General features: G+C 40.2%; 4 protein-coding genes and 1 long non-coding RNA gene across 9 annotated transcripts in view; 2 read left to right on the top strand and 3 right to left on the bottom strand.

The window, feature by feature from the left end:
• Positions 1-350: 350 nt before the first annotated feature.
• fam219ab (family with sequence similarity 219 member Ab) lies at positions 351-9,505 on the top strand. The gene is made up of 6 exons (XM_026187107.2): positions 351-622; positions 1,569-1,668; positions 3,340-3,445; positions 4,032-4,112; positions 4,200-4,254; positions 7,513-9,505. Exons 1-6 carry the CDS (start codon positions 545-547, stop codon positions 7,669-7,671), a joined length of 579 nt encoding a protein of 192 aa, XP_026042892.1. The 5' UTR covers positions 351-544; the 3' UTR covers positions 7,672-9,505.
• A 124-nt stretch (positions 9,506-9,629) lies between these two features.
• klf9 (Kruppel like factor 9) lies at positions 9,630-14,367 on the bottom strand. Its single transcript, XM_026187106.2, has 2 exons — positions 13,054-14,367; positions 9,630-11,689 (listed from the first exon to the last, which is right to left on the bottom strand). The coding sequence occupies exons 1-2, from the start codon at positions 13,457-13,459 to the stop codon at positions 11,409-11,411; spliced, it is 687 nt and encodes a 228-aa protein (XP_026042891.2). The 5' UTR covers positions 13,460-14,367; the 3' UTR covers positions 9,630-11,408.
• Positions 14,368-17,116: 2,749 nt separating this feature from the next.
• trpm3 (transient receptor potential cation channel, subfamily M, member 3) lies at positions 17,117-141,575 on the bottom strand. 4 transcript variants are annotated; one of them, XM_026187097.2, is made up of 26 exons: positions 140,229-141,575; positions 87,781-87,860; positions 84,698-84,899; positions 82,245-82,458; positions 80,479-80,603; positions 78,902-79,073; positions 61,110-61,284; positions 60,643-60,766; positions 50,278-50,350; positions 45,290-45,390; positions 44,883-45,017; positions 44,748-44,798; positions 39,858-39,998; positions 38,018-38,047; positions 36,382-36,674; positions 35,084-35,312; positions 32,376-32,579; positions 29,999-30,139; positions 28,678-28,806; positions 27,840-28,091; positions 26,384-26,558; positions 25,795-25,923; positions 24,019-24,169; positions 23,276-23,469; positions 22,988-23,120; positions 17,117-22,671 (listed from the first exon to the last, which is right to left on the bottom strand). In XM_026187097.2, exons 1-26 carry the CDS (start codon positions 140,316-140,318, stop codon positions 21,051-21,053), a joined length of 5,364 nt encoding a protein of 1,787 aa, XP_026042882.1. In that variant the 5' UTR covers positions 140,319-141,575; the 3' UTR covers positions 17,117-21,050. The 4 variants fall into 4 exon arrangements, with proteins under 4 accessions (XP_026042882.1, XP_026042887.1, XP_080143625.1 ...); XM_026187102.2 differs by having other exon boundaries at positions 32,412-32,579; XM_080287499.1 differs by lacking the exon at positions 25,795-25,923.
• LOC145419427 (uncharacterized) lies at positions 64,763-65,919 on the top strand. Its single transcript, XR_013900812.1, has 2 exons — positions 64,763-64,973; positions 65,671-65,919. It is a non-coding gene; the product is annotated as an uncharacterized LOC145419427 (long non-coding RNA).
• A 45,266-nt stretch (positions 141,576-186,841) lies between the features above and the next one.
• cemip2 (cell migration inducing hyaluronidase 2) overlaps positions 186,842-222,351 on the bottom strand; it is a 36,781-nt gene continuing 1,271 nt past the window's right edge. Inside the window, exons 2-24 of one of the 2 annotated variants that reach the window (XM_026187531.2) lie at positions 220,538-220,892; positions 220,306-220,446; positions 219,573-220,140; positions 216,762-216,931; positions 215,813-216,004; positions 214,591-214,760; positions 209,412-209,624; positions 199,298-199,503; positions 198,452-198,521; positions 197,708-197,836; positions 197,054-197,142; positions 195,741-195,872; positions 195,537-195,572; positions 195,198-195,353; positions 193,827-194,058; positions 191,318-191,533; positions 191,014-191,225; positions 190,669-190,851; positions 190,252-190,471; positions 190,067-190,168; positions 189,805-189,950; positions 188,692-188,798; positions 186,842-188,610 (exon numbers count right to left, since the gene is read on the bottom strand). In XM_026187531.2, coding sequence (XP_026043316.1) covers positions 188,411-188,610; positions 188,692-188,798; positions 189,805-189,950; positions 190,067-190,168; positions 190,252-190,471; positions 190,669-190,851; positions 191,014-191,225; positions 191,318-191,533; positions 193,827-194,058; positions 195,198-195,353; positions 195,537-195,572; positions 195,741-195,872; positions 197,054-197,142; positions 197,708-197,836; positions 198,452-198,521; positions 199,298-199,503; positions 209,412-209,624; positions 214,591-214,760; positions 215,813-216,004; positions 216,762-216,931; positions 219,573-220,140; positions 220,306-220,446; positions 220,538-220,874 — 4,227 coding nt within the window. In that variant the 5' untranslated portion in view covers positions 220,875-220,892 and the 3' untranslated portion in view covers positions 186,842-188,410. The remainder of the gene's footprint in view (positions 188,611-188,691; positions 188,799-189,804; positions 189,951-190,066; positions 190,169-190,251; positions 190,472-190,668; positions 190,852-191,013; positions 191,226-191,317; positions 191,534-193,826; positions 194,059-195,197; positions 195,354-195,536; positions 195,573-195,740; positions 195,873-197,053; positions 197,143-197,707; positions 197,837-198,451; positions 198,522-199,297; positions 199,504-209,411; positions 209,625-214,590; positions 214,761-215,812; positions 216,005-216,761; positions 216,932-219,572; positions 220,141-220,305; positions 220,447-220,537; positions 220,893-222,351) is intronic. The other variant, XM_080287498.1, reaches the window with a different exon arrangement.

Raw genomic sequence — 222,351 nt, 5'->3', positions numbered from 1 at the left:
TTAGTTCATTTATGTAGGTTCTCCAATAATTTACTCAATGAAAAATTGGAATATTTTAATACTGAAATAGTGATTCAGAAGAATTATTAAAGTAATTTATTAGTTATTAAAGTTATTAAAGAGCAAATGTACTAATATTTAAACTTAAATAATTCTTTAGAGATTGTGCCTGAGCAGGTCTATACATGGCAAATATCGAGTGAATAACAAGAAAAGGGGAAATACTCATATACTGTGTAACGAGTCATTCACATAATCCTCCAACTGCACACTTTGTTGGGGACCATACTCTTTGGAAGGCCCTCTTGGGTCCCCGTACCCTATTTTGGGATGCCAGACCCGGAAGTGGGTGGTGGAGTCACCGTCATCCAACTGGTCACACCATCGCCGACATACTGCCTGCTGGGATGTAGTTCTCCACCGGAAAACTACAAATATTATTAGAAATCGGAGATCACTTACGATCTCGGCGATAACTCGTCGAAAGGATCCGCTACCATCGTTCACTTTGGAGGAGAAGGGAGGGAAGAGGCGCGTTGCCAAAATGATGGAAGAAATAGACAGATTTCAAGTGCCGAGTGCTGTACAGGAGGCGGAGATGCAGGCTGAGATGCAGCCGCTGGTAAGTCTAGAACAGTCTGGAAATGACCGGCGGCGCTTGATCTGTTTGCCTTGTTTAATTAAAAATGGCATTACAACCGCGCATACTTGTGTAGTGTTTGAGGCCTTGCCATTCATAGACTGAGACCCCGACAATCGCATCACCTGCCATGTGTAATGCTGCTCGATGCGGGCTGCCATTAGAACGTTCTCCATCAAGTTTCCCGGCTGCTTCCACGGAGTGAAATCGAATAAACGACGGCGGAATACACGAGGGGACGTGGATTTTGCTCACAAACAAGCTTTGTTGTGTTTTGTTTGTTTGTTTGTTTGTTTGTTTGTTTTTGTCGCTCGGCATAACGCAAACAGCGTCCGGTCTGCTGCGCAGCATCCGTCATGTCTGGCGAAAACAAGCATCCCATCCTAGCACTGCTGCTGCTGCATCCTCAGCATCCATGCAGCAAGTTACTCTGGTATCGACGCCACTTGCGTCACTTTGACGGGATTAGCAGGGGGCTCCTTATCGCTTGTATATGTTTGTACGTGCCATTAAAGGTTCGCCTTTACATACAAATCTCAGTGTAAACGGTTTAACGGAGCGCTCCGTGGCCTGTAGCGGGGCCCGGGGTTACTGCAGCTTGCAGGGCGGCCTCTGCTGCCCGCCGCCGGGGCCGCTGGGGAACTAGACTAAAGCAACCTGACCTGCTGTCTCCAGGTGCCCCCACACCAGAAGTCCCCACCGTTCCTCATTTGTTGTTGTTTATAAAGCCTTTCATCCCTCTTGCCTTTGCTCTCTAATTGTAAGATTCACATTTATTTTAAGACTGCTGGCACAAATCACAGATCTGTGTTTATTACCATTTATTCCCGTTGCTTAGCTATGGTGGGTATTACTCTGCATTACAAAACGACATTCATTATTCATCGCTGCCTCAGTAAAACACATCTCTGCACTTCCTTGTGTCCAGGACCCTGCCTCGTCCACAGCTTCAGAGGCTGACTCAGACACCAGAGAGGGGGAGCCTGTCACTATAAACTACAAGCCTTCACCTTTGCAGATGAAAATAGGTGAGAGATACAGTTTTAACTGCAGGCTAAATGTCTGTCTGTCCATCTGTGGTTGTTGGAGTGTTGTTTGATTGACTGTCAAACACAAAATGGTGCGTAGTCTGTAGACACAGATCGTAAAGGAACCAGCATAGATACTGTATAGCTGTGCTGAGGCATTTTAATTAATGGCACATTGGCCTCTATGATTATTCTTGATGCCTTGCTAAGTAAAAACTAATGCGGTTACTACTGTAATAGGGCCGCAGCTACAGATTATTGTCTTTATTCACGAATCTGCTGATTATGTTTAGAATCTGTCCACTAATCTTTTAGTCTATTATTTTTAACAAAAGGCCAATTGCATGTTCCCAAAACCCAATGTGATTGTCTTCAAGGCAGGGAATAACAGCCTCTCTGGCCCCTCTCATGCCGTCTTTATAGAAAGCCACAGTTCTTAAAGATTCATTTCAGCACCTTGGACAGAGTCCAGTGGCGAGCAGGAGCACATAGTTTTTAATGTTTTTTTATTTTTACTGTTTGCTACTGTATGTTTACTCAGAGTCAATAATATCTAAGAATTAGTGAGCTACTCTGTTAGTCAACGCTCTTTTTTTAGGCTGTACAGCTACAGTTATGTATACGTTGCCACTATCTTCTCTCTCTCGCCGTTTCTTGGTCCTGCGTCCAATTAAACATTGTTATAAAAACTACCTTGGCAGCTATGTTGATTTCATTAGGTGTGCATGTTTGTTAAATTCATCACTTTGCTTTTGTGACCTTGAGATAAAGAAACAAGCAAAACAAAAATACAATCTACATCTATATGTCATGTCAAAACGTATTTGGTGCAGATTCCTCACAGCAAGAAGGGTCAGGTTTGAAAAATGCTGGTGAGCCAGGCCTCTCTGTGTGGAGTTTGCAGGTTCTCCCAGTGACTGCATGGATCAAATGGTGAAGCTAAATTGGCAGTAGGTGAAGTTGTTAGTGTGCAGAGTTGTTTGTCTCTTTGTATTAGCCCTGTGAGGAGCTTGCAACTCTCCGGGGTGTACTCTTGTTCTCGTTGTCAGCTGAGATAGGCATCAGCCTCGCCTACAACCCCAGCCTATAAGTGGTTAAGAAAATACATTGACATTCAAATGTTTTTAGATTTTAGTTCAGCAGTAGCTGATGCCGAAAGGGGAAGGTTCTAGTTTTTGATGTCACATGCAAAGTTTCTGAATACGTTTTACTTCTAGGCCTTTGAATTGTAATATGTTAAACAAATTTAACAGTTCTCTAAGCTCACACAGCAACAATCAGCACTCTTTGGTCAGCTGATCATTGAAGCAAATCTCTCCAGTGAGCAGAAACTGATCTGCCCTGAAGTCACGTCTGTTACTCTGCTGCACAGCTTACCAAAACGTTGTCTTCTTAAGTAAGAAATGCCATCTCAGTCTTCTTAAAGTAAAGATTGACTTAATATAGAATTCAACTAAATCAGGTCATCACACCTGATTCTCATAAGTGTGCCTAAATAAAGTAAACATGAACATGCGTGCATATTTGTGCATATTTGCAACATTTAACTCAAGTATTACTTTACCTTACTGTAGTTTACTAGTTAAACTTATTCCGTCACTCTTATACAGATCATTTATTGTTCAAAGCTCAACCTTTATGCCTTTGCCTGCTTCTGTGTTCCTTACACAGAGAAACAGAGAGAGCTGGCTAGGAAGGGCTCGCTGAAGAACGGCAACGCTGTAGGTAGTCCAGTCAACCAGCAGCCCAAGAAGAACAATGTCATGGCCAGAACACGGTAAGATGCGAGCAGTCTCATCGTGGGGTCAGTCGAGAAATTATGAGAAAGACTTCTGTTGGCTGGTTGTTATTGATAAACAAAATCTCAGTAATTAGAAGTTTCTCACAGCAAACCTCATACAGTGCAATTTACGTGTTGAAAGAGATTCATGTGGTGTAATTGTGTAACTGTAGTAGCTTTAAGTATAGGAGTACTGTAACAATTGTAATGATCCAGCCTGAAGTGAAACCACAGAAAAATACAAATAAAGATGCTTAGGTGTGACAGTATTTCAAATGTAGAAATTAAGCTTATTTTGTTCTTTCTAAATGTGCCATGTGTGGAAACAAAAATGTGTTTTAAGGCTGTACAAAAAAAGAGTCGTACTGATGTAGGGTTTGTAAGATGTCTGAAGTTAGACATTATACTGCTTTCACGCTTCTGTTGTTCCAGTGATTCAGCTGTGACGCTGCCTCAAGGCCTACTTTTCATTTATTTCAACATCTCTGCCAGTCCTGTTTTTGCTCACTTCTTACAGCTTGTGAAACTGTTTTTTCCTCCTCTGCGCCTGATCTCAACTCTCTCTCTTTTCCCCTCAATGCAGGTTGGTAGTTCCCAATAAAGGCTATTCGTCTTTAGACCAGAGCCCGGATGAGAAGCCTTTGGTGGCCCTAGATACAGACAGGTGGACACACAAACATCTTTCTTTCTGAGAAGCACATAAGCAAACATTAATGATATTAATATAGTATCCTGTGTTTTTCTGTTTCAGTGACGATGACTTTGACATGTCTAGATACTCCTCGTCAGGATACTCTTCAGCCGAGGTAAGAGCTTGTGCTTCAGCAAATATCAGTGGATCCCACCCCCTTGTATTTACTCTCATATTTCCCCCCATCTTCCATAATTATTAAGAGGCTAAGTGTTAGGGTTTTACAAGCCAGTGTTAAAACTATCCATGGCAATTCTGTGGGCATGTACACTCCCTGCAAGCGCATGATTACACTGCAGATATATCTGCAGACAAATGTGTATTAGACACAAAGCTGGATACAAATGAAATGTGATATCTGCATGTCTGCTCCTGCAAATCTTGTTTGTAACGCTGCTGCCACTATAAGTGCAAATCGCAGACGCATCCTCATATTTATAACCTGTCTGTGACGAGTCTAAGCTTGTGGGTTTTGTAGGGTGAGTTTTACAGTGTCAGATCCTAATTCCAACATGCTGTCAGAAATGAATAGCTAATGCACGTTACATACTTTAAAGCAGTTATTTGCCCTCTTAGTTCCAGCTAACCTGGGTGTAACAAGTACATATACAGTTACTGTTTCCACTGCAGGCCGAACAGAGGTTGTTTGTTGTGCTTATTGTTGATAGAGTGCAGAACAGCATATAGATAAAATGACTGCACACTTTTTGTGCAAACAAAGGAATTATTTTGGTTATTTAAAAAAATCACAGCAGGAACAGTAGTTATCACGCTCCAAGTGATGATGCTTCCAGCCATCTGTGAAAGTGCCCAATCTCACTTTGCCATGGTTACCACTCGAACTTTTAGCCAGTCTAAATCACGAGCATAGACAGTCCTAATGTTTGTTGTTAATGTTAATGTTTTATTGCATTAGTACAATCAGATTTTGATTTACCAGTGATTTATAATAAACATATCTATTTTTCTCTTTTCTTTTCCCTACCTGTCCTCCTGTGTGCTTTGGAATTTTACTTTCCTCCGTATGTTCGTATGTTCCCAACCATGCAGTTTGCACAAAGGATGTCCTGAGGAGTGTTTTAAGGACCAAATTAAAACAATTAAAACACAAACACACGCTTTTCCTGCTTTTTGCAAAGAAACTCCTAAAATGTTTAAACATTTTAGGAAATAATGGACCTTTTGCTGGTAATCAGTGGACACTCAGAGGAATTAGATAACCTGAGCACATATAAGAATGGTTTTAAAGGTTGGGTCATTCAGTACATCATACAAACTAGATAAAACATGCCGATTATTAAACTTTTGAGGTGTAGATTTTGTTACCTTTCTGCTAAGCCTGTAGCTGCTCTCACAAATATCTCTCCTTTATGATAAATTAAAATACCTGCCTGCTAACTTGAGTTAAGTTTTTCTTATACATACGAGAGTGGCACTAATCCTCTCACCTAATTTTCTGCAGTAAAGCGAAGAAGTACACTATCTCAATAAGCTGTCTGAGACTGTCAAACATTAAACAGCTACTTCAACAAAATAAATAAATAAAAACACAGATTAGATGAGCCTACTACTAGATGTTTGCATCTACTCATCATGTCATGGTATTTTTATGGGCTCAAATTGTGGTCATAAATATTTTGTATTGGTAAATTAGGATTTGTGTGTGCGTAAAAAAGATTCAAACTGTATTACCCTTCAAGGACCTGCAGTTCAAAAAAGTGCCCCTCCGACAGCCAAACCCATCTGTTCTCTGATTCGATAGCTAAATTTGTGATTGACCTGACATTGACCAATCAGCTGAAAGGAAGAAAAATAGGGTCAAAATCCGTACTTGTAAGTTGAAACCTGAGTGCAGAGTTTCACAAGTGTTTTTTGTCTATGTCCACATGCAAATCTTTTTTATGCACACACAAATTCTTTTTACACATACAAAACTGATTTACAAGTACAAAATATTTATGACCACAATTTGAGCCCATATATTTCTATAAACTTTTCCAGGGTGGAATACAGCATATATTGACTACAAATGGTAGTTTCTGTTTGCCATCCTAAACAGGTTTTGTTTAACAGCAGTCACTGGACTGATCAATACTCAGATTTCCAAAGAACTCAGCGAAAATCTAAGAAGAACTGTAGATTGTAGATTCAGGCTTTCAAACCTAAGAACACTGTACCAGCTGTCAAGCATGGTGGTGGTAGCATCATGCTCCGGGGCTGTTTTGCTGTCAGAGAAACTGGTATATTGCACGAAGTGAAATAATGGAAAACAACTTCCATTTTCTTAAACTTCACTGCAAATCAAAAGCTATGCAGTTGAAAATTAAACACACACTGGGTTTTCCAAAAAGACAATGATCCCAAACGCATCAAAACTGAATTTAGAGTGGAAAAAGCAGGTTAACATTAAGTTTCTGCAATGGTATTCCCAAAGCCCCAACCCCAGTCTGTTCGAAAATCTTTTGACTATGCTTAAAAGCCGGATCTGTGCCAGCAAACCAGAAATGTAAATGACTCCAAAAGAACTCTAAGGAGCTTGTGGAAGTGGGAGTGGGAGTTGTCCCTTAAGAGGGTCATTGGCCCACTATTGATCATGTGCCTCATCACATGAGCCAAGATGTGAAAAGGGTGTGGGTCATTATCAGGAGAGGTTTTGGGTGCAACGATTGTGAGATCTTGCTTCACCCTATCATTTGAACCATTGAGATCACCTGATGCAAGATGTGAGTGGGCGTTAAGGCATCTGGGAACAGATCTCAAAACTGGATTGTAGGTGGCAGACAGCTGGTGTCATAAGGCACCCCCTCTGTTCAAAGATGATCGTTCACAGTGCACATAGATGAGGCCATCTTTTATCCTCTTTCAAATCAGCTGTCTTCTCTGTCCAAAATGTGAACATTGGCCTCCTCGAATTAGGATCATCATCATCATAATGGTTTGTCCCAAGGACAACTCTCCCAAACACAAACTAAACAACGTAGTGTATACTATGCAGTGTAATGAGGAGTTCTCAGTCTTCTACATTAGACAAACCAAACAGCCACATAGAAGAGCCACCTCGACAGGACAGGAGTCAGCTGTACATCTGGATCTAAAGGATAAAGGTCACTCTTTCTTACCATGACCTTCACGCCCATGATGGGTGGATGTAAACTCCTGTCCACCACTATTTTTTCACTAGAGTCACATGATTTTAGTAATTCGTTGTGTGACAGGAAGGGAATCAGCACATAAAGTTACATGTTTGGTCTTCATTACTTTTTGCACATTCCAGCTTTTGCAAAAAGCTCTGCAGCCCGGCGATCTGCAACCCAAGGGTTTGTAAATGATGCTGTAACTCACTGACCTCTCTCTGTGTCCTCTCATTTTTCAGCAAATCAATCAAGATTTGAACATTCAGCTGCTGAAAGATGGCTACCGCCTTGACGAAATCCCCGACGACGAGGACCTGGATTTGATCCCACCCAAATCAGTCAACCCTACCTGCATGTGCTGCCAGGCAACCTCCTCTACCACCTGTCAAATACAGTAACTCTGCCTTTCCAGCCTTCTGACCCCCCCACCCCCACCCCCCCGCTCTTTTCCACACAACATGAGCTCCCCTGCCCTCCCGTCTTTATCTGCTGTGACTTTACTTCGCCATGACAGTGGCGACAGTGAGACCTTGTTAGAATATCGTAAGTGCTATGATGATATTGACAACAACAAATAATCAAATTACCTTATAGAAACCTTGGTTTAAAATCTAGGAGAATGAACATATTTGAAATTAATCAATATGTAATAAAAAGATTAGTAAAGTGGTGGTTTCCTCCTATGGTAGGACTTGCACTTGTGTTTGAGAGCTCTTCTCCTGGTCAACATGATTTAACATAACACACTGATAAAAGCTGACAAAAAAGAAAAGTTTGTTTGATGCTCTAAAGTGATTTCAGTTTCCCAGAAGAATAAGAAACATTATCATAACTGACTCAGCTGTTCTGTTTACCTGAATTCTGAGTTGCATATATATATATTTTATTTTCTAGTTTGTTTGTTAGTTTTTTTTTATTTAAACGCTTACTTTTTTAACCTGAGGGATAATTAAAATTGAATGTGCTGATGCTCAGATATTTGATTGTGTCGTAGAAGTCTGATTCTCCAAACAGAGGAAACTGTATTGTTGTTGTACCTTAAGGGGTTAATATGTAGCACAGACCAGGTCATTGCACTCATTAACACCACCTTCAATACTTCTGCTCTCTTTGCCTAAATGGCAAAGAGAGATGTGGCATCACAGAGTTTAGGAGGGAATGTATGAAATCGAATAGCTGAGGAACAAACTGCATGAAGAGCATCTGACTGAATAATCCAATGGTAAATAATGAGCAAGTAGCTTTTTTGCACCACAGTTAATTTGTGCAATCACACGCTACTGTTGTTGCATTGTTTTCAATTTGCACATTTTGCTTTTTACTTTTTTGGGGAGCCCTTATCATTGTACTGTTTCCTGCAGAGCAGTGAAAATGAACTGTGTAGAAAGGGATGATTGCATATTGTTTCTTGCTCTGATCCCCACGTTATCAAGGCCAAAGCAACCTGATGATCACCGGACACCCTCCTTCCCATTTCTGTGTCAGTGCCACAGATCATTAGGTGAACACAGGGTCACACACCAGAGGAGGTGTACTTCGAAGTGAGATTAATGAGCTATCTTAAGCTTAAAGTCAGAGATTTCAGTGTTAGAAAGGTTGCTCTGTTTTAACCTGACTAAATCACCATGGTAAATACTACTGATCGCCAAAAAACGAAAGCCAGACTTAACAAAGGCAGCTGACAGCCACTGTTGTGGCATTTTAGGTTTTGTCAAGCCAACTAACACAAAGATAACCTGGCTTTGTTGAATTTGTTTCGTGGTATACATCTTAGAAAGATGACCCAACACACACACACACACACACATGCATGCATAAAGACCTACAATGCCAAAATAATAAGTGAGACAGCATCGATTTCTGTTTCAAACAGAATGAAAATCGTTTATTGCAACATCATGGATCGTTGACTTGGAGCACTAATGCCCTTCATTTACGACCCTCTCTCCTCTAAATTAGCTGTTGATTTGCAATTATATGCCTTAAGTATAGAAAAAACTTAAAAGATGTCTGTGTTCCATCTTGATTAGTTTATTTGAAGAGCATTTGCTAAGAAGTTATGCTTTTTTTTTTCTTTTTACATTTAGACACAAGTGATAAGTGTTTTTCTTTTCTTTTCTTTTTTTAAAAAGAAAAAAAAGATTTTCTTGTAACGTAAACACTTCCATTACAGTATTTAACAATGTTATGTGCAGTGTATGAAAACGACAAATAAACAAAATGCAAATGAAACAGCGTCTGATGTGCTTGGTTATCCATAATAACATTATTCATAATTTATTATGGTAATATATAATAATGGCTGCATAGTGTGACTATGGGTGTGAGATGCGAAAAAGAAGAAAGAGGCGAATGCTTAAAAAGAAAAAAAAAAACCCAAAAGGATAATTTTAATGTTAAAACATTTGAGCAACAATTATTACACAGGTATGTGTATTGCGATAGCATGGGATCTGCATTGACAGTCCCTGATTACAGTACAGTAGCATCAGAAGTAAGGGCTTCAACCTGAAAGGCACCAGCATCCAATCACAGTCATCATAATGCCAGAAAAGAAGAAAAATAAAATAAAATAAGCATTTCACTTCACAAATATATGTAGTTTGTATTCTACAAGCTACAGACTCTATTTGGACATTTGAATGCATCGCATGACAAGTACAAAAGAAAACTAATGACATCAATAATAATTCATCTGGCTCCTGTAGTGGCTTAATAAGACCTCTCATTCCATTTGTAATATTATAAAAGATCCCCAGACAAATAAAACATACACTGTACCAAAGAAAATACATACAAACATGCTACATGATGGAATTTGTTGAACTAATCAAGAAAGCACTCCTCAAATGGAAGGACAAACAATAAGAATAAAAATAACAATAATAATAATAATAATAATAATTAGGACTCTATCCTACGAGAAATGTTGTGCTTCCATGTCAACACCAGGGGGTGTAATTTTAAGTCATGTGTCCACACATCACATTATTCCCTGATTTAAAAAAAAAAATGCAGTCCAAACAAAACTGGCACTCTTGGCATTTGAAGACAGTCGTTGAGCTTTAAAGTATTACTGAACAGCAACACAAAGAATCTGACGATGTTAATTCAGGTAGTATTGAAAAACGTAGAAATTCCCCTCTGCCACAAAACCGTCAAAAGGCACGGACTTTTACTAAACATAAATCACTGTGGTCAGAACACCCAGTAGTGTTTAAACAGTAAGTGAAAAAATGTTACCACGTTATCGTCTAAAAGGTTTTACCCTGTTATGTTTTCAAGCGTTACTAAGAAACAACACAAATGCTGAGATTTGCTTGTGTATTATGGCCTCGACAAGGTACTATAAAGGTATATTGGTGCATTTAATTGCAATGTGTGTGTTTCAACACAGGAAACACACTGCTTATCCCTACAAGCTCATAACACACCTGATTATACCTGAAGTCCATGGCAAAATGTGTGAAATTAAATAAACAGGCTCTATATTTCTCTATAGTATAGTTTTCTTATTACTCTCTAATAACATGTAACTACACTAGACTTAGTATATCACCCATCTGAAGTTAGTTTGATCTATTTACATGATAATACTGCTGTGTTGTGCATTTGCATTATCCTGGCTGAAAAGCAACTGTTCAAGTGTGCATAAGTCTATGTATGCAATAACAATATTCATTAAAGGACTATTTCCAGAACTTCTTTAAGCGCTAGGAATATAAGGACTTGCGTTCTTCCCATTCTCTTCATTTGCAAGGGAAGTCTGCGATGCAAAGTGAACTTATGCAGTGTTTTTCAAACACTTTATGGGTACATGGTTTCCACTTGGACGGCAGATTCTTTCAAGAAAAAAGAACATTTTTTTGACAACAGACAATAAAGTTGAAGAAGAACTGAACTTCCCTGAAATAACCCTTAATAAATAACAATCACCTCAGGGAATGAGAGGAGAAGTTCTAGTGTGATTACAGTCAGATTTGTCATGTTTACTTCGTTTACATGTGTAGTAAACTCTGAATTGTGGTCTGGCTGGTTGTCTGGCTCGACAGGATTTGTAGAAAAGGTACAGGCGCCACACTCTGTATGTGCAGTATGTACCTTTGTGTGCACATGTACAGTATGTGGGTGTGTCTCACACCCCGGTGGGGCTTCGGTCTCCAGAATCAGAGGAGGACACGGACACGGAGCAACGCCTTCTCTTGGCCGCGCCGGAGCCCTGGAGCATGCTGGGATGAAAGCCTGGATGTCGCCGGGCGTGTTTCTTCAGGTGGTCGCTCCTCATGAAGCACTTGTCACACATCGGACAGTTGAAGCGCTTTTCGCCTGTGTGCGTGCGATAGTGACGGGTGAGCTCGTCCGATCGGGAGAACTTCTTGCCGCAGCCTGCCCAGGTACACTCAAAGGGGCGCTCACCTGAGGGAAACACACCCAGTTTTTGTTTTTGTACATTTACAACTAATCATATTAACCAACCCAAACCACTCCTTCCTCGCCACAAAATCAATCATGTCATCAAGTTACATTTGCACATTTTCTTTCCTTCTAAAAAGAAAACAAACTAAGAGTCGACCTTTTTTTGTGAAATCTATTATAGGACTTACTTTGAGTTTGCTGTGTGTGAACAAATACTCACTTTTTTAATACTTATTTTACAAAACATAAAAAAATCAAAATGATTATAAAAAGTCTCCTGTGGCACCTGCTTTGCATTCACACAAGTATGAGAATATGAAAAACACAGAGACCAACAAACAACCCAGAGGACTTGGAGGCTGTATTCTGCATAGCAACAATCAGAGTGGATGAAAAAACTTATTGTGATAAGAGGAAACAATCAAAATTAAAGCACAGACACACATTTGCGAGATTAATCAAGTGTGACAAGGAGAAGGGGGGGTGAAAATAAGTCACAGGCTGCGGTCTGGAGCGAAACTAAGATCTGCTGAAAGACTGCTGCTAAGAACAATAACATGTTGACATCGGAGCCGTCAGTCAAGATAGCCCTGAGGTGAAACAGGGCACATTACTCCCTCAACAGCGCTTCCACGTGCTGAGCAGAACCACATGTCAGCTCTTGTTTACAAGCCCACGCGAGGGGAGTGGAGGTGGATGACGTATGAGGAAATGGTGGCGCAGTGTGCGTTACCTCCGGACAAGAACACGTGGGGACAACAGTGTCGCAGTGACCCGCGTGTGAATCACGACCTATTTAATGTGTCGGCAGATGTTCTTCCACTGTTACTCCGACTGCCAGTGCTGTATGATGAAGAGTGGTGGCAGGAACACAAAGCTAAAATCATTAGAGGCGTTATTGGGTCTCATGATGCCCAATGCTCCGGCGTCATTTATTACATCTCAACAATAAAGCTTCGCAAATATGGGCGTCCGCACGTGGTGTTTACCCAAGATCGCACTCTGGCCGCGTGTCCACAGGACGTTAAAACAAAGATTTCCTCCCCCTTGCCTCTCCACCTCTCTGCCAGCCTCTGGTCCAATATGTCCCGGTGAGTCACACCCCCTCCCACAAGTAGGCGATCATGAGACCACCTTTCCTATAATGTGGTTTTGCAGAAACACGTGGTCACGCCCCTAAAAGTCTCACAACACGAGACACAGGTCTGGACTCTTGTCCGTCACGTTTTACTCTTACTTTCTCGGTTAAAAGTCTTACGTCATAAATAAGAAAAATACGAAAAAGGGTCGAAGTGACGCAGAGCTGTTGGTATCGTGTCGCCTAAGCACCCAGCAAGCACCCCATCCCCTCTCACTTTACTTACCGGTATGGACCCGAAGATGGGCTTTAAGGTGGGACGACTTGCCGTACATCTTCCCGCAGCCAGCAAAAGGGCAGCAGTGTCTCTTCTCGGAGCACGGCAGTCTCCCCGCCGCCGCCTTCGTGTTCCGGGGATGTTTGGCTTGGCTGGCCGGAGAGCCGCGGCTGTCCCCGCAGCTCAGGCGACTCCCCCGCTCCGCTTTCTCTTGCGCGCCGGCCTCGCTGCCCCCGAGACATCTGTTTTCTCCGGCGCTGACAGCGTTGGGGCTGCATTTGTTCAAGTCCAGCAAAATCCTCGCCACCATCAGTAAAGTCCTGTTCTCCTGGCTCTCTTTCAGTACGTCCTCCATCCGCCCCGGCGGTGGTCGGCTGGGGACGCGGTCTGCAGAGACGTCGACTTCCAACGACATCACGATCCCTGAAGCAGAGCCGGGAGGACAGAAGCAAAACAATAGATCTTGAGAGGCGAGGAAAAACTATCCGACAACGCGGATACAGTAATCAGTCCGCAGTCCTCCCAGGAAACATGCGGTTAATCATCCACACGTGTCGTCTTCAATGTGACCACTCCGCGCAGACTGCGCTTTTCTTGTCGGGGTTGCGCGGAGGATAAATAAACGCCCCGCTCAGGAAAGATAGCGCTTTGAAAATGTTCCCCGGTTCCTCCTTTCTCTAACCTCCTTTCTCTTTCTTCCTCCAGATCCTTTTAATTCTAACGGAAGAATCAAAATCACAGCGTTTGCCCACGGCGCTATTGTGTCCACGTCCCTGTGCGCAGACACACACGGGTCAACTTGTCCTATTTTACAGAGAGCAGCACTTTAGTTCAACTCCAAGAAACAATTTCGCGGAATCCCACTGTGTCATAATTAAACTGGACTGTGATTGGATGAGAAGAAACGTGACTCGGTTTTTGGGGGACTGCCTATTGACTAAAGTGAGTGAAAAGACCCTCGACTAATCACAAGACTGGGATTGGTGAAAAGGGCAAGACCACACTCATGTTACCTTCAGGGACTTAAGGAAAATGGTAAATATGGTTGTTAGAGTGTAAAAATGGATTTGAGGAATCATTAAGAAAAATATAAGTCCATGTAGATCTATATGTAGATACGTAAAAGTGTCGTCATTAAAAACAAAAGTCTAACCCTTTGTGATTTTGGATAATAAATACATGGAAAATGAATAATGAACATTGGTTATATTTGGTCAGATTTATAATTACATGCCTTTTTAATAACAAGTTTAATAATAATTACAAATTTCTTTCTCTGAAGTTTAAGTTTTGTAAGCAATAAATGGTGTCCTTTCCTCTTTTCTGGATGATTTGCTTCAGTCACTTGTCTCTTTCATCGTTCGGTGATCCCACCTAATTTGACCTGTGTAATGTGTACAAAACACTTAAGTATCATCCCTGTCATTCTCTTACAGTCAAAGCTTTTCTGGTAATTTCCTACCCTACACAGTAACATACAGCATGCTTTAGCACGAGCCAGCAGATTTTTTTTTAAAGATGACACAAAAAACTGTATATGTATATATATGTAAAATTATGAATGATCTGTTATGTATGGAAAAAATGGCTTGTGGTTATAGTTTGCCCCTGTGTTTTTACAGCTGCTAAATATTTACAAGTTCCACTTTAGAGGGCAGAAATATTGACACGTAAGCTTGTTTCGTGAGATAAAGACATCTAAGATAAAGCTACTGTTTTTCTTACAGTCACACTTTTTCCCGTGACTTTATAAAAACATTTTTAATGTTTACATTCTGATAGTTTCCTTAGTTTACGCTCACCCTAGAACTATGTGTTTCTTAATCCTGCCAAATTACTATTCACTGTGAACTAAACGAGGCAGCACCTTTCCCTTGCGCCTCAACATTTTCAGACTACATGTTTCCCACTGTCTCTTAAAAGTTTGCTTAAAAAAAGAAAAAAGAAGAAAAGGAATGAGTATAATACTGCCAGCCCACTTAAGTGAAATAAGACCCCTTTAGTTAAAAAGTGCAGGGGGTGGTTCACTTCTGGTCAAAGTTCCTAGAAAATCCTCAGTTTAGGGGCTGCAGGGATTGAGCAATGTGAGCTCTTGACAGTTCTCCCTGACGTGAACTTTGTAGTCAATAGTTGGACACATGTTCTTCCTTGGTTTTGTTTTTCTGTTTACCCACAGAGAGGTATGGCCCTTCGTTTTTATAGGACAGGACTCGGTGTTCTCAAAATATGGGTTTGAACTTTGCCTGGTGACAAACAACACAAATGCATAATTCAGACGAAGCTTACTGCCCCTCTGCTGCATGGATATATATATAGATATAGCTCATATAGATTCATATGTCTTGTGTTGAATCAATATGAAAAACAAGGATTATGAGGGAGTAGGATTCAAGCCAACTGCACAGAAATAACATAACAATAAGTTCTATTTTCTGCATCACAGAATAAAACTGTACAAGGACTTCTTGCTCTTTTTCCACGATCGCCCCATGCTGGAACTCCGCCCCATTTTGCTCCAGCAGAACCCCCAGATTTCCAGGAACAAAAATCTGGTTGAAACTAGGGTCTTGGCCAGATGAGTGTAGTCTCTGCAGCCACCCTCCCACTCCTCCTGCAGCAGAGCTGTAAACATTTCTGGGGAAGAGGAGGCGCTTCCTCGGCTGCCGCAGTTGCTGCTCCCCGCTTCCTCCTCGCACTAACGTGCAAAGAGTTCAATAGTGCACGGTGCATCTGGGTCATGTTGTTGTGGTGTCTTGTACGGCGATTGCGGCAAAGGTTGTTTTTTTTAAAGCGTGTGAGCGCGTGCGTGTCATGTAACCGAGAGGTGGTGGAGGAGGAGGAGGAGGAGGAGGGCGCGCGCATAATCTCAGTACAAAATGTTCTCTTCCACGTGCGGAGTATGAGCTGACGCACCACTGCTGGCCCTCTCCCTTGTGCTAATATAGGCTACCCCGCCCCTCCCCGGTTTCCAAACACTCACAGCCCGGCGGACTACAGGCACAGCGCGGGCACGGCAGGGAGTGTAAAACCTTCACGTTAATATGTAAAACCACGTTTGTATAAACCACAGGTGTCATGCAGGCCCTGGCCAATATGACATAAATATATTCAAGTACTCAGTACTCAGCTGATTACTGAAGAATTTCTATTACAGCTGAAGAAAGCGTGTGAAAACCATTTATACTCTGGGACCAGTTCCAGGCTGTGTTTTTATGGCAGTGTAAGAAGTTTTACAAAGGACAGTCAATGCAGGGGTTTGTTGCCATATCTGCAGAACAGCTTGATGTGCTCCAGTGCCTTATGAGCCTTTGTTGCCTTATGTATCCTACAAAGACTTTTTGTTTGTTTTTGTTTTTTTATTAGTTTCTGCTTAAAACTAGAAGCTTTCAAGGTATTCTTCTGTGGGACCAACTCCCAGTTTGGATTCAGGAGACAGACACTCTGTTTTTAAGGTTACACTTAAAACTTTCCTTTTGACAAGGCTTAGTTAGGGCTGGATCCTGAAGCCTGGGTTCCCTTAAGAGGGTTAAGGGTAACCTGAGCTGCTTTTCTCACTCTACTACTGTAAGTCTTTACAATATCGCCCACCAAACACTGGATGTCGGATAGATGTGCAGATCATGTCTATATTGATCCATCACTTGTCACGCCGATGTCACTTTGCGCAGTGGGCAAGCTCCTTGAGGTGACCGCTGTTGTGATTTAGTGCCATATAAATAAAATTGAGGTGAGATACATCATAAGGGAGTCAAAGATGCTGATGTTCCTGTAGCCGTTTAACTTCAGAGTTTAAATCATTGTCCCAATCAGATATTGGGGTGTTATAATGTGTAGCGAGTGTAGGAACTTTCATTCTTCTTTTCTGAAGAGGGGAGAAAGTCAGTAGAAGCAAGACACAGGTAGGCAAGAGGAAGGTGGGTGTTAATAGTGAAGATGCAAGGAGCAGTGCAGATGGATGCATTTAAATACCTGTGTTAAACCATCCAAAGCAGCTGGTAGTGGTGAGGGCACTCAGTGTGCTGTCATTCATTGCTTGAGTATCCACATGAATTAAAAACAGACAAGACACAAATCTATTTAATTGTTTATTTAACAATGCATGCCAGACATGATCCTATTCACATTGAAGAATACAGATTTGTATTTGCATCCAAATACTCACTACTTTAATTTCATATTATAATCTCTCTCTATCTTTCTCTCAGTCATCATTACACATCATCTCTGTACACTCTGAGTGGAAGAACTGCATGCATTTAAAGGACATTAAATAAAGTGTGACCAGTAGAGGGATAAGTCCCTTTTAGTCGAACAACATCAGAAGTTATTGCAGAAAAAACATGTGCGTGATACTCTAAAGCTTACGAGTCACAGGTTTCATAGGAGGGAAGCAAATCTGTTGATTATTATTATCACATATGCTCATGATTCCCCAAAACTTTAAGAGACAGTGTAGTAAAATATTTAAAAAATACTGTACATTAAGATTCTGTTGGGTTGTGTTGTGTTGGCATGCCTCCCAGTTATTAGTGTCATCTACACTTCCGATTCACACGCAGTTTAATTAAACGCACGTACAAACATACGCACACACGCATGCCTCCTGTCAGTACCTTCCACAACAGTCTCGTCAGCATATCGCAAACACAATCATGTACAAACCTTAACAAGTTTCTACATGCTTCGGACTTGTATGCTCTCTCGTATATGAGGATAAGGAACTTTGAAAAGAATAAAAGAGAATGTAAGGTCAAATAGCAGGGCATAAACTTTCATTCCAACGCGGTCATTTTGTTTTCTGACTGGCCCTGCAACGACTGAGGTGACCTCTGCCTAGTTAATCCCGTCTGCAACAGCTGTGACTCAGCGTGTTTCCATTTGGTTAGACAGAGTTTGGTTTGGTTCAAAATGCAAGAGTCAACTAAGCATGACTGCAAAGACATTCCTCACTTTTGTTTGTACTGTTGGTGTTTTCAACTTTTGTGGTAGAACAAGTTGATCAGGTATGAAGACATTCATGCATTGTATTGCCATTTCTGAACACCTAAACACAAAAATATATAGTTTTTCTATGATCAAAAAGATTCTGGGTTAGACTCATTAAGCACAGTGATTATACTGGACTCTTTCTTTCTTTCTTTCAACGATTAACTTTCCATCTTGCATCACTGGGGTAATGTTGTCCCTGAGCACTGACCTTCATCTTTAAACTATGCTATGACTTACATATGTGTTGAGGAAATTAAAACTCTCATCTTTTAGGTTTGCCATCCAGCCACTGCACACAATTGGGGTTAACTGCAACTTCTGTTGTGATTACAAAGTTAAAGGGACAATCTCCAGATTCTACCTAGAAAAGTAACTGGTCACGTGGTGTGGCGCTTTGCCCAGGACCACAGTTGTTTAATGTTTTTTGTAGCTCGCAAATTAAGAGACATCACCTGGGGGCTTTTAACAGTCCTGGATCATTAGATTTGGGTAGTACCACATGATTTAATCCAATTCGAGCAAGAAAGACCAGTTACTGCAATGACACCTACTGTTTATATCACATCCTCACCCTCGTTTTCGTGCGCAGGTTTGTTTGTTTTTTTGTCCTCCAAAGCTATTGTTGTCAGTGAGATCTTTTATGTGTTCTGGTGAAGAAATTCAAATAAATACCCATACAAGCAATGATACAGTTTACAGATAACAACAATTCCCCCACTCTGTACATCAGATGTGTCCAAAGAGAACAACAAATGTCTGTGAACATAACCACTGATTTTTTGGCCTCTTCACAACAGAAGACAAAGATGAAAAGAGGAAATTCACAGATTTATGAATCACTTCAGTCCCCACATACTCCATCCATGCCCAAAAGGCACCCTAAGTTTGGTATACTGGCAACTATGTATTGCCTTGTCAACATTAGAAAATTCTCATAAGCTGGTTGATAAAACATACAATAAAAACTACTTTAAATACTTTAAATATGATCGAAATGTACATTATATCAGACAAGTCTATATATTTAATAAATAATATAATACATCGTCATTTAGTGCATGTAGATGGTCATCTTTTATTAAATTGAAAAGCTTAATTAGAAAATACTCGACAAAAATATCACTGAGAAGATATAAATATTGATTTTTGTAATTCAAACAGGCATTTACTGCAATTATCAATAAGGAGCAAGAAAATGTCAATAAATAGAATCAATCTCAAAAGAAGAGCAACATGATTAAAACTGAATCATAAGAGTGAGAAAATATAAAAACAAACATTAAAAATCAGTAAGAATTCTATTGATTGAAGCTATTTTGTCTTTACAAAGCTATCGGAAAAAGACATCTTCTTTTTCAGACTTCTTTCTTTACAATAAAAAAAAATGAGAACTTTTTTAAAAACACTGATCTGGCTTTCATCTTTTAATATTAATGACCCTATGTTTCCTCCTTCATGCCGCTTTAAAATGCATGCCTTTCTTAATAAATCTCAGCTAGAATGTGTATACTTGGCAACTCATTCCAAAGCTTTTCCAAATATAAATCAATCAGAAATAAATTCAAGGTCCTTCAATATGATCTGTATGCTTATTTCAACATTTGTTTTAGTATTAGGCAACTGCTTTTTTGTGTGTTTTTTAAAATAAGCCTCTTTTTGCAGTGACCTGCTTTGAATTCAATTAAAAAAAAGAATGAAAGGAGAAAAACAAATGGATGACAGTTATTGGATAGATGAAGGACGGATCTGTTAGGTGCAGGCGGATGTAAAAACCATTTCAAAAATAATGCCACTGCCGAAACCTGAAGGAAGAGGGCTGGGCTACAAGAGAGCTACGATTCTTGGAGTGAAAAGATTTTTGGTGTCAGGTGCGGGCAACTAAGGTTCACATCAGGTTTGCCCAGCAAGCGTTGCTTCCCACACAGGCTCATAACGCCCCCTTGTCCCCATCTATTGCAATTGCACTTGTAAAAGCTCTCTGGAGTCAGGTATAAACTAAGGTATCTCTCCAAGTGATATGTAGGATTTCACTGACCAAGTGTGTGCGCGGATAAACATGAGGATGTCACCATACGCGGAGCGCCTTTCTCTTTCACGCCCTTACATGATGCCTCAGGACAGTGCCTCAAGCACGGCCGCAGGAGATACATGGTGGCATGCCGACTTTTTGACTGCAGTGTGTTCAAATGCTGCTTTGTTTCTGGCAAAGATGAGTGCTTTAGCCGTTTCCTCTCTGATGCTACAATATACAAACAGAAGAGAAAGAACTGTATCCTTCAAAAATGAAATATTTATTTATTATGTGAAAGATTGAGTACTTAGAGGTAATTTGAAGTGCAGTGAAGTCCAAAGACTTCTGATCTCTTCACAAAGTGGCCAGAAATGTTAGTGTCTTTCTGGGTTGAGTTTATGCGAGTTAGGATTATATGAAGCAGGGAAAATGTATTTGAAGGTAAGGTTTTGCAGTAGTAATGACTCTATGTTGGCAAAAGAGGTGGGTGTCATTTCTTTCTTTCTCCTCTCCCTTGGCCTCTCAGACTTGACAGTGTCTACCATATAAAGCTGCTAGGAGTAACAGTATACTTTGTGTGTGACTAGTGTGACTGATATGTGATGTAACACAGTGAAAGATGTCTACTTGAAGTAAAGGTGGTGGGTGGAAGACATACAGTACGAATACACCTTCCATTGCCATAACACCAAACTGAGAGTTACTTAGCTACAAGAGGTAAAAACTAGTCTAGATTCATAGCTCTTTGTTTTGACTGGTGTACAGTAGGACCCCTATATCTCCAATCCTTCTCTGCAGATTCATGATTCAGAGTAAAGCTGCCCTTCAATACTGACTATGAATACATTTTTCTAATCTGAGATATAATGCGGGGGAAAAAAACAACCTTAGATCTCGTCCAGATTAGCATCTAAGGGCAACTTCACCCTGCTATCACTTTAGCCCTCGGCCCTCACAATACTCCTCTCTGGTCCTAACAGTGTGCAAGTGCACTTACACATCCTTGTCACGTGTAGTTTTGTCTATCGAAGCTGCGGAAAGCCGACGGAGCTGCCAGCTTCCTCATTGAGAGGCTGTCAGTTTTGGCTGTGTCAGGTCTTGCTCCAGACTTGCTCCTGAGGAAGGGGTTTCTGGTTCCTGCCAGACCCCGCCCCCCAGGCCCAGGCCCCCTGTCTGCCCCCAGACCCGGTCCTCTCTCCATCCTCTCACTCACCGACAGGCTCTTCCGGTGCGGAGGAGCCAGCGTGAGCGAAGGATGGGAGTCGTCTGACGAGCAGCTGTTTGCTCGCTCCAGCTTGGAGAAGGGGGAGCAGAGAGGGGCCCCACTGGGGCCACCTAGGACCCCTAGCCGAGGGGTATCAGGGGGTGGAACCAGGTCATCAGGGTCCTCAGGATCAGACTCTGTGTGACTAAGCTCTGCCTCTCTCTCTGGATGAGAGGAACCAACGTCCGACGGCTTATCAAAGGGGAATGAAGTGGAACCTCCAGGTGACTGCGAGCGTTCTGCGGGGGTGTATGGAGATGAGACGCAGCGTGTATCGATGCAGTCAGTGATGCTGGTGTACTCCGCGGCCTTTACCTGGACTCCGGCCCCAATCCCACCATAACAGCTTCTTGGTGTGAACATGAGGCTGTGTGACTTGACCAGAGGAGGCTCATCCAGGAATCCTGTGCCTGCGGTAGAGAGGTAGCGGCTGCTCTTAGAACGTTCGAGCAGCCCTGCTGAGGGAGGTGGGGATGGTTCCATATCCCAAGGAGGTAATGTGCTGTCTGGTAAGAGATGTGCTGAGCATAATGACAAATCAGCTGCAGCACTATCATCAAACATAGCTCCAGCAGTTCCGCTGCTGCCTGCACCGCCCTCCGAGTGCCTGTCGCCCAAACCGCTGGTGGCAGCACTGCTGAACTCCCGGCCTCCAGGCAGCACCGTCTCTATTATATCTGACTGCAGCGAGGAGTCTCTCTGGAGAGGTGGGACCATACGGAGAGGATCTAGAAAGACCTCCGCAGGCCCCACCTCTTCAGACGTTGAGACATAGATATCAATGCAGGATGACGGACGGTGCTGCTGGGAGACCGATAACGTCGCCAGTGGGAGGGGCTTAGACTCCTTGGGGCCGGCAGCTGAGGACACAGATTGTGAGCTGTTGGCTCTGTGGAGACTGAGGGAGCGGTCTTTGAAGAAACTTTCAGCTCGCTCAGCTCTACTTCCCCGTTCAGCAGCACGACCAGCTCCAACATAAAATGAATGACTTCTGGTCCGTGTTGTTATGCCAGTGGGCGAAGGAGGAGACATGGAACCCTCAGCTGTTCCCTCTAGAGCCTCCTGGAGGCGGTAGCAGTTCCCCTCTGTGCTGTTAAAGCTGCTTTGACGGAGAATGTATGCGGCTTCAGGGCACTCAGCCTGGCGGAGTATGTATGCAGAGTCTGTGCAGTCAGACGAAGTCCGAGAACGTGCTTTTTGGACCTCCCCGCGCTCGACACCAGTCATGCGCTCCAGCGCTCCAGTAATTCGTCCAATTAGCTCTTCCATTTGGGCCAGACGAATATCAACAGTCTGTAGTGATGCCTTCATGAAGTGTTCCCTCTCATTGACTTCCTCTAAACGCATCGCCATATTCTCCACCCTGACAGAGGAGACAGAAATGAGAGAAAAACATCATAAAAGCACTGGAGGGGGTAGAGTAGAGAAGCGAAAACAGTGTGTGTTCTTAGCTACACATTTCTGTACGCCAAAGGAAATTCTAAATTCACTTTTGTGTTATCAGATTGATCAGCTTCTTTTCTCTCTTTGCCCTTAGTTTCTTTTGCTAGAGTGCGCTGGGCTCTCTTGGCCATTGTACAGAAAAAGAAAAATGGAAATAAGTATTGAAATATGTTCTATATTTCTATTGTTTGATGGTTTTAATACGGACACTGCTTTTGAGTGCAGCCATGTCTGACCTTTCAGAAGTGACTCTGATTCTCTCATCATTGGATGAGTGGAATCTGTCATCTTTCTCTCTGAAGTACTCCTCTATACACTGCTCCTCAAAATCATGGACTTTCTTCAGTTCGTCTTCTGTGATGAAAAGCTCTGTGGATGAAAGGGATTGAGTGTGTTAACGCTAACTATTCAGAAATACTGAAGAGATTTCTTTTTTCGTAAACAGACACTTTTATTGCACTAAAATGGAATAAATGTAACGAGTTCTATTACAAAAAGCTTGTTATTGTATGTGTGCAACTCACTCAGTCCATAGTCCCTTTCATCGTCATCATGCTTGCGCCATCGACAACACAGGTGCTTGAGGACCATAGTTATGTGGCTGAATATGATGAGAGGTGGAGGAAGGACCGGACGTTCATGGAAGGTCATAATGAGCTGGTAGCGCTGAAATTTCCACACCTGGTTGGAGATGGACTTGACCTCGAAGAATGTATTACTACAGACAATCACAGATAGAGACGCCATACAAGCCGAGAAAGATTACATCTGCTGTAAGCTAAAATAAACTGAATCAAGAGAGTTTTGAGGAGAAAATCTGACTAAACCTTCAGTTTAACTGTTGTGTCTTATATTGTCTGCTTTTTTTGTAATAACACTAATGCAGAGAAGAGGACGACTGCATTTGCTTCATTGATTATATAAAAGAGCAGCAACCGACCATTAGTCTGATAATGTCCATGTGGAAAAACCACCATCCCATTATGATACTATAATTAGCTACCAGCCTCAGTGCCCAAATAAAAGTTACATGTGATGCCATTTTTTTGAATATGAGGGAAAAAAACATCAATAAAAACAATTTAATATTGCTAAGATGAATCCTCATCTTTGTCATCCTTTCTTATGAGAGCTAGAGGACAAGAATAAATAATTTCTGCCTTCATGCAGCCAAAAATAACTGAGTTTTGTGCTTCGCTGCATTTCTAAAACACTGCGGTGTCTACTTAAAGTGCAAAAGCTAAAACTATTGGAGGGTTTTACATACTTGAACACAGCAATGAGCAGGTTAACCAGGAGTATGTTGGCCACCAGCAGATAGCAGGCCATGATCGCTGGAACAATCCAGGCACCCGTCTTGCACGGAGGCAGAGCCACCACCACACCGTCCTCTGTAGTGATGTTCTGCCCACAGGGGGCTGCGCATCACCACAAAATAAATACAAACAAGCGAACAAGTTACTAGAAGGCAAACTATATCTTTAGATAAAGACATCCATTCATCATTAATAATATTTCAGAAGAATGTTTTGCACAAAAAATAAATGAAATACATGCAGACACATAATAACAGATAACAAACAGACGATGCTGTATATAATCAGAGTTAAAATAAAGCAAAACTAAGAAAATTGAAGAAACTATCAAACATTCAAATGTATACTCGATCAACTAAAAGAGACAAGCAGACCTCAAAATATATATATATATTTTTTTTAAAAAAAATGCACTTTTCCTTATTTTGCAAACAAACAAGAAGCATAATTCATCATTATGCTTCTTTTCTTAAAGTGGCGGTAGGAGAGAGTGGAAATCATAATGGTAGGGGTTTATGTACACAGATGTGCATCTGATAACAAAATACACACATACACAGAAAAAAAACACATTTGTCATGTGTCACCACAGTTTGCGTTTACAATATATTTAAACATGTCGTCCGTGTTTAAAATATATTGTCACATATGCGAGCCATAGCTTCATTCAGCAATGGTTGACTGTTCTGAATCATTTGAGATGTATTTAGAATGTTTTTTCCATCTGTGATGGTTCAGTTGCTGTGGCTTATCTGGGGAACATTCAGCATTTGTTGTTGGTTTGTTTGCTTTTGAGATTCATTCTACTCATACTCATCATTGCTTGGTGCTCAATTGTTTCACGCAATGCAGCCCAAAGACAGAGAACTGAAGTAATTTTTCCATTTAATTTTTTTTAACCTTCCAAAAAATTTGGATTTAAAAACTCTGACAACTGAACCACTTGAAAAAACAGATTATAGATGATGAGAGGTGGTTAATAAATATGTTGTGGTGCTGATGTGTGGATGCTTTTGTTTTTATTCCTGCGTGATGTTGTATTAGCTTTTGAGTCTCAGTGCTTAGTCACGTTAAATGTCGGATTTATCGGCTGAAATATTTCTCCAATGTTGCAATTGCTTCGGTGAGAAGCTGAGCCGGCGTAAGGGGAGGGTGACATGGTTTAATGTGACAGATGGAGTTGTCATGGCAGGGTCACTTCTTCAAATGGGACGAATTAAAAATCGAATAACAACGAGAGGATAAGAAACATCAACGGAATATCAAATTTTAAACTTTGATATTTCCTCCTGATGTGAAAGCCTGCCAAAAACAAAGACCAGACACATTTGAATAGTGCTGCTGCCATGTAACATTACCATTTGCCAGCCAGTGCAAAAATTTGTGAGTCTAAAGTTGCTTGCAGGATATGGCCTTAGGTCAAGCTACTAGTTGTCTCAATAAAAGATCTGGAGAAGACTGATAGTGTCAGGGAATCAGGAGTTTTGGATTCTTTTAAAATCCGCTCTGTTATTTGTAGAAAACACTGCTGATATTCAGTAGCTGACCCAAGATGCCAACACATGAGGGCAACTTCAGCCTTAGAGCATGGAGCTGCATGCACACTTTTGTATCAAGTGGTCCTCTAGTGGTAGCAGTGGGCATGACATGGCATTAATGTGACGATGATGAAGGAGAGGTGGAAGAGGTAGATGTGGTTAAATTAAGTTCTATAGCTATAGATTTACTGGGATTTTGACTGCATTGGGCAATGTGGGATGGACCATTATTACGCCAGGTTCCATGAGTGCGTAAGTAATTTTCGACCAGCCAGAGTTTTTCATTCAGCCTTTGCTGTACCTTCCTACTATGCATATCTGAAACAAAGAATGAAAACATTATTTCAGATCTCTTCTCTTTGGGCCACTCCTCACATTCTGTACACACCACCAAATATTACCACACAAAAAGATAAGAACGGAGCAGCACACAAAACGCACTCTCACTCTCTGGACATTTCCACATACACACTTCTCACAGTCTATTTATAATTTATTGAGTCAGAATGTCACTCTCTCTACATGACTGCAGATGCAATTAGTCTCCGAGGAAAACAGTTTTATTATGTATGTGTTACACACACACACTCACACACATGCGTGCGCACATAAACATCTTCAAGTAATAGTTCAAGCTGTGAAGAAATGAGTGAAAATGAAATCTAATTTCATACTGAGACTGGTGTTTTCAGTAATACTGCTTCCGTCATTCCTCCCTCCTTCCTCCTTACAAAAACGCATTTTGTCTAACAGCTTACACTCTCGCCCCTGAACTTACGGTCAATCTGGTCGGCAAACACCTCTCCGTAGATCATCCAGTAAGGCATGAAGAAGATGTTCCTGGCTAGCATCCAGGATGGGTCTTCGTTAGGGTTGAGAATGGCCTGACGTGCCACCCCAAAACTCATCAGCACCACCAACATGATGATCACAAAATACATCATGTCGATCATCTGACAGAGGGAGAGAGGAAGAGGAGAAGGGAAGAGGTGAGTGGTTAAAGGAAAGAGAAAACGAGGACAGGATATTTTGAAAATAATGACACTGGATGGGGAAATAGGTAATGAGCGTGTCTGTCACTGCAGGAAAATCAGTTGGTCTGCATTTGCATTTTTTGATTAGTATTCTTCCCAGTGTAAGTTGGTCAACTGAAATTTAATTTAACTTGTTTTGGAACGAAGCCTGAAGTCAATATTTAAAATGCATTTAATTTAGAGCAATCTCTGAGCACTTTCAGGGCTGAAGGGGACACTCTCCCTTTGGGCTTATTTATCCTTCGAACACTTTTGTGCATTTTTTTGATGCACTCAGACTGTCGCTCATCTTGCATTCAGATACCCTGTTAAAGCAAACTTGGAGCTACAGCTGTCACCAAAGTTGTTATTACTAAAAAGAAAGAAAAGTGCAAGGCACACTAATAAGCAGAATAAAGCATCAAAACTAGTAAGAACACAGTTGATACTTTTGGCTGTAACTACAATGCAATTTTTACATTTCTTTATTAGCTTTATTAGCCTGCATAGATAAGTGCTTGGCACCAAAAGATGGTTAAACCTGAGCCCAAGTAAAAGCAATGGCGGTGTAATTAAAAAAAATGACTCAATTACTCAGATAATAAGATAAATCTAAAAAGATTTATATTAAATTAGGTGAAACACACTCATTTGTTTTTACTGTATGTGGACAGGAAGTGCTTGCATGTGTAGTCAGTCCCCTGAGCTTGTTCAGAGCCAGAAAAAAACCCTGTTTATGCCTGTGAACAACGTTGACTTCAAACCTGCTCATCACGTATGCAAATTATTTGAGTAAATCACTGTCAATTTAAGTAACTCTAACTAACTGCTGATTTTCATATCAAAGAGTCTGCGTCCAGAGGTAAACAGGGACATGCCCAGGACAGTCGAGGATCAGAAAGATACAGAACTGGCTCTTTGATCCCCCTCCCCCCGTTGTTTTATCTCCATGTCTGTATCGGCTCTGATCTTGAACTCTCTACGATCAAACAATAAAGTTAAGAGGCACAGAAGCTTGTTTACCGCTTACAGATTAAACCTTTGCAATCATCAAACTCAGTAAGCTGTTACAGTCAGTATACTGTAGATGATGTTGGGCAAAGTCAGAGGGTAAACAGATAGGCATGAAGGCCAGATCATGGAAGGAAAATATGAAAAATACTGCAGATTATAATAGGGATGCCTAAACACACAGAGTTGACTTCCCCTTCCTCTTCTCACCATCTTGCCGATCATCATCACATAGGGACCCAGGTACTTGTTGACGCCGAAGATGTCGAGCAGCCGGATGTACCAATAGATGATGTTGACACAGTAAATCACCCGTCCATAACTCATGAGCGGTGGCTCCTGGAGACGCAGCACCATGCCGACAGAGAATATGAGGATGGCCATGAGGTCTGTGATGTTCCAGTACTCCTGAAGCCACACCTTCACCTTCTGTAACAACTTTCCCGGCTCAGACATCAGGATCTAAACAGCAATCAGAGGAAAATGAACAGAAATGTGGATGCTGTAATGCAGAGATGACAGAAAATGGCATTAATTAAATACAGACGCTAAAGGGTAAAATAAACAGTGACTCTAAAAAGTGACAAAAATAGCACAACAGAAAAATGCACTCTATCACAACCACCATAAGAGGGCAGCATGAGTTCACCTATCGGAGAATCTAACAGCTCAGAATGAGCTGACACAATGATGAATGCATTTCATATACTTACAGTAAAAACAAAGCCACAGAGGATGAACATAATATGGCCACATACCTTTATATTCTATTCACTTTACTCTTTTGCTTTCATGGTTTTCCCATTTCTGTGGCCTGCCTGCATCTCCACTACCAAACACTCTTTTACATCTATTTCTCTGATATATGTACATTTTACCTATTTGCTATGAGACTTAGATGATATGGACATCATGATTAGCCTTTGCCCTCCACCACTGAACTCACTAAATAAGCTGCCGGAGACACTTTGGGTCTTCAGTTGGCTGGCCGGTAGGGAAGACTTGCTTAGAGAGGTCACTACAGGTCTACATTTATAGTCTATTGTACCTCTCTCATCTTCTCTATGCCATTGGTGAAGATGTAAGCGATAACAATCCACTCTTGAGGAGAAGGCCACAAGTCCATCTTGACCAGGACAATGTAGTTGAACAGCATCAGGTAGCCCACATATGCCATCTGCATAGTGATGCAACAGCAGAGAAAAATCAGCATGGTTATGAGTTTGTGCGCTTCAGACACATTAGCAAACTTTACACGAATGAAGATCAATTATCTCTCTGCAAACAGATTCAGTGAAAGGGGGTTTGCCCAAATTAAACACATATTGAGTGAAGTCCTGACCCTCATTGCAACTCCCATTAATGCAGTTTTCAGGCTTTGATAAAAGATATTTGGGGTCAAGGTACCTCCATTATGTGTCTCCTGAATCTTTTAAAAAACATGTTGGCTTTCTGGTTTATACGCATATTTTTTCCATCTGCAAAACAAGCATTCTACCGGTGTTCATTCTACACATGCACATTTGCTTCACACAATAGCTAATTATTAAACCTGGACAGCACACATCAGGTCATAGGTATAAATCTAAATTGGGAACAAGACTAAAAACTCCATTTTGGCTCAGAGAACACATCTGCAATAGTTGAAAGGCACCACAGAGTATTTCTCTTTAACCTGAAGGGCAGAAAGGAGAAGTGGGGTAAGACGGTGGGGGGTGGAGAAGAGAAGGAGAGCGAATAGCCAGAGAGAGGAAAACAGGATGAAACAAAGAGCAGTGAAAATATTTTCTCTGCATAAATAAACAGCGAAATCCCTGCCGGTGCTAAAGAGATGTTTTCACTGGGCAAGCAAATTGAGGCAACCCAAGATAGGGTAAGGAAAAATAATAAATGAGCCAGAATCAAACAAAGCACACACGCTCATAGGCAGATACTGTACCACACAAGCTATACATAAACAGTTACAGATTCTACATGTAAGCTGCTCTATTAAAACAGATAATTGAAAAATCCAAAGCTTAATTTAATATTTATATATTGTAGTAGTTAACCTAGTGGCAATGGCCCAGAAACTTTAGTCAATATTCACACTGTCAATAAAAAGCCTTCTTGTGTGATTCAATTCCTTACCCACCCTCATCCTCCTATACTTTTCTCTCAATGCTGCTTCCATCAGCCTCCAGATCTACTTCATACTATACTTTCCCACACCGTCAAGCCAGGCAATGTCAGGTTGGAACGGGAGGTTAATGACAATGGAGGGAGCGTGAAAGTAGAGGCTTTTGATGCTGTTGCAGAAATACAGTAAGCAGTGACAGTAGCAACAGGAAGCAGAGCATGTAGGTGGTGCTGCTGAAACTGACACTGACCGTATGGAACCAGAACTTGACAATTGGTGCATTGTAGAACTCGTATATCTTGCGTCCCATGGGGATAAGGCGGTGGCGGTTCTGAACCTCCTCAACATCCTTCTTTCTGGATGTCTCTGTGGTTACTTTGCCCAGCATTGCCTGGGCGAATGCAAACCCCACATGGAGCGAGGGAGGAAGGAGTGAGAGGTGTGAGGATTTAAAGTATAGAGAGTGTGGGAAGAGGGAAATGTGATGGATGGGAAAGGTGGGGGAGGAGGAGTCGGTAGAGATGCAGAGGAAGGATGGATAGGAGGATGAGTATTTGGGATGGAGGAGGAAGAGTTGAATAACAGAGAAAAGGGAGAAGGGGGGAGAGGGTTAAATTATGGGCTACAGCACTGTTTTAATATCATAATTAAAGAAGCAAGCACAAGCAATGCAATCATTCCAAAATGTGAAATGTGTGTTTGAGGTGGAGTTTGGGTGAAGGCTGGAAGGCTGGTAACAGAGTATTACGCAGACATGGACACTCATGGATTGTGTCTCAGACAACAATTAGGAGGCAAAAAAGAGACAAGGTACTGACAGGAAGAAGACAGAAAAAAGGAAAGATAAGACATAGATATCTCACTTCAATCTGTGACACATTTCCTTATCCATGAGAGAGGGTTCGGAGCCCACTTTTTTATGGGTCATGGTCTTAATGTCAAAGCAACACCAGACCTCTGAGAGGAATTGTATTCTAAGTCAACAAGTGTAACAGACCTGGGCAACGTTTAAAGTTTTAAAGCTGGTCTAAATGGTTCAAATATGCAATGAGGAGTCGGTGTACATCCCAGGGCGTTGAATAGGTAGACTCGTCATAAAAACCACCTCTATGAAATTAGAAGAAAAGGAGCACTTTTAGTAAGAACTAGAGGATTTCTATTTTGTTTTATGCCCCAAATATGTGAAACATATAGAGCTAAAGTTTTCTCCAAGGCACACACAGACAGGGCCTTCAGGATGAACAAATTCAGACGCCAGTGTGTAAATCACACCATGCCTTAACTGCACTAAACATGCATTTTAGCTATCAGACAGGCTTTTACATCCATTACAGTGTGTTCTATGCCAAGCATCTGATCATCATATCACGAAAATACAATCTCCCTCTGTGGTGTAGCAGTCCGTGTATATATGTATGAATCTTTGTGTGATTCATAAGTAAGTGACGCTGCATTTGTGCAGTCAGAAGCCAGGGCAACAGGAAGGGGCTCTTTACAAGTACATTCTCTAGCAGCGGGGAATCTTTGTTTAACGCCAGAGTGCCTCAAGGACTGCAAGTGTAAAAAAAAGACCCGTTTCGTGAATGTTTGCACTGGCTTGCTGGCTTGCTCAATGCAAGATGGAAAATATGCACAGTGGTGCTGGAAGGCATTCAACTTCAGTTCAGCCGCTTCACGCGACAGCCACGGATTCAGTTTGTGCATTGAAATTGATTTTCAAATTCCAGTCTTCATTCGAACACACAAGCTGGATCCTGGCATCGTCGCTAGAACTGACCTGGACTGAAATGGAGCGAGTTCTAATTCTTCGGTACTTTTTGTGTCTATGCAGATGGACCAACTCTTCTGCTGTGAGCTGGGAGAAGGTGCTCAGACTTTGCATGATTTAAGCTCTGCAGCAGCAGGCGGACATGGTTATATAATGCAAAAGCCTGGGCCTCCCATGCTCAGCAGCTGCCATGCTGAGTGGTATGCTGCAGCAAGCCATCACTGATGGTAGAGAGTGAGGGGAAGCAATTGGCTAGCATACAGTACTGTACCTCAATCAGACCTGAGCTTGAAGAAAAAGGGAAAAAGAGAGAAAGAACCAGAGAGGGAGAGAAAGAGCGAGGGGGAAAGAGGGAGGGAGAGATTTGCAGGAAAAAAGATAGAAAGCAAAAGTAATAAAGAAGCAAAGAGAGAGCTGGGCTGAGAATGAGAGAGAAGGGAAGGGGGTGGGTGAGAGAGAAACAGAGGAGAAGATAGACGGAAAGAGAAAGATACACGAGGGAACCCACAAGCGGCGACAGACTGAGACGCTACAACTCCACAATCATGTCTTTGCTGAGACGATGAGAAACAGAAAGGCCAATTTGGCAGGAAGTGTCCAGTTGGCCAGAATAGGGAAACAAATATGTGTGCGTGGAGAACTGTGTGCATATATCCGTGTCTGAGTGTGTGTAGCGTCATCTCATTGTGGACAGCACCGACATTGTTTAAAAACTTGCCCACAAGAGATATTTACAAAAGGAAACAGTGTCAGGGTTGGGTGCAGTTTTAAGATCGAACAAAGCGTGTGTGTTTGTGTGTGCATAGTCTGAATATGTGTATCGATTCTGACTATGCAGGGCTGAGGTGGGTTCTCTCACCACGGAGTTGTACTGCGTCTCACAGTAAGATCTTACTGTGAACTCCATGTCTTCCTCCTCCTTCTCCTTCACTGGTTTTTCAGGCTCCTCCTCCTCCTTTTCCTGCAGGTAGGCCTCCTGATCCTGGGGCATGTAGGACATCTCGTCCTTGTTCTTGAATTCCAGACTCAGGATCGATGGTGGGAGCAGCAGCCCTAATATTACCTGTGTGATCAAATGAGGGAGACAGGAAGTGGATGTGGAAGGAAGAGCTGGAAGTGACAAATCACAGAGTGTTATGCTATAGCACTAATTTCATGAGAGGCGCCATGGAAATTAGGACACAAAGACTCTGGAGCAAAAAAACCTTCAAAATCGCTCTATTTTACACATGTGAACCTCACATAATAAAGCATTTGCTCTCACGAACACCTCCCAATCCTGTCCTGACCTGCTTTTAGCTGAATGACAAAGCTGTGGTATTTACAACAGCTAGTCTAACGGTGGAGGTCAATTATAAAGGCATTAGACAAGGACATGCAGCAAGAATCCCGTGCTGCCAAGATGGATGACGGGGACACACGCATCTCGAGCGGCTATTAAAAAAAATGGCAGCTGTGCTGTAAACACTTCAGCAGCTAATAGGCAAGCAAGAGCAAGTCAAACGTGATCACAGTGGGAAGTAAAGAATAAGAGAAAAAGATGAAAATCAGGGTAATGAGTTATCTTTTTGTTAAGAGTGAATTTTTATTTTTTGTTTGTTTCGTCATAAATATGTTAAGGGCTAAGATTAAAAACGGATTCAATAATTTACCAAAATAGCTGTCAGTAAAGTTAGATGGTTAGATGAGTAGCATGGATTAAATATAGAATATGAAAAGGATCACAGTAAAGCAGGTAGTATCCCCGATTTTATGAGGGTGTTTAAGGCAACCGCACCATTACTTACTGATGTATAAGGTAAGTAAGTAAAGTCTGTTTCTATAGCATGTTTAAAACCAAAGTGCTTCACAGTAAAAAAGAAAAAGAAAGCAGTGTACAGCTTACAGTCCACTGAAATCTTTCCAGTTTCCAGTTGTGATATAAATACATTCAAAAGCTGTGCACACGGATGATTATGACAACATTTTTAACAATGATACTCTCCGTATTTCACAAACTCCTTGATGCATCTCGGTTTGTTTGTTTTTTCCACTTTTTCTTCTGTCTTACTGCTCCAGTGAGTTTGCCTTAGTAGGGCTCTCTCTATCTCTCTTTTGCGCTCTCTCTCTCTCGCTCTCCTGCAAAGGCCAAATCACACTTAAAGCACTTGCAGTATCCTCTCGCTCTGAGATGCTAGAAAGCCGGACCCATCACTCCCCTCGCTCGGTGTATGAATGAGTGTGATCTCAGCCTCAGCAAATCCCAGTGCAACTCTTCAGCATAAATAAGTCTAACCTCTGAACTGAGCAGCTCCCTGCCTATCACTCTACCACCAGATGTCTTGGAGACCCACATGAGCAAATATTGCTCTAATCTTAACCACCAGTCTTAACTAAAAGCTTTTCCTTGACTTAAAAGGGGTGTTCACCGCACGAGCGTCAATGTAAAATACATTGCACTCTGTTTCAAGGGGGTTTTTTTTGTGACTAAATTAAGGTCAGTTCTCCCGTCCCCTCTGACCTAAAAAGATGGCTTTGAAGGCTTATACTAATTAAGTTGTGGCAGAAGTTCAGCCAGCAGTCCGGCACTGATCACACTGATAGTGTCGAGCTTATTATTGTCCAATAAACCTCTTTTCTCTGGATGGCCATTCCTCCCACCATCACAAGCAACCTTGACTGGGTTGATCTTTAAGTACAGTACATCATTTCACCTACATAAACTCACCTTAAGATGTTAATCTGCTATGAAATAGTGTCGCTGGTCACCCTGGAAGACCAAAGTGACTGAGAACACGAACATTTGATATTACATAATTTTCTGGTATTAACCAATCCAGGTGTAGGTTCAGATTTGTCCATCTGATAAGTAATAGTAATAGTAAGTCTTTGCTAAACTGAGAGGCAGGTGTGGATAGCGTACGCTTTTTACCGCCAGTGGTGACCTGCCTACTCCTCACAGTCCAGCATGCACTCTAAATCCTGAACAATGACTCATCATAGCCCCTTCAGGTGTTCCTCATTTGACCTTTTTAATTCCCCGTGAACAGAACTTTCTGGATTAGGTTAATTTTTCACTCGTATGGTTCAGGCCAATTGTATGTAGTGAGGATAAACATGCACACAGCGTGCACGAGATGAAACAAGGACATAACTACATTATTGTATATTATGTCCTCATTATAGACTTCCTCCACTTCCACTTGCACACATCTTCTGCAGCCTATAACTCATAAGAGATAGTCAAGAGTTTAAAAAATCTCTGAAGCATGACCAAGCTACGTACAGATTATCCATCTTATAGCTGAAAAATATGCATGCCAGCACTCTGACAGACAAGCTACATCATGGAAATACTGCTTTTAAATTACTTGAAAGTTACGGTATATTTATATTTTATGTGCTATGCTGACTACAGGTAGGTTTTACTTCTTATGCAGGTGTATCACCTACAGAGTAACTGATAGGTATCTCGTTACTTTACAGGCAGTCTGAGGGGATACAACCATGACTCTTTTACACTAGAGAAGGACATTGCTTTTAAATGCACAGACTCTTCTACCCAACCATCTACCCGACGCGTACTACCTTCAGCCCTGAGTTCTTGCGCATGCGCAGGCGCCCCATCCACATGTCGGTCAGCAGCATCTGACTGCAGGTGTGAGCGATGAAATCTCTATGTTTGGCTGCTACAGCCAGCTGCAGGCAGGTGGCATTGCTCCAGTTCTTCAGCTCGTATGTCAGCAGCTTCATGGCCATCTGCTCATCCTGTTTATAGGACTGGTCTAGGAGCTCCACAGCCAGCTGGCCAAACTCTCTGGGAAAATATATAAAGTATGTATACAAGCACACTGAGTCATGAATCAAGACAGCAATATACTTTGCCTAAAAGTGAAAATGTTATTCAACTGGTCATAACACTGCTGGCCACCTGGCCCCAAGTCTGAGGGTATTATTATGGCATAAAACACATGTACAAACATAAAAACTGTGCGGTGTGAATTGGTTACAAGGTGAATGTTTAGATGACTTACAAGGATAATATTAAATGCAACATATCTTTGATAAATGAAAGAAATATGATGTGGCCAACACAAATACATGCAGAAACACAACAGTTTTCTCAGATGTTCAAAGCAACATCTGTACCAGTACCATCGCTTATATCAAATTTTTAATTGGGTTCCAAAATCCTACACAATACTTTTCTCATACTTTCATTTCAGGACATTAATTTTTTACAGCATCACATTCAATTATGAACAAATTTTTTTTATTTTATATATATATATATATATATATATATATATCAGCATTAGTGGCTTCACATACAATGGATGGATAAAAAATGTTTGGTTCATAATTGAATATTATCCTGAATATGACGCAGAATATGATACAAACTCACTCAGGAATCCAAATATTGTTTGGACAATTAACTCCAAATATGTCAATTACAAGGTTATCTTTTCAAATGTGTGTGTTCATCTCAGGCATTACCTCAATCTCACATGCCCATCCTTAACTAATGGTGATGCATGTTATTAGATCTTTTTATGTGCGTCACTTACATCCCATGAGAGCTAGTCTGAAACAGGTCAGTTTGTATGAGGGAAGGCATGTGTGTATGTACATCCACCTACATATACTGATGTATGAGGTAGACGCTCCTGTCTAGACTCTTAGCTCAGCGTTAACATTAATCATTTACAGCATGTTTCCATGTTTTCCAGCTCTTCTAAGTACTACAATATACATTATTTATATATAAAACTATACTTGAATATCCTGTTTAAACCGAATAAGCTGGCAGAGGGAGGGAACGATAAAGAGTGAGCCAGACGGAGAGAGATTGGGATAACATGAAAATATATCATGTCACCCACCGAGAGTTGTGGTTTAGTTCCTGGGAAATGTCATCCACCATGTCGTTCTCAGATGCTTCGTGTGCCATGGCCTTACAAAGCTTACATGCCACCAAGGCTTTGGCCATGGCCTCTTCACCATGCTGCCAAAAGAACAGCGCCATCTTCTGACGTTTCATGAGCACAGCCCACACCATCAGCTCGTGGAAGGGGAAAGGGAAGTGGTTGATTTCTGGGTCGTCCAAATCGATGTCTACCTCTTCCTCTCGTTTACGTGTCGTCTTCTGACGACCTCTTCGGATTGGCATGTCATCCTAGTGGGGAAACAGAAGCATCTGTATAAAAGTATTTCTTAGGGATTTTTCAGATCTTTTCTGTATAGAAGGAAAACATTATGCATATATGTGGTTTGGATTGTAAATACTGATCACAAGTGTCAGCCAAGAAATTTGAAAGTTTTACATGATGTAAACCTCTGAAGAACACTTTGGTTCGACTGCATCTAGACGCCTAAACTGATCTTCTATAAATGCTTGGGAAGTTATATTTTGAAGAGACAAGCTAGAGCACAATGTGCCAAATACTAAACAATCTAGATAACGCAGAGCGGGTATGGGCTCATGTACATCTCCGCATGATTTTAAACATAATTTAACTTCTTTATAATATAGTTTCAGTTCAATTAATAGTAAAAAACCTTACAAGAGGTAAATTTATTGGCTTTTCACCAAGTTGGCTCTCTGTCTCTGGAGACATAGCTGCTGCCAGTCAGTCATTAAATGACATAATTTCACATTTAGACTGTTGAAAACAGCTAAATCCATTTGAAAAATAACTTTCAGTGCAAGAGATCAGCTGGACATAAAAGATTGCAGAGCAGTAAAATATTCAGCAATTACAGATAGTGACAAATATCTGGTATAAGCTAGCAAATTTCAGTGATATTCAGAAATGAAATTATCGCAATGCTTGAAATGATTGCAAGTATTACAAAAGAAACCCTTCAGGGTTCACAGCTGTCACCCTTTAACAGCAGTATTTCTGACATACATACTGGCTAGATGATAAATAGGCTTTGTGAAGATAGAAAGGTAATGGCGTGGCAAAAACAACAGAGAACACACACCGACACATGGGGGATAAATTCACAACATACAGAAAAACAAAGGAATGTTTGTTCCATGCGTATAAATACCTCCGAGGAACAGTGCTTTGTGAAGCTTTAAGAAATTATACCACACACCACATGAATCTGATCAGGTCATCCATAGCTTATTCAGCTGAATACAGCAGGACTGCTTTGAAATGCACTGCAAGATATATATGCATTTAAACTGTCTGGAGCATGAGTCTCCAGCTTTTTAAAAAGTCCATAAATCTGAGAAAAAGCTGTAAACCAAAATGACTTTGTTTTGTTTTATTGGCTGTTTGTGTGAAAAGCACTCAGCTGACTCAGAAATGTATAAAACTAACCAGCAAAATAGATTAAATATACATCTAGAGCTTCCCTTCATCTACTGAGAGGCACACGGCACACATGAGCACACTTATTTAGATGAGTAAACTGTAGATCAGTTAAGTGAAGAGGCTTGAGAGATAAGGGTTAGGAACAGTGAAGGAATGACTAAATAACAACCATGATTGGATCAAGACTCACCTCCATCCCCAGCAGTTTCAGAGCCTTGGGCTAGAAATGAAAAAGAAACATTAACACACAGCGAGACCTTGTTGAATGTATTTTATAGCACACTTTACTTTTTATGCACAAGACTTACAGGCCAAGAAGATCCTTTAAACAGAGTAAATCACTGACTTTTATTTGCATGCTTCAAAATGGAACTGATACTTAGGGATGGCACTTTGTGCTCATTTGAGTGACTGTATATATGGCAATAATATCTAATCCTTTTCTGCTTGCATGTATTAAATGAATTTATATTTGTAGATCTGGTACAGTACTGTGTATCTGCATTAAAGCAGGGCATGTATGAATTATGTATTCATGAGCCATCATCTGAGTTGGTAAAAAATAACCCAAATCTCTTGTGGGGATTCTGATATCTACATCTATTTCAAGACTTTGTTCTTCCTTAACATGTGTTTATGTGTGCATGCACATAACTATGTGGCTGTGCATTCACTTGGTCTAGAAAATCCCAGTTAAAGTGGAGGTGACTCTGTCTTTCTTTGTCTCTCATTTTGCCTCCTTGCTCTGTCTCTCCTGTTTCTTACCTCAAACGTTATCTGTGCCTTTCCAGCTGCTTTGTGGCTACCATGCAGTCTTGTACAGTAAGATAAACAGATGCACAAAGGTTCACATACACACTTGCACACAACGCTCACAATCACACGACTGAATGTGCAAATACCAAAGTGCATCATTAAGTATTGTGTTTTATACAGTTATGCATGTTTACATTTTCCTCACAAGTGTGCAGGTTTTCGAGGCAGAATGAGAAAACAGAATGTGAAATGTATATAATGTGCAACATGTGCAGCAGTATAAAACACAACCATCAAACAAAGCACGATTTCAGAGATCACTTTGTCACTTTGGTTGTGTGTACTAATCACCAAGAAAACTTGCTGGTGGGGTTGTAATGAACTGTGTGCAGTTTGATGATGATGACGGCGCATAATGAAGAGCAACTGCTACACAAAGATGATTTGTTGCATTAGGCTTATGATAGGGCATGCAATGTTCCTACGTTACTTGATGTGTAAATGAATAACAGGGGAAGCAATGCTCATATATTTAACCTGTGCTGATCAACAGCACCCTGACACACAAATAAAAGCTAAATTTGTGTAAGTATGTGCATATTAACTAAATTCTTCTCAGTTGAAACCCAAAATTAATCCCTTAAACATATTGGTGCCTTTTTCTGATTTCAGGCAATTACACTTACATAAGTAATTATGCACTTAGATATATTTAGATAGCACCAAATCACAGGCTTGGTGACACTGGGAAGGAAAAACTCCCTTCTAACAGAAAGAAGTCTCCATTTTTGTTTATTTTTTTCATGTTGTAACTCTGGTTTTTGTGATAAATTCAAAAAGTGCAGCATAAATGTTGGACTCAGTCATTTTTATTCCTACCTATTTTTCTGCTGTACTTTCAGACTAATATTTTTCTGGAATTGGTATTGATAAAAAACAAAATTACTAAAAACCGCTCCCATCTTTTTGTCCAAAAAAAGTCACGTGTCTCACTGACCTCCCACTGCAGATCTCCTTTTCTGCCATTTGTCAGGTAAAAATCATCAAAACTTGCATCTAAAAGTTAATTAATTACCATCCGCAAAGCGCAGCTGACCTTTAGACTCTCTGATAAATATGTTAGTATAAGAAATATATTATTATCCACTTATCCTTATGAGGACACGTTTGATAATGAGGCTCATTTAGCTGGTGCTGCTCCTTGGATTAATGACAGTAGATCTGAAATTGATTAAACACTAAGAGGATAATTCAGGTGAGACTCATTCACTCACCCTCTTGGGTCCGAAGAGGTTATGGTATAGAGTTCGGAACCTCTTCCTGGTGTAGTTACACCGATATGCCCCGCCCATGAGGTATTCAATGACCAGTCCAATGTCAATGAGGCTGATCCGGTAGTCCGGGGGCAGGTTTCCCTAAAAACCAAACAGGGTTAACAGGCAACGACCCACACCGACTGATTAACACAGGAAGGGAAACAAGAGTACAAAACAAAATCACACAGCCATATACACTCACTGCACAAAATCCATATCAAACTGTTTTTGGCTATGAAAGAAAACTTGATTATCTGATTCACCTTGAAGTAGATCCAACTGAACCCTGGATACTCTTGCTTGGAAAGAACACATAATGTCAGTGAATAAACGGCATGATAAGCAAGAGCAGGAGAAATGAGATACACAGAAACTCTCGGGCAAGATCTCTCTTCCAGTCTCTTTAATAAATTGTTGTCTCAACCAGACTGTTGTTCTGTTTGGCTTTTGATATTTACACGGGTCTTGTTTTCCATGTAGAAACGTGAAACAGTTTTATCAATACTGTAAGCAAAAAAATGAAAAAATGAAGTTGTTTTTAAAAAAAGGATCACAGTTTCAGGGATCCCATTACTCTTTCTACAATGTGACACGATAAAGCCCCAAAGTGCAAGTCTTTTATATTCAATAGAGGAGCTGAAAATGAGGAGAGAATTAAATCTCAGGTGCAGCGTGAATTAGAGAGTGTAATTTCTGAGGACAATTACAAAGCATGTAAAAAAAAAAAAAGTGAATGATTTGTCATAATTTGCATTTAGGCATGTAATGAGATCTTCACAGTGAGGTTCAATGCAGTCTCGAGGAGAAGAAAGGAGAAGGAAAGTATAAATGACTCATTAGCCTGGAAGAGAGTGGAAAGATAGACGGACAGCTATTAACATGGAAGGTGAGACTCACTATTGAAACAGAAGCACCTTCACATGTGGACTATAACCATGTCGACACTCGCTATTCCTCCTCATGCCCTCAACATCAACCCTGCAGCAATTACCCTGGCAGCCACTGCTCCTTTGAGACAGCAGTTACCTGTCGTGACTGTTCTTCAATCAGATGTGGTATCCTAGAAATCCACTGTGTGCTACCCATCACTGTTTCATGGATGAAAATAAGTATATCCACTAGAAACTGTTGACTTTTTTAGCACTTGTAAATAAGAAAGCATTTGATTCTAAAATGTGGTTTCTTTATCTTTTCTAACATTTAATTGCTAACAATTACTTGATATTCTTCTGTGGTAAAAGTAAGTACAAAAAACCCAACACAAAAGACTTAAATAGGATTAACCTCTGTGTGCTCAAGGGAATTTGTAAATTTAAAGGCACAAATCTTTCCATTTTCTTGCAGTCACCATTTCAAATTTCACCCACAATTTGTTTTTGATGCAATTCAAATCTGAGCCCAGAGAACATTACTCCAAAAATCTTTAACCTTTAAATGCATCCCATGATTCTGAACCGCTTAAGTTCAAGTAATAGTTTTCTAAATGAGTTCATCAGTCTTTTACATTGCTGTGGAAGAATTCAGCCCCATTCTTCTTCTGTCACAGTTCATGTGACAAAATATTTGGAGGCGGCTAACTGAGACTGCTCACTGCCTAAATTTACTGAGGCTGCCCAGTTGAACGATTTCATTCAAACTATTTAGAGACCTTTTTATGTCCCTTGTTAGACTTGTAGGTATTTACAGGACTCTGGACTGGACTCTGCTAGTGCATCTCAAAAAATGAGAGTATTGTGAAAAACTTTTTTTTCATTGTAATTTAATTCAAACAGGTAAACTTTCATGTAAATGTAAAGTAAATTATTTCAAGTCAGATGCTAAGTGCTGCTGGAAAATGAAAAGTAATAAGCATTTCCATGAAGATGGAAATCTCCTGGTAGATGGCTGTGTTGACTTTGGACTTGATAAAACACAATCCACCGACAACAACCAACAACCGCAGATGATCCCAAATCATCACAGACTGCAGAAACTTCACACTGGACTTCAGACAGCTTGGATTCTGTGCCTCTCTTCAGACTCCTTGACCTTGATCTCTAAATCTAATACAAAATTTACTTTCATCTAAAAAAAAAAAGAACTTTGCACTTCTGAGCAACCGTCCAGTTCTGTTTTTCTCCTTGGGCCAGGTAAGAGACTTCTAATTTTGTCTCTTGTTCAGGAGTGGGTTGATATTAGAAATGTAACAGTTGAAAACCTTTTCCTAAAAACATCTGCGCGTGGTGCTCTTGATGCACTGATACCAGCCTCTGTCCAGTCCTTGTGAAGCTTTCCCAAGTTGTTGAACTGACTTTTCTCGACAGTCTTCTCATTTCTGTTTTTGTTAACTTTCCCTTTCCAGGCAACTCTTCATTAATGTGCTTTGCTACAGCACTCTGCAAACAGGCAGCCTTTTCTGAGGCTTACCCTCCTTGTGGAAAGTTATCTGGACAACTGCCAAGTCAGCAGGCGTTTTCTGTATTTATACTGTTTGAATAGTGATTTGCTCAAATTTGAAATTAAATATTTTAATTTGTATTTTCACGAGCTATGAGCCATAATAGGAAAATAAAAACAAACTTTTTCACACTATGATAAGTTTTTGAGATGCACTAGCATGTTGTTTGTTTGACTTTATCACCTTTACCTGAAGACAAATTTTCAAAGAGGATCAATGATGTTGGAAAAGTCATGGCATGTACTTTAAAAAAAAAAAAAAAAAACTTCAATAATAATTGTTCTCCACTCTCTTACACTAATAAATGAATGTGCAGTATATACACATGTACCAGCAAGTAGCTGTTGATCTCTCCTGTAATTGGTGTTAAAGGTCAAGCTAATAGCTTCTATGAATGCACTCTGAGCTCTTACAGAACAGTTCTTAATATTCTTGTGTAGTTAGCTTTGAGTCCTAGCGGACTTACTAATGATTAACTGAAACTTTTAAAACTTGCCTCTAACATTTACGGCTCTAGTTTAAACCAGGTGCTTTGACAAAGGTACCTTTTGCCCAAACCATGTGAACCTCTCTGATGATAATTGTAAAGACATTGGTGAAATATATACTGTGCTGTGTACTGGAGCCACATTTCTTACCCTTCTTAGCTATCTCCTGAGCTCTCAGTTTGTAAATAGCAAAGCAAACTGAGGGTAAAAAGCACACTGCTACTACATTAGGATGCCTTCCCAACCCCTGTTTGAAAAGCAACACTAAAGCCACAACCTGTACATAAAGCTACAATGTTCATTTACTCTGCTATTCATTTGATTATTTACTAGGTGTAGTACAGAAACCCATTTCTATGACGATCGCTTTTCTTGATCTGCAGACTGAACTTGAATACAGCCTGCATTCACCCATAGCGCTGATATTAGCAAAATACCTGCAATTTAAATCTAATTAATAGCCATTAAATGCCAGCGGTAAAGCCTAACAGTCTTCAAAGACCAATGAAAAAGAAAGGAAGCAGCTATGACATGAAGATCTAAATTTAAATCTAATTAGCACCATACCATGATAGAACAGTGACACACAAACACTCAGCAACACTATTGCAATTACACACAGCTCTGCAGAAAGGAGATGGTAACGTTATGCCATGCACTACAGTGTATGTTTTGCACATTGGTGAAATGGTGCAGTGAGATGGCAGTTACTGTACGCTGCGTGTTCCTGCTTTCTACACCAGCATGAGATCGAAGTTTGTGCAAAGATAGGGGAAGAAGTAAAGGAGGGGAGATTACAGACACTTTCAGAGGCGCATGTGGCGTCACTGCAATTAGTAACACTATAATTAATGAGCATGTCTCCATGCTAATGGTAATGGTTGTTGACCTCTCTATCATCTCTCAAAACTATAATATGTGCTGAATGTAAAATATATGCTGTCACCTTTTATCATGAGCAATTTTAAGGCACCATAGAAGTTTGTTTTTTGTTTGTTTTTTTTTTTGGGGGGGGGGGGGGGGTTAAGCTTTTTTTTGCTATCTAATATATAGTAAACATTTAAAAACAAACAAAAAAGATTTTACATTGGTTTCAGAGGAAAAGAAAAAAAAAACCTTGTGTAGGCTATGACATGCCAGAGCTTTTTCTGTCATTTTACACATTTTTTCCTTACAATTTAAGCCCGAAGTCATGCAGTGACATTTTTTAATGTACTGAAGCACATTTCTGTATCATGTACAAAAACTGAGACGTGCTGCTGAAATTACACTTCTTTTTCCTATATTAAAATATCTCACAGATTAAATGTGCAGTTACACTTCTTCACATGTGGCCCACAATGTAAAATGAGTTTGACACCCCTTATTTAAATGTTATAAATGTTTTTCTATCACCCCCCGTAAGCTCTCTGAATCACCTTGTGTCTCAACTATCACTATTCAAGAAATCACGTTACAGGCCATTTAAAATACAAGTTAAAACTAAAACAAACTGTGGGACTACTAAGCTCTTCAGCCTTGCAGCATTTCCATTGTGGTCTCACTTTGCTCAGTATTGCTCCGAGTTCTGCGGATAAAACAATATTTAATACATGTAGTGTTTGTTTACCGTGGTGGTGTGTGCCTTTGATAAAGAAAGGAGTAAACTGAGGAATCATGAGAGGGATGAGAGTCGTGCACAGCACTACACAGCCACTGCAGCCCGCAACTCCAGCTGAAAAAGAAAAGCCGGCCGGCATCTATTTGCAGTTTACAGCAACTAGTGCAAAATGTAGATATATACGGAGTGATGCAAACAGCATAACAACACACACCACAAAAAAAGCAACTGCAACTCTATGGAGTCAAACTTGTCTTCTTTAATATACCACATTCCCATACTGAACAGCAACAGAGCTACTGGGACGGCAGTGATGGTCATACCTTTTTGACATCTCTGACGAGGTGGTACAGCGTGTTTGATGGTCCATGGCGCTGTTGAAAGAAAGAAAAAAGTAACAGAATGAGGTTTTGTTTTTTTTTTAAAGCGTGTTTTCAACACTTTATGCTTGTCATTACCGTGTTATAGAGCTCCTCCAGCCTGGAAAGAGTGAGGAAACGGTGCATGCTGACTCCATTTTCAATCAGTAGCTTGACAAAGTCAACTCTGTCCAGAACTAAGGCATCCAGCATCGCCTGCTCCAGGGAACCAACCTAGGACATACACAGTATACAGTGATATCACATCCTATACACAAGAACTGCATCAAGTATTTCTTCTCATGTAAACAACTTTGAGCATCATGAGCTATTATTGTTATAATTATTAGAGCAGTATTAGCATTAAGTTCAAATTCAACTACTGTGAAACTCAGAGTTGAGACGTCAGTGCGAATAAATCAGGTTCAAACATCCTGTGAATATAAATAATAACACAGTATGTATACATCACATATATTCTGGCTTATACTGTATCTGCTTCTTACAGGCCACTGCTGTCCGTAGATGAAGATCTGACTCCGTGCAATGTCCACTCTGTTCCACGCCAAAGCCAAACTCAGCTGATCTGGGGCTGAAGCATTAGCACCTGGTATGGATTGTTACACATACAAGTTTTTCTTTAGGAGAAACACAGCTATAAAATATAAGTATATATTCTAGTATGTCCTCACTGCCACATCTATATCTTTGATCAATATATCAACATTAATATGTCAGAGTCAACCAAAAGAAATAATTTTTTATGATTATTCTAAATGGACATTGTGTTGATTTATTACTCTGCAGAATTTGTATATTTGTAAAGTGCTGCAGTGGGACTGCCAAGGTTAACGCTCATGAATTATTTTGCTGAAGTGCTTGGCTAAACTGCAAAATGTTATTGTGACAAGACAAAGGTTTGGTCTACTTGAAGCTCTTTTGAAAAGTGTTGTGCCTTTGCTGCGCTTGTCGTCTGTAAAACAGAAGAACCCGTCTTTACTCACTGATATAAGCATTTCTTTAACACTCTACCTCATCCCTGCAGAAAATGTGGAATACACATTTTTCCTTTGATTTCTGTGTCCAAAAACATTTACAGTACTCTGATCCTTCACTTCGATCCTCCAGAAAACATATCAGTAACATAACTAGAAGCCAAAGTAAAGAAACTCCAATGTATACAAATGCAAGATTAAAATGATAATAATAATAACAAAAGAGTGTGAGTGGATTAAATTGAGTGTAATGCTGGGTGGAACAAAATACCTTGTTTACAAGATTTGTGTAAATCTGTTGAGCTATTTTTCTCTAAATGGTGACTGTGACTGAAATTAATATCATAATGAAATTGCACTGTGGTTCGAATGTATTCATGGACCCCTGTCATTTCCTTTTTCTCTCCCCTCTTGTTTTCTGTCGTCTAATACTGTATTTTGGAATTAACTCAGTTTTTCAAGGTTGCATAAAACAAAAGCACTTACAGCATTTGAAGTGACTAGACAGTCAGTCCATGAGAGATATTAGTTTTTGTCGTTGTACCTGTTTGTACCAACACATCTCAGCAAATGCTGACTAATGAGACGTAATTCAAGATCACAGCCTGCTGTTCCCAACAATACGTAGTGCAAACAGAGAAAAACAAGAAAAACACAAAGGAAGAAATTGATTTTTTTAGCCTTCTGACAAATCAACTGTAAGTTAAAGCACAATAATATCCCCGGTTTGACAAGATGGTGTGATTTTTATTAAGAATCCCAATATCATCACTTTACAGCCTGCTCTCTCTGACTTCAAGGCTTGTGCTGCATCACTAGAGCTTAATGGAGTGAGTTCTGACCGAGTCCCACTGATAATAAGCAGTGCCCACTAATAGGAGTTTTAGGGGATATGTGTATATATTAAAAGGAAAGGAGGTCCTGCTTTATCAAAGGCCTGCGACTTCATTCTCTCTGCCTGCAGGGTTGGACTGAAGTCAACTGACTTTATGTACCCAATCTTTAGGATATTGACTACCCCAGACAGCAGGCCATCAATTACTCCCACCTCACCACACTTGCACCATCTGTGTGTAGTTGCTGTTTCCTCTCTGCGAGGTCTCCTTCCACTTTTCTTAATCTTTCTATCGTTCTTACAGAGGCTTGCGCTCACCCCTTAAATTCTCTTTCTTCGATTCTTGCTCAGTTCGCTCCACTCTGTGCATTCCTGACTGTGATGTTTTGTTTTTTTGTTGAGCCCCAGGCAGTGGCTTAGTTCCTTGGCGAAGGAGTCTAATCCAGTGTTTTAAAAAGCTCTCAGGCAGGATGTGACCGATTTCATTTTACACTAAAAGCCTTGAACACATCTCATTCATGCAGCTGCAGAATGAGAATTGCATCTGAAATGGCCCCCGTGCTGTTGACCATAAGACAATTTTGCCCCTAACTCATTTTTAATTTTTCTAATTTCTTTTTAATTATGTTCTTTTTGCTATTTTGCCTTATTGCTCTTTGATTTCACATTCTTCCTTCACTTATTCACAAAAGCTTCTCTAACAATGTGAATAGACATGAATAGCAGATCTCATTAAACACAATAACCTTATGTATATATAGAAAAGGTAACAGAATGGGAGAAAAAGAGTTTGGAATGAAGATAATTAATGGATGGGCCAAAGAAATTATTCATCATGACTGCAAGCTACTCTTTTGCACTTTTTCCTTGTCTGTGGACTGGCATGTTCCTCTAGGGAACAATTCCTGAGACAGCCAATCATATGTGTTGAATTTCTAAGCACTCCCACAGGAATCACTGATCCTTGGCATGCAGGCATGATGTCTGTACTTCTAGTCTCTAGTGTGTGTGTGTATGTGAGTGTGTGACAGGAAGAGAAAATGCATGCAATCTCCTGTGAGCATAGAAGAAGCAACAGAAACCACAATCAATACAACCTACTGAACAACCAATTGAGCAAATGGATCCATGGATCCCCTCTCTCTCCCACTCGTGTGTGTGTGTGGTTTACTTTGGTAATTTTTCATTATTATTAACAAATGTATAGGAATTTGTTACAGAACAGCTCGAATATGAGCCTTTTTACAAGTGTACGCACATGAACCAAAGCATTATGTCCACTCACAGTCAATGTATTGGATCTAGGAGAATGGGAAGACTGAGCATTTTTTTTTCCAAGTTCCAAATTTTTGTGCCCAGACAACTGTTCAGAGCATCTCAAAAATAGCAGTACTTGTGAATCATTCATGGCCAGTATTAATGAATACTTACAAACAGTGATTTGGAGAGGAACAAACCATTAAACAGGAAAGGGCTGTTGTGGGATATACCCTAAAAATGTAAACTTCTCCGTGCCAGAGCTACTTTAGAAGTCTTGTAGTCCATAACTCAGTGGGTGTGAAGTGTTTTACTGTCACAGCAAAGACCAACAGCATATGACGCAGGGCTAGTGATAATGGTTTGTTCTTCAGTGTTTCTTTGTGCATATTTCAGTGTCAGTCCTCATGTTGTCGTGCTGATTAAATAGAATGCGTTGCAGTGTGATAAATGGAGGAGGAAACAACAAGGATATGAGCCTTTAAATCACTATTAGTTTGTCTCTGAGGAGCAATTTATGAGATATTTTATAAGGTGATCTGACGTGCAGTCCCAGAGTACTCAGTGGTTCTCCTTTAAAAGAGAGTTTAAACTCCTCGTGGTCCAAATCTTTTGGCCATGACAGCAGCCCTTGAACGGCCATGCCACATAAGGTTCTGTACATGTGTAAATATAAGATATTTTACAACATGAGCTGTGCTTAGATGATATATGGCTTTCACAAAGAACTTTTTTACCTCATGAAAATGTATTTCATAAGTGCAACTTAAATGCAAATATATTCTTCAAAGAAAATGCCACAAAAGACAGGGCACTTACCGGGGACTGGCAGTGTCATCCTGGAATTACTTGTCTCTGGCCACAGAGGTAATGAGCAGCTGTGTTTGCGCTAATTGATGATTTTACAGGTGTTATTTTTATCTCAGGTTTTTAATTAGCATACAAAATGAGAAAGCTGAGCTCACTGTAAGCCTGCCTGTAATGGCTTTAATACTGTAGCTGTTGGGAAACTAGAGCTGCAACCCCTTTGTGTTTAAGTAATTACTTAAACAATTAGACACCTAAATATACACTCACCACTCACTTTGTTAGTTACACCTTGGTAGCATTAGATTGGACCACCTTTTGCTTTCAGGACTGACTTAAAATACTCCTGGAAATACTCCTCAGAGATTTTGGTCCATATTGACATGATAGCATAGTTGCTACAGATTTGCTGGCTGCACATCCATGATGTGAATCTTCCATTTCACCAGATCCCAAAGATGCTCTATTGGATTTAGATCTGGTGACTGTGGAGGCCATTTGGATACACTGAACTCATTGTCATGTTCAAGAAAAAAGTTTGAGGCGATTTGAGCTTTGTGACGTGTCATCATGCTGAAAGCACCCATCAGAAGATGCTTTATACTGCATGTGGTCATAAAGGGATGGGCATTTTCGGCAACAATACTTAGGCGGCTTGTGCCATTTAAACCATGCTCAGCTGGTACAAGGGGCACCAAGCAAGCCAAGAAAATACCCCCACACTATTATGCCAGCACCAGCAGACTGATCCATTGATAAAAGGCAGGAAGGCTCAATGCTTTCATGCTGTTTACGTCAAATTCTGACTCTACTATCAGAATGTTTTGGCAGAAATCTAGACTCAACATAACAGGCAAAGTTTGTCATATCTATAGACCAATTCTGGGGTAACTGTTGATGCTCTGAGCTGACAGGAGTGGCACCTGTTCTTCTGCTTCTGGAAAACCATCTGCTACCAGATTTGATGTGTCTTACGTTTTAAAGTGTTCTTCTGTATATGTTGGCTGTATAATCACTATGTGATTTATTGTTGGCTTCCAATCAGCTTGAAGCAGTCTGTCCATTCTGCTCTGAGCTCTGGGATCAACAGGGAATTTTCACCCAGAGAAATTCAGCTCACCAGATATTTTCGCACAGTTCTCTGAAAATTCTAGAGATGGATTTACGGGAAAATCGCAATGGATCCCAGTTTTTGAAATACTCAGTCCAGCCCGTCTCTTTCCGACAACCATGACTCAAAGTCACTTAAATGTTAAACCTTTGTTTCCTGTTATGATGCTCAGGCTGAACTTCAGCAGGTCGTCTTGACTCTGTCTACACACCTAAAAGCATTGCGTTGCTGCCATGTGACTGGCTGATGAGATCAGACAGATTTCTCTGTGTTTTATTCCAGAGCTATGAGGTGTAACCACAGAAACCTGTGTGATTTGAGCAACTAACTGGAACAGTGTATGAGGAAGGAACGCTTTCTGAAACAGTCATCTTCCCTTCATGTAAAGAAACTGCCAAATAACAACATTTGAGGAGTGAAATTGAAGTCACTCACTGTGGACTCATGCTTCAACAAACACCAAACACACACACGTACCAACATACTCACCTTTGAGTAACGCAGTGAGAATGGCAAGGTCAATGTCTTGATGACCCTCCGATCCCATCCGGAAAACTGTTATCTGTGAGACAATGACCAGACAATGACACACACACACACACACAGAAGAAAGTCAAGGAGACAGAAAAGCGAGAGCGTCTGGGAGTGAGGTGAGGTTGTTCCTGTGAAAGCAAAGCAGCTTTAGTTTTGAGTCATGTGATTCTTGTTGGAGCAAATGTCTTAATGTATGCTCATAGCATATAAAGAAAGTAATATAGCTACATCGTGTGTGCTCTTATTTGCTGGATTAAACTGCTTCACTAAAAACACTTCTGCTGAAGTGCTTGGTGGAGGAAAAGGGGAGAGCTGACGAAATCCTCTCATGTACTGTACGGTAGTCCCCCTCTCTCTTGGCTCTTATAGAGAGAACTCCACAAGCAGCCTGTTCACTGGAAAGAGGGAATGAAGGGATTTGCTGAGGAGGCAACTGAGGAGAACGAGTAAAAACACAAAAGGGAGGAGGTTCAAATGAATAAGAACTGCAGGTTTTCTCCCCTAACACAGTTCATTCTGGTCTTTTTTTCCGCTGTGTCGTACACTTTTCGGATTAGGCTTAAAGGGAATATTTTACTCACTGCCCAGTTTAGATCTTTATTTGCTGCATATTTTATATCATGTGTGAGAATGAACAAATGGTGCGATGGATGCGAGCTAAAGTCAGCTGAGAGGGTAATTTGAGAAATGCTGTGGGTTTTCTTGATTTTTTTAAAATTCAGAAATAGCAACAGCGCACACGTAATGGCGTTAGCGTGTGGGCCCACGTGCTCATATGTGTGCATGTGTGAAAGGCACCTTGTGGGAGCATGAGAGAATCCGTGTTCTGAATGCTTGATGAGCTATTCCTCTAATCCCTTACAACCAGCCATCCATCTCCTCCCACCTCCCTCCCCGCAGCACATCTTCTTTCCCATCTACACCCCCACCCCAAATGCCTTCATTTCGTGGAGCTCCAGGAATCCGCAGTCTTTGCTGCTGCTGTTGCCGCTGCATCCCTTGGGCAATGCTGCAATGTTGTAGGCTAACCCTCCTCTTTATCCCTCTATATCTCGTTCCCGCTTTCACACTAAGTGAACACAAGTAATTCAAGTCCACATTGATATTTTACATTATCTGTTTATATTGGCTCTTTGCTCATTTGAACAAAAACTAATTGCTAATAAGGGTAGCTTTTAGGTGCGTGCATGCTCATGTGCATGTGGTGGTCATGTGCCCATCTAATCATGGGGTCTTTCCGGAGGTGAAATAGAAGTGTAATGAGATGTAAAGGTATCGATTGAGATCTTCTTGATACCAGTGAGTCGCTGGTGCAGAGCGTAATTTCATTAGCTTCCTGGAGTTACAGTGCACCTGTGTGCATTTTCATAGTGTGGCCAGTGGCTTGAGCATCATTTGCCACAATGCCAGACTCATTGCCTGCACTCTAATAGACACTGACAACACATTTAGGGAGCCATCTGTAGATCCCATGTTAAAGTCTTTCCAAGTGTGCGTGCATGACTATGAGTTTAAGAGACTGATTAGTCTCATCTGTGCTCCTGTGTAGAGGCTTGAAAAAGTCAAATGGCGTATGTGAAATGTGTGACCTTCTGACAACATGATTTACAGAAAGAACTGCTCATACTGACAAAAGGGAAAGAATATCTGAAGGCAGAGAGGGCAGCTAGCTCTACAGCTGTTAAGGGTGTGTTTGGGTGCGTGTCTAATTTCAACCAATCTGGCTTTTTGTCCATTATACCCTGTAGTTATCATTAGTGGGTTGAAGAATTCCCCTACAATCACTCCCTGACACACACACACACATGACTCTTGGTCAAATTCCTTCAGGACTACAATGAAAGATAATGTGGTAGATGAACGATGATTATAGCTTCTGCTCTCTCTTCCACCCAGCATCTTTTTGTCAATCACTAATCTTACAGCAGCCTCTCACTGGCATGCTGCCCCTTCATCCTTTGCCCACTGCCTCATCCCTCGCCACTCCCTCCAATTACATCCCCAAGGTGACCCCGTGCATATGAGCTACCTGCTATGGCTGGGAAACTGCTGCTCAGAAGCTGAGCTACATATCCTCTGAGACAATGCAAGGCTGCTTTAATCTCAGCAATCCCACAGAGAGTCATCAATAAATGTGAGCGAAAGTAAACAGGCAGCTTTTCCTTTTTCTCACCTCATACACTGAAAGACGCTCTTGAGTACTTACTGGGAGCAAACAACTTTAGCACAGTGGTAGACACAGTTTCAATATTTTTGCTCTTCCACTCAAGGCATAAATTCACCCATCTGTTGTGGATTCCAGCTGTCTTTTGACAAGAATAGAGGAACTAAGAAAAGACGCATTAATGACAAGAAGAGGGAGACAAGTGGAGGCAGGGATTGAGAGAAAAGGCGGCAGGAAAGAGGAAGCGTGCGTGAAGCAAATGGAAGCCAGAAGGAGCGAGATGTTGTGTTGGCAAATTGAAGATTGATATGTGAAATTAAAGAAGAACAGGCAGGATTCTTGCATCTTCAGAGGTGCTATGCTGCATACCCTGAGGATCAGAAAACAGCTCTTCATACTCCAGCGAGCTGAGCTGATTGCAAAACATTCATCTTCATTTAACAGGCAAAGATCCTGCTGACACTGGCCAAACACACAATCACGGGTTTCTGAATCGTCTTCTGCGGCTCATGCAATAACAATGGTAAAAGTTCAAGTCTGACAAAACTCTGCTAATGGTTTCATCTGGATGAATTTTAACCATAAATTATTTACATGTATATTTCTTTCTTTCTGGGAGAAACCATAAACCAATAGCTTTCAGTACAGCGAGAAACAGAGGAACGAGGGAAATAAGTTTCTCTACTCATGAAATTTTAAACTGATAAACTGCCCTGCTGATAATGAACCAAGGAATTGTCTCCCTCTGTTTGTGCCTCAAACTCTCTGCGTACCTCATTTCCCATTTGCTATATAGCCAAACCATTTCCCCCCCTGCCTCATCCCTCCCTACATCCCCTCCTCTTTCCCTCCATCTGTCCCTACCATGTTCCCTCCCACTTGCTCTCTCCCTCTCCCTCATGGTCTATTTAAGTCGCTCGTTTGCTCTCATTTTCCTCCTACTCTTTCTTAGTATCTCTTGTCAGGACTGTGGAGGAACATTGTGGGCTGGTGGTTCCTCCTCAATATTTAATCCGAATTAAAGAAACAGAGATGGTTTTACTTTTATTTATACAAAGCTTGGACATACTCTGAGAGCCAAGTGGGCTGGGGTGTGTGTGTGTGTGTGTGTGTGTGGGGGGGGGGGGGGGTGCAGTAATCACACCAATCACACAACATTAACCCAACTGACACAGTCAGTGTCTAGTCCCATCATCCCGTTACAATGCAATGATCTGCTGGGAATCCCAGGGTTCTGCCATTCATGTGGATGTTACTGTGGGATGTGATGTCCAAAGCACTGTTGGTTCACCTAGACTTCATAAGGCAGGTGGTTTTAATGTTCATCTGATAGAGAATTTAATATAATACATAAGAAAATAATGACACTGATGATAAAAAGATTAATGATACAGAACAGCAATAATAAGTAAAAAATATGTAGTTGGCAGTTTAATATAAACTCTTTTTTGTGCTTCAGCCTTAAATCTCTTCTGGTTGGTGCCATGAAAGCAAGAAACACCACTTTATGGGTGGCTCAGCACTATGTCCTGTCATGTGTTCATGTCACTAAAGTCACAGGTGTGAGATATTTATCATCAACCAAGATCAACAACAGAAAAAAAAATGCATAAATAAACAATTAAAGCATTTGATGTATTTCCCACATTTAAGTGCCCTTAAGAGCTATTTTGCAGTTATTTATGGTTATGCTACAGTTTCTCTCAGAGCTTACCAGCTCTACTATTACTGCAGAGTGCTACATGCAGGACAGGGAGGAAGAGAAAACGGGTGATAGCGGTTATAACTGATGAGCATTTGTTAGCTTGATATAAATGCCTGAAAGGCTTCCTAATTCATCTGAAATGCTGGACAGATGTTGACCAATCCCAAATGTCTCTAAGTCTTATAGGAAATAAGTCCCCCAGAAAACCACCCAGCAGACAGGCCTGACCCTCATTTTATTTCAAAGGCAGAGATTAATTCTGTCCAGTTATTCTGTCCAGAATAATGACATTTTAAAAAGCCTGTGGGTTGTAAAGCACTAACAGCAGTGTGAGTTACAATAAAGATAAATTTGGGAAGTCTGAGGTGAATCCTTTCATGCAACTACGCTGCAGTGATATATATTAAGGACCCCCCACCTATCTAAATCTTGTTCTTCACCAAGACACGTTAAAAAGTGAGATATGGCTTGACGTCTGTCAATGCATTTATTATGCACTCACCAGCAAACTTCATTAGCTACACCTGTTCAACTGCTCATTAATGCTAATAGCTAATCAGCCAATGCCAGCAGTTTAATGCATGTAGACATATAGATATAGTCAAAATAACCTGCTGAAGTTCAAACTCAGGTTTGGAATGGGAAGAATGATGATTTAAGTGACTTTGAACATGGTATGGTTGTTAGTGCAAGATAGGCTGGCCTGAGTGTTTCAGAAACTGCTGATCTACTGGGATTTTCCCACACCTCCATCTCTAGGGTTTACAGACAAGGGTGTGAGAAAGAGAAAATATCCAGTGAGCAGATGTTCTCTGAGCAAAACTGACATGTTGATCAGAGGTCAGAGATAATGGCCAGACTGCTTTGACCTGATAGGAAGTCAAGGATCACTCAAAGATCACTTGCAACAACCAAGGTATGCAGAATCGGAATGCACAAGTGAAGAAGGGCCCACAGTAGCAGAAGACCACACATGTGCCACTCCTGTCAGTTAAGAACAGGAAATGGAAACAGGAAACACGAAACCAGGGATCCACCCTGCCTTGTATAGATCACACAGATGCTGGTGGCCTGAGGGTATGGGGGATATTTTCTCAGCATACGTTTGGCTTCTTAGTACCAACTGAGCTTTGTTCAAACACCACAGTCAGCCTGAGTGTTGTTGCTGACCACATGCATCCCTTTATGGCCAAAGTGTACCTTTCTGATGGCTACTTCTAGCATTATGAGGTGCCATGCTATAAGGCCCAAAAAACTTTAAACTGGTCTCTTGAACATGATAGTGAGTTCACTGCATTCAAATGGCTTCTACATATCCCACATCTGCAGCAACAGTGAGATGCCATCATCTCAACGTGGACCAGAAAGTCCACTTTCGAGTTGAGTCCATGCTGAGGCGTCCTCCCAGCAGATTGTTGAATCTATGTCATGAAGATTTAAAACAGGTCTGAAAGCAAAAGCGTATCCAACCCAATACAAACAAGACGCAACTAAAGGAAGTGGCTGGTGAGTGTATGCAATAAATTTCATGTGAGAGTAATTTACATCTAACTCAAAAGGTGCATATTAGTCACCGATTAACTTTACCCCTAAACTACCTTGTCTTCATTCCAGCGTGGCAAAAAATGTCTTGAAAAAGTGTGTACTTTAGGCCCTCTTCATGCAGTGTAAAAAACATTAAGTGCAATAAACAAAAGAAAGCCAACAAGAAAATGACTGAAGCACAAACTGTCCACATAAATAAACCAACATGCTGGAAATAAGGTAAAGCAAAATAAGACACAGCCTTTCTTTGGTCTTCCTGTTTCTCTTCACTAGACCTCTTCAGTACACACACACACAGCCAGTCACCTGCGGTCTAGATCTTTTCTACTTGGGTGTCTCTGCCACAGAGTCAAAAATCAAAGCAAAGGCCTTCTGACAGAGAGCCATATAGACTCACAATTGTTCTTTGTCTTTCTCTTCCACACTTGCCCCTTTCAGACCAGTGCAAAGACTCAGGATTAACTCGCTACTGCTTCGGATATGACGACAAGCTTGTTGTGTGATCTGACTACTCCCGTGGGTGTTGGATACTACCTAATTCTATGGGTGCTGAATAATCACCGTAATACCACATTATATTATACTTAGTGCACTTGGTAAATAGTAATTGTAATAGTTTGTGGTTCTGCAGAGTTCACATACAGACAGATCTTTAAGGAGAGATGTACCACAGCTTTCTATCTTTCTATCGTTATCAAGTGAGTGGTTTTTGTGCAGTTTGCATATGGCTAGAAAAGAAAATTTGAGTTTCAAATATTTCCTTAGAAAAGTGAACGGTTTCTATCACATTTCAAGCCTGCTTACAGAACAAATACCTGGGTGTGCATCATCAGAAGTTAGTGGGGGTGGTTTCTTCTTATGTAGCTGCTCTTGGAAAAACCTGGATCCTTCTAATGGTTGTCAAAACACCTTTTTATTGATATATACTGAGGTGTCAAAACTCATTATTAAAGGTACAATAAAGTTAAGAGTTTTCAGTCTATACTCAAAGCATCACATAAGAAGCAGGTTAGTGGAAAAGCTGGATGTATAGCTGGAGGTATATTACTGAGCTGCAGATCGGTTGTGTTTGGCAGAGCTCAAAACACACAACACAATAATTATACTGTATTTGTAAAACACATGGTGAAGAAAAGCCCGGAGAGCTAAAAATACACTTTAGGTTAGTGGTTACAGCAAGTGAACGTGAACTATTACGATGTCTTTATAGGCAGCTGGGCAGAAATAGGGAAGCATCTGTTCTGTCATATACTCGTGAAGAAAGCAGCTGAAAAATGCAGCCTGAAATGTATTCTACAGAGACATGCTGTGAGCGCGAGTGGAGGGGAAGCTCATGTGATGCCTATTAGTTTGGCAAGTTAGGAGGGTGGTAAAATCATCACAGTAAGAGAAACAGAAAGGTAATAGGCAGCAGAGAGATAACCATATCCATTTCTCTCCTTTCAAAAAAACACCTTTGATACTCTCTGTATGGCAGATGGGCTACAAAAACGACACTTTTATGAGAGATGCAGAAATTGCTGGGAAATACAAAAGTCAACTTTTTAAATCAAACTTTTATGTCCTTAATAAATGTTGAATTGCACTGTTAAGATTACAAGCCAAGGATGATTATGTCTTTCGGTTTAGTTTTTTCTTCCATTAAGCCTAAAGATGCATCAGTTACACACACAGGTTTACACAGAAGGTTTATTACCCCTGCATCTGATGACGACCAATTGGTTGCATTTCAAATTGTGTTTTATATATTTTTGTCCAGATATCATCAAACTCATTAAAGCTCAAGTTGGATAAAAGTGAACCAAAATAAATGTTTATTTATGGGTTCTTAAGTTCAGAGAGTGAAACAAGTAAAAAAAAAAAGAATTCTCCTGGACTTGCCCCAAGCCAACAAGCAGGAAACAAAAATCTATAACTTAGATCTTGTGTAGGGTCTCTTTCCTAATCTTCCTTTTATTAGCTCATAAATATTTTCTATCTAAGTGACACAGAGAAACTTATGGATGTGTGTATATCAAACAGGACTGGAATGTTCTGCTAAACCCAAATGCTGTTATAACTTGACTGCAGGTGATTCAGAAACTCTGCAGTCAAGTGTTTAAAGACAGAACACTTTAAGACCTTACTTTGGTTGCCTGTCAGTTTCTGTATTATTTTAAAATTCTTTAACTTGGTTTAAAGAAATTCGTGGAATTGCTTCAGTATTTATGGCTCGTATACTTAGTCTGAAGCAGTATGACTCTTAATGTCCTCTGGCACAAGTCCTTCAGTTGTTCCAAAGTGCAGAAGAAAAACCTTCAGCGAGACAGCTTTTAGCATATTTTTTTTTGCCCCAAGCCAGTGTGCCAGAGGATCTGAGAGCAGCTGGAAGTCTTTAAAAAACAAAAGTACCTCTTTATGCTGGCTTTTTAGTGTGGTTTATAGAAATTACTTACCTCATTCAATTTGCTTATTTAATTTTATTTATATATATTTTTAGAATTATTAGAATTATTATTATTAATTATTTCTGGTAATATATTTTTTATTTTTTTTACCTTGAAATCCTTTAATTCACATTTTCAGTTATTTTTATATTCACTTTATGATTTTTTTTATTTTTTTATTTTTTTATTGAGGGATTGTTTTATTGTGTGTGAGAGCATAAATAAAATTAATTATTCTTGCGCTCTTATTTTCTTTCATTCTTTTATTAGATTGGTTTCAAGCTTTAATTACTAGTTTGTCAATAACCTGTGAAATGCTTTGATCTGGACTAACCTGTGCATCTGGTGAACTGACAGCTGCTATATAAATGTTTAAGTCATCCAGTAGTGTGGAGATCACAATGACTGTCCTGTTTGTGGACTGACAGCACTGCAAAGATGCCCTTTTTATAACAGTTTTGTGAGTTCGGGGAGAGGCTGCGTTGGATTATCTGGGCCTTACAGTTGCTCCTGCTGAATGATTCACATGTCATTGTTCTGCTTTTGTATACTATGTTCAGAGGATCTATTAATTTGAGGATCAGTCAGCCACTGGAACCCCATTGAGAGTGTAATCAATCCACTTACACGCTGCACAGCCATGACCAAAGCTGAGCTGCCTGCAAAAATGCTACATGTATACTATGTGTGTGCATGTACTATATCTATAGATTTTGACTTAATGTAATTATTACACTGACTGAATCACAAAATATGTGTTGGATTCAAGCTCAAGCATTTTACTAAAGTAAAGAAAAGTGTGTGTGTGCATGATACTGATTACAAATTAAAAGGCAAAATGCCACGATCTGCCAGCAGTCCCAAAAATCACTGATCTGGCAAACACTCCCTTCCTTACAAAGCATCTAGTGAACTATGTTTAAACCAAATTGGGGCAAAAGCAACCAAGTAGCAAATGACTTAGTACTGCTGCTGGGTGTTTTTGTATCAGAGTGAATATATTGCAGTGTTATGCTGTAAAGTGAGTGTAAGGTTGTGCAGGAGTGCATGTAGATTGGGTGTAACATTGTGGTACACTTTTACTCGCAGCATGTCTTATCAAACCTGCAAAACTGCAAGCCTTGCCACAATTGCATATATGTGAGTGGGTAGCTCATACCAAATATCGATTTTCCATCTCATTAGAATTTTATATTGCATACCGTACAATTTGCACATGTTTCAATAAATCATTGCACCATTTTCCCATTTTCCTGGAAAAGAAAAAAGACATAAGCAGTGGCTCAAGCCTTTTGCCCTGTACTGTATAATATTTGATTTCAATACAAAACTGAAGTGAAATTACTTAGTCTGAGCAATAACTCTCACCTGTCTGTCTTCAGTAAGATTTAAATAGCTTTAGAAATAAATGTTGAGGAAGTAAATGTCAGATTTTTTAAAAATGTTTTTTACTGGATATAACTAAAAAAATAAAAACAGAAACCATTAGACAGAGCATAAACATATAACTACAACTAACACAACACTACACTATACCAGCTGCCTTGCTTTACTGACCTCCTCATTTATGATCCAGTCTTTTGAACACATTTGCAATTTATTAACAAAACATTCTGGTTAATTTGTGCGTTTTGGTATAAAATAACTTTTTAAAGTTAAGCTGATGTTCTCAGGAACAGGATGCACAGTTGAGTTGGACCACTACAGAGTCCTTGGGTATAGCAGTGTATGTAATAGGCTGCCCAGTGGTGTCATTTCTTTTCATTAGGAACATTTAGGTTGGGTTTTTCAGGAACATGTTCACTGTTAACACATTTCAGAAAGTTATGCAAATTTTCTCTATTTTTGCTAAAGAATTGAGCAGTGCAAATGACTTTTCATTAGTAGATGTGTAGACATAATTATATACAGATACACACAGATAGACATTCCTACTCCACAGACAGTATTTAACAGCATTAATAAGACCTTTGCGTCATGTGACTGCTCTCAAAGGGACTGGGACTCCTTCCCAGGAGTAAAGGATGTGTGTGACTGCATTCCTTCACAAGACATTTGTTCTGGTGGAATGCTTTAAAAGGGGGCACAGATTCTCAAGTTGAAGGCCATTTGGTCCTGAAAGTCATCTGAATACATTTACATTGACTTGACATTACATGATTTACATACATAAAAGATGGAGAAATAAGTGCTTCAGTTTCAAGATGTAAACATTTCATTAGACAAATCCATATTTGTTCATTTTGGGGCATCTTTACAGAGGTGAATAGTGATAACTATGTTATAAATTGTTTAATAGTGTATCTGAATGTTGTGTGTTTCTGTGTCAGGTTGCTTGTGCTTTAATGTATCATGTATATTTTGTTCATCAGCTTGCATTTCCTCCATCTGCACATATGCATTTGCAGCTCTGCATCAATGTGTTTACCACAATGTATATGTGCAAATGCATAATGAGTGTTTGAGAAGGAGTGACTCACCAGTTCCTTCTTCTTCATGCACTCCATGAGAATGATGAACAGATGTTGAGCCTGTGAGCGGCTGTAGGTGAAAGTCTTCTGAATGGTCACCAGCAACTGGTCTCTTAGAGACTCATTAATTATGCTGCAGAGGCAGAAAGGTGTGGAAAAAGAAAAGAGAGTATCAAGAACGGGGCCAGAGTGACAGGAAAACAGGCAAATTATATCAGAAGGTTAAACCAAGGCTGACTGGAACTCTTAGCTACCAAATCTCTTGAGTCTTTGTTGAAATACAAATTCTCACATTTGTGTTTTATTAAAGCAAGTTTCATTTTTTTCCCCAAGTTTCTGCATACAAACTCACATAAATATTCAAAGATATTTTGATCTAAAACAATCCCTTGACATCTACAGTGCATCCAATTTTTTCATACGCTATTCATGCTTGCCGTTCCACTCCTGTAAAATGTGTACATGTGAGTGCCTACCCTCCCTCCTCTGAGTATTTATGTCCGAAGGCCAAGATGTCAGAGGCTCTGCCGCTGCCGTCGCACACCACCACAGGAACTGGAGGAGTGTCCCTGAGGTACTCCAGCACTATAGAGATCACATTAGGACCCCCTTCTACGATCAGTGCCACCACTGGCACACCCTGACCGATACCTACACGTGAAAACAAGTGGCAGCAGGAGAAACAGGAGGGTAAAGAGTGAAAGAATAAAAGAACAAAACAGAAATATAGCTACAAGCAGCCATAGGCAGCCAAGCAGTTCAGCTTAGCTATGAACTCCATGTAAATATGTACAGTATAATTATAGTTAAAGCGCTGTAAGCACTGATTTGGTAGTCAAATGAGGCTTTCAAGAAAAAAAAAACTTCAGGCAACAATATATATATATTCAGTTTAGTGTCAGCACATAAAAACAATGTTTGATATATGATCACGCTTCCTGTTTGGTTTCCTTTTTCGACGGTTTCAAAATCTAATAACCATGTGATATGCTTTCTGACTATAATCTGTACGGTGACCCTGAGAGGTCAAAAGCACTGCAACTTCAGAAAACACCCAGAAATAGAAAAAAGCTGCAAAAGCACATAAAACACAATGGGAGTTGAATAAAACAAAATCTCACAAAGTACAATGGAAAAAATAATTTTTAGGGTGATGTTAATGTGACTGTGGAAGTGACAGAAACCAAAGCGTGTGAAGGACTGCACTGAGTCAAGCTTAAAGGAAAAAAAGACTCATATATCAATGAAGACTCAGCCCTGGAACCTCCGGTACCAGAACTATTTTTAAGGCTAATACCAACACATGCTGCAATTTCTTTGTGCTTCCTCAAATAGGGTCTTTTTGCCTTTAAACCATTTTAAACCATTTAGTTTAACTATCGGTGTGTATTATCTGGCTTCATGGATAGATAAAGCTGGGTATCATTTGAATACCAGTGTGGATGTATGCTATGCCTTCTAATGATAATGCCTAGAGGAAAAAGAAAACATCCATCCATCCATCCATCCATTCGCTTCCGCTTGTCCTTTTCAGGGTCGCGGGGGGCGCTGGAGCCTATCCCAGCTGTCATAGGGCGAGAGGCGGGGTACACCCTGGACAGGTCGCCAGTCTGTCGCAGGGTGCATTTTTGAAATGAGTAAACATTAATTTTATTTTTGTTCTTTTTTTTATTTTTTTATTAACAATATGATGAATATGTTTATAGTATATATATAAAAGAAAACATGTAAACTGTAATCAGAACTGGTCCCAGCATGGAACCCTGTGGAACTCCATAATTAACCTTAGTGTGTGAAGAGGATTCTCCATTTGAAAGAACCACTTGGAGTCTGTTAGATAGATCTACCAAGTTTGGCACTGGCAGAGGACAAAAGCTGTCTTGCTTCTTAGACAGCTTGGCTGGGAAAAGCTTTTAAAAAACAAAAATCCATATTATAACTTTTATGTGATTTGGTATGAAGATCATGTGTTCCCAGTTTGATAAGACTGAATTCAGTTAAATTCTTTATGAAAACCAATATGGCAGACATTCACACCATATTATGCTTTGAGCTTTAGCTGGATGAAAAGCCCCCGACAGTTCCTCATTTTCACAGTCTCAGCTCTGTGCAGTAACACACCTCCATGTTTGACCTGATACTTGAGCACTCGCGGTCCAGAAATGGAAGTTATTGAAAGGAATCGGGGAACTATCTAAAAATCAATTTTCTAAACTTCTCTACAATACAGATACTCTGGCAGAAGAACACAAAAGAGGAAGAAGAAGATGAGAAAAGGTAGAAATGGTTGCCTCTGATGCACTGCCTGGCCCTCAAAAAGGACAAAAAAGTAAAGAGGGAAAGAAGATGGGTATTGAACAGAGGAAAAATCTAAAAATAAATAGGCTTCACTACTTGTGTAAACCTGGATCTATAATTGGAAAAAGTGTTCTAAATTTAATACTTGTGATGCCACATGACTATTTTCATGTCACTTTGTAATCATGGGAGAGAAGTTGACAAAAAAGCAGCTGAACCAAAAATATCCATCCCACTTAGTGCTTTGTGTTCCTTGCCACACATACAGGGAGTGCAGAATTATTAGGCAAATGAGTATTTTGTCCACATCATCCTCTTCATGCATGTTGTCTTACTCCAAGCTGTATAGGCTCGAAAGCCTACTACCAATTAAGCATATTAGGTGATGTGCATCTCTGTAATGAGAAGGGGTGTGGTCTAATGACATCAACACCCTATATCAGGTGTGCATAATTATTAGGCAACTTCCTTTCCTTTGGCAAAATGGGTCAAAAGAAGGACTTGACAGGCTCAGAAAAGTCAAAAATAGTGAGATATCTTGCAGAGGGATGCAGCAGTCTCAAAATTGCAAAGCTTCTGAAGCGTGATCATCGAACAATCAAGCGTTTCATTCAAAATAGTCAACAGGGTCGCAAGAAGCGTGTGGAAAAACCAAGGCGCAAAATAACTGCCCATGAACTGAGAAAAGTCAAGCATGCAGCTGCCAAGATGTCACTTGCCACCAGTTTGGCCATATTTCAGAGCTGCAACATCACTGGAGTGCCCAAAAGCACAAGGTGTGCAATACTCAGAGACATGGCCAAGGTAAGAAAGGCTGAAAGACGACCACTACTGAACAAGACACACAAGCTGAAACGTCAAGACTGGGCCAAGAAATATCTCAAGACTGGTTTTTCTAAGGTTTTATGGACTGATGAAATGAGAGTGAGTCTTGATGGGCCAGATGGATGGGCCCGTGGCTGGATTGGTAAAGGGCAGAGAGCTCCAGTCCGACTCAGATGCCAGCAAGTGGAGTACTGGTTTGGGCTGGTATCATCAAAGATGAGCTTGTGGGGCCTTTTCGGGTTGAGGATGGAGTCAAGCTCAACTCCCAGTCCTACTGCCAGTTTCTGGAAGACACCTTCTTCAAGCAGTGGTACAGGAAGAAGTCTGCATCCTTCAAGAAAAACATGATTTTCATGCAGGACAATGCTCCATCACACGCATCCAAGTACTCCACAGCGTGGCTGGTAAGAAAGGGTATAAAAGAAGAAAAACTAATGACATGGCCTCCTTGTTCACCTGATCTGAACCCCATTGAGAACCTGTGGTCCATCATCAAATGTCAGATTTACAAGGAGGGAAAACAGTACACCTCTCTGAACAGTGTCTGGGAGGCTGTGGTTGCTGCTGCACGCAATGTTGATGGTGAACAGATCAAAACACTGACAGAATCCATGGATGGCAGGCTTTTGAGTGTCCTTGCAAAGAAAGGTGGCTATATTGGTCGCTGATTTGTTTTTGTTTTGTTTTTGAATGTCAGAAATGTATATTTGTGAATGTGGAGATGTTATATTGGTTTCACTGGTAAAAATAAATAATTGAAATGGGTATATATTTGTTTTTTGCTAAGTTGCCTAATAATTATGCACAGTAATAGTCACCTGCACACACAGATATCCCCCTAAAATAGCTAAAACTAAAAACAAACTAAAAACTACACAGCAAATTCAAAAGTGTTAAATTTTTTGGTGTTAATAGTCTCCTTGCAAAAGTAGAGTTAATTTTACTCTAAGCAGAGTCACATTCTTTTAATGTAACTCTGAGGTGTAAAATGACAGTAGGTAAAATCGAGTGTTAAAAATGAGTGTTTCTCTGTCAAATCTGGAGGTGTTACAATGGAAACATTAACTCCTGACCTCTTAACTCTGAACTCCTACAGGGGCTATGACACCAACAGAGTAAATTCACAGACTCCGCCCCCAGCACGGCTCCAATCGAAGCTGAAGTGAAGCCGTTTCAGAACATTTTGCTCTACATATTTGAGTTGTTTGCCATGCTTGGTAAGTCATTTTTTCAAAGATTGTTTCAATTATTATTATGAGCTTTTACTTCTGTGGCTCTTTGGAGTTGAGACAAAGCTGTGTGAAAGGCATTAGCCATGTTGCTCGCTGATAGCATAATATTCTGTTTTAGCTAGCTGAAAGGTATTGTTTGCGGGCAAATACCACAGCCTTGAAAAAAGCTTGCATGTGAATTTTCAGTCAAACTTTTGGTCTAATATACACCTAAAACAATGTCTAGAATGTGAAATGTTGGTATAATGGTGCTACTTGAAGCCTGAAAACGATTTCCCATTAAAAAAAAAAAAAAAAACGAGCAAACAGCAGTAGCAGACGTCCTGACTCGATTCTACGTTAGCATTCCTGTACCACTTGGGCTCAGGAATAACAGTAAAGTTGACCCAGCTTGGACACAGTATAAATAATGTTTATCTTATGTTTATCCTAATGTTTATCCTAACCGTGTGCACAAAACGGTTTAGGTAAAAATGAAAAAGGTTGAGGTTTTACATTTAGTTCAGTATTACCTGTTGCCTGTGTCCTTGTCTTTTGGGAAAATACTTTACACAAGTAATGGCTCAAAGAGGATTCCTTTTTTTTTTTTTTTTTTTTTTTTTTTTTACTGTGCTGCAATTGTTTACTGGATTATTTGTGCCATTAATTAGTGTCAACTAATTTTTATTCAATCTCCACACAGGATATGCTTGTGAAGATGGAATATGAGGGAGAGCAGAAGTGCGTTGAAGTTCCACAAAGGGATGAATGAAGGACATGCATATTGTATTAAAGAAATAAGTGATGAGAATGCTGTTATTTGCATTTACCATGTCAGACCTTTTGATAAACAAAATACTAATGAAAGTGAGAACATGTATACTGTTACATCTTTCAGAAAATGTTTTGAAATTGTGGTGCACAGTTCAGAATAAATGTTTTTCAAAAACCATTGCATCTTTTTAGTAAATGTTTATTTCCAAAAGAAATTTCTAGAAGTTCAGAACAGTAAAATTCCCGCTTTTTAGAATGAATTAGAAGATAACTCCTCAAAAATACAACTTGCCTAATAATTCTGCACTCCCTGTAGAGAGAGAGAGAGAGCGAGAGAGACAGGTGCAGTGTGTGTGTGTGAGAGAGAGAGATAGAGAAAGAAACAGAGGAAGTGGTTTAGTGATCCCTGTTCTCACAACAGAGATCTTTGTCTCTTAATCATGGCTTTTCAGGGTAATATTTCATAATTTGCAGGTGTGTTTTCTATATGCAGTGAGACATATGGGAGAACACTGTAAAAACTGCAGTTAAATTTGTAAATTTATGTAAAAGTTATATCACAAAAGTCTCAGAGAAATTTACTACTTTTGTCTGTTCCTCTCTTTAATTCTTATGGTTTCCTCCCCATTTCATAGTCGACCACAGAACATCCCCCCTTAAACCACTATAAAACCCTATAAACCCCAGAGTCTCATTCTCTCTTACTCCCTTATATTCTTTCCCCTTTTAGTGGTCTAAGTCCAATCCACGTCCCAAGCCCCCTTCCTCTCCTCTGTGTCTCACATCCTCTCTTCCTAAAGTTCTTTCAGTTGCCACTCCGGTCTCATCCTCTTCCTCCCGTTCTGCTCCATGCGGTTGTGTTTTATGGCGGCTATTTAGACCCTTCTAATTCAAAAGCTGTGTAACTGCCTGATCCTACCCGCCCAGCATCCTCACCCTGCTCTGCATAATTCACGGAGGAAAGAGCATGGTCTGTCTCTCAAACAAGCAGGCAGACAGGCACATACAAATGCATGCGCACATGGGGCATGCACACACTCTCGCAAACACAAGAGCAAGTGCATAGTCAGAAGTCGACCCACCATCACGCTTTGCCTCACACAGCCTTGTATGGCCTTACAACAGGGACAGTTACATAAAGAGAATATTTTCGGGTCCTTGCCTACTTCAAAGAGGTACAACGTCACTGTGCCACAACACATCTCATGACCATACATCAATAGAGCAGAGAGAGGAGCAGACTAATGGCTTCCTTGTTACATTTGATTCTTCCATTTTTTTTAATGCCAATTTCTGTTGTTATCTGTGTGTGTGTGTGTGTGTGTGTGTGTGTGTGTGTGTGTGTGAGTGTGTGTGTGTGAGTGTGTGTGGTGTGCACGCAAGTGTCAGATCATGCATTGATATTGATGACTGCTGAGCTTTGGAGGCAACGCTGCACCCTCTAAAGTACATTATTGTTCAACTGAAACCCACCAAGGAGCAGATGAGGAGGGAAAAGCACAGCTGTGTCATGGCTAATTGGTAGGAGGAAATTCTGCCTGTGTGCACACAACCACACACAACCACTCACACAAATAGAGTCACAAAGACAGACAAACCACAAATTCTCTTTTGGCTAACTAGCCTAAAGTCGATGGAACATTTTAGGATGACTTTTGGCCTCTGATTTACAGTATTTCTTTTCTTTTTTCTCCTACTTTCTTTAAAAAAAAAATAGGATCAAACTTTAGAGTATTTATTGCTTTGGCATTGTTTTGTTTTTTGTTTTTTAAATTAACAGTCTTTTAGTACTGGGTTTGTCCTCTCAAAATAAGTCATTGTGGAAAACTGTATTTTTCACATATTGTTAAAATGAAGAGGGTAAATTCTAATGTGCTGATGATGCATGATGTGCTTTCTGTAAATTGTGGTCCTGGTTAAAGTAAAAAAAGAATAATAAAGCAGGACACGGTCTGGAGTGACCCTACCTTATGACTGACAACCATATGAGCATGTGTCTCTCATTTTCTCAGTGACATCAATCCCCTGCTTGTCAGTAACCCATGACTGATATCATAGCAGCACCTTTCAAATAGAGTCAGTAGGAAGGAAATCTCGTTTAAGTACCTGGAACAGTTGCTGAGATTTAATCCCATTTTCTGTTCAGCGGCTTGGTTTTGATTGGCTCTGATGGCCAAATCCATCTTCCTCTTAAGCTCATCTGTGTCAGTTCTGGGTGGGACCTTCCATGATATTTCCAGAATCACATAGATATTGTTTAATTTAAAAAAAAATTACTTACTACAGTCTCCAGGTTATCAAATGGAACAAAACAGCACGTGTTTCCTCTAAGATTATACTCTTAGAAATGATGTGTTTAAAAAATGTGTTGGTTCATGTGTCACACATTTTCTGTGAATTTGAACACAACTTGTGAAAAATCAAAAAGAAGAAAAGTTACAAATGTAATTTGAAATTTTCACATGTATCCAATCTTTTGTCCCTGAGTTTATGCAGAAAATCCATTAAAATTGAACATATTATGCGCTGCATTTTTACAAGTGTTCTAAGTATTTTTTAAAACACAGATTTCACCTAATGTTTGACATGGACTTTGAATAAAGGCATAAAAAGTCAGTGATAACATAGTCTGACAACCATCTATTAGCTTGTGAAAAAAAACTTTGTTATAAAAAACAAAAACAAAATTGGTTTGTAAAACACATCTATTCAGAGTGTACCTTTTTCTTCCAGTCCTAAAGTAGCTTACAACCCATCCGGGCATGGAGCCACCATTCCTGCTATTATACCTCCAATTGCTATGCCTTACAGAGTAACTTTGTTTCCTGCAAGATCTGTTATCTTACGTAGAAAAAATGGTTTTCGATGCATTAATACACAGGATTGGGAGGTATGAATCAGGCATCTGAGAAGATTCTTTAAAGCTGGGGTGAGGGAACTCCAGGCCTCAAGAGCCAGTGTCCTGCAGGTTTTAGGTGTGCCCATGAGCCAACACAGCTGATTTAAATGGCTAACTTACCTCCTCAATCTGTCATGAAGTTCTCCAGAGGCCGGGTAATGAACTAGTCATTTCAGTCAGGTGTGTTGACCCAGAGTGATATCTAAAACCTGCAGGACACTGGCCCTTGAGGCCTGGAGTTCCCCACCCCTGCTTTAAAGCATGTTGCCAGAGAGGCTGTTTCTAATGTCAGTGAAAAGCAGTATTGACATTACCTCGTTGTTTTTCTATAATATTTCTCTGTCTGTGGATATCATCTATATTAATGTGGTTGAAATTGAATCCTTAAATTTAGAAATGCTAATGCTCTGCTGAGATACAGTGATTGTACTTTTTAAATGCAATCCTTTGATTGTTAAATATGGCTGTATAAATGCATCATGTGTGCTCTCTCACTCAGTTGATGATCATCAGCGGAGTCATGTGTGGAGTTATTTCAGCTCCGCAAAAAGCCAAGACACGGCATGTGACACATGTGAAAAGGCCACAAACAGAATATGATGATGAGTTTATGATGAAGTGAACTGAAGGAGGAGGAGAGGGACAAGTGCTGCTAGGGTGAGACAAACGTAGATTGTGGAGTCCTTAGATGCTGCGTGCACGATCCAGGTACAGAGACAAATGTGGAGGTGTTGGCAACATGTAGCACTGTTGCTGAATTTTAGAAAGTGACTTATATCTAGGCTTAGGTTTTTGTGTCTATGTTTAAATGATGGGAATTCCCTGAATCCTTAAATGCAGTAAACTATCCTAAAATTGAAGTGGGACCCTAAAAAACCACATAACGTCTTGACAGAAACTACTGTTTGTTTCTTTCAGAACTGCTTTAACTCTTTGTGGCATAGATCTGACAAGGAGCAGGAGACACACATCTGACATTTTGGTCCATACTGACATGCTGCAGACTTGTCAGCTGCACATCCATGACGTGACTCTCCCGTTTCACCACATCCCAAAGGTTCTCTATCGGATTGAGATCTGGTGATTGTGGATGCCATTTGAGTAGAGTGAACTTGCTGTCATGTTCACAAAACCAGACATGATTTGAGTTTTATGACATGCTGCATTATTCTGCTGGAAGCAGCTATCTGAAGATGGGTACACATAAAGCCTCATAAAGGAACAATATCCAGGTAAGATGTGGTGTTTAAATGATAAGGGTCAAGAAATGGCCAAGAAAATATTCCCTACATCATTACACCACCACGAGCATGAACCACTAATAAAACAAAGCAGGATAAATCCCTGTTTTTGTGTTGTTAATGGCAAATTCTGACCCTACTAATCATATCTATTATCTATTCAGACCAAACAATGTTTTTCTAATTGTCTATTGTTCAGTTTTGGTAAGCCTGTATCAATTGTAACCTCAGTTTCCTGTTCTTAGCTGACTGTGTGGTTTTCTGCTACTGTGTGCCAACTGCTTCGAGGTTCGACTTTTATGCATACCTTGATTGTAACAAATTGTTATCTGGGTTATTGTTGCTATATACAGAGAGCTGGAGATTTTGAACTCCAGAGATGGATGTGTGGGAAAATCCCAGTAGATATGCAGTGTCTGAATACTCAGCCTGAACTGTTGATGGATCCAGATGGATCCACCCAGATGTTGCAGCAGAAACTGAGGCTCATGTCTTTTTAGCTGTCTGTTGTTCAGTTCTGTAACTGTAGCAAGTTTTATATCAACAATATTACAAGCTTTTGTCTTTTTTAATTGGACTTTGATGTTGACGATAGTTAAACAGTGAAGTTATTCAATCCTATTTATATATATCATATAATATAAATATACACATAATATATTCCCCCTTTGTACTGTCTGTTTCAAAGTACTGACTGTATCCATGCACACTTCACACACGCTAATATCAGATAACAAAGAGTAAAAATCCCCAGTCTCTCTTTGGCTCCCATGTCTCTCATATATCAAATATAATTTTAATCCACTGCCCACACCTTACTTTTCAAGAGCGAGACTACTCTGAAAGAGTGTGAAAAAAGTAGAAGTAGCCAAAAAAAGGGGGGAGGGAGTCCAACGCTGTAATTTTCTATATATATATCCAGTCTGGAAGACGAGGAAGTAATGAGGAACTGAAGGAATTAGCGAGGTAAAGAGCAGCGTGTAAGCAAGATACACATAACATGCTTAAATGGTCCTAATTAAGGATCCAGCAATGACTCATCCGCCGCGTGTGTGTCTGCGTGTGCGTTGGCGTTTGCGAGTTTGTCCTTGTATGTGTCAAATTAGCATCAGCATGACTGGAGGAGGTGTGCTACAGTATGTGGGCCCTTGTCTTCTCACCTCACACCACCACCCTACACCAATAAAATAAACCAAAAATAAATTAAAAAAAAAAAGTAAATTCCTTCAACACACACTGACACACTTAAACATCAGAAACAGATATGAGAACCTAACTTGACAAGCTATAGAACAAAATGTCACATGGTATGCTAAAAGGTCAAAGCTTCTCTCAAAATCTCAAATATTTAGTCTTTAACCTTCTTGAAGCAGCTCAGATGTAATCACATATCTTTTTATTTTTATTAGAAATATTAGAATTAATGTGCCAGAGTGAGTTTTACACCAGCACTCAGCTAAAAATGTGTTTTCACTGACCAGAAAACACAGTAATTGGGGTTGATCTGTGTGTTGATTTGTACCTAAACATCTACAGCTTGTCCATTATAAATTCAAGCCTCATTTCTTTAAGTGTTGATTATATTCCTGAAGAATATTTTGCATTTTGCCCCCGAGGAACTTGATTTGAACTGGATAAAATCACCTCAGGCATTTAAGACAGATGCTTAAATGGCATAAATGCTTCTGTCTCTTCAAGATGAATACGTATGTGTCGCCCTTCTGAGTGTGTCTATGTCAGGAAGCATTCTTTATAAATAGCCACTTACAGGGTCTGTACCCTATGAGAATGACAGCTGAAATGACTCAAATGAAATTAGATGTTGTTCTCCCTGTTTCACTGAAGCAACAGTTCCCAAACTGTGAGGCAGGCCCCACGTCTGTAGGTGTGGACAACGAGGGGAAAAATATGGAGTGAAATTAATTGAATGAGATTTTTCACTGGAAAAAAAAGTGTTAACCAGCGGTAGTACAGTACTAACCACTGCACTGCCACGCATGTGTGCGTGTTCTCCCTGTGCATGCGTGGGTTCTGTCTGGGTAGCTTAAAGTTACAGTGTGTAAATTCTCAACAGCCAGTGCATTGCAGTCAAGTGAGATCTGTTTTTTTTACCTGTCCCAATTTAAGTGCATGATCAAACCTATGGTGCCCCCTGTGAGACAAACAACTGTGGCTACCATTTTTCTGTAGTGAGTCTAGGCTGTGAGTCCGCTGTCTTTTTCATGTCTCTTTACTTTGAAGGAGGCTAAAAAACTTTGTGAAAGAAACATAATAAGATGAGTCAGTGAATCTCCTTTCTGTCAGATGACAGTGATACCAAGGTGAGTTGTTGATGATATGTTGAACTTTTTTGCTGTTATGCACTGCTGTTTTGTCTGCTGTTAGCATCTGCTCCGTTAGCTGCAGCTTTTGTAGCTGTTAGTCAACGTTAGTGAAACTTTTTTTGAAGTCGGTCTAACATTGTTGGACACTTTGCAGGTAGCACATGAACGCAGGACTCGGACATGCTCATATGATGTGAACATGTAATGAAACTGTTTATCAGAGTGAAAATGTAATATAATATTAGCTTACTAGCTAATATTAGCAAGTGTTGCTCAACCAATCATTTTATGAGTCCAAAAATTTTTTTTTCCTGATAAATAACCTAAAAAATAATACCTGACTTACTGTAGCTTTAATTGAGTACTCTAAATTGACTGTTTAGGTTTAAATAACTGTTTTAGCTGAACAGTCCAGGATATATTCCACTTCACACTATATGACAAATTCAATTGGCCGTTAAGAAAACGTATTTATTTTTTGAGAAAAATAAAAAAGAGTTGATTGATTCTGTTTCACCAACCTTTATTCAACTTGGGGGTTTTTTTTACTAATAAAATAAAATTAGCTTTTTGTCTGAATTAGTCTGGTTCGTACGGAACCCCTCTGATGACTTGGTCCAAAAAACAAATAAATTGTGGCCACAAAATACTACTTCGTGCCCTCGAAATAGTATAACGTGCCCACAAAATACTTATTTGTGGCCATGAAATACTATATCGAGGGCACGAAATAGGTTTAACGTGCGCACGAAATACTAATTTGTGGTCACGAATTGAGTATAACGTGGCAAACGAATTACGCATTTGTGGCAATGAAATATATAACGTGCACACACCATATTGATACAATTCCTGGACAGCTGCGTAGAGACATAAGCATAAGAGTAGGCTAAACCTATACAACATGGACAGAGACAGTATGACTGACTTTTATTTTAGGCTGGAAATGAGCAACAAATGCATTTTGAAAAGCCTGGCAATGCAAGGAACCATTATTACAGAGAGACATTTAAACAGGATATTAAGATAAGATAAGATAAGATAAGCTTTATTAGTCCCACACGTGGGAAATTTGTTTTGTCACAGCAGGAAGTGGACAGTGCAAAAGTTATATAGCAATTATTATAATTGAGTGCCCAGTTGCTTTACAGACAGATTTTATTGTCAACCAACTGCAGGGGTCTCGGAAGGATCACAGTTATCGGTCAAATGTTTCGTGCCCACAAATTAGCATTTCGTGCGCACAGTATACCTATTTCGTGCCCTCAAAATAGTATTTCGTGGCCACAAATAAGTATTTCGTGAGCACGTTATGCCCATTTTGTGCCCACGAAGTAGTATTTTGTGGCCACAATTTATTTATTTTTTGGACCATGTCATCAGAGGGGCTCCGTAGGTTCGCAACCCGTCCACTGTGACATTTCTGACTGTGCCACCACTGTTTTTAACCCACCTACTGTTCCAAAATACATTTACTACATTTCACACTACTGATTGTGCAGTCAGATTCTTTCCACACCACATAACATGTCGTCATCCATGCACATCCTCAACCTGGAACCATACCTGGAGCAAGTTTTGTATCCTACCCACTACTGACTCTGTTATCTCTCCACCACAGGGTTGGACACTCTGGCAGTTCTTGGTTATCATTTTTGACATGTTTTGTGTACGCATTCATGCATGAACACACCTTACCCGCAGTGACTTCAATTGTCCCCACAATGTCTCTGGTCAGTTTTTACTCATATTGCCTGAAAATAGATTATCTATTGATCCACACACCGTGCCAATTCACTGACCACCGACCAGAGAGGCTGTGAAAGAGAATTAATGATTCAATTCTAAACATTTAAAAGAAATTTAAACATTTGTATTTGATCATTAGAATTATGCACACTTCCATATAATTCAATCTCCTATTAGTGCTTTATTTGATCTATTACAATCTGTAAATGGTATCATTTCTAATTCATATTCTAGATGCCCATATGCACACTTGGCATTAAAAAGGATCATATTCTGAAAGAGTTTGTCCAGGCATTTACAGTGAACACAGAACAGTACAAACTCATTGACTTCCCATGTGCCACAGTGTAACTATAATTCATTCAATATTTGCTGATGGAGGTCACAGTGTCAAGGCTAATCTGCAATGCAAAGCCTTATGGCTTCTGAATTCAATTGCCCCAACTATTTCTTTTACGTGTGCTGTGATTAATTAAATCACTGTAATAGGAGGGCAGGTGAAGGTTAACACAGTATCTACATGAATGCATCTATTTCAATACACCAAGTAATTTAGGTGAAAAGCAAGAGGGCACGTTCAAGGCCAGTCGTTCATTGTCACTGACCGCATCTAAACTTGCACAAATTAATAACTTTTTTCCTGGTGTGTGGATTCAGTTTTAAATTGTCACGTAATGAATGCAGCAAATAAGATGAAGGGCTCTCTTATTTTTCTCTATATTAATGGATGAGGCCTGTTTTGATATTTTATCACACCACGTTTTTCCTCCTTTTACCTCCCAATTTTTCATCAAAGCAAACACAGATAACACCTTGCCTCACTGCCTGCATCTTCGGCTGTTTCTTACCTCCTTTGCACTTTATTTCGTTTTCTTCCTTCTCTCCCTGCCCTTAATCCTTTTTTTCTGTATTAATTTTCCCACTCTCCTCTCGGGCTCGTTCTGCACTTCTGTCTGTTGTGAGGCAGTGATTAAAAAGCATTACAGCCAAGGCCACAGACACATCAAAAGAGCTGTGCAGCGGTGAATCAACAGTGTTGAATGGTGCCAATCATTTTATTGATTTCCTCATCTTACAGTTTGACATTGTCTACTTGGGAATGAAAAGCAGGAGAAAGAAATGCTCCAGTGTAAGAGTAACTGAGAGAATATATATATAAAGTTCTTTTTTTTTCCAAAACAACATTTGTTTACTTTCATTTATCAACGTTCACTGGGTAATCTGTACCTCTGTTCACATGGGAAATATTCTAGGTTGCCTGAGCTCCATCCTCATCTGGCTAGCTAACTAATGAGAAGCCCATTGATACAGTAGTACTCAGTATTGACTCTAGTGCTCCCTGATTGTACTTGTGCGTCCTTACAGTACAATGGTTTTTCTACCCTAGCCCGCTTGAGATCAAATTGGGCTACATCATCCATGGAGTGTCACTCCAGTGCTCTAGTTTTAATGTGCTGGCTCCAACCATCCATATTTACAGCCTTTGAAGCCATGTTTCGTGTCTTAGGACTTTTATTTTGTTTACACACAGCCAGAGATACCGCTTTTAGATTTAACATCAAATATTCAGCAAAAAGTGAGTCAGTTTTTGACTCAAATGTGCTCTTACGGCAACAGAAATTGACCTGTTTTAGATTATAACCTTTTTGTAAGAGGGTAACCAGACAAAAACACCCATAGATTTGTTGTAAAGCACTGATTCCCATAATTTAAACAAAATGTTAGAATATTGTGGAGCCAATTTGATTGCTACAGCATTTCTGGCAGTCACATGGTTATAGCTGTTTCATGGATATTCACACACAGGCGCAGTAGGATTAGCTACAGGATTGCCCAGACATCACAAAAATACCACAGGGGAAGATTACGCATATCTATCCACCACACTTCTTTCATCTTGTGTTGTGTGCAATGTTTGGGACTATGTTGGGGAAAAAGAGAGATCTGGTGGTTACATGTGGTCTAAAACCCACAAGCATGGCCATTTAAACTTAACTGCTGTTTTCTCCCCTTCACTTTTTTTTAAATCTTTCTTTCTTTGACAACACCTCCGGGCACACGTGGATCCCACAGGGGTACCTGCTGTGAGGAAAACTGATGCAGTCATCCAGTGACTATGGACAGGTGATCAAGTCAAAAAATGGCCTTTGTCCACAAGCCTGACACTGGTGAATAAAGAGGTAAATGCCCACACACATCAAGATACACATGCATACAAACGCACAACACGATTCAGTATAATATAGCTCTTCACTCTATAACTGAGTGGATTTGTTTCTTGACTTTCTCATGTTAAGAGGATTGAATATATTCAGTATTCATTTTTCACTTTCCTTAATTTCTTTTTTTAATCATTGTTTTTTAGCAATTAAACAGCTTGCTATTACCAGAAGGGTAATTGCTTGGACTTCCTGAATTTCCCAAACTGGACATTGAAAAGCTTCCGTGCCATGAAAAAGTATTTGCCTCCTTTCTTTGTTTTTCACATATTTGGCACATTTAAATGTTTCAGATCAGCAAAAAATTAGACATACTATTAATATTAGAGTAAATTTCAAAATTCAGTTTTTAAAAGATGATTTCATCTATTAAGTGAGAAAGCAATCCAAATGTACCTGGCTAAACCTGCTAACTGGTTGTGCCACCATCGGCAGGAAGAACTGCAATCAAGTGTTTGTGATAATTGGCAATGAGCCTTTCACATCACTGTGAGGAATTTTGGGTTTTCTCCTTGCAACTCTCTCAGGGATGCCATTTTTGCCCAAGGGCAATTACTTTTTCAAATTGGGTCAGATTGGTTTGGATAGCTTTTTTCCCCACAGTAAATGAAATAATTTACTGCAAAGAACTAAGAAATGAAGAAGGGGGTAAATACTATTCACAGCACTATACAGTTATTATCTTTTTATATATGTACTGTATATGTATATATGCATATGTGTGTGTGTGTGTGTGTGTGTGTGTGTGTATGTGTATGCATAAGACTTAATAAGAGCTCACTTTGACAGTCAAAGATAAAAGTACCAAGTCACTATAGAAGTATAGGTTTTCATGTGATTTTGATTAAGGCGGTGGATTCCCTTTGATAGAGGACTTCACCTCAACAGGCAAGTTGCCAGGATGAGTGGCAGGTTTAACTTTAGCTAAAGCTGAAGGTGGCTATCAGTGCAACCTCAGGCAGTGCGGATTATTTTCAGAGATAGTCTGTGGGTTATGGCTCTGTGGGTAGTCAGCAGGTCACTGGTTACCTATAACTAACAACTGGTAATAACTAATAAACATTAGTACTCATCTTGGAAATACAGCTAACAGCTGCAGAAAGGATTTAAATCAGCGGTGGTACATTAGATGCTTGCATGACAACTGGCCGTCCCTTTGCCTTCCCAGCCCCTTTTGTATTAATCCAGGCATAGGATGACAAAGGGAAGTCCATAGGTCACATGGCTGGATGATGAACGTACACCGCTTTGTCCCTTTAATACCAGGAATATTTCTAATAACCTTGAAGTTAGAGGATTAGGAGGGATGTGGTAGTGTTAACACTTCTTCTAAGAATGAAAATGACATTTGAAATCTCCTTGCAAGCTCGCTATCAGCAAACATCAATGAGACATCTGACAGCGGATAAAACTGGTGCTGACAAAGAGAAGATCTGAATCACAGCACTCGACTCTGTGGCAACGTACCCACTTCCTGAGTTTTACAAAAAGCACTAGTGTAAAAGTGCGTGCATTCATGTCAACCGAACCCCGAAGAAATTATTTCAAAATGGTTTTACCCTGACAGCAAAAGAAGGTAATAGCAAATAAATCCCGGTTGCAAACAACATTTATCTGACTTAGGTTTGCTCCTGGCTCAATCAAAACAATACTGCAAGAGGCTATTGAGAAATATATTTAAAGGATATCACAGAGGTTTATGTGCGATTTTGCTTTGCTTGTGTCTGTGTATGACAGAGCGCGAGAAGAGGGGGGTGAGATAGAAAAAGACAGAGAAATGCATTTTGTATTCATGTAAATCCATTCAGTTTCTAGCTAAGGTATAATGTGAAAAATGAAAACAGAGAAATGCAATGCAACAAGGACTCAGTGCCGGATGAACACGCCGCACAAAGGCAAATATGCCGACTCAAAAATACACTGAAAAAAAAAAAGCTTATGTTTTTGGGCACATGAACAAGTATTTGTACTTGCTACCCTTTGTGAGCACAGGACGCTTTTGGTGCAACTAATTCGAGCTTCACAAAAATAAAGAATACAGTGAAATTAGGATTTTTGTGTTAATGCAATTTGATTTATCTGAAAAAATATATAAAAAGAAACTGTTGTCTGTACAGCAAAGCCAGCAGCTTAACATGTGTATCACGCAATATTCAGTACAAAGACAGGTAAGTAAACAACCAAAAACAGTGTGATCAAGCTTTTTCCTTCCCCCAGTGGTAGTATAAGGATACATTACTGTATGTACATGCATTTACAGTCATGTATACTGTATGTCTACATATGTTGTAGTTCTGTGCTTGCCACTGTGCCTGTGTTTGCCAGCTGGCTTGATAGCTGTAGGCACCAAAGAGGAAAAGAAAAAAAAAAACCCACAGATTATCAAGCAGATTTATTTGAGGAAAGAGTTCATCGGAGCTGTCAAGAAGCTTTGAAAGAAAAAAAATAACCCACCCCTGAAGGGAGGGACACTTTCAAAGGCTTACGAAGTTATATCTACCTGGCTAAAAATACACCTTCTGACAGCATGTGCTCACTATAAAGCAGGTAATTTTAGTCTACAAACTAGAGTGAACCCAATTAACCCACAGAGGTGTCGCTGATAAAGCGAGGATTACAGTTTCATGATGCCGTTATCACTCGCCGCAATATTTAAAAACACCAACACTAATGTCGGGTAAATAGGTCAGTTTGGCTCAGACTGAAAGATGCGATAAATTTCACTCACGTGTGTTGATCTTCTGCAGGGAGATATGTTTCTCTAGCTGACGTCGCAATTTGACCTCAGCACCATACTTTCCTGTGGTGCCGTTGTCCGCCAGGATGAAGTGGGAGTGGAGACTGTTAAGAACCGTCAACTTGCTCATCGGGTTGGACATGGTCTGGTATGGACGCACCACCTGGCCAAAAGAAGTCAATATTTAACAACTATGCAAACACTGCACCTTTCTTAGAATACAAATATAAAATTACAGCCTGCTCCTGTTCTCAAGAGGTTTTCACTACTTTTGCTTTTGCATCTAAAGTTGAATGTATGCCTCAAGAGAGCATTGCTGCCCAAAGCTTTAAGAAATATGAGTAAAATAACCGTAAGGATTTCATGTGGGGTGAGCTTGGGTTGTGATTTGAGACTTGATGGATATCCTATGCTACAAGCTGGGCCATAGATTTTTAAAGACATTAGCATTTCTCAAGCAGTGTGATACTATAATGGCTCCATGGTGCAGACGCAAAAAAGATCCCCAGTTTAAGACAGACATCACTAGGAAGGTTGGGTCAGGAAGAGCATCTGACATGAAAAACTACCAAATCAACTATGTGGAACCATCTGCTGTTGTGACCCCTTGCGAATGAGGGAGCAACTGAAGGAAGTGTTACAGCAGAGGGAGACTATCACAGAGAAAATGCTCGCAGTAAAATCACGAGTAGGATGAACAGAGACAGGTAAAAAACCTGTCTCATGCGAGTCTTTCAAGAGTAATAGATTACTCAAGCACCTGGATGCTGAGCATATTGTCAAGTTAATGGTAGATAATCTATTTAGTAATTACAAAAATTAACATCACTCTGGTATACTGGTGGTGACAGTGCAGTGGTTGTAACTGTTGCCTAAAGCAAGAAGGTCCTAATCAGCGGGGGGGGGGGGGGGGGGGGGTGTTGTCCCAAATACACACACTTATGGTCGTGTGGACGGTGACCCCTCATTAGTATACCTCGCCTTTTGCCCTGTGACAGCTGTGAGAGGGACCATCTACACTGCAGTTCTAATCATTTTTTAGATTTGGAGTTGCCATGTATCCAATAATTATTAACATAACTTTCATTGTACTGCTGCTGAAATTAAACTTTCAGTTTCTCCAAAGTTTCTCAGATATATACAATACCGCAACACTGTCTGACACTTTGAGGTAAACTCATCTGGTAGTATATAGACAGCTAAAACCAATCACGCATAAAAAAGAACCTCAGCACTTAATCAGCTCATTTCAGTCACCAACATTAATTGGTTCTGCCTGACTTATTCAGAGGGACAGAGAGCGGGACATTTTGATGATGAAATTTTAACAGTAGCGTAACACTGATTCCCAGAGATTTCACTGAGTCAGCATGGGCCTCATTTGGTTTCCCCAGCTGTCCAGCTCACTGTGAAGGAGTGTTTATTGGCTTACTCAGCATCTCAGTGAATAAGCTGTCAATAGCACTTTATAGCCTCAGCCCTATCTACCCTATCTACCCTAAAGGCCTATCTGTCTGTCTGTCTGTCTGTCTGTCTGTCTGTCTGTCTGTCTATCTTCACAGACTTACATCTTTGCCAACAAGGTCCTCTTGATTTTCTACGATGCCCCATGGAGCAATACCAATGGTGCATATCTTTCCCCTTGACTTGGAGGCGTGGTCTTTCAGTGCATCACCCACGTGGCGAATCACACCTGTGTGTGGACATAGGCATGTGTGCATGAATATTCAGGGATTTTAAGAGACGGACAGAGAGAAAGATGTTTTGTCACAATCAATACACAGCCAGTCAGATAATTACGTACACTGCTGAGATAGATAAAAAGAATCTGTTAAGCACACAAGACAACTGTGTGGAGCCAGTGTTAACAAACACAAACGCACACATACACACTTAAACACAGCCAGGTTGTAGCTCTCGGCTTGTAGTAGTTGTCCTCAGGGGAGCAGCAGTCAGACCTGGGGGCCATCTTATCTCATCTCTCCAGCTGACATTCATTCTTTTCTCCACCTCCACACACTGTCCCTCCAATCCAGCTATCCATTATTCAGGCCTCTCTTCCTCTTTTCTCCTCCTGCACCCATTCTGTCACTAAATCTTACTTTCTACTCCTTTCTGTATTCAAGTGCACGCACTCTACGCCATCCAGCGTGTATCATTTCTTTTTGTCTGTTCTCATCTCTCCTATTTAAACATTATTCTGCTGCCTTTTTATCTTATTTTAAGTGCGCTAAATACAATCTAAGATACTTAAATAGCATCTCTTTTTGTGCCCTGGAAACAATACAAGGTAAAAATAACAGTTAACTTCCTTACTGAAGGCAAAGTGAAGCTGATAAGATAAGACACATTTTCCCCCATAGACAAAAGTACTATATGAATGTGTAATGTGCGCTTGTTCAGAGCGTTAGTGGAGCTCCAGTTTACTCGCTGAGGCCTCTTTCTATATACATGGCAACAGCATATTTATGAATAATTCATGTGCTTCCAGTCTGCCAGCTAACACTCTGGTTTCCTGTATTCATTCCAACCAATCTTGTTTCACCACTTACACTGTTGCACAGTCTTATTTCTTCAAGCTTTGAAACTTGGACTTTTTCACACTTTCACCCTTCCAACCTCAGCATTCAACATCCAGTCCTCTGAGCTCCTCACTTACTCTGCTCTGAGCCAAAATCATCCAAAACAAAAAACAAACAAAAAAAAAACTCAGCACTAAGAATAGGAGACTTCCTTAGCCTTAGAAGACTGCTTCCTTAAAGCAGACATCTCTGTGATTTCTCTACAATGTAACTGATTCCTCTACACTGTAACAGCAAAAGGTTCTGTATTAATTAGTTAGCACTCTATATTTTGTTTCTATTCTCTTGGGTCCATATGGACTATTACTAAGCTAGAACATTTTATTACTTTGTTCAAAAAGTAAGAATGCTTGACAAGTGTAAGATTTTGATCGTCCTTAATTTCAGGCCTTCTCTCATGCAACTAATACTGGAATAATAACTCTTAATCTGAATGAGCCACCCTGTCATCAGGTTTAAGTCATTAAAAAGCAGTCTAGACTACTTGACATACTTTCACTGTGTGCTCACAGCCATTTTACAGTGATCCAGTGGCTGAACAGCTTCAGAGCCTAGACACACTTGACAAATGGTTATTTAATAGCTGATAACTTATGATAAAGACTTGAACACACTCATCATACGCCAAATTGAAGTGCCCACTTAATTTTTATAAAAAGGAAGACGGCTGTGCAACGCTGTATGCAATCTCTCTGTTTTGCAAACATGAAAGTTTTTAAGTTTGTCTTCATAAGTCAAAACCCGTGGTTTACCTGTGTTGACTCCTCCAGTGAATATCCAGGCCCCTGTTGTCATGGCAGCCTTGATGAGCCCTTTGCCAAAGACCTGCTTGAGTTTGGGCTGCAATTCAAAGTTCTGCAGGCCCCCGTGGACTGAGATGAGCAGCTTGGGCAGTTCCAGCTGCCACTCCTTGGTCATCAGGTGGAGCAGCAGGTCAGGCTTGGTGTCATAAGACACTCGTACGTACTGCAAACAGCATGAAGCATGTCAGTGAAATAAAGCAATACATACAAATGTAGTAAAAAAGAGGTTATGTGTCTTAAAATGGTAAATGGCCTGTATTTATATAGCGCTTTACTAGTCCCTAAGGACCCCAAAGCGCTTTACACATCCAGTCATCCACCCATTCACACACACATTCACACACTGGTGATGGCAAGCTACATTGTAGCCACAGCCACCCTGGGGCGAACTGACGGAGGCGAATGAGGTAAAATGAGGTAAAATACAACCTCAGATGAAAAGTAAAACATGACATATTGCACTGTGTTATTATTTCCATCCATCTATTCATCCTCTTCCGCTTATCTCATTCAGGATTACATGGGGTTCGAGCCTATCCGAGCCACCATAGGGCAGGGGGCAGGTTAAACCCTGAACTGGTCACCAGTCTATTGCAGGGCTAACACAGAGCGACAGACAATCATTCGCACTCACATTCACACCTATGACCAATTTAGAATCACCAAATATGCTAACCTAGGTTAACTGGCAGATTTATTGCTCTGCATAAATCAATATTTATATAGATAATTGTGCAATACTAGATACTGAAACAGCTACATCTCAGTCTCTACAGGCTTCACTTAGCATGTTAAATATTAAACTTCATGACAAGTAATAAGAAGATGAAACAAGTATGACTTATTTCGACAATTTCCCAGGAGAAAGCCTCTTCTGTATAAAAACAACATGGCAGTAGTATAATTTCGGTTTTTGGCTTAGTTGTTAAATAAATACATTATAGTTCATCAGAGGTTGTATTTCGCTCATTTTAAAACCAGCTACAGTCAAGATAATTTTATTTTGTCTGGATATATAAAACCTTAGAATTGACATATGGTGTACTTTGTTTTTACCACAACTTTATGCATTACATTCAGGTATATGGTGTCTTGGGGATGAAGTATTTCACCGCTGTGACGACTTATGTGTATGATAACGTAAAAAGCATTGGTGTTTCATGTGTGTCTATGCGTATGGATTTCATTTCTCAAGTTAGAAGACGTATTGAGCAGATGTTTGCTATGATTGAAGAACCACATACATTATGGAGCATCTGTTTATCCCTCTAATGCACCCTCAGAAAGCCAACCTGACATGTGTCTGGATGAATAATTTAACACTGGGGAAAAAAATCAGACATAATTTGGGTTTAATCATCTGAATTCCCAGATTGCTGCAGTAAAGTGTGATATGACTTTCTTAGTGTAGTTATCATAGTTTGTGACTTTGCGAATAAAACGTCATCAGATCACATTAGGGACGGATCAATTAATCAGGCAAAATGCAGTCTGCTAACACTCATAACACTTAAGTCTTTTAAAGCAATAATTACACATATTTCCACAATAATTCCAGTAATTTGATTGATTCCTCAGTTATCTCCAGGTCTTCTGATTGGACACATTTGTCATTCTCCATAATGCATACAATGAGCCCTGATGAGTCCTCTTGTCAATGTCATTTTTTATTCAGCAACCCGCAACTATTCATCTATTTTCAGCTGTGTTACATCTGCCATTCAGGGAAAAAGTATTTCAGTTATCTAGGAATCAAACAGTTTCCTCCTCTGTACCTGCGTGTTGTCAAACAACATGTTTACTGAAGCTTTGAAGAATATCTTTAGATCACATTATGCACTTTCAGCTTTCATCACTTTCTGAATATTTTTGAAATCCTCTTCTTGAATTACTCAGTCTTTACTATCTCTATAATCAATTTATGTGGCCATTTTTCATAAAAAAGCATCTGCTCAACATCATTACTGTATTACTTTTATTTTCATATTTCCAGAAGAGAGCACTTCCATCAGAGGTTAGGTTCCTTTGTACTGTTTGGAGGTATATTTTAGGATATCTAAATCCTCTACTCTCTTCTTTCTTGTCTTAGGAGGTTAACTATGGCCTTTAAAATAGCTCAGTAAAGCATACAAATGCACTCTTAAAGCTACACAAAGTAGATTTCCTGCGCTGGTGCACTCAGATATGTGTCACCAAAGGTTCTCGAGTCTTAATGGAAACATGAGTTGCAACGGCTGAGGTCAGTGCTGCATGAAATAACAACAGAATAGTGACTCCTTTTATTTAGGTGCCCTAATGCTCAAAACAATCACGTTGACCAGTTCCATAAAGCTCAAGCTTTGTGTGGGCAGCATGCTGAAGGAGAAGTCTAATAAAATGCAACACAGTGTAAAGAGAGTCACCATGGCTTTGTTGGAGTGTCCTCCTCCCTGGAACTCAATGGTGCCGAAGGCATCAGTGGGGCTGAGCTGTGTGTGTTTGCTGATTGACCACTTCTCCGACAGGCTGTCATTCTTGGCCAAACGCTCTGCCTTATCATTCTGACTAGATGAGATGCCCGGTGGCAAGCCCACATGCTGACCTATTAGACGACCACAACAGCACCTGAACAAGAGGAGAAAGTAAGAGTGAGTGTAAGACCGGTATATTACACAGTCCTTTGCAGAGAATAATTGAAATCTTGAGAAGTGCAAGCCCCGAGCAGGAAGAAGAAAAAGGAGAGTAAGAGACAGATTGTGTGTGACTGAGAGCGTGGGGAGAAAAGAGCGTGAGAGCTGCCGTAGTATGTATCTAGCAATAAAAGGTGGGCATGGCTGAAGGGATAGCATGCCGTCCAACTTTCATCTCTTTACTAAGCTTGATTTATAGTCCTGCATAGAATAACAGAGGAGCAAATATTAAATTTTGTGCAAGTGGCTGTTTGCCATTATGTTTGAGCCTGCATTGCTCTGCCTCCATGGATGGAACTGAGGTGATCTTGTAGCTGATCCATACTGAACAACAGTTCTCTTGCTGAAACACGGGAAAAGCTTTAGTGGCAATTAAGTCTACACACAGATCGTCAAAAACTATCAAACCAAGAAAGAGGTGCGTGTCTACACTGATAGAATCTGTGCAATTGTACTAGCCTTGTAAGCAAGCCAAGTACAACTATAGCCTGCACCATGTTTACACAGCTTATTAAAATCAAAGGAAGCAATCCCAACTGTTGCATTTAGTTATATTTCTGGGAAGGTGTGAATCAGGCTAGGCTCTGTGGCTATGTTGCAGATGAGTGGAAGGATTTGTGGGCTTTTGCTAAATTTTCTCAGCTCCATCCCTTTCTGTTTTCTGTACCTGTCGCTGTTACTTCCTTTTCCCTCTCAGCAACTACAAGAGTTAGCAAAATGCTAGTTATGATGCTTGCGTACATTCTTATTCACAAGTGCTGAATGGCGCTTTTATATTCTGTGTTTAAATCTTACAGGATGAAGAGGGAGCCCAGGGAGGAACGGAGGCAGGAGACTGCGATTATCACTTCATGTTTCCATCATGTCTTACCAAAGGTACTTTGCCTTCCTCTTCCTCACGCATGAGCACAAGTGTCTCTAACTAAAAAGAATGAGCTGATTTGATCTTGAGGAACATCTTTTTTCCTTCGTCTTGCTTCTGGCTTTCACCCGTTTTCCTCTAGTAATGCAAAATTTCCGTACCAAACAAACTGTGGCATTTCCTGTGTGTGTGTGTGTGTGTGTGTGTGTGTGTGTGTGTGTGTGTGTGTGTGTGTGTGGCACCTGATAGTACATGCAGGAGAATTGAGAGAGTTTGTCTTCCAGCAAAAACAACATCAGGTTTTCTAATGATTTTGATAATCTCAAGGTGACAGTGAGATTGTAAAACAAAATGAAAAATGAATGTGGTGGTAATTGTGAATTTATCACACTGAGTCAAATTGTTCTAAAGTGCTGTTATCATTACAGTGCTGTTATAGCGTTGTATTATGTAAACAAAGCCCTCATAAATGTACTTTGAGATAGACTATGCCAGAATGATAAGGACTTCTTCCTAAATATTCTTTTACAACAATGTAGAATATGTTACTGTCTTCATGAATTGGTCTAGACCTTAATTTTACATTGTCTAGTCTCAATAGATGTCAGAATATTGCAGATGGCAGTCAGCTGAGTTCTGTTTCTTACCTCTATCAATTCAAGTGTGTAATCCTGTCTATGGTGTCCACTACAGGACAAACAACTCTGGCTGCTGTTCATCTGCAGTGAGTGTAGGCTGTAAGTCTGATGTTTACCTAAGTAACATGTCTATCTACTGTGGCTAATGTTGAATTTCAACAACGCTTTAAACTTTTTTGTCAGTAAGCATTGATGTTTTTGCTGCTGTTAGCCTCTGTTCTGTTAGCTGCTGTTAGCATCTGTTTGTTGCCGCAAGCCAGGGAAACAATAAATCTGACATTTTTGAGATGCTGGTCATGTTGTCTCTTTCCTTTGCTTTTTCACTTCTTTGGTGAAGGGGACTCCTTTTCAGAAGATAAAACATAGGTATGATCTTTCATAACTGGAGTCTGAGCGTGTTCCCTTCTTCTTTGATGTACTATACATGTGGCTAGTCTCTAGTCACATACATAAAGTGAGATTAGGCAGAACTGTGACTATAAATATAAAATTCTTTATAATAATAATAATAATGATTATCATTACCAGTGTTGCCAACTCCTCAGTAAGGAAAATTGCTATTGGTTGTCCTAAAAGTCGCTAGAAGTCACTAAATGACGCCATCGCCTAATTTGCATAATTGGTCATGCTAATCTAATTGTAACCTATGTTGTTGGAGAGAGAAATAACATCGTGGAAGAGACATAAAGTGAGTAAAAAACGTCCTAAATGCATTTAGAGTTTATTTAGAACTACAAATTACATTTCTTTTAGCAATTATTGTTTTTTTTTAATGTCACAATTCCAACCCTGCTCCTTTACCCGGGCTTGGACCGGCAAAAGTGACCCGAAATAGGCGCTCTGGTGGAGTTACTTTGTGTGTGTGTGTTTATAAGTAGTTTTAAACCTTGTGATCCACAAAACAGCATAAGAGTAAAAGAGTAAAAGAAGAACTGACTGCGTTACAGCACCCGCTGCTTGTTGAGAGTAAAAGCGATACGCGCTTTCACGTCTTTTTTTAGCGACTTTTTTTTAGAAAAAAAGTCACTAAGGGGTCTGAAAACTCGCTAAGTTGGCAACACTGATCATTACTATTATTATTATCCGCAGAAAACAACTGTACCTTTAAATTCCCTATTTGTGTTTTAAAATGCATAATGTCAGTGTTTTGGTTCATTAATGCGAAGCTCTTGCCTGCAGTGTCATTAGAGTTACTCTACATGTTTTAAAAGGTCAACAGCAAAACAACAAACTCTACAATGATGCAAAGGATTGTAAAGATTAAAGATATAAAGATTTTTGGTTAACACTTTCTAATATCCCTTTTCTGTACTCACCTATGGGGGTCTTTGGCGCTCACTATGATATGAACACATTCTCTCTTGCTGAATGCTCTTTCTATCCACGATTTCTGTGCCTGCAACAAAAACAAGACAAAAGAAAAGACAAAAGAAGTCAGTGTCAAATAAAGGAGCTAAGGATTGAACATGGAGAAGTGACACACAGCAAAAACAGCCTTACATTAGTCCATCAAGAGCTCAGAGTCCTGCTTTGTTGCATGGCAAACAGAGCATACAAAATAGGACCTTGGAACAAATGCCTTAAAAATACTTAAAAAACATCTCAGCCTTGTTCAAGAACGGAAATCACAGCACAGTGGAATGACACACATATGCAGACGCAGCACACACACAAAGACACATGTAGTCCCTGACCCATTATTCAAACACTGACACTCGGATAGAGAAATGTTTTATGTTACTCAGTGGCTAGATCTCAAACCAGATGAGATGAAGAGCTTGGATGTTGAAAAGGGATGATAAATGCACTGAAGCGGTAAACTATGTCAGAGGTCTAGTCCTTAGACGTGCATATGTGTAGCCAGCACATTTGTTTGAAAAAGTGTGGGTAGATGTTTCTACGTCTGATTTGAAGCAGCCTGTGAAATGAGGCTTTTGTGAGACACATGTGCTCCGGGTCTGAGTGACAGAGTGTCTGACTGGAGTTAATTACCTCGCTAAAGACATGACAGACACAAAGTGGAACCACATGTGCAGCACAGGAAGAGAAATTATTAAAGTGCTTTTTCTGGTCTTAGCGAACACTCAAATCACTTTACACTACAAGGCATAATTCTTGCTTTTTTAAAAAAAATATTAAGATCACATACACACAAACACATACACACATTGATGGATGTATCAAAGGTAGTTTTTTGGGTTCATCATGTTGTCCAAGGGCATTTCCACATGTACATTGAGGAGGAGCTGATGATCAAATCCCTGACCTTGTGATTAGCGTATGAGCCGCTCTGCCTCCTAATCTGCCACACATCTATATACAGTAGATATTTCCACACATCGAAGCATGATTAAATACTGACCCATAGCAACCTCAGAGTTGTGATAGCACTGAACAATTTCTGGCAGAGGTTACAGTGACCTGTAAATAATAATGTTGTATTTTCACAATATATAAAAAGTAAGATGGCTAACAGGTACCGTGAAATGTCACAAGGAGAAATAACTAAATCTTTTTTGACATTTTCTTTGAAAATCCCCCTCAGCACTATAAGGGAAAACACTGCTGTTTTCTGGTGGTATTTTCCTGTGTGTGTGTGTGTGTGTGTGTGTGTGTGTGTGTGTGTGTGTGTGTGTGTGTGTGTGTGTGTGTGTGTGTGTGTGTGTGTGTGTGTGTGTCTGCTTTCTATCATGTTGCTACTACAAGATGATTATCGGCATGTCAGCTTAAGTGTCCCTTCATTGATTCGTTACAAGCTAGATACATTTTAATGCCACGCCAAAAGAGATCAATGTCTTTGCTTTCCCTTTTATTGTAATTGTATTTTAACTTTGGAAGTAAAAGTTTCTAGGAAGAGACTACGGGAAGTTTTGTGAGACACCAGAGGTCCAGAACAGGACCGAATATCATTCAGCCAACCAGATGAGATACCCAAACTCACATAGCAGAGGGAGCAGAACGGCCATGAAAACAAAAGAACAGAGCTTTTTTTTTTCTACTCTGGGAGAGCTGCCCCAGCTTTTCTCCCAGCCAGCAGAGCAAAGAGCTGCTTGTACAGGACTTTCCCCACAACAACACACGCCCCATCCGCCTGACTGGCCCTGTCACACCACGGTACGGCAAAACCCACCGCAACTGTCCACAATCAGGCCGGGCCTGCACACAGCCACACTTACCCTAACACCAGACTTCCCACGATTAACCATTACTCTGGGGGGCTGATGGGGCTGCTTTTTACAGATCACCCAGCCACGATGACTCAGCGGGCCACAACAACACCCCCAGCCCCATTCTTTCTCACATTCTAAACCTGTGTATTCATCCGCCAGCTTCCCTTGGCACAAAATAGATCGGTTACATGTTTTGTTTTGTTTTTAGAATTGTTAATATTGACTGAACTGATTGCAAAATCACCAGCAGCAACACAAAATTGGCTGCTGGTGAGTTTCTGGTTTTAGAAGTAATGACCAGAGTGAGTCTACCCAAGAGGATCCAATACAAAGATTGTCTTCCCCCTGGATCCCCCCTGTGCAGGTCTGAATTTCCTTCTTTCTTCACATACCAGATACACATTTGCTTGCATCTGATTTTCTTGCTCTTGCTCTTCCTCTTCTATTCTTTTGTGTTGCTTATGAGATTTGACATGGTGTGATGAGATGGCACATGGCCTGCACTCCATTGTGTAATTAAGATTTATCGCCAAGGAGCACTTGTACACACGCACACACAGACATGTCTAGCAAAATATTGGACTGATTCTTATGCGTGCATGTGTGTCTTGGGCCTGACATGCAGCAAGTGTGCAGCATTTGACAGTCTGTAAGGGTCCTTGACTCCATTACACTTCCACCACCTCCACCCTCTTCTCTCTGTCCTCTCATCCAGCTCCCTTACTATTGTGTCTCTTCTTTGTTATTGGCCCTGGCAGGGAGCTGAATTGAGAACCATATCCAATCAGCCACCTAATCTGTCCGCTCGCTACCTTTTCTTTATCTTTTCCTCTTAACGCACACAAATGACTCAGCTCTTATTTGAGCATACAGGTGAGCTAGTGGACTGTATACAGAGAATGTTTTAACATTAAATATATCGCCATTGCTTTTCTTCCTAGACTGCTTTAAATCTTTATCTTCGACTCTTTGTGGACCTCTTCGGTGCCTCACAATGAATTTATTTATACTGCCAGTTCAGAGATGAAAGAAAGAAAGTGGAAAAGCTGATCTCTACTTTTGGTTTACTTTGATTTTACACGCATCAGAAAGGACATAACTCAAAAAGATATTGCATTTTGGAAAAAAAATAAATTCCAGTAGATGCTGATCAAATATATGATGCAATCAAGATGAGTTACAATCAGGCCACATTTTTGATTATAACGAAAGATTAAGGCTTCCTACCTTAAGTTGAAAGCCAAACAATTTAAGGTAGAAATAACAGCTTAATTACATAATTAATTGAGTTCTCGTTCGTATTGTTCCCACATTTAATTTAAAATTAGACAACTAGAGAATACCAAAGCAAAGATTTAAATAGGATATTGTGTAAGCTTTAATGTGCTCAGTTATCTTTGACACATGGCACCGTTTTCAGTTTTTCAGCCAGAATAGGATCTAAATAGAATCTCCACAAATAGAGTTTAAAAAAGAGAGAAGTTGATGTAAATAAACATCAAGTGCATCAATGATAAAAATAAAAAAATAAAGGTCAGGCTGCTATTTAGGGGTTTTTAAGAACAAGAGTGTGACGCACATGTGTCTGGATTTGTTAACTCACCTGTATTGTTTGATGTGCTTCACTGTTGTGGCCTTTCCTTCATAGTCAGAGTTGATGTTGGTGTTAGAGACATGATCCTGCCCAAAAAACTAGAAGCAACTAAAATAACTTGATCAGAGCACACCTGATCAGGCAACCTCTCTGTCCACGGGCAACTGATCTACTCAGGGACTGATATCATTGCTGGAATGTGTGTGCGTGTGTGTTAGTGTGTGTTTGCATGCAGGCGTGTGGATGTGTGGGCGGGTATTTCACTCGTGTTATGGGGACATGGCTCTGTTTTCACATTCATATGATTTTCTTTTCCTTTTTCACTCTGGATTTTTTTTTAAAATGTCTTTCAAAGACAATCAAATTTGAAAGTGTAAGTGTGTTTTAAGCATGTTTTTAATCGTAAAGAGTATGATTAGTAATATTTTTTATTTTGGCTTAGTCACTTGAGTGTGTGCAATAGTGTGTATCCACAGTCTCTGCTAAGTTAACAAACTGAGGACTGGAATAAAATAATTTTAAAACAATTCTATATGAGAAACCAGCTAGCTAGCTAGTTACAAGAAATACCACAAGTGTCTGACCTCTGTCAAATATTCAAAGTCTGTGTCCTTTCTCAGAAACAGTGAGCACATCCACTCCTCTTCAGTACCTCACCTGTTTAAGCTTCAAATTTAGGTTGGAGAAACGGTTTTTATGTGTATGTGTGCATGTGTCCCTTAGCTACATTTCTGTCAGAGATCAAGACCCAGTGGAGTGTCTGAATAGCAGGCAAGCCTATTAGGTGGAGAAATATGACATTCGTCTAGGCCTGCTCACCATCCTTATTTTGTCCTCAGTGACAAACACCCAGACACACACAGAGTTGTACATGAGTTTTTCCCTTCCACCTGCAGTTTTCCTGGTGCTTTTTTGGAGTGCGAGGGCATTTTCCAACCTGTTTTCATAAAGCGGATTAAGAGAAGTGTAGATAATACACACCAGGTTTAATTACCTTGAGCGGCAGGGGAAACTGGGCACATAAGACTGTAATCTCAAGTAAATTAAGTTATCAATGCACAAGCAGGACAAAACACAGTTGGGAATGAGAATGTACTTTCCAAAAAATTGTTCATATTGCTTATTTTAAAGACAACAACAAAATGTGGATCTAAGCAAAATAATCAGAAACAAGGCTGTTCTGAAGTTTCACTGAGGTGTAGTCCCAACAATTTTACAACATTTACAACATTCAGAAGTTCAGCCTGATTAAAACATCTACTCTGGATCCCTGCATGTCGTTTTCCTTTGTATCTATTTTTACGTATCACACATTCCCCCACTCACCTATGGCCACGAGCTGTGTGTGGGTAGTGACCAAAGGAGTACGATTGCTGATACATGAACATCCTGTGAAGGGTAGCCGGGCTGTCACTTAGCAATAAGGTGAGCAGCTTGGTCATCTGAGAGGGACTCAGAGTAGAGCCACGAGTCCTCCACATGGAAAGGAGCCAGTTGAGATGGTTCACGCATCTGACTGGGCTTCCTCGTGGGCGCTTCCTAAATGAGATGTTTCAGGCATGACCTGGCAGGAGGAGGCCCTGGGGCAGATACAAGATGTACTGGAGAGATTATGTCTCTTGGCTGGTATTCCCCAGACAAACTGGAGGAAGTGGCCAGGTATCTCTGCTTAGACTGCTGCCCCTGCAAACTGGCAATGACAACTGGCCATGTACCTGAGCTTCTTGTACTGCATATAGAGCAATTTTGGTTACTAATGCTATTTGATATTTGGATGAGAGTATACAACTCAGTTAATTGCTATTATATATCCAGATATCGAGAGGCACATTTAATTAAACACTGAAAAAAAAAGATCTTCCTTTACAAAACTAATGCGTGATTTCAATTACATTTAATCCAATTCATTCTGATGCAGCACATCTATTGCAGGTTGGGTCCAATTAAACAAACCTGTCCTGCTAAAAGTTCTATTCTGCATTTCAGTGTCAAAACGTCTCCTTATCACAGTGCATAAATGGATTTTTCGTTGTTTTATATGTAGGCAACACTATTTTGATATATGTAATATTGTCTGCTGGAATAAATCTGGGGATTTTTCACATCTAACAAAGCAAAGTGAAAAACCTTTACGAGATACTTGTTGACAATAACATCACATTTGCCATTTTTTTCCTGTAAGATTTCATGCTTCTATGTGAAGAAATCAGAAAATCGATGCCTGCTGGTTTTGTTGACTGTAAATAGTGGTTCACACAGACATTTGAAGGTCCTGCCAAATAACGAGCCTCTAATGGACTAGACGGGTACCTTCCATTCAGATTCTCCATCTGATGAATGAAATGAGCAGCAGAGGTCATTTGGCTTGTCCCCTCAAATCCATTGAGCACACTGGGTGCGAGTGGGATGCTTTTACACACCGATGAAATTCAAATGAAAGCGTGTAGGATGCACAAGCTAATTAAGATATAAGCATATAGTAGCACTGAATTAGTTCAGAGATAAATCGACGTGAAGCACTATGGATGTGGCTGAGTGATCAGTGTGGCCTGGTTACGCCGATGATAAGGTAAAGCAAACAGTTTCGAGGGTCAGTATGGAGAAAGGAGTCTCTAGAGTTCTTGCATGCTCTGAACACAGAACAGTCAGATCTGAATTGACAGAGTATCACTGAGGTTGAAACAAATTCAAACAAAATCTAGTAATGTAGATTGATCATGCTGATCACCTAATAGCATATGTTAGATCCCGGTCTCCAGAGGTGGGAAGTAACGAAGTACAAATACTTACAAATACTGTACTTGACAATAATTTTCAGGTATCTATAATTTTTCTGAAACCTTTCTATTTTCACTCCCTACATTAAAAGAAGTCTGTTATTTCCACTCCTTACATTTACATCAATAGCATCATTAATAGCATTTATACTTAGGAGTTAAAGTGGACCGGAAGCAGTGCAGGTTTCCATAAGTTCAGAATCTAGCTAGCACTACAGAAGAGGAGAAAGAATTAAGGCAGTGTTTTTTAAAGAGTCAGGTAATTTCAAATTCAACACTTTATCAACGTTCAAATGCATTGTTTTCATTTTGTGAAACGTCCTGCAAAACAAATTAAGCTATACTAGCTGTGGGTTATTCAAATGTTGCATGAATATACTGGGTAGTTTTGTCCAGTAGATTTTCACTTTTACTTGAGTAAAAAAGTTGCTTCAGTACTTTTTAACACAGGTATCTGTACTTCTCTGCCTCTCTCTGAGGTATCTTTAACCTATACAACAAGGATAAGCTGAAAACCACTATAACTAATCCCACAGGCACAGTGATCTCTGTAAGATCAAGAGTTATTTCACTGGTAAACAACACTTGACTGTAACTTAACAACAACCCAGCCCCCCCAAAACCAGTGCCAGCTCCCTGTACTTGTAATAAAGATGAGGTCAGTGCCTCCAAAGGCAGGTCTTGTCAAGGAGAGGAAGTGAAGTGAGGCAGCACTCACTAACCTGATGCAGATACCAGTTATATCTTCCGGTGTCTGCATCAGAGTAGCCAAGAGCGCAGGTAGCATGTACGCATGCATGGTTTCGGTCTGCCACACATTTACATACCAAGTGAGTTTTCCACGTGTTTCAGCATTTTCCAGCTAAAGAGAGATGCAAAAGATGAAAACTGAAAAATGGCAACAGAGTAACCGAGCTGAGTTACAGGAACGTCAGTAATAATTTGTGCATTCATGCATTCCCAGTGATTATTTTGACTTAGTTATTCATTAGTTCAGGTATGAGCAGCTACCATCAGCTGCCTCTATGTGTACTTTTAACTATACTAAAGTTAGAGAAAATAAACCACTGCACATGTACATCTCTGATCAACATCTCGTAGTCGCTTCCACTACCTTATGTAAAACACACAAGATAACCAAAGTGTTTTGTTTTTTTGCACTGGTGTGTCCTATAACAGAAAGGCTTGAATCCCAAAAAGACATTTCCAGATTTGTTCCACTGCTCTCCTTCCACTATTATAGAAAATTGCACAACACACAGGCAAATTCAGAGCAGCTCAAACCGAACTTTCTCTCTCTGTCGCCCGTCTGCTCACTGTGCACTGTAATAGTCCCAGTATGCAGGAATTTTGTGGGAAATATAGACACTACTCTGACTTCTCATAGTATCTGACGGAAAGTATAATTAGCTTGTGAATACAAGACAGAGGATATCCGCCCCTTCAGGCAATTGCCAACAGTTTCATCATGCTCCCTATGCTGTCCAATTAGAACCATGAAACAAGTTTAAAACATATCTTAGGAAAACTCCAAACATTAATAAGCACCAAAGGTAAACACAGAACACTTGTTTAAATCCAATAATTCCTTAGGTGCCACTGGGAATTGTTTTAATTACACACAATGCATCCAAACTTGAGGTACTGTATAACAAGACTATCAGTGCTTTCTGGATTGCCTAACTGCACATATTGTATTTATTATCCACCTGACAAAAAAGGGCAAACAAAGCACTTTACTCTTTGAAATCTGGCTTGTTTTTCCTCTACACTGGCTGCTTTCAAAGAAATTATTCAAAAGCCTTAAAAATCTTACGCTAATGCTTATGCACATTTCAGCACTTTTAATTATAATAGCTCTCTTCAGTAGAAGGCGCTTTAAATTAGGCAAACTGCTGAATACACTGATTTCCAGCTCCAGTGTCGGTTTACATAATGTAAGTCGTTTATCTATAATCTTTCTGGGTAACTAATACCAGATCAGCCTCATCTGTCACTGATTTTTAAACTCAATGGCCTTGAGGAGACCTTCACTGAAATGAACTGGAATGGGATTTCTGTCATCCCGATGAAAGACTTACGACAGGTTACGATTTATGTAATGACCTGAATCAAATATATTGATTCTACTGCAGCTATGTGACGTCCTACAAGAGTGCAGACAGTAAAACTCTTACAGGAGCACATATTTTATTTATTTAAGTTTGTCCCAGGTCTGATTTATATAAAATTGAATAAAAATTCTAAATAACCCTCCACAACATTTCATTTACTAATGGGTTTCTGTGATATTGGCCTAAGTGCACATTCCCACTGTGGTCCGTGTTCATGTGACATGAAGAAATCATGTTGTGATTTTTAAAAAGAGGGAATATCCACATCACTGAAATGGGTACAGCTAGACATACTGTAATTATAAGCTCAGTGGTATCAACCATATCTGATCTACAATAAATTACTGTCTTGGTGAGATGGCAGTGTTTAGTGCTGTAGCAATATGTGCTCCAAAAATCACCTGAATCGGACTCAAGGAGTGGGCCGTTTTCACAAAAAGAGAACATTATGTCACAACTATCCCTCACTATGGTCTGCATAAATGTTATAAAGCAATTTTTTTAAAGGATAAACTAGATATTTAAATTAATCACAGCGAACTGAACATGTGTACTTGTACACTTAAACAACAATAAGTCTGTAACATTAGTAATTATCACATTCGTTAGGAATATAATACATAGGAATAAAACTTGTCTGCTATATATTACATGCAATGACTTGTGTGCCTGTGCGTGTTGAATATGTGAAGGTAACAAGACAATGCTTGCTTGTTTTAGGTCCCGTCATTTTCAATCCATCTCCTGAGGCTAGAATAAGCAGTACTCTTTCCCACAGGCCTGTGCTAAGCCTAGTTGAGCATCTGGCCATGCGGGCTCTAATCAACACTGGCATGGTCATTCTGTCTGCGACAGAGGGGGGGGGGGGACTAGGAGACAGGGGGCTGATTTCAGCATCAGAGTCAATGAGGAGGTAGGGAGCGGGGAAGATGGAAGCAGATGTAGGCGATGCGGGAGATATCGGGTGAGCGTGGGTGAGGCAGTGGTGGTTAAAGATAAAGGGTGTACAGTAAGACAGAAGAGAGAGAGAGAGGATGTGCTGTAAATTGAATTGTGTCAGGGAGCATGTGTGCGAGTTATGAGGGTCAAAATGCATGAGACCCTCAGTGAATAAAGCCAAAGATTGGCGAGAGATTGTACAGGCAAGAGACAGCAATTTCGAGCACAGTTATCACAGCTGTGTGTATTTATGTTCATACTATATGAAAAAAGCTGGATTTTAGTCATGTTTGTAGCTTCTTGTTTTTTTTAATTTAATTTGCAGATATTGGTTGGGGGAATTCAGGTTTAGATTTATGAAAAGTGCACTAATGCCTCCTCATGGCTGCTAAAATGAAGGTGAAAAATGAGCAAAAGAGAAGCGGGTGGAGGGAGGGGTAATAAACTGACAGACAGATGAAAGGAAACATGAATTCATCTGGTTTATGTGCGTCCAGATGAGGGCAGAAAAGTGAGAATCTTCACCCAATAAGAAACGGGAAGCCAGCAGAGACGCAGAGTGATGAGGGAGAGAGTGAAAGGCAACAAGTCAGAGTGAATGACAAGCGCAGCAAGCAGCCGGTTAGATGCAGTCAGTCTAATGATGACTTGTCATTTTATTTAACTGGGGACTGACTGACATGCGTCAAGAGTGTAGGCTGAAGGAAACGATGGCAGCCCATAGAAGGAATGAAAGGAGGAAAGAGGAAAAAGACCAAGTTTGTACTTTTTCAGATGGGCTTTCATTCAGGTTTGATCTGTAGTTTTAGATTTCACTGATACCGTACCGCACTGGGTGTTGCAAATTTCTGTGTTCTGTTGGCATTTTTCAGATTTCTTAGCGGTTTTGTTTATAAAGGCAACTAACCAACTACTGAGTGATGCATTTGTCCCACCAGCATCAATTGAAGGTAACACAGAGGATGTTAAGCAGATGCTAAGAGCAGTTAAGCAAATTATTTTCAATGTTTAACAAATGTTAATTTATATTTGCATATATTCACATACAATATCAATGTTATCTAAACGTATCTGTAATTTTATGGCAAGTTTACTTGCAGTCACTGTTTATCAGAACTTTGACATATAGCTGGTTAGAAAGTTAATGTCAACATGACTTTCTGTCAGTAGACTAAAGACTAAAAGGTAGTCATAGCTTCTGGGTCTGAAACATTGTGTTCATGTCTTAAAACTTTAACACCAGGAGCAAAATCAGGAACCATCTGAATTTTCTCTCTAACCCTAAATGGTCGACGAGTATTATTACTCATGATGTGAAGCAAACCTACATTCGTTCTAATGGCCAGCAGTGATTGCATAAATAAGTCAGATTGTATAAACATTGGATGAGTTCTTGCCCCAAGTGCAGGAGATTAAGTATCTCGGGATCTTGTTCACGAGTGATGGGAGAAGGGAGTCGGAGATTGACAGACAGATTGGTGCTGTGGCTGCAGTGATGCGGACGCTGCACCGATTCCATTGTGTTGAAGAGAGAGTTGAGTGCAAAAGCAAAGCTCTCGATTTACCGGTCAATCTTCATCCCCACCCTCACCTATGGTCATGAGCTGTAGGAGCTGTAAGAATAAGATTGTGGATACAAGCGGCGGAAATGGGTTTCCTCCGAAGGGTGGCTGGCTCTCAGAGTAGAACCGCTGCTCCTCCACATCGAAAGGAGCCAGTTGAGGAGGTTTGGTTATCTGATAAGGATGCCCCCTGGGTGAGGACACGTGGAGAGATTTATTTTGTAAAATATATTCTCTATTAAAGTCAAAAAGGAGGATGAAGTAGGGTATGGTTGTGGTAGACCCATGTTGTGATTAGCAACTTACTATTCACTAGCTGGGCCCACGTCCTCATTTTACGTTTGACAACGTTTTAGTAGGTAAAGGTGAACGCTTGGACATGAATTCAGCTGCGGTTTGGGGAAGGCCTCGAAGGGGACTGGCGATGGCTCCCGGGCCTGGCAGATCCCCGTGTACTAAACAGAAGTGAAGAAGTTAAAGAATTGAAAAGGGGAAGGAGGGTGGGGCACGTAAACGTGAATGACAGCTTGCAGAACTGGGAGAACCTATATAGATGAGGGCTGGAAGGAGAGTGTTTGGAGGCGTGTTCCCGCTCCTGAAATTCCGATACATAATCTTCAATTGTGTGAGAGTGGCCTACTCACAGAGTAGTCCAGTGGATGTCTAGATGTGGTCCCAACCAACATAGCAAAAATGAGGATATGATCAGTTTTTGATCCTCAGGTGGGACTTTTTCTAGCTATGCTAAAGTCCTAGGTTGATTGTGCTTACGCCTTTAGGCCCCCTTGAATCAGTTGCCTGAGAAGAAAAGGTTCGCAGAATCACTTTGGTATACACATTTTTGTAGTGCTTTTATGTCGTTTAGTTTAGTTGTCTTGTTTATGTTCTCTGTTCTATCACCTTTATTCTTTTATTGGTACTCATTATTATATTCAAGTTTCCGAATTTCACATCACCTCTTGCTTGTTACATCTGGTTCCAAAACACCAAGAAAGCAAAGATGGTGCGTCCATCTTTTATATGCTGTCTTTAAATCTGACTGTGGTGCTCTGAATAGTTGCTCCAGGGCCCTTTGAGCAAGACCTGTTTTAAATCACTGAAGAAATTTTGAGTTGTGGGTGACAATCAGATATCGTCACCCAGCGACTACACTAGTTCTCTTTCTCTGCACGTGCTTTATCTTATCTGTATCTCCGCCTGTCCAGCAATGCTGTACCCGTCATTGCTTTGTGGCTTTTGCTGTTGCACAAAGTGATATGTTGTTTACGACACCACTGGCAATATGAGCTGGGCACTCAACATGTCACCGCCATTATTATGAAGTGCCACATTCGAGACCAGAACATGAGCTGCAGCGCCTCGCCATGCCAAGTTATGTGCGTGTGTCTATGTGCGCACAGCAGACCAGCCAGTGTGCCGTAATGAAGTTTCAGGTGCTGAGGTGGTTCAGACCGTCAGCTGTGAAATTGCTTCTCATGTGACCAAAACATTCCAGCCAACAGAGAGTTTAAAATATGTGTGTCTGTGGATAGGAACACGAGACAGAGAGAGAGAGGTGGCAGATAAAAGGAAAATGCCATAAAGGCTCATAGTATTTCCCTGTGAACCTGTCTGTTCTCCTTACATTGTCCTTTCAGTTTCTCACTATCCCACTAATATAATGCATGTATTTCTGAGGTACATATCCATTGATTCATTTTTAATGCTGTGAGCCAGTGCAGCGATCAAACGGTGGCGCGGCTTCCCTACTGAAACTCAAAATCTGCTTGTTGGGAATCTCATTGTTAAGTATTTTAAAAGGCTTTAAAAAAAGAAGCAAATTAATAAATAAATAATTTTTTCTAAAATTGCTAGATTCATTACAAAATACATTAATCATGCATAACTGTCTGAGCTCTAATTTGACATCGTCGTGTGATCAATAGGTTTAATGAAACATTGAAGCTATAATAAGCGAGGGAACTATTGAGAAGGAAAATGTTTTGTTACGGAATAAATGGAAAAGAAATGACTTCTTTTTAAGAGCGTGCCTGTGTCTAAGCATCGAACAAAAGACAAATTATTTCCTCGACACAACATCTCATTGTTGGAAACACGAGCAGCGTCGTACGGATTCTTTTCAGCACACTCGAACGTGTATTTTTGGTTACTGAGCTGATGGAGAACTGAGAAGCTCTATCCATTTCTCACACTCGCAACGTCGCACAAATACAGAAGACGCACACACACACAAACATTAAGACACACCAATACAAACACACACAATATCCATCTTCCCCCCCTCCCCCCCCCCCCATCTGTCTGTCTCCCCGTTGTTTTCAGCGCAGTAGGAACAGCTGACAAGTTTCCTCTTCTGGCGTGCCTTCAGCATTATTTCACAACACACAAACACACACACGTAGACACTAGGAAATAACACACAGTGCCTCTACCAAAACTAGTAAAACTATAGCCAGACCTTGCCACTACCCCATAAAAACAGTGTCCTGCATAAGATTTGAATCCCTGCACCCACTCTGAATCATAGATTGACAGCTTCCATCAGTACTTTGGATCGATAAGCTGTTTGGTAAACTTGATCAGACACCCATAAATGAAACGGAGTCAACTTACACATGAAGAGAGGAAGGAAGTCACAATTTCATCTCCATGAAATTCATGTTGAAATTCTGTTTAATTATTAATAAAGCTCTAAATAAGTCTAAACAACAGTTACGTCAAAGCACAATACGTTGTACAGTAAAGTCAGGCTCAAAGAGGTAAACCAAACAATTTCTGTTGATTCTTTTGGTCCTTCTTATTCCCTCCATCTTCCAGTTCTTCCATGTCTCTGTAGCCCATCTCAGCGCCACTGACATAGATCCTGGCAGGGCAGGATGTTGTTACCATGGTTACTGAAAACTAGGAAGATCCCCGTCATGCTTCCTGTGCTCCCCCCCTCCCATAGCCCCCTCAGGCATAGCTTAGGAACCGGAGTGGTGATCTCTGGATACAGCAGCACACGCATACAGAGAAAAAGGTACCAAAGGATATTTACACATTTGCCTACAAACATTTTTGTTTTCTTTCTGACAGGCAAACGGAAATGACTTATAAAAAGAAGGAACTTTAATACTGATAAAAAGCAAATGAAGAGACCAGCGGCTCATTTATCCACTGTGATTCTATACACCCGGTGGTATCTGATAGACCTTCCCATCATAAATGGCCCCGTAATCTATTAAAACAACACAGACTGTGACCAAAGAACTGGAATTAAAATGTGATAACATTTTTGGAAAAGAAAAGAGTAAAAGCTTTAAAAGAAAGGTTGGAACTTTTTTGTGCTTTCATTAATTTTTCTTTGTTTCTAAACTAAATCACTGACACCAGATCAGTTGGTAAGACATTTGTGCACAAAACTGAAGAAAAATCATAAATAAAAATCCTGCGGGCTTCTTATTATCTCATTGTTGCTTCACTGTCACACTAAAAACTTTTTTGTGTTATGCAATTTTTTGTAATTACAGAGGAAGCTGATATTTCAGGGATAACTTGTTTTGTGCTTACCTCTTTTGCCCAAGGGATACTTTTGGAAAATGACAAGAGGAAGATGGACAGTTAATAGAGAAACAATAATATTTAACATCCGAAACAACAAAAAAAGTCGTAGCGAGCTCTTTTATCAGTATTAACTGATATACTGGATTCACCACAGATGCAACTGCATCTTAGTTGCATAGTCTTTGCTTACATATTAAAATTTTTATACGACATTAAGCATAACTGGTACTTCCTCAGACAATTTTATTTAGTAAATTTGACACTGGCCAGCGGCTCCCAGGCCCTAAGTTGAGTATTACCATTACATAAGCTTCAAAGTTTAACAAATTATTCCATGTTGACATTTCTGTGACATGCTCTTTTCCATGGAAGGCGCATACTATGGTGATTTGTTATCAGCCTGGGGATTAGCTGTCAGACGAGTAATGGTGCTGACAGATCTGGGTGCACACGGCTCTATCAGTGTTTGGTGAACAGCCTGTCACACATCAGCTTTGTCGAAACAAAATAAATGCAAATGTGTTTAACAATCGACGGTGGATTTTATTATTTTTTGCGAATGTACTAAAGAGCGAAAAAAACACACACAGACGCGCACATACAAAAAACGAAAATCCAGGTGAACTGAATGAAGATGTAGTTCACACATGACTTATAGACCTCCTGTTCCTTTTTAGATGCATTATACTTTCAGTAATACATGTTGTTTTAAGGATTGACAGGCCATAAAACTGAAAAATGAAAAGGTTTTCTGTATGGGAGCTGTAGACAATAAATCACGTGTGGGTAAGAGACTTGGTATTGAATCTTTGGTCAGAGCTACAATGCTAATCCTATTGACCCTCTCTGTGTCTTTCTAAGTGTACATTACCCCTTGTTTCACCCAGGGTCTCCTCTTTTTAATGTATGGGACTGTTTGTGGTAACATACAGATAGAGACAGCGACACAGACAGACGGACATAGAAATCTGATGGACTTGCAAGTGAAGTGAGGCGTTAAGGCACAGAATTAATTATAAATTCACTGTCAGGCCTACGGAGCTTGTTCAACTCACTCACATATTAAAACACAGATATGTAAATTAATTTATCCTGTTATTCTTTGTATCTTCATTATATCTCTGTGTACAGTCAGAAGGCAAAATGGCTGTTCCTAATATGATTAAATAGATATTTTTCTTTATCTTATTTGCAAGCTACATAGTCATTGAATAAGACAAAGCAACTATTTAAAGGGACTAATAGGGTCTCGGTTTGATGAACACTTATTAACAGATATGCCTGACAACACATTCCAGTCACGCTGAACTAAAAGTTGTTTCTATGTCTGATAAATAGTAGGCGTACTCGAAACATCATATAATACTACATGCAATAAATAATGAAATTGGAGTTCTGTAGTGTGCAAAACATTTATTCTTTTCTACTCTAAAAATTGTTTACCAAATGTATTTACAAAGAACAATCTACATGTAATGTCGCTGTTTGTTTTGAGATCAGCTACTACACATAATGCATGTAATCTGTAAGGATTGAAGAGTGCCATTAATCCGGGTACCCTGAGCAGTTTACATAGCAAATTTCACCCAGATTGATTAACATGTTCATGAGGAGTTTGAGTATATGCTACAATCATTAGACCAGTGGTTCTCAAACTTTTTTTGCTAGGCCCCCCTTTGTTTTACAAGAAAAATGTGCGGTTTCTTTCACACCTCAAACATTTAGTAAACAATTAAGCAAATACAAGTAACCTGCAATAAATTACAGGTAGTAAGAAAGTAAACTACTAACTCTTTTACGCTACGTCCACACCTACACGGGTATTTTTGAAAATGCGGCTGTTTCGTCCACACGTAAACGTCGTCTCGAATCACTGAAAACTGAGATTTTTTAAAACTCCTTTTTTCTGTTTACGTGTGGACGAGGAATACAGAGTTCGTCCCGCAACGTCAAAGGTATGTGCCTTTTTTCACGTCACGCTGTGCGCCACGTTATTGTTTACATGAGATGAATTGCAGAATGGCAGATAGAGACAAAATACTGTTAATCTGACTATCTTCAGGTTTTACACGCTAACATATACAAACACAGTTACTGTCCCTCTATTTAGAAAGGCTGAGGCGTCACGGTGTGATTATTTTACTGTATGTGTAATAATATTCAACATTACTATCAATGCATTTTTCAAAAAATACAGGTGAAACCAAAGGGCAGATATGCTTCACAATATTTTCTCGTCTTTGGCTTAGAATGAAGTTGGTTTGGAAACATATTCAGCGATGCTTCATCTCCTGCTTTGCATTTCTGTGGGCGCCCCGTGCTAGCAGTGTCCAAGCGTTTTGTTTTTTCTTCCCCCCCCCCTTTCATACCACGCCCCCCCCCCCCCCCCCCCCGGGGGGCGGGCCCCACACTTTGGGAAGGTCTGCATTAGACTAAGATGATAACAAACAATGCAACTTTTGTTACTTGCTTTTAATCTCTCCACACAGCTGTTCATTGCTCCACAAGCTGCACTTGTCCAATTTATATGGAACCTGTGCATATCTTAGGACACACTTCACTGGGTTGTACATACGGCACAGGCAAACTCTTCCAACCTTTATGATTACCTGCCTCTCTGTGTGCATGTCTTTTTTCCACATTTCCAGAGAGCCAGCAGAGTTCTGCAGAAAAGAGTTTTACTGTGCTTCTGAGACACAGGCATCTTTGACTTTCTAGGAACTTTGTTTCAAAACTTAACAAAGCCTTTTTTCCCCAATCATAGCGATGGGGGGATATGCCAAAAGGAAAGCTGATAACAACCTCTTTAAAAGGAATTAATTTCTCTATGTGCCTTCCTACGTCTTCATTAGCAGAGTGTTCATTGTTGTCTGGGAGTGAGATAGAAGGTCAGAATGACCCCATGTAGTATTCAGAGAGACTGGATAAGTTGTCACAGAAGCAGCTAAGTGCTGCCCAGCTGTGCTGAGGCAAAAATGTTTTGATATTTAAGCAACCGTCATGTTATGGAAGCTGTGGCTAAGCTTTCAAGATGAATTAAAGCTGTGAGGATGTCTCTAGTTATGACACTGAGGCCACCTTTTAGCTGGGAGTGACCACAGTGCCACATGTGACACAATCAATTAAATCTGACAGTTTTATCAATGCTAGCGCTCGCCTGCTTCCTAACACCACTCCTCAAAGACAAAGACTTGTTTTTTGTCCAGACAAGAGCTGATCAAATGCTGTCGAAAGGCTTGGATGTATTTTATGCCAACACAAACAACTCAAACTATTTTTAGAGGGAAAAAAATATAAAATTAAATGTTTTCCTTGTTCGCAAATGTAGGAGGCCAAAACAAGAAGCACCCTGAGGAGTGGTGACTGTAAAGCAGATGGGCCAGAGCAACAGGCACAGGAAAGGGCATGAGAGGAGGCTGGTGAGGCTGACAGGGGGCAGCTTGTGGAAAATGCCTGAAAACTGTTCAGTCATGACTTTTACATAATTTCTTCAAATGTTGCATAAGATTGTCTCTGACTGACATAATGTGTGTTGGGGTGGTGCTGTTTGCAGCCTCTCAGGCTGCTGAGTTTCAGACCAAACTTAAAACTGTGTTACACCACTGTGTCTAATGAGGAGGAGGCTCAGTGCAACTGAGCTGGGCTTAGATTAGCAAGGGCATACCACAGCTCAGAGAGGTGAGTCTCTAGGATGTGGTGGGTAGATCTTATGCGACTGAGGCTAGAGTGTCTAAGTAGAAATGTCTGTTCTCCTAGCTGTCATCCAGGGGAAGAATGTTGATAATTAATGACTTGGGAGCTTTATGCCTGTTACATATCCAGGTGACACTAAACCCTTTGGCAGAACTCTAGCAATAATTGTGAAGCAGACAGATTTCTTTGGGTCAAGACTGCATTTGCTAAGACAGGAGAGCAGTTAAGGTCACACTAGGGAAAACAGAACAAAATTATTTCAACAGTTAGCAATGAACTTCTGATCCTGTTGCTTTAGAAATGGATTCTTTGCCGACTGGGACCGGATCTTATACCCTTCACAGTCAGTTGCTGTCCTCAAAGTGACTTTGTAGCGTCAAGACTGCAATAAGACGCAATATGAATCTGCAATATGATTGAATGGGATCAGGTTTGCAATTACATGCAATCTGTTTCTGATAATACCACAATCACCTGTTATCCGCTGGCGCAAATCTGTTGCCGTCCCCATACACAGAAATTCATACTGAACAGACATCAACGACTTATATTTAGAGTCAAGCTAGAACCTGATAAATTTGAAACAAATGCAAATTCAGACGTAGTTGATGCAGGACGACAGTAAAATGACATAGGTGCTCGGCAGCTGACAACCAGTTGAGTTGCTCACAGGACAGACTGATTCTGATTGATTGCAACGTGTAAGTGATCTTTGTGCATTTATGAATTAGATGATGGTTATCTGCAAACCTTTGCAAACTGTCTAAGAGAGAGACTACAGTCGGTCTAACAACTACTTGCACTAGGTCACTGAAAGCATAACATTTAATTTATAGCAGAGATTCATGTCCTATTTTCATCTGATTGTCAGATTTCTGAATTCAGCCGCCAGTTTTGTGTCACTTGAATAGACCTAGAATTTAAACAACATACTGTAGATTATAAAAATTATAACAAATATATAAATCTGCACCAAAAAGCCTCTTTAACAATAATTTTTAGTTAATCTTACATTGCGTAAAATCTGTGTACACATGCAATGATTTGCTAATTTATTCACAGTACAACACAGAAAATATATCAGGTGTTTAAACTGGGCTATTTTACTATTTCATGAAAAACGCAGGCTCCTTTTGAATTTGACGGGGTGAACACATATAAAAATGTTGGAATGGGGACCACAAAAGGCTGGAAAAGTAAGAGGTACTAAAGAGAGACAGCTGGAGGAACATTTTGCAGCTAATCAGGTTAATTGGAAACAGGTCAGTAACATGATAGCAATCTTAGAGAGACAGAGTTACTCAGAAGTAAAGATGAAAACTGCATCTAGAAATTGTGGAAATGTTTCAGAAAAATTTTAAAAGTAATATTGGGAAGACTTTCAATATCCATCATTTATAATACATATAGATGATACATATAATGTATCATAATGTAACAATACGATACATATAATATCGTAATAACATTTCCAATAATCTAGATTTGGTCTTAGCTTTCATCCTTGTTCTTTGTGCGTAAGTGGCGAAGCTGAAAATCAATACTGGATGCCCGTGATCGTCCAGCTCTCAGACGCCACTGCATTAAAAACAGGCATGATTCTCTCATGGAAGTCATTGCATAGGCTCAGGAACACTTCCACTAATCATTATCTGTGAAACAGTTCACTGTGCCAACCACATCGGGTAAAACCCTTTCATGCAATGAAGAAGTCATACGTGAACACGATCCAAAAAAATACTACTGACTTGAATGAAATGAGCTGAAGCAATGCAGAAAACTGTTTTGTGTTCAGATAAATCAAAATGTGAAATTCCTTTTCTGGACTACAGACGAGAGGGACAGCACTCAGTTCAAAAGCCTGCATCTCTGATTGTATGGGGGTGCAGTAGCGTCTATGAAACAGACATCTGGAGACCATCGATGCTAAAAGGTAAATAGATTGTAGAGCAACATGTGCTCCCATTCAGATAATGTCTTTTTCAGTTGCTACATATTTCAGCAGGACAATGTTAAAACTGTATACTGCATCTATTAAAACAGCATGGCTTTACAGTAAGAAGCATGAAGAACTGGCCTGCCTGCAGACCAAACTCTCCAGCAACTGAAAACAAAAAGAGGATCCAGGACTCTTGAGCAGCTAGAATCCTCTATCAGAGAGCATCCCTCTCCCAAAAGTGCAACAGCTGGTCTCCTAAACTTCCAGATGTTTATGGGCTGTTGTTAAAAGAACAATGGATGATACACAGTGGTAAAGATGTCCCTGTCCCAGCTTTTTGGGGGCATGTTGCTGAGACATTATTTTTCTTAACATGGTACGCTTTTCTCATTTTAAACATTTGATGTGTTTTGCATATGCTACTGTGAATAGGATATGGAGTTGTGAGATTTCAATTCGATTCACTTTCATTCATATAGTGCCAAAAAACAACCTCAGTTGCCTCAAAGCAATTTCGGCTAATATTTACATTTAACACATCGTCCCAACTGTTTGGGAATTGGGGCTGTATTAGCTCAACACACTCAAGCACTCCAATACTTTTAAGAATACTCACACACAAACACACACCCTTTCTGTGGTGTCAAGTAATTTCTGCCTCTGTCTGTTTTTTCCTCTTCTCTTCATTTACATCAGATCAGTCCAGTGTTTTCCAAGCACTGCTCCAAGAAACCTATGAGCAGGCATGAAACTGTGTGCCCAGTTCCTGTGCTCACAATGTATTTCAGCACAGTATATGAAACTCTACTATGCTTTGATGTAATTTATGGCTGGGCTTGTCTCCTTGTTTCCTCAGTGTTGGCGCAGTACAAGTCTCCCAGGAGGTGTGTATCAATATAAGAATGAAAGAGGAAATCCGACAACAAAAAGTGCTGTTCATCTATACTTGACACGGCACTTCCTCGGGCACTACACCTGCTACATTTGAAGTAGGCAGGCTGAACGGGCAGCAGACACACAGAGATCCCTTTATTTATTACTGAGATGTTCGGAAATACAACGGCAATAAAACAAAATAATTGCCAGCCAGATGTTCACCATTTGGCATTTACCTTTGTTCACCTAATTTACACAATTCTCTCTCCAGCCATTCATTGATACATACATCCACCTATCCATTTTCTTAACTCTTTACCCATTTGTGTGGGGTGGGAGGTGGTGGGGGCTCGCCAGGACTGTACTCCCTCCTCCACCCCCTAACCCTTGCCCTGTTTCGAATTTGAATATCATGCAATGTAATTTTTGTTTCTTTCTTATCTGCTTTCTTAAGACATCACAAAGAGCATTCAGAGCTTCTATTAGCAGGTTCAGCGACTCAGTCCAGTGCACACAGTACTAAACTGTAGGTGGATTTTCTCTTGCTGTGGGAATCAGTGGACCGATCGCCCTGTGCTCAGCCTTGCCCAAACACACTCACAACAAGAGCCTGTCAGCTAAATCAAGATGAACCCTGGCCTTTAAGAGAGGCTGTGGGAAGAGGAAGAATAGCAACGCTCATTAAAATGATTTGCCCCACCTACACTTTAAGGCCATTTCAGCATGCTGAGATGCACTATGTTTGAAAAGAACTAGAATAAAGAAAAGTAAAGTATTATTTCTCCTGCCTTACATGTCACAAATATGTAATTTTTAAGGTGTACTTTGACGGGGAAATCAAAAAGGAGAGTCTGCATGACACCAAACTGCCTTTTAGCCACTGCACTGGTTTAGACATTAAACTTTAGTTGGCGTCTCATGTATAAAAAACCCAATTTTGCTCCCAAAGCAAAGCAATAACATTCACAAAACATCATTCTGTCATGACATTCTAACACCATCTAACATTCTGATCTTTAGAGCTCTAAATGGGATTCACTTAATAATTTTGTGTCGTTTCCTTTGATCCATCTGTATTTGCTCTTTTCTAATTCTGTCTAGAGGAAATAGCATTCGGCACTGACAGTGATGCACTTCGACAAGCAGCAGTTTAGCAACATTACCAGACTTCAGAATTTTTCTCAGGAAAATCTAAACTATAACCCTCTAATTTTGTTTTGCAGTTTTAACACAATTTCATAATTCTCTCACACTCCCACAAGATCTCGCTTAAGCAGCAAACCTTTACAGCATCGTCCTGAAAATACATCAATATTTCCCTGAGAAAAAAAAACTATAAAAACTCCCAGATCACAAGCTCAATACTCATCATCCACACAACATAGGCATCTCCTATAGATAAATATAACAGTGGGCACTGGCACCAGTCCAGAACAAAGATTTATCGAATAAAGGATTTAAAACTACACTGCAAGTAGAATTTATTAAATATGTTGTGTGCTATCATTGGCTGTTTGGGTCTGTGTCTCCCTGTAGGCTACATATTATAAGCAAACATGAAAATCACTCAAGTGAGACATGTTAAACTACCGAGCAGGCTAAATTCTTCTAGTGATATTCATATCGCTCACTGAATGCACAACTTGATCGACTTTGTGTCAGCTAATGATGCCTTGAAAGGAAGGTTTTGGAAAAAAAAAAGCTAGAAGGCTAAAAATCTCCCCTTTCTCCCGTCTCTTGTCCCTTCCCATCCATCTCTATCAGTGTTAATGGAGTGTCTGTTCACGTGTCATCGTCGGTGTGCTGCGGGAATCTAAGTCTAATTGGATGGGCAGGGGCAATGCTTTGTTTAACTACAGACATGACAGGCTAACGAGGACAAAAACCCTGGCACAAAATAACCTTGCACGCTCACTGTGATACATGCATATAACGATGCACACTCACACAGACAGGCATGCATCAACATGCATTTGATTTCTGTTTGCTGTATACTTAGGGCTATTTTTTATTTTCTTTTAACATCATGATTTCCGGGTCTTTATCCAACGATGTACTCCAGGATCTACCAGACACAACACATTCACATCCTCAATACAGGCCCAGTCTTCAGGGTTCAGCTTGTGGGGGGCCATATGGATTCTTACTCAAACATCAGATGCTTACATTAACATTAAGCACATGACAATTTATTTATTCCTTTTCTTCATCTATGCTTCTCTATCTCACTCAGACCCGAGAATGATGCCCCTCAGCAAAATCGCAGTAATGAAAATACGCCAGAGTAATAATGCTATAAATAACATCTGTACAGAATGCTGTATATTTCCGTGGGAATTTCTGGTCCACGGTTTTGATATGTGTTGCATATGAATCTTCTCTTAACAATCACAATTTCACCGCCAGCACCGTCTTAACTGCTTTTGAAGATAATTACCACTTTGTTTGCCATTTGTCCCTGCTCAGCAGGGATTTGTGTCAAGCCCTCTAATTGGACAAAAAGGTAGTGGATGGTACAGTAAATGGCCTGTATTTACAAATCATTACCTCAGCAAGAAAAATTTCCCGGAGTCAAAGCATACAAATTCCTTTTAATTAGTGAGCCAAGGAGAAAGAGGGGTAGTAACAGCGAGAGGGATAATAAAGAGAGATCAGCTACAGCATTAAAACCACTGGAACATATATTGTAGGTCCACCCCATGTGCTACAATGTTACACATGTTTGATCTGTGTCTAGGTGTCAGGACCCAGTGTCTCCTTGCAGGACATTGTGCTGTACTGTAACAAGATGTTCCATGTTATTTACTACACCTGGTCAGTGGTTTTAATGTTGTGAAGAGACAGGTGCAGTAACAGCAGTGGATGAAGGGTTAATGAGTTAGTCGTTGTTTTAACTGTTGTAACCAAAGAATTTGCTAATATGGGGGAAATAAGTATTTCTCATCTCTAACCGCATAACGGTGGGATGATCGTCTGGTTGGAGAGAGCTGCAACAAACAGGGTTCACTCTGCAGGCCGTAGATGCACTTACAGTGTCAGTGCTCGGTTCATACTCTAACAAATGGGTCAATAATAATCAGTCAGATGAGTTTAAAACTTTGGCCTCTAAGGAAGCACATTATTTAACTTCTTTTACCTGTATAACTTTTTTAAAAGTCAGCAAAAAGGGGACACATTCCTTTTGTTAACTTAGAACCAGTCCAGTGAAATGAACTGTCAGGCCAGCTGGGTCTCAGAGGACAGCACCATTAACTAAATAATCAGGCAATCAGCACTGGCCCCACACTCACATGCTCCACAATCAAAGTGGACTTGATGTTTTATTGTATTCTTTCACTCCCTTTCTCTGCTGCTGTCTACTGAACCTCATCGAGCTTGTGTAAAATAATCTCTTTCTACATCAAATGACATTTTAGGTTAGAAAAATGTGTAACATGGTGCCAAGCAGAAAAAAACTCAGTAGGCCTCCACAGTCTTTCCATTTAGTGAGCGTATTTCCTCTTCTTTTTCCTTCAAATATTTGAATTTGTGGTAAAACGTTTTGAAATTTGGCACACTGATTGGAAAAATTGTGTGATTTTCATCATGTCTGGGCCTTGAGCACTCTGGCACCACCTGCGAGTCAAAGCAGTGGTGCGTTTATACACCTCATTTTTGAACCATGCATACAATTGCCATGAATTGGCCTTAGAATTCATGTGATTGTGCCAGTTTCAAAGCACCATGTCAGTTTCCACCACGTATGATTTTATCTATCAAAACCAAATTTGATACCGTGAAGTTACTTAAGATTTAATCTTGACGAAGCTCAAAATATGTTTTACCTAATAACTGTTGATGCTTTTGGCCAAGCAAACTTTAACTCCTGCAAGCCAGTTATAATTTCATACATGATACAATCTTTTCAAATACTGATGGATGGACAAAATAGTCACTGGGGCTTTTCATTGGTTTGAATCTATCATTTCTCTGTAATTAACCACCAGAACCACTGAGGGGAATAATAGCTATATTAACTGCTTAACCTCTTATTCACAATTCTAATATAACTTGTACAAAACAACACATATGATACACATTTAACTCTCTTTAATAATTTGTGAAACTTGAGTACATTATATTGGACATTTACAAAACTACAGTACCATTGAGCATGCTGGACACTGCTAACAAGCCTGGTAGCATTCATATTATGTACAGCCCCACTCTGTTGACTTCAGATTTCATCGAGGTGCTCATGAGATAATGGAGCTGTAGCTGGAAAACGTCAATTTCACACGGTAAACGCTTTCCTTCTTACTATTTTCATCATGTTCTTGATCTAAGAGACTGAAACAATAATTATGTTGGAGTTTTTCTGGTGGACAAGAGGGTTTGTTCCCTGAACCTCTGGGTCGGGGGATGGGTGTGATGTCTATGCTTATGTGCCAAATTACAGTTTAAAGTACCCGGCCTTTTTGGAGTCCCTGGGAGGGGTGATTGTGGGTGCTCGACCTGGGGTGTCTTAGATGTTGGGTGAGGTGCCCTAGGCATGTTCCACCAGGAGGAGGCCCCGGGCAGCCCCACGACACACTGAAGAGATTATATCTCTCGGCTGGCGTGGGAACACCAATGTTCTCCCCCGGACAGGCTAGAGGAGGTGGCTGGTTAGAGGGAGAGCTGGGCTTCTCTGCTTAGGCTGCTGCTCCTGCGACCGAATAACCAGAAGAAAATGGATGGATAGATGGATGGATTGAATATGAGCCCATTTTTGCATTTTTCAGGGTTTTGATTGTAATAAAATATATTTCTCTAAGTATTAGGGACTTGCCAGCACCATGAGCCACTCTATAACATTCAGGTATCTTCTAGCAGTAGTCAGTCAGTAGCCACCACAAAAATCAGCTTTTAGTGCAGTACACAAACTGTATGCATGCTTCTGCTGTAGTTTAATTGTGCTTTTAAGGTCTAGTTTAGAAATAGACATGGCATGTATTAGCAGAATGTTAGTGGTTTATGGGCAAAATAGTCATCCTTATAATGGAAATTACAGGGATATTGTTGCTGTACTTTTAAAACCAATATAAATAGTGTCCTACTTTGTCTATTGTTTTAGATGTTTCTCTAAATCACTTGTATTCATTTAGGACTATCGTCATGCAGCCTCCACCCCGCACTGGTTGCATTGCAGCCAATTTCTGTACAATAGGATTACTGGGAAGTGGAATGGCTCGCCTTGATCAGCTCTATCAGTTAACAGCTGTGTAAAGCTTCATCGTTATATTAAAAAACAGTAAAGAAAGACAAAGGACGAAGAAACGAGAGACTAAAATAACTTGTGACCAAGAAAGAAGCTGTGTCTGTTGTTTGGACATCTTTTTTGTTTTGTTGTAAACAATGAGATTTGTTATTTCTGTCTAAGCTGCTTTTTGTGCTCTTGTCTCCACCAATATTCACTATTGGTGGGGCTCAGGCAGCTCCACCACACATAGCAACAGGTAAACAGGCGAGGTGATGCAGCAGTATTACACAGGGCACAGAGGTGTTTTTTTTCCATTGATGGGATAAATTGTGGTTGGAAGAATGAGTCTGAATGGTCCTTTTTTTAGAAGAAAAAAACATGTCTAAGACTGTTTAATTCAATATGCATGTTATAAAGAAGCGTAATGTTATACTGGGATCATAGCCATTGCCAGTTTTCTTGTAGGCACTTCTAAAATGTGTCATGACAAATTTGTCATTTTCATGCATTTCATGTCAATCAAATGTTAAAGGAAGCAAAAACAAAACTGTAGCTTTGGCAGCTTAAAAAGAGGGAATATTATATATTAAAAATGTGTAACTTCAACATATTTTGAAAGATTTTACAATTAGCGAACATGCTGTTTCTCCTTCAGACAGGTGTGCTTCAGAGAGAAGGAAGAACAGACAGGAACATGTGGGCTGCAGTAGCAAGACAGGTTAAACCACAACACGAGGACATCAACAACTCACTTGCCCCGAATCGATTCTACGCCATGCAATCATCTATCCTGAGAAGCAAACACTTACTCAGTAATAAGATAGTTTAAAGAAAGCATGTATATGATCACAAGCACAATACATCTTCCTTTGTCTTTTCACAAGAGATATGCTGCTTTTTCTCGACTTTTTTGGGGGGGGCTTGTTGCAAACAGAGAATCTCATCTCGTCTTAATGTAATTTCCACGGAGTTTCGAGTCAGCACATTCACAGTTTTGCACACGCTGAACAGAAGTTAATCCACACCCCGCTCTGTCTATTTCTTGCTCTCATACCGTGTACAATATCTAATTTTAAATGGAAGAAGACTGATTTGAAAGCCTTTTATGTTAATTTTTCACGCCTGTGTCAAGTTGAAATGACATAACATAGTCTGCTGGCTTTCTCCCTTCGAATGGAGAAATGGCTGCACAAGCTCATCAAACTCATCAACGGCCTCATCAATGTCAGTCATCAGTGAAAGTCACACTCACTAAAACCTTCCTTGGTCCCATACAAAGAGTAGTGTGTGCGCACAAACACACAAAGTAAGTGGGCACTGCAAATTACAAGTCACTAAACAGGCCCTGTGATAAATGTAGTGGCACTAAGTAATGTGTGCATTTAGACAGTACACTCATCAGCTTGCCTCAACGTTTGCCAGCGGCTGTAAGTCAGTGCAGCTGGGTTCTTTATCCAACTGACTGGTGCATATGCATGCATACTTATCTCTCTGAGTGTCCATTTGTGCCTGTGAGTATCAAGATAGCACCATTTTGTGTGATTGAAAACCTCTAATTCTTCTCCTGAAAATTCTGCAATGCTTCCAAATGGTTTGAACATGATTTATATTATTATTATTGACCTGAAGCAAAGAGGAGAAAACCACTCTTGTTTTTTACATGTATATGTGCATCTAATCTGAGCTGCCAACTGAGACAATGATGTAGACGGTATCATGATCTGAACTCAACTTTCGATCATTGACTCTAGTTGATATACATGAGTCTGCCCATACTGTGAATGCATCTGTGGGCTTTTATGTCTGCTGAGCTCAGCACCTAAAGATGAAGAGCCAACGATGAAGAGCCACTAGCACTGGCAGTCGACCTCTGAGCTGATAGGACAGGGTTAGGGGCACTTTCCAGGAGAATGGGCAACAGTCACAGCGCATTGCGGGTACAAGATTTTCTCCCATGTCTGGACCAGCCTGATAAGGCAAAAACGGTTGGCAAAGGATCAGGGGTTCCCACTCTTATTCAGCGTCCTCTCTCTGCTCGGAGGCTCTCTTACTAATCACATTGTTTGCGTGTGCTCTTCCTATTTTTTTGCTGCTTTACAACAGACCTTTTCACTCCTTTCCTGACTTATCGCCTCATTCTCTCAGCAACTCATTAGTGTCTTCAGTCCTTAAAGTCTCTCTGCTTCTCCATCTTCCTGAAAATGGGCTGATTTTAACCCTCACTTTCCATTGTTGAAGCACTTCTCTAGCACTCATATTTTTTCTTTCCTTTCCTTTAGGCTCATTTTTTTTTTACCCTTGCTGTCAGGCTGTCAGCCCACAAAAACTGAGATGTAGGGACATGTGCGCAATAAGGAACACTTGAGAGAGAGGGATACTGAATCCAGCTTGGAAATTCCACAGTATAACTTAAAGTGCTGGAATTTGACACTTTAAGATGCATTTATATACTTTTTTACTAATACTTTATTGTTTACATACATACAAACCAATCTGCCTAGTTTTGTTCTTGCTATCAATTATATCATTAAATAAGAACTTGATAACAAGGATGATTTGAAAAGCACATGATTTCTTTTCCAATATTTGCTCCTTCTGTTTAACACTCAGCACTTAAGTGTAGAAAAAAGTCCTTTTGTGAACAGGTGACATAGGCATGTTGGATAAAGCACTTTGAGTGCTCAGGTAGAGTAGTATAACACTGTAAAAGAACCACTACATTTACCATTTAGTTTTTAAAAAATGGATGTAACTGTGAAATGACATATTCATTGGGTAATGACCAATGACCATGTGGTTTCATACCACAGATAATCTTTCATTTTGAAACATAGTGTGACCAATTTTGTAGTTCATATGACCCACAATGAATGACAGGAAGTGTTGATTGAGGTTAAAGGTCACAACAGAAAGCATAGACTTCTAAAGAAGCAAAAGTCTTTTTGCTACCACATCTATCGCCATCTGGTGGCCATCAGGTTTAAGGTACTTCCGTGTTGGCTTCATTTCTTTTGACCTGGAAGCTTTGTCTGTGTTGTACACTGTGTGGAATAAAGAGAAGGTGATGCACAGAAGAGAAATCGATAGGTTTGGGGTTTTTAATCTACATGTGATGTACAGTAGAGTCAGATTCATGGATGTAAAACAGCGGGTGGACTGCAGTAACACATGTAACCACTGAGAAGCAACAAGGCTGAATGGCAGCTCTTTTCTTTATACACCCATGAGCAGATCACACTGAAACTTCACATGTTCCTGGCTATCCTAGTGTGTCATAATACCTGGTGTGTCATCGTGGTAAGGTCTAAGCATAATTAAGCCAGTGAATGTCTCATCCAATGCTCTGCTGCACCAATAACCATTGGACTGCCACTTTAATTGTGTGGATGCCTTAATAGGCATCCACACTATTGAGTTCCTGTTTCTCTTTATTCTTTATTATTCCGGGTGTTTCCGTACACTTTTCGCCGTGGATCTACTTCCACAATTTTTGTGCTATTTTCACCGTTCAAACTCTAAACTGTTCTGCTCTTTCTGCTTATGCCGGCTATGACTTTTGGTGTTTATTACTATTATACTTTTTAAAATATTACACTTTTTTCCTTTAATTTGTCCCATTGAAATGAATGGGAAACTTCCACAATTCTGCTAAAACTTTCTTGTCTTTGAAACTTAACTACTGCCTCATACTTTCACCTAGAAACTCCATTCAAACTTTAAAACGTTCTCAAATGATTGGGCTATTCCTGTGTGATTCAGCTTTTTCAGATCTTCTACCTTTTTCATCTTATCTCTCTTTAAGTCTTCAGTTGCAAAATTGTGATTTTTCAGAAAATACATGCGTTGCTATGGTTGCTATGCAATTAACTCAGAGGGGACAGTGAAACTGTTTGAATTTTCTCTTCATGTCCAAACAACTTCTTGCTACTCGCTCAATTTCCACTCAAGCTGCACAAATTATACATCAAAACGTAGGTATTTTTGCTGGCTTTCAGAAAATGTCCCTATCATTGTTGTGGGACTCATAGATATTTTGCAAATCTCCTCAGAGTAACACAAAGTGTGAAAACTCTCCATATAAACTCAATGGAGAGTTTGTTCAAAATCACCGCTGGATTTCTGTAATGAGAGGCATTTTCAAATTGTCATATCTCCTTAACGAAGCGAAGTTAAGACATGAGGCTTGTCCCCGTATATCTTCAGACACTCCTGATGCTCACAATTCAAGAATTATTTTCTCACCTATTACCGTTCTGAGATGAGTTAGACTTGTTTGAGGGTAGGAAATTTGTCCCTCGCTCAGATTTCATCAGATTTCAAATTCTGGAAATGAGTCACTTTTTTCTCTCATCATATCTTTTTGATGGATTTCCACAGAGCCCTGAAAATTTCCATGACTGTTCACCAAAGCCTGCTGTTTCTTACGGTGAAAGAATGATTTTGATGCTCCATATAGATTTAGAGTTACCAAAGGTTGTTTGAGAGCAAGTCAATGCAGTTTTTGCTTCGCCTCTACTCAGTTACAGTGTATTACAAGTCATATATCTTTAATAATTTATATTTTATCTCTGAATTATGAAGACCTGAAGATTCCCCCATCTCTTCTGAACAAAACGATGTCTGAATGACCGTTCTAGCCTCTACGGTTAGGAAATTATGGCCATTTGTTCGAGGGGAATCCTGAATGTCAGAAATACACTGAAGAAAACTCACACCTCTCTCTGTGTCTGTGTGTGTGTAAGGGCTGACTACAGCAGGTGCAGCTAATTTAACTGACCTACATATACCAAGCCCAGACTCTCAACAGCTCCTGTTCCCTTTACTCTCTGTGTATGTGTGTCTGTGTATCAATAGTTCTCCTATGTTTAAGTATTACTCCTCAATCATAGTATTTCTGCTAAAGCAAAGTACTTCTACTACATCTAAGTACTTTTGCCAAATCATAGTATTTCTGCTAAATAATAGTATTTTTGCAAAAATCATGGTATTTGCGCAAAATCATGGTTTTGGGGCCAAATATTTCTGTTATTTTATAATGTATGTGCTGAATATATTATATGTGCCAAATCATAGTATTTATCCCAAATTATAGTATTTATGCCAAATTACAGTATTTCTGCTAAAACGCAGAAATAGTACCTTTTAGCAGGAATTTCTACCAAAAGATAGTACTTCTGCTAAATCAGAGTATTTCTGCTAAACCAGAGTATTCCTGCCCAATCATAGTATTTGTACTAAATGATAGTACTTCTGCCAAATCATAGTATTTGTGCCAAAGCACCGTATTTGTATGGAGTCATAGTATTTCTTTTAAGTCATAGTATGTATTTCAATCAAATCTCAGTAGTTGTTGTTAAAACGCAGTATTATTGCCAAATCATAGTATTTGTACCCAATCATAGTATTTCTGCTAAATCATAGCATTTGTGCCAAATCATGGTATTTGTGCAAAAACATAGTATGTCTGCAAAACCATAGTATATCTCTTATGTTATAGTATTACTACTAAGGCATAGTATTTCTGCCAAATCATAGTATTTGTACTAAATCATAGTACTTGTGCCAAATCATAGTATTTGTTTAACATCATAGTATTGGAACCAAAACATAGTAATTCTGTTATGTTATAGTATTACTACTAAGTCGTAGAATATCTGTTATGTTATAGTGTATCTGCGGAATATAGTATGTGTGCCAAATCGTAGTATTTATAGCAAATCACAGTATTTGTGCTAAAACATAGTATTTCTGCCATATTGTGGTATTTGTGCAAGAACATTGAACTGTTATGTTATAGTATTACTACTAAGTCATAGTATTTCTGCGTTGTTATAGTATTTGTGCTAAAACGTAGTATCTCTGCCAAGTCATAGAATTAATGCAATTTCATAGTTTTTTTTTAGGAAAAATGTTATGTTATAGTATTACTACTAAGTCATAGTATTTCTGCCAAATCATAGTATTTGTACTAAATCATAGTACTTGTGCCAAATCATAGTATTTGTTGCACATCATAGTATTGGAACCAAAACATAGTATTTGTCCCAAAGTATCGTATTTGTATGGAGTAATAGTATTTCTTCTAAATCATAGTATTTCAATCAAATCTCAGTAGTTGTGTTAAAATGCAGTATTATTGCCAAATCATAGTATTTGTGCTAAAACATAGTATTTCTTCCAAATCATAGTATTTGTGCCAAAGTATAGTATTTCTTCCAAATCATAGTATAACTGCACAATAAAGGTTCTTGAGCCACATCAGTGTTTGTGCCAAATCTTAGTATTTCTTCTAAATCCTAGTAATTCTGCTCAATGATAGAATTTCTGCTATGCTGTAGTACTTTTTTCCTAGATTGTAGTACTTCTGCTAAGTCAAAGTATTTCATGTAAATCATAGTATTTCTACCAAGTCCCAGTGTTTCTGCTTAATCATAAATAATGTTTTAGTACAAATTGTATGATTTGGCAGAACTTTCTGTGTTCCAGCACAAATGCTATGATTTGGCAGGAAAAAAATATTATTTAGTATAAATACTAAGTTTTAGCAGAAATACTATGTTTAAACTTTAAAAAATTCTGCTATTTCTGCTGATGTGTGTTATGACTTTTGACCATTGAAATGAATGGAACACATTATCAATGTGGTCACTGATTTTGCATGATGGGCTGAGCTGTGTTTTAGCTCAGTGAGATAAGCATCCGTTCTCAGACTGGGAGGCCTGGGTTCAAATCCAGCTTATGGCAACATTTCTTTCACTTAACAGTTAAACTTTTTTTAAACTCTTTTCAACACAAATTTCATCTTTTTCACCCCTTTTCAGCAAAATTTTCAGTTTTTTTAACCCCTTTTCAGCACAAATCCAAACTTTTTCAACTCTTTTTCAGCAAAAACCTCTTTTCAGCAGAATTCTGCTCATTCAACTCTTTTCAGCAAAATTTTCAGTTTTTTCTGCTGTTTTCAGAAAAAAACTCTTTTCAGCAGAATTCTGCTCATTCACCTCTTTTCAGCAGAAATTCTGCTGATTGAACTCTTTTCAGCAGAATTTTCACCCCTTTATTTTTGCCCAAATTCTGCTTATTCACCTCTTCTGAAAAATTTTCCGCCTTTCCACCTGTTATCAGCACAATTCTCAGTAGCTTCTGCTCATATCAGCACAATTGTCAATCTCTCCACCTTTTCTTGGTGAGAAAGTGTTTTGCTCAGTGAGCTAAATAGCTGCCCTTTGACCAGGAGGGCCAGGTTCGAATCCTGCTCAGGGCATCTTTTTTTTTTTGTTTTTTTGTTTCAACTTTTTCAGCTTTTTTCAGCAGATATCTTCAGCCGTTAAGGCATCCACACTGCATTTTCGCAGGAAATGCAAATTTTTCTAGTTGCTTTTCTTCCCCCTATTCCCATCTCAGCCATCTACCCCGTTCTCTCAATCTATTCAATTCATAGGGGAACAATGTCTCCATACAAACATGCAAATATGGGCTATACTGTGTGTCTGCTCCCATGCATGTTTGGGCTTGTGGGTGCATGCACAGAATTTTCACTTGACATCCAAATTTAAACACATAGACATTAATGTATGCATATCTCTCAGTGGATGTGTACTTTGCATCCTCATGCGTACTTATGAGCTGGTGTCTGACCATAAAATGAGTCATGTATGTCTCTCGCTGCACCTGTGGTGAAAAGCTGTGGAGTGTGAGGTTTCCCCAAATAGCTACTCTCATTTACAGCCTCTCTGAGGTCTAGGCTTTCTTTGTCTGCCACTCTTGGCAGCTGCTACTGTTAAGCACCTGACCCTCTTTAACAGTGTAGCAGCTCATGACCCAAAAAATAGACTCAAAAGCAGGAATCACAACAGGAAACACAGTTCAAAAGCCCAGATTTAATACACAAAGTGAGGTTTAGTGCACGGGTGGGCGGTAGGGGTGAGCGATATGTTAAAAATTTTCAACTGTCAGTTCAATGGGAGGCAAAACCCTGCAAAATAATTACAGTTGATGGACTGAACCAATCACATATAGGCGATCTATTTATCCACTTAACTCAAGTAGTCACTGAGAAATACTGACAGGTAGTCTGTAAAAAGGCACAAACAATGTCAGTCCAGTAGCAGCATATTAATGGTATACATATCCAGGTACATTATTACCTAGTTAAACTTTAGTGTAATAGAGAAAAGGGCAGCAACTTGAAGAAACTAAAGGGTACGACAAATAGAGATTACATAATAACAGAAGAAGTGAGTCAACAGAGCTAATGGGGGTTGTCACAAGGAGAATAATACATACAGACTTTAGGGAAAGATAGCTGCTTCTGCAGGACTTGCAAACTATATCAGGAAAAGGGCCAATATCATGGCTCAAACTCAAATATGGGGCAACATCCACCCCGAGGTAAAGGCATACATTAAGTCCCAAAACGGATGGAAAGAAACAGATGAATAATGTGAATCGCAGCAGTTCTACATGCTCCAGTACCGTATGTACTGAATATGACCTCTCCTGATCGACAACTAAAAACAAGGACTTCTTTTTCTGCTTCAACCCATCTCCACTCAACCGTGCAATGTTTGAAAATCCTCCTGTCCCTTTACCTAGACCTGAAGGAGGACGGCTGAAATTTGTGTGTGAGAATTGTTGGCTCTTAAAATATAGCATTTGAATTCCCAACCCAAAAAGAACAACCAGAAAACCTGATGTAATGCACCATGTGTGTTTTCCTGCTTTACCTTCAAAGGTCTCACCTGCATATTATTCTGTGTGCTATACTGCAAAGTCAGTTTGACATAACTGTGCATTATTTGTATTAACTGACTTAACAAAACCTTAAAACCTCAGCATTCTTTATTTACCAAAACAGTCTTCATCAGGTTCTGTGAGCACTTCACTAAAAGTGGGTGTTTTATGTGTCATTTTGCTATTCTTCTGCAAAAACTGACCAATGAAAAGAGCCGCCTACTTCATTTAGGAGGCGCAGGCGAGGAGCTATGAAGAATGCACCAAAATTATAATAGCATGAAGTCACTGGTTAAATGAATGCTTCACTAAAACCTGTAAATTCCAGAGTTAAAATATTTTTTATTATAAGTCAATGCATTTTCAATACTCATGTGTATTTTTACAGTTACTAACACCATCAGATGCGCTTTAACTTCAACCTTAATTGGCTGCATTTAAACAGACCTGTTTAAATGCACCTGTGCATTTACACTTGGCATGCATTTACACTTGGCATGGTCCCAAAATGAAGGTAGGCACCAATAAAATCTCCTGGAAACAGTTTTAATAGTGTGAAAGTAACTTGGCATGAATTAGTACCAAGCATAAAAAGGCATACTGAAACAGATGTAAATCAATAAATTCACTTTCATATACTGTTCCAAGCAGCTTTGTGTCTTTTTTCCATGGTGTTACTAATACTGCTCAACAGGTTTGCTTATGCAATGTAAATATATACCTGACACCACTGGAGAAAACCTCCACTGGAGATGGTGGTGAGGTGCAACAGGCTGTTTCAGGTAAACATAGATCCACCTTCATGCCGCAGAAACCTCTGTCTTTATTCTGAAAACCTTATTAGTCTACAAGGTTATCATAGTTAACTAAAACCAACTAAAAACCAAAAACTTAAACTAGATGAATGAAATGATGAATGACATGCCTGTAATGTAATCTGTTGCATTTGTATTGTAATACCTGTGTTATTGTGCTGTTTAGTTCTGTTTATTGTTACATTTTCAACATGTTTGTTCTTTGTTGACGTCATTTCAAGTTTGTATTGTCATTACTATCTCTTTTTAATTTCCATGATTCTATTCTTTTCTCAGTTTTAATTATGCCTTCTTTTGTACTCCATTATTATAATTATCAGTTTATTCCCTAAGTTGCAATTTTTATGCCCAGTGTGTTTTCTGTGGCTCTGTTTGCATCTTAGATGTTTCCATATTTAGCTATTTCCTGTTTTATTTTGTTAGACTCTTATGTGCACTGTGTTTCATTTTGCTTCCCTTGTTTGTTTTCCCTGACTGATTGCAGATGTGTACTCTGGTATTTCCCATTTCCCTAATTACATTGTGTATTTATAGCTTTTAGTGTCTCTACTCAGTTCTTTGTTGTGTCGATCTGTTTATTCTGGTCTTATGTCTTGACTTTTATTTGTAAGGGTTGTGTTACCTGCCGCTAGCTGACTTTTCTACCACAGGTAAACCTTGGTTTATCTTTTGTTCATAAATTCTTCGATTTCTTCAGATTTTCTTAAATCTTGCCTTTGGCATATGCCTTCCATTCAATATTAATTAAGAAGAATAAAACTAACAATAAAAATGTTCAAAAAGGTAAAACTAAAATGAATTGAATACAACAAGTAAAAGCAAAATAAGAATTAACACAACTATAACAAGTCTGCTAACCTATAAGCTAACTGACACATAATTAAAACCTCTGAATGTATGATCAGTATATTTATATGCTCTAAAACACAGTATATATCAACACTGTTAAATATGGAGAAAAAGAGGACTCCTTTTGTGTAATTTCATGGTTTACTGGCTTCGTGTTGACTGCAGGGTCCTGTGCTGTCACATTACTGCTTATTATCATTTCAATAACTGGCACTGGACTGTATACAGGAGTCAATAAAACTCGTTTACTGGCTGAAGTTCATGAAATGTCTGATTTCATAACCAATCAGTGGTCAGTACTTTACTAAGGGTTCGGCGACCAATCTAATTAAGGAATGAGAAACTGAACAGGCAATTCTCATTCATGTTCTTCATTAATGACCTCCAGCTCGATATTTCTTCATGGCACTGTGCCGCAGTGCCTCTCACCCTTGTGGAGTGGCAGAGATAAAGCTTCATTACATAAGGCTGCTGGCAGGACTGGGGCTCGTGCGATCAGCGGCCACAGCACCTGCCAGCAATCCCACAGAACAACGGGCACACATTCACCAATACACAGACTTCCTGCATCCTATTTTCTTTTCCTCCTTCCATCTGCTCATTCATTCCTGTATCCTGGCACAGCATTTCCCCTTATTTTCCATCTCTTATTGTGTCTTTTCTTATTTCTCCCTGTCCCCCTTCACCACCCATTCTCCCTCTCTCTCTTTTTCTTTGGGAAAGTGATGTATCCTACTTTCCTCCTGCCTTGTGGGAACACACTGAAAGGCAGGCAGAGCGAGCAGTGCTGTCTCTAGTTGTCCTCACAGAGTATATAATCCTCTTGATGTTCTGCCTCTGTTGTTGCGCACTCAAAAGGGAGGCACAATGTTCGAACATCCATACTGTATGTCTGCGCTGCACAAAGTATTTAAGAACAAAAAGATGAACTGTACAGCTGTAAAGAGCAATGCTGATCACTGTATACAATGATCTTTGCGCTTCATAGAACTGCATTCACAAATGGCAACCCATGCTTTGTGTTATAGCTGCACATGGGGACCATCATTCAAAGCAATCACACACTTAAAAGCCTTTCTGTGAAACACAAACTGAAATAGCTTCATGCAGTCACTGTTCATGCGAAAGACTTTATCACTGTATTCCGATTTTCTCCTTTATCTCTCCGCTAATCTGCTACTTATCTGGTCAAGCAGAGTGACCCTCATTTCTCCTTGCACAAAACTCATGTCTCACTGTAGCAGAGGAAGAAATTGAATTTTTATAGATACAGATTAATATACCGTAACTGAGCTGTCGGCTGCAGGAATTGGAAAAAAAAGATGAAAAGAAGTGGAGGGAAATCCTGCATAAACTACTGCAGAATTTTCCAAAGAATTCTCCTCGGGGGTTTACAACAGTGTTACTTCAGTACTGTGTGAACACGAAGAAAAAAATGATTACATGACTTAATAGTAAAATTGTGTTGGACAGAAAATAATACACTGAAATGCTAAATTTTGCAGGGCATGTAAAAGACAGAGTGCGCAGATAATTTAAAAAAACCTTTTTTTTTAGAAAAAAGCAACAATATTTTGGCACCCAAAGTGGAGCAGCCACTTTTTTTTATCTAAAAGGGCAGTTATTCCTGCAGGATAGAGCAGTGACAACAGCAGATGATGAAAGTGTGACTTATCCTTAAAAGTTGGGATACTGAGGATGGAGTGGTTTGACTAGGCTTATGTGGCAACAGATGTATCAGACATATTGGAGAAGGGGCAAGAGGACAGAGATGGCAAGAAGAGGAAAAAAAGGGAGGAGTAAAGTTTAGGGAGGAGGAGGGGGTGAGAGGAATCCAGAAGTGAGAGTGTGAGACTGAGAGATAGATGGGAGGACAAAAATAGCTCTGTGTGGCCATGCCGTTCACTTTCATTTTCCATGTCCCAGTATCCAATTTACAGTCATACACACACAGGCACATTTTTACACATCTCCCTCTGATGTCCTTCGCGTACACAACTTCATCCCAAATTACCATCCCCCCTCTCTATGTCAGAAAAACACACACATCCTCATACATGCGCACCATCCCATTTACAGCTGTGATAAATTGGGTCTTTCCCCACTTTTTTTTGTATACCTCCACATTGGCTCCCTTTTTTTCTCAGTCCCATTCATACACATCTCCATCCAGAATATTTTCAACAGATGGTGAAGTTGTACCTAGCCATGCACTTGGGAAAAGGAGTATAGTGGCACACACACATGCACATTCACAGACTGCAGCTGGTGGACATCCCCAGGGTGCCGTCCTCTTAGCAGTGCCATGAGATTTAGAGCTGCTCATTCCGTTTAAAGGGGACAAAAGGTAGAGAGATGGACAGCGAGAGGCTGAGGGGAAGGAAAGGAGACGGCACCATAGAGATAAAGGCTGAGATGGAGGAAAGGAAAGTTGGAGTGGGAAACAGAAAAGGAGAGGACAGTTTGCAAACATGCAGCTGTCGTTCCTTCAAGGCTCACAGTGACCTGCAGGAATCGAGTTTATTTAAAAAAAAAAAAAAAGAAACTTAGTGTTACAGCTGATCTTCAGACCCTTCTTGTCCACAGGCAGTCATGTGCAAACTGCATAGGTTTTTGTATTCTTGCACATGAGTGCATATGTGTGTCATTGTAGCTAAGGGGAAAAAGGGCCCAATTCTTCCACTGTCTTCTTCCCAATTTCCTCCATCTTGCTAGAGAGGAGATCCACGTCTATAAAAAGTCCTCATAAACCTCTAAGCCAGAAGAAGGCTAATTGCACATGAGCTATAAAACAATATTGTCTCTCTGGTTTGCCTGTTTTGGTTAACCGAATGGGTGTACCGGTGTGTGCATAATGTTTGGCACCATGTGTATTATGTTCTGGGGTTCCTGTGTTCGTCTGATGATCCGTGAATGAAAACACAGGGTATCATTTTGGAGGAAGCATTCAGCTTCCCCAGTACAACTTAATATGCCACCACTCGCAGCTAATGACCTGAGTAAGATTGGCAACACAAAAATACTCCTTTGAACAACATACAAAATGGAGAAAAAGTGCTGCTGGGAGATGGATACAGGGAGAGACACAGCTGCTGACAAAGACCTAAAAACAGAGAGGAAGTGGGGAGTGAGGGAGGAAATACTGTGCAGGCAGCGGGAAGTGGTGCTGAAAAATGATCATCACAAATAGAGAACAATTCCTACAGAGAGAAGAAAAATTCCCCACTTCCTCCCCAGCAAGTAATCTTAAACAAGTACACCTTATTTAACCTTGATTAAAGGATTACTAAATTCAGAGGGAGGTCTAGACAGGTGTATGAAACTTGACCAATGACCTATCAAACTTCCAGTCACTGTGCAGCGCAGCAGGGTGCTGGACAGCTGAACAACACTTTTGGAGTATTAATAAATCTGAGCGCCTGAAACAAAATTAGACATTTAAACTGCAGAAAACCATGCTGGGTGGAAAGTATTCCATTGCAAATCGACCAATATAAATGAGAACAGTTTAGTACTTTATGTGGCAAGCGTAACATAGTTATCAGTTTAACATGGGACAAAGGCTGGAAACAACAGGAAATGCATAGCTCTGCTACCAGACACACTGGACCCACTACAGTTCGCTTACCGTCCAAATCGTTCCACAGACGATGCCATCTCTCATCTCCTCCACACATCACTCACTCACTTGGACACTAGAAGGGGGAATTATGTTAAAATGCTCTTCATAGACTACAGCTCTGCATTTAACACCATAATTCCCTCCACACTCACCACCAAGCTGGAGCATCTGGGACTCAGCTCATCTATGTGTCAGTGGATCTCCAACTTCCTAACTGGCAGACCACAGGCAGTAAGGATGGGCGGACATGTCTCAGCCTCCACCACTCTCAGCACTGGAGCCCCCCAGGGGTGTGTTCTGAGCCCCCTGCTGTACTCTTTGTACACATATGACTGTGTGGCCACTACCAGCTCCACCACCATCATCAAGTTTGCTGACGACACCGTCGTGGTGGGCCTGATCTCTGATAACAACGAGACGGCCTACCTGAAGGAGATTAGGAATCTGGAGAACTGGTGCCAGAGGAACAACCTCCTTCTAAACGTCAGTAAGACAAAGGAGCTGATAGTGGACTTCAGCACTAAGCAGGAGAGGAACTACCAGACCCCCGTCATCAACGAGTGCCCAGTGGAGAGAGTGGACAGCTTCAAATACCTCGGAGTTCACATCACGCAGGACCTGTCATGGTCCTGTCACATCAACACCGTGGTGAAAAAGGCCCGTCAGCGTCTCTACCACCTCAGACGCTTGAGAGACTTCCAACTGCCCTCCAAGGTGCTCAGGAACTTTTACTCGTGCACCATAGAGAGCATCCTGGCGGGAAACATCTTAACCTGGTTCAGGAACAGCACCATGCAGGACAGACGAGCTCTACAGAGGGTTGTGCGGTCAGCTGAGCGCACCATCCGCTCCGAGCTCCCTGACCTGCACTCAATCTACAGCAGGCGGTGCCGGACCAAGGCCAGGAAGATCGTGAAGGACCTCAGCCATCCCAACAACAGACTGTTCTCTCTGTTGAGGTCAGGAAAGCGATTCCGCTCCCTGAAGACCAACACAGAGAGACTGAGGAGGAGCTTCTTCCCGCAGGCGATACGGTCTCTCAATCACACCACCACACAGTACTGACCCACACATATGGTTCTTACACACACACACTGGACTTTCTGGACTTTGGTTTTGCACAACACTGGTCACTATATTCTTCATTTCCGGTTAATACTTGTACAGCTGCTGTTATTGTGTATATATTTATTTATATTTAGATTTCTTCATACATTCTTATATAGTTCTATATTGTGTATTGTGTATTTTGTTGTACAGTTATTTTATTTTCAACTTTAATTTATATATTTATCTTTATCTTATTCTTCCCAGTTAAATTTACCCTTCATTCTAATTTGTGTTGTACAGTTATTTCATTTTTAACCTTAATTTATATTTTATTCCTTCCTAGTTAAATTTACCCTTTTTAATTTTTCATATTTATTTCCCATCTTATTCATAGCCTTTTCCTTTTTTGTTCTCTTTAGGTCACGAGCAGTTGTCCAAGCATTTCACTACATATCGTACTGTGTATGACTGTGTACGTGACAAATAAAATTTGAATTTGAATTTTTTGAATTTGAATAAAACATACTGAAAATCTGACAAATCGTAAGCTCACAGCACACGGTTACATTCGTTATTTTACCTACAGTGAGCTAAATGCCTGCCCTTTGGTTTATAATTCATGCACATACATGAGAAGCCATCGATTTGTGAAGTATTGAACTGCTTCCACGCAGGAAAATGTGAATGCTCCATCAAAGCCTGTCAATCTATCCAAGATGTTATTATTCCCAGGGTGTCAAATGCTGATGCCTTCTCAGAGCCACTGGCGTCCTTTGGCACAGATGGAGTCATGCACAGGTTGGAGCAATATTGAAAACAGAGAGCAAACACTCATTTTTTTAAGAGACAAAGATGGGTTAAAGAGGCAGGTCGGGGTTAGTGTGGAGTACATTTCAAGACTGTAGTTAGTTTAATTTTGTTTTTGTTAGGTGTTTAGTTGGGAAAGAAAAGACAGTTAACATATAATTCTGCATAGAAACAAATTCATCCAAGGACACCTAGTGCAATAAATTGTGTTGCTAAGGGATCCTGAACAAGTATCCACTTGTGACAAGTTCTAGCTTTAAAAATAAAGCAAAATGATGAAAAAACAGCAGCCAAGTAACATGACAAGATGGCTTTTTTTTTCTTTTCGGTGAGCTGAGTTGAGATGAAGAGACAGAGTCTGAGAGGATACTTATTAGAGTGGCAGATGAAGAAATAGGGAGAAAACAATGAGAGCAGGACAGAGAGAAAGAAGAGGGAGAGCTGATGCTCAGCGCAAAGGCACGACAGACAGAGAGCACTGTTCTCACCGATGAAAGCTTTGTGTTAAAATTTGCTTCCTATTAAAACAATTGTATTATCTTTAAATACTTTTCATAAATAAAGACGCCGTATTACCTATGCTTCATCTGGTTGCCGCACTGCAGCTTCAGCTCTCCAACACAACAATCAAGGTGCTAGATGTCTTTTCAATAACGGTCACACTATGTTGCTGTGTGAAGACTCTTTTTTTGATTATGTTGTTAAAGTTCAAGAAAAAGCTTCACAATGATGAATGTTCGCTCAAGATTCACCATATGTGCATATGTAGTCTAATACAAACGGAGTAAAAAATAACAAGAAAAACAGTTTCTGTTTTTATTTGATTTCTTAAAATGATAAAAGTTAAATTACTGTAACTGCTTATGCAAGCGATATCACCGCATGCACCTGAGAAAAATATCAAATCAGCCAATATGCACAGTGTGAAAACAATAACATTCAATCCACTCAGTCTGTTGCCTTTGCATGATAAATGGCACCTCAATTTTAGCAAGCGGGCAGGTTGGCTGCGAAAAATAATAATTCTCTATCAAGTTTTTGAGTGTTGAACTGAAAGAATGAACAGCTCACACTAATGTTCCCCAATAAACGAGTGGCTTGCACAGCCTGTATAATAGGTTCTAATCTTACAAACATGACTCAGCCTTTCATATACACACAAAGATACACGTCACAATTACCAAGGCCGTATCAATTATTCATAGACTACCACATGCTCAGACATGCATAGACAGCAATGCCTACACGGCCATTCCCATGAGTTTGTCGGAGGTTTAAACAGGTGACACTGTCAGTGCAGACTTTAATAAGGTCATTTTTGCATGTTTGTAACTCACCCATTGAAATTGACACTGAAATCTGCATCATTCTAGTTATATTCTGTTATATCATTCTAGTTATCATTCTAGTTATCTATACTATATACATATATATATATATATATATAAATATATATATATCTATATATATATATATATAGATATATATATATACATATATACATAGTTGCTAATTCATACAAACTGTTGGTAAGATAGAATAGATGCTATCAGGGCTCGAGTGAATAAAAAATCAAATAAAATGTGGCCATGATTTGGACTGTGTGTCCCTGCAGAGTTTCAGATGAGAGCGTGACCTGCTGAGCTGTCCGTGGTGCTGATTTAAAAACTTGAGACTAATCTGACTGAATGTCACTTGCACTGTGAAAGTAGAGCTGATTGTATGGCTCCAATTCAACCCGAGCAACACTTGATTGATTACACACACTTGAGTAACAATATGGGAGAAGCTCTCAGATGATTATACAGGCTCTAATTTTAGTTTCGTTTTTCCATCTTGCCCTCACACCTCACGTTGGCATTTCATGATCCTAACACCCCTGGCAATTACGTGAGCGAATGTGAAAACGGAAATGCATTGAGTATTTATTGATTTACTGTTGACCTATTGATACACCCGCTATTGATTGCAAATCACCCCCCACCTCCCAAGCATCCATGCATACTGACATATCCAATAATCCAAACAAACACGCCTTGTTAAAGTGATTTATCGCACTAGTTCTGCATACTGACAGGTAACACCTTTGAAGGGGGCCAAACCAACTGTTTGGACTGGTTGCCAAAACCTCGCAACATTCAATCGATATTATTTTTGGTACATCCGTACGTAACAAAACATGTCAATTTCTTGTTTCAGTATAAGCAGGTGGAGGGTGGATGGGTGATGAATAGTGATGGAAAGTGGTCCAGTCTTGGTGATGGATGTGCAGGAGGGGTGAGTGACTGCCACTCAGAGAGACACTCTCTGAAATCACAAACAAGGTCTGCACGAAACCAGTTAATTGCAAAGAGATACAAAAAACAAAAGTGCTATTTAGTAAACTCTAAAGGAGTCAGTAGTTTTATTTATTTAATTGTTTTTCTCATTTACACAGAGCCAGACTTGCTTTTGTTTTTCCCCCATGATTCCTGATCTTCATGTAAATCTCATCTACTTATTGGGTCGATATGGTAGTGGTATACAGCAGATATTCTTCTGTTACTCTTGGCAAGGCCTAGAAAAAAAGATGCTTTTTCCTCTAAATAAATAATTTACTAGAAGGAATAAGTACAAATTCATGCCAACAGTAATGTTGCTGAGTTTGTAAAGTTGCAAATTCAATTCCCCTTCTCCCTCCTTTCTCTCGCTCCATATCTGCACACTGTCGAATGGTTGCAGCATAAAATAAACCTGCAGCTGTATAAGGTGAACGTGAAATTCAGCAGCTGCAAACTCAATGCATAAAGCAACCTGATGTACACATAAACATTACAGAATACAAATTCTCTGAGTACAGTGTCAGACTTTCTAACCGTGTATGCAAAGTTCGTGAAGCGCATGAGGAGCATTCATGACTTATTGTCCTCATACATACTTAAATGGCCCCCCTTCCATCACCGCTGGCATATATTTCCCACATGTAACTTTACGGGCCAAAGGTCAATGTTTTGAGTTCATAACTCTACTGCTTGTGTCAGAGTGTGACCGGTGAATAGCAGGATGCGATTATCATTATTTTGTACGCGTGTCACTGATGTTTGTTCACTAGCACGTGGGGATTTTCAACAGTAAAAGCTGGAGGTGGTTTGCCAAATTATACATTTATTCTGAAACTGCAGGTCCTTTTAGCATCAAATCTCATACATTATTCAGCAGCTGACTGGTAGGTAGACTTGTGTACTATCTGTTGTATTTATTCAGGACAAGTGCATTTTTCGATTGAAAAAAGAATGCATTGTTTCCTCAAGCTGGTCTCTTGTTTAAAGATCCAAATATTTAGAAAAAGCCTAAAAATACAAATTTACCGACAGCGGTTTTAACTACCTATGATGCTGCGTGGAAGCGTGCCAAATAGGAAATATAGCCTTTGTGCGCCTGAATAAAAGGAATGAGGTGTTAATTGGCAGCTTATGTTCTCGTTTTGGCTCATTAGGACGATAATGTTTTAATTGAAATCTTACAACTGCAGCATTTGCTGGGTAATTGAGACATAAACAAGGGCAAGCTTTGAGACATCCTGCAATTCTGAGGCCTGTTTACACCAGGAGAACGAAAGTGAGAAAAAAAGGGGGGGCGAGGACCCTCCCCTTAGGCGTGTGTGACAACATGCTGTTTCCTCCAGTTTCATTCAACACTCAAGTAGCATTTGGTCAACACACTAGGAACTGTCAGGATGTGTGCAAGTATGAGAAGACGAGTTTGGTTACTTTGGGAGAAAGAAGACTGACTGAGCACACCCTCGCCTTGAAGTACTTGTGAAAATAGCGCTTTTGTATTTAGTTTAGTCAACTAACTTGACTACATTTGTAAAAACTATAAGAAACGATATTTTTGTGTTTACCTGCACAGACAAAGAAAAAGATAAAGAGCAAATTATTAGTCCTTCCTTTTTTACAATGCCATGTTATGCACATTTCCCCAGTTTAAATAAACCTGGTAACAACAAAATGCACACAAAGAGCCTGATGTATTGCACGTATTACGGGTGTCATTAACCATGAAAATTTTAATCAGATAATCAGAGCTTGGTAATTGGAAGAATCCCTGCCGACCCAATCTGTATGATTTATCAGGATATGGAAATGAGGCACAACGTGTTTTATACTGAGGGAGTCTGATGCAAACACTCAGATCAGTCAGTAAAATTTCAGTTTAAACACTTCAGCAGCTCCAACTATCATCTTACATTTAAGAGAGGCACACACACACACACGTACACTAAAAGTATGTGTGAGGAAGAGGGTACTTCATATGTCATTTATTTAAAAAGGGCTAATCTCTGTAATTGAGACTTATTGTATCTCCTTTACTGGAATTACTGTAGATACAAAAATTGGTGGTGCCACCTATGGGTGACGGTGGCCACTTTCGTCCTTATATATACATATATATATATATATATATATATATATATATATATATATATATTAGGGGTGCAACGATAGACAAAATTCACGGTTCGGTTCGGTTCGATACTTCGGTGTCACGGTTCGATATTCTTTCGATACAAAAAAAATGTTCATGCATTTTTAATTTGTCATTTATTAAAATTATAAATATATATTTTAACTCAAAAGTACAGTTTTTAAATTTAACCCTAACCCTTGTGCGTGTTTTTTATTTTGACAGCGAATGCGCACCTGCGGACCACTTATGTGCAGCCCTGGTTATTTGGCTCATCATATCGCAGCCACAGAAATTCTTTGTCCATGAAACCATAAAGCTGCACTTTCTTTTACCTTATAGTCTGATTTGTCATAACTTTTCCGTTTTGTGGTAAGCTTTTCTTTGGCTGTCACTTCTTCACCCTGACCTGTCTTATTTGGCTCAGCAGAACTAAAATATATATCCTGCTGCTTTTACACACACACACATAACGGTCAGCGATTCTCTGCGCGATCAACCTCTTACATGTTTAAGCTGCGGGAGATTTCACTTGTCATGTTTGCGTAGTAAGCTAACGATTAATAAGACGATGTCAGAGGAATTGGTGCACAAATTATCATCACTCACAGATCAGTGCTGTCGCTCTCTATACACAGTTCGCGCGATTGCAAAGTGAAAGCAAAAAACAAGCACAAATTCAAGCGCGATTTCAATATGTCACATATTGACAGTGGCTCACCGATGCCAATGACATAATTACCCAGCTACATTTCCAAAAGAATGCAAAAGCATTGACATATATATTTTTCCTTCCTACGATAGGCCGACGGGCAGGGTAGAGATAGATTTTGGTAGCCCGACTGGAAAAATCGCTAGCCCCAGGACGTCGGGCTAGCGATATTGCGAGCCCGACGTCCTGGTTGAGGAATCACTCATCTTTGGAAAAGAGAGTTTATTACAGAGAAATGTCTCTTTCCAAAATAAAAGCTATACTATACGCTTCTTCTGGGGTATATTCTCAGCAGCATATTAAACATATCAGGTCCCCATAAGGAGAATCATGTGCTAACGACTGTCTAAATGACTCGGGTAAAGTTTGTAGCATGCATGCTTGTTGTTTTTGTCTGCTTCCACTTGTCTTTGCACTAGGATGATGTAAATGTGCAGTCATATTTGTTGTGTTCCCACTAGTGCTTTCAGGTTAATCTTGTTGAAATGACATTAACGCCACAACACGGCAAATCTCCGTTAACGAGCTACCCCTGATTGCCCCGTGCATGGGGCTAGACGGCCAACACGTTAACGAGCTAACTGCGCTAACACACTAGTTCCCACCCATGTAATTAAGCATTGCGTGGCACACAAAGATACACGTCACAATTACCAAGTCCATGACGCGCTTACCTTCAGGGTCATACGTCACATGAAAACCAAAATAATTCCAAACGCCAGATCTGAATGAGGGTGGGGAAGGTTCAATTTGCCATGTTGCAAGGAGAGCTTAACTTCTGTCTTGCTAGCTTGCCCTGCGCTCTTCCTTCTGATGATGCTGTCTGTGTTGAGCGCTCAGTGGATCTGCGCTCGACAGTGCAGCCTAGGCGGAGTAGTCGAAAGCAGATTCACTGAGCGCTCAACACAGACAGCATTTTCAGAAGGAAAGTTGATAAAATAAATTACAAATTTTGTATTGTTCGATACATATGCGTACCGAACCGAAAGCACTGTATCGAACGGTTCAATATCGATACGAATATCGTTGCACCCCTAGTATATATATATATAAACTTTTAACACCCAGCACGCCCCTGCAGGCGGTTTATCCTTCAAGCTCGGGTCCTCTACCAGAGGCCTGGGAGCTTGAGGGTCCTGTTCCCAGGACTGCGCTCTTCTGGACAGAGATCTCCGATGTTATTCCCGGGATCTGCTGGAGCCACTCGCCTAGCTTGGGAGTCACCGCACCTAGTGCTCCGATTACCGCGGGGACCACCGTTACCTTCACCCTCCATATCCTCTCGAGCTCTTCTCTGAGCCCTTGGTATTTCTCCAGCTTCTCGTGTTCCTTCTTCCTGATATTGCTGTCATTCGGAACCGCTACATCGATCACTACGGCCGTCTTCTTCTGTTTGTCTACCACCACTATGTCCGGTTGGTTAGCCACCACCATTTTGTCCGTCTGTATCTGGAAGTCCCACAGGATCTTAGCTCATTCATTCTCCACCACCCTTGGGGGCATCTCCCATTTTGACCTCGGGACTTCCAGGTTATACTCGGCACAGATGTTCCTGTACACTATGCCGGCCACTTGGTTATGGCGTTCCATGTATGCCTTGCCTGCTAGCATCTTGCACTATATATATATATATATATATATACTATATATATACTGAATATCGCACGTGTCACATTCATATCAATCGTTTTATTTTTAAATTCTATTTTTACTGTTTAAAAGAAGAACTCCCAAACATAGCCACTCCTCACAGCCAAACTAGACATTTTGCAACAGTGTACCTTTTTATGTAACAGATTTATTTTTAGAAATTTTTTTAGCAGCACATGCCATCCTCCATTTATTTTGCATAAGATAGGAGTGTTATCTATGCTTTATGATTATGAGAAGCAACAGAATAAAAAAAGGAAGCGATAAAGAGAAGAGGCAAAATTTGGCAACGATGGGATGACCACTGGAAATTGACGACTTCATGAAGAGAATTATTTAATATATGTTGCGGTTCTTTTACATCCTATAACCCGAGAGGACGCATGAATATAATGGAAATATAACACATCAACAACATCCCATTATGAACAAAAGTAAAGTACAAAGCACACAATCAAACATGTGGAAGATAAGAAAGGCTGTCATGATGAAAAGAAAAAGAACAGATAAAGGTACACGAGTGAAACAAGCTGAGGATTACAGGTGCACAGAACACTAAACAAGATTTCCAATTTTCTGTCTAATATTATTTTCCTTTTTCCCACTTTATCCAACAAAGTCTACACAAAATCCCAGGCTTACACTTGTAAAAAGTTCAATCTTGCAAAGATGTGATCGTTTTGAGAGAGAAACAAAGGCTCTGACAGAGACAAACATATTATTAAACCTGCATCGCAAACCATAACCGGCATAAGAGGGCTTTCATATCAGTCCACATAAAAGAGCAAGTTTCACATGGGGCAACAATCTGTGTTTTGTTTGACTCCATTTCCACACCAGACCATAAAAGATACCCAAGCTAGAGGTACGTCAGCAGGTTAGGTTTCTATTTGCAGAAATTACATGTTATTGCATCACTGGTTAGCTTCGAGAAGACACGGATTGTGAAAGTTTGTAGCATGTAGGAGCATGTTTGTAAAACCAAACTAAACTAACTAAAGAAAACAAGATTTTAGATTTATTTAAAAAAAAAAAACAACTTCTGGTTTTATACAATGAAACACACTGAAAGAGTACGCCTGTGCATGGAAAGGCTAGAGGTAAGAGGGAAGCTTCATATGGAAAAATGTTCCATGGTCAATCCCACTCGCTGTTCACACAACCCAGCACTAGTACCTGTTTGCTGCAGTGTCGATAACTATATGTTTATACACCTATGCATAAACACCACTGTGCCCACACATGGAGACATCTCTGGCAGCCTATAAAAATTGTAGTCGCACACACATGAATTTAAGTATGCATTTAGCAGCAGGGGGCAGGTCAGTTAGAGAGGCCTGCAAGGAAAGTGCTTGCCAAGCAGAAATTTCCAACAATAATGAAAGGTTATTAGGTTAATTTCATACTGACAGCCTGATGTCTCCCTGGGAGGATTCACATAAACTGTTTCAGTAGTTGCAGGAACCGTAATCCTCTGTAGTATAGCTTCATCCATGGTGCCAGTACAGGTGAGGCAAAAGGATCAGCTGTGTCTGTTGATGCCTGTAAACATAACCTCAAAAATGAAAACTCAGCTGCTCAAAAGCAGCACTATTTATAGGAGTCATCCTGAAGCAAAGATCCACTCAAAGTGAGGCACTTTGTACAAAATATCGAGAAGGTAATTCTTAAGTGTACATACGAAGCACTGTGGCAATGGTGCTGTCAGAGCATCTTTGTGTGAAAGACATACAGTGCCACCACAACATCAACTATTGGTTTGTGGACTACAAATAAGAAGCCTTGAGTTTTGGCTGTCATCATTTTGGGATTAAAACTAAATATTATGGGTGAAAATGACTGAAAACTCACCAACTCTAAAGTGTATCATCCATTTTGCACTAAATGTGACCAGAGTGTGCAAAAATGAATATCATGCTGTATTTAAAAAGATCTGAAACTCAATCTTGAGACCATAAACTCATCTGGAACATGTTAACTGGGGTAACAAATCCAGTAGGAATTAAAATCACTTCCTCAAAGATTTCTTTACAATCAGACTTCTTCTTGGAACCAGAAGAGCGCCCCTGCTGGTCATTAGAAAGAAATGCTTTTCTTTTTAGACCTGGTGGCTACTTGGATCTTTCACATACAGTCTGTGCTTTTTAAGATAAAAATATGTCCTGATTAGCTATTGGATGAGCCAGGGAATCATTTGTTACACGAAATTCAAAAAGTCTCACTTTCCATCCTCTGCTACAGCCAGATAAAGCTTAGGTGGGTAAAATATTATTTCTTCTAATCCAGAAGACTCAAGAGTTTCACACTCTTGAGTCTAAAAATCTATTTGGCAAGTGTTTCCACGAATAAGAAGAAATGTTCCACCAAAAACATTTGTATCAATTCACTGATGTTTGGAGTGTTTTCACTTACACAAACATTTCACTCTTGAAATAAAATTGCCTGAAAAAAAACCTCTCGTGTAAAGTTTCACAACACATGCTAAAACACACACACACACACAAAACATCCTAATGCACATACAATGATTTTGCTGGCTGTGTGGTTCAACATCACAGCAATACTGTTGTGTGACACACTTTGATAAAGCTAGCTCAAAGGACATTGAAGAAGAGCCATTCAAGACCTCTGACAATAGACCGTCTTACAGAGTGCCTGTAACTGGCTTATGAAAGCACAGAAATGCATAAAAAATAGGATTTAGGTAACAAATGTCAGTAAGCAAGCGTTATAAAGACTGCACTGTAGATTTGCAGAGGCTACAAATCACACTTACACAAAGGCAGCCACACATGCTCAGGCACACAGATGAATTTACACTTGTTCACCAAAAAACCCCAAATAAACCTGGTTAATTCTAACTTCTTTACATCGAGGTACATGGCAGAATTCATTTTAAAATCTGTCTTCTGTTGTCACTTCTTTACTAAAGCTCCTCAGTCATGTCTGCCACCTCCAATTTTACATTCCCGCTCACCCATTCCCACAAATCCTCTCTTAACTCGTTACATGCCTCCTCAGTTTGTCATCTACCTTTTCTTTTCCCTTCTCACATCCCCTTTTCTCGCTCACTTTATTTCGACATTTCATGCTTCCACCTTCACCCTCTGTGTAACCCTCTTGCTATTTTAAGACTGGATCCCTCTCTGATGTCTTTCCATCTCCTCCTCTTTCTCTCGGTTTCTTTCTCTCTTTTTTTGGCTATCAGCAAAAAAATAATTAAATTATTTGCATTTTCTCTTTTATCACACTTCTTTAATTTCTCTATCCCAATCTCTCATCCGTGCCTCTGTAGCATCATGCTCTCGCTTTTCCCATCTCCATTTTTATCCTCCACTCTTTGCGCATCCACTTTGCACAGCCATCTACTTCCAAAACCTTTAAGCTTCCCTCTAAGAGTGTTACACCGACAGCTTTGCCACACTTCTCTTCATTTTTAACAACATTATCCCCTCTATTATTTCTTAATGACTGCATTGCATCCACTGATGTATGCACCAAAAAGCGCAGCGGCTTCATCAGCATTCATTTTGTGCCCTCACACCTCTTTCTACTTATGTTCTTTTGGAAAAGCATCAGGATAGCAGGAGGACTGCATGACATATTTAACAAAATCTCTCCAGGCATCTATTTTTTAAATTTCATGTTCTTTTACCTTTAGCAGGCGTACAGATGGTAGGAAGGCTGCATGGCACAGTTTTCTGATGGTCCAGTTCAGTGGCCGCGGTGCATCCAGCTGGTTCATGGTGTCCACTCTTCACGGTTCAGCCACTGGTGCCCGGCAGTTTTTCCCGGCACCAGGATCAATGTTACCCCACAAGGGGGACAAAAATGGGAGAGGGTCTCCAACTCCAACTGCCGAAAAGCACGCAAGTCCCAGGGCATGACCCTTGACGGACAACCATCAGCCACTAACCCCAACCAACGTCACCAGCACCACCACCTTTAAGCCTTTACTTCCACAAGCACACGAAGCTCTCACCTGAGCAGCTTTCTGCCCCCTTTCTCCTTCCCTTCCTGCCCTCTCCTCCTCTCCAGCTCACACAGATCCAAGGAATCCAAGGGAAGTCAAACCTGGAGCTCCATGAGCATCTAATTCCTCTTCCACCAGTAGCTGAAGTGCACTCAGCTCTGGCGCGAAAAAAATGAGATGGTAGAGTATTTTCCCAAACAGCGGAGCAGAGCGCAGCAATGCACAACAGGGAGAAGAGCGCATAGGGTGAGAGAGATGCAGGTAGAGGAAGAGGGAAAAGAGAACGAGAATGAGGAGAGATGGAGATGTGGGCAGAGGAGAGATGAGGAATGCAGTGCAGCACAGCACTGAGGAGAGAGGAGAGGAAAAGAGAGTCGCAGAGCGCATAAACGGAGCAGCCTGACAGGCAGTGACTTAGATTTGAGGCTGCATGCACACCACTGTCTCCAAGATGAAAACAGAGAGAATGGAAGAGAGAGAGCGTCAGGGAGAAAGAGGGAGAGGAAGAGAGGGAGAGAGACAAAGGGGAAAACCAATTAAAATCCAATAAAACTGATGAACAAGATGAAATTGAAACTATGGAGATAGGAGGGGGTGCCATGCAGGAGAAGGAGGTTGGTTCTGTGCAGGGGGGTGAACAAAAAAGAAAAGAGAAATAAAAAAAGAGGAAGGATGGAAAGACACACAGAGAAAGCAAGATGGAGAAAATGGGAAGAGAGGGAACTGTATGGTGGTAAAAGGGGAAATGGATGAAGCGAAGTCAAGGCTGTGCCTTATAGAGTGAATTCAGATGGAGCTTGAAGATGGAAGCACACTGAGCAACTTGGCTCTGCGGCTGTGGAGGGGAGTACGACCTACTTAGGAATTCACATGTCAGGCATCATGTTTGTGCACAAAAATCTCTAAAGTGGCTTGAAAACAATGTTAAAGAGAGGAACGCTGATGTGACTGTCATATTGCATAAACTCATTTTTAACGCCTCGCAGCGTCCCAACACGCCTCCCTCTGGGTTTGATACATTTCATTTTCTTCATTTTGATGTATTGGCATAAATGTTATGCTGCAATTATACTAATAGTGTAAGCTAATTTGTTTATTGCATTCAGTCTATGAGAAGAAAGTATGATTTTTTTTCTTTTTTTGGATGATGTGAGCTTAAAAACAAAATCTTCAACAAGATCGTTAAGTTCATTACAAACTACTGATGACTGATCCCTGTGATCAGTGCAACAGAGACTTCTCAAGTGACGGTCCCCGCTGATATACAAACGAGTTTACAACTTACAATATGAAATCTGCATTTTACATTGGTTCAGCATCTTTGGCGTAAATGTCTGTGGATATTTTACACCACACGTACGATATTTGTCATTACTTCAAAATCCTTACGGGCTTTGATTAAAGGCTAATTGATTATTCTCATTGTCTCGGGGCTGAGGGAGAGCTGCACTGTGTCAAAGCCACTGGTTCACATCACTAATCTATAGAGCTGCAGCAATCTAAAGCAGATTGACAATAGAAAATCTTATCAGTGAAGTGCAGCTTTTGTGAAGCACACTGACAAAGATAAATAAATAAATAAAAAGAGACATCTATTTTTGCCTCATCTCTTCTATTTCTGGACAATCAGGACTGCTTGTCTCCAGCTAATTGCTGATGCGCACAGCTCAAACACCTAAAAGCTTGTCAAAACAGAAGATATGACTAAAATTAACAGTTCTCTTTGCGACCGAATTGACAGGTTTGGACTGGTTGAATAAGTGTGAGAGGGAAAATAAAGCATAAAGGCTTCAGAGGTGTTGATGACATAGCATCACGCCTCGTGTTTGATGTGCTGCATGTTGTCATTGTTTAAAAATGTCTCAAATTAATGACTATACCTGATCGGCGTCAAAATGCCTGAGAGTAACTGTGCAGCACGGATGAGCCGAGACTTTTCAAATGTATGTGTACAGTGCGGGTAAGTAAGTAAGAGCGGCATCTTTGAATGTGGACACAGGATATATATATATATATATATATATATATATATATATATATATATGCACATACATATGGCGAGGGAGCAGTCTGCCTTGCTTTCAAGCTTTTGAAAAGGAGGACCTAGGGGTAAAAGGAGGCTCACATGAAAGTAAAGCATTCAGTGAAGCAGGAAATACTGTTGAGGGTACCCTGAAAGCAAAACAGAGAAAAAAAAAGTCACAGGTTTGTATTTCTTCTCCTAAATTAAAGGTCAAACAATATGAGAAAACACAAATGACACACTGTCACAATTTGTTTTAAAGTGCATGTCGCTGGCATGAATTAAATACATCCCTGACGGTAGAGAACGCCTTGCTCTTTTAAATTTAGTTATGACTAACAATTCTCTTGAGTCACCAGCTCCCGGTTAGTAGGTGTTTCATCCTGACAGTTAAGCACTGACATTAAGCGTGTCCACGTCACCGACCACTGGCTGCCCTGAGGACTGCCGAGACCTCTGAGGTATCTGTCTATCAACCGTACACGTGTGTGTTTACGCCTGTGTGTGCAGTTGTGCTTGTGAGGCAGTAAGGAGGCTGTAGTACAGGAAGGCAAAGAGTGTCTTTTCCCCTCTAGCCCTCTCGCTTCACACGCTTCTTCATCTCATCTCATGAAATGATTCAACCAACACAGCTGAGTTCAGACCCATGCACTGTCTGTATCCTGCCTCTAGATGGCAACCTTCTAATGCACAATACCCATCTCATACCCAGCATCCAAACACATCACTTGTACTCCCCTAACTCAACTGAACCGCTGAAAATGTCTGCTACTTTACTGCAACAAAACAAGACCTCTTTTTAATTACTAAACATCTAAGGATGCTAGGAGGAGGAAGTTGAGTCTTATCTTTCTGAAGATAAAGGGAGAGTGCACAGTGCTACCAAAAGAGGGCAGTTGTTCAACACACACAACAGAGAGCGTCTTGTTTGTTTCATCCTCTAATTCTGCATGGCTACACTAATTATCGTGACGTTAAAAAGGTATTATAGCTCTGGCACAGGAGAGGACCAGACAAGACGAGATTTAATTCTCTCGCAGTGATTCATTTCTCCCAGTGGGAACTTAACTTGGCAAGACGAAGAAGGCAATTTACTGTGAATCACTTAAGTCCTTCAGCACTGAGCGCTTGTATCAGATTGTGAAGGCAAACAATAAATATCACTCACATTTTCAGATTTAGCACGATATAGGAGTTTTATGAGGTAACTTATCTCCAGAGAAGTTGAAACTGAGGTCAGCACGGTTTCTTTTTTATATATAGAAATAACACAATATACTGTCATCAGATGCTGCTCTGTAGACACAGCATGACTAATGTGCCAGCCTAAATCATCGCGTTTTAGCGCTTGTAGATGTGATTTTAGGTGGTATTATGTATAAGCAAGCATGGGTAAATGTGAGTGCACTGCTGATTGAATCATTTCATCACAACCCACAAGCAGTGGTAGTAATAGCACTGAGTGGGTGTTCTGTAACCCATTTATTCTCAGGGACATCTCTGCCACAGGTAGCCCTTTTGACATCACCAGTCAGCACTGTGACAGGAGTGTGAGAGAAGCCCATTTCCACCTGTCATTCAGCCAAAGCCCAGAGCTGCTCGTCACACACTGGAAAAATAAATCCTTTGTGCTGGTATCGTGCAAAAAGTGCTTGTAAAAGGAGTGAATATCAATAAATGTTGCTCAGTGAATGAGATAGATTAGATAGCTTTGCATAATGTTTGTAGAGGTACTTTCTTCTATAAAACATTATGTAACTGAAGTCAGGGGATTAATGGCAATACACTTCAGCTCCTGCATGTTATTATCAATATAATTACTTTAAAGTGCTTTTAAAGTGCTCATTGAGATCTTGTTCAAGCGAGGCATGTTCAAAGAGCAGTTGCAGATTTACGCAGTTACCAACTTGTAAAAGATTTTTTTGTGGCTTGATCAATTTATATGCAGCAAAAGTATTAAAATCCACCTTTTCCAGGTTCCGTGTGAATAAGATATAAAGCTGTATGTTGTTAGTTCTGTATTTATATTCAAGCAAGGAGAAAAAGTAACCACACAATCTGTGCAGTAAATAAACAGAGGGAAGCGTACCACTTTTTCATATGAGCTGCAGTGGTGAGTAAGTAAACAAAAACCTCTCAGAAATCACAATGCACAGTGATGCACAGACTCAAGAGGCTTCGAGGTGGAGTGCATGAAGATGAGTGCATATAAACAATACCACCATCATCATGTTCAAACAAAGCGTAGATTGTACGACTGTGTCCCTCTTGTTCAATCTACCATTGAACTTTATTCTATAAAGATCCCGCTTGAGCCAAACCAGAACAGAAAACTGAAAGGTTAGCATGAAGGCTGGAATAAATTAAGGACATTTACTTTCTTCTTAAGGTTTGTCTCAGTTTTACTTGGTCTTCCAGGTTTTAGAACTGAAACTGTAATATAGTTACAAACTACAATACTGGGAAAAAGCATCCTCTCCTAATATTAACCAACTAACTACGATAACTGTGATTGTATTTATGCAAAGATGAGGCAAAACAGGATCTCACTTCTTGTTGCAGCAGCTTTCTTTCTCTGTGAGGACAGAAAATGAGGGTCGCAGTTCAGTTCTGGATCAATGATGGCAACAAATTATATATCGTACTGGACTCACAATAAAGATGTGCACATTAAGGCACTGTTAACTGAAGGTATGTGTTAACAAAGCCACTTTCTAATTTGGCTTCCCATCCTTCTTCTCCGTGAGATACTCATGTCCTGGAGGATTTTCAGTAAATGACAGTTCAGTATTTCACATTATATGCACACACACACACACACACACACACACACACTACCCCCCCACTGTCTTTGCCCCGAAGAGGCAGGAAGACTTCTGCTGAGTTGGGTACACTCCTCCATCTGGAGAGAAGCAATGATTATTAGCCTGTGGGATGGAACCGCACGTACACAAGCTCACACACATTCACACCACTGCTCTCAAAATGTATTCTTTTCTCCACATTTGGGGGAAATTCTCCATTCTCCACCAACCATCACTCACGAGCCAGTCACTTAAATATTCACACTCTACTGTAGGTGTTTTCTAAGGTTACTAGCCCTCTTAAACTGATATTAGCTGACTCAAAATGCGTTGCATATCTGTCTTCACATCCCCTAAAATCAGCGCTGCATATTTCATCTCTGGTATTTAGGCCTCGAGCAGTGCTGCTAAATATTATTGGCAGGTCCAAACGGCTGTTGATAAACATTATCGGATAAGCCAGAGGTAACAGAGTGAGAAGATGGCACTGATTAAAAATAATGACCTGTAGGGACTGTTCAGGTAGCAACCGCCTTATCACAGCTTAGCATAATGCTATTTCAGGTCAACAAAGATCCCGTTTATTATTTAGATTCATCAGCTTATGGACAGCACCTGCCAAAACCAATTTACCTGAACATGAATCTTTATCTGAGGAGAGTCCTCAGAAGTGTCATAAAACTGGTAAATATCAAAAGTAGCTCAGCTTTCTGTTCTTAAAATGACTCATCAAACTTTAAATTCTTTTCATCACAGCAACAACAAGTCAAATTTGCTCATAAAAATGAGATAAATTGTGTGCAGTCACAAATTAAATTAGCAGCTAATGCTAGCTTGATTAGCAAGGTGCCTCCAAAATTCGCTCTTGTTTAATAGCATGCTCATTCTGGCTACTGAAAACAAGCCTTTTTTTTCTTGTTCTTTTTTAACTTACTGCAGAAGCTATTGTCCAATTCATGTTCTTCCAGGATTGAATAACACCATAATGTTTGGCTGCACATCCCAAAGCTGCTCTATTGGTTTGAGACCTGCTGACTGTGGAGGCCATTTGAGTAGAGTGCACTCATTGTCAAGTTCAAGAAACCAGTTTGAGATGATCTGAGCTTTGTGACATGGTGTGTTACCCTGCTAGAGGCAGTCATCAGAAGATGGATATACTTTGATCATAAAGGGAAGGAAATGGTCAGCAATAATATTCAGGTAAGCTGTGGCATACTGGTAAGAGGCGAAAAGTGTGTGAGGAAAATCTCCCCCACCCCCTTACACCATCAACAACCATTGACATTGACGGGATGGATCCATGCTTTCAGCCCATCTAATACCACATTCAAATGACAGTCTTCCCACTTTTGATACCAAGCATTAAAACAAACTTCGTCTTGATGATGTCTACATGCCTAAGGCAGAGATAGCTCAGTAGGTAGAGTGGTGGCCCCATGATCGGAAGGTCGGGGGTTCGGTACCCCTGAGCAAGGTACCGTCCTTACACACTGCTCCCCGGCGCCCAATGGCTGCCCACTGCTTCACTGAGTGAATGAGTTAAATGCAGAGAGGAATTTCCCCACGGGGATCAATAAAGTACACTTTCTTTCTTTCTAAATGCACTAAGCTGTGATTTTTGCATTATGTGACCCTGAACTGGATAAATGGATGCAAAAAAGACAGAAGTGGGTGGTCAAACTAGCAACCTTTATGAAGGTGGGAGTGAATGGATAAATAGATACAGTGGGGCAAAAAAGTATTTAGTCAGCCACCAATTGTGCAAGTTCCCCCACTTAAAATGATGACAGAGGTCAGTAATTTGCACCAGAGGTACACTTCAACTGTGAGAGACAGAATGTGAAAAAAAAATCCATGAATCCACATGGTAGGATTTGTAAAGAATTTATTCGTAAATCAGGGTGGAAAATAAGTATTTGGTCAATAACAAAAATACAACTCAATACTTTGTAACATAACCTTTGTTGGCAATAACAGAGGTCAAACGTTTACTAGGTTTCGCACACACAGTAGTTGGTATTTTGGCCCATTCCTCCATGCAGATCTTCTTGAGAGCAGTGATGTTTTGGGGCTGTCGCCGAGCAACACGGACTTTCAACTCCCGCCACAGATTTTCTATGGGGTTGAGGTCTGGAGACTGGCTAGGCCACTCCAGGACTTTCAAATGCTTCTTACGGAGCCACTCCTTTGTTGCCCAGGCGGTGTGTTTTGGATCATTGTCATGTTGGAAGACCCAGCCTCGTTTCATCTTCAAAGTTCTCACTGATGGAAGGAGGTTTTGGCTCAAAATCTCACGATACATGGCCCCATTCATTCTGTCCTTAACACGGATCAGTCGTCCTGTCCCCTTGGCAGAAAAACAGCCCCATAGCATGATGTTTCCACCCCCATGCTTCACAGTAGGTATGGTGTTCTTGGGATGCAACTCAGTATTCTTCTTCCTCCAAACACGACGAGTTGAGTTTATACCAAAAAGTTCTACTTTGGTTTCATCTGACCACATGACATTCTCCCAATCCTCTGCTGTATCATTCATGTGCTCTCTGGCAAACTTCAGACGGGCCTGGACATGCACTGGCTTCAGCAGCGGAACACGTCTGGCACTGCGGGATTTGATTCCCTGCCGTTGTAGTGTGTTACTGATGGCAACCTTTGTTACTTTGGTCCCAGCTCTCTGCAGGTCATTCACCAGGTCCCCCCGTGTGGTTCTGGGATCTTTGCTCACCGTTCTCATGATCATTTTGACCCCACGGGATGAGATCTTGCGTGGAGCCCCAGATCGAGGGAGATTATCAGTGGTCTTGTATGTCTTCCATTTTCTGATGATTGCTCCCACAGTTGATTTTTTCACACCAAGCTGCTTGCCTATTGTAGATTCACTCTTCCCAGTCTGGTGCAGGTCTACAATACTTTTCCTGGTGTCCTTCGAAAGCTCTTTGGTCTTGGCCATGGCGGAGTTTGGAGTCTGACTGTTTGAGGCTGTGGACAGGTGTCTTTTATACAGATGATGAGTTCAAACAGGTGCCATTCATACAGGTAACGAGTGGGGGACAGAAAAGCTTCTTACAGAAGACGTTACAGGTCTGTGAGAGCCAGAGATTTTCCTTGTTTGGGGTGACCAAATACTTATTTTCCACCCTAATTTACGAATAAATTCTTTACAAATCCTACCATGTGGATTCATGGATTTTCTTTTCACATTCTGTCTCTCACAGTTGAAGTGTACCTCTGGTGCAAATTACTGACCTCTGTCATCATTTTAAGTGGGGGAACTTGCACAATCGGTGGCTGACTAAATACTTTTTTGCCCCACTGTATGACAGGGATGCAATACAAAATCCATTGTTGAAAACTGTATGGGAATGAAGCGAAAACTATGGGAAAAGATGGAATAAAGCAATTAATGATGGAGTTGAGAGGTGCAAAGAACTTAAACAGTCGCTGCTCGAGGTAAATTCAGCCTTTTAGTTTAGCGCACATTGCTGCATGCTGTGAGTTAGTAAAAGAGGAACAGCGAGAGTCAATCCTCTTTTCTCTGCAGTAGAAATAATTTATGTGGCATTTGACATTACCCATAATAGAATGTAGTAAAAAGACAAAATCTCTCACGACTACATACTTGCAGAATAGGGACAAGCATCATTAGGTTTATGGGTGAGATATTGCATCTTACACTCAGTACATTAAATGCATTCTTTAATTTATATCACCGTAGCTGCACTGCATTGTGTCATATCAAGTGTGCCAAAAAGAAAAGCAGCTTTTCAATGCACGATACGCCAAACGCACATGATTAATTTCTTCTTGCATAGCAGCCAACTTTCACAGTTTTCACTGTAAAGCATCCCTGGATGAGACATTCATTTTATTTTTTTTTAGTTGTTGTGAAAGTTTGCTGAAATCGCTTATACAAACAAGCATTGTCAAATATATGCTAAACTGCCTACACTTTCAGGAGACTCAGTGCAGATTTCTTTCCACTACTTTTAAATACAGAGGAGGAAAAATTGTCTATAGCCTCCAGTGCATAAAACGACAACACAATGTCTTTCGTTAATTTGGCTTTCATTAAATGATCGGCGCAAGCACTAATTAGAAGCTACAAGGAAGATGGTGACAAGATCCTCCCAAAAGCCTTTTAAACTATGATATACCAAAACACAACTAAGGTGATTCCTTATTCCACAGCAGTCACTTCATGTGTGTAAAGGTTAAAAAAAAAAGAGTTCACAAGAGATATGGCAATTAAATTAAAGCAGGCAGCATGTTCAGTGAGAATGTGTATGATGTGACCGAATGTTTTGTCTAAGACTATTCTGTATATCTGATGCATCACATGCTTGAGGCATTCATATGCAGAGCAGATTACTTCTGTGTTGCTTTCACCCTCTTTTAAGTGCTTGGTATATCAAAAGCATCTGCCTGGCAAAAATGTTGTATTAACCCAGGGACACAGGCATCATTGTCATCTGACTGATCTGAAATCCTCCCTGCTTTCGTCATGTACCACAGCTCAATTTGACCAAAATCTAGCATGGGGCTATGAACAATACAACATCTTCCTTTCAGCACTAGTTCAATATAGGAAGTACATCAGTAAACCAAATATGCTTTTGTTTGTGCTCTTGTGGTTTAAGGTTTTTAGGGATTTCACGCTGTCAGAGTTTTACACAGAGGGCAGTGAGTATAGGAAGACTGAATATATGGTGAAGACCTGTTAAAAAAACTCCACGATAAATCAATGAAAAACATCAAATTCTAGCCCAGAGCTAAAAATGTCTAGCGTTAAGCTTCAAGTTTCTCAAAAAGTAGATCTGGGGGAGTTTTTTAACGTTCGATGAAGCAGACAAGTGTGACAAAGAACATGGTGAGAGAACTTCTCTGCAGCCCCTCTGAGGGAGAATTAGAGAGGAAAGTATAAAAGCAAAGAGCGAATAAAATGGGTAATGGACAGAAACCAGAGAGGGCATGGCAGAGAGACACTTATTTCACATATAGAGAGCTCTTATGCATAATATGGATGCATAAAAGCCACTGAAGGGATTCAAACTATCATAAATTTTCATCTCAATCTGTTAAAATAGTCTAGGAAGGTTATTACCTGTGGGGTTTTTTTTTTTTGGTGTTTAACAACCTCGTTTTATAGTCCCTATCTTTAACTCTTTTAGGGGTACAAATAAAAAAAATAGCATTTAAAGGCATAATATAATTAAATACAATGGGTGGAAATATTGTGTGACCACTTATTTTGGTGTATGTGAAAGGAATTTTTGAGACTTTTTTTCATAGTGGTGCAGCAGACTGTCACTCCTAGTTTAAACTGGCAGGGCTTCCAACTTCTTGCTGAATGCAGAGAAACTGCAAACCGCAGGTGTATCACAGTTTTTTCTCATGCAAAAGCTAAAAGTGTTTAAACTAAAAGTTTCTGAAATTGGTGGGAAATGATGGAAGCTTTACAATGAAAGACATGCAACGTCAACATGTGATGTGCATCAGAGTTATATTAGGACCTGCTGTATGTCAGAGGTTATCTGGGCTATGGTGGAGTCATTGTGGCCCGTTTAAAGGACATTGCATCATACTGGAAACCTGTGGCCTTATGCTCTAAAAACAAACTCAAATATAAATTAACGCCATTTATTCCTGTGACAACACCAGAGTTAGAAATTTTCAGTCCTACCAAATTTATTAGCCCAGCACACACTAGAAGTCTTATGCCACAGCTGCTCTAAATTAAAATTATTGTTAATTACTAAAATATTTTTTTATGTTTCTGGAATGGTTAATATACCATGTGTGTGCAACCTCTTTAACCGAAATGATATTTTTAATACTAAAAATTGAAAATCATTGATTTAGATGCCAAACACTTGCATTACTGAACAGAAAAAATGAATTTTATTAATGTAACGTTTGATTAATTTCTGACTTCCACTGTGTCGGATCATATTTGGGTCTAAAAATGTCAATTATGTTTGTTATTTACCTAAAAAATAATAATATAATTTTTACTTTTGAACACATTCTTAACAGATTTCATAAAATATTTTTTTTATTGTTTTTATTACACGTAATAAATGTGAGTTAGTGTAATTCTCCATGAGTAACGCCCAAAAAATATCTTGTTCTCAGCCACCATGTACTCAGTTTCTCCTTGAGCCCGAGTGAACATTTGCACCAAATCTGAAGAAACTCCTTCACAGTGATAAGAGATATCACAGTCACACAAATGGGACATACGGGCAACCCAAAAACATAAAGTCTCTGGTCTTTTTGCTGCAGTCAGATCACGAAAAGAAAACAGCAGGTAAGAAAATAGAAGGTCGCTTTGTGCACATGAGAACCTGAGCGAGGAGGATCCATCTGCAACATCTGTTTGTATCATAGGTGATCTGGTGTTTCCTCTCTCTCTTTAAAGGGACACACTCATCTCGAGACAACAGATCGGCCCATCTGGTAATACCTGAAGCCCACAAGTCCCCGTCAGCTCAGTGCTCAAAGGAGAGCTAGTGCACACACATATACATACACACACACACACACACACACACACACACACACACACGAATGCAGGCTCAGAGAAATCTATAAATGCCAGATTAGCCTTAGTGCTTGCTGATCTAATCTTCTGAGTCAACAGAGCAATGCAGACACGGCTCAGTGTCAGGAGCCACTATAATGAACAGTCACTCATTGCACCCCAGTGCTGTGGAATAGTCTGCTGTCTTAAACCTGAAGCCTCATTCTGCAGCACTCTCTGTGGCTTTTGATTCGTCAATTCAATCCAGGATCAAGTTGAGAAACTTTTAGCAAAACTTTTACAGCCTGAAAGATTTTCAGAGCTGTATGTAACAGATATTGTAATTTCATTCAGTATATCACAGAAGCCATAGTTTATGAAACTAATCCAAAAACCGCTGTAATATAAGCAGACTTTGATGAAATGATTCACCCCGGGTGCTCGGATCCGTTTAGTTCAGGAATCTGAGAGCATCTGATGTGGTTTGTTGTTTGAAATGTTTCCAGCCCAGCCTAAAATCAGGCATTAGTACCCAGCTGTGTGGCTGGAACCAGTGAGGTGAAATAATGGACACTACAAATAATGGGTCAACTTCCTGCATTTTGCCTCTGTCTTTGAAATGAGCTCTCAGAAGTGACACACATGCTCACATACAAGACTCAACGCTTGCCTGCAACAATGTGTATAAACACAAAATGCCACACTCCCCTGACATAAATTTTGCATTAGCTGTGGAGAACCTCCACGTTGCCGTAGCAACATAGACCTAGCGTAATTACCATCCTATGGGTCAGAGTAATAAAGCTAGACCTGCAGCCCAGTGGGCCCGGGGCCCCTGGTAATGGCTTTTATCGCAATCATTATTGCCACAAGCACCGCTAAACCAGGAGATACATAGGAGGATACACTCAGCCTCAAAGCCCAGACTCACGGCATCAGACTGAATAGCTTCAAAGCCACAGTTCAAAGCGAGGGTGCAACACGGGTTTCAGATCAACAGATCCTAAATCAAAGATGACAAAATTTACATAAAAAAAATACATCCACATTTACATAAAAAAAGACAGAGCTCCCTATTATATGTTTTCCTAATTCTAGATTTGGCAACCGTTTTATTAGATGCTTTACGTAGCCTGAATACGTGCTATTTAACTTTATCGATGTCAGCATACCAATTACACCGATGCTTCCTGGAGCATATTATGGAGGAAATATTCCAGCAAATGTCATGAGAAATGATTATAGTTCCATTAAATATAATCCTAAGCATCAGGGATAATCAGCAGAGGCAAACATCACACGGCGAAGTCTAAATAGGGTGAATGTTTAAACAGTTAGCTACTTTGTACACTGATAACAAGATGAGATGTGTGACCCACAGCAGGCAGTGATGACTGATTGATCCCACTGTACATTTACTGGGTAATTAATCAGAAAAACTCTTTGAAATGTCCAGAAATAGAACAAAGTCACATAAAGCAGCTCTACCAATCAAACTCAAACTCAAAGCTGCAATTCTGTTCAAAGGCCAGCCTCAAGTTGGTCTGATAATCAACACCTACACTAACATTTTAACCTAAAAATGGCTGAGGTTGGTTTAAAGGTTGCACTTTACCAGTTTTATCAAAGTGCTTTTTATTTGTTTGGGTTTATGTGTTTGCCAGAGGGGTATCACTTCTACCTTCAAATTCTGGGAGAAAGCTTGAATGCTGACAGTCAGGGCTAAAATGTACAGTGCTGTGAAAAAGTGTTTGATCGATCCTGATTCTGTATTTTTCTGCATATTTTGTCGCACTTACAGGCTTTAAATTTTTTTTAATATTAGACAAAAATAACCCGAGTACACGCAAAATGCAGTATTTGATCTTGAGGATCATTGATATTTCTTTTCTTTGGGGGGGGCGTGAGGCCTTTGTGTTCCTTTTGGTCAGCTGTGGATTTTACCTTTTTTTTGCCCAGTCTCTTTTTCTGTTTATTGAATCATGAACTTTGACCTTAACTGAGGCAAGTGAGGCCTGCAGTTCTGTACATGTTGTTCTGCATTCTTTTGTGACCTTCTCGATGAGTCGCCAATACGCTCTTGGAGTAATTTTGGTAGGCTGGCCACTCCTGGGAAAGTTCACCACTCTTCCATGTGTAGCAGAATGAATATTTGATTTAATGTTGCATTGCTAATTGCTGGTTGATGGCCAATCGGATTGTATAGTCACACTGTAAATAGTAGCTGCTAGCTTAGCATCCCTCACCTGACTTCCATAGCTTTTACAGGTAGGAGTCATGTCCTGCTGCCTGGGTCTGAATTGGCTGAGTCGTGCTTTTGTAGAGATTGCCTCTGGATTCTTTCTTCAGAAGCCTCCTCTCTATGGATTACTGGTATGTTATTATTTTGGCCCATAAGTTCAGTTATTTCACTCGGTGGTAAACAGGTGTGATTACAGGCTGTAGCCGCAGAAGCTTCCAATTGGCTGTTTTTTGTTTTGTTTTGTTTTTCTCAGAAACGGCATTGCCCGATCAAACTGATCAAACCCAGATACCAGCTACTATTTATAGTATGACCACATAATATGACTGGCCAATCACATTAATATGATCTTTATCAGATATTGAAATTTGATGATCTAAAACATGCAAATGTGACAAATATGCAAAAAAAAAAAAAAAAATTAAGACCAAGAGGCCAGCAGAGATTTCACTGTCTGTCAGGCCCTGTTCATCAAATCAATACATGGCACCCTAACCCATTAAAAAAACACTAATGATTTCTCTAAAAAGAGGAATGGAAATGAAAAATTAAGACTTATAATTTCTTTCAGCATTCAGAAAAACTCTAATCTAATATGAGCTGGGCGCTAATGGAAGCTGTTTTTGCCGAGGCATGACTGAGCATCTCTGAAACACTTCTGTCTGCCTCTCTTGCTCCACTTCTGTTCCTCTCCTCCTCTGTCTCAGCGAGGATAAATTAGCGGAAGGAATTCAGAGCGAGGCTGCTTAGAGGCGGGTTTAAAAAAGCTTTGATCAGGACCCATGCCAGTAATCTGACAAATCCATAAGGGGAGCAACTCAAAGCATGTTCATTTTTAAGAGGCTATATATTGCTTTGGCAAGTCACAATGCCTTGTGTTTAAGCATGCCTTTACTCTATCCTGCACTAATAATAACAATCACAAGTGTATCTGATTAATTATTTCAGTAATTTTGAGGTCGCGTGCCTTTTTAATGTTTTTAACATTTTTTTTCCTTTTTCTTTTGCTTCATTTCTTTCTGTTTCAGCGTGAAGCTGTGCATGCGCCAGTTATTTCACTTCTGAATTTCTGCCACTCTACTGCACAAGCCTTAAAGGCAAGCTGCACAAAGTATAGACAAAGTAACCTGAAAACGATCTCCCCAATCTAATTCACAGTGCTCTTTCACAGTAAATGTCAAGGATGATCCAAAAGCTTTGCAGAAAGTATTACTGAAGTGCCATAACACCTCCACGTCTCTGTAAAATCAAATGGAGAGAAAAGAGCAGTGAGGAGTTGATGGGTGGATCAGTGAGGAAGAAGAAGCGATAAATAAAAGCCCTATTAAAGCTACAATTTTGATGACTTCTGATCACATATTTTCCTTGTCACCCAGGCATGTGTTCTTGTCTGCATGGCATTTAGAAGACTGCGATAAATGAGAAGCCCTCCGTGGTGTATGGTGTGGTATTTTATCTACAAAAAAAAATAAAATCTGTCAGCTCCTGTTTTCTATTTATAGCAATTTATCTAGACAAAAGCAGACAGTGCAGGCAAACTCACTTATAGTTCAGAGGACCTTGGCGGGCTGCATAACAAAGACTCAACTCGAGTCAAACTGAAGCAATCGAAATGAGAGTTTTTGAGGTCAGGATACGCCTTCAATCAGGCAGCTTCCACACATATAATCTCTCCAAACATGCAGATAGTGTGCGTCGTGCCCACCGCGGTCATTGCCTCATCAAGGAGAGTTGAGGAATCACTGACACAGCAACAATAGTATGCCATGCAACCTTATCATACCCTGTCATCTTGCTTTTCTTCTCCCTCTCTTTTTCTATCCATGGCAGCAGTTCATTTTTGCCCTTTCAATTCCCTGCCCCGAAAAGTTCACCATTCACATCATCCTTCTGAATGGTTTCCAGGGAGAAGATCTCCAGAGACACACTTCAACAAAAGGGTCTCACCACACTTCCAAAATGTGTGTGACAGCAACCAGATTACAGACTTGTAATTACAGAGGGACCTGTTTGTATCACGATGGAAGAAATGGATGGACTACATTAAAAAACGCTGGCCAGTTTTTGCTTTTGCTTTAGATTTTGACTTTGTTAACTACTAGAAATATTAGTTATATTAATGGAAACAAAAGATCTACATTTTTTAAAATTTATTTATTTATTTATTCATTTTTATTTATTTATTTTTCTTTCCTTTTTCTTTTTCCTTATGTATCTTCTATTTATTTATTTATTGTTTCCTGTTTTGCGTCTTTTTCTTTTCATTTCTTTTTCTTCTTTCATTCTTTTTGTATGGATATTTTAGTTGTTTAAATATAAAAAAGAAAAAGAAAAATGACTGATGACGTTGCAGTATATAGAAATATCTCATTCAATTCAATAGTTCAATAATGGCAGTGAAGGTATTTCTGCAGAATATTGTGCTATCGCCATTTAAACGATGGATGCAGCCATGATGTTTGTTAACAATGTGGGTTTTTTTGTGATGAAGCCTCGAGATGAGAGTTTTTGACATCACCATGTTCCTCTTTTCAAATAGCACATGAGGGGTGAGGAGTGAAGGAAGAGGAGTCTGACTGCAAAATCGAAGAATAAACGCTGGTTTGTGACATGTCAATCACAAGCTAAGCCTGCCCTAAAATCCATCCTACATGACCGTCTTTGTGACTGGAACAGAGTCATAATGTCCACATGGAGATATGTTTTGGCTTGGAAAACTAGAAATTAGGTTTTTTTTAATGCATTTCTCCACAGCTGGACTTCAAATAGAAGAGTCGACCCCTTTTGGCAGTTGAAAAACTGCAGGTGCAAGGTTTTTTCTGTATCAGAAGCTACATCCACCTTATACACGGAAGAAGCCATCTTCAAGAAGTCTGCAACACGGCGAGACTCCCACCTCTGGGAAACATAAGCAAACCCTGACTTGTTATTTGAGTGAACGTGCAGATACTGGCTCACTGTTTTCATAAACTGTGTTGTGGTGCGGTGAGACTTGCACAGTCTCCACGCTCAGGATTGAGGCATATATGATGACAAAAGTAAACAACTTTTATCTTTTTATTTTTTAAATCAGGTTTTATATCCCGCTCCACATTGTAATTAGAGTTATGGTCATTTCCACATTCATTTAGCAGACATACTCACAGTAAACAAGTTGAAAACACTGCCACAGCTGTCAGAGGCACAGAGGCAGTTCAAAAAAAAATGAAACAAAATAAAAAAGTCGTTAAATGTTCAACTTTTATTTGTAAGACCAAACACTTTGAGATGTTTCAAATTTACCCTGCCTGCCTACTCAATCCTCTGGCACTTAAAGCTCCATCTGTGTCACAAACTCCCTCTCCTCCTCTGTCTCACGTACACACACGGACACAATCACGTACAAATAACTGCTTTTATCCTCCCAAAAGATGCTTTGTCTCCGCAGCACGTTCTCCCACTATCTGACACCTCCCACAGTGTTCACTTCTTAAACAAACTCCACATGATACTTTAGGCTGTTTCCATGCTACTGTTGCTATGGATGTCAGTCAACACCCTCCACACACACACACACATACACACCTTCCCTGCCATCAAATAACCAGCTTATTTGTACTACTGGTCTGCCACTGAAAAGTGTGTTAAGCAGATTAAAACGTTGAGGACTTAGCTGCGCTGGCATGCCAGCAGCCCAGCCTCGGGATTCTTCTGATTCATGACTGCCGCTAACAGAAAGTGAAACGAAGGTCTCAAACATGCTATGACACTTACCAAAATAAACCAATTACTCAGTTGTTTCAGATTTTCAATTTAGATGGACTCTAAAATAAAACTTTAAAAGATAAGCACGTCATTTTCTTGGTGGGCTGGGCTCCTCATGACCTTTCTTTCCCCAGTTCTGGCATTATATAGCCTATGAGCTACGTAGATCTTCACAAGGTCATCTTATGGTGCAGTGACAGCTGGTGAGATCTCACCACAGGGTGCCATCTCATCCTGTCCATTTATTTATTTATTTAGGCAGGTGATGATGAGGACGGGAACGACGTGACGGAAAACATCAAAGAGGAGTGAGTAGGTCCTTTATTGTGTTTATGTCATGTTCTAGGTCTAAAGAGTGTAAATTAGCTTAAAAAAGAATCTGATCTTTCAGTTGAAGTTTTCCCATTTCAAAATCTTAACATGTGAGACTCATGAGTTTTGGAAAAAATAAAAATAATAATATCTAAAAAACAAACAAACAAACAAGAGAACGTGGTTATGAAAGAAAAGGACAGCTTCAGAGGTAGCAAGAACAGCACAGACTGAGTAAGAGGTGCTTATGAACGTGATGGACTACTTAAATTTAAATCTATTATTGCATTACAAGAACAGGTTGTTGTTCTTGTCATTGTTTTTTAAATTAATGATTCCTTCATCAACAAGAGGATGTTTTACTTCTGTTTAAATTTTGTGTACAAAGCAGGGCTGCTTGACAGCTAATTCCCAGTCAGCAACTTGTTGCCAGACTATGCCGGTTTGAGAGTGGTGTGGGGACTGATGTTTTCACATTTCCCACATCTGTCTCTGTCCATCTGCCACCCACTAGCCTTTCTCCAGATGGCCGCCTCATTTCCCCCTTCCCTTTGCTGTGTAATTTCTATTTAATTAACATGAGTTGTACTACAATAGGCCAGTGGTTTACAAAGAAGCCGTGGTTCTCACCTTACTGTGCTAGAATGAAACACTTCTATGAAAAGAATTTAAAAAATACTGGGTATCTGCCAATATAGAGCAGGGGTACTATACATTATGCATAACATGAATAGTAATTTATTAAAACCTGTTTTCTGGAATGAAATTAAGAATGCTGCTAGCTCGGGTTAGCATTGAAAATGGAAAGGTCAGAAGCTTGGAAAAACAAGAAGCGTGTTAAGTGACCAGAAGCAACAAAAAGTGTTGCTGAGACAACAACAGGGTGCAAATGCAATTGCCATTACCAGAACATCTGCACAAATCATCCTTCTTCACACTTGGTCTTAGCACTACCTTGCAGTGGTAACCCACCACATCGCCCACGCATGTCAGTGAATCAGCTATTGTTAGCCTTCCAATCAAATAAAGCCAATATCTCACACAATTACAAAAGTAGTTAGGAAAATAAATGTCAAATAATTGTCTGCTGAGTGGTCTTTTAATCTCTTTCTTTCACTGTAGGAGCCACAAGGGGGCACTAGTATCACCACAGCACTAAAATATTTGCTCAATTGATTTTGCATGAGTGTCACATTTTGTTAATCACCTGCACTTATTGAACAGCTACACTGAGAGAACTTCAAAGCACAAACCATGAAAGCACAAAACAAAGTTGCAAGATAAGGCACATATCAGATTCACAAGCAGCCAATTGAGATGGTTTGCATCATTTATAACTTAATATAACCAGACAGTGTATTCAGTCAGCAAAGAGAGCTACGTAGCTCTTCTTTTCATCATGATGTCTTTGCGACACTCACACAGCATCATAACCTGAAGGCTGAATCTTCTTTGTTACATTAGTAAAAAGAAGATTAGGACTCTCAAAAACATGACAACACTTAAAGTGAGCCCAGGAGAGCCAAGACAAAATAAAAAGTGCATCTTATTTATGAATATAAAATAAAAAAAACACATCATGCCCTAAAAAAATCAGTAAGAGCCTCCCAGCGATATTAGAATCAATACCAGAAAACTGTACCTAGGATGCAAATGTAGGTAAAAATGAGACGTTTTATGCAAAGCAGGAGAAAGACTGACCACCTTTAGCAAAAAAGTTGCAAAAAAATCACATAATCACTCAAAACTTGAAATGTTTAAGAAGGTAATCAAAGCTTTTACTCTCTCATTGAGTTTTGGATCCAAACAGCTAACAGTATAAAACTGAACGTGTTTCCAATCAATGTCAAAAATACAGCTATTTGCATTTAATCGTTAAGTGTCTGTCTTTAACTGTAAAAATAGCTTGAAGAGGCAAACAGCACTAACCTGACGTCTGATCTTATTTTTAATATTTTGAGTGTTTGTGCAATGGAGCAGAAAACACAAAGAAGTTTGTGAGAAAGAGACTTTTGTTCTAAAGCACTGCTTAAAAAAAACGCACTGTTTCCATAGGAACTGTGAAAGCTTTCCCTCTTTTATGACCTCTGCCTCAGAAGCATTATTATACTTGACTTAATTTTAATGAGAATCCAACACGAGCAGAAGGTGAAGCATTAAAAAAAAATAAGCCTGAAATACTGCTAACACAACTGTGATGTGGAGCTATTTGGTGAACATTTACTCTTTTCCAAAAGAATTTAATGAAGCAGTGAAGCTGTTAGTAACAGTGGTCTCAAAAACTTTGTATGGTTAAACTCTGTAACCTCTTATGAAGATACTTTTAAAATTTAAAAAAGGGAAATGTGAACATATAAAAAGAAATCGGGCACTTTCAGTGCAAGTGATTAAACCTTAACCTAAAAGTGGAATTTCTAACTTTTATCATAAAACTTTACTAAAAAAGCAACAAAATTTTAGGAAATAATTTGTTTTATGCAAAAGTTGACCTCTGACCTTGACTTTGAGTTCAAGGTCACTGAGATTGGAATATGTCAGAGGTTTTTAGTAGATGCACCTATGGTATGAATTTCAACATCCTATGTTGCCCTGTTCTCGAGTTAGGCAGAGCGGCCACCCACCTAGCAGGATGGCGACAAAACTCCACCCCCAACTGATGCCTTATGCTTCCCGGTAAGTAAGCTTCACAGAGCGTCCCAAGTCGCTCAGCTAAAGTTAGTTTCTTGAAATTTTATTTATTGCCATGAAATTTCAGCTATGAATGTCTTTTTTTGTTTGTTTGTTTTGTTTTTTTGGTGGTAGATGCTTCCATAAAAAACTTTTGTAAAAGCATCTACCACAGTTAGCAATGCTAAGCAGTTAGCCGTACCTTTTTAGTTCTGTGAGGCGATTATCCATATTCATGCACCACATTGAAGGACTCATAGGCCCATGAATGAAACAGCTAATGTAAAATTTGCTTAAATTCTTGCCAAGCAACCACAGGAGATAACATGAGAGGATTTTTTTAATTGCCTAGCATACACTTCCTGCCTTGATTCAGATTCCTTGCATGTGTCGCCTCCCCAGTGACCAGACTGCTGACTGAGGGCCCGGAGGCCTGGATGCTGGAGCCAGTCATGATCACATATCTTATCCGGCAGATTATCATGCAGGTTATTTGTTGGGTGATTTCTATGCAAAAGCAGTGTTGGGCACAGGCAGACCCTGTGCCCAACACTGCAGCAAAATAACAATAAAAAAAAAGCCTGGAGGGAAATAGCAGCAGGAATAGCTGTAGAGAATTACCAGATGCAACTTTTTTTATAACCCATTGTGAAATACAGTCAACTAGTATGAGTGCAGAGAGAGAGAGAATGGCACAGCACGAACCATTAAATGAAAAGAATAAAACAGCGAGGTTTCAAGTGAGGACTTTGAACTACACGGTTAGGATGGTAGAAGCTGAATGAGACAAATTAAAACATGAAGCATAGAGATGGGAACATCAAAATCTGCATCTGTTTCTCCTACAAACACGTGAAGAACTTGATTTGTTCGCATGACTGTTGTATGCAAGCAGGACATTTTTACAGTGATGTAAGTTCGGTTACCCCAACTGAGGCTGCGTGATCGACCTGTGTTTGCTTTTACATCAATGCTTAAATTACGGGAAAAAAATAGAAAATAAAATCTTAACTTACATCATTATGTACCAGTTTTGCTAGAAGCTGGGATATATACAGAGTATATACAGACGACAGAGTGACTCATGGAAAAATGTAGTAGGTCTTTTGCACTAAAACAGTTTCCTGCTGTGACCAAAGCTGCCAGGTTTCCATTTAAAAAGCTATCTGATGTTTGGTGTAACTTTCTTTTTCTTTTTTTCTATTTCTTAACATCAAATAAATCTCCAGAAAAACATAGTAAGCACCAATGTGTCCCATCAGAGCAGCTAAAGACCTATAAGAAAAAGAGTCAAATGAGCTCTGGGAGCTTTTGATGTCATGCTCCGGGGGCAAGGGTGATCAAGGGAGGGGGGTAATATCTGTTTTACAGACAGTATGGTCCCACTGTGGCATGAGATGAGGCTCATTACAACCAAAGCTTGATAGTGACGGTACAAGCTGAGAGGCTTTGACACTACCATCCCATCTCAAATTGCCATATCCTCAAAAGGAGACTCTTCATATATTCTCACACGGTTCACATATTAAAATACACAGAAGCTACGCTCAAACAGACATCACACAGATATGGGAAACCTGAGGAAAAAAACCATCCCCGTGGACCTTTAAAAGAGATGTGGGACTTCTCTAGCCTTACCGAGCAGACGGTCTCTATGATCCACAGATGGCTTCGTGAACTGCAGGGCATTCGCATGGCAATAAAGAAAGACCCAAATTGAGAGAAACAGTGTATCACACACTTAATCTCTACAGACTTGTGCATAGGGAAATTTAAGCGATAGCTCCAAACCTAATTTGGTGTGAAATTTGTGTGGCTGTGAAAAGCTGGGCTAGATACAAAGTAACAACTCCAACTGTATCAAGTCTTTTTCTGTGAAAGAGGAGAGGAGCTTGTACCGAACCATTTGCAACAAATGCAGCATGAATGCATAATTTAACATATGGTGATGAAGCCACCAAACATATGCACATTAAAAAAGTGGCTGCAGCAATCTTTAAAGTGCAGGCTTAAAGTGCATCGATGAGTATAAACACCCAATATGTAGCTTTATTTATAGAAAGGCATCGGTGGATACTGCTCAGACATGTTTTTGGTGCTGGTGCAGGTGTGATCAATAATATTAATTAGCAGCTGCACTTCAATTATCATAGTTTCTGGGTTCTGATTGCGTGCCTGCTGGCTCTCTCTGCAATTATATAATGAGAATTTATAAAGCTGAGCAGAAGCTGTAGTTTGAACCTGCTACAGCCAGACAACATAACACGCTGCACTCACTTTTTTAGCCATACGCATAAACATAAGCATGCATGTTTCACTAACATAAATACGTACAGATCCAGAAGAAAGGACGTTAAGAAAGTTAGTATCATTTTTGGACTTTGGCTCGCTATATTTGGCGCTTCACTTGACACTGTGTTGCAAATGACTGAGATCACATCATGAAGGGATTGCTAAACAGTTGTTTTCATACTAGCATCAGGCTGAATTATCATCACTTTTATAGCCCTCTTACTGAAAGCAGCATTACCCAAGGCCAAAACCGTGAGATGTTGCTCTTAGCTTACTTTTTATATCCTCTGTTATTTTTTAACTTCTTCTTTTACTTGGCCTGTGTTTGTCTTTTATACATATATGATATTGTACAGGACTTTGATTAGCCCTTTATAAATAAGTGATTTTTAAATAAAGTGTATGGTATGGTATGGCCTTAGCTTGAAGTATGATGGTTAAGCAAGTTCCTTTGTGTTATGGAAGCCTTTGTAATGACAGTAGACTGACCAATGTGGAAACTGTGGAGAATTAATGTTTATATTAAACATGTTTCTCATAATCGATCTATTTTTAGATGGATGTCAACTTTTTTAGAATATATTTGTCTGTATAAAGAGAATGCATCGTAATGAGTTTGAGACCGCTGGTGTAGATCACAAATCATATGTGGGCGTGGCCTGTGCTGAACCTAAAGAGTCAGTACCTTCTTTGTTAAATGAAACTGTTGCCAGCAAATTAAAAATCAGAAATATTTCTTTTTTTTTTTTTTTAAAAGTATGTTATATTTAGTTTTGCACCAACCTAACTACCAAATTTACAGTCTCACCTCTAAAGCAATTATTAGCCATTTTTACCCCTCAGCTGTAAAAGGTTGACGGGGTATTGTTGTCAGCCGGCCAGGCGGGCAGATAGTCAGTGGGTGGTGTGGACACGTTTGTGAATCCAATAACTTGAGAATTAAACAATGTAGGATTTTCAACTTTATACCAAAGGGGCATCTTCTAGGAGGCTGAGGGGTAGCACAGGCTCGCATCAGTATTTTTAGAAATACTTTTGAAAGATATGAGATTCAAAATGTGTTCCTTTATTGTTTTTTTGTTTTGTTTTATTTCTTACAGTTCTATGTAAGGCGACCGTGGCTCAGGGGGTTGGGAAGCGTATCTGTAACCGGAAGGTCGCCGGTTCGATCCCCGGGCTCTCTGTCCTGGTCGTTGTGTCCTTGGGCAAGACACTTTACCCTACCGCCTACTGGTGTTGGCCAGAGGGGCCGATGGCGCGATATGGCAGCCTCGCTTCTGTCAGTCTGCCCCAGGGCAGCTGTGGCTACAACCGTAGCTTGCCTCCACCAGTGTGTGAATGTGAGAGTGAATGAATAGTGGCATTGTAAAGCGCTTTGGGTGCCTTGAAAAGCGCTATATAAATCCAATCCATTATTATGTGAATAAAAGCAACGCAGTGGTGAGGTGGTTATCACTGTTGGCTCACAGCAAGAAGTATTCAGATCTACTGATCACCTGGGGTCTTTCTGGTGTGGAATTTGCACTAGTGGGCTCACTAAGTTCTTGCAAACAAATCCTATGGCCATGATTCTCAACTGGCCATAGGTTTGAATTTTGGCATGAATGGGTGTCTGTCTTTCTGTGTTTGGGTGTACCCTCCCTTTCACCATGACAGCCCAAATAGCCTCCAGCACATGAACTGGATGAGTTCGATAGATTGATGTGAAGAAAAGGTGGCAGTGATCATTTGTGCAGAAAATAGGAGAAAAATGTCTGAGGATTCTAAGAGCTGTGAAAAAGAACAACAATGTGACCACAAATCGAAAACTGTACCCATGCTAGAAACATATACCAATACATCTAATGTCTCATCTGCATCTGCAAAGGCAATATATTACATTTCGATTTCTATGCAAAAAAATAAAATAATAATAATCTAGGCACAGGGTGATGGTTAAACTAAGTGTATGCTGACCCCAACCAAGAAGCCACAGTTTGATTTACAACAAGTAAAAGGAAGGATCAACTTGTAGTATCATAATGAAATGCACTGTGCTGTTTGTGCAGTCAACTTTGAGGTTATACTTAAATACATAACACAAAAGAAATGGAAAAGTAATGTAATATCTGGAACAAATTAACTTCTATGGGTAATACGTTAAAAAATAAGCATAAAAGTAACACTCCAAACACTTGGTTACAAGCTGAAATAAGAAGTATTTAAAAAGTCTGTAACTTAATAGCATAAGTCATTTTAACTTAAGCAGACTGGAAAGCCTGAGCAGGAATATTACATTTGACAGGCTCATGAAAGCACTTTGACTGAACTTCTTAACCTAAGTTGGCAGACGATGTCATCTCTTAGTTTGATAAAGGCTTTGCAGCTGGTTGCCTTATTCGCCTTTTTTGTAAGGTTTTTTTTTTCCATTTAGTATGCAGACATTTACTCGAGATTTCAAGAAATACACTTAAATCCACAATACTGTGGTGAATGTTTTTTTTTTTAAATGCCTCATTCTCCTGGTCTTCCCTGGCCTCTAATCCTCCCGTCTTTCATCCATTCAGAATAATTACAAAATATTGGATGTTAGGTGAGTAATTCTTCATCTATCACTATTTCTATTCTTCACTGTCTGTCCCACTCATTTAGTTAGTCACACACAGGATCACTCACTTGCTCTATAAAAAGGCATACAAACACACACACACACCTACAGCAGCCATTATGGATGACTAATGATGTGACACTAGCAGTGGTGTTGCAGTGTAGTATGACACAGAGGTTCATATCCAAGCAACTCAAATCCCAAATGACCAAGAGAAGCTAATGCTGTGCACATGAAACGCAATCAGGAGAATATATAATGGCTTTAATGTTATGAAATGAGCTTTTTCCATATATTCAGATGATCTCTAAGCCCACGTGGAACAAAACTAGCTGCTCACTACCTTTAAGTCCATGTGGCTAAAAAATAAATAAATAAAAGCTCCATTTCCTTTGAGTTTTTTTGTGTGCAATATTAAATCGTACTGGTTACTGGAGCACAAGTGAGAAACTGGAAACAGATCTAGTATCTCCATCTGTGCATATCACTGTCCCCTGCACATCTCCAACTGCAGGAACTGCTGCCAAATCACGCCACAGATTGGCTAAGTGCGATAGTTCGGCTAACCGATGGCTTTAGCTGGTCTCATCTAAATCCATAGACATCAAAGAAGATCTGTATTTCGGAAAATAGTGTGAACCGCATCCCTAAGAATCATATTACCCAGAAGTTTCATCACTGCTGCAGTGACTATGGAGAAGATTTTTCCCACTAGCTTGACAGATGCTGCCATAAGAAGGAGTACACAAGCATCCTGGCACTTTGAAGCGGAACAAGAAGACAAGCAGAAAAATGGAAATAAGAAATGAAGAGTAGAGAACAGTAAGAGTCTGAATTTCAGTGATTCATCTAAACTTCCGATATATTTACAAGCAAGTGCTAATAGTTTAATTCTGTCTCCTGGATTATTCATAAATTGTAAAGTAATGCTAATCCACAGGAATATTGTATTATGCGTAGGCCATTTCCGAAGAGGCTATTAAGATGGAGATTACACTTTGTAGTCGCCATCGTTAATATGTTGTTGATGGATAATTCAGATTTAGCAAACAGTTTGCTGTGAGGAAACAGTGAAATAATAAAGCTGTTTAATAACCATCAGTATTGTTACTTGATCCTAAGCTTGTGTAATATAATACAATCCAGAATAATGATTTCCAAATGTGATTGTAACTCTATAAAAGAAAAAAAATGTAATTACTGAGTCCATTATCATTCCCAAATGCTGCTGTCATTCAACCCATTGGTTTCGCACAGAATCACACAAGCTCTTCTGCAGGTTCACAGCCTTGACAAGTGAGCCACATAAACATTAATATTCATCTACATAATGTTAACAGATTCTCTAATATAGTGTATACATTTATACACATAATCTGCAAGTAGAGCAAGAAAACTGATTTCACTGTGAGAGAAATATTTGCTAAAATTGGTTGCTGAGGGTTATTATAAAGTGTTACCAAGATTAAAATATCTGTTTTTAGAGTCATAAAGCTGATACCTGTTTTTTTAAAAATGCAAAAACTTCCAAATGGCACTGTCCTCAAGGCTGGTCTCTTGTTTGGTTCAATACACAAGGTAAGTTATTTCATTTGTTTCAATCACTATTGCATGTGCAGTTCTTTTCCTTTGTCCCATTACACATCCACTGGGTATTCTGGGTTTTTACGGGCTGGTCCTTTGGACCTTTTGCTAATTATGTGCAGGAAACGCAGGCACCTTAATCACCATTAGTCTTTGGTAGACACGACACTGTGGTGCTCCTACAGAAGACTGCCAGTAAAGTTAAAGAAAAAAGTGGCAGCTTTAAGCCATAACCAGTAAGTGATCTTATATGTTTGTGTGATTTAGAGTATGTGTATACAATAAAGTCAATATGAATATAATAAAGCTATTCTGACTGCTGCATGTGGTTTCCAAGGTAACAGGTGATGGCAGACTATAAAGCTAAAAAAACAACTACTTTGTGGCAAAAACAGCAACCTACCTAAACGCTAAATGTTTTTTACCACTCAAGAAGTATAAAAAGTCTGCTGTTACTTGAGTACTACTAAAATGTACCAGTTTCGTACTAAACTACTAAACTGGTACATTTGATTGGTTAAATTAGTCTTACAAAGTCCTTTACCCCAATTACCTCCTGATCTCTCACAGGTGCTTAACAGCAGCCTTTCCTGTCCCATTTCCCCTCCCAGCACCCAGATCATCGATTAATCTTTGGGGAACCAGTAGCGGGGGCCTCGAAACATCTTACCGGTGGCTGCTGAGAGTTGAGTACCCCCCTCTTGGTGGACCCCCCTCTGGAGCTGAGCCTCTTCCACGACTCTGAGAAACGCCCCCTGGTGGTGGGACGTCCTGGCCCAGATGTCCCGGATGCAACAGATGAATCATCCCGGGTGGAGAACGGCCGCTCCCGTCTTAACTCCCTCCGCTCTGCCCACTTCTTCTTGGAAGCCATTAGTGTTAAAAATGTAGTCAACAGATGTGGCAAGTACGGCAGCCACGCAGACTAGAGGAGGCTGTTCTTGATTCAAACTAGTGCCACAGGTGGCATCTTCACTTCATTCTCAACTACCCACTGAACAGCCCCTGTCTCCCTCTGTTGCCCCCTTTTTCCTTAAGTCTTAAGACTGGGTAAATGTCTGACTCCTGTCTCCCTGTTAATGTCACTTTTTTCTCTCTCTTCTTCTCATCTGTTGCGCAACAGATCTTCACCTGCACGGCTTCACTCCTGTGCTCTTCTTTCTCTTCTCTGTGTCTTTCCTCTGGCAGGGAGCGAGAGTCAGAGAGGAAGGTGGTGAAGCAGAAGGTGCTGCCTGCACCCTGTTGCATGTGCTGTTACTGTGGCTCAGCCGTTGATGCTGTTTTCCCTCCTCGCAGGGAGAGAGAGAGAGAGAGTGAAAAATAGGGAAACAAGGCAATAGAAGGAGAGAGGGAGAGAGAAAGAGAGAGGGAGAGGGAGGAGGAGGGGGTCAGGGAGTACAGTATTCAGATCCGGGTGAAAGAGATGAAATAACAACAAGGAGGAGAGGTGGGGAGAGGAGATGACAGCTAGGCAGGTGGAGAGAGGTTAAAAAAAAAGGCGACCACACAAGGAAAAACGAAGAGACAAGCAAGAGTCTCAGGAGTGCAGGGTTCCTGTTGAGCATTGCGCAGAGCTGCTTAAAGCTGACTGAGAGGCACAGAAACAGACACCCTGTTCAGTAAGTCACTCTCTTACTGTGAACACTGTGCTTTGAATACCCACAGCTACTAAAACCTCCATTCCCTCCCTCTCCTGCTTGTCTTGCTTCCCCGATCTTTCATTCAGCTTGTCACTCTCTCCTCTGTGTGTGGCGCATGTGTGTGTCCCCCTCTTCTTCTTCTCTTTTGGTACTTTATGCACATGGTTTACAGTTCATGGCGCAGCCTTGGCTTCTTTGTTGTAGAACAAAAAGTGTCGCCAAATAAAACCAAGAGTCATGGTCTCCTTCTTCTTCTTCTCCATCATCATCATCCTCCTCCACTCTCACACTTCTCACTCAAAGGCTTCAGAAGTGTTAAAAGACATGCCACGCTGTGGAGTTGACAGACGGTAAGGATTTGAGTCCATTTTTCCAGTGCAGTAGTGGAGAAACAGCATGACAGCAAGTCTAATATGCCACAAACTAGATTGTGGCAAAAGGAGAAGAGCACAAAATTATTCTGGGACAAAAAATAATATGAGAGATATAGAGAGAGACGGGAAGAGAGGGATTAAGTAAGATAACGGGACGGAAACGGGGGGATGCACAGTAAAAAGAGGTGACAGTGTCTGAACACCGGGGACATTGTTGCAGTCGCTCCCAGCAACCGCTCACCACCTGGGAGGACGCTGCGGCGTTTACGCGTGCGAGCGAGAGATAGAGAGTCTTACTGAGAAGTAAGAGACAGTGAGGCAGAGAGCCCCTGAAGGATGAGAGGAGGTACAGGGAGCAAGTGAGTGGGAGAGCAGAAGAAGGAGTGAGACCGAGAGACGGCGTCTTTTGGAGCAAAAAACACACCATCACCAGTTCAGGTCAAACAAATGATGACAACAAAATGATATTAAAGCCAGCCCTCAATGTTATTGGTGAACAACTCAAAGCCACGCGATGTACATTTTGCCAGTTATGACATGTTTGATCAGAAAAGCTAAAAGGAAATGTCAGAGTGTACGTGCTAGATTGTATACCATTGATTCAGTCTTATCAAACAACAAAAAGTCGTTGCACTTCTATAGCTTAAACAATTTGTCAATCAATTTGAAAGTTGCAAGAAAACAAAAAGGCATTCAAGCAGAAATGTCAAAGCCTTCACAGGTCCCAGCTTCTCCTCTTTTATATAAATCTAACTGGTGTTTATGTTTTATAGAGAATTTTATGTTATGAATCTGTTTTTGATCATTCAAACTATTAGAGAAAATGACCTGTAGGCTCTCACCAAGAATTTGTATATTATATTGAAAGCTGTGCATAAAACACTAATGTGCTTTCTTTCAGAGCATAAGGAAAATATTTAATAATATTTAGCTCACAGTAAAACACAGCAGGCCGCTTGTTTCAGCGTTAGACTGAATTCAGCTACACAAACGTCTCTTAACAGTTTGATGGTTCTGTGTAAATGCACTAAAGTTACGCACACTTAACTAACTTTATTAAGTTAAGCTTTCACATTTCAAAAGTCAACTAAATTAACTTCAGTTTGTTAATTTAATAGTGTTTAGTATTATCTGAAGCAAACCATGACACCAGACATATAAAATTCACTATCAGTGAGTCAGTTAAAGCTAATTTTCACATCATTTTGAAAGGAGTTAAATGAAATCCCATCACAAGGAGCGGTTGGTATAGATAAAGCTAACAAATATGAACGAGTAACCTGTATAATGTAGTTTTTAAAAGTTCTTGGTTGTCTTTCTCTTGATTTGATCTTAATTGAACTGTGTAAACTAAACAGCAGCCAGCCTACATTGCTAGCTGCTGTCTTTGTTTGTATACATAATTTTATCCCAGAGCCAAAACTGACCAAAGTTTCAGCCATGAAAAGCCCAAAGCCTAGTATTTATTTATTTATTTATTTATTTATTTATTTATTTATTTATTTATTGCATTGCTTTTATCTAACCTAACTCAAGAAAAACCAAATATCTAAGCTACTTCAGTCCTACTCGCCGCTGAGATTTGTCTGCTTTTTACTGGTTTCAAATGAATGCAAGCTTTAGAAAAATAAATATGACAGGTAATGTAAACATACTGCATAATATATGCATATATTGATTTATGGAAATGTTATTCCAGGTTATGTAAAAATATATGATATGTAAATGTCTGTTTTAGTGGGATGTATGAATAAAAGATGACTGGAAATGGTGACCTTTTTCTCCTAAAGCAGTAAAAAACATATTACTTTTAGTTTATAAAGAAAAAAATAAATGTTGTATTTTGTGCAATGAAAAACAATGGAACCTTGCTTTGCTAAGGTAAAAGCACACGCACACACACACACACACACACACACACACACGCCCTTTCTTTAAAGAAAGAAAGGGTCGTAGGCATGTTTTGTATAAACACACTGGATTCATCTGAAATTGAGAGAAGTTGAGTGGATTTAACAACTTTTACTAGCCTACTAGCCTAGCTCACATCAGCCTATTTCCCCTCCTCCAAAAGTCAGCATTTCAAAATTTAAAAAGCACAGAGTGCCTTCATTCAAACTATGTAATGTGTTGCAATGTAATACAGAGTAATCACAGAGTTGGCTTTACTTGTGCTTCAGGGGTTCACCAGTTATTGACTGATAAGAAGGGGAAAAAAAACATTGTCTCCTTTTTCCTGCACACTTTTTAAAATACTTTTTAAAATCAACTGATTTCAGTTCTTGTGCAGCCTGCAAGAAAAATGTTGGAGCAGTCTATAACTTTTGATGGGGCAGAGATGGACATTACATGGACATTACATTTATTATTATTGCATGAATGGAAAAGATCATAACGGTAAAGTTATGACCTGGACAGAAACTGGTGCTAATGCTACAGTCACACCCGGGAAAGCAGTGGTTGAAGATCCTGTCTCAAAAAAAAAAAAAAAATACTCCAACCACGTGTAATGAACTTGAAAAATGGCTGCTCTGAGGGTAAGGATCAGGTTTGTGAGCACCTGTAGTCAGCTTCCATCTTCAAAGCGACTGGTGCTTCAAGACAGCCATTAAACAACAATAAGATAGAGACAGCCTGCTATCAGTTGTAAATTTATTGTCATCTACATGAGCAGAAATTCAAACAGAAATTCATATTAATTACTTGCATTCACAGTCCAGCCGTAACCTTGCAGATTAGAGGTTAGAGGAACACAAATTCCTCGATAAACAGTGACGTAGTTGCTGCAGGAAAGCGATTTAACTGTAAAATGCCATAGGGACTCAGCAACCTAGTTTTAAAACAGGTATCCAACCAGAAGGGAACCAGCTGAATCGATTTATCAATTAGACAGTTATTTACAAGCTTTCCCAAATGTGTCTGAGATTGGATGTGTGTCTTCTTGGCTAAATCTGGGCTAATTTAGCCAGTCTGAATCCAACTGTGATTGTTTGAAGACAGGTCGCATCCCATCACGTAACCTTTGCAATTTCCTTGTGATCAAACGCCCATAGAATGAGGTTGTTGAACACTCAACCTCTGGGCAACTAGCTGGTTGTTACAACTACTAGCAACCAGTTGCTAAAAGTAAAAAAAAAAATTCAATGCAATCTCTGCACAACTGCCAAGTTTTTGATCAATGTGAAGTGCTCTTCGGGCTTGTTTTTACCTTTTCGTCAGCTTTCTGTTCTTACTTAAACATTAAAAGAAAACTCTGTGCAGCCTCATTAAGAGGTGGACTGTAGTCTAATCTTCTCTGTAGCGCATTTCAAACCTTGTCAGGGAACAAAATGTTCTCTTCAGAGAATAATAAGTATCATTACTTTCTTAAAAAGTAAGAAGTCATTTGTACATCACTCAGTCTTTTGAGTAACATTTGCATTGTGTATCCAGACATAATTTGTTTGCACTCAAGTGTTTAAATTGCTATTGCTAAGATTCGGAGTATGCAAAGCATAAGAAAAAGAAAAATGCACACTGCACTGTTTTTGGTTGCAATTTCTATTCAAAAGAAACAAGTGATATTCGTGTTTACTGTGTTTCTAAAAAGAGTAAGAAAAACTCACGGCTATGTTCTCGGCACTTCTTTGATGTATATAGTTGATTAAAAGGCATGCTGTTGGTTAGAAGCTACAACTAAAACCAAACAACAATTACAGTTTTATCTCACAAGAAGGCAAAACTAGAAGGTGAAAATCACTCGAAGAAATGTGAATGAAATGTAACAAACAGCACAAACAGCCACAAACCTGATCTCAGAGGAACCTGACAGCCTACCAGCTCAGTCAGCTCAGCATCTCTTTGTTTTATTTGGTTTAAGGTCCAAGAACTGAGACCAAGATCATACAAACCATTTGACTTTCATTAACCTGGCAGCTTTCTAAACAACGATGGCCTGAGAGAATGAGAAAGGTTTTTTTAATGTAACTTAAGTGTTAACATGCTATATGTGGCACGTCTCCATTCTCAGGATTCCTTTTCACATCTTCTCGTTGCTAAGGTTACTAACCTGACAACTATGATCATGTTCACTCTTCCCATGAAAGGCTACACAGTTGCATCCACATACACACAATCCTACAGAGCCGTGTTTTCTGTGTTTTTTCTTGTACAGGAAACTTTACCGATAAGAGTTACTAAGAAATAAATCTTCATATATGGCAGGTGATCACATCTTCTTACACAGCATGAAAAAGATTTAACAACAAAAATTATAAGTGATGTACTAAGTGCCGCAAAAAAAAGAAAGTAAGATATGCAGAGGACAACCTGTGCTTCTTGTTCAGTTCAACTCGTGTCAGACGGATGTGAAAATTTCCCAAAACCAAGTAATTAACAGAGTTGTTTGTCTTATCAAAATGTACCCATCAGTTCGAGGTCATCTCATTAAACAAGCGACATGTTGGAAAGGCTTTTAAAGTCTTCAAGTGGCAGAATTACTTTTTTACGGGGTTGAACATGAAGTGTCAGGCGCAGACTCTAACCAGTTACATAAACAAAAGAGCAAAGCATGCCCTCGCGAGGGGCTACCACTAGCCGAGGGTGTGAAAGAACACTTTGCTCAGTTAGTGTCTGATCTCCTAAACAACTACTAATTGTCAGAGTTTAAAAAAGACATTACTTTCTTGTGTTCAGTCTGTTAATGGCAGAATTACTGTTCCTACAGACATCAATACAATTATTAAAATTGTCCAAGCAGTAGTAGCAGAGCTGCTGAAGTAATGAGCATTTTAAAGGAAATGATCTGGCTTTGAAACACTTACGTTTGAAGAACAAATTATTTCTCTTCTCCTGACAATCAAATTATCTGTCATTCACTCAGTGCTGGGCGGTTTTCATAAATAAGAAAATTTGAAAGGATTTTGCACAAAATGTTCTCCACGGTGTTTGTCCCAAAGAAATCGGAAAATATACGTATGTGTAACATATAGACAAATCTCTGACCCACACTGACTTTAATTTAAAGTTGCAGGAAACACTTTCAGACCAAAAGCCTGAAGAGAGTCTTTAATATCCTGTAATTAATTTATTCATGTGTTTCTACAGAATTCAATTGTCATGTTCACCATAACATAACTTTTATTACATATTTATATTTAAATTCAGTAGTACAAATTAGTAATATTAATAAGTGGACAAACTTTTTTTTCTCCTTCAAAATGTGAATAAATAATTCTAAGACCTCACGCTGATCTGTTTTGTTTTTTAATCAATAGACATTTTTTATTAAATGTAATGCTATAAATATTTTTGGGGGGGCGAACCTGTTTTTGAAAGAACATCATTTAATTTATTTAAGATAATATTTATTGATTAGAAATGTTTTAAATTACAATAAATTAACCGGCAAACGCTGTATTTTAGTGGCACATTGTGTTATCTAAGGTATGTTTGCAGTGTTAAAAGTCTAACTGACCTATTAACACAGCAGAAAATGCTGTGCGATCGTGACTTTGACTGTCTGTATTTTATTCTTTTAACGCTGCAAACAGGCTCGGAGCAGAATAGAAGGAGAAGCGGGAGATGAGGGTTGAAGGAGTTGCCATTAGCTGAGAAAAACTTGTTATTTCCTAATATCATAAACAGCTACTGGTGGTGGTTAGACTTTCTTAACGAGGCTTTACACTCTTGTCTTAATTTTTGTTGATGAGCAAGTGGATAATAAGCATTTGTAGCCTGAGAAACAGAAACACTTCAGTCTCTTTACTAGAAAACTATATTCCTTCTTTAATCAACACTGCATTAACATTATTAATTAGGCTTTTATCGTGATTAAGCTGCATTAGGAAACACAATGTATCACTGCGGGACTGGAGTGAGGGTTGCTGAGCTCGAACCTCTCATTCATTATTCTATCAATCAGTTCAACCAAACAGTCAGTTTAATTGTATATTTCTTTGTTTTCGTCATGATTTTTGATCATTGATGTGTAGAAACAAGGCAGGCACGAGTTATTAGAAACGACTATTAGAAATGAAATGTTTGTTTGTTTTTTGTCTTTTTAGTATTTAAAATATTCGGGGAAACTGGGAGTATCGTTCCTACCTTAATTTCCGTGCACAGTGGGGTCAGAACTCTTCTGGTGTGAGACTTCCTCGTCATTTTCCCCTGGGTAAAAAAAAAAGCAGAGCAAAATGAGATATTTGTTGTTCTTAGAGTCAGAAGATGTCAGAAACAAAACTGCTTCATCTCTGTCCAATAACAATTTGACACTGAACTCATAATTTGAAAGTATTTTTAAGACAGCAAATGTAATAGATTCTAAAAGACAAAAAGTAAAATCATGTTTGAACTTCCGCATTTGTGTTTTTTTTATTCTTTTTTTATGCCACACAAATAGTTTTACTTGCAAAATCCCTTACTCTCTTTTTGAAACCAGATCTCTTGGAGCTACACTCTTTACACTCAAAGCATTATGAAGATCTGCACACTCACTGTGGCTGTATGTTAACTGACATATTATGATTTCAGTCTGTTTTCTGTCCAGGGAGGTAAGGTCATAAATCAAAGGTTTTTCACTATTTGTTTGGGACTGACAGGAAAGTGGTTTTTGTTCCTTTTTAAAATCCTCACAGTAAATTTTCAGAATTGCGTTACATTTTTTTAAAAAGTTGGTAAGAACATTATAAGAGATGTGTGTTTCGGGTGTTTTGAAGGTGCTCCAAATTCAGTTAATTTAAAGTTTTTTAATCAAGTCACGATAGCAAAGCTTTAATTACCGGGAAATGCAACACAAGGCAAACTGCAGAGTGTGGATTTACTAGTACAATGGGCCACAAAGATCAAAATACTGTAGAATAAATAAATTATAAATGCTGTTATAACAATAATCACAATCACGCTTGAAGGCACTTTCTCCGCTGTACTGAACATCTAGTCCTGTGGAAAAAAAAATATGGCTTCATATTTGACTAGCATACTTGTATACAGAGGACTCCATGGTTGAGTCAGGGACTGCAAATTGTCCAAGCCGTCTCCTCTCCACCAACATGCTTGACAGTTCATCTGAGGTGTTTGTGGACATTTGCTGTGTTTGCTGTGGCCAAAGAGCTCCACTTTGGTCTCATCTGCCCAAAGGACATTGTGTCAATTCAATTTTATTTATTTAGTGCCAAATCACAACAATAGTCCCCTTAAAGTGCTTTGCATTATAAGGTAAAGACCCTACAATAACACAGAGAAAACCTCAAAAATCAAACGACCAGCATATGAGCAAGTACTTGGCAACAGTGTGAAGGAAAAACTCCCTTTCAACAGGAAGAAACCTTCAGCAGAACCAGGCTCGGGGAGGGGCAGCCTTCTGCCACAAAGAAGTCTTGTGGTTTGTCTGGATGTAGCTTTGCAAACCAAAGCGATCCTGTCCTGTTCTTTTTAGAGACAAGACACTGTCTCCTGGTAACCTTTCCAAATATGTCAAACTTGATTTGGAGATGCAGCTCCTGGGTTTGTTGCAGTTTCTCTTTCTCTCATTGCACACTCTGACCTTGGGGTGAATTGGCTTAGACATGCACCCCTAGGAAGATTGTGGCATTGAGTTAGCACACACCTGAATGCTCCAGACCAGACCAAAGTGCTCATACTTGCTTATGATCAGTTAATAAGTGCATTTGATTAGAGCTCCTGGCTGCTACTTATCAATTAATTCCTGCAGATACAGTAGGGTGTACTTAGTTTTACACAGGACTGCACAGATTAGTGTGGGAACTTGATTTTTCAGATTTTTTTTCTTTATAAGATTCAATTATGCTTCAGCACGCAGCCTAACTAGTTCCCATTCCCCGTCTATTTATTCCTTCATAGTTTATTTTCTTTAATCAGCCGTGAGTGCCATACTCAGTCTGGCACGATGCCACCTGACGATCTTGAGCAAATCAACGTAGAAAACTAGTGTAATGAACAAAGGACCCTCATTATCAAAATTATCATGCGCTCAAAATTAGGGACATCAAATAACAATATGGCATGGCTGTTATTTGTTTGTTTGTTTTGTTGTAAATCCATATAACTGTACGATCTGTTGTAAATAAAACACTTATTCCAAAAAGAGAAGCGGCTGTGTTTACCCCACTGATAATTAGCCAGTGTCTCCTCTCATAACCTCGCACTAATTACTGTTTCCTCTCTCTGTGCGACAGAAAGGTTGGGGATGCATTTTTAAGCAGGCCGATGCCATCAATAATTCACGCACAATATTCACACACAATATATGTGTTTCTCTTAGCCAGAATTTTTGAATTTCCCTCAAATATGTCAGCTGTACTCATCAGGTGCATATTTAGAGCTAAAACTCTGGTCGGGTATCAATCATCCAAAGAGACAGAGAGAGCTGTCATCAGCAGCGCAGCTACCTTATGTAGTGGGTGAGCTATCATTTGTGACCATACTGAAACACAGGTGTTACTCCAAGAAAAAGAAACAAAAAAAGAGCTAAATCCACCCAATGAAAACACATGAACCAGCTTTGTTTTTCTGTTGTTTAGGCCCTTCTGTTGCTGGCTGCTATACTGTTGGGAAAGACTCAACAAACTGTCAGGCTGTAATAGATGAGCCAAAAGCAAACTCAGCCTCCTGTAGAGAAGTGTCATCCAAACTGTCCAAACTGCTGCCGACACTCCTACACATCTCCCAGGCTGTTTGATGACAGTCTACGTGACAGCCAGCAAACTCATGATACCCTCAATATGCTCGCAAAATGATGCATTTTTGTTTGCGTTTCTATATAAATGTGGTTTCGCCTCTCTAATTAAAGTTGGCCTTCAGTCTAAACCATATATACACTAATGAGGCTCGCCTTTGTCTAAGGACAAACGAGCCAATCGCTGAATTTCTGACAAGACACCATAGTATGTCCACACAAGCTGTGTTCATAAAAAACAAACAAATTCACACTGTAAAGAAAAGTTCATGTTCATCCAGGTCGTTAGCAAATTTTAAGCCATTTGAAACTATAGAGATAAATTTCAGTAATGTGGAAAGACTGAAGAAAGAAATATCATATAGGACATCACAGGGTTGTGAATTCTTAGACTAATATAAATACATACATAAGGCAAATATAAAGATAGAATAGAAGAACAGAGATAGACAATGAACTCTTTTTAGGGGACAGAGGATACCTCAGAGGCTGATTTTGAAGAAGTGTGCCAAATCCATGTTTCACTAACATTGACATGATTTATACATAAAGAGCATATGGTTGCTTCAGTGTCCAATGGCCAACAGATGGAGGGGCAAAGCAAGAAAAAGAGAGAATATGGGGACAGGACTATTATTTATTTAGGACACCAGCAGCCGAGCACTTGATCTGTTACTACAGCTTACACAATGCAATTTTTATCATCACCCTAAAAACATTAAATAAATAAATATTAACAGTAATACACCCCAGACAACAGTGACTCTAATTCACTGCCAAATCACTGTGTCCTCATTCCACTACTTTTTCTTAGGCATGATTTAATGGAACTTTCCATGTTATCGCTGGCCTCTTTATTACATCTTTATACCCTTAGCTCGAGCATCATCTCCAAGGGAGCTTTCATATTCAAAATGGCTGATGTCTTACCACTGGGAAAGTTCCGGGTGCTCCTTTGGGAATCGCTTTCCTCCTGGCCTTAGTTGACGTGAACTTCTGAATCTTCTACTGAGGCAAAAGTCCTTCTTTCTTCTGTTTTAAAGAAAAAAAAAACTTTCAACAGAAAAGGTGCAAAGCACAACCAGATGATGAAGGGGGAAACCAGATGAATGCCAGGAGAGAGATAATGGTGGCTGTGATAGGATGGTTGGCTCTAGGAGTCAGAAGCCACAGGTGGGGAAGACATCCCTCTGGTAGTGGAGGCGTGCTGGAGGATGGGGCATGACGCAGCGTATCCACATGGGGATGTGTGTGTGTATGTGATAATGTCAGTCTCTATTAAAACACATTAGCTAGTCCACTAAGAGTGCTTGTCCAAGGAGTCATCTTGTTGAGCCCTCAGTGCCAAACCCGTCGTCCCGTTCTTACACCAGCCTTTTTAAATGTCTTTTTAGTGCGAGCCATACCTGTGTTTGAGCCTGAAGAGTCAAAAACAGCATGAAGACGAGGAAGAAAAACAAAAAAAATCGTACTACATCTCTCTGCAAAAGATCTCTCTGGCAGCAAGAATCAATTAATACTCAAGGTGATGAAGATGAGGCAATGCCATTCCCCTTTTCCACTAATGTGTCACGTCTCCTTTGCTCGTTCTCATTTTCTTATCAGTCAGTGCCTTGCTTCTTGTGATGAAGTTGAAAGAGAAGGAAAATCGGAGAGTCAGTGAAGACCTGTTCCTGCAGATCTGGCTGCTGCCTGGGCCTGATGAGCATCTGGCACATGGAACGTCGTCAACAAAAGCACCTGAGTCACAGTTACTCTGAGGGGCTGCAGGGTGGGACACCCAGTGTGTGTGTGTGTGTGTGTGTGTGTGTGTGTGTGTGTGTGTGTGTGTGTGTGTGTGTGTGTGTGTGTGTGTCACCCCCAGTGATTCAGACCCTTTGAGCATTTCACAGGAGCAGGTTGCTAGGTGAGGGTGGTATGATGCCCACCTCACATCCCTCACATGCACACACACACACACACACACACACGCATATATATACAAAGTGCACAGTTTGAAGGGAGCAGGTTTAATGATAGCAAATAAAGAAAAGTAAACAGCAGGAGGCTAACAAGAGCTAATTTAGTTCTGCTCTCTACTATGAATTAATGAAGAGATCACTTGGATGCCACAGCAACAGAGGGGAGGAGTTGTCTTGAGAGACAACACCGAGGGGCCGCTGTCGATCCAATATTAATTTTAGGGCCCTAAGATGGCTCTCTGTTGTCTGGAAACGTGAGCATGAGATAACCCATAGCTTGGTATCCATGCTTAATTAACCGACTGTCTTCTGCTTATTTGACTCTTCTATCTTTCTTCGTTTTTCCTGTTTGTTTTATTTCCTTTAATCTTAGTTATTTTACTTTTATTATTTGTGATTTTCACCTCTGAGTTCATCCTCATGCTATCCTCTCTCGCTTCCTCCCTTCACTTTATTCCATCTCCTATCATGGCCTGTCTGCAACAATGCAGCGGTGAGACTGTAAAGTGGCTCATCCAATTTTGGTCTGTCACATCAGGTACAAACCGGTGCTGATCTGAGCGTCGTTCATCTCCACACTGTGTTATCGTGCAACCACGCACACCTGCTGCATACAAACGTCCCTGATCACCTCTTTAGGCTTTGGACTTTTAACGAACGACACAGAGAGACAGATCCGAGCAAAACAGTGCATGAACAAGACAAAACAATTAAGAGAGGCGTAGCATCTTAGACAATGGTTCCTGATAACAGCGTACAATTTGTAATCAATTACCTGACGGTGAGTAACAGTGAGTGGGTGGTTCTACCCTACAAGCTTGTTATCACAAATTCTCCATATAATGCACAAATAAGAAGAGACAGTAATTATAGAAAAAGGAGCTGGGCGATGAGGAGGAGTTTGTGGAGGAGGGCGATGAACAGTGAAGACTGTCAGAGAAGAAAGCGAGGGAATAAAGCAGACATTTAAAGCTGTTTACCACTGTGACCTTAAGCTGTGATACTAAAGAGTGTTTTGCATTAGCTGACGGTTTAATGATGATCTAACTTTATTGGAAACAATGTCAGTCTTATAACTATTACTTTTATTGCTCTCCTTTTAAGAAAGAAAAGAGAAAATGGTTTTTTTTTTAAACTGATTCAAAGCAAGAAAGTGGATAAAACAGACACATAATTAGCTAAAACATGTCCTATGTCAGTGTGACTTTAATCAAAGGCAATAATGCATGGTGTCTCACATGTGGCTGAGGAGCAAGGATACTGCAGACAATTAACCAGCAATGTGCAAGAGCAGAAAATAGTCTCAACCGAAAACACACAAAATCTATTTCTAATCATCAGGGGTGTTGATACTGTTGAGCCTGGCTGAGGGCATGACTCCGCTGGCACAAAAGAAAAAGTCACACAATCCAAAATCCAATCCGTGCATTCAATTATGTCACGTATTGAGCTGCTCAGATGAAAAGGTTATCAGGTAGGGTTTTTTTAGTAACTCACTGTATCCTTTTTTTTAAGCTGGGTTCTGGGACTTAGATATAATCAGTATTTGGACTGCAACACAATTTTTTCTCATTTTGCCTCTGCACACCCCCCCGCAGTGGATTTTAAACCAAACAATCAAGATGTGATTGAAGTGTGATTGAAGTAACAAAGGTACCGCATTAATTGTTTAGGAGTTACAACCAGTTTCAGTGCTCCAAGAATTAAAGCTGAAAGTCTGCACTTCAGTCCCATCTTGACTGTTTGATTCATCTTTTACTTATTTAAATGTTATTTCCACTGCAGTAGTATAGAGACACAACATTGGAGTTTGTGAGTTATGGCTGATGTAAACACAGTATACTGATTAGCATAAGAATGATACCTCAATGCAGTTTTACCCGCATGCATCCAGCCTGCTCACTATTCAATAGCAAGTGTTCTGCAGACACGAGCTGTTCTCTTTTTCATAGCTCTGGAGATGCATTTTTGCACTCAATAGCTTCTAAAGTATTCCCTCCTTCCTGAGTTCCAGTAAATGTAAGTAGTGATGAATTTATTAGCTCAAAGAAATGAATAGCTTAGCTTCACTCGACTAAAGTGAAGCTGCTGCACTTTACAGACTAAAATGCTTGAGTTGAAGGCAAGTTGACTTCTTTTAGGTTCTTGAAGGTCTTTCACCTCCATCCATCCATCCATCCTCATCCGCTTTATCCGAGGCCGGGTCGCGGGGGCAGCAGCCTAAGCAAAGAGGCCCAGACCTCCCTCTCCCCAGCCACCTCCTCCAGCTTATCCGGGGGAACACCAAGGCGTTCCCACCTCTTTCACCTCTTAACCAAAATGTTTTAATTTTTTTATTACAGCTGATTACCAGGTGTTATTCCTGAAATACTTTTATGTTGGATGTCAGAGCTGGGAGTGTCGTCACTGAAAAGTAATCTAGGATTAGGAAGTCGGGATAGGTGTAGCTTTTCCAACTAGTTTTCCAGCTGGTGTTTCAGCTGAAGATTCCAAAAGGAAATTTGGGGTTGGGGATGACCCTTCCTGACGATTATGAGAGTTGTTAAGATCAAACATGTCGAATGGTTTAATCGCCTGGGAAGCGATGTTCAAACCATTAAAAGATGTCAGGTTGCATTTAATTCAAACACCTTAGACCACTATAACCTGGATGACTGAGAACCTACATATAGCCTCTACAGATATTTTACCCTGTCATCTCCCACAATTTCTAGATCCATTTGTGTGAGCATGGAACAACAGACTTAATGTTTGGCCAGTCAAAGCATACCAAGAGTTGGTAAGCTACCAAGACAAGTGATTATCTTGGCTTGGTACACTTTGTGTCTTCAACAGACCAGTTGCACAGGACGAATTAGTGAGTGACTTCTAAAGCCATGATCATCCTTTTGTGATGATGTGCCAAATAGTTTTGGCATCATAGTCGCTTTCAGCAAAGGCACAAAACTAATTCAGTACAAAGCTCAGTGTTTGAGACTAGACAGTTTCCACAATTTTCTTTAATAGTTAAATAAAAGTTACATTTTAAAAGTTACGTTTAATCAAATTAAAGCATCTTCTAATCTTTGTTACAAACATAGAGGGTTTTCTTTTTCTGAGGTAACACACAGCAAAGAGTCAGCATTAGGAAGTTTGGCTTTAAAAACCCCATGCTGAGTTTTAGCATTTAGTCATCTCACGGCCTGGTTTGTATCCCCAACAAAGAGTCACATATTAGCTGAGTGAATGATTAAAATACAGAATAAGCACTCTTGACAATGAATAACTGCATCATAATCCTTTTTTTATTGCATTTCTCAGTGCGTGATTAGCCTGTGTCCTGCTGCGTGGAAAGTACACGGCATATTTTTCTAGCAATAGCTCAGACTGGGACAAGGGTATAACTGTCATACCCATGGCTCTTCATCTGCAGGTAGATAAGGTTAATTCACTGTCTAATGGTCCTGGGAACTGATGAACCATTTGATGTTAAAGGGTAATTGCCTATGTCTGAGTGGTGTTGTGTGTGTGGCGGGGAAAACCAGGGGACTTTGTGTGTCGAGATAGAGAGAGCATCGCCCTCAGAAGCGTGGATGTGTCAACATACTGTCAGAGAAGATTACAGGCATCATTAAAATATTCACTCTGTGACCTTAAAGCGATGCTTCCCACCTCCGCTTGGATTAATCAGTACATACCGAAGTTTCTATACTGCCTGGATTACTACAGTTCGGTGTTCTGTGCCCCGTGTGGTCTATCATTACGCTTCATCTGGTGTCACCTGGCACCTGAAAACCAGCATTACTTTCCTGGCAGGCCTCATGTCATCACAAGTTGTCCACCACGACTTGCCTGTGTAAGAACACCAAGCGGCGAGCAAACCAAGGCCAAACATGTCATCAAAAGCTCCCATTGATCCCAACCTGTGTGTCTTTCTGTGGCACTTTGCTGGTGTTACTGTGACATTAAGCAGACAGGAGATTTACATTACTCTTCAGGGCTGCGAGGACAAGGGGAGAATGGTTGTCATGGAAACGGACCCCTACATGGATGTCAGAATTGTTTAATTATTCAGGACCGCCATCACCGAGCATCAGCAGGGAACCGCTGAAGCGACTGAATGGTGAGGCTGAAAAATGATGTATCATGTGCGGTAGTTGCGGGAATCCAAATAAACTTACCTCGAATACACGATACTGTTGCTGTAATGAAGTCTCCAGTGTGGACTCAAGGAGCCTAATGTGGTCTCTGCACACACAAATTGTTTCCATGCAAATGTGTGCGTGGAAGCGGTCCTTTCGAAAAAGAGGAGTCATGATAGATTTCAAGCTGAATTGATCGATTTGATTATAGATTTGCCGAGACAGTGTGTCAAATACTGACATCCTGTCAGGTTCCACTGATGTCACAGAGACACAGAAGTGTCTTTTGGTAATGATGCCTTGATGAATGCACTGGACACCGATAAGTAGAGGCAGAGGTGACAGAAGTGACACGTTTGTCAGCCAGGAGAGCAAAGTTTTGTGTACCGTTTGGCGACTACGTGTTTTGCACTTCGGTTTTCTTTTTACTCACTTTTAACTTTTAGATTTCACTTTGATAGATGGTTTATAAATAAATAAAATACCTGGTTAGGTTTAGGTATTAAAAACTACTCATTAAAGGTTTAGGGAAATATTGCGGTTTCAGTATGCTCTGTACTGTAACCCTGGAAATTAAATAAACAATGAGTCTACTTTCAATGCAAAGGGTGTTTTACAACAGTCTCAGTATTACCATGAAGGCAGTTTATCACTGCACAGATGCAGGGCAGGGAACCTTGTAATTCATCTTTCAGACACTTATGGCTTTGTCTGAATCTCTGGGAATCAGACAACAAAAGTTTATTTTCTTACTCTTCAGTGAACTTTTTGGTACTCCTATGATTCTCTATACCTCCACTAAAAATAATTTCTGTCTGGATACAAATCTAAATGCAGAAAGTGCATACTTTGTAAAATGTTATACCAGAAGCTCACAGTGCGTGTGAATACACATTTTATGGCACAGCAATAAACTGTCATTTCCAAAGCAATATAAAGCAAAGCCAGTTAAAGCTAGCTTTCTACCTAATCATGAAATATGATGATTGAATAACGTTGAATCATAAAATTACTACTGTACAGTAATAATTTTACGATTTCTGGCAAGACGAAACCTTGCCAGAAATTGTGTGCACGGTTCTGCACTGCTCGTAAGCTGAAGCATTACACATCATCAAGTGTTTCATGCAATCCTTCTCTTTAAGCTCTTAAATTTAGGTTAGTTTGTCAAATTAATGTTGAGCCTCTGAAACAGTGCATCATTGTATTGTACAAGAATCATTGTAATTCCCAAACAGTTCATGCTGAATTAAAGCTTTAATACAACAAGTATTAAGTAATAATTAAGTCTTATTAACACAACAACAAATGTCTTTGTCCGATAAATTGTGGACCTTACTTTAAATTGTGGTCAGCTTAAAAACCACATGATGAAATGTGGAGAAATGTTGACAGTAAGTTATTACTTCATCTTTATGCCAGTGCTGTTAAAAAAGGCGTCTAACATCAGGAATTTCATCACATCCACACAGTCGCCCTAAAAATGGAATTCATTTTTATGCATTTCAGTTTCAGCTTTAGTTGTATTTGAAACTAATCTTATATGTATGTGTATGTGTTGCCATGGATATACCATTCTCATGCAAACAATATACAGTACAACACTAAAGGCTGCCGCCCACACTCCAGTACACACAAGTCTTTAGTGACATATTTTTAGCCTTGGCATTTTTTTCTCTAAATGTATTTGCACAGTTCAATGGCTTCCCTATTACATAATTAAAACTCAGCTTTAAGTAATGTGCAATTCATCCATGCAACACTGGAACAATATGTTCACAGATCGCAGACTTGATGGAAATATTTTGCTCGCCTGCGCTTACAATCAGTGTCAGAAAGTTTAAATGTATCCAGACCAACCAAGGACAGAGCTAGTGAGAAACACTGAGTAAGATGCAGCTTTTATTCCACCAGCGATTATTTTTTCCTCCTTATAGCAGATGCCTCGGTGTTAAAGAGAGCTGCTGTCCTATTGTGCATCAGTTTGCCTGCAAACTGTGCCACTCTGTCCTCGCTCGTTTTCAAATCAGTGTGAAGTGTGTGGGAGCACTTCACGGTCAGAGACCATTTTATGGACAAGCAAACTCACTATCCGAGCCATATGGTGGGGCTGCGCTCTGTTGGGACTGATCCATATTTCTTTAGGCTGTTAAGTTTTTTGATGCTTTTCTTTTCATTACGAGCGCACACAGAAACAATCGCTGGGATATCACAATGCAAGCGCACCGAATCCATAAAGTTTAACAGCTACATGGGTTGCTGTTTCCCCTCTCCTGCTCTACCAAAGCTACTTCTCGCGGATGTCCAATTCATAATGTTCTCATGCATAATGTACATCAGTAAAAGCAGCTGCTTTGCTTCATCATGCCATGTGCTTTTACTGTACATCTAATAGTGCGGGATCTCCTGAGGCTCATTAAAACCGACAGCGTTCCTCTGACTTGGTAACTTTCAGGCTACAGATGATTGGGGATTCTTTAAGTATATTAAAAGCTACTGTATTTAAAAAGTAAGTAAAATATTATTCCTGGAAAAAGAGTTTGTAATTTCAAACTTATTTTCAGCATACTGAATGTCAAAATGTAGAGTTAAAGGCGAGAATCCTAAAGTCCTAAAAACAAAAACAAAGAGAGACAAACAAATAACACTAGGCTACCCCCAAGTGGTGACGCTGTATAACAGATGCAAAGTCCTGGACCACAGAGCAACAAGAGAGAGGCCATCCGTTAGCTACTGAAGCAACCAACATGTGACTTTAAAACAAAACAACTTTATTTGTTTGGCAATTTCATGACAAATTGCAGGAAAGATGTTTTTTCCTAATCTTTTATCAATTAATAAGAAACAAACAAATAAAATACACACATTAATGGGAGTCTACTTTCCATTACATGTACAGTTCAATTTCTTATTTACAAAGTTCACCCCTAATCTTAAGAAGAAAAACAAAACAAACAACTCACTTGTGCATCGATGAATCTTCAACTTAAGGAAAAGGCAAAGGGACTGAACCCATCTCTCGGTCTTTTGCTCTTTTTAACAGTAGAGTGGTTAAAAGGCAGCGAGGTCATCCCTTCACCTTACATGATCAGACATTTACTCACACAGTCACAACTACTCATCATCGCTCAGTGGGGGAGCCCTGCTCACGGTAAAGATTAAAATAGTCTCAAAATAAAGCCGTGTAACCTTTACAGCTAAAATATGATACTTTTACTGTCACTGCTGTACAGCACGGATACAAACTAAGAAAGAAAAAAGGAAACGGCAACCTAGAGCTATATGTTACCATACTGTTGTGGCAATAATGCACATGAATGAGGCAGATGAAAGGTAAAACATTCATTTCTGTTTGAGAAGACAAAACAAAAAATAGAGGAAAAGTATTTGTGGCCAACACTTGCCACACCATCACTGTTAAAAGACAAATACAAACATGAGGAGGGGAAAAAAAAAAGTCTGTAAAGAAATCCATAAAAAGGTGCTTAAAGATCTCAGATGTAGAGCTGCACGAGATTCAGAGGTTTTCCAGTTTAAAGAGAATCTATTGCAACATGTCAAATATAAAAGGAGTCACCTGCACAGAAGTCTGTTATTTTTAAGGGGTTTTTGTACACAAGAAAGGCCAAAAACAGTCAGATTAATTTTACACACAGTATTATTATGCATCTACATGATTATTTCGATAGAATATGGCTTGTTATGGTTATGTTTTAAAGGAGATTTGCAGTATTAATCACCAATGCGACTAAACCACATTAACAACGGTTTTTGGCTTAATACTGCCATTCACATCTCAGAGGCAATGACATTTGTTTTTATCACTTCCTTCGACCTGAGCACATCAAATCCATCTTATTTCGCTTTCACGTCAAATCAAAGTTATTTATTCTCATAATTACATTTTGATCTGTGTATGCAATGAATTGGGTTCTGTGTTCAGAGTCAATTACTGCACAATAAATAGGACAGGTAGGTAGATCTTGCAGGATTACTTTGGGTTTGTTTCTTCTCCTTTGTTACTGTAAAGCTCCATTACGTCACTCTGGCTAGTAAGGCAGGTTGTGTGTATATAAAAAGGAAAGTGCATTGACTTCATGGCCCAAAGGCATACTGACACATACATACACACGCGTACATACACAAAAAAATTCATTCGATTCATAAAAAACCCCACTTTCATTCCTCTTGAAAGCAGTAAACATCTTTGTCATCGTTAATAAATTAAAGGTTCAGCAGTTCACATTCATCAAATGGCTGTGTTTGTGTATCTGTGTGCAACAGCATTACGGCTAGGTAACATGTACAGTTCACATTGGTTATTGTTGTCCTGTGGCTTTTCTCAGAAGCTCTAGGTCTTTGCGTTTTTGAGTTGCAGGTCGCGGACAGCCATACATCTCCAAGCCCAGAGGCAAGTAGCGCTCCTGCAGCCCTAAGACGTCATCGCCTTGTCCAGCCAGTAGTGAAACCCAAAAAGGAGGTGAGGAACTCCCTCGGAAGCCCCAAAGTGCCAGACTCTCTGCGATAAAAGGAGCGGGGGAAAAGGCATGTAAAAGAAATCTAAAATACAGATAGACAGACAAACTAAAGTAGTACTAACCTTTACTATGCAGATCAGGATCTTTGGCCACACCAAGAGAGACCAGATGTGGTGCGATATTGACCAGCTCCCCCGACTGTCCCCACGTTGCCACGAGGACTATTGACCTGGAGGAAATAAATACTTCTAAAAAAGCCACTCTACAACCATAAGACATATTATAGTGTCATCCAAAAAAAAAGAAAAAAGGAAAACCACGTTAACCCAAACCAAAACCCACACAAGGAATTATTAAAATACATTTTACTTCCTGAAAACACTCATTTATATTCCTTTTTCCCAAAGTTTAAAACACGCCCTGAATACAGAGGGAAACATTTTACAAAAAATGCTTTGATCTTAGTAATTTATCACCAAATGAAAAAATAGAATATCTAATATTTAGTGACGGTCAAATAAATAATGAAGTCAATATTATGACGAACAATGTCAAAATAGAAACTAAAATTAAAAATGAGTTATGTTGGAAAGCTCATAAAAAACATGTCTAGAACTACATAATTTAATATAAAAGTTCAAATATCTTAAATCAAAAACACTGTATTGTTCCCTAATAGTTCTATGAATTACCTGCTGCGTGATGTTTGGGGGAAACATACAAAACAAAAGCTAATTCAGTTTATTTACACTGCAACAGAAAGCTGAATAATAAATGGACTGGATTATAATGAACTAAACAAAACAGACCATTTATTAAACTACACCTAACCCTTAAAATGTTAGTTTATTTTCATAGTCTTTTATTAACACTGCACTACAAACTGCATTATCAGTTGTTTGAAGTTAGAGATGAAGAGAAAAGGTTCAAATAAGTCATTAAAAGAGTGATGTCTGTCTGTCAAAGGGGCAAACTTTGGGGAGAGCTATGAGGAGCAATTTAGATTGTGCAGTTTATTCTGTAATTTTTAAAATAATTGTTTCAAGATTTTTTTATTTTGATGAAATCTAGTTACACAAGTGTCTCCGGTGTGGATAATCCCTGTCTGAATCCCAGCGATAGGTTTGATTTCCTGTCAACTTTTATTTTTATGGGAATTTTCTATTTATTGTACATATTTACGAACTTGATTTGTTTTGTGTATGTATTTATTTATCAGTTTTGCCCTGCCTCACCTGTTTGGTATGTCAGTTTTTAGGTATGTTTCCATCTTTTTATCCACTTTACTAAATGAGGTTTTCTTGGTGACTTTTCCAGAGCAGGCATCCACTGAGACCAGGAAAAACCCCGGCTGTGAGAAGGACATGGTGATCTCATTCACCTTGGGGAATTACAGCAAAGAAATTGGATTAAATAAACCCCGTTTTAAATCTGAAGTTTAAAACATGAAGATAAAGTGTTTGGGTGTATTTTTATCTGCCTGGCAGTTTTGCTTACAGTGATAAAGGAGACGTTATCTCCTCGCTGCTGCTCTTTAATGCTGAGAGACTTCACTTGAGTCTGGAGGTAGGAGGTCCATGGCTCACTGGAAAACACAAGCTGAGACAGACGCATGTCGATCAGCGGTAGTAGCTTTGGATTTAATTGACCAAATGAAGAGGTCACTTTAAATGTTAACAAACCTGTTTAGCACCGCAGTCTCTGCAGGGCTGCGTGTTTAGAGCCGGCATAGGCACCACGACTGAGGGAGCCTTGGCATACTTGGGGTAAGCTTTGGCTGTACAGTTACAGGTCTCTTTGGAGGATGTAGTGGCCGTGATCTTCACTCTTTCACAGCCTTTAACAGAACAGTAGCTGTGACCATCACGACCATGCCGGGCCCGAAGGTAGAGCCACAATAAGCTGGGGATGATGAGAAACAATAAACTTTTAGAAACTCAGTAGAGTCACAGAGGGATTAAAAAAAAAAAAAAAAACACAATTGAAATAAAATTGATCTCATTTTTTATTAAAAAACCAAATCTCCTACAGTCATCACATTGCAGTATTTCCAACTGAGAGTTCAAACAAGGAAAAGGAAAAACAATCTTTCATCTCACCCAGCAGTCTGGTCAAAGTAGTACTTCCTCTCCATTGTCTTTTTCTGCAGCTCTGGGAAGGATAACACGGTGCCGTAGTCTGTGATGTCATCAAACGTGTTGCTTTGCCTGTCGTATGTGTCGGACATAATCTGAAAAGTGGTGTCTGACGGATAACAGAGTCCCACCAGCACCCAGTCATCCCTGAGTGAATGAAAGAGCAGTTTGAAAGTGGTTGAAAACATCAGTACACGACCCTTCAATGCAGTGTGTTGCATCCTCACTTGCAGGACATTACAGATATTTCGAGACTTGGACTAGCAGTGGCTGAAGAGGCGAACACACACAGTCATTCTTATTACTCACTTATCAAAGTTAATGAGAGAGAGGACCATTTCTCTGGGCGCAGGCCCACTCCAGTGCAGAGTGTAGCTCTTGCTCATCATCAGGATGGGCTGGTACTGCTGGGACGACGCCCCCTGGCTGTTAATCCCCCTCAGTAACAGAGGAGAATTAGGGTATTCATCTCTGCTGATGGATAAACTCAGGCTAGGGGCTCCTTGGGTCTGGATGTACACCTAGAAGAGAGGAGGATGTTGTGGAATGTAACAATCACTTTTACATCAGAAGGACAGAACAATACTGAGGTGCAGACTCGAGTGCGCTGTACCTGAGAGTAGCGACCGCTGCATATCACTCCATTCCACTTCAGGTTTTTCACACAGCCAGGATGTTGGATCAGGTAGTTGTCTGCTCGGCCAACGTAGGTGTCACTGTAGCCTGTCACTGAGCCGTCCACATCGTGAAAGATGGAGGTTTTGTCACCGTCCAGGTTGTTTTCATCAAACCACTCTCCAGGTTGTCCAAAGAATGCACGAAGATGTACCTGAGGAGTTTATTTGTGTTACTTACTGAGAGGTGATTTTTAATCTAAGTTAAGCAGATACCTGCTTAACTTTCCATCGTTTCCATAATGATCTTCTCCATATTCCTGGGACAGCTCACTTACATTTTTTTTATAGAGGTCTGTTTGCACTGCATAAGGACAGGTAATATAACTGCATTATATTTTTTTGGTTTCTTGGCTGTGCATCTTTCAAAGTTTATGTGCCAAACTGAAATCTCCAATCAAGCTACTTGACAAATTAGCCTATTAAAGGTTGCCTTTGGATAAAAAAAAAAACACTGCACTGTACAATGACCCCACAAGAGGGCGCCAGTGATTTACAACAGTTTCTGCACAGGCCTGATTCTGAAAGATGGCTCCTTTATTCTTCTGTGTTCTTTCTGCCTGAAACGACTCCCGATTCTGTTTCTGCCAGGCCTCTGACCCAAACACACTAACAAGTTAAACAAACTCTTTGAAAACACATCAGATCTAAAGGGTAAAAATCTTCATGCTGGACATCAATGCTGGTATAGACTGGGTAATGTGTTAGGTAGGAACTAAAGGAAAGTTTGATGGAAATACATCTTTAAAATCGAATTGAAAAAATAAAATAAAAAATCATGTAGCAGGCTAGTCCATTTTAACTGCTGCAACTCAAAAGGGTACTCAGTAATTCATATGGTCCCCAGATGCTTGGCTGCATGCCTGAGAAAGTTGGGGCATGCTCCTAATGAGAACACTGATGGTGTCCTGGGGGATCTCCTCCCAAATTTGGACCAGGGCATCACGGAGCTCCTGGAATTTTAGCGAGGCAAGCATGGGAATCAGTCAGTGGTTTCAGCTCCTTCATCCTTCAGGAACCGCCTGCACTCTCACCACATGAGGTCGGGAATTGTTGTGCACCAGGAGGAACCCAAGACTCACTGCACCAGCATAGGGTCTGACAACGAGTCCGAGGATTTTATTCTAATACCTAATGGCAGTCAGAGTGCCGTTGTTCAGCCTGTGTATCCCCTCTAAATGAGAGCAGATTCACCCTGAGCACATCTATGAAGAGCATAGGCCCAAGTGGTGGACCTGACAATCCTGGTATTCTATGGCAAATGCCAGTCAAGCTCTACAGTGCAGGGCTCTGAGCACACAGCAAACTAGGGAGAGTCTGGCCCTCATGTTAACCCCATGAAGGCTATTTCTTATGGTTTGGTCAAAGGCATTCACACCATTGGCCCGCTGGAGATTATTTTGTATGGATCTGGCAGTTCTCATCCGCTTCCTCCTTGAACTAGTGAGTAGAAACCAGTCCTACGGCAGGGGTGTCGAACTCCAGGCCTCGAGGGCCGGTGTCCTGCAGGTTTTAGATATCACCCTAGGTCAACACACCCGAATCAAGTGATCAGTTCATTACCAGGCCTCTGGCGAACTTCAAGACATATTGAGGAGGTAATTTAGCCATTTAAATCAGCTGTGTTGGATCAAGGACACATCTAAAACCTGCAGGACACCAGCCCTCGAGGCCTGGAGTTCGACACCTGTGTTCTACGGCACTGACCAGCCATCCTAGAGTAACTGCCTGTCTCCTGGAATCTCCTCCATGCTCGTAAGACTCTGATGGGAGACCTCTGTAGCGTCCAGGTATCACCCAATGCCACCAGTATTGACAACAACCTCACCCAAATGCAAACTAGTGAAAAAACAGTCAGAAAGATAAAGAAAAAATGGCAGTGTCTTCGACCTGTAAAAACATTCCTGCGTTGGCAGAGGTTTCATTGTTGCACCTCTAGTGCACTTGCTGCTAATTTCATTAACACCAAAGCAGCTGAAAATGTTTTGGCGTTAGCTGAAAAACCCTCGTGCTACTTAAGTGACCGGATCAATATCCTAGATGTTTAAGTGGCTTGATGCTATACTCTGATTAAAAAGTGTTCCTTTAATTTTTTTGAAGCAGTCTATTAAAAGATAGTTGTAGGGGTAAATAACAAATAGGAGCAAAGCACAAAAGAGAAAGTGGGCATAAAGTACGGTGAACTGGTTTTAGGTAGAAATAAAGGAAGGACAAGGGAATGAATCGGGTCAGAGAAGGAATATTCACATCTACTGTCTGAATAAACAGATATATCCCTGCTGACCTGGACTGAAAGCAAAGTCTCTGAACAGGTTCAAACACTGCTCAAATATTACACATTCCCTTTGGAAATACAACACTGGGACAGTGCACCACATTTACAAAAAAGAATAAAAGCTTCAATGTTCTTATGACGTCCCAAGTCAAGTCTCACTGAGCCTTACTTACTGTGGAGTGGAAGCTGAGCTGGGACAGGTTGTTTCGAGGGGTGAGCTGCCAGGTGTTCTTCAAGTTGAATCCCACTGCACTGGTATGACGCGTGGTGTTTTCTGGCGTAGTTCGTTCTGGTGTGGTTGTTGTGCGTTTATTTGTTTCGCTTAAGGGGGCAAAGCCACGAAATGTGCTCTGTGTAAGCCGCACTGGGCCATCGTAGATCTGAAAACCTCGGATTGGGAACGTCCTACGGTGGAGATGAGGAATGATAAGATAAGATAAGACTTTATTGATCCCACAACGGGGAAATTGCTGGAATATATAAAACCATATAAAACCAGACTGGGGTAAACAGTCATCATTTACATGGGTTACAGGACCATTTTAGTCATGAACTGGCAAAACCCAGCTGTGTTAACATTAGCAATGTAGATGTTACAGTCAGTGCAAGATAGCTGTGATAGCTATTTTAAGAGATGTTTAAAAGAAATCCAGAAAAAATGACCAAACAGAAAAAAAAAAAAAAAAATGTACTCGTTTCCCCTGGCAAGAAATAACAAGTGTCAGCAGCAACAACGGCAATTAAACCGAGCGAGCCAGATGTCGCAGGGCACTGAAGAGGCCCGTAAAATGATTTTAAAGCTCTACACAGTGGCCACAAACACACTGATTCTTGAAACTCAAATACAGTAATTATTTTCCAGCATCCTACTTAAGCTCCTCTTCTCTTGTATAACAATATCTGTAATAAAAGAGACGGAAAGGGGGAAAAAAAAACATGGAGACAGCTGCCAGGAGATCCTTGGGGCATTGCAAAACCAAGAAATTAGGATTTACCACCCTGTCTGATTTGGTATTACAGCAGGACGAGCCTCTTGTGTCACAAATGGTGCTGGGCAGACTGCTCATTAACATCTGGGTTTTTCACTTGTGTCACACCCTACATATATAACCCTCTAACTAGGACTGAAACTGTGACATCTACCTGAAACTAAAGGGAGCTGTGTTAAAGGTCTGAAATGGTGAAGAAAGTTCCCTTTCCTCTTATGCAACCAAATTCAGCATGAGGCATTTCCTTCCTAAGAACTGCTGTGCGTGATGCCACCACCATGTTTTTATAGACTACTTAAATGTCATTTCATTTCACAATCTCACTATCAGCTAAAAGCAGCTGTAACACCTTCATCTGTCCATCTTTTCAACAAGTCTGTTGCCTTGCTGGCTTCTCTCTTCCTTGTTTGTTTTCCCAGCCTACATTTCTTTGGCAGCTCTATTCCCTGAAATTCCTGAGAAAAGTCAAGTTTGATTTGGACTTTTGCCTTAGCACTCCAAATATGTCTTTCCACAATTCATTATTTAATCTTTCACTTATTGCTCTCCCCTCACCTGTTTCTAGGTAGCGTCCTCATCTTTCCGTCAATTCCTCCCACGCCCCAGTATTTATTCTGTCCTCCATTCGTCCCCCTGTTCCGGCTCTCGCCCACAAACAGGGATTGCGTCACCTCCTGGCTGGAGCCTTCATCTTTAGGGTAGCTGCCATCGCTGGAGAACAAGGGATAATAGATAATTAGTTAATTATTAATGCAATCGTTTCTGTACTTTGCAGGAAGAACAGCCACCTTGCTATCATATCACTTACAAAAAGTTAGCCCATCCAGCGGGACGACAATAAAAACAAATAAAGCTTAAAAACACAGTGAAAGAGTGATTTAGACAAGTACACACCTGGCAAAGGACAATCCCACTCCATTGTCGGCAAAGCTGTTCAGAAAAACAAATAAGAGAATAATATGTTAAGACATGTCTTAGAAAATGTTTTTTTGTTGTGAAGACATCCTTCGTTTATTTTCTCACCCTCGGTTCACTGGAAGACTTGGAGCAAACTGCCAAACCAGCACAAACTGAATCCTAGCTAATGAGATGTCTCACCCAGAGTTCTTGATGATAATGTCTCCACCGCGTATCCACGCCCCCAAGTCGTTGTTCTTGAAGGAGATCAAAGTGTCGATGACAGCTGCCACCCGAGGACGACTAGGGTCGGCATTTTGGTGTGGGCGAAATCTAAAAATAATTCAATAAAAATACTTTGTGACTAAAAATACTTTTCTGATATTTTCCTTGGGATTTTTCGATGACGACATCAGTGTCTTTGTAATTATTCGTGCTTACCACATTGTCACACCAACCCCACCACTTCCCCATTTTAATTTTAGTACATATGGTACTCGTGAAAGTCAATGCACTAAATAACATGCAAACACACGCAAATTATACATAACTGAATTTAGATTAAAGGTTTAAAACTCCACTGTTGAATTGCTGTGCTCATCTTTAGGTGGCACTATAGGAAGAGGGCATAGTGGCATTAGTCACAAAAGGTTTCTTTCTTCCTGAGAACATAAATGTTCTCAGAAATACTTTTATAGTGTTCAAAAAAAAAAAAAAAAAAAAAAAAGGGGGGGGGGGAGGCTCGTGTTCCTTTTGCACCCTTGTGGTGGCATTTCAGGGTGTTATTTTTAAAACCTTGTCAAAAGCCAAATCATTGCTCAAGGGATTCTTTTTTACCAACTGTGGAGCTAGATGAAACCTCTGAGAACAACATAAATCGCTGGAGACGTTTTCTAACAACTGTTACCATATCTTGCAAATACACAACACAAACCTCCCCGTGCCTTCTGCACTTGAACAACATTTAAAATCCCTCCCTTCATACTTGTGCACACAGACCACAGTGCGCAGTCTCACTAGACACATTTTTTCCACCTAGCTGAGGGCTGTATTCAGGTAGGCAGCTGCAGAGTGGAAACTATCTGTAAAGTCTTGTTTTCTCTGTCAACACAAATCTGACAGACCTTCCACTAAAATGCAGTAGCACACTATAAAGCCATCTGTCTATCCCCGTCAATGGCTACATCCCAGCTGATATCCAACAGGGAGCTACAAATACCTTAATTCATGCAGTTTGTGACAGTAGCACTAAACAAACAGTAGATAAGTAAACCACAAATACTGAAATATTTACACAGAATAACTATACACTATGACGCATTTGATAACCAACCGCAGACTCTTAAATAGTCTGCTTGGATACTGGATGCTGGATATGTGCCAAAAATCACTTCCAGGTCTATGTATTTGTAACCACGAGTGGTCAACATGCCCTTAGCTGTAATAATAACAGTTATGGAAAACTTAAAGTATCAATAAATCTGTTTGCAGTCTGTGTCTAGACACATACACACCTGGCACTGTTGTCCAAACATAGGTATTCCCGGGGGTCAGCAGCAGTGGCATTGGTGGTCTTCACTCCTTTGTCGATGAACAGCCCTGCCTGGAAGGCATGATTACAATAAAATGCAGTAAAACCACAAGTACAAATGGAGGTTTTCTGCTATAGGGACATAAACAACTCCACTAGTGTATCTTCTGGCGTGGAACCTGATAGGTGCTTAAATGTAAAGTTACAGAACGAAGGCTGTACATGTGTCTAAACATACGGATTCGTTTTCCCTGTTAAAATAAATTAAGCCTGTCTGTGTTTTTTTGTACATGGAAACCTGGCCTGTGAGTTGGTCTTGTGGTATAACCGAGGCATAGTCTTAACCTTCATGGCTCCTTCCTCTGTAAGAGAAGCTGGACAAAGAGCTTACAGTTCACCTGCCCGACTTCTGTCATTACAAAACAGAGCACCATTGTGGACCCTACTAGTGCGTGTGTGTGTGTCTCTATTCCCATTTTCTAGCAATAACTAAGTAATCAAACAGGGATTTATGTGCAATGTCATTTGGAATACAAACACTGTATTTCTCTCCTCCTTGCTAAAGCACAGAGACACAAAGAGGCAGCACAGCAAGAACTTGGACTGCATAGTGCACAAAAAGCAAGACTAACAATACCTTAAAGTTGGAGTGTACACGATTGTTGTAAAAAATCCCCAAAGGTGTGAGCTCGGCCTTGGTCTCTGGCACCAGGCCATGGGAGTCACCTGTGGAAGAGCTGTGGAACACAAACCAAATCCCAGCATCCTGGAAGAGGAAGTAGAATAGAGAAACAGAAGATAACCATGACAAACTAGAGGAGTAGGAATTTCATTATCAGCACTGATATACAATCAGCTGGTGGAACATAAAAAACAATAACAATAACAACAAGTGCATCTGGGTGAGTGTCACACTATTCTCATGTTGATGACGTCCTGCAGAAAGATTAAAGTTCACAGAAACTTACTGGCTTCTTTAAGTTTGCAGTCCAAAACAAAGAAATACCCCCACTGTTAAGTAATACACAGCATAGCCCCTGTGGACCTCTGAGCAGTTTGTACCAAAATAAAATTGAGTGATTTCTTTTCTTTCTTTTTTTTTAGCTTTTATATTTAAAGGTCTTACCGATTTATTGCTCCATCTATCAAACACTAAGGACTGTTAAATCCCCTTTTTATTGATGGATAACTTTTTATGAGCATGAAGGTCTTTAATAATATGTAAAGTTCAGGAACACCAAAGCCAGTGTAGCTTTATTTTTTTTGCTTTTTTAATAATAGTTAATCTATCAATAAGGAGTAGCCGTTCTACTCTTGGTCACAGGTTTCCTTGCACTACGTGGAAAAAGTTATTTTTCTTTCATATCGCTGATATTATTACCTGAGAACCAGCTGCTGCATTACTGATGAGGTTGTTGTTGGGGTTGGCGATCCAGAATGTTGAGACTGCCCTGAAAAACAACCACAAGATTACATACACATGAGTAGACAGAGATATTAAAAAAAAAAGAAGGAGTATCTCGTCAGATCATAAAATATGATTAAGAAGAAGAAGACAGACATCAAAGAAACCTGTGAGATTTCCCAAATTCCCTCAATAATCCGCCTCTCCAACATAAACGCTTCACGGGGAAAGCTCAGCCAACAGACACAGACACACACACGCTATCACGCTCTTGGAAACAGACCTTTCTGTTTCCTCACAAAGGCACTTTTCTTGGTCTTGCTATGACATGAAAACATCCCATGGAGAGGGGATGTTGTTATTGCCTGGATAAAACCACCTTGCCAATATCTCTCTCACACAGACCATCTGTCCCTTCTCAAAATACGTCTGCACCACCACACATGCTTTCTCACGGCTAATGGGTATGATTTGTTCCACTTTTAATCTAAAATGCAGGCATTGCATTTTTAAAAATGGAAATCAAATAACCCTTTATATATACCTATACCCTTTATACTCTGTTGGTATAAATAAAAACAAAGATGTTTCAATCCAATGAAAGGACATTTTAAAAAAAAAAAACAAAAAAACATCATAGTTAACATACAAACACGTATAAAAGATACGAAAAGTGGTTTTATCCCAGTACAAATCTATGATATCTAAGTATTGTGACTAATCAGACATGTTTTTGATGACAGAGTGGAAACGTTATGCTGATGCCGATGTGATTCCTTATATCTGTAACCACAAATGTACATCATCGTCCTGTTCTCTTACTTGCACTCTGTACTGGGCGAGGGAGTGTAGCCCTTGTAGACTTTGTCCTTGATGCTGAGGCAGAGGGTCTCATTGCGATCGGTGGGTAAAAGAGTCCCAGGTCGGGTCAGGAGGCCAAGGTTGTGGTAGAAAGTGTTGCGCTGCTCAATCCCATCCTCAAGGAAAAAACAGTGGCCCAAGGTGTCGTAGCCTATAGTGTCCTTGACCTTCCCAGAAATGGAACACAAAACAAAAATTAAGAGAAAAAAAAAACAAAACAAAAGAGCTTGGACAAGAGACTTTTAGACTACTTTGACAATAACAGCAATAGCTATGTTAAGATATAATCAAAGATACCTGTTTTGCATTAGAGCAACAAGCTCCTTCACACATTTCAAACAGGCATATAAAATCTTTTTGTGTCCATCGTCTCTGTCTTTGCAGAAGTTTTTTTTGTTGGTCGTTTTTATTTTGTTATGTTTTGCAATGTGATTCAAACTTATGTCCTGCAGAAAAGAACTGTTGTAAACCAGTTTTAACTGATCCAGGCCAGTTCCATGCAGCCCATTATATGTTCCTTTTCCTGTATAATAAAACAGAATGAAATTTAACACCCCAAAGGAGAAATACAATATGGCCAAAACGCGAGAAGTGCCTGTCTCCTTAAATAGTTAAAATTTCTGAACGATTTTCCTCTTACTGCTGAAGCTTTGGTATGTAGAGAAAAACTGTAGAAGATGGTCAACAGGAGAATACTTACAGGGTCACTTCAGTTTTTCTTGTTTACCTTCTGGTGCCAAGTCAAACAATGACATGCACCATAAATGAACTCAATTTCCTCTGTACAGTTAGGCTCAGAGCTTCAACGATGCGGACTCAAAACAAAATTAAAAACAAACCTGAACCCTTCAGTCACTGACCACATACAGACAGTGTGATTTAGCTGAGCTAAGTTAGTACCTCTGTGTATAACTACCTTTATCCAACAAGTACAGTGGTGTGAGAAGTGTTTGACCCCTTCCTGATCTCCTACTGTTTTTCATATTTATCACACTTTTGATCACAATTTTTAATATTAGACAAAGATAACCTAAGTAAAAATAAAATGCAGTTTCTAAATGTTGATTTCATTTATTAAAGGAGACAAGTTATCCAAACCTACCTGGTTCTGTGTGACAAAGTAATTGCCCTCTTTATAATCATGAATTAACTGTGACTAAGTTCAGTTTAACTAAACACGCTCAAGCATGATTACCGGCAGACCTGTTAGAACCTGTCTGACAAAATGAAACCAGTTAAAAGATCTTGAAAAGCAACACCTCTCTGGGAACTCCCAGGCCTATCTCCCCTCACCACACTCCCTGCCGGTAACTGATGCCCTCAGGGGTCGGTGTGTTGGTGGTTCTTGGTGTCCGGGGCTGGGCGCTCAGGTATGTACCAGCTCACCCCCGATGACTACTTGGGGCGGCCTGGTGCCTGTTGCCCGGTCAGGCCTCTTCCGGGGCAAAGGGGGCCCTCGGGCCTCCGGCCTCTGGGCCTGTGGCTCGGTTCACTCTGGCTCAGCTGGCTGCCGGCTGAGCCGGCGGGCACGCCACTGCAGCCCCCTCTGGCTTCTGCTCCGTGGCTACTGGGTGACTCCTCATCTGGGGCTCTCTTCAGCTCTTCCCAGGAGGGGGGCACGGATGCCCCTCCGGTGGTCCTCCTTGGGCTCTCGCACTCTGGATGTCTGGAGCCTGGATCTCCTCCATGCCTGCTTCACGCCCTGGTGGACAGGGCTATGGCTCTCTACATCCTCTAGCACAGCAGTCCCCAACCCCCGGGCCTCGGACCGGTACCGGTCCGCGAGTCGTTTGCTACCGGGCCGCGAGAGTTGAGGCTCGGGTGTGAAATGTATGGTTTTCAGTGTTATTTTGTTATTGTTTTTATCGTTAACTCTGTTTTCCTGGGACTGTTCACGTGTGTTATGAATAAATCTTCCTTTTTTCGGTACAGGTACTAGTTTTATTTTGTTGTATTTATCCGCGACACCTTAAAAGCCGGTCCGTGAAAATATTGTCGGGCATAAACCGGTCCGTGGCACAAAAAAGGTTGGGCACCGCTGCTCTAGCAGGCCATTACATGGAGAAACCTTTTGAATACAAGCGCGCTGATCCACACAGGTGTGCACACGGGTGTTCACTGTTCATAGACATAAACTACACCTTTATTGGCTGCTACGTCAAAGCACATTGTGCGCTGTCGGTCCTGCTTGCTACACAACAACATTCAATATTTAGTATTTACTGCTGTTTACACTTAGCTAGATTAATGTGATGGTGTTGTGTTTTGCTTGTTTTCTCTCTCAACAGGTGATCCAGGAGATTTTTTTTCTCTTCTTTCTCTTTTTAAGTGCCCTTTCTCACTGTCCCTCTTCCCTTCTGTTTTTCTTTTCCTTCATCATTCTTTCTCCCTTTCCTATCCCTCAGTCATGTCTGTCCCATCTGTAACAACTGAAAATAAAATAAAATAAATAATAGGGGTGCAACGATACTGGTATCGATATTGAACCGTTCGATACAGTGCTTTCGGCTTTCGGCACATGTTGGATGTGCCATGCAATGCTCAATTACATGGGTGGGAACTAGTGTGTTAGCGCAGTTAGCTCGTTAATGTGTTGGCCTTCTAGCCCCATGCAGGGGTAGCTCGTTAACGGAGATTTGCCGTGTTGTGGCGTTAACGTCATTTCAACGAGATTAACGCTGACAGCACTAGTGGGAACACAACGAATATGACTGCACATTTACGCCAACATCATCCTAGTGCAAAGACAAGTGGAAGCAGACAAAAACAACAAGCATGCATGCTACAAACTTTACCCGAGTCATTTAGACAGCCGTTAGCACATGATTCTCCTTATGGGGACCTGATATGTTTAATATTGTGGCGAGCTCAGACAAGGAGGAGACGGAGGTGTCATTTGGTCTTGCTTCCCGTGAGCTAGCCAGGGAGCACAGCCGTTTATTGACATCTGCAGAAGAACACTGCCGCTAGCTAACTGCTCAGTGCAGCAACCACAGCAACAACAACAACACACAGAGCGCCCTCTGACCCCGGAAGGACACACCGTCGCAGCGAGAGGGCGTCACCCGTCACTATGGCAACATAAACAAAACATAACTGTACAAACAGAACCCCGAACAGTCCTGACCCGCTACATAGCCCCCCACCTAAGGGGTCAGTCGTCCCCGACGACCCCATTGCCCCACACAAAGTCCTGCAAATGTCCAGGTGCCTTCTTTTGGCGCACCGGCCGGTCACGACCAGCGGGGGAAAAGTCACTCGGGTCAGAACATGGGGTGCCACCATCATCCCACTTCTGACACCAATGTGGCGAGCTCAGACAACGAGGAGACGGAGGTGTCGTTTGGTCTTGCTTCCCGTGAGCTAGCCAGGGAGCACAGCCGTTTATTGACATCTGCAGAAGAACACTGCCGCTAGCTAACTACTCAGCGCGGCAACCGCACAGCAACAACAACAACACACAAGGCGCCCTCTGACCCCGGAAGGACACACCGTCGTAGCGAGAGGGCGTCACCCGTCACTATGGCAACATAAACAAAACATAACTGTACAAACAGAACCCCGAACAGCCCTGACCCGCTACAATATGCTGCTAAGAATATAGCCCAGAAGAAGCGTATAGTTTTTATTTTGGAAAGAGCCATTTCTCTGTAATAAACTCTCTTTTCCAAAGATGAGTGATTCCTCAATCAGATACAGGTGTTACCGCGCCAGATCCGCGACCCCGAACCGTAGTAAGGAAACCTCTGGCAGTTACTTGAAGGTTCCGTAACTGACTCGTAGCCGGAAACAGCTTACTATACAGGTCATCTCCGCTAGCAAAAAGATCGAAGGAGGCGTAGGAAACTGCTTCACCGAACTTTATTTCTTCTCTAAGGCACGAACACCGCGTACAGTGGGCTGAAACAGTTTACTCACGGCGAGCATCGCCGACACAACTCTGGCTGTGGAGGGAGTTATTATATTCCTTTTATTTATTTTCTTTTCGTCTCTTCTGTAGCTAACCGTTACTTTTTCCCCTTCTGCGCTCTCTCTCTTCACACACACACACACCAGGCAGTCCCGCTACACACATCCCGAATACATTTCCCATCAGGCTTCATCCTTAAAGGGCCATGCCTGTAACACAGGGCTTGCAAAATCGCTAGCCCGACGTCCCGGGGCTAGCGATTTTTCCAGTCGTACTACCAAAATCTATCTCTGCCCTGCCCGTCGGGCTATTGTAGGAAGGAAAAATATATGTCAATGCTTTTGCATTCTTTCGGAAATGTAGCTGGGTAATTATGTCATTGGCATCGGTGAGCCACTGTCAATATGTGACATATTGAAATCGCGTTTGAATTTGCGCTTGTTTTTTGCTTTCACTTTGCAAATGTCCAGGTGCCTTCTTTTGGCGCACCGGCCAGTCACGACCGGCGGGGGAAAAGTCACTCGGGTCAGAACATGGGGTGCCACCATCATCCCACTTCTGACACCAATGTGGCGAGCTCAGACAACGAGGAGACGGAGGTGTCGTTTGGTCTTGCTTCCCGTGAGCTAGCCAGGGAGCACAGCCGTTTATTGACATCTGCAGAAGAACACTGCCGCTAGCTAACTGCTCACGGCGGCAACCGCACAGCAACAACAACAACAACACACAAGGCGCCCTCTGACCCCGGAAGGACACACCGTCGCAGCGAGAGGGCGTCACCCGTCACTATGGCAACATAAACAAAACATAACTGTACAAACAGAACCCCGAACAGCCCTGACCCGCTACAATATGCCAGAGGTGGGACCAAGTCATTGTTTTGCAAGTCTCAAGTAAGTCTCAAGTCTTTATCCTCAAGTCTCAAGTCAAGTCTCAAGTAATGTCAGGCAAGTCAGAGTCGAGTCTCAAGTCACTGGTGTAAAAGTCCGAGTCAAGTCACAAGTCTGAAACTTTGAATTTCAAGTCCTTTCGAGTCATTCAAAAAAACGAAAAAAAGCATGTTGCAGTTATATGCTAAATGTAAATATTAGACCATGTAATTTTTAAATCTGTGTTTTTCTCAACACATGACAAAATAGTGAACTTAGAAAATATACACAAATTGTGAAATTGCACCTCTTTAAAATGCAGCTCAATTAAACCTAGCTCCAAGAATAATTTTCACGGACAGTTCTGAGATAAGCTGCATGTTATTCTTGGATGCGCTTGTAGGACCGGCTTTAAAATCGCATGACAAAAATATCATACACATTAAAAAAAACTGCATCACCAACGTAGCCTGGACAACATTTGCTAGTTAGATGAAGTCAGCTATCTCATCGTAGCATATTTATATGCATATTTATAATCATACGGTTCTTGGAGTGAGTGCATACACTCATGAAGTTTAGTAACTTCAGGTCACTGCAACAAGCCCAGGTACAGTTTACCGACGGATGGGTACAGGACCTTGAAATGCACCGTGTAGAACGAAAGACCATCGTACGTATCATAAGTTTACCAGTCTCACAAACTGTCGTCATAAATACACATTCCTTAACCGTTTATTAATAGGACCTTTGAGCTCAACGATAATTAATTAGTAGTGGAAATAATTTCTGGTAGCATCACAGAAATGTAGCAGTGACAATAATACTGTATGCTGTAATCGTACTGGGCAATTAGTGATACAAAAAAACCCGTTTTATCCTGTGAATAAAAGTATGTTTTTGTCAATGTACCATAATAACAGAAGCGAAACGCAATATTGTCAGGACAATTCACTATTTATGCACAATAAATAAAGGAGCATAGCGCGACAATTTCTGTTCAGCGCCAGACTTGCTTGTAACCTATATCACCAATTATGTTATGAAAATGACGTATTAACTACTAAAAAATACTGACCTTTGTGTAAATGCTTGGAGCAGACTAACCTGTGAGCTGGAGTGTTCTGGGACGTTATATTTGGTCTTTGAATGGCTGCGATCCAGGCCATCCGTCGCGTCTTTGTTACTTCGGAAACATGGCTCGAACAATTTCTCTTCAACGACGTAATCCGATAACAACCGATCTCTTTACCCGTCGGCTTCCCGTGGCTGTCATGCGACCGGCTATTGCAGTTAATAATACAACAGCTTCTTGACATTTTTGTGTTTCTTTTTATCGCTGTATAACTGATTTCAATTGAAAGTCTGTGTGCGCTAGTACCTCTTGCCACGAGTTCCCAGAATCCTTTGCGGTTCTACCCGTGAATGACGTCACATTTTCAATCTCTATATAATATGCGTGTTAAATTTTATATTTGGGGTAAAATATCAAGTCTTTTCAAGTAAACCGGTTCAAGTCCAATTCAAGTCCCAAGTCATTGGTGTAAAAGTCCAAGTCAAGTCACAAGTCTTAGAACATTTTTTCAAGTCAAGTCTAAAGTCATAAAATTAATGACTCGAGTCTGACTCGAGTCCAAGTCATGTGACTCGAGTCCACACCTCTGCAATATGCTGCTGAAAATATAGCCCAGAAGAAGCGTATAGTATAGCTTTTATTTTGGAAAGGGCCATTTCTCTGTAATAAACTCTCTTTTCCAAAGATGAGTGATTCCTCAATCAGATACAGGGCTCGCAAAATCGCTAGCCCGACGTCCCGGGGCTAGCGATTTTTCCAGTCGGGCTACCAAAATCTATCTCTGCCCTGCCTGTCGGGCTATTGTAGGAAGGAAAAATATATGTCAATGCTTTTGCATTCTTTCGGAAATGTAGTTGGGTAATTATGTCATTGGCATCGGTGAGCCACTGTCAATATGTGACATATTGAAATCGCGTTTGAATTTGCGCTTGTTTTTTGCTTTCACTTTGCAATCGTGTGAACTATGTATAGAGAGCGACATCACTGAGTGATGATAATTTGCGCACCAATTCCTCTGACATCGTCTTATCAATCGTTAGCTTACTATGCAAACATGACAAGTGAAATCTCCCGCAGCAAGCTTAAACATATGAGAGGTTGATCGCGCAGAGAATCGCTGACGGTTATGTGTGTGTGTGTAAAAGCAGCAGGATATATATTTTAGTTCTGCTGAGCCAAATAAGACAGGTCAGGGTGAAGAAGTGACAGCCAAAGAAAAGCTTACCACAAAACGGAAAAGTTATGACAAATCAGACTATAAGGCAAAAAGAAAGTGCAGCTTTATGGTTTCATGGACAAAAGAATCTCTGTGGCTGCAATATGACGAGCTAAATAACCAGGGCTGCACATAAGTGGTCCGCAGGTGCGCATTCGCTGTCAAAGAAAAAAAAAAGAAAAAAGAAAAAAAAACGCGCACAAGATATGAAGTTGCAACACGTGTTTGCATACATAAGATTTTCTGGAGGAGGACAGACATTTGTTTAAAACTCTTAAAGATGTCGAAGAAGCTCCTTTAAGCAATTACTTTGGTGTTCCTCCACCTCCAAAGAAATGTCAGAAGGAGTCCGAACCACAAAAGAAGCGCGTATTCTCGGAAAAGTGGTTGCAGGAGGTGAGCTGGCTTCAAACAAATGATGAACGCACAGAGATGTGGTGCGGAATGTGCCGTGAAAATCCCACTCTAGCGGACAAAAACAGTGCTTTTTATATGGACGCAAACGCGCGTTGCAACTTCTTATCTGGTGCGCGTCTTTTATTTTGACAGCGAATGCGCACCTGCGGACCACTTATGTGCACCAGTGTAAATAACATAATGTTCTGCCGGGTGTGTTGTTGGTTTTCTCTCGATTTCTGAGTCGACAAGCGCCTTTGTTACTGGGACCAGTCATTTTAAAAAAGGCCCCCATTAGAAGCCATGAGAAATGCAAGAAATGCATTATTGCTCAGTCTGCAATATCTTTCCCAGAACAAACACCAATTGCAAATAACATACTAAAAATAAACCTGAAAAATCTGTTTATAACAGCGTACTATGTTGCAAAGAGTGAACTACCACTGGCAAAATTTAGCAGTCTTTGCAAACTTCAAAAAGCAAATGGCCTAGATCTTGGTTCCACTTGTCTCTTACCCGTGACTTCAGTGGAAATTTTAAATTCAGGATCTGACACAGACTGATTCATGTTCTACACAGTTCTTACAAGTTCATAGAAATTTCTGTTCAATTAGAACCAAGTATTTGAGTTGATGATTGTAATTTTTATACAATATTATACTTTAATGTATAATATTGTAAAGGAAACAAAACAGGAAACAAAACATCAATCAAAAAATTGCTCTCTTTTTTTTATTCGGACTACTTACATTTATTTTGGGCTACCAAAAACTGAAGAGTCCCTGCCCGAAGGGCTACCAGGGATTTTGAAATTTTGAGAGCCCTGAGATATATTTATTTTTTTTTAATTACTTTTGTTTCAGCAACATTAAATTTAAAAACTGTACTTTTGAGTTAAAATATATATTTATAATTTTAATAAATGACAAATTAAAAAGGCATGAACATTTTTTTTGTATCGAAAAAATATCGAACCGTGACACCAAAGAATCGAACCGAACCGTGAATTTTGTGTATCGTTGCACCCCTAATAAATAATAACAACAAAGGTTGATCAAATGGACCAATACAGCAAGGCTGTGATGATCCATTTGGCAAAGTAAATCCATTGGGTATCCTTGTTGGTCTTCAGACAACAATTCTGACGGCTAAAGAACCAAATGGGACAGGCAAAAAAAAAAAAAGCAACACAACATGCCACAATCTAAAGAAACACCTAGGAAACAAAGTCACTGACATCTGTCAGTCTGGAAAGGGTTACGATGCAATATCTAAGGCTTTGGGACTCCAGTGAAACATGATGGGAACTATTATACACAAATGGAAAAAACTTTGTGAACAGTGATGAAGCATCGACAACTCATCCAGAAGATCACGAAAGAACCCAGAACAACATCAAGCTTCTACATGTCTCGCTTAAAGTCAGAGTTTATGATTCATCAATGAGAAAGAGACTGGGCAACGATGGCAGCCATGGGAGAGTTCAAGACAAAAACTGACCAAAAAGAACATGAAGGCTCATCTCACATTTACCAAAAAACATTTGATTATCCCAAAGACTTTTGGGAAAATATTCTGTGGACTGACGAGACAAAAGCTGAACTTTTTGAAGGTCTGAGTCCCGTTACATCTGGCATAAAACTAAAACAGCATTTCACATAACACCTCATACTAACAGTAAAATATGGTGGTGGTAGTGTGCTGGTCTGGGAATGTTTTGCTGCCTCGGGGCCTGGAAGACTTGCTGTGGTAAATCTAACCATGAATTCTGCTGTCTACCAAAACATCTGTTTTCATCAAAGAATCTGTTCGTGACCTCAAGCTGGAGCACACTTGGGTTCTGCAGCAGGACAATGATCCAAAACACACCAGCAACTCCACCTCTGAATGGCTTAAGAAAAAAAAGGAGACTTTGGAGTGACCTGAATCAGACTAAGATGCTGTAGTACAAGTGTAAAAAGCAAGTTAATGTTCGAAAAACCTTAAACGTAGCTGAATTACAACAATTCTGAAAAGATAAGTGGGCCAAACACCCCCCACAGTGCTCTAAAAGACTCAATACCAGTTATTGGAAATGCTTGATTGCAGTTGTTGCTTCTAAGGGTGGCCCAGCCAGTTATTAGGCTTAGGTTCAATCGCTTTTTCACACGGAGGCATGTAGGTTTGGAATTTTTTTCCCCTTAATAAAACATCTTAATTTAGAAACTACAATTTGTGTTTCATTTCGTAATCTAATATTTAAATGTGTTTGATGATCTGGAACATTTAATTGTGTCAAACATACAAAAACAGGAAATTAGGAAAAGGCCAAACACACCACTGTATATTAAAAACTTCTACATCTTTCTAAAGAGACTAAGATATTCTATAAGTGTGAAAGAGATGGAACAGGAAAGGTTGAGAGTGAATATAAAGGAGATGGGGAAAAAGAAAAGTGGATGCAAGCCTTTACAGTAATCAGGCGTTGGAGGATACAGTTGATGAGCTTTGTGACAAACCACCAGTTTCCCACAATATGCTGCTCATTATTAACACTATGACTCATGTATGGTTTTCTACATTCTCACATACAGTGACGTATTCAACACATTTTAAAAGGCTTTACTAACCAGCAGGCCGTTGGTGGCGTGGATGGTGAGACAGCGGGAGAAGGAGTGGTGTATGGAGAGTCCGTCCACAAAGGTGGCCTCTGCGTAGCCTCCCTTCTGGTCGACATCCCCACACATGTGGAAGTGGAGGGGGTAGCGGCTTGTTCTAGCCTGCTGACCCATGTTCTTTAACTCCACGTAGGACAGATGCACTGATGAGAAGTTACTGAGAATCTGTAGGTGTTGAGGAGAGAGTACAATGAGCTCCCACCCACGACAAAAGCAAATGACGCCGGACTTGTGGTCCGCGTAACAAATGCTGGCTGACTAAAGTAATAAATTAAACCATTACAACTGTCTGCGTTCGCCAGTGACCGCACTGGGATATAAACTTTAGCCCATCTGGCACCGCGCTCTGTGAGTCGAGCCGTTTCAAAACCCCTGATGCTGGTGAGTAAGCCGTGAATTACAGAAGCATAAATTAAAAGTTACGCACGCACAGAGATGCGCACAGCACATAGTCACACATGAATGCATACAAATAAAACGATAAAAACAAATGTTCAGTGCTGTCTAGGAGGTCTTTTTTGTGGGTATGGCAAAATCAGCAGGATCTGGTTTCTGTTAAGAAGGTATTGGCCAACCCTTTCAGCTCACTGAAACTCAAGTACGCACAGTAAACACTGACCCTCACCCTCGCTTACATAAACACACACACACGAACTAATTGTTTCAACAGTAGATTCCACTCCACAGAGTCAACCTGACTTAAAATAAGAGAAAGGGCAACTCACTGGATATGGAACGCCAGGACTGCCATAATGAATTAATTAAATACACCATTAAATAATTAATTAAATGTGGCAATAATTAATTAAAATTGGAATTAATTAATTAAATAAATAGTTATGATATATGTAATTAATTAATTATTGACACATTTAATTAATTATTTATGTATTTCACATTTTAATTAATTATTGACACATTTAATTAATTAATTATTGACATATTTAATTAATTATTTATGTATTTCACATTTTAATTAATTATTGACACATTTAATTAATTATTGACACATTTAATTAATTATTGACACATTTAATTAATTATTTAATGATATATTTATTTATTTCATTTTGGCAGTCCTGACGCCTGGCTCTCATCATGAAATAATTTTATCTGTCAGCCTCACCCATCAAACTCAGGGGGCGGGGTTAACGCTGATCGAGTCAAAACCATTGCTTTGGCCTGGTGGCCATTGTTTCTAGCACACAACAACCGGCATGTGGAAGCTAACAGAACTGAGCTTTGAAAAACCCTGTTTGTGTGTTACCAAATACCGTTTTAATATTTTTTTAGCCGAGAATGTAGTGGTTTAATCTTCATGTGTCTGGTCGGTTTGTCAAGATACAGCCTCTTTGCAAAAGTGTTTCGATGATTTCGGAGATGTCGTCCCAGTCTCACGGCAAAGCGTGGGATAGACCCGCTCGCCTCGCAAGCAATCCCACCGACAAAGCGCAGGCCCCGGTACACAGCTGTAGTAACCCCCGCTGACTTCTTTTACTGAGGTTATATTTATCGGTGTTTTATTTCCTGATGTTCTTATGTGTCCTACGTGTTTCAGTCGCCAATTCTGAATTATAACTAACATTAAAAACATGTTGTGGTGGGGCGTGGTCTGCGGGGCCGTGCGGACGCACCTGCACGGCATCCGCAATCACGCCCGCCGTGTTAAAACACGGGGACTCAGGGGTTGGTGGTGGTGTGGTGTGATGTGAATCAAATAAAGTTGGCTCTGAACGTCGCTCTGTGGTCCCGCCGTGCCTTATTCATGCCACAATGTTTAAGGAGGAGAGAGAGCAAATCTGTTTAACATCTGATCTTTGGGTTTTTGTTCAGTAATCAGCGTGACCTGTGTATAAACACATAAAAGAGATAACGTTGGTGTTTCCGTCATGTAGTAACTGCTGGCTTTAACTGTACAAAGGTTGTTCGACACTATGAAACACATACAGACTTCATGATGTTCGGCTAATATTTTTATTGTGAATATTAATCATGCTGACCTCGCTCTGTACACCACGCAGCGAGGTCAGCATATCCACGATATCCTCAGCTCCATGAGTTTCCCAGCTGACTATCTAACTGCCAACTATTCCAGAGACGTGAAAATATACAGCATAAAGAAAAGTGTAAGAGACTCAGCAGCAGATTAGAATTACAGTTATACATTTAATAAATCACCAAATGAATCCAAGAAACGAGCAAACCTGTTCCGACAATTTGAATTTGTATTCCCTCAGCTGCAGACTCGCTGCTGTTTAAATGTTTGAAAAGGAAGATTAGATATAAACAAACGTCAAACATAGACTCAGTCTGCCTTCACATTTGATATGAGGCCAGCACGTATAGTGGCCTCAGCAGGCTATTACTGAAATACACGTGCTATATCATAAACTATGATATAAATAGGGAGGTCCTATTAACATGTTTAGTTTTAAAGGACACCTTCCTGCCTTTAGTCTCATTCATGAGCAGTATTCGTTTTCTTCTAACATCCAGAAGTCTGCACGATGTGTTTCATAGTTTGTAACAAGCCTTTGACAGGTAAACATAACATGACCGAAAAAGCAAAAAAAAAAAAAAAAAAAAAAAAAAAAAAAAAGAGAGAGAGAGAGAGAGAGAGAGAGTGTTGACATAAGAAGAGAAAATTATCTCAATTATGGAGACAGACAAATGGTTCATTTATGTTTGATGTGTGTTTATTCCTCCTTAAATATCGTCGGTGAAGTTCGCCATGCACGTCAGATTTTCCTGCGCATTTTTATACCTCTGCCAACAGAGAGAGAAAAAAAATCACATTCTAACAGACAGCTGGTGCTTAGAATACAGTTGAATAACTATTAAAAAACAGATGATATTTAGATGATAGTTCAGTCTAACACATGTGCCAGTGAACCATTAAACGTCTGTGAAACTATGCAGTTATGAAACGTAACTTTAACCTCAGCCAAACCGATTTGCTCAGTTGTAAATAAAACAGCGAAGTAAACGTGACCCGACAGACAGAACCTGAGTGAATGAAGTCCAGCGTTTAACCACTGAGAGCTAAAACTCAGCTGAGGTTTGAAAGCTGTGTGCTGGTGATTGGACATCAGCCGCTGATGAAGCTGTTCGCCTATAAAGTGCTCTGTAAGGAAACGAGCTCCAGCAGCTCTGCGCTCGGGGAAAACACTATATTTACTTATCTTGTGCAGAAAAATGCGCTGACATTGCGTTATATCGAGCACCGGCTGCCCAGTTAAACTGTGACTATCACCAGGTAACGTAGGCGTGTTTCTTGAATTAGCAGCAGGTGTTAAACAGCTGACAGATGAGGAGGAGGATGCATGCAGGTAAACTGAGGGTCTGCTGAGCTGATCGCTGGTTTCGTGAGAAAAATGTCAGCTCGTTCTTTATGTTACAGAAGCACAGAGACACAAGACCAGGCGGAAAGAGACGATCGTTCGGTGAAAATGAGAATCTGCGAATGCAACATGTGGAACACGGAGAGTGGAATATGTAAACAAACCGGTTAATGTACCCCCTCGGTGCGCTCTGCATGCTAACTGTTAGCAGAGCTAGTGAAATCTCTGAAAACATCTGAGCACTTTTGCAAACATGTTCTATGTTGACAACCTGACCAGACATACGGCGCGACATTCGCGGCTAAAACACTGTTAAAAGTGTAGCTGGTGACAGAAAAACGGGGTATTTTAAAACTACACCACCACCATTGCTGCCTGTGATTTGATCTGCATTCTGGGATAACTGGCTGCCCCAAGTCTACACAAGCAATCGATTATCTAGGATCGACCTGTTTTGACTTACTTTGCACGGCAACCAATCAAATGTTAGAGAAGCTGCATGGGCAGCGTTAACCCCGCCCCCTGAGTTTGATGGGTGAGGCTGACAGATAAAATTATTTCATGACGAGAGCCAGGCGCCGGGACTGCCAAAATGAAATAAATAAATATATCATTAAATAATTAATTAAATGTGTCAATAATTAATTAAATGTGTCAATAATTAATTAAAATGTGAAATACATAAATAATTAATTAAATGTGTCAATAATTAATTAATTAAATGTGTCAATAATTAATTAAAATGTGAAATACATAAATAATTAATTAAATGTGTCAATAATTAATTAATTACATGTGTCATAACTATTTATTTAATTAATTAATTCCAATTTTAATTAATTATTGACACATTTAATTAATTATTTAATGGTGTATTTAATTAATTCATTATGGCAGTCCTGGCGTTCCATAACTGGACAGATAAATTGAAACATGAAACGCATGGTGCTGAACTGTGCTAAACTCGATTTGGCAGACATGACAGATGGCTTTTTGCCGGCATGGAAGGCCTAATTACAAAGAAAACGCTGACTTTTCAGCTTCATGTGTCCGTCTGGTGTACTTTGAGGTTACAGTTAGAAAGCTGTTAACATGGAAACAAAGTCTTTTGTTTAGCACATGGGGGGCAAATTACATAGACTCTGAGGAATGTTTACGTCCATTTGCCACCAATTTGAATGAAATCATACAAAATTACAGTGAGCTCACCGACTACACTGGGACCCATGCTAGACAGCAGAGATAAATCTACATGTTTAATCCTCATGTGCCTGCTGCGTTTGCAGTTTGTGCTGAGCCTTCTGAAGAAGAGTCTTTCATATAGATTCAAACAGAAACTGTGATGGTAAACAACACCTCTCACATAGGCCAGTACACAAATGTAGAATGTATGCACCGTTCATCTTCACAGTGAGGAAACTGTCAAACAGACTCTGAATAGCAACCTTTAACAGGAAAGAACAGTCATGCCACCTCATGCAGAAAGATCGGCACAAAGTAAATGTGCAATAAATTTACACACAGTCTTGTTTTCATATCTCTATGGGGACATCTAATTGACATAAAGCTTTTTCTAGCCGCTTACCCTAACCATCAAAAATGAATGCCTAATCCTAACCATAATCAAAACCTAATTGTAACCCTGACACTAAAACCACATTTTGAGTCTCAAAAATGCCTTCAAACTCATGTCAACAGGCATTTTATCCCCACTGTTGGTCCCCACAAATATAGTATCATTCCAATTTTTGGTCCTCTTAAAGATATCTAAACATGGTACACATGCATACCTTGATGTGGCCTCCAAAGGTGTCATGGTTGTAGAACTGACACATGTTGTCTCCGTAGCAGGAGTTTTCCATTTCTCCATAAATGAGAATGTTTCTGGATAGGAGACCCACTTCGGCACGCATGTCGATGCCATCTATGATCTCTCCGGTATGGTTATACTGAGGCTTCCCTGAGCAGCACAGACAGATAAAACTAGAGGTCAAAATACTACAACAAGGAGAAATTCTTAAAACTCTTAAAGAAAAATATGTACAGAAACCATGAAACGGGTGCAAGTTGTTACTTTGTGTGAAAGCAAATTAGAAGTATGGCGACAGAAACATTTAATTAAACATCACAGCAACACGATTTGGTTTCTGAGGCGGGACAAGTCATACTAAAACACTACAATAACAGCTTGCTTGTGTTTAGATGATGCATCACCTAGCACCCTTTCAACTGTAAACCACATTTAGCGCGTATGGCAGCTCCCGCTCAAACATTAACTAACCACACCCCAAAGAGTACCCACCAAACCAACACACATGTAAAAGCAAAAGTAATCAAACACGTATGAAACATCATTCATCAACACACAAAATACTCTCTGCCACAGATGGTATGTGGCAGCTCAGGCCTTCAACCGTTCAGCCTTTCCTGGTAACAGAAACACTAAATTCAGCCCACACACACACACACACACACACACACATAATAACACACCCTTCTCTCCAGGAAGGGAGTTGACAACAGAGGAATGAGATCAGGAAACATGTCTGATAAAAAGATGGACAAACTGCGAAACTGTCAGTGTAGTTTATTAACGTAACAATAGAAAACAGGAGGAGGTGAAGAAGGGGTGATGCATCCAAATCCATAAACCGCCCCGTGGTTATAATAAGATGGCCCTGCTTTTAAAAGAAATAAGCTGACAGTCTCTCCTTAGCATTTTCCAATAATCTTACGTCACCATAACAGCTGAAAAGGAAATGAGATCCCGCCGGACCGAAGGATTAATGGCCCTACGTCTACTAATCACATTTATTAACTACAAAGGAGCATAAGTGATTTTTTACTAGTCTTCACACAGGTTTTGTAAAAATGAAATGTTTCTCTACATCAGTTCCTATTTGTACTGTTTGTGACAGTAGCTCCCAAACACCAAGAAATAACCCCTCAGGGCAAATACTGACACAGCTGAAGAAACCAATGGCCGTCTCTCTCTCTCTCTCTCTCTCTCACCTTGTATCTTGACCTGTCGGCTGTTACAGTGAGGGCAGGGCAGCAGGGTAAACTCTTCAGCCTGGTGCATTGAGTAGTCCGTGCTAGCAACTACAATGCGATCCCCTGGTAGCCATGTCTGTTGCACTTCATCCTGCAGGTTTAGCACCACCTGGTCCACAGCATCCACCTGGAAGCCTGCAGTAGGGACACCTGAGGGGTACAGAAGAATATTGGATTTTAAATGAAACAAAAGGTCCAGCACAGCACGACAGAGGGAGGAAGGCTAACGCTTTGTAGTCTTCTGTAATTAAAGAAAACATTGATTTGACTTCTAGCACAAGATTGTTGACATAAAGGCTTTCCACTAGAAGAAAAAAATGTAATCTATAAAGATAACTATTGAAGGGAGTAAAAAAGTGACGGCTCCCTGTTAAGGGCGGGCCGTGAGTTTGTGGCATTCCCAAAAAGTCTTTTTAAAATAAAAGCCATTTAGAGTGTCACACATTGATTCATTACCATCTTATTTTGAAATAAATAAATAACCAAGGACCAGACTGCAGTGACCTCACAGCTCATTATGGCAACAAGTACAAATACCCCAGCTAACTAGAGCTCATGTTCTAATTGCTAGTTAGCCAACATTAGCCTGGTCACAGCAGGGTAAATGTGTTCTTTAGCAGGTATTTCTTTGATGTTTCTGCCTTATTTTCCCACTGGGCATGGTTTTCAGAGTATGGCACGTTGCACTTTACTTAAGAATTTAAAAAGGTCATGGTAGAAAGCAAAGGTCAGAGAAAATAATAATAAATTGAATTGCCATGCACGCATCTCTATAAAACTGTGTTCTGAAAAAATTCATTTCCACTGAGCACTAATTCAGACTTAAGCTTCTCAAAAGTTCACGAGAAAGCAAGAATTAATTAGGAATAAATAGTTGAGATTCGTTTTGGATTTCGTTATTTCTTACCAGTCTTCCACTCGCTATAGGCAGTGACCGAGAAACCCACTCCATTAACAGTGGTGAAGTTCCGTCTTGCCAGAGCTCTTCCTCCTGTGTCATGGTTTTCGTGTTCCCTAACATCCTCCGAGCATGATGCATTTCCACCGCCTATCACAGAAACCAAAGCCCACGCCTGCCTGGAAAGACCGAAGGAGTTAAAAGGAAGGTCGCAGAGAAAATGGAAAAGAAGAGGAAGTCATGAGTTTCACATTATTTTCGAAGAAATCATAATTTAAAAAATTAATTAATTAATTAAAAAAAAAAAAAAAAAAAAAAAGAGCTTAAAGCCTAGCTGCAACTAATAATCGACACCCATTACTGGTTCATTATCACATAACTACTTCTAATAATGTTACCTGTGCATATTTGCTTAGTCAGTGATGGTGTTTTAGACCCTGTACTTTAACCACATTCTTACAGACTGACATAAAACCACGTGTATTGAGTGATAAATGTAGCTGTAGCTATTTCCACAGACAATGCAAATTGCAGACACTGTGCTCATTGACAAAAGCAAATGTCTGAGATAAGCATGAAGCAGGAGAGTGGGTCAAAAGCAAGAAAGTGAATATCAGAGAATGTCAAAATACATTTAAGCGAAAAAGTAGAAAACCAGCAGATATCACACAAGTCAGGGGATTATTGAAATAATTAAGGGAAAATTTAGGAAGGGATGGGTGGATGTGTTAAAGCTATATTTGTTTTAACTTTTGTTCCAGGTCCTCCCTATCCAAGATGCCAAGAAAGCTTATTTTAAATGAGATTACAATGATTCAATAAGGAGAGGCTGGAATCATTTGAGCAAAGCAGCTCGAGGGTGTGGATGGCGTTTAACACTGGCTGGGCTTTTGAGGGTGTGCGATCTAAAATAAGACAGCACAGTATGAGACATACAGTCTTGGATATTGCGAATATCATGCCCTTAGCTTCTCAAGAATGGCTTCCTGCTTTTCTCTTTTTTCCCCCCTCATGAATACCAAAAACATTTCATGGCAGCTGCTCTAGTCTACTTATAAACTTTCAAGATTTTATCAGGCTGACCAATACGCCTTTCAAACACAATTTACCATTCATGCAACCCGTGGAACTGTATCTGGGTCGGCAGTTGTCCATCCAGACTCAATCAAAGTGATCTTGTTTCCACCGAGCAGTTGCTTGGCTCATTGCACGCGGTAAACAAACCCAGAGTCAACTCTATACTTAACCTCTTCAGCTCCATTTTATCTGGAAGTAAAGGGAATCTACAGCCAATCCTGCCACTCATGTCATATCTGAAGATGACATGATAAAAGATGATTCAAGTGCGTTAATAATGCCAGTGTTTACCTGGGGGAAAAAAACCCAACATATCTTAATATAAACAGCAGTTTGTACTCCAATTCACCAAAGACCCTCTATCTGTTTAAAATAATTCATCTTGCTGGCATAATCACAGTCTTCTACAAAGGTGTCTTTTTGTAGATGCGAGTCACTGTGACATGGAACAGCACATCTCAGTGATACACAAACAGGATCCATCTGGGGCATCCACTCTTGTCTTTCATTAGAGCCACAGCGTGTGACTTTCTGCAAACTGACCTGCTGCTGCCTGTGTGCATGTTTGCTCAGTAAATCAGAGCTGAGTCAGATGGTTAAAGACGCAACAAAGGGAGGGAAAAAAAAAAAAAAAGGATCCTTTTTTTATTATTATTTTCGTCATACCCTTGATTTGGTAATCAACCTTTGACAACATCATTGTTTAACTGGAACTGCTAATGTGTGGGGGCCAGAGGTGAACTCACTATAGACCACTATGAATGCGTGTTTCTCGTGTTTGAGTACTGTCCTGAGACACTGTGGTTAAAAGACAGAGGGGTCACATGCAAGAAGCAGCGGCTAACAGATTTGTGCATCGCTGTAAGGAAGGATGGGCGGACCCACCGAAATAAACCTGTGGAAATTAAATCAAATATAAGCTGGAGGTCACAAGATATGCACGCTGGTAAAGCACTGACGCAAATGACAATAAACTGCTGAGAAAATCTGCAACACCACTCCCTCCTCCATCTCCACGAGAAGGCATTCATTATAATGCTTAATCCTGTAACCCATCTCTCACAGCCACAGCAAAATAAACAAACAAAGCAAAAAACACTTTGTGACTTGTGTGATTTCAGTACATGATAAACTGTAGTCTGAAGCTATAAAAACCAACAGTAAGAGGATTAGAAGAAACAGTCTTAACGCACAAACCTAACTTCCAACAACCACTTCATGCGCTCTATAGTCTGATCCTGCCGCGCCACTCTAGATTTGAGGGAAACCGCTTCAAAAGTCAAGTCCTGAGCCACATGCTCCAGTGTGGTGGCATTAAGGTTATGGGCAGCCACGAACTCAGTCTAATCCTGTCTTTTTGTTAGCTTTATAAGGCATCACCTCATGTGACCACGACTGGACCTGGTTCTTCTGAAGGGCAAAAAAAAAATAAAATCTCCTTAGTTGCCACATTTTTGTACAAATCCTGGAAAACACTGTGCATGACCCTGTTATCCTGTCATGTTTCCTTTTTCTGGTGAAGCAGTGACACAAAGGAAACAGGAACTACGACTGATTCAAAGGAACATCCTAAATGAACAGAAAGCCAAGTAAAAAAAAAGAAAAAAAAAAGGCATTTTTCCAGGGATGCTGGATGTGAGACAAAAAGCTTGAGGAAAGTATTGATGCGTCAAAGGTGACTGGGTTTAGTTTAACTGGTGACCACAAACACAGATGATTCACAGCTTTGCCGGCAGCGTTTACCTGTACTGGAGATCCAGAACAAATCTGCTGCCGAGTTTCTCTTTGATGACCTCCCTGGTTTCTGGCCCAAGATTTCTCTCGGCAGAGTCTCCCACGGCGAGAGTGACAATTCGGCCCACCGGAAGGGAGCGAAGCAGCTGGGCGAGCCGCTGGCTGTCGTTGCGGGAATCGTACGTGTCGTAGCGTTCTGAGAACAGCAGAGCGGCCGTGTCCGGGTCCACCACGCGCAGGTGGATGCCTCGGCTGAAGTTTCGCTGGAAGGCATAACCCCCCGTGGCCACCCCAGACGCCGGGATGCTTCTGGTTAACAGAGACCAGGAAACTCTCTCAGTCCCGTGTACCTCCAGAGTTCCACCGGCTTTCACGCCAATGAACTTGCGGCCAAATGCGGGGACCTCGGAGACAGCCTCGCTGTCGGAACGGCCCATGAGGGCAATGATAGCATGGGAACGGTAGCGACATTTCGGCGAACCGATGTGAAGGGCGCCACCTTCTTCTATGAGGATGTGATGTGTTCTCAATGTTATGTTTTTGGAGCCGTCATGGCTGTCTGCAAAAACTACCCGACCTGTGAGAAGTCAAAGAAAACACGTTTAGTTCATTCTTGCTGTATGTTCCATCCAAAAGTTCATAAACTGAGCTTTAATAATAACAACTGGGTTACTGTGACTCAATCTGTGTTACATCTCTAAAAGCTACTTTACAAAAGTCAGACACCTTGTGATGTGCCTACCTCCTGATTGGATGGTAAGTGAGCGTAAGGTAGCAGAAGCATCCAGTCTAAACAAATCTCCTCTCCTGACAATGACAGCCCGCTGGGGTTGGTGACCTGGATTCCAGTTACTGAGAGATGGGTTGTGATCTGGGCAATTCTCTGTAAATATGAACAGAAAGATGTACACAAAGATGTTTAAAAGTCATACAGAAATGGTTAAGAAGCCTGGAAATTCATAATAAATAATCACCATCTAACTCAGGACCACTACTGAGGCTAAGGACAAGGATAAGAGTGAGGAAGAAAGCCCCCAGCGACACTCCACAGCAGATCAGAGTCTTCTTTCTTAGCTTTTGCTGGAGCCTCTGCGCATCCTCCCTACGCTGGTTCTCTTCTGACAAGGTGACCCTTGTTTGTCGCCCCAGCGGCGGGCCATGAGGTTTTATCGGTGGAGGCGGAGGCGTTTTGGCATGTGGCATCGAGCGGACTGGAGCCACTCGTCCGGGGACATAACCCGGGCACCTCTGGCTGCCCTGAGGTGGAGGCACAAAGACCGGGAACCTGCTGGGGCCATCACTAGTCGGCATGGTATACGTGTCTGCTACCTGAAAGACGATCGATGAGAAAGAGGGCAGAAGAAGAATAAGTGGCAAGGACTGTACACAAAGCATCAATAATTTTGTTTCAAATGAGCTTTTACTTATGGTTGGTTTACAGAAAATCTTGAAAAAGAAAGATTTTCTGCTGTCAGTCACAACCAACTTTGGAAAAGGTCATATACAAAATCAAGTTTGTTGTTTTAAAGTTTGGTTTGTATTTTAATATACAGACTGTTCAGCTGGAAGTACAAAGGTACCATCAGGCAGGCTTGGTGTTTAAGGATGAAACTAGGAGAAACTTAAAAAGAGGTCAAAGTGAAGGAAGACAATAAAAGCGTGTAAAAACAATAGGAGGTAAGAAATAAAACAGGCTGATTCTAGGGAAACGGGCAATAACCCACAAAGCATCTCACTCCAGGACCCCCAGGTAAAGATCTTCAGAGTGGCACTCAAAGGCACTATTAATCTACTCCTCCAGACAAGTTTGGCTTGAACCAGCGTGATATGGGCTGCTCATGTCCACAGTAACGAAGGAGGTCGTGAATAATGGATCACCGCATTCTTCAGACTATGTTAACACAGCCAACAGATGGCACCAATTACAGTAGGAAGGAGGAGAGCGCTCTAGTCCCAGTCAGTCTGTGCTCGGGAGAAAGTAGCACAAAGCGAACCGAAGACATGGACGCTCAGTCGTCTCTCACTCAAGAGGACGTTAAATCAAAAGTATTTTTCCTGCGTCAAGGAAATTCTGTGAAACTCCAAAGACAAGTTATCAGGAACCTAAAGGAAAACAATCACCAACATTGTGATGAATTTTTAACTCGCTTTATTAATTGGGGTTTATTTACTCAAAAAGAAATGTGTTTAGATCCTCAACTCCTGTTTTGGTGCCTTTACTGTATGAGGACCAATCATGCTTACTCGCTTAGTCATTCCCCCGAAGCGTTACTGTGCGCCAGGAAAAACTCTGACTGGCTTTGAACAAATTTTCCTGGAGACTTGCTTTCATCTTATAGCCTTAAACCAAGCATTTATGCACAAAAGTGCACAACATGAAGCGACGAGGACACTCCCTGTTGTTCTGTAAAAAGACCTGACCCATGTCCCACAACACAGTGGGTCATGGGCGTAACTAAAGTACACACAAACATGCAGAGAGAAATATGTGGGCACACCTGCACGCACAAACACGCAGGGGTAGAGGACATGAGTGTGCAGAAAAAAGGCTTCTATACCACTTTTTGTAAACAGAAGTGCTCACTGTAATAACATCGCTGCTTGCCCTTTCTAGATTTTTTTTAAACAATAATGTCAACAAGTGCACATTTTCTTAGAGAAATTAGTGATTGTGATCATGGGTCTCTTTTATATCGAGCCAAATCAAATACACCCCAAAAATGATGATTTTAGTGTTTTAAATCTATCAGTGCTTCACACCAGTGCCAAGCCACAAACACACAAAATG

The sequence above is a fragment of the Astatotilapia calliptera genome, chromosome 12 (assembly GCF_964374335.1).
Source record: "Astatotilapia calliptera chromosome 12, fAstCal68.1, whole genome shotgun sequence".
NCBI classification, from domain to species: domain Eukaryota; kingdom Metazoa; phylum Chordata; class Actinopteri; order Cichliformes; family Cichlidae; genus Astatotilapia; species Astatotilapia calliptera.
This window is presented reverse-complemented; position numbering and strand designations above follow the sequence as displayed.

Excerpts from the sequence above, each read along its gene's own strand:
- fam219ab (XM_026187107.2), top strand. The coding sequence starts at position 545 with ATGATGGAAGAAATAGACAGATTTCAAGTGCCGAGTGCTGTACAGGAG. Across the intron at positions 3,446-4,031 it reads AATGTCATGGCCAGAACACG|GTTGGTAGTTCCCAATAAAG; the intron begins GTAAGATGCGAG and ends CCCTCAATGCAG. Across the intron at positions 4,255-7,512 it reads CAGGATACTCTTCAGCCGAG|CAAATCAATCAAGATTTGAA; the intron begins GTAAGAGCTTGT and ends CTCATTTTTCAG.
- klf9 (XM_026187106.2), bottom strand. The coding sequence starts at position 13,459 with ATGTCGTTGGAAGTCGACGTCTCTGCAGACCGCGTCCCCAGCCGACCA. Across the intron at positions 11,690-13,053 it reads CCATCTTCGGGTCCATACCG|GTGAGCGCCCCTTTGAGTGT; the intron begins GTAAGTAAAGTG and ends TGTTTCCCTCAG.
- trpm3 (XM_026187097.2), bottom strand. The coding sequence starts at position 140,318 with ATGAACCAGCTGGATGCACCGCGGCCACTGAACTGGACCATCAGAAAA. Across the intron at positions 36,675-38,017 it reads TGAAACTGCTGGGGATGGAG|GATGACATGCCAATCCGAAG; the intron begins GTGAGTCTTGAT and ends TTTCCCCACTAG. Across the intron at positions 28,092-28,677 it reads GCATAGAGAAGATGAGAGAG|ATCCTGATGTCTGAGCCGGG; the intron begins GTACAATAGACT and ends ATTGCTGTTTAG.